The sequence below is a fragment of the Mobula hypostoma genome, chromosome 2, assembly GCF_963921235.1.
Source record: "Mobula hypostoma chromosome 2, sMobHyp1.1, whole genome shotgun sequence".
NCBI lineage: Eukaryota > Metazoa > Chordata > Chondrichthyes > Myliobatiformes > Myliobatidae > Mobula > Mobula hypostoma.
This window is the reverse complement of record NC_086098.1, coordinates 168,097,205-168,385,562: the sequence shown is the minus strand read 5'-3', so window position 1 is coordinate 168,385,562 and position 288,358 is coordinate 168,097,205. Positions and strand designations below refer to the sequence as shown.

Below are 288,358 nucleotides of genomic sequence, written 5' to 3'. Positions count from 1 at the left end.
CTGCAGGTGTACTGTGGAGAGCATTCTGACTGGTTGCATTACTGTCTGATATGGAGAGGCCACCGCACAGGACGGGAAAAAGCTGTAGAGGGTTGTAAACTCTTCCAGCTCTGTCATATAGTATATTGTACGCATTACTCTATACCTTGTGTTGGCATGTGGCCAAGTGGTTAAGGCGTTCGTCTAGTGATCTGAAGGTCGCTAGTTCGAGCCTTGGCTGAGGCAGCGTGTGTGTCCTTGAGCAAGGCACTTAACCACCCATTGCTCTGTGACGACACCGGTGCCAAGCTGTATGGGTCCTAATGCCCTTCCCTTGGACAACATCGGTGGTGTGGAGAGGGGAGACTTGCAGCATGGGCAACTGCCGGTCTTCCATACAACTTTGCCCAGGCCTGCGCCCTGGAAACCTTCCAAAGCGCAAATCCATGGTCTCTTGAGACTAATGGATGCCTATAACTCTATACCAGAACAACCAATATGATACAGCAGCACCACAGCAGTGTAGAAATTAGCACAACACTATTATAGCTCAGGCCATTCCGGAGTTCAGAGTTCATTTCTGATGCTTTCAGTAAGGAGTCTCTGTACATCTTCCTTATGGGTTTGCCTCGGGTGCTCCAGATGTAGCAGGTAGGTTAATTGGTCGTAGTAAATTGTTCCGTGATTAGGTTAGGGTAAGTCAGGGTTGTGGGGTTGCTGGGGCCAATGCAGCTCGAAGGGTCAACTCCACACTGTATCACGAAAATAAATTTCAGGACCTTTGTCAGTGATAGTAATTCTGAATTTGAGCTTGCTCTGGAAGTCTGGGGTTATCCGGGAAAGGACCTGGGGTTATCCGGGAAAGGATCTGGGGTTATCCGGGAAGGATCTGGGGTTATCCGGGAAAGGACCTGGGGTTATCCGGGAAGGATCTACTCTAGATGTCCAGGCTAGAGCAGGCTGCAGACAAAGCCGATGTCTCTCCTAGGTTACCGCTCTCAACACAAGGCCTTACCTTTCCTGGTGCCACCAGCCAGTATCCAACCTTCCTTGAATTACAGAAAAAATTCCTATTTCCATTCCCAAGTTCCCCAGTTTGTACCTCCATCCTCCATTTCTCTGGCTTTAGTACACAGAACACTACAGCACAGGAACAGGCCCTTCAGCCCATCATTGATGCTAGTCCAAACTAATCCAATCTGCCTTCATGTGGTCCATATCCTTTCATTCCTCACCTGTTCATTTGTCTGTCTAAGTGCCTCTTAAACACAACTATCGTATCTGCTTCCATCACCAGATCTGACAGCACACTCCAGGCACTGACCATTCTATGTGTAAAAATCTTACCCCGCACATATCCTTTAAACATTTCCCCCATGCCTTCTACGAATGTCTCATACCCACTGAGAAAATGATTGGGACTCTTTACCCTTTCTTTTTCTCTCATAATTTTATAAAGGCTGGTGGGATGGAGATACATCTCTAGCAAAGGAGGTGTAATGCACTCCTTCCCTCTGTTAGCCTGCAGGTCACCCTTGGGTGAGGTGTAGCTCCTGCTTAGACCCCCGATCAGGGTCACGTGAAGCCTTGGGAGCAGGTGGTGGATGGATGAGCAGCCAGTCAAAGACCCTGATCACCAACGTCACATCACACAGCATGTCATGACGATGATGATGAATTTTCAAAACATAGAAACACAGAAAACCTACAGCACAGTACAGGCCCTTTGGCCCACAATGCTGTGCTGAACATGTACTTCCTTGAGAAATTACCTAGGGTTACCCATAGCCCTCTATTTTTCTAAGCTCCATGTACCTATCCAAAAGTCTCTTAAAAGACCCTATCGCATCCACCTCCAACATCGTCACCAGCAGCCCATTCCACGCACTCACCACTCTCTGTGTAAAAAACTTACCCATGACATCTCCTCTGTACCTACTTCCAAGCACCTTAAAACTGTGCCCTCCTATGTTAGCCATTTCAGCCCTGGGAAAAAGTCTCTGACTATCCACACGATCAATGCTTCCAATCATCTCATACACCTCTATCAGGTCACCTCTTATCCTCAGCGGCTCCAAGGAAAAAAGACCAAGTTCACTCAACCTATTCTCATAAGGCATGCTCCCCAATCCAGGCAACATTCTTATAAATCTCCTCTGCACCCTTTCTATGGTTTCCACATCCTTCCTATAGTGAGGTGACCAAAACTGAGTACAGTACTCCAAGTGGAATCTGACCAGGCTCATAGCTGCAACATTACCTCTCGGCTCCTAAACTCATTCCCATGATTGATGAAGGCCAATGCACAATATGCTTTCTTAACCACAGAGTCAACCTGCGCAGCAGCTTTGAGTGTCCTATGGACTCGGACCCCAAGATCACTCTGATCCTCCACACGGCCAAAAGTCTTATCATTAATACTATATTCTGCGATGATATTTGACCTACCAAAGTGAACCACCTCATACTTATCTCGGTTGAACTCCATCTGCCACTTCTCAGCCCAGTTTTGTATCCTATCAATGTCCCGATGTAACTTCTGACAGCCCTCCACACTATCCACAACACCCCCAACCTTTGTGTCATCGGCAGATTTACTAACCCAACCCTCCACTTTCTCATCCAGGTCATTTATAAAAATCACAAAGAGAAGGGGTCCCAGAACAGATCCCTGAGGCACACCACCGGTCACCAGCCTCCATGCAGAATATGACCTGTCTACAACCACTCCGCCTTCTCTGGGCAAGCCAATTTTGGATCCACAAAGCAAGGTCCCCTTGGATCCCATGCCTCCTTATTTTCTCAATAAGCCTTACATGGGGTACATTGTCAAATGCCTTGCTGAAATCCATATACACTACATCTACTGTTCTACCGTTATCAATGTGTTTAGTCACATCCTCAAAAAATTGAATCAGGCTTGTAAGGCACAACCTGCCTTTCACAAAGCCATGCTGACTATTCCGAATCATATTATGCCTCTCCAAATGCTCATAAATCCTGTCTCTGAGGATATTCTCCATCAACTTACCAACCAATTTTATCAAGTTCTGTCAGGTTTCCTGAAAGCCTCCAGGGAAATAAGACCAGCTTTTAAGGCCAGTGTGTGTGAGGTGTGTGAAAATGGGAAAGGGGCTTGTTTATCTGTTTTTCATTTGTTGTTTGTTTGTTGTTTGTGTTGTTCTGTTGTGTTGTCGTTTTGTTGATCATTGTGGACGTGCTGTGTTGGTACCGGAAAGTGTGCTGACACTTGCAGGCCGCCCCTCACATTGTTAGGTTGTGCTGGTGGTTAACACAAACGACACAATTCACTGTATGTTGCAGGGTACAAGTGATAAGTAAATCTGAAAGTGAATGTGAGCCTGAACCACCTGTTATAGCTCATGCCCACCAATCCAGGCAGCATCAGAATGCTGGAGGAATGCAGCAGACAGCATCCGTGGAGGAGAATAAGAAGTCGGCGTTTGGGGCCAATGTCCTTCATTTGGGTGCTGGTTTGGATCTGCAGGATCACCCTGACGAGCCACTTCTACACCCTCCACAAGAGCCCCACCTTGGGGCAACTGAGTGCAGACACTGTGTATCCTATGCCTTGCCAGTTCTCTGTGCTACACATGTGACCTGTGCTCCTGTAACTTCTGGTACAGACACACAGATGCCCACACTCACACACACGCGTGCACACACCCGCACTCACACACAAACACATTCACATGCACACACACACCAACACTCACTAACACGTGCACACACACACACACACACACACACACACACACACACACACTCATTCACATTTCACATACACATACACATAACAGTGGTATGCAAAAGTCTGGGCACCCCTGGACAAAATTTCTGTTACTGTGAATAGCTAAGCGAGTAAAAGATGACCTGATTTCCAAAAGGCATAAAGTTAAAGATGACACATTTCTTTAATATTTTAGGCAAGATTACTTTTTTACTTCCATCTTTTACAGTTTCAAAATAACAAAAAAGGAAAAGGGCCCAAAGCAAAAGTTTGGACACCTTACATGGTCAGTACTTAGTAACACCCCCTTTGGCAAGTATCACAGCATATAAACGCTTTCTGTAGCCAGCTAAGAGTCTTTCAATTCTTGTTTGGGGGATTTTCACCCATTCTTCCTTGCAAAAGGCTTCTAGTTCTGTGAGATTCTTGGGCCGTCTTCCATGCACTGCTCTTTTGAGGTCTATCCACAGATTTTCAATGATGTTTAGGTCGGGGGTCTGTGAGGGCCATGGCAAAACCTTTAGCTTGCGCCTCTTGAGGTAGTCCATTGTGGATTTTGAGGTGTGTTTAGGATCATTATCCTGTTGTAGAAACCATCCTCTTTTCATCTTCAGCTTTTTTAAGGACGGTGTGATGTTTGCTTCCAGAATTGCTGGTATTTAATTGAATTCATTCTTCCCTCTACCAGTGAAATGTTCCCCGTGCCACTGGCTGCAACACAAGCCCAAAGCATGATCGATCCACCCCCGTGCTTAACAGTTGCAGAGGTGTTCTTTTCATGAAATTCTGCACCCTTTTTTCTCCAAACATACTTTTCCTCGTTGCAGCCAAAAAGTTCTATTTTAACTTTATCAGTCCACAGGACTTGTTTCCAAAATGCATCAGGCTTGTTTAGATGTTCCTTTGCAAACTTCTGACACTAAATTTTGTGGTGAGGATATAGGAAAGATTTTCTTCTGATGACTCTTCCATGAAGGTCATATTTGTGCAGGTGTCGCTGCACAGTAGAACAGTGCACCACCACTCCAGAGTCTGCTAAATCTTCCTGAAGGTCTTTTGCCCTCAAACGGGGATTTTGATTTGCCTTTCTAGCAATCCTATGAGTTCTCTTGGAAAGTTTTCTTGGTCTTCCAGACCTCAGCTTGACATCCACCGTTCCTGTTAACTGCCATTTCTTAATTACATTATGAACTGAGGAAATGGCTACCTGAAAACGCTTTGCTATCTTCTTATAGCCTTCTCCTGCTTTGTGGGAACATTTATTTTGATTTTCAGAGTGCTAGGTAGCTGCTTAGAGGAGCCCATGGCTGCTGATTGTTGGGACAAGGTTTGAGGAGTCAGAATATTTATAAAGCTTTGAAATATGCATCACCTGGCCTTTCCTAACGATGACTGTGAACAAGCCATAGCCCTAACAAGCTAATTAAGGTCTGAGACCTTGGTAAACGTTATCTGCGAGCTCAAATCTCTTGGGGTGTCCAAACTTTTGCATGGTCCTCCTTTCCTTTTTTTCACTCTAAGGTTGTACGAAAGCAAAAATAATACACAATCTTGCTTAAAATGTTGAAAAAGAATGTTTCATCTTTAACTGCATGACTTTTGGAGATCAGTTCATCTTCTACTCACTTAACTATTCACAGTAACAGAAATTTTGACCGGGGTGCCCAAACTTTTGCATGGCACTGTACATGCGCGCGCACACATACACACACACACTCATTTACATACACATACATGCACAGACATGCGCGCGCATGCGCGCGTACGCACACACACACACACACACACACACACATACACACCCACACTCATTTACATACACATACATGCACAGACGTGCGCACACACACACACAGTCACATACATCCACATACACACACACAGCCACAGAGACACAGACACACACACACACACACACACACACACTCTCACACTCATGCACACACATATTTTTTCTTACTTCCTTTTATAAATTTTTGGAGAAAGGAAAAAGCATTCTAACCTAATCTTTTTACCCTCAAAAAGAATTCTTGCGGTAGGAAAAGATTATTGTACATGGAATCATTCCAGGAAATTATAGTTCATTATAGGAATTCATAAAAGGAGTTATTGACATCAGATGAAGCTAATCTCCACCCTGTCAGTAACAGGGAGCAGTCAGCATGAAGACTTAGCTATTTTTTATCAGGTTTATTTCAATTCGTGTGGTTGTGGAATTTGTTTAATGGCACCATAGGGCCCACCGTTGGTCAGGGTTGACCATGGATGTTGTGTTCCAGCTGTCTACATGATATGCAAGCCAGGGCAGTGTCTAGATACGCAAGCCAGGGCAGTGTGTTATGGAGAGCAAGCTGTTGCCTGTGTGGTAGGCTCTCCCTCTCCATGCAGCCGATGAATAATGTCAGAGACCGATACAGTTCGGTATCAGCGGTGTCGCAGGTGTTGCCAGTCAGCATTAAACTCATTGTAGGGCTACCTTAGGGACTCCAGCTCCGGACTTTTCCTCGGGGTTTTTACTCCCGAAGCCTTCCCCATGAGTGGGTATAGCTGCAAGGCAGTGGAGATTCGAGATCCAAATTTTCCTTTTCCTAGATGAACAGAAGATGAATCCCATCTGCCCAAAATGAAAGGCTTTAGGGCACCAGTAGCCTGTGTTACATACCTCATGGAGATCTTGTGACTTTCTTGTGAGAATGATGTAATGGTCTTTTGGCGGTCACCTGATGTAATTTTCCCGCCGATGTGAGGTCACGTGATGACATGTTCACCACGGGTATAAAATGGAAGACCCCTGGTGATGCAGTTAGTTTTCCAGTTAGAACGTCAATGAGATACTCCGCTCCGCTGCGTGTTTGCATTATGACACAGTTTTGATTTTAAACTGAGTTTTATGTTTTATTGTTAGGTACAGAAGTCTAGGCCGGCAGTTTGACCAATCACTGTCATGTTTGTTAATGTATCTTTTCAGTAACATTGGAGAGTGAAGATGGGACCCTGAAGGAGACGTTTGACGGGTTCGGAAAGGATCGACCATTATTGAATTCGTTCAAGAAAGAGTGATTTGCATCAGATAGCCTCTGCTAAAAGTGGTAGAATTTTTGGCAGGAGTGGCAGGATCTATTCTATGGAGGAAGAGGTCAGTGCCTTTAAAACTGTTTTACTTCTGTCATCGTGAATCCTGCAGACAAGGCAGGATCTGGCTGGGAGTGGCAGTGATGTCATGTCTTCGAGGAATTCATTACTTCATGAAAGTCTCTCCTAATTGACTATATAAATCTCTTGGACTTTAAAATGTACCATTCGAGGAACTGTGTTTGAATTTATCGCTTTAAGAACTGGCTTCGCATTTATCGCTTTAAGTACCAGTACTGAGTAACGGTTTACTGAATGGCTACATAGCCATTTACTTCCGGTTAGGGTTTTCATTTTTTTAAATTGTTTATCAGGGTTTAATAAATGCTTGTTTGTTTATAAATCCTGACTGGATATAGTCATTGTTGCTGATCACGTGATACCTGTCTTGCCCCTTCTCCTGTCAGTAGAAAGAGGTGAAGGCCGGGAGCTGGTCTTGGTTGTCAGGGGCTGTTTGAGATGCACACCATGGCAGCAGTGCAGTGCAATGCATGAGAATTACTATGAGTTACAGAAAACAAACAAACTAACAAATAAATAGATAGATAAGTAGTGCAAAAGACAAATAGTGAGGTAACATTCACGGGCTCATTGTCATTGGCCATTCAAAAATCTGATGGCAAAGTAGGAAGAAACTGTTGCTCAAATGTTGAGTATGTGTCATCAGGCTTCTGTACCCCCTCCCTGAGGGTCTGTCAGGAAGGATGCCACCTTCTTGAAGATGCCCTCAGTCATTAGGAGCGATGTGCCTGCGATGAAGCCGGCTGAGTTTACAACCGTCCGCAGCTCTTTTTGATCCTGTGCATTGGGACCTCTTTACCAGACAGTGATGCAACCAGTCGGAGTGTTCTCCATGGTACACCTGCAGAAATTTTCCAGAGCCTGTGGTGAAATACCAAATCTCCTCAAACTCCTACTGAAAGAGAACCACTGGGTTCTTCCAGTAGTCTGTTTTGCTGTAGATTCCAGCATCCATGGTCACTTGGGTCTCCCGTGTACCGCAGGCTGGGACCAGGAACCATGGGAGGAAGCACATTTGCACCTATTATCTCCCAAGTCCCCTACCTCAGCATGACCTTTATGTCTGGAGAGTCTTCAGTAAGAACGGCCATCACACTAAGTAAGAAGAAGACTGGAGACTGGAGGCTGCAAGTCTGTCTTAGAGTTGGAGAACTGTCCATGTATTCAGGTGGGTGGGAGGGAGGTTAAGAGGGAGGGAAGGGGCTTGTTTTGCTAGGGTAGCACATATAAATTGCTGAAGGAACTCAGCAGGACAGGAAGCATCTATTGAAAGGAATAAATAGTACAAAAAGTAGTGCATATGACCCAGTGCGTCACAGGTAAAGCCCTCCCCACCATTGAGCACATCTACATGGTCTGCTGTCACAGGAAAGCAGCATCCATCATCAGTGACCCCCACCACCCAGGACATGCTTTCTTCTCACTGCTGCCACTAGGAGGAGGTACAGGAGACCCAGGACTGACACCACTAGCTTCAGAAACAGTTATTTCCCCTCAGCCAACAAGGCTCATGGACCAAAAGGGATAACTTCACACAATCTCACTTGTCCCATCATTGAAATGTTCCCACAACCTATGGACTCACTTTCAAGAATGCTTCATCTCATGTTCTTGATATTTACTATTTATTTATTTAATATTATTATTAATTCTTCTTTTTGTATTTGCATTGTTTGTTGTCTGCTGCAGTCTGGTTGAACACCCAAGTTGGTGCAGTATTTCATAGATTCTGTTATGGTTATTATTCTATAGATTTATTGAGTATGCCCACAAGAAATGAATCTCAGGGGTGTATATAGTGACATACTGTACCTTGATAATAAATTTATTTTGAACTTCGAAAGTTTCAGGCTGAAACTTTACATCAGGTGCCAAAACATCAACTATCTATTCATTTCCATAGTTGCTATCTGATCTGCTGAGACCCCCCAGTATTTTGTGTGCGTTACTCTGGATTTCCAGCGTCTGCAGAATCTCTTGTGTTTATGGCTTGTCTTGTTGTTGTTGTATTTTTGCCTGTTGTGTTCCGTGTTGTTTTGCTGAGTATTGTGGGCATGGTGTGTTGGCACCGGAATGTGTAGCAACACTTGCAGGCTCCCCACAGCACACCCTGACGTTGTTAATACAATTATGATCTTCACAGTATGTTTCAATGTACATGTGTGTTACATACGTGGGCTTTGACCAAAGGAAAGATGGCTGGAGTTGCTCAGCATTTTAGTGCAAGGGTGTATATTCGGTGTATCAAAAATCAAACTTACAAAAATTAGTGAAAATAATGAAAAGGAAACAGTCAATATTTACAAAAAGATATCTACCAGAAAACACAATTATAGTTACAAGCTAGATCTGCTGTGACTTCCTGGCAGCTCGATCTGTGAGAGCAATCCGCCGCAATTTTTAGGCACCAGGACATACCACTTTAATTACCCACGAAGTTGACTTAAGAAGTTGCAGGAATCGGATTCAGTGTAGCTTCAATCATATTATAAAATGAACAGAAGTAACTACCTTAAATATAGAATACAAACAGCATTTACGACACTTACACATCCCCTTTACTAAAGAAATGGGTTATTCCACCATGTATGGAGGGAAAGGCACCATAACGCCAACCTGACCATATCGGCTCAGTTTAGGACCTATTATGAGAATATACTTGTGAAGACATTGCAATGATATACTCAGCAACAACAGCAGAATGACAAGGCAATGTTTGTGTGTCTGCAAAATGCGCATGCGTACAGAGTGCATTAACGAGCGCTCTCCATCACAATGTGATAAATAAATCTAAAGCTGAATCAGACATTAGCACTACCTGAGTATTTCTTGGGCAGAGTGCCACCGTTGATGGGTCACGTTTATTCCCTGCTCAACACTAACTTGAAATAATTTAACTTGTGGTGCTATTCCATTCCTCAGATACGAGCTCTTGAGCCTTAATGAAAGCTAAATTCACTGAGAAGTTAGGGTGGTCCAGAAAATTCATAACGTTGGGCTCTTTCATTTTGTGTTAACATTCTGCAAAATCCATCCTTATGATTTTGGTGTTTGGCAGGGAAGCTTTCAACTAAGTGTCTGTCAATAGGTAGTTGGCAGGATTTCAGATGCTGATAAGGAGGCGTACAGGAGCAAGATAGATCAGCTGGTTGAGTGGTGCTGCAGCAAAAACCTTGCACTCAACGTCAGTAAGACCAAGGAATTGATTGTGGACTTCAGGAAGGGGAAGTCAAGGTAACACACACCAGTCCTTGTTAAGGGATCATCAGTGGAAAGGGTGAGCAGTTTCGAGTTCCTGGATGTCAGCATCTCTGAGGATCTATCCTGGGCCCAACATACTGATGCAATTACAAAAAAGGTGTGTCAGAGGCTATACTTCTTTTGGAGTTTGAGAGAATTTTTATGACTAAAGATACTCACAAATTTTTACAGATATACCATGGAGAGCATTCCAACTAGTTTCATCACCACCTGGTATGGAGGGGCCACTGCACAGAATCAGAAAAAGCTGCAGAAAGCTGTCAGCTCAGCCAGCTCCATCATGGGCACTAGCCTCCACAGCATCCCAGACACCTTCAAAAGGCGATGCATCAAAAAGGTGATATCTATCACTCAGTGCGTGGCCTCTTCTCATTGCTATCATCAAGGAGGAGGTGCAGGAGCCTACACACACACACACACACACACACACACACACACACAAAACGTTTCATGAACAATTGCTTCTCTTGTGCCATCAGATTTCTGAGTGGATAATGAATCAATGTACAATAGCTCACTATTTTTCCTCTCTTTTTTCACTACTAATTTATTTTTAATTTTTATATACATATAGTCCGGTGTAAAAGGTACTCTAGCACATATACATAGCTGGGATGCCCAAGACTTTTGCACAGTATTATAGTAAATTTATGTATTGCACTGTACTGCTGCTGCAAAAAAAACACATGACATATGTGAGTGATGATAAATCTGATTCTGATATGCGTGTCTTTTGTGGACTGAGAGTGGGAAGGGGGCAAGGAAAGGGGAATCATGGTTGGGGAAAAGGGGAAGGGAGAGGGGAGGGAGTGGGAAGCCCCAGAGAGACATTCTGTAATAATCAATAAACCAATGGTTTGGAATCAAATGATCTTGCCCGGTGTCTGAGGGCTGGGTGTGTCTGCACCCACATCACCCCGCCCCTGGCACTCCTCTGCCACCTATCCCACGCCCTTCTCATGGTGCTCCACCCTCACCATTCCCAACATCCTTTGATCCCACCAGATTTACAAACTCACTCTCCACTCCACATTGACAAACACAATACTGTGCAAAAGTCTTAGGCACCCGAGCTATATATATGTGTCTCAGACTTTCCCTATACTTTTTATTGTAATTTATAGTTTTTATTATTATATATTGCATTGTACTCCTGTTGCAAAGTTAACAAATTTCAAGACATATGTTGGTGACCTGATTCTGATTGGGATGTCTGTAAGTATGGTTTAATTTTTACTGAGTGCCCATTAATGGTCTAGTCTTTGGCTGGAATTAGCCGACTGCACACAGACTCACAAACACTGCACTGATTCTACTCTATCGACAAAATTATGGGGAAAGAAAGCATAAAAACCTGATGCTAAATCCATAACTCCTAACCCAGTACAAAACAACCCCATCAGCTGTATCAACAAGGAATAACAGTAAGTATACCTAAAAACTGTAAAATATAGGAGCAGAATTAGGCTATTCAGCCCCTCAAGTCTGCTCTGCTATTGAATCATGGCTGATTTTTTTTCATCCTCATGCCCCAGCCTTCTACCTTCCTTACTAATCAAGAACCTATTAACCTCTGCCTTAATAAACCCAATGACGTGCCTTGCACAGCCCTCTGTGGCAACAAATTTCACAAATTCACCACTCTCTGGCTAAAGAAATTCCTCCTCATCTCAGTTTTAAAGGGATATCCATTTTTCCTGAGGTTATGCTCGCAAATCCTAGTCTCTGCTACCAATGGAAACATCCTCTCCACGTCCACTCTATCCAGGCTGGTAGGTTTCAATGGGATTCCCCTCATCCTACTGAACTCCATTGAGTACAGGCCCAGAGACAACATACATTCAAGATTCAAGATTGTTTAATGTCATTTCCTGTACACAAGTGGAAAGGAGAATGAGGACACTCCTAATGCATTAACCCTTTCATTCCTGGGATCATTATGTGAACCTTGTCTGGACTCTCTGCAGCGTATGCTTCCTTAGATAAGGGGGTTAAAATTGCTCACAATGTCCAAATACGGTCCAACCAACACCAAGTACAACTTCAGTATCACACCCTTGATTTCATGTTCTAGTCCTCTGGAAATGAATATTAACATTGCATTTGCCTTCCATACTGCTGACTTGGGTGGCGGGGTGGAGATATGTTTCTATCAAAGGAGGTATAAGGCACCCCTTCTCTCTGCTAGCCTGCAGGTCACCCTTGGACAAGGTGTAGCCCCTGAATAGCCCTCCCCGATCAGGGTCAGGTGAGGCCATGGGAGCAGGTGGTGGATGTTCGTATGAGTAGCTGGTGCATATCGCAAATCCTGGTTATGTGACCACTGACAATCTCTGAAAAGTATTGATAGTGGCTGGGGTCACCCAGCTTGTAAAGACACTGCCCAGAAGGAGGCAATGGCAAACCACTTCTGTAGAAAAATTGCCCAGAATAATCATGGTTATAGAAAGACCGTGGTTGCCCATGTCATATGGCACATCACATTACAAATGAACTACTGCCTTCAACCGTGCATACACGAAACTTGGACTTACCATCAATTCCAAGAAGACTCAGATCAACCATCAACCATCACAAATTGAGACAAATCGGATAGAGCCATCAATTCAACTTGGCGGAACAACCCTGGAAAACGTGGACCACCTTCCATATCTTGGAAGGCACCTCTCCTCCAATATCGACCTTAACGATGAGATCCAACATCGTCTTAAATGCGCTGGAACAGCTTTTGGACATCTCCGAACAAGAGTCTTTAATGATTGTGACATCTGAACAGACACCAAAATGTTAGTGTACAAAGCAGTGGTAATCCCAACGCTCCTGGACAACATACTGACGACATCTGAAGGCACTTGAAACGTTCCATCAACACTGTCTTCAAAACATCTTAAATATCAGCTGGGAAGATAGAAGAACCAAAGTCAGCATGTTAAATGAAGCAAAAACAAGCATTGAAGCCTACGTCATCAAGAACCAACTAAGACGGAGCGGTCATGTTGTTCGGATGAAAGACAAACGTCTGCCGAAACAAATCTTCTACTCCCAGCTTAAAGAAGGCAAATGTAAAAGAAGCGGACAACAGAAGAGACTCAAAGACGTCTTAAAAGCCAACCGGAAGAAATGTAACATCGACATCAACAATTAGGAAACCAATGCCAAGGACAGGAAACTCTGGCAAGCCATCATCCGAGAAGGAACAGCAACTTTCGAAGCCAACAGGTGTGCAGAAGAAAAGAGAAGAAAATGGAAAGAGAGGCAGCAACAACCAAAGCCCGATCTGCCATCTGGAACTACCTGTCCTGAATGCAGAAGAACTTTCAAAGCCAAGATTGGACTCATAAGCCACTTCAGAGCCCATAAGTAGATCAACAGAATGAAGACCATCATCCTTGACCTTGAGGGATAGCCACGACGCTACACATGGTGCCACACATGAGGCTGCTTAACAAGATAAGAGCCCATGGAATTACAGGAAAGTTACATACGTGGATAGAGCGTTGGCTGATTGGCAGGAAACAGAGAGTGGGAATAAAGGGATCCTATTCTGGTTGGCTGCCGGTTACCAGTGGTGTTCCACAGGGATCAGTGTTGGGGCAGCTTCTTTTTACATTGTACATCAACGATTTAGATTATGGAATAGATGGCTTTGTGGCTAAGTTTGCTGATGATACGAAGATAGGTGGAGGGGCCGGTAGTGCTGAGGAAACGGAGAGTCTGCAGAGAGACTTGGATAGATTGGAAGAATGGGCAGAGAAGTGGTAAATGAAGTACAATGTTGGAAAGTGTATGGTTATGCACTTGGGCAGAAAAAATAAACGGGCAGACTATTATTTAAATGGGGAAAGAATTCAAAGTTCTGAGATGCAACGGGACTTGGGAGTCCTCGTACAGGATTCCCTTAACGTTTACCTCCAGGTTGAGTCAGTAGTGAAGAAGGTGAATGCAATCTAGAGGAATAGAGTATAGGAGCAGGGATGTGATGTTGAGGCTCTATAAGGCGCTGGTGAGACCTCACTTGGAGTACTGTGGGCAGTTTTGGTCTCCTTATTTAAGAAAGGATGTGCTGACGTTGGAGAGGGTACAGAGAAGATTCACTAGAATGATTCCAGGAATGAGAGGGTTAACATATGAGGAACGTTTGTCCGCTCTTGGACTGTATTCCTTGGAGTTTAGAAGAATGAGGGGAGACCTCATAGAAACATTTTGAATGTTAAAAAGCATGGACAGAGTGGATGTGGCAAAGTTGTTTCCCATGATGGGGGAGTCTAGTACGAGAGGGCATGATTTAAGGATTGAAGGGCGCCCTTTCAGAACATAAATGCGAAGAAATTTTTTTAGTCAGAGGGTGGTGAATCTATGAAATTTGTTGCCACGGGCAGCAGTGGAGGCCAAGTCATTGGATGTATTTAAGGCAGAGATTGATAGGTATCTGAGTAGCCAGGGCATCAAAGGTTATGGTGAGAAGGCAGGGGAGTGGGACTAAATAGGAGAAAATGGATCAGCTCATGATAAAATGGCGGAGCAGACTCGATGGGCCAAATGGCCTACTTCTGCTCCTTTGTCCTCTGGTCTTATGGTCTTATGGACGCCGACTGACTCAACATGTAAGTTAACCTTGATGATATCCTGCACGAGGATTCCCAGGACCCTTTGCACCTCTGATTTCTGAATTCTCACCCTATTTAGAAATGAGACAACACTTTTATCCTTCTTAACAAAGTGCAAAACCCCCACATTTCCCTCTGCCATTTAATTGCCCACTAACTGACTCTGTGACTGTGGACTCACCTTTGTCAACTCTGCAGTTCGTGTTCTATGTATTATTTGTTTACTCTTTCATTATTTGCATGATTTCTCCTCTTTTGCACTTTGGATGTTTTTTCAGTCTTTGTTTCATGTGGGTTTTTTATGGATTCTATTGTGATTCTTTGTTGTGTGGATTCCTGCAAGAAGCCGTATCTCAAGGTTGTATATGCTATACATTGATAATAAATTTACTTTGAACTTTGAACTTTGAACTTATGCAGGTTCTCTGCCTCTGAGACACTGCCTGCTCCTCCACAGATCTTGGTATCATCTACATTGCTGTCCAGATCATCCTCTAAGAGTGGTGGGGCCCTGGGAAATCCCGAGCAACAGAGATCTTGCTGCACATGACCACGGATTCCTGAAGGTGGCAGTACAGTTAGATAAAATGGTGTGGAGGGTATACTGGATCAACACACACAAAATGCTGGAGGAACTCAGCATGCCAGGCAGCATCTATGGAAAAGAATACAGTCACCGTTCCATGCTGAGACCCTTCTTGCCTTCAAAGCTCAAAGAAAATTTATTATCAAAGTACATGTATATGTCACCATATACAACCCTGCAGGCATTCATAATAAACACAAAGAAACACCACAGAATCAGTGTTGTGTGTTTGATGTTTTCCTGAACGGATTCCATGGTGCTTGTTTGTTTCATGGCTGCCTGCGGGAAATCGAATCTCAGTGTTGTATTCTGCATGCTGTATGTACTTTGAACTTTGAACAAGATGGACAAACAACCAATACACATCTGAATAAGCACTGGAGCGCGGTGTTCAACACTGGTTGCAGAGACTATGGGAAGGATGTGATTGCAGGGAATGCAGAGAAGATACAACTATGGAACCCATTTACATGAACCCCTGTAACAGGAAGGCAGCGTCCATCATCAAGGACCCCATCATCCAGATCTACTCTCTTCTTTCTACTACCATCAGGCAGGAGGTACAGGTGTAGGGCAATGTAATGGGTGACAGATGACACATGCTGCTCCTAATAGAAACTGTTCTACATAATTCACAAACACTATCATCGAGCTGCTTTTGGTGTTTTGGTAATGGAAATAAAGTGCTGCGGCTTTTGTTAAGTACATACATGACTTGCCTGTTTTTTTCCACAAAATCCTGCACAGGAGCCTCAGGTCCCACAACAGCAGGTTCAGGTACAGTTATAGCCAGCAGGATGCTGAACAGATTTGCATAACTTCACTCACCTCAACACTGAACTGATTCCACAACCTGTAAAAACAAGAGAAGACCAGCAGGTGCAGGAAATCAAAGTAATACACACAAAATGCCGGAGGAACGAGCAGACCAAGGTCTTGGCCTGACCTTCAACTGTTTACACTTTTCCATAGATGCTGCCTGGCCTGCTGAGTTCCTCCAGCATTCTGTGTGCGTTACCACAACCTACAGACTCACTTTCAAGGACCCTTTACAACTCATAATCACAGTGTTATTATTATTTGCTATTTGTTCATTTTTGCACATTGGTTGTTTATCAGCCATTGTCTGTACATATGTAGTTTTTCACAAGTTTCTTTTGTATTTCCTTTTTCCATAAGAATATGACATATGGGAACAGAACTAGGCCATTTGGCCCATCGAGTCTCCTCCGCCATTTCATCATGGCTGATCCAATTTTTCTCTCAGCGCTAATCTCCTGCCTTCTCCCTGTATCCCTTCATGCCCTGAACAATCAAGAATCTATCAACCTCTGCCTTAAATATACAGAAAGACTTGGTCTCCACAGCTGCCTGTGGCAAAGAATTCCACAGATTCACCACTCTGTAGCTAAAGAAATTCCTCCTCATCTCCATTCTAAAAGAACGCCCCTCCATTCACAGGCTGTGTCCTCTGGTCTTAGATTCTCCCACCATAGGAAACATCCTCTCCACATCCACTCTATCAAGGTCTTTCACCATTCATTAGGTTTTAATGAGATCACCCTCATTCTTCAGAATTCTAGTGAGTACAGGCCCAGACAATCAACACTCTTCATATGACAAGCCATTCAATCCTGGAATATATTTTATGAACCTCCTTTGAACCTTCTCCAATTTCAGCACATCCTTTCTAAGATAGGTGCCCAAACCTGCTCAAAAATCTCTAAGTCAAGCCTCAGCAGTGCTTTATAAAGTTTCAATATTACATCCTTGCTCTTATATTCTAGTCCTCTTGAAATGAAAGCTAACATTGCATTTGATTTCCTCACCACAGACCCAACCTGTAAATTAACCTTTAGGTTTACAAGGACTCCCAAGTCCCAAAACACCTCAGTTTTTTGTATTTTCTCTCCATTTAGAAAATAGTCAAACCTTTCATTTCTTTTACCAAATGCATGACCATACACTTCACAACAGTATATTCCATCTGCCATTTATTTACCCATTCTCCTAATCAATCTAAGTCCTTCTGTAGCCTTTTTACTTCCTCAAAACACCTGCCCCTCCACCTACTTTCATATCATCTGCAAACGTTGAAACAAAGCCAGGAGGTACATCATCTGCTGAAAGCTAGATCTGTGGCATTCAAGTCTGGCAACCCAGGCCTGTACCAGAAAACCAGGTATGATTTGTGGAGGGCTATTTCAAGGGCGAAAGGACAATTTCGAATGAGGTTGGAGGCAATATCGGATGCACGGCAACTCTGGCAGGGTCTGCAAGACATTACTTCCTACAAAGTGAAACCCAATAGCATGAATGGCAGCGATGTTTCACTACCAGATGAACTCAACGCCTTCTATGCACACTTTGAAAGGGAGAACACAACTACAGCTGTGAAGATCCCTGCTGCACCTGATGACCCTGTGATCTCCATCTCAGAGGCTGATGTTAGACTGTCATTAAAGACAGTGAACCCTCGCAAGGCGGAAGGTCATGATGGAGTATATGGTAAGGCTCTGAAAACCAACTAGCTGGAGTATTCAAGGACATTTTCAACCTCTCACTGCTACAGGCAGAAGTTTCCACTTGTTTCAAAAAGGCAACAATTATACCAGTGCCTAAGAAGAATAATGTGAACTGCCTTAATGACTATCGGCCGGTAGCACTCACATCGAGAGTGATGAAATACTTTGAGAGGTTGGTCATGACTAGACTGAACTCCTGCCTCAGCAAGGACCTGGACCCATTGCAATTTGCCTATCACTACAATAGGTCAACGGCAAATGCAATCTCAATGGCTCTTCACATGGCTTTAGACCACCTGGACAACGCAAACACCTATTTCAAGGTGCTGTTCATTGACTATAGCTCAGCATTTAATACCATCGTTTCCACAACCCTGATTGAGAAGTTGCAGAACCTGGGCCTCTGTACCTCGCTCTGTAATTGAATCCTTGACTTCCTAACCTGAAGACCACAGTCTGTACGGATTGGTGATAACATCTCCTCCTCGCTGATGATCAACACTGGTGCATCTCAGGGGTGTGTGCTTAGCCCACTGCTCTACTCTCTATATACACATGACTGTGTGGCTAGGCATAGCTCAAATACCATCTACAAATTTACTGACGATACAACCATTGTTGGTAGAATCTCAGGTGGTGACGAGAGGACGTACAGGAGTGAGATATGCCAACTAGTGGAGTGGTGTCGCAGCAACAACCTGGTACTCAACGTCGGTAAGATGAAAGAGCTGATTGTGGACTTCAGGAAGGGTAAGATGAAGGAACACATACTAATCCTCATAGAGGGATCAGAAGTGGAGAGAGTGAGCAGCTTCAAGATCCTGGGTGTCAAGATCTCTGAGGATCTAATCTGGTCCCAACATTGATGTAGTCATAAAGAAGGCAAGACAGCGACTATATTTTATTAGGAGTTTGAAGCGATTTGGCGTGTCAACAAATACACTCAAAAACTTCTATAGTTGTACTGTGGAGAGCATTCTGACAGGCTGCATCGCTGTCTGGTATGGAGGGGCTACTGCACAGGACCAGAAGAAGCTACAGAAGGTTGTAAATCAAGTCTTGGGAACTAGCCTATAAAGCCCCCACGGCATCTTTAGGGAGCGGTTACCATCAGGTTGGAGATACAGAAGCCTGAAGACACACACTCAGCGATTCAGAAACAGCTTCTTCCCCTCTGCCATCCGATCCCTAAATGGAATTTGAAGCTTTGGACACTAATATACAGTATTTCTGTTTTTGCACATTTTTTAATAATCTATTCAAAATACGTAATTGATTTACTTGTTTAGAACCATAGAACCATAGAAACTACAGCACAGAAACAGGCCCTTTGGCCCTTCTTGGCTGTGCCGAACCATTTTCTGCCTAGTCCTACTGACCTGCACACGGACCATATCCCTCCATACACCTCCCATCCATGTATCTGTCCAATTTATTCTTAAATGTTAAAAAAGAACCCGCATTTACCACCTTGCCTGGCAGCTCATTCCATACTCCCACCAATCTCTGTGTGAAGAAGCCCCCCTAATGTTCCCTTTAAACTTTTCCCCCCTCACCCTTAACCCATGTCATCTGGTTTTTTTCTCCCCTTGCCTCAGTGGAAAAAGCCTGCTTGCATTCACTCTATCTATACCCATCATAATTTTATATACCTCTATCAAATCTCCCCTCGTTCTTCTACACTCCAGGGAATAAAGTCCTAACCTATTCAACCCTTCTCTGTAACTGAGTTTCTCAAGTCCCGGCAACATCCTTGTAAACCTTCTCTGCACTCTTTCAACCTTATTTATATCCTTCCTGTAATTTGGTGACCAAAACTGAACACAATACTCCAGATTCGGCCTCACCAATGCCTTATACAACCTCATCATAACATTCCAGCTCTTATACTCAATACTTCGATTAATAAAGGCCAATGTACCAAAAGCTCTCTTTACGACCCTATCTACCTGTGACGACACTTTTAGGGAATTTTGTATCTGTATTCCCAGATCCCTCTGTTCCACTGCACTCCTCAGTGCCTTACCATTAACCCTGTATGTTCTACGTTGGTTTGTCCTTCCAACGTGCAATACCTCACACTTGTCTGTATTAAACTCCATCTGCCATTTTTCAGCCCATTTTTCCAGCTGGTCCAAGTCCCTCTGCAGGCTCTGAAAACCTTCCTCACTGTCTACTACACCTCCAATCTTTGTATCATCAGCAAACTTGCTGATCCAATTTACCACATTATCATCCAGATCATTGATATAGATGATAAATAACAATGGACCCAGCGCTGATCCCTGTGGCACACCACTAGTCACAGGCCTCCACTCAGAGAAGCAATTCTCTACCACCACTCTCTGGCTTCTTCCATCGAGCCAATATCTAATCCAATTTACCACCTCTCCATGTATACCTAGTGACTGAATTTTCCTAACTAACCTCCCATGCGGGACCTTGTCAAAGGCCTAACTGAAGTCCATGTAGACAATATCCACTGCCTTCCCTTCATCCACTTTCCTGGTAACCTCCTCGAAAAACTCCAACAGATTGGTCAAACATGACCTACCATGCACAAAACCATGTTGACTCTCCCTAATAAGCCCCTGTCTATCCAAATGCTTGTAGATTCTGTCTCTTAGTACTCCCCCCAATAACTTATCTACTACTGACGTTAAACTCACCGGCCTATAATTTCCCGGATTACTTTTCGATCCTTTTTTAAACAACGGAACAACATGAGCCACTCTCCAATCCTCCAGCACTTCACCCGTAGACCGCGACATTTTAAATATTTCTGCCAAGGCCCCCGCAATTTCAACACTAGTCTCCTTCAAGGTCCGAGGGAACACTCTGTTCCCTTTGTTTATTATTATGTTTCATTTTATTTATTTTTTCTCCCTCTACTAGATTATGTATTGCATTGAACTGCTGCTGCTAAATTAACAAATTTCATGTCACATGCTGGTGATAATAAACCTGATTCTGATTCTGATTCTGAATTCCATCATCCAAATCATTGACATATAATGTAAAAAGAATCAGTCCCAACACAGACCCCTGTGGAACACCACTAGTCACCGGCAGCCAACCAGAAAAGGCTCCTTTTATTCCCAGTCTTTGTCTCCTGCTAATCAGCCACTGCTTTATCCATAGTAGAGTCTTTCCTGTAATACCATGGGCTCATAGCTTGTTAAGCAGCCTCAGGTGTGGCAACTTGTCAAAGGCCTTCTAAAAATCCAAGTACACAACATCAACTGATTCTCCGTTGTCTATCCTGCATGTCATTTCTTCAAAGAATTCCAAGAGATTTGTCAGACAAGATTTTCTCTTGAGAAGACCATGCACTATGGCCTATTTTATCCAAGTACCCTGACACCTCATCCTTAATAATCGACTCCAACTTCTTCCCAACCACTGAGGTCAGACTAACTGGCCTATAGTTTCCTTTTTTCTGCCTCTGTCTCTTCTTGAAGGGTCGTGTGACATTTGCAACTTTCAGTCTTCCAAAACCATTCCAAGATCTAGTGATTCTTGAAAGATTATTATTAATGTCTCCATGATTTCTTCAGCCACCTCTTTCAGAACCCTGGCATGTACACCATCTGGTCCAGGTGACTTATCTACCTTCAGACCTTTCAGTTTCCCAAGAACTTTCTCTCTCATAATGGTAACTTCACACACTTCATACCCCTGACACCTGGAACTTCCACAATTCTGCTAGTGTCTTCCACAGTGAAGACTGATGCAAAATACTTATTCAGTTCATCTTCTATTTCATTGTCCCCCATTAATACCTCTCCAATATTGTTTTCCAGTGATCCGATATCCACTCTCACCTCTTTTACACTTTATGTATCTGAAGAAATTTCTAGTATTCTCTTTAATAATATTGGCTAGCTTACTTTTGTATTCCAACTTTGGCTTCTTAATTACTTTTTGATTGCCCTCTGTTGGTTTTTAAAAGCTTCGCAATCCACTAACTTCCCATTAATTTTTGCTCTATTATATGCCCTCTCTTTGTCTTTTATGTTGGCTTTGACTTCTTTTGTTAGCCACAGTTGTTCATCTTGCCTTTAGAATACTTCTTCTTTGGGATGTATATATCCTGTGCCTTCTGAATTGCTTCCAGAAATCCCGGCCATTGTTGCTCTGCTGTCATCCCTGTCAGTCTTCTTTTCCAATCAATTCTGGTCAACTCCTCTCCCATGCCACTATAATACTGATGTGGCTGACTTTAGCTTCTCCTTCTCAAATTGCAGGGTGAATTCGATTGTGTTATGATCATTTACCACTAAGGGTGTTTTCCTTAAGCTCTCTAATCAACTTTGGTTCATTGCACAGCACCCAGTCCAGAAAAGCCGGTCCTCTTAGTGGGCCCAACCACGAGCTGCTCCAAAAAGCCATCTCATAGGCGCTCCAGAAACACCACCCCCCCTTGGGATCCAACATCAATCTGATTTTTCCCAATCTACCTCCATATTGAAATCCCCCATGGCTATTTGCCCTTTTGGCATGCGTTTTCTATCATCCCTTGTAATTTGTAGGCCACATCCTTACTATTGTTTAGGAGATCGGTATACAACTTCCATCAGGGTCTTTTTACCCTTGCAGTTCCTTAGCTCTATCCACAATGATTTAACACCTTCCAACCCTATGTCACCTCTTTCTAATGATTTGGCTTCATACTTTATCAACAGAGCAACACCACCTCCCCCTTCTGCCTTTCCAACTGTCCTTTTGATACAGTGTGTATCCTTGGACATTAAGCTCCAAGCTATAGTCATTCTGCCATGATTCATGATGCCTACAACATCATACCTGCCAACCCGCAACTGTGCTACAAATTCATCTACCTTATTCTGTATACTGCGCACATTCCAATTTAACGCCTTCAGTCCCGTATTCACCCTTTTTGATTTTGACTGCCTTTTACATTGCAACTCATCCTGTTGACTGTAATTTTGCCCTGTCATCAGCCTCTCCTCATTACACATTGCCTCTGTTTGTAAACCAGATACCACATCTTCAGCACTATTAACCACCTTTCCTATGATACTTCTTGCATTGCAATCTAGGCAGCTCAGGACACTAGTCGCACCATGCTCAACCTTTAGGCTTACCAACATCTGCCTCCACTAACTGTTCTGACAATCTGGTACCCATCCCCCTGCAAGTCTAGTTTAAATCCCACCGTGCAGCATTAACAAACCTTCCCGCTAGGATATTAGTTCAGGTGCAAACCATCCTTTCTGTACAGGTCCCACCTTCCCTGGAAGAGAGCCCACAAAATCCAAAACTTTTATGCCCTCCTTCTTACACCAACTCTTTAACCACAAATTGACCTAAATAATCTCCCTAGTTCTGGCCTCACTAGCATGTGGCATGGGTAGCAATCCTGAGATCACAACCCTGGAGGTCCTGCCCTTTAACTCAGCCCCTAACTCCCTGAACTCCCTATGCAGAACCTCAGCACTCATCCTACCCATGTCATTGGTACCTATATAGACCATGACTTCTGGCTGTTCACCCACTTAAGAATGCTGAGGATCTGATCCATGATATCCCGGACCCTGACACCCAGGAGGCAACAAACCATCTGGGAATCTCGTTCCCACCCAAAGAACCACTTGTCTGCTCCCCTAACTAATGCACCTTCTTTCTCTACAGTATGTCTCTTCACCCCACCTCCCTTCTGAATCACAGAGACTCAGTGCCAGAGACCCCTCCACTCTGACCTTCCTCTGTCTGGTCACCCACCAACAGAATTCAAAGTGTTGTTGAGGGGGATGGCCACAGGGGTACTCTGCACTGGCTCCTTAACCCCTTTCCCCTTCCTGTCACCCAGTTTCCTGTGTCCTGTAAGCACAAAATACTCTGCAGATGCTGGGGTCAAAGCAACGCTCACAACACGCTGGAGGAACTCAGCAGGTCGGGCAGCATCCGTGGAAACGATCGGTTGACATTTCGGGCTGGAACCCTTCGTTAGGACTGAAGAGGGAGGGGGCAGAGACCCTATAAAGAAGGTGGGGGGAGGGTGGGAAGGAGAAGGCTGGTAGGTTCCAGGTGAAAAACCAGTAAGGGGAAAGACAACGGGGTGGAGGAGGGGAAGCAGGGAGGTGATAGGCAGGAAAGGTGAAGAAAGAATAGGGGAAAACACAATGGGTAGTAGAAAGAAACGGAACCATGAGGGAGGTGATAGGCAGCTGGGGGGAGGGGGCAGAGTGACATAGGGATAGGGGAAGGGGGGAGAGGGAATTACTGGAAGTTGGAGAATTCTATGTTCATACCAAGGGGCTGGAGACTTCCTGTGTCCTGTACCTTGGGCGTGACCACCTCTCTATATGTCCTCTCTGCTTCTTCCACTCCTCCCTTAATCTCCCCAGAACCCCCTCCTGCTTCCATCTTTCCTACCTGCACCTTCTCTGTGCTAGCTTCTACACGTTTGCACCCTCACATCTACACGAGTGTCGGGAATGTGGAGGTGAATGCTTACACAGCTTGATTTAAGTATGCTTATCTGACTCCGATTAACCATATAAGTCCCCAATCTTTTTCCTTTACAACTCTAACTAGGCCATAACAATCCATCACTGGATCTCCAGGGATACGACATCTTGCTCTACTCACCTCCTGCTAAGAACAGGAAGTAAGATCGTGCTCAGTTGTTGTGGTGACACGGCCTAACCTGGTCCCTTCCAAGACGCTCGATGAGAGCTAACAGTTGGGGGCACCGATTCCCCAATTATTTTGCATTTGACCTGATGTAAGTAGCTTGCAAAACCACAGTCAGTTTGACACAAAATCAGAGCACAGGTGTGGAGAATGGTGTTAAGTCAACAGGAAGAGGAAAGCTTCATCCATAGATCACTGGCATGTCGAGGTTCCACATCAGGTTTATTATGACCGGCATTTGGAGTGAGATGTGTTGTTTTGTGGCAGCAGTACAGTGCAATATGTAATAGTAAAGAACTATCAATTACAATAAGTAAATAAATAAATTATATATATATATATATATGTAGTAGTGCAAAAAAGAAAGCAGGAAAAGAAGAAAATAGTGAGGTGGTGTTCATGGTCTCATGATTCATTCAGAAATCTGATGGCAGAGGGGAAACAGTTGTTCATAAGACATCGAGTGTGCATCTTCAGGCTCCTGTACCTCCTCCCTGATGGTAGTAATGAGAAGAGGGCATGTCCTGGGTGATGGGGGTCTTTAATGATGGGCGTTGCCTTTTCGAGGTATCACCTTTTGAAGATGCCCTCAATGCTGGGGAGGGTACTGCCCATAATGGAGATGGCTGAGCATAGAACTTTCTGCAGCTTTTTCAAGTCCTGTGCAGTGGCCGCTCCAAACCAGACAGTGATGCAACCAGAAAGCTCTCCACAGTACACCTGTAGAAATTTGCTAAAGTCTTTGGTGACATACCAGATCTCTTCAGACTAATCCCCTCAGCAACCTGGCACCTCTCAAAGGATCATCACCTTGTGAGTTCCTGAGATCCCGACAGTGATGCCGTCTGGAGCTTAGTAAAGTCAATCCAACATTCCACACAAAGAGAGGTCCAACCTAGACCTCAACAGTGGAGCTGGCAGAAGATGATGACCCATCACCACGGCAGTGAGGGTGGAGGAAGACGGCAGCAGTCAAGGATCCCCAGTCGTCTTGCCACTGGATCCTGAACCTGACCTGTCAAGGACTGTGTGGTGGCTGCCCGTTAATCAGCCTTCCCACATTAAACAATGTCACACATAGGCACTCTCCATTGACACTCTGACTAATCAAGAACCTATCAACCTCAGCTTTAAAAATATCCAATTATTTGGCCTCCAGGGCCATCCATAGCAATGAATTCCATAGATTCACCACTCTCCAGATAAAGAAATTCCTCATCTCTGTTCTAAAAGGACATCCTTCTATTGTAAGGCTGTGCCTTCTGATCTTAGACTCTCCTATTACAGGAAACATCGTCTCCACGTCCACTCTGTCTAGGTCTTTCAACATTCAATAGGTTTCAATGAGATTTCCTCCGCATTCTTCTGAACACTGAGGACAGGCCCAGCGTCATCAAACGCTCCTCATATGTTAACCCCTTCATTCCCAGGTTCAATCTTGTGAAGATCCTCTGAACTGTCTCCAATGTCAACACATCCTTTCTTAGATAACCCAGATAGTGTGAGGTGGTTCATTTTGGTAGGTCAAATATGATGGCAGAATACAGTATTAATGGTAAGACTCTTGGCAGTGTGGAGGATCAGAGGGATCTTGGGGTCCGAGTCCATAGGACACTCAAAGTTGCTATGCAGGTTGACTCTGTGGTTAAGAAGGCATACGGTGCATTGGCCTTCATCAATCGTGGGATTGAGTTTAGGAGCTGAGTGGTAATGTTGCAGCTTGGAGTACTATGTTCAGTTCTGGTCACCTCACTACAGGAAGGATGTGGAAACCATAGAAAGGGTGCAGAGAAGATTTACAAGGATGTTGCCTGGATTGGGGAACATGCCTTATGAGAATAGGTTGAGTGTACTCGGCCTTTTCTCCTTGGAGTGATGGAGGATGAGAGGTGACTTAATAGAGATGTGTAAGATGGTGAGAGGCATTGATCATGTGGATAGTCAAAGGCTTTCTCCCAGGGTTGAAATGGCTAACATGAGAGGGCACAGTTTTAAGGTGCTTGGGAGCAGGTACAGAGAAGATGTCAGGGATAAGCTTTTTCCACTGAGAGTGGTGAGTGCGTGGAATGGGCTGCCGGCAACGGTGGTGGAGGCGGATACGATAAGGTCTTTTAAGAGACTCCTGGATAGGTACATAGAAATTGGAAAAGTAGAGGGCTATGGGTAACCTTAGGTAATTTCTATAGTAAGGACATGTTCAGCACAGTATTGTGGGCCAAAGGGCTTATATTGTGCTGTAGACTTTCTGTGTTTCTATGTTTCTATAAGGGACCAAAACTGCTCACAATACTCCAAGTGCAGTCTGACCATTTCTTTATAAAGCCTCAGCATTACATCCTTGCTTTTATACTCTATCCTCTCAAATGAATCTAACATTGCACTTGCCTTCCTTACCATCGATTCAACCTACAAGTTAATCTTTAGGGAATCCTCCACAAGGCCTCCCAAGTCCACTTGCATCGCTGGGTTGATTTCAGGATAATCAATATCTCCTCTGTTAATATCAAACCCCAGGCTACCAAACCCTGCTGCCTAATTGGGACACTGTCTTCTCCTGTTTCGAGGATTCCTGCCTCAAAGTGCCTTCCCCTAGGGCCTCTCCAGAAATGCCAAATCAGTAATGATTCATCCTGTCATCAAGGACATCTCCAGATGCTATCTGAGGTCCAGAAAGGGACACCAGTCTGAGAAGAGAGAATTAAAGGGCAAAGATAAGGTTTCTGGTCTGACCTTGAAGGTAGGGCAAGCACAGGGCTCAGTTCGAAGGGAAATGAATGAGCTCCTGAAAGCCGAGTCCACAATGGGCTCGGACATTACCATGTAAAGGCTCCCTCCCCAGACCTTATCCAAGTAGCCACGCAGATACTGAGAGAGTTTAGCTGTGGCCTTGTTAAGGAGTGGTGTGTTACGAGAATTCAGCTGTCATTGTTTCTTGAAATAGCCTCCGTGTTGTGTTGTAACTCAATAGCGTTTCCAAGTGACGTCTGGAGCAGAGAGTTCCAGTTCTCTTTATTTTAATTTGCAGCTGGCACAGGATCCTGTGCTAAAGCTGGTGTGTTTGCTGTGCTTTAAGAGAGAGGGGCTAGTATGGGTTAGGCAGGGAACTGGAGGGGGAGGCTGGTTGACATTCTCAGAGCTGCTGTTCAATCCTTTGTTAAAAGGAAATGTAAATGTAATCACCTTATATTCCGTCGGGGTAATGTCCTACCCGACGGCATGAACACAACGAGGCCACTCTCAGGTTGGAGGAACAACACCTCATATTCTGCCTGGATAGCCGTCCAGCCTGACAGTATGAACATCGATTTCTCCAACTTCTGGCAAATTCCCTCCTTCCCCTTCTCTCTTTATCCATTCCCCATTTATCTCCTCTCTCACCTCTACTCCTCCTCATCGGTCCATCATCTCCTTCTGGTGCCTCCTCCTCCTTCCCTTCCTCCCATTGTCCACTCTCTTCCATCAGATTCCTTCTTCGTCAGCCCTTTACCTTTTCCACCTCTCATCTCCCAGCTTCCCATTTTATCCCACCCACCTACCTTCCCCTTCACCTGGCTTCTAGTTTGTACTCCTTCCCTTCCACCGCCCCCCTCCCCGACCACCTTCTTATTCTGGCTTCCTTCCCCCTTCCTTTCCTGATACAGGGATTCTGGCCGAAATGTCGAATCTTTAGTCCTCTCCTGCTCAGTTCCTCCAGCATTTTGTGTGTGTTGCTCTGAACTTCCAGCATCTTGGGCAGACTCCAACCTGATGGCACGAACATTGATTTCTGTAATTTCTGGCAATTTCTTCCCTCTCTTTCCATTCCACGTTCTGGCTTCCCTCTTACCCCGTCCCTTCTCCTCAGCTGCCCATCAGCTCCCTCTCGCCCCCCTCCTCCTTCCTTTTCTCCCATTGTCCTCTTTCCTCACCTAACAGATTCCTCCTTCTTCAGCCCTTTACCTCTTCCACCTATCACCTTCCAGCTTCTTACTTCATCATCCCTCCAATCAGATTCCTTCTTCAGATTCATTTATCTATCACATGTACATTGAAACATACAGCGAAATACGTTGTTTGTGTTAACGACCAAGACAATCTGGGGATCTGCTGGGGAGGGCGGGGGCTGCCTGTAAATGCTGCCACACGTTCCTGTGTCATGCCCACAATGTTCAGCAGCACCACAGCAAAACAAGCTCATTTCCCCACTCCCATCTACCCACCCACCCACCCACCCACACAGAGAGTCCTCCAGCCCCAAGACAGGCCGTCTCCGGGCCTCCAGCTTCTACTGACTTGCCAACTCTCAGGTATCAAGGCTCCAGCTGGACTGGCAGACTCAGAAACTCGAGGCTTCGTCCGTTGGGCCTCAAGATGGTGGGTATGTGGAATGAACTGCCAGAGGAAGTGATAGAGGTGGATTCTCCAGCAACCCTTAGTACAATTTGGACAGGCTCATGGGTGGGAAAGCTGTAGAGGGATATGGGCCAAACAGAGGCCATTGAAACTAGCATAGATGGGAATCTTGTCTAGCATGGACGAGTTGGGCCAAAGGGCAGCTTCTGCACTGTATGAGTGTACAACTCTAGATGGAGCCTTAGCCTGACTTATCCTAAATGCATCTCCACTGATGGTACGGCTCTCCCTTGGTGCTGGTCACAAGCACCGACTCTGTTACAGGGTCTACGTGCCCCTGCAGACAAGCTGCAGAGCTGCTTCGACAATTGCGCTTGTTGGTATGCATGTTCCAGCTAATTGCTGTCTCATTATGGTGGCATAAAACTCCCTTTTTTGTTTAGTCTTGTTGAGACTTGACCAAAAGCACAGTAACATTTAATCTCCCTGCTTACCCTTGTCCATACCTGGGTAGGAGGACTACCGTTTTGCAGACCCTGGAAAGGAGCGATATTCATTTAGAAACATAGAAACATAGAAAACCTACAGCACAATACAGGCCCTTTGGCCCACAAAGCTGCGCCAAACATGTACTTACTTCAGAAATTACCTTGTGTTACCCATAGCCCTCTTTTTCTAAGCTCCATGTACCTATCCAGGAGTCTCTTAAAAGATCCTATCATATCGGCCTCCACCACTGTCGCTGGCAGCCCATACCACGCACTCACCACTCTCTGCGTAAAAAACTTACCCCTGATATCTCCTCTGTACCTACTTCCCAACACCTTAAATCTGTGCCCTCTTGTGTTAGCCATTTCAGCCCTGGGAAAAGGCCTCTGACTATCCACACAATCAATACCTCTCATCATCTTATACACTTCTATCAGGTCACCTCTCATCCTCCGTCAATCCAGGAAGAAAAGGTCGAGTTCACTCAACCTATTCTCATAAGGCATGCTCCCCAATCCAGGCAACATCCTTGTAAATCTCCTCTGCACCCTTTCTATCGTTTCCACATCCTTCCTGTAGTGAGGCAACCAGAACTGAGCACAGTACTCCAAGTGGGTTCTGACCAGGGTCCTATATAGCTGTAACATTATCTCTCAGCTTTTGAACTCAATCCCACAATTGATGAAGGCCAATACACCGTATGCCTTCTTAATCACAGAGTCAATTTGCGCAGCTGCTTTGAGTGTCCTATGGACTTGGACCCCAAGATCCCTCTCATCCTCCACACTGCCAAGAGCCTTACCATTAATACTATATTCTGCCATCATATTTGACCTACCAAAGTGAACCACCTCACACTTACCTGGGCTGAACTCCATCTGCCAGTTGTCAGCCCAGTTTTGCATCCTATCAATGTCCTGCTGTAACCTCTGACAGCCCTCCATACTATCCACAACACCCCCAACCTTAGTGTCATCAGCAAATTTACTAACCCATCCCTGTACATCCTCATCCAGGTCATTTATAAAAATCACAAAGAGTAGGGGTCCCAGAACAGATCCCTGAGGCACACCACTGGTCACTGACCTCCATGCAGACTATGACCCATCTACAACCACTCTTTGCCTTCTGTGGGCAAGCCAGTTCTGGATCCACAAAGTGATGTCATATAATCATATAACAACTACAGCATGGAAACAGGCCATCTCAGCCCTTCTAGTCCATGCCAAACTCTTACTCTCACCTAGTCCCACCGACCTGCACTCAGCCCATAACCCTCCATTCCTTTCCTGTCCATATAGCTATCCAATTTAACTTTAAATGACAACATCGAACCTGCCTCAACCACGTTCTGCTGGAAGCTCGTTCCACACAGCTACCACTCTCTGAGTAAAGAAGTTCCCCCTCATGTTACCTCTAACCTTTTGCCCTTTAACTCTCAACTCATGTCCTCTTGTTTGAATCTCCCCCACTCTCAATGGAAAAAGCCTATCCACGTCAACTCTATCTATCCCCCTCATAATTTTAAATACCTCTATCAAGTCCCCCCTCAACCTACTATGTTCCAAAGAATAAAGACCCAACTTGTTCAACCTTTCTCTGTAACTTAGGTGATGAATCCCAAGTAACATTCTAGTAAATCTTCTCTGTACTCTCTCTATTTTGTTAACATCTTTCCTATAATTCAGTGACCAAAACTGTACACAATACTGCAAATTTGGCCTCACCAATGCTTTATACAATTTCAACATTACATCCCAACTCCTATACTCAATATTCTGATTTACAAAGGCCAGCATACCAAAAGCTTTCTTCACCACCCTATCCATATGATATTCCATCTTCAGGGAACTATGCACCATTATTCCTAGATCCCTCTGTTCTACTGCATTCTTCAATGCCCTACCATTTACCATGTATATCCTATTTTGATTAGTCCTACCAAAATGTAGCACCTCACATTTATCAGCATTAAACTCCATCTGCCATCTTTCAGCCCACTCTTCTAACTGGCCTAAATCTCTCTGCAACCTTTGAAAACCTACTTCATTATCCACACCTCCACCTATCTTAGTATCATTTGCATACTTACTAATGCAATTTACCACCCTATCATCCAGATCATTAATGTATATGACAAACAACACTGGACCCAGTACAGATCCCTGAGGCACACCACTAGTCACTGGCCTCCAATCTGACAAACAGTTACCCACCACCACTCTCTGGCATCTCCCATCCAGCCACTGCTGAATCCATTTTACTACTTCAATATTAATACCTAATGATTGAACCTTCCTAACCAACCTTCCGTGTGGAACCTTATTAAAGGTCTTACTGAAGTCCATATAGACAGCATCCACCGCTTTACCCTTGTCAACTTTCCTAGTAACCTCTTCAAAAAATTCAATAAGATTTGTCAAACATGACCTTGCACGCACAAATCCATGTCCCCTTGGATCCCATGCTTCCTTACTTTCTCAATAAGCCTTGCATGGGGTACCCTGTCAAATGCCTTGCTAAAATCTACATCTACTGCTCTACCTTCATCAATGTGTTTAGTCACATCCTCAAAAAATTCAGTCAGGTTCGTAAGGCATGACCTGCCTTTGACAAAGCCGTGCTGACTATTCCTAATCATATTATGCCTCTCCAAATGTTCATAAATCCTGCCTCTCAGGATCTTCTCCATCAGCTTACCAACCACTGAAGTAAGACTCACTGGTCTATAATTTCCTGGGCTATCTCTACTCCCTTTCTTGAAAAAGGGAACAACATCTGCAACCCTCCAATCCTCCGGAACCTCTCCCGTCCCCATTGATGATGCAAAGACCATCGCCAGAGGCTCAGCAATCTCCTCCCTCACCTCACACATTGGCCTGGGGTACATCTCGGCCGGTTCCAGTGACTTGATGCTTTCCAAAAGCTCCAGCACATCCTCTTCCTTAATAGATCCATGCTCAAGCTTTTCAGTCCAACTTTCATGAAAAGCTGATTACATTTTACATCATACTTATGCAGAAATAGTGAAAATTCTACTGGGTACACAAACTTCCTAGCATCACTGTATGCATGCATCATATACATGACACATACATAACATACTGTAGTGGCCTCTACTGGTCAGGGCTGACCGTGGACGTTGTGCCCTAGTTGTGTAGATACACAAGCCAGGGCTGTACAATATGAAAGAGCAAGCTGTTGTCCATGTAGCAAGTTCACCCCCCGCCCCCCACTCAGCTGATGAACACAAAGAAATGGCACAGACTGGGCAAGTGTCATATAAATCAATGGTTTTTAACTGTATCTCTTTATATGTGACAATAAGCTGACAAAAAAAATTAATTATGAAATTCTGTTGTCTCTCTGTCAAAATTCTTACCCATTTGAAATGGGGAGGAGCGTTTCATGCCATTATCCTGAAATTTAAAGAAAAAGATAAAGGTTAGCCTCACGTGTACAGTGTATCAGAATGTTAAAACATACTGTGAAAAGCGTCGTTTCTGGCAATGACCAACACAGTCTGATGATATGCTGGGGGAAGCCCGTAAGTAGCTGATAGCAGCGTGAAGAAGCTGTTCTTGAGTCTAGTCATCTGGGCTTTCAAGCTTCTGCATCTTCTGCCAGAAGATACAAGAGAGAAAAGAGGGCTTGTCCCGGATGGTAAGGTTCTTCAGTGATGGATGCCGCTTTCTTCAGGCACCGCATCTTGAAGATGTTCTCAGTGGCGGGGAGAGATGTTCCTGAGGCTACAATCCTCTGCAGCCACTTGTGATCCTCAGCACTGGAGCCTTCATACCTGGCTGGGATGTAACCAGCAGGAACGCTCACCATTGCACATCCATCGAAATCTGTAAGTCTTTGATGACGTACCAATTCTCCTCAATTCATTTTACCCCATTAGTTGCTGCTCGACCTGCAGTGTTCAGCCTGTGGCTGCATGCTGCATGTCCATAAGCAAGATTTGTGCTTTTCACATCTTTACCTGGGAGCAGAGATCAGACCTGGATCCCAGAGTCCCACCTGTCAGAGTAGCTTTGAACAGATTCCTCTTGAGGTTGATACTGGAACACTTCCTTGTGTTCTCTAGTTCACTCATCAGCCTTTAACGTCCAGGAATCCCATTAGAGCTTAAGACACGGCAAGATCTAGCTGTATAACACAAAAGTGACAGCTAGGAATGGAACAATCGATATGTCTTTTCCAGAGAAGATCCCTTGACTTACATTAGTGTTCTTTATTCTTATTTTTGATTTCTATTTAGAGATACAGCATGGTAACTGGCCCTTCTAGCCCAAAAAGCCTGTGCTGCCCAATTACACCCATGTGACCAATTAACCTTGGACGTTATATTGAAGGTGTGAAAGACATTGGTGAGGCCTAATTTGGAGCATTGTGTGCAGTTTTGGTCATCTACCTACAGGAAAGATATAAATAAGATTTAAAAAGTGCAGAGAAAATTTACGAGGATGATGCCAGGACTGGAGGATCTAAGTTATAAAGAAAGATTGAGTAGATTGGAACTTTATTCTCTCAAATTTTAGAAGATTGAGGGGAGATTTGATAGAGGTATACAATCTTATGAGGAGTATTGATCGGGTAAGTGCAAGCAGGCTTTTTCCACTGAGGTTGGGTGAGACTACAACTACAGGTCATGGGTTAATAACCTAGGGTTACCCTTAGCCCTCTATTTTTCGAAGCTCCATGTACCTATTCAGGTGCCTTTTAAAAGACCCTATAATATCCGTTTCCACCACCATCACTAGCAGCCCATTCCACACACTCACCACTCTCTGCGTAAAAAAGCTTACCCCTGACATCCCCACTGTACTCCAAGCACCTTAAAACTGTGCCCTCTGGTGCTAGCCATTTCTACCTGGGAAAAGGCCTCTGACTATCCACACGATCAATGCCTCTCATCATCTTATACACCTCTATCAGGTCACCTCTCATCCTCCGTCGCTCCAAAGAGAAAAGGCCAAGTTTGCTCAACCTATTCTCATAAGGCATGCTCTCCAATCCAGGCAACATCCTTGTGAATCTCCTCTGCACCATTTCTATAGTTTCCACATCCTTCCTGTAGTGAGGTGACCAGAACTGAGCACAGTACTCCAAGTGGGGTCTGACCAGTGTCCTGTATAGTTGCAACATTACCTCTCGGCTCTTGAACTCAATCCCACGGCTGATGAAGGCCAATGCACTGTATGCCTTCTTAACCACAGAGTCAACTTGCGCAGCTGCTTTGAGCGTCCTATGGACTCAGACCCCAAGATCCCTCTGATCCTGCGCACTGCCAAGAGTCTTACCATTAATACTATATTCTGCCATCATATTTCACCAACCAAAATGAACCACCTCACACTTATCTGGGTTGAACTCCATCTGCCACTTCTCAGCCCACTTTTGCATCCTATCAATGTCCCGCTGTAACCTCTGACAGCCCTCCACACTATCCACAACACCCCCAACCTTTGTGTCATCAGCAAATTTACTAACCCATCCCTCCACTTCCTCATCCAGGTCATTTATAAAAATCACGAAGAGAAGGGGTCCCAGAACAGACCCCTGAGGCACAAATAACTAAATTTAGGATTTAGTTATTGTTTCCAGCCGCGATGCTCGCATTTAACTTTCAGTCTGAGTGTTTTAGATAACAGCCCTGTTGGCTGAGTGTTTGTTGTTTTCCTGTTCCTTTAAATTCTGCAACAGTTCTCGTTAAAGTCAGTGAACTGTCGACCTGCTTCAGTGCCTCTCTCTCCCCGCACTTGGGCCATATCCAAACATTCTGACAATCTTGCCTGACAACTTCAGATCGGATCTGTTTTCTGGTTTCAAGGATGTCCATGACAAGAAGCTTCTGACTCTGGAAGGAAAGGTTTTATTCATTTACAATTTACAAGGGTGACTGTCCAGGCTCCACTTACTCCCTGTGCCTGCATGGGTTTCCCCGGGTCTTCCATTTTCGTCCCACATCCCGAAGACATGGGCTAGCTGGCCTCTGAAAATGGACCAGCTTGTGGGTCAGTGGGAGAACCTTGATGGGGAATTGACACCAGGAAGGAGGTACAGGAGCCTCAGGATTCACACCACCAGGTTCAGGAATAGTTATTGCCCTGCAACCATCAGGGTCTTGAACCAGAGGGGATGACTTCCACAATCTATGGACTCACTTTCAAGGACTCTTCATCTCATGTTCACAATATTTATTTCTTAGTTACTTATTATTATTTTTATTTCTTGTATTTACACTGTTTGTTGTTCTTTGCACATGGGCTTTTTTGTCCATCAAGTCAAGTCAAGTCAAATCACTTTTTATCGTCATTTTGACCATAACTGCTGGTACAGTATACAGTAAAAACGAGACAATGTTTTTCAGGACCATGGTGCTACATGAACAATACAAAAACTACGCTGAATTGCGTAAAACAACACAAAACTACACTAGACTACAGACCTACCCAGGACTGCATAAAGTGCACAGAACAGTGCAGGCATTACAATAAATAATAAACAAGACAATAGGCACAGTAGAGGGCAGTAGGTTGGTGTCAGTCCAGACTGTGGGTATTGAGGAGTCTGATGACTAGGGAGAAGAAACTGTTACATCTTTGTTTGTGTGCAGTTTTTCATTGATTCTATGGTATTTCTTTGTATTTACTGTGAATGCCCACAAGAAAATGAATCTCAGGGCTGTATATAGTGACAAGTACGTACTTTGATAATAAACAAGAATGTGGGGAGACTGAAAAAGGAGATGAATATAGGATTGTTCCTCTGGACCATGGTGCACGACACACAACACAATATTATCACTGACCATGGATGCTTGATGGTCAGTGAGGAATCAGTACTCTGAAGCACCTGGTTCCTTACTGGTTCTCTTTATTACCAGGCCTCTACGCTTCCTTATTCCTTGAGAAGATGCTGGTCAGGTGCATTATTGAACCACTCCAATCAGAGGATCATACAGTAAGGAAAGAGGCCCTTCAGGAATTCTTGACCCTGATGAAGGTTCTCGTCCTGAACTGTCGACGGTTTATTCCCCTCAACAGATGCTACATGACATGTTGAGTTCCTCCCGCAATTAGTATGTATTCCCTAGAGAGTCTGAAGCCCAGGAGTTCGATGCTGCTCACCTTGTCCACTGCTGATCCCATGGTGGGAGCTGATGTGTGTTCTCCCGACTTCCACTGAGGTTGGGTGAGACTAGAACTGGAGGACACAGGTTATGGGTGAAAGGTGAAATATTTAATGGGAACATGAAGGGAAACTACTTCGCTCAGAGGGTGGTGAGAGTGTGGAAAAACTAGCCAGCGGAAGTGGTGGATGTGGGTTCGATTTCAACATTCAAGAGAAGTTTGGGTAGGTACATGGATGGGAGGGATATGGAGGGCTATGGTCCGGGTGTGGGTCGATGGGACCAGGGAGAAGTTTGGATAGGTACATGGATGGGAGGGATATGGAGGGCTATGGTCCGGGTGTGGGTCGATGGGACCAGGGAGAAGTTTGGATAGGTACATGGATGGGAAGGGTATGGAGGGCTATGGTCTGGGAGCAGGTCGATGGGATGAGGCAGAATAACAGTCCAGCATGGACTAGATGGGCCAAAGGGCCTGCTTCTGTGCTGTAGAGCACAATGACTGCATGACTCCATGTTTTCCAGGAGAGTGGTTGAACACGAAGACTGAAATATAAACCATAAAGGTTTACAGCCTCTCAGCACAGCTCCTGAAATATTGAATTCACTTTATCATCTATTTCTCTTCCTCACATAACCTTTAACATTTTTCTTTTCAAATATTTATTTGCTTCTATTTCATTTCAGGGAGAATATCTCATATCGTCTACATAATTAAAATCCTATCCTCTTACAGTTCCTAGGGCCTTGCCGGAGACTAACTTAGCTAACCATTGGAACTACATGTTCCCAACTTACTATTAATTTGTGGTGTACTGTAATCACAGGAAACTCTGTTACTCGGATTCAGATTTGTTTATTTATCATAAGTACGTTGAATCATACAGTGAAATGTGCCATTTACGTTTACAACCATCGCAACCCAAGGATGTGCTGGGGGCAGCCCACGAGTGTCACCACACATTCCGGTGCCAACTTAGCATACCCACAGTGTTCAGCAGAACAAGCCCCTTTCCTCCCTCCCACCCACACATCGACAGTTCACCAACCCCAGGACAGGCTGGACTGATGGACTCGTAGACTGGTGTGGTGGTTAAGATTCAACCACAATAATGATAGGAAGTCACATATAGAACTCACAGAGTGATACATGGAAAGAAACTCTTCAGCCCAACTGCTTCATGCTGACCCATCCAAGCTGGTCCCATTCATTTACTTATTGAGATACGTCACAAAACAGACCCTTCTGGCCCTTTGAGCCACGCCACCCCAGAAACCCTGGATTTAACCTGGCCTTATCACAGGACAATTTACAATGACCAATTAACCTACCAATCGGTACATTGTGGGAGGAAACCAGAGCACCTGGAGGAAACCCACATGGTCACGGGGAGAATGTACATGCCCCTTACAGACAGTGCAGGAATTGAACTTGGGTCGCTGGTACTGTAAACCATTGTGCTAACCATTACACTACTGTGCTGCCTCTTTGAGTTTGACTGTTTATTTGATACATTCACCTTATCACTAACCTGTTCTTTCCAGAAGAAGATAGGAACTATGAACAGTTGATCCTGCTCTGCCATTCAATAATATCATGGTTGATCTGGTCACGGACTTATCACTACCTACTTGCCTTAACTCCGTTATGCAAAATCTATCTGTTGTCAAATAAACTCTTCTTGGGCTGCCAGCCAGCTGCAGGTGTCGATTTTAACCAATGTTTTGATGACAAACTACTCCATCTTCATCAGAGATGATGCCTGGGCATGTCTAGTCTGCTGGTTTTTTTACCCCCATTGTCTGTCCCTCCTGGTTGGTTAGTCCTCATCCAATCAGGTTTTCGCTGTCCCACCTTGTTTACAATTGAATTCCAGTTCATACTTAGAGCAAGATCTTAATCTTTGTTAAAATTCTTTTCCTCTAGTTTTATCTCAAATGTTTCCTTCATCAGGTGGTCCCAAAAGCCATTGGTGTGGCACAGTAGTTTTGAGCCTTCGAAGTCAATCCCATGGCCGTTGCGAATGCTTTGAAAGTTTATCGGTTAAAATCGATATCTGTACCTGGCTGGAAGCCCGAGAAGAGTTTTTGTCATAGACACTGGGGAAGCACTAGATCTTTCATCTAATCGTCTCTTTACTGCTTCCCTGAGCAGAGAACTCCACAACCTCACGACTCTCTGGGTAAAGCAGTTTCTCTTCAACTCTATCCTAAATCAAATCCCCAAATCTAGAGGCTCCATTTCCTTGCTATAGTTTCACCAGCCAGGGTAAACAACTCTTCCTGCCTCCATCTTATCTATCCCGATAAGGTCTTCTGAATTCCAGCGAGTACTATCTCAGATAAATCAATCTCTTCTGGGATTATGCTTCAAAGATTCAAAGTACATTTATTATCGAAGTACGTATGCAGTATACAACCCTGAGATTCATCTTCCCACAGACAGCCACAAAGCAAAGAAAACCATGGAACCCATTCAAAGAAAAACTTCTTCTTCGTCTTCCCCCACGCTAAAAAAAAATGTGCAAATGACAACAAAAAAAGAGCGAAAAACACAGAATATAAAACACAAAATGGAAAGAGTCCAGGCATATTCAGTTCAGCTCAGTGCTCGTTATCTGCTGGCAGCCCCAACTCAAAGTTGCTGGAAATAGCAATAAAAAAAAGGAGTGATCAGAAACTAGAAACACATGATAATGTGAACTACAGAGACCAATCCACAAACCATGTCAGTTAACCCTTGCCCAAGACCCAGGACTCAGTACCATCCTCCGACAGCATTGATGGAGAGAGAAAGACTATTTGAATGCAGGGACCTTCCTCTGGGAGCAGTGAGCGAGAGGGAGATGGACAGCACTGAACATCTACTTGCCTTCTGCACTCGCCTCAATGATTTCAATCTTCCTCGGCTTTAATTGGTGAGAAAGAGAGTCGATCACGGGCTGGTGCCCCATCTCCAGACTTCTTGGCCTCGAGGCTGCACGCTTCGCTCAAAACACAGTCGGAGACAGCAAAGCACCAGATCACTCAATCGGACCAAAAAAAAACACATCACTGACATGTAGATCCCAGGCTCCAACAGTAGCAGAACCAACTTTGAAAGAGAAAGAAGATGTAAGAGAAGTGAAAGAAGTTGTTTTGTGAACCATCTGGAGGATGTCGTCCTTGGTCATGTTGTTCACTGGCACCATCTTCTTCCAGAAGCATAACTTGAAGTGTATCAAAGAAAAAGAATGATTTAGTATTTCTTAAACTCCTGTCACTACCTGCAGTATTCTCAAACCTTTAACAACCCATTCCCACCCTAACCAGCTCTTTGTTCATGATGTTGCTGCAAAGTATCGTATTTCACATTCCTCGATAGTCTAATTTCAATCTTTCCATTCCCAATTGACACTCACAAATTTCTACAGATGTATCACACAGAGCATTCTGACTGGCTGCAGGACCTTCTGGTATGGAGGGGGGCAATGCACAGGATTGAAATAAGCTGCAGAAAGTTGTAAACTCAGCCAGCTCCATCATGGGCACTAGAATTCCCAGCATCTAGGACATCTTCAAAGAGTGATGCCTCAAAAAGGTGACGTCCATTATTAAGGACCCCCATCACCCAGGACTTGCCCCCTTCTCATTGTTACCATCAGGGAGGAGGTACCAGAGCCTGAAGGTGCATGCTCAGTAATTCAGAAACAGTTTCTTCCCCTCTGCCATCAGATTTCTGAATGGATATTGAACCCGTGAACATTACCTCACTACTCCTTTTTCTCTTTTTGCACTATTTATTTAATTTAACTTTTTTTATATATATTTCCTGTAATTTAGTGTTTATTATTATGTATTGTATTCTACTGCTGCAGCATAACAACAAATTTCACAACAAATGCCAACGATATTAAACCTGATTCTGATTCTGACTTTGGCCTTCTCTCCTTACCCTCGAATGATTTTCCCTGAACACAAACCACTTCCCTATGTACTCAACAATTGCCTTTTCCCTCACCGTTGTTGTTACTGTATGTTTTTATACATCTATAGAGTCTCATGAATGTTTAATTACCTCCTTTTAGCTTAATACGTTTTTGCTGTGCCTCTTAACTATTGATTTAAATGTTCTCTCTTAGATCATAAGACCATAAGAAAAAAGGAGCAGAAGTCGGCCATTCGGCCCATCAAGACTGCTCTGCCATTTTATCATGAGCTGATCCATTCTCCCATTTAGTCCCACTCCCCTGCCTTCTCACCATAACCTTTGATGCCCTAGCTACTCAGATACCTATCAATCTCTGTCTTAAATACACCCAATGACTTGGCCTCTACTGCTGCCCGTGGCAACAAATTCCATAGATTCACCACCCTCTGGCTAAAAAAATTTCTTCGCATCTCTGTTCTGAATGGGGGCCCTTCAATCCTGAAGTCATGCCCTCTCATACAAGACTCCCCCATCATGGGAAACAACTTTGCCACGTCCACTCTGTCCATGCCTTTTAACATTCAAAATGTTTCTATGAGGTCTCCCCTCATTCTTCTAAACTCCAAGGAATACAGTCCAAGAGTGAATGAATGTTCCTCATATGTTAACCCTCTCAAACCCGGAATCATTCTAGTGAATTTTCTCTGTACCCTCTCCAACGTCAGCACATCCTTTCTTAAATAAGGAGCCCAAAACTGCCCACAGTACTCCAAGTGAGGTCTCACCAGCGCCTTATAGAGCCTCAACATCTCATCCCTGCTCCTATACTCTATTCCTCTAGAAATGAATGCCAACATTGCATTCACCTTCTTCACCACCGACTCAACCTGGAAGTTAACCTTAAGGGTATCCTGCACGAGGACTCCCAAGTCCCGTTGCATCTCTGAACTTTGAATTCTCTCCCCATTTAAATAATAATCTGCCCATTTATTTCTTCTGCCAAAGTGCATAACCATACGCTTTCCAACATTGTACTTCATTTGCCACTTCTTTGCCCACTCTTCCAATCTATCCAAGTCTCGCTTTCCTCAGCACTACCGGCCCCTCCACCTGTCTTCGTATCGTCAGCAAACTTAGCCACAAAGCCATCTATTCCATAATCCAAATCGTTGATGTACAACGTAAAAAGAAGCAGCCCCAACATGAACCCCTGTGGAACACCACTGGTAACCGGCAGCCAACCAGAATAGGATCCCTTTATTCCCACTCTCTGTTTCCTGCCAATCAGCCAACGCTCTATCCACGTATGTAACTTTCCCATAATTCCATGGGCTCTTATCTTGTTAAGCAGCCTCATGTGTGGCACCTTGTCAAAGGCCTTTTGAAAATCCAAATATACAATATCCACTGCATCTCCCTTGTCTAGCCTACTTGTAATTTCCTCAAAAAATTGTAATAGGTTTGTCAGGCAGGATTTTCCTTTAAGGAAACCATGCTGAATTCTGCGTATCTTGTCATATGCCTCTAAGTACTCTGTAACTTCATCCTTGACAATCGACTCCAACAACTTCCCAACCACCGATGTCAAGCTAACAGGTCTATAATTTCCTTTTTGCTTCCTTGCCCCCTTCTTAAATAGCGGAGTGACATTTGAGATCTTCCAGTCCGCCAGAACCATGCCAGAATCTGTCAACTTTTGAAAGATCATTGCTCATGCCTCTGCAATCTTCACAGCTACTTCCTTCAGAACACGAAGGTGCATTCCATCTGGTCCGGGAGATTTATCTACCCCTAGACTATTCAGCTTCCTGAGTACTTTCTCTGTCGTAATTGTGACTGTGCACACTTCTCTTCCCTGCCACCCTTGAGTGTCCGGTATACTGCTGATGTCTTCCTCAGTGAAGACTGATGCAAAATACTCGTTCAGTTCCTCCACCATCTCCTTATCTCCCATTACAATTTCTTCAGCATTATTTTCTATCGGTCCTATATCTACACTCACCTGTCCTTTACTCTTTATATACTTGAAAAAGCTTTTAGTATCCTCTTTGATATTATTTGCTAGTTTCCTTTCATAGTTAATCTTTTCTCTCTTAATGACCTTCTTGGTTTCCTTTTGTAAGGTTTTACAGACTTCCCAATCCTCTGTCTTCCCACTAATTTTTGCTTCCTTGTATGCCCTCTCCTTTACCTTAACTTTGGCTTTGACTTCTCTTGTCAGCCACGGTTGCATCCTTTTTCCATTCGAAAATTTCTTCTTTTTTGGAATATATCTTCCCAGGTTCTGTAAGAGAAGAATGCAGGAGAGGTTATGAGACATTCCAGAATAAATAAAAAGAATCAAAATTCAAAGTACACTTATTATCGAAGTATACATACAATCACTCCATCCTCCCGCCACCCCACTAGGAATAGGGTTCCCCTGGTCCTCACCTACCACCCCACCAGACTCCGGGTCCAACATATTATTCTCCGTAACTTCCGCCACCTCCAACGGGATCCCACCACTAAGCACATCTTTCCCTCCCCCCCCCTCTGCTTTCCGCAGGGATTGCTCCCTACGCGACTCCCTTGTCCATTTGTCCCCCCCATCCCTCCCCACTGATCTCCCTCCTGGCACTTATCCTTGTAAGCGGAACAAGTGCTACACATGCCCTTACACTTCCTCCCTTACCACCATTCAGGGCCCCAGACAGTCCTTCCAGGTGAGGCAACACTTCACCTGTGAGTCGACTGGGGTGATATACTGCGTCCGGTGCTCCCGATGTGGCCTTCTATATATTGGCGAGACTCGACGCAAACTGGGAGACTGCTTTGCTGAACACCTATGCTCTGTCCGCCAGAGAAAGCAGGATCTCCCAGTGGCCACACGTTTTAATTCCACATCCCATTCCCATTCTGACATGTCTATCCATGGCCTCCTCTACTGTAAAGATAAAGCCACACTCAGGTTGGAGGAACAACACCTTATATTCCATCTGGGTAGCCTCCAACCTGATGGCATGAACATTGACTTCTCTAACTTCCGCTAATGCCCCACCTCCCCCGTACCCCATCCGTTATTTATTTATATACACACATTCTTTCTCTCTCTGTCCTTTTTCTCCCTCTGTCCCTCTGACTATATCCCTTGCCCATCCTCTGGGATCCCCCCCCCCCGCTTGTCTTTCTCCCCAGACCTCCTGTCCCATGATCCTCTCATATCCCTTTTGCCAATCACCTGCCCAGCTCTTGGCTCCATCCCTCCCCCTCCTGTCTTCTCCTATCATTTTGGACCTCCCTCTCCCCCTCCCACTTTCAAATCTCTTACTCGCTCTTCCTTCAGTTAGTCCTGACGAAGGGTCTCGGCCTGAAACATCGACTGTACCTCTTCCTAGAGATGCTGCCTGGCCTGCTGCATTCACCAGCAACTTTGATGTGTGTTGATACAATGTTGAGACTCGTTTCCCTACTGGCAGTCACAAAACAAGAAACCCACACCCATAATAAAAAAAGACTGATAAACACCCAATGCGTAGAGAAGAAAAAAACAAATTATGCAAACAATAAAAGTAAGCAGACAGCGACAGAATGAAAGTTAATCCTCAGATGCAAAGCCCAGAATCAGAGTCAGGTTTAATATCCTGGGCATAGTTGTTATTTTGCCATAGCAGTACAGTGCAATACGTAAAAAATAAGAAATGTGCTGGATATACATGGTGGGGTCCAAGACGGCTGGGGGAAGTTCTGCTGCGGTGAATGGCCAGACCAAGCTTCGATGCAAGGGATACCCTTTCCGCTCTTCACGGCACGTGTTTGCTAGATGGCCGTTGACCCTACGAGAGGGTTCATCCGCCCTTTGACAGGTCTTGTTTCTCATCCTGCAGGGTGTCTGTCCACCCTCCTGACCAGGCAAGCCTGGTGGGGGAGCTGGTTTAGTCACCGACCACCCGACCATGCGACAGGTAGTACTGGGTTACATGGTACCAGTAGCACTCAGACGAGTGACCTGACCAGATATATATATAAAATTAAATTTAGAGTGCAAAAAGAGAGCAAATAAAAAGTAGTGAGGTCGTGTTCATGGGTTCATTGTCCATTCAGAGATCTGATGGCGGAGGGGAAGAAGCTGATCACAAAACATTGAGTGTGTGCCTTCAGGTTTAGGGGTAAGAATTTAGCTTCTGATACCATGGAGGCAAAATTGAAAAGGGTGATATATTTAGGACTGAAGGTTTTGAATGCACGCATGATACGGGATAAGGTAGATGATCTTGTAGCACAGCTGAGAGCTTAACATCCATGGATACGCATCCTATTGAGAGGACAGGCAGGCGGGCAGAGAGGGTGGAGAGAGGATGTATGAGAAGCATTTGCTGGCTCTGGTCCGCACTCACTGCAGCTTTGGAGAAAGAGGGAAGATTTCATTGAACCTATCAAATATTGAAAGGCCTGTATAGAGTGGACATGGAGAAGATGTTTCCAATAGTTGGGGAGTCTAGAACAAAGGAGAAGCCTCAGAATACAAGGAGATTCCTTTAGAAAGGAGATGAGTTGGAATTTCTCTTGCCATTGGGCAGTGAATATGTTGCTCAGATTTCCAGTATCTGCAGATTTTCTCTTGTTAGTGAATATGTGGAATTAATTGCCACTTGTGGCTGTGGAGGCCAAGTCATTGGGTATATGTTCAGTGTAGGGTGATAGATTCTCAATTAGTAAGGGTTTCATAGGGTGGAGGGAGAAGGCATGAACAAGGGGTTCAGTGGGAAAATAAATCAGCCATGACGGACTAGTGAGCAAACTCGATGGGCCAAATGGCCTAATTCTGCTCCTATATCTTATGATCTAATCCCAAGGGCAGTTTTTGTCCAGTTATCAATGTGTTTAAATACCATTAGTTCTGAAAGGAGAATTGGGCATAATACCAGGAACAACCACTGTGATCTTCCACACAGGAGTACCGTGGGATCAGCAGCAGCTCTTGTAGCTCACCCAAAAAGACAGCACCACAGCTTGCAGCCGCCCACAGATCAGCCTGGGTTATGTGCCCTCGTTCCTGGAGCAGGAACTGAACTCACCATCTTCTCTGTGAAGAATAACAGAGGTCCCTGTCCCTCAAGGCTGTCCTGTACAATAATGAGGTTGTCACCAGATAACTCCTTGGCATGTCCGGATTCAAGAGATCATCCAGAAATTGGAACTGAAATTAGAGTTCGAATTGGAAATGGTTTATTATTGGCATTTGTCTTGCATAGTGATCATATGCATAAGTTCATTACATAGTGTATTGAATGGAGTGGTCTGATATGCAAGCACCAATGCCCAGGAACTAAAAAGTCTACAGAAGGTAATGGATACAGCCCAGTCCATCACGGGCAAAGCCGGCCCCACCATTGAGCACATTTACGTGGAGAACTGTCACAAGAAAGCAGCATTCATTGTCAAGGACCGTCACCACGCAGATTGTGCTTCTTCTTGATACTACCAGTGGGCAGGAGGAACAGGAGCCACAGGTCCCACACCACCAGGTTCAGGAACAGTTATTACCCTTCAACCACCAGGCTCCTGAACTGGCGTGGATCACTTCACTCACCTCAGCACTGAACTGATTCCACAACAGACAGACTCACTTTCAAGACACTTTAAAACTCATGTCTCAGTATTATTTTTCAGAATCAGGTTTAATATCACCGCATATGTCATGAAATGTGTTGCTATGCAGCAGCAGTACAGTGTAATACATACCGATAAACACTGTAAATTACAGTATGTACATTTAAAAAAGTTAAATTAAATAAGTAGGGCAAAAGAAAAAAAAACGAGTGAAGTAGTGTTCAGAGGTTCAATGCCCACCTGATGGTGGAGGGGAAGGAGCTGTTCCTGAATTGCTGGGTGTGTGCCTTCAGGCTCCTGTACCTCCTTATTTGCCCATTGGCTGTTTGCCAGTCCTTGTTTATGTTTAGTTTTTTGTAAAATCCTTTTGTATTTCTTTCTTTTCCTGTGAATGCCTGCAAGAAGATGAATCTCAAGGTAGCATATGGTAACATATACGTCCTTTGGGAACAAATTTGCTTTGAACTTCGAATAAGGTAGAACAGTAGCAGAGTGCAGAATGAAGTGTAACAGCTACAGAGAAAGTGCGGTGCGGGCAGAAGGTCACAATGACGAAACAGTGAGCTCCAGAGTCCATTATCTTGCACTAAGAAGGGTAAAAACCAATATGGAGAAAAGAAAAACAATAATTGGGAAACTTAAGTAATCAGAATCAGGTTTATTATCACCGGCATGTGTCGTGAAATTTGTTAACTTAGCAGCAGCAGTTCAATGCAACACATAACATAGAAGAAAAAAATTAAGAAGAAGAAGAAATAATTAAGTAAATTAATTACAATATACATATATTGAACAGGTTAAAAGTTGTGCAAAAAAACAGAAATAATATATATTAAAAAAGTGAGGGAGTGTTCAAACACCATCTTCCCCTCTGCAATCAGGTTACTGAACCCATTAACCTCATTTTTCTACATTCCCTCCCAGGAGGACGTGGAGTGTGCTCTGAACATACTGTATGCCAACATCAGTGAACTTGAGACCAGGTATCAGGAGGCTTTGCTCATTACAGCCAGGGACTTTAACCAGGCCAACCTCAGAAAGGCGCTGCCAAAGTTATACCAACATGTCTCCTACCCCACTAGAGGCCCGAATATACTTGACCACTGCTACACAGCAGTCAAGGATGCCAACCGTTCCATCCCACTTTGGAAAATTGGACCATCAGGCCATGCTCCTCCTCCCTGCTTAAAAATAGAAACTGAAGCGGGAGGTCACAGTGTTAAAAGTAGTGCCGCGTTGGACGGAGGAAACAGATGAGTTCCCCCGTGATGGCTTTGAATCGGTGGACTGGTTAGTATTCAAGGGTCGGCTGCTAACCTTGATGAGTATGCCTCAGTTGTCACGGACTTTATCTGGAAATGCACGGAGGACTGTGTGTCTCGCAAGACGATCGGGTATTCCCTAACCGGAAACCTTGGATGAATTATGAGGTCAACTCCCTTTTGAAGGCAAGAGCTGCGGATTTTAGGTCCGGGGATACCAGTCGCTACATGGAATTCAGGCGTGAACTCTGGAAAGCCATTAAGGGTGCTAAGAGGCAATATTGAGCCAAGTTGGAAGCCCAGGCTAACCAGAGGGATGCCAGTAGACTATGGCAGGGTCTAAATGAGATCACTGGGCGCAAAGAAAAGGCTGGGAATATCAATAACTGTGGCACTTCTCTTCCTGAAGAACTTAACGTATTCTACGCAAGATTCGAACAGAAGAGGAGCGTCCCACTCCCTCCGGATGAACCGGACCTGGTGGCATCGAGATTCATTGTCACCGAGGAGGACGTTAGAAGGGCCTTCCTGAAGATAAATCCAAGAAAGGTGACGGGCCCAGATGGCGTCCCGGGATGGGTTCTCCGGGCCTGTGCAAGCGAGCTAGCTGGAGTGTTTGCTGACATCTTCAACTGCTCCTTGCTTCAGTCTAAGATCCCCTCGTGTTTTAAGAAGACAACGATAATCCCAGTGCCGAAGAAGAGCAAGGTGGCATGCCTGAATGACTATCGACCTGTGGCTCTGACATCAATTGCTATGAAGTGCTTCGAGCGATTGGTTATGGCACACATCAACCACAGCCTACCGGTCAACCTCGACGCTTTGCAATTCGCCTACCGGAGCAACAGGTCAACGGCAGATGCCATCTCTCCGGCCCTACATTCCTCCTTAGAACACCTGGAGAATAAAGACACATATGTGAGGCTCCTTTTCATTGACTACAGCTCTGCCTTTAATACCATCATTCCAAATAAACTGATTCCTAAGCTCCGGAACCTGGGCCTTAGCACTCAGATCTGCCGCTGGATCTTCAACTTCCTCACAGACAGGACCCAGGCTGTAAAAATAGGGGACAAGCTCTCCTCTACAATCACCCTGAGCACCGGTGCCCCACAAGGCTGTGTACTCAGCCCCCTGCTGTACTCACTGTACACCCATGATTGTGTAGCCAAGTTTCCATCAAACTCAATATATAAATTTGCTGATGACACAACAATTGCAGGCTGTATCTCAGGTAATGATGGGTTTGAGTACAGACAGGAAATTAAGAACCTGGTGGCATGGTGCAAAGACAATAACCTACCCCTCAATGTCAGCAAGACGAAGGAATTGGTTGTTGACTTCAGAAGGAGTAGCGGACCGCACGACCCAATTTACATCTGTGGTGCGCAAGTGGAACAGATCAAAAGCTTTAAGTTCCTCGGGGTCAATATCACAAATGACCTGACTTGGTCCAACCAAGCAGAGTCAACTGCCAAGAAGGCCCACCAGCTCCTTTACTTCCTGAGAAAGCTAAAGAAATTTGGCCTGTCCCCTAAAACCATCACTAATTTTTATAGATGCACCGTAGAAAGCATTCTACTAGGGTGCATCACAACCTGGTATGGAAGTTGTCCTGTCCAAGACCGCAAGAAGCTGGAGAAGGTCGTGAATATGGCGCAGCACATCACACAAACCAATCTTCCGTCCTTGGACTCACTTTACACCGCACGCTGTCGGAGCAGTGCTGCCAGGATAATCAAGGACATGACCCACTCAGCCAACACACTTTTCGTCCCTCTTCCGTCCGGGAGGAGGCTCAGGAGCTTAAAGACTCGTACGGCCAGATTTGGGAACAGCTTCTTTCCAACTGTGATAAGACTGCTGAACGGATCCTGATGCGGATCTGGGCCGTACCCTCCAAATCTCCGGACCTGCATCTCAGTTTTTTTGCACTACCTTACTTACTATTTTTATATTTTCTATTTATGATTTATAATTTAAATTTTTAATATTTACTATCGATTTGTAATCCAGGGAGCGGGAAGCACAGAATTAAATATTGCTATCATAATTGTACGTTCTAGTATCAATTGTTTGGCGACAATGAAGTATAAAGTATAAAGTTAGTCCTGACGAAGGGTCTTGGCCTGAAACGTCGACTGCACCTCTTTCTATAGATGCTGCTTGGCCTGCTGCGTTCACCAGCAACTTTGATGTATGTTGCTTAAAGTATAAAGTATTGCTTTTCACTCAGGGTATGTAATTATTTTGCAATTGATAATTGTAAGTCTTTGTACTGTACTGCTGTCATAAAGCACTACATTTCATAATATATAATTGATTCAGTGATAATAAACCTGATTCTGACTCTCGTTTCATTTTTGTCTTGCTGTCTTGGTCAGGCTGGGAGCAATGAGACCGATCTCTCCAGCCACAGCAACCCCAGGCAGGTGCAGAACTTGGGAGCAAACCCCGAGTCACGGTGAGCTGCAGAACATCACAGTAGCGTAGCAGTCAGTGTGACACCACTACAGCTCGAGGCATCAGAGTTGAGAGTTCAATTCCGGTTCCATTCCTTCCTGTGTGCATGGTGGGTTTTCTCTGGGTGCTCTAGTTTCATCCCACAATCCAAAGAGGTACCAGTTAGTGGGTTAATTGGTCATTGTAAATTGTCCCGTGTTTAGGCAAGAGCTAAATTGGGAGATTGCTGGTGGTGCGACTCAGAGGGCCGGAAGGATCTGATCTACACTGTATCGCTAAGTAAAATAAAAACTTCCTCGGGGTAGCTACAACAGCCATAAAATCCAGGCCCAGGCCTCAAACTGAACCCTCAATAGGCCTCACCACTCAAGAACTCCTGACACGAAACCAGTTCACCTTCAAAATGAAATATAAAACCACTTGGACACTCAGCTGGGACTGGCCTCCTGGTAACATTGACTGTTTGTGCTGCGCTTGGGGACTTTAAATTCATGAAAGCACTCAACAGTTTCAAGAGCTCCCTCAGTCCCTTGGATCACAAGACTTGGTGGATTATTAATCAAAGCCTCATATAAATATATTAAAGGTCTACATTCTTCTGGGACATTTTTCCAAGTGGAAAGTGGAGCTGGGCAAGACTACTATTAGCTGCTCATCCAGTGTATCTTGCAATAATTAAAATGAGGTCTGCTTACTCATTGCCAAGAAGCCATTGCCCGTCGTTCAACACTGACATAAATTGACCTTCACTCAGTGGCCACTTTATTAGGTACACCTGTACACCTGCTCATTAATGCAAATATCTAATTAGTCAATCACGTGGCAGCGACTCAATGCATAATAGCCATGCAGAGATAGTCAAGATGTTCAATTGTTGTCCAGACCAAACATCAGAATGGGGACGAAATGTGATCTATGTGACTTTGACTGCGGAATGATTGTTTGTGCCAGATGGGGTGGTTTGAATATCTCAGAAGCTACTGATCTCTTGGGATTTTCATGCATAGCAGTCTTTGGATTTTTATAGAGAATGGTGCAAAAAACAAAAAACACCCTGTGACCAGCGATCCTGTGGGTGAAACTGCCTTGTTAATGAGAGAGGTCAGAGGAGAATGGCCAGACCGGTTCAAGCTGACAGGAAGGTGACAGTAACTCAAATAACCACGCGTTACAACAGTGGTGTGCAGATGAACATCTCTGAATGCACAACACATTGAACCTTGAAGTGGATGGGCTACAGCAGCAGAAGACCAGAAATGTACACTCAGTGGCCACTTTATTAGGTACAGGATGTATCTCATAAACTGAACTCTGGGTGCAGATGCGTGGAGCGGCAAGGTAGTGTGGCAGTTAGCCTAACCCTTAACAGCACTAACAGCACTGAATTGGGAGTCAATTCTCGCTGCTGACTGTAAGGACTGTGTACGTTCTCCCAGTGACCACAAAGGTTTGCTCTGGATGTTCCTGTTACCTCTCACGTTCCAAACACGTATGGGTTAGGGTTGATAAATGACAGCCATGCTATGTTGGTGCCAGAAGCATGGCAATACTTCAGACTGCATTAGTTGTTGATGCAAACAATGCATCAACAAAGGTTTAGTGAGAGGATTGTTTTAAAGCATGACTGAAAGGAGAGACCTTCAAAAGGACCATAACCCACGGACTCTCACAGCTACCCGGACTATACCTTGTCTCACCCTGTTACTTGTAAATACGCCATCCCTTTTTCTCAGTTTCTTCATCTCCACCGCATTTACTCTCAGGATGAGGCTTTTCATCCTAGAATGAAGAAGATGTCCTCCTTTTTCAAAGAAAGGGGCTTCCCTTACTCCACCATCAACGCTGCCCTCAACCGCATCTCTTCCATTTCACACGTCTGCTCTTACCCCATCCTCCCTCCACCCTACCAGGGATAGGGTTCCTCTTGTCCTCATCCACCACACCATCAGCTCCCTAGGGATCACTCCGTAAGCTACTCCCTTGTCCATTCATCCCTCCCCACTGATCTCCCTCCTGGTACATCCTTGCAAGCAGTACAAGTGCCTGATCTGGTACACCCTTGCAAGCATAACAAGTGCCTATACCTGCCTCTACACCTCCTCCCTTACTACCATTCAGGCCCCAAACAATCCTTCCAGCTGAGGCGACACTTCACCTGTGAGTCTGTTGGAGTCATGTACTGTGTTTGGTGCTCCTGGTGTGGCCTCCTGTATATCACTGAGACCCGACGTAGATTTCACCGAGCACCTATTCTTTGTCTGCTGGAAAAAATGGCATCACCCAGTAGCCACCCATCTTAATTCCACTTTCCATTCCCATTCTGATATGTCCATCCATTATCTCCTCCACTAATGAGGTCACACTTAGGTTGGAGGAACAACACCTTATATTTTGTTTAGGTAGCCTTCAACCTGATGACAGAAACATCGATATTGCCCCCCACACCCCCCCTTCGCCATTTCCCATCCCCTTTTCCCTCTCACCTTATCTCCTTGCCCACCCATTGCCTTCTCTGGTGTCCTTTTCCCTTCTCTTCCTGCCATGGCCTTCTGACTCTTTCACCAATCAACTTCTCAGCTCCTTACTGAAAGAAAAGGAGGTGGGGTAGCATTGCTGCTTAGAAAGGAGATTAACGCAATAGAAAGGAAGGACATTAGCCAGGCGGATGTGGAATCAATATGGGTAGAGCTGCATAACACTAAGGAGCAGAAAACGCTGGTGGGAGTTGTGTACAGGCCACCTAACAGTAGTAGTGAGGTTGGGGATAGCATTAAACAGGAAATTAGAAATGCGTGCAATAAAGGAACTGCAGTTATAATAGGTGACTTCAATCTACATGTAGATTGGGTGAACCAAATTGGTAAGGGTGCTGAGGAAGAGGATTTCTTGGAATGTATGCAGGACAGTTTTCTGAACCAACATGTCGAGGAACCAACTAGAGAGCAGGCTATTCTGGACTGGGTTTTGAGCAATGAGGAAGGGTTAGTTAGCAATCTTGTCGTGAGAGGCCCCTTGGGTAAGAGTGACCATAATATGGTGGAATTCTTCATTAAGATGGAGAGTGGTATAGTTAATTCAGCTTAACAACTTAAAGAAGGGTAACTTTGAAGGTATGAGACGTGAATTAGCTAAGATAGACTGGCAAATGATACTTAAATGGTTGACGGTGGATATGCAATGGCAAGCATTTAAAGATCGCATGGATGAACTACAACAATTGTTCATCCCAGTTTGGCAAAACAATAAACCAGGGAAGGTAGTGCACCTGTGGCTGACAAGGGAAATTGGGGAGAGTATCAATTACAAAGAAGAAACACACAAATTAGCCAGAAAAAGTGGCTCACCTGAGGACTGGGAGAAATTCAGAGTCCAGCAGAGGACAAAGGGCTTAATTAGGAAAGGGAAAAAAGATTATGAGAGAAAGCTGGCAGGGAACATAAAAACTGACTGTAAAAGCTTTTATAGATATGTGAAAAGGAAAAAATTGGTTAAGACAAATGTAGGTCCCTTACAGTCAGAAACAGGTGAATTGATCATGGGGATCAAGGACATGGCAGACCAATTGAATAACTACTTTGGTTCTGCCTTTACTAAGGAGGACATAAATGATCTTCCGGAAATAGTAGGGGACAGAGGGTCTAGTGAGATGGAGGAACTGAGGGAAATACATGTTAGTAGGGAAGTGGTGTTAGGTAAATTGAAGGGATTAAAGGCAGATAAATCCCCAGGGCCAGATGGTCTGCATCCCTGATTGCTTAAGGAAGTAGCCCAAGAAATAGTGGATGCATTAGTGATAATTTTTCAAAACTCTTCAGATTCTGGACTAGTTCCCGAGGATTGGAGGGTGGCTAATGTAACCCCACTTTTTAAAATAGGAGGGAGAGAGAAACCGGGGAATTATAGACCGGTTAGCCTGATATCAGTGGTGGGGAAACTGCTAGAGTCAGTCATCAAAGATCTGTTAACAGCACATTTGGAAAGCGGTGAAATCATCGGACAAAGTCAGCATGGACTTGTGAAAGGAAAATCATGTCTGACGAATCTCATAGAATTTTTTGAGGATGTAACTAGTAGAGTGGATAGGGGAGAACCAGTGGATGTGATATATTTGGATTTTCAAAAGGCTTTTGATAAGGTCCCACACAGGAGATTAGTGTGCACACTCAAAGCACACAGTATTGGGGATATGGTATTGATGTGGATAGAGAATTGGTTGGCAGACAGGAAGCAAAGAGTGGGAATAAACGGGACCCTTTCAGAATGGCAGGCAGTGACGAGTGGGGTACCGCAAGGCTCAGTGCTGGGACCCCAGTTGTTTACAATATATATTAGTGACTTAGACGAGGGAATTAAATGCAGCATCTCCAAATTTGTGGATGACATGAAGCTGGGCGGCAGTGTTAGCTGTGAGGAGGATGTTAAGAAGATGCAGGGTGACTTGGTTAGGTGAGTGGGCAAATTCATGGCAGATGCAATTTAATGTGGATAAATGTGAGGTTATCCACTTTGGTGGCAAAAACAGGAAAACAGATTATTATCTGAATGGTGGCCGATTAGGAAAAGGGGAGGTGTAACGAGACCTGAGTGTCATTGTACACCAGTCATTGAAAGTGGGCATGCAGGTACAGCAGGCAGTGAAAAAGGCAAATGGTATGCTGGCATTCATAGCAAGAAGATTCGAGTACAGGAGCAGGGAGGTACTACTGCAGTTGTACAAGGCCTTGGTGAGACCACACCTGGAGTATTGTGTGCAGTTTTTGGTCCCCTAGTCTGAGGAAAGACATTCTTGCCATAGAGGGAGTACAAAGAAGGTTCACCAGATTGATTCCTGGGATGGCAGGACTTTCATATGATGAAAGACTGGATCGACTAGGCTTATACTCTCTGGAATTTAGAAGATTGAGGGGGGGATCTTATTGAAATGTATAAAATTCTAAAGGGATTGGACAGGCTAGATGCAGGAAGATTGTTCCTGATGTTGGGGAAGTCCAGAACGAGGGGTCACAGCTTGAGGATAAAGGGGAAGCCTTTTAGGACCGAGATGAGGAAAAACTTCTTCACGCAGGGAGTGGTGAATCTGTGGAATTCTCTGCCACAGGAAACAGTTGAGACCAGTTCATTGGCTATATTTAAGAGGGAGTTAGATATGGACCTTGTGGCTAAAGGGATCAGGGGGTATGGAGAGAAGGCAGGTACAGGGTTCTGAGTTGGATGATCAGCCATGATCATACTGAATGGCGGTGCAGGCTTGAAGGGCCGAATGGCCTACTCTGCACCTATTTTCTATGTTTCTATGTTTCTAATTCAAACTTCCCCCTCCAGGTTTCACCTATCACCTTGTGTTTCTCTCTCATCTCCCCCGACCTTTTAAATCTACTCCTCAGCTTTTTTCTCCAGTTCCTGCCAAAGGGTTTCGACCCAAAACGTCGCCTGTACTCTTTTCCATAGGTGCTGCCTGGCCTGCTGAGTTCCAAAAGCATTTTGTGTGTGTTGCACAGATTTCCAGTATCTGCAGATTTTCTCTTGTTTGTGATTGGACAACCTTGTCTTTTTTGGAGGTTTGTGTGCCTCAATGACCTGGAGAGTTATGCCGGTTGGAGTCAGGGCTTTATGCTTTGGCTCTTGGTAGGGTCACCCATGCCAAACAGGTCAAAGGATAGAGGCCAGACTGAGAGTGGATCACTGCAGTTTCATACCCTCTGTGCATTCATATTGCTGTACCTGTGCCGGACTATGATGCAATCGGTCAGGATACTTTCAATAGAACATCCGTAGAAACGTATATGACTGTTTTGTGGCAAGCCCTCTCAATCTAAGAGCTTTCTGAGTTCTCAGAGAGGTTGGAGACTAAAGGAGTTTGCAGAGGAAGCAAGGAGAGGGAACAAGGAGTGATTTGAAAACAAGGATGAAGACAGCATGGGTCAGGAAGTATTGAGCTGTGGATATGATAACCTCAGAGCTTACAGCTTGTCCATTTGCCAACAAACGTTAAACAAAGACTAAACATGAGAAAGTCTGCAGATGCTAGACATCCAAAGCAACACACACAAGATGCTGGAGGAACCCAGCAGGCCAGGCAGCATTCATGGCAATGAGTAAATAGCCGATATTTTAGGCCAAGATTCTTCATAGTGGATGCATTAGTGATAATTTTTCAAAACTTGTTAGATTCTGGACTAGTTCCTGAGGATTGGAGGGTGGCTAATGTAACCCCACTTTTTAAAAAAGGAGGGAGAGAGAAACCGGGGAATTATAGACCGGTTAGCCTAACATCGGCGGTGGGGAAACTGCTGGAGTCAGTTATCAAAGATGTGATAACAGCACATTTGGAAAGCGGTGAAATCATCGGACAAAGTCAGCATGGATTTATGAAAGGAAAATCATGTCTGACGAATCTCATAGAATTTTTTGAGGATGTAACTAGTAGAGTGGATAGGGGAGAACCAGTGGATGTGGTATATTTGGATTTTCAAAAGGCTTTTGACAAGGTCCCACACAGGAGATTAGTGTGCAAACTTAAAGCACACGGTATTGGGGGTAGGGTATTGATGTGGGTGGAGAATTGGTTAGCAGACAGGAAGCAAAGAGTGGGAATAAACGGGACCTTTTCAGAATGGCAGGCAGTGACTAGTGGGGTACCGCAAGGCTCAGTGCTGGGACCCCAGTTGTTTACAATATATATTAATGACTTGGATGAGGGAATTAAATGCAGCATCTCCAAGTTTGCGGATAACACGAAGCTGGGCGGCAGTGTTAGCTGTGAGGAGGATGCTAAGAGGATGCAGGGTGACTTGGATAGGTTGGGTGAGTGGGCAAATTCATGGCAGATGCAATTTAATGTGGATAAATGTGAAGTTATTCACTTTGGTGGCAAAAATAGGAAAACAGATTATTATCTGAATGGTGGCCGATTAGGAAAAGGGGAGGTGCAACGAGACCTGGGTGTCATTATACACCAGTCATTGAAAGTGGGCATGCAGGTACAGCAGGCAGTGAAAAAGACGAATGGTATGCTGGCATTTATAGCGAGAGGATTCGAGTACAGGAGCAGGGAGGTACTACTGCAGTTGTACAAGGCCTTGGTGAGACCACACCTGGAGTATTGTGTGCAGTTTTGGTCCCCTAATCTGAGGAAAGACATCTTTGCCATAGAGGGAGTACAAAGAAGGTTCACCAGATTGATTCCTGGGATGGCAGGTCTTTCATATGAAGAAAGACTGGATGAACTGGGCTTGTACTCATTGGAATTTAGAAGATTGAGGGGGGATCTGATTGAAACGTATAAAATCCTAAAGGGATTGGACAGGCTAGATGCAGGAAGATTGTTCCCGATGTTGGGGAAGTCAAGAACGAGGGGTCACAGTTTGAGGATAAAGGGGAAGCCTTTTAGGACCGAGATTAGGAAAAACTTCTTCACACAGAGAGTGGTGAATCTGTGGAATTCTCTGCCACAGGAAACAGTTGAGGCCAGTTCATTGGCTATATTTAAGAGGGAGTTAGATATGGCCCTTGTGGCTATGGGGATCAGGGGGTATGGAGGGAAGGCTGGTGCAGGGTTCTGAGTTGGATGATCAGCCATGATCATAATAAATGGCGGTGCAGGCTCGAAGGGCCGAATGGCCTACTCCTGCACCTATTTTCTATGTTTCTATGTTTCTATGTTTCATCAGGACTGAAAAGAAGAGGAAAAAGCCAAAATAAAAAGGTGGAGTGGGGGGAAGGAGGCTAGCTAGAAGGTGATAGGTGAAGCCAGGTGGGTGAGAAAGATACACGGCTGGAGAGGAAGGAATCTGATGGAAGAGGAGATTGGACCATAGGAGAAGGGGAAGGAGGAGGGGGTCCAGGAGGAGGTAATGGGCAGGTGAGAAGAGGTAAGAGGCTAGAATGGAGAAGAGAAGAAGGGAGGGGGGAGAGAAAACTTTTTTTTTAACTGAAAGGAGAAATTGATATTCATGCCATCAGGTTGGAGGCTACCCAGACAGAATATTAGGTATTGTTTTTCCACCCTGAGGGTGCCTCATCTTGGCACAAGAGGAGGCCATGCACTGACAAAGACATCCTAGCTGTTCTAAGATCATAGAGACTTAGAGGCTATTCAGCCCATTGTGTCCATGTCAACCCTTTACAAGAGTGATTCAATCTCTGTGCTTTACTCACACTGCTAAAAGTAATTCCTTATTGGCAGTTCCACTTGCTGCCAGCTTGTACTCCTTCCCCTTTGGCTTCTGCCCCCTTCCCTCCCAGTCCTGATGAAGGATCTTGGCCTGAGCATCAACTGTTTATTCATTTCCATAGATACTGCCTGACCTGCTGAGTTCCTCCGGCATTTTCTGTATGTTGCTTTGGATCTCCAGCATCTGCAGAATCCCTTGTGTTTAATTCTGATTTCACTGCAGAGTGAACTCAGTTCACAATTTACAGTTTACAAAATTTCTTATCAATAATTGGCATCCTTGACAATCATGTTCTCTGTCTCTGTCTATCTCTCCATCTCTCTCCCCCTCTTTCTCGCTCTCTTTCCTTCATATAGTTGCTCACTCTCTCTTTCTCTCTCTCTCTCTCTCTCCCTCCTTCTCTCTCTCCCTCATTCTAATTCACACCTTTGGTCAGCTCTATTAAATCGCTCCCTAACCACATGAAACACCCTGCCAGATACATTAGGGATATTTAATAGACTCTTAGATGATCACATTCATGATAGAAAAATGGAGGGCCATGAGGGGGAGAAGGTTTAGATTGATCTTGGATTAGGTTAAAAGGTCAGCACAACATTGTGGATTGAAGGACCTGCGATGTTCTCTTTTCTAAGGAAAGATGAAGTTGATTTTCCCTCTCTGTCTGGTACATCTCTCTCACCCTGGCCCATTCCTACACCATCTGCATTGACCTATTGAGAGTGGGCGTTAAACTAATTTCCGGAGTTGCTGGGATACCAGCCTCATGTGGGAGGAGTGGGAAGCCAATTAGAATCTGTCAGAAGATTCTAATGAATTTTGTAAAATGTTGTTTACTGATGATCTATTGTATACTTGGTTAATGATATCCTAAAACCAATTCCTCTCTGCTACCATCCCCTCCGAACTGGCAGTTCAGAGAAATCCAGCCGTGCCAATCACCTCAAATACTCTCTGTAGAGACAGTCAAAGTCAAAGTCAGATTTATTGACATCTGCACAAGTACTCATGTGCACAGGTGCAATGAAAAACTTACTTGCATCACAGGCACCTCAAATACACCACATTCACAAGGATAGTATAAATTAAACATAAATTATTCACAATTTTTACAAGGAAGAACACAATTAGAACAAAAAAGATGTCCAGTTTAGTGAAAGTGCTCAAAGTGGTCAGGGTTGCTGAACTGTAGTGATTATGGTTTTGTTGGGCTGGTTCAGGAATCGAATGGTTGAAGGGAAGCAGCTGCTCTTGAACTTGGTGATGTGGAACCTTGAGCTTCTGTACCTCCTGCCTGATGGTAGATGTGAGAAGGCGGCACGTACAGTCCATGAGTTCTCAATGAAATGTGCTACAGAGAGTATAAAATAAGTCATATGAGGCATGGGCAACTCAGAGAAAGAGGGCATGGTTTCTTTAAGGGCTCCTCACATGCTCTCTGAAACTTTCCACTAGAGTTATTGCAATCCAAAAAGCAGTTAGTCATATTGATCAGACCACATTTGGGATATTGTGAGCAATTTTCAGAATCAGAAAATCAGGTTTAATATCTCTGGCAAAGTGGTGAGATTTATTGTTATGCGGCAGCAGTACATTGAAATACACAATAACAAAACTGTAAATTGAAGTAAGACGTATAGTGTATATATATATTTTTTAAATTAAATTAATTAAGTAGTGCAAAAAGAGAAAATAAAAATTGGTGAGGTAGTGATCATCCATTCAATGTCCTTTCAGAGGGGAAGAAGCTATTCCTGAATTTGGGCACCTTGTTTAGGGAAAGATGTGCTGCCCTTGGAGAGGGTCCAGAGGAGGCTCACAAGAATGATCTCAGGAATTAAAGGGTTAAAAAAATGAGGCATCTTTGATGTCTTAATGGAGTTCAGAAGGGTGAGGGGGATCTCACTGAAACCCACTGTATATTGAAAGGCCTGGGTAAAATGGACATAATGAGGATGTTTCCGTTACTAGGAGAGTCTAGAATCCTGGGACCCAGCCTCAGAATAAAGCAATATTCCCAGGCACTGAGGAATTTCTTCAGCTGGAGGTGGGTGGATCATTGCCACGGACAGCTGTGAAGGCCAACTCCTTCGATGTATTTGAGGCAGAGGCTGATAGATTCTTCATTTGATAAAGGGGTTAAGGGTTTTGTCAAGAAGGTGAGAGAATGAGGTTGAAAAAATAAATTAGCCATGATTAAATGGTGGAGCAGACAAACAGGCTGAATGGCTTAATCCTCTCCTATATCTTGTGGTGTTCAAAATCATGTTCCTTATGGATTAATTACCTGAACAGTCAGTTCTCAGCACCAATATTCCACATATCATTTCTGAGAAAGAGTCTTTGACCTGAAATATTGACCCTGTTTCTTTCTCTGCAGATGCTGCCTAACCTGCTGAGAGCTTTCTGTTTTTGTTTCAGTTTTCCAGCTAACACATTAGATTTTCACTCTGTGCACAGCCACAGATTCTTATGTTCACTATTAGAGTCAGAAAGTCATAGAAAAGTACAGGCAGTGAATCAAGCTCTTTGGCCCCAAGGGACAGATGGTGGGTGACTGTCAGGAGAGGGAAGAGAGAGCATCAGGTAGTGGAGAGTACTGCTGTGGTCATCCCCCTTAACAACTCCATTTTGAGTACTGTTGTTGGGGGGACGACCTACCTGGGGGAAGCAGCAGTGGCTATGCCTCCGGCACTGAGTCTGCCCCTGTGGCTCAGAAGCGTAGGAAACAGAAGAGGATGACAGCAGTGATAGGGGACTCTATAGTCGGGGGGGGGGCAGACAGGTGATTCTATGGGCATGAAAAAGAAATGTTTGCTTCCCAGGTGTCAGGGTTTGTGATGCTACTGAGCACGTCCACAACATCTCGAAATGGGAGGGTGAGTAGCCAGAGGTCGTGGTACATATTGGTACCAACAACATGGGTAGAAAAAGGGAGGAGGTCCTGAAAGCAGAATACAGGGTTGAGAAGCCGGACCTCCAGGGTAGTCATCATCCTGTGCCACGCAATAGTGAGGATAGGATTAGAATGAGGTGGAGGATAAATACGTCGTTGAAGGATTGAAGCGGGAGGCAGGGATTCATGTTTTTGGATCATTGGGTCATTGGGACCTTTTCTGGGGCAGGAGTGATCTGTACAAAAAGGACAGGTTGCACTTGAATTTAAGGGGGTCCAATATCCTGGTGGGGAGGTTTGCTAAAAAGGCAATACGGGGAGAAAAAATGAGGTATGAACGCAAGCTAGCTAGGAATATAAAGGAGGATAGCAAAAGTTTTTTTAGGTATGTGAAGAGGAGGAAGATAGTTAAGAACAATGTTGGGCCCTTGAAGAATGAATTGGGAGAAATTGTTATGGGAAACAGAGAAATGGCAGACGAACTTAATAAGTACTTTGGATCTGTCTTCACTAGGGAAGACACAAGCTATCTCCCAGATGTATGGATGGGCCAAGGACATAGGGTAACAGAGGAACTGAAACAGATTGACATTAGGAAGGAAACGGTGATGAGTAGACTAATGGGACTGAAGGCTAACAAATCCCCAGGTCCAGATGGTCTGCATCCTAGGGTACTAAAGGAGGTGGCTCTGGAAATTGCGGATGCTTTGGTGATCATTTTCCAATGTTCCTTAGATTCAGGATCAGTTCCTGAGGATTGGCGAATGGCTAATGTTATCCCACTTTTTAAGAAAGGAGGGAGGGAGAAGACAGCGAACTATCACCCTGTTAGCCTAACATCAGTAGTGGGGAAGATGCTAGAGTCCATTATTAAAGATGAAATAGCGGCATATCTTGATAGCAGTGATAAGATTGGGCCGAGCCAGCATGGATTTACCAAGGGCAAATCATGCTTGACTAATCTATTGGGGTTTTTTGAGGATGTAACCAGGAAGATAGACGCGGGAGATCCAACGGACGTGGTGTACCTTGACTTTCAGAAGGCATTTGATAAGGTACCACATAGGAGATTGGTGGGTAAAATCAGAGCTCATGGCATTTGGGGGAGGATATTGACATGGATAGAAAACTGGTTGGCAGATAGAAAGCAAAGGGTAGCAGTGAATGGGTGTTTCTCGGAATGGCAGGTGGTGACTAGTGGGGTGCCACAGGGCTCGGTATTGGGACCACAGCTGTTTACGATTTACGTCAATGATTTAGAGGAAGGCATTGTGAATAACATCAGCAAGTTTGCCAGCAAGGTGGCAGTGTGACATGTGATGAGGAATTTAGGAGAATTCAAGGTGACTTGGATAGGCTGGGTGAGTGGGCAGAAACTTGGCAGATGGCGTTTAATGTGAATAAGTGTGAGGTTATTCACTTTGGGAGCAAGAACAGGAGGGCAGATTATTATCTGAACGGTGTGGAGTCAGGTAAGGGAGAAATACAAAGAGATCCAAGAGTACTTGTTCATCAGTCTCTGAAGGTGAATAAGCAAGTGCAGCAGGCAATGAAGAAGGCTAATGGAATGTTGGCCTTTATTACAAAGGGAATGGAGTACAAGAGCAAGGAAATCCTTTTGCATTTGTACAGGGCCCTGGTGAGACCACACCTGGAGTATTGTGTGCAGTTTTGGTCTCCAGGGTTAAGGAAGGACATCCTGGCTGTGGAGGAGGTGCAGCGTAGGTTCACTAGGTTAATTCCTGGGATGTCCGGACTGTCTTACGCAGAGAGGTTAGAGAGACTGGGCTTGTACACTCTGGAATTAAGGAGATTGAGGAGGGATCTGATTGAGACATGTAAGCTTATTAAGGGATTGGACAAGATAGAAGCAGGAAATATGTTCCAGATGCTGGGAGAGTCCAGTGCCAGATGGCATGGTTTAAGAATAAGGGGTAGGTCATTTAGGACAGAGTTGAGGAGGAACTTCTTCTCCCAGAGAGTTGTGGAGGTGTGGAATGTGCTGCCTCAGAAGGCAGTGGAGGCCAATTCTTTGGATGCTTTCAAGAAGGAGCTAGATAGGTATCTTATGGATAGGGGAATCAAGGGTTATAGGGACAAGGCAGGAACCGGGTATTGATAGTAGATGATCAGCCATGATCTCAGAATGGCGGTGCAGGCTCGAAGGGCCGAATGGTCTACTTCTGCACCTATTGTCTATTGTCTATTGTCTAATGCTTTTGGGGTGGATTTAAACTAGATTTGCAGGGCAGTGAGAACCAAAGTGAAGAGGCAGAGGATGGGGAGGTTGGAGCACAAGTAGAGACAGCTTGTAGGGAGTTTGTGAGGAAGGACAGGCAGATGTTAGAGCAAAGATACATTCAGCCAGATGATTTGAGATGTGTCTATTTTAATGCAAGGAGTATCATAAACAAGATGGGTGAACTTAGAGCATGGATCAATATGTGGAACTATGATGTTGTGGCCATTACAGAGATTTGGATGTCTCAGAGGTAGGAATGGCTACTGAGTGCGCCAGGCTTTAGCTGTTTCAAAAAGGACAGGGAGGGAGGCAAAAGAGGTGGGGGGCTGGCATTGCTAATCAGGAATAGTGTCATGGCTGTAGAAAAGGAGGAAGTCAGAAACAGGAAGGGGGCAATAACTCTACTGGGTGTTTTTATAGAACCTCCCCCCCCCAATAGTAACAGGGGACATTGAGGAGTAGATGGGGAGGCAAATTCTGAAATGGTACAATAATAATAGGGTTGTTGTGAGGAGTGATTTTAACTTTCGTAATATTGACTGGCATCTCCTTAGAGCAAGGGGTTTAGATGGAGTGGAGTTTGTCAGCTGTGTTCAGGAAGATTTTCTGATGCAATATGTAGATGAGCCAACCAGACCAGAGGCTGTACTTGATCTGGTATTGGGAAATGAACCTGGTCAGGCATCAGATCTCTCAGTGGGAGAGCATTTTGGAGGTAGTGATCACAACTCTATCTCTTTTACCATAGTGCTGGAGAGGGATAGGAGCAGACGATTTGGAAAAGCATTTACTTGGGGTAGAGGAAAATATGATGCTATCAGGTAAGAACTTGGGAGCAGATGTTCGCAGGGAAATGCATGGCAGAAATGTGACGAATGTTCAAGGAATATTTGCATGGAGTTCTGCATAGATATGTTCCACTGAGGTGGGGAAAGGATGGTAGGGTAAAAGAACCATGGTGTACAAAGGATATAGAATATCTAGTTAAGAAGAAAAGAAAAGCTTACAAAAGGTTCAAAAAACTAGATACTGTCAGAGCTCTAGAGAATTACAAAGTTGCTAGGAAGGAACTTAAGAATGAAATAAGGAGAGCTGGAACGGACCAAGAGAATGCCTTGCTGAGCAGGATTAAGGAAAACCCCAAGGCATTCTACAAGTATGTGAAGAGCAAGAGGATAAGCCGTGTGAGAATAGGACCGATCAGGTGTGATAGTGGAAACATGTGCATGGAGTCAGAGGAGGTAGCAGAGGTACTTAATGAATACTTTGCTTCAGTATTCACCAGGGAAAACGACCTTGGCAATTGTGGGGATGACTTACAGTGGACTGAAACACTTGAGCATATAGACATTATGAAAGAGGATGTGCTGGAACTTTTGAAAAGCATTAAGTTAGATAAATCACCGAGACCGGATGAGATATAACCCAGGCTATTGTGGGAAGTGAGGGCAGAGATGGCTGAGTCTCTTGCAGTGATCTTTGCATCATCAATAGGGGCGGGAGAAGTACCTGAGGATTAGAGGGTAGCAAATGTTGTTGCCTTGTTCAAGACAGGGAGTAGAGATAACCCAGGAAATTATAGACCTGTGGGTATTACTTCAATGGTGGGCAAGTTGTTGGAGAAGATCCTGAAAGGCAGGATTTATGAGCATAGGGATAGTTGGCATGTCTTTGTCAAAGGCAGGTCATGCCTTACGAGCCTGATTGAATTCTTTGAGGATGTAACTAAACACATTGATGAAGGTAGAGCCATGGATGTAGTGTATATGGATTTCATTAAAGAATTTGATAAGGTTCCCCATGCAAGGCCCATTCATAAAGTAAGGAGGTATGGGATATAAGGATAGCTTGTTCTGTGCATCCAGAATTGGCTTGCCCACAGAAGGCAAAGGGTGGTTGCAGATGGTTCGTATTCTACATGGAGGTCGGTGACCAGAGGTGTTCTGCAGGGATCTGTTCTGGGACCCCTCCTCTTTTTATAAATGACCTGGATGAAGAAGTAGAAGGTTGGGGGTGTTGTGGATAGTCTGGAGAGTTGTCAGAGATTACACCAGGACATCGATAGGATGCAGATCTGGGCTGAGAAGTGGCAGACAGAGTTCAACCCAGAAAAGTGTGAAGTGGTTCATTTTGTTAGGTCAAATTTGAAGACAGAATGTAGTATTAAGTACTCTTGGCAGTGTGGAGGATCAGAGAGATCTTGTGTTCCGTGTCCATAGGACACTCAAAGCTTCTGCGCCAGTTGACAGTGTTGTTAAGAAGGTGTACAGTGTGTTTGCATTCATCAACCATGGGACTGAGTTCAGGAGCTGTGAGGTAATGTTACAGCTATATAAGATCTTGGTCAGACCTCACTTGGATTACTGTGTTCAGTTCTGGTCACATCACTACAGGAAGGATGTGTATACTATGGAGAGAGTGCAGAGGAGATTTACAAGGATGTTGCCTGGATTGGAGAGTGTGCCTTATGAGAATAGGCTGAGTGAACTTGGCCTTTTCTCCTTAGAGTGCCAGAGGATAAGATGTGGCCTGATAGAGGTGTATAAGATGATGAGAGGCATTGATCATGTGGATAGTCAGAGGCTTTTCCCAGGGCTGAAATGGTTAACATGAGGGGAGATAGTTTTAAGGTGGTTGGAAGTAGGTGCAAGGGGGATGTCAGAGGTAAGTTTTTCACACAGAGAGTGGTGGGTGCATGGAATGCACTGCCAGTGATGGTGGTAGAGGTGGATACAATAGGGTCTTTTAAGAGCCTCTTAGGTGGGAGCTTAGAAAATTAGAGGGTAGAGTAATTCTAGGCAGTTTCCAGAGTAGGTCACATGGTCGGCACAACATTGTGGGCTGAAGGGCCTGTAATGTGCTATAGATTTCTATGTTCTATGTTCTATACATACTAAGAACATGAATTGGAAAGTCCTTGAAAGTGAGTCTGTAGCTTGTGGAATCAGTTCAGTGTTGAGGTGAGTGAAGTTATCCATGGTGGTTCAAGAGTCTGATGGTTGAGGAGTAGTAACTATTCCTGAACCTGTTGGTGTGGGATCTGAGGCTCCTGTACCTCCTTCCCAAAGGTGGTCGTGAGAAGAGACCATGGCCTGGATGGTGGGGGTCCTTGATGATGGATCTGAGTTCAGCACCCTTACATTCTCACCTCACCCAGCCATCCAGCAGGAAACAATTCTGATTCATTCATTCAGATTTACTTACTTATTCATTGACCACATGTACATTGAAACACACAGTGAAATGTGCTCACAACCAACCTAAGGATGTGCTGGTGGCAGCCCACAAGTATTGCCACACATTCTGGTGCCAACATGGAATGCCCACACTGTTCAGCAGAACAACACAATCAAGAACACCACAACAACAACAGCAAAACAAGCCCATTCCGTTTCTCTCACCCACCCACGCGCAGACAGACAGGCCTCCAACCTCAGGACAGGCCATCTCTGGGCCTCCGACTTCCAATTCTTCGTCCCAGACCCTCAGACTCAGAGACATTTACCCTATAACCTCCAGTCCCTGACCCTGACTCACAGACCTCTGACCTCCAAGACACCAGGCTAAGGGGGAATTCAACCTTGGGTGCTCGACCTCTGGATTTGCTGACTTCTGCCTTCGACCTTTAGGCTCCAGGGATCACCAGCTACTGGACTCTGACCTCCAGACTTATCGACCTCAGGAAGGGGACTTTGACCTGCAAGCCTTGATAGGAATGAATAAATCAAAGCCCTTGTATCAAAACTCAGGGTTTGGAAAATACCAAGATTCCATTAGCATCCTTTTAAAGATTCACTTTAATGTCAGTAACTGTGACATTAAGCAGTACTTAAATGCCTCCAAAGAGATGGAAAGACAGAATAGTAGCCAGCAATAACCTGATATATTACACTAACAGTTGCTTTCAAAAAGCCCAGATATATTAGAGATATCTAGTTGGGTTCATGTAAGCAAAACCAGTCTGAAAGTTCTGACTGGAAAGGTTAATATGTAGTGTGTGACATTGTCTCACCACGTTTCTGTTACTGACAACAGAAAGCAGTAATATTCTAAATCAGTCTCTTGCACTTTCTGCAGGCTCCTACAGGTGTGACACAGAGACACAGTTTGTGTTAAAGTCCCAACAATAGTCTGTCTCAGTGTTACGTAGAGTCTAATACAGCATAGAAACAGGTCCTTCTGGCCAGCTGGTGCATGCCAACCAAAATTCCCATTCAAATTAGTCACATTTGCCCAGGTTTGGCCGATTGTAAGAAGATGGTGTCAGCAAACAGCACGATCAAAGGTGACGTCCTTCAGACAGTTCAGGAAACTATTTCTTTTGCTTCTTCTTTCAAATGTGATTCAACTTCTATTGGAACCTGTGATTTACCTTTTGATAGTGTGTTTTCCGGCCAATTGAGCAATCCGGCGCTCTGCTGTCTCCGAGGGAATTCGGAGAGGTTTCGAGTGGAGAATGCAGCCTGGAGGGCAAGAAGCCTGGAGAGGGGGTGCAAGCCGTTTCTCACCGAGCAAGATTGAAATCAACGAGGGCAAGAGCGGAAGGCAAAAGCAGGTGTTCAGTCGCATCTACCCGTGTTTGACTGGTCTCTCTCTCGCTCACTGCTGCCAGAGGAAGGTGTCTGTCTGTGACCTTGTGACCTCTCTCTCTCTCTCTCCCACTCTCTCTCTCTCTCTCTCTCTATCTCTATCTCTGTCTTGCTCTTGCTCACTGCTCTTCGAGGAAGGTGTCTGCACTTGACTGCTCTCTCTCTCTGCTTAATGCTGCCAGAGGAATGTGTCTGTGTGTAACTGCTCTCTCTCTCTCTCTCTCTCACACTTGCTCACTACTCCCAAAGGAAGGTGCCTGCGTTTGACCTGTCTCTCTCTCTCTCCCTCTTGCTTGATGCTGCCGGACGATGGTTCCAGAGTTTTGGGTCTCAGGCAAGGTATAATCGACACGGTTTGTGGATTGGACTTGTAGTTCATGTGTTTCTGGTTTCTGGTTACTCTTTCTTTTATTGAAATTGTGTGACTTTGATCGGGCAGACTGGCTCTGTCGTCTGCAGTCAACGAACAACACAGCACAAAGTCAAACCGAACAGAACTGAACTGAGCCCTCCTAGCCTGTTTCAATGACTTTGTGGTTTGATGTTTTATATTCTGTGCTTCTCGTTCACTTTTTTGTGCATTTAGTGTTTGATGCTTTTCTTTGAATGGGTTCCATGGTTTTTCTTTGTTTCCTGTCTGTCTGTGGCAAGACAAAGCTCAGAGTTGCATGCTGCATACCTATTTTGATAATAACTGCATTTTGAATCTTTGAGTCTTTATTCCTCGAAATGTTTCACTTCAATCGCAGTGCCTCAGGAAGGCGGCATCCATCATTAAGGACACTCACCACCCAGGACATTGCTACCTTCAGGGATGAGGTACAGGAGCCTGAAGACCCACAGTCGACAGCTTCTTCTGCTCCACCATCAGATTCCTGACCGATCTGTGAAACCTTGTTAATCCACTTTTTGTAGCTCACAGTATATTTTATGTATTGCCCTGTGTGGCTGCAACCTCAAACTTGTGCCCTTTGGTTGTAGTTCCCCTTCCCTGCGGAAAACAAGAAGTAAATGAGGTGGGACTTCTTCAGCCAGACAGTAATGAATCGGTGGAATTCGTTGCCACAGACGGTGGTGGAGGTCAGGTCACTTGATTAGTCAGGGTGTGAAAGCTCATGCGGGGGATGCAGGAGATTGGGGTTGAGATGGGAAATGGATCAACCATGATGAAATGGCGGAGCTGACACAATGGGCCAAATGGCCTAATTCTTCTCCTATCCCTTATGGTGTTATTATCCTATATTCAAAGCGAGGGCTGATAGGTTCTTGATTAGTCAGGGCGTCAAAGGTTACGGAGAGAATGTAGGAGAATGAGGTTGAGGGGGAAAATGGATCAGCCATGATGAAATGGCAGAGCAGACTTGATAGACTGAATGGTCTAATTCTCCTATGCCTCATGGTCTTATACTGTATCTAAAGTGGAGATCGATAGGTTCTTGATTGGGAAGGGTGTCAAAGGTTACAGGGGAAAGTCAGGAGAACAGGGTTGATAGAGATGGTGGACCAGACTTGATGGGCTCAATGGTCTAATTCTGCTCTTATGGTTTGTGGTAAATAATAACGGATTGTGTGCCCAGATTATGTAACATACGGTACTGCGTTAATGCAGTGCCTGGGCTGCAACACTGGGGGTCTGAGGACAGGGAGCTGTCACCCTCTGGATCCTGTGACCTGGAGAAGAAGTGTACATCCACGGCCTCGATGACCATCGTGTGGCTCCCTCTTTGAGGAAGGAGGAGTACTCCTCTCGCTCAATATTTACCCTTCCATCAAGACCACCAAGGAGCAGATCAGCTGGCCCTTCTCACTTCACAGTTTGCAGGATGATGCTGCTTTCTCATTGGCTGCTGGTGTATGAATACCACCTTTTGTTTAAAATTACTCATCCACCATTTCCACGCTGCACTTTGTACCTTCCCAAATCTTTTTTACCAGCTACCAGAAAGACCATTTTCTGTAGGTGGAAACATCTTTCCCAATCTCCCTTTTTTATCTCCTTCCTTGGCAGGGACCAACGTCATCTCACACCTCCACATTAAACAGCTTCTATAGATATCTATATATAGAGCAGATAGTGTGAAAGGTTTTGTGCTCCGTGTATTTTTATACTCAACACACTCCCGTTAAGGGAATAACTGATAACTGAGCAATTCTGTTCAGTCACAAGAAATGTAAAGTATCGAAGCACATTATGTACCCACAGCCTGGCTCAAAATCTCCCCGGCTTGGGCGATATCAATCAGTAAGAGGTCGTTTCTCCTAACACGGCTTTGCCTTTTACATAATAGGTGCAATCCAGTCAAGTATTGATTCTAACCAAATCTCAGAGAGACTCTGCAGAAAATGACTAATGAGGAAGCAGGACCTTTGGCAGCCTCGGGACTCGGAGGCGCCTGTAGCATGTTAGCACAGTGGCGAGGAGACGATGCATCTTAGAGTTGAATAGTCAATGCCAGCAGTGAGGAGTAAGTCACTTAGGGAGTAGTCACTGGGGGGAGAGTCACTGAGGGAGTGATTCACTGAGGGAGTAAATCACTGAGTTAGTCACTGATGGAGTGAATTGCAGAGTGAGTCACTGAAGGAGTTAGTCACTGAGGGATTGAGCCTCTGAGAGAGTGAATCACTGAGGGAGTGAGTCACTGAGAAAGTGAATCACAGAGTGACTGAATCCTTGAGGGAGTGAATCACAGAGTGAGTTACTGAGGGAGTTAGTCACTGAGGGAGTGAATCACTGAGGGAGTTAGTCACAGGGAGTGAGACACTGAGGGAGTGAGCCCCTGAGGGTGTGAATCATTGAGTGAGTCACTGAGGGAGTTAGTCACTGGGTAAGTGATTAACTGAGGGATTGAGTCACTGAGGGAGTGAGTCTCTGAGGGAGTGAGCCTCTGAGGGTGTGAGTCACTGAGGAAACTGTAGAGGCTACATCATTAAATATATTGAAGGTACAGTTGGATATTTGTTGTGTAGGGGAATTAAGGCCTCTGGGGTAAAGGCAAGGAGGTGGAGCTGAGTCCACGTCCAGATCAGCCATGATCTATTGAATGGCAAAGAGGGCTTGGCTGGCCAGATGCCTGGTTCTGCCCAAGGTAGTGTAATGGGTCCAAGGTCATGCCAATCAAACCACAAAGTTGGCACCCCAATATCATCTCCTCCCATTACGCTTCCCCCCACCCTCACCCCCACCCCCTACGGCTCACAATTCTACCCCTTTGCCAAAATGATTTCTGGTCCCCAACCACCCCTCCCGAGTGCAGACCCCTGGCAACCACCCACTCATAACCGATCCCCGAATGCCTATTCTCAGTCTTTCCACAAGGGCCGAGGGATCTGGGTGTTTGGGACATTGATGGAGAGCAGGAGGAGTTGGGAGGGAGGGGCAAGAGGAAGGAAATTCTGGGAAGTAACGCCCAACACCAGGAAGCCAGAGTTTGTGTGGAGGACGGATGTGTGTGTGAAAGAGAGAGAGACAGAAGGCTGGAGCATCCAAGCGGCAATGGGCAATTCCGGGAATTATAGAAAGAGCAGCAGAGGAAAAGAGAAGATAGAGGATAGAGGAGGTTGGGTGATGAAACTGAAGGGTTAATCTCCGTCCTTTCATATTCTCTCCTCGGTGTTCCTCCCTGTCAGTCTCGATGTCAGAGAATTAATCTTGGTATTAAATCTGCGATTTAGTGCATAAGATTACAGGATTCGAAAGCTTTGTTGGGGATTAAGTATCCATTGGTAACCATTAGAACTAGGAATGACATATTTGCAAAGATAATCTGCCATTACCTACTGCACCTGCCCATCTTCCCAACCCAGGTTGAGGATCCCCCTCCCTGGTGAGTTGCATCAGTTGTGTCCAGCAGTTCAAACCACCATGACAGTCACAGCTGCTGAGGCACGACCTCAAAGTTCAAAGTTCAAAGTGCTCAACCTGTGCAGTCTGTAAAACTCCTGTCTCCAAATGATTCAGAATCAGATGTATTAGCACTGACATATGTTGTAAAATTTGTTGTTTTGTGGCAGCAGTACAATGCATGACGTTAAAAAAATTCTATAAGTTCCAAACAAATAAACAGTGCAAAAAATGGGTTCATGCTTATGGATGTCTGTGGGTTCATGGACCAATCAGAAATATGATGGCAGAAGGGAAGAAGCTGTTCCTAAAACATTGATGTTATGTTTTGAACTTCAAAACATAAAACTAATTGAAAGAAAAACACAGAGCCGGAGATGATGCATGTCTACTTTGTTTTACTTCAGTGAGGCACGCACTTATGACATAGTGGTGTAATGACATATGCCATACATGTACTTCTTACATATAACCCATAATTCTTACAATATTACTGAAATATTCAATTGAGTATGTGCATTCAGGCTCCAATACTTCCTCCCTGATGGCAGTAATGAGACTCCAGATGGTGAGTATCCTTAGGAATGAAGCACCGATTTTTGAGGATGTCCTCGATGGTGGGGAGGGATGTGTCCATGATGGAACTGGCTATGTCTACAACTCTCTGCAGCCTTTTGCAATCCTGTATATTGAAGCCTCCATACAACCAGTCAGAATGCTCTCCACGGTGCATATGTAGAAATTTGCAAGCCTTTGGTGACAAACCAAACCTCCTCAAATGAAGTATAGTTGCCATCATGCCTTCTTCGTAATTGCATCAACATGTTTGGCCCAGGACAGATTCTCAGAGAGTTTGATGCTCAGGAACTTGTACCTATATCCCTCTCCACTGCTGCTCCCAATGTGCAGAGAAGTGAGGACCTCCTTGTTGAACTATCTCTCCAGCAGTGTAAAGATCTGCACCGCCTTCCCCCTCCTGTGGGCACTGGCCTGTAACACTGCAAACAATTTAGAGGTTACTGCCTTGGAGTTCATATTTTTTAATCCTGTTTCTTATTTGCTAAAGATGGCACGAAGTCCTCATCGCTCAAGGATAGGAAGGATGTCATTTCACTGGAGAGGATGGAGAAGAGATTCACCATGATTAGAGAACTTCAGTAACGGGGAATAATTGGATAGGCTGTGTTTGTTTTGCCCGGAGTGAAGGAGACTGAGGGAGTGGGAGGGTGATTTTTTAGAGGTATATGCAATGATAAAAGGTATAGATAGGATTGGGATGTATATATAGGCTCCAATGTTAAAGACCCTCCCCAACTGGCACATTCCCTTTTCTCATTACTACCATGAGGGGGAGGTACAGGAGCCTAAATACACACTCAATGTTTTAGGAACAACTTCTTCTCCTCCACCATCAGATTTCTGAATGGTCCATAAAGTCATGAACACTTCCTTGTACTTTCTCTCTTGTAGTATCTGTCTATCCATCTATACATCTGTCCATCTGTCTATCTATCCATGTGTCTATCCATCTATCTATCCATCCATCTACCTAGCTATCTATCCATCTATACATCTGTCCATCTGTCTATCCAGCTATCTATCTATCCATCTATACATCTGTCCATCTGTCTATCTATCCATGTGTCTATCCATCTATCTATCCATCCATCTACCTAGCTATCTATCCATCTATACATCTGTCCATCTGTCTATCTATCCATGTGTCTATCCATCTATCTATCCATCCATCTACCTAGCTATCTATCCATCTATACATCTGTCCATCTGTCTATCCAGCTAGCTATCTATCCATCTATACATCTGTCCATCTGTCTATCCAGCTATCTATCTATCCATGTGTCTATCCATCTATCTATCCATCCATCTACCTAGCTATCTATCCATGTATCTATCTATTTGTCCGTCTACCTACCTGTCTATCTAACTTAGTATCCATCTGAAGCAACACACACAAGATGCTGGAGGAACTCAACAGGCCAGGCAGCATCTATGGAGAAGAGTAAACAGTCAACATTTCAGGCCAAGACCCTTCATCAGGACTGGGAAGGAAGGGGACAGAAGATGGAATCAGGGTCAGTCATATAATTTAAATCTGTGAGTACAGGACTTGAAAAGAAAAGCACGTGTACAGAATGTAAGCAAATGGGAATTAACAGAGATAGTTACAATGGTTGTCATAGAAATCATGGAAAATGAGGCAGCAGGGTAGCGTAGTGGTTAGAACGATGCTTTACAGTACCAGTGACTTGGGTTCAATTCCCGCCACTGCCTGCAAGGAGTTTGTATGTTCTCCTCGTGACTGTGTGGGTTTCCTCCGGGTGTTCCTTCCACAGTTCAAAGACCGACCTGTCGGTAGGTTAATTGGTCATTGTAAATTATCCTGTGATTAGGCTAGGGTTAAATCAGGGGATCGCGGGCCAGAAGGGGCTGTTCCATGCTGTATCTCAATTAATTAATTAAAGGCCCGTTCCTGTGACATACAACTTTGATTCGAAGCAACTTCTACAGGTAGCACCTGGCACGGAGCACTGGACTGGGATTGCGGAGGAATGTCTTTCTCCTGGATTGGGGACAAGCTGGCTGGAGGCGGCCAGGCAGTCTCCAAGGTTCTGTCCCAATTTCCCACTTCAATGCCCTCCTTGCTGAGTTCTCCAGAGACAAGCGCATTTGACAGGGTTACTCTGGCTTTGTTCTGAATTACACACACACACAGAGCAGTTATTACCACTCATCATGCAGATTGCTATTACCCAGTGTCACACAAATACAAAGATAACTGTAATTACCAATAATCGTACGCATGTAATAACCATTATTATCAGCAATCACATGAAGTTAAGGTCACATTTGCCAACACTCGGTCTGTAGCAGAGCTCAGCGCGATGAACCTTACTTACTTACTGAAGTCCATCATCACCCCTACTGGGGCACAGGCCACTGACAGCGGCTCGTCAGACTCCTCTGTCTTCAGCCATTCAGAATCAGAGTTAATATCACCGGTATATGTCGTGAAATTTGTTAAATTAGCAGCAGTACAATGCAACACATATTAATAGAAAAAAACTGTGCATTACGGTAGGTGCATATATGCTAGGACAATACCTCAGACAACAGGCAGGGGACATGGAAATAGAAGTGGGTGAAGCAGAACTAGAGGACCTGAGGCCATGGCACGACAAGCCACTGCACGGGATGTACCCATCGCCTGATTTCAGAGGTGGCTGACATAAGAAAGTGCCACCATTGGCTGGAAATGGCAGGGCTGAGGGACAGCACAGAGTCGCTGCTCATGGCTGCACAAGAGCAATAGAAACAGGGTTTATCACACCAGACAATACCCAAGATGCAGACTGTGTAAGGAGTCCGCTGAAACCATCCAGCACATAGTAGCAGGGTGCGGGATGCAGGCAGGGGCAGCATGCACTGAACGGCATAACCAAGTTGCAACCTCGCGCTGAGTATGGATTGGACACTCCCAAATCCAAAGAGGAAATACCCGAGATGGTAGTGGAGAATGACAGAGCTAACGTACTTCCAAATACAGACTGATAAGCAGGTAGTGGCCAACCAACCAGACACGGTAATACTGGACAAGGAACAGAAGAAAGCAATAGTGATAGATGTGGCAATCCCAAATGACAGTAACACCAGGAAGAAAGAATGTGAGAAGCTGGAGAAATACCAGGGCTTGAAAGAGCAGTTAGAAAGGACGTGGAAGGTTAAAGCCGGAGTAATCCCAGTGGCAAAAGGAGCACTTGGAGCTGTGACACCTGGATTGGGAGACTGGCTCCAATAAATCCTGGGAGGAACATCTGAGATCTGGGTCCAGAAGAGCACACTACGAGGAACAGCAAGGATACTGAGCCAAACCCTCAAGCTCTCAGGCCTCTGGTAAAGTACCAAGATTGAGGGAAAAATACACATATACGCCACCCATTAGAGGTGAGAAAAATACATATAATAGTATAAATAAGTAAAGTAAAAAGAGAACAAAGCAGTGAGGTAGTGTTCATGGGATCGATGTCTATTCAGACATCTGATGGCAGAGGGGAAAAAGCTGTTCCTGAATCATTGAATGGGTGCTTACAGGCTTCCGTTCCTCTTCCCTGAAGGTAGCATGACCTGGGTGATGAGGGTCCTTAATAATGGATGTTGTCTTTTTGAGGCATCGCTCCTTGAAGATGTCCTGGACACTACGGAGGCTAGTGCCTGTGATGGAGCTGAAAGTTTACAACTCTCTGCAACTTATTTTGATCCTGATCAGTAGCCCTGCTCCCCCTTCTCCATTCCAGACGGCGATGCAGCCAGTTAGAATGCTCTCCATGGTACGTCAGTAGAAATTTGGGAGTGTCATTGATGACATACCAAATCTCTTCAAACTCCGAATGAAATATAGCCACTGTCATGTCTTCTTTACAGCTACATCGATTTGTTGGGTCCAGGTTAGATCCTCAGAGATACTGACACCCAAGAATTTGAAATTGCTCTCTCTCTTCACTTCTGATATCTCTTTGAGGACTGGCATGTGTTCCCTCAAGTTGTCCCTGGGCATAACCCATCTTCTTGGTGAATCCTTCCTGTCCCAGGGATGAAGTCTTTGAAGCTTCTGTAGCTCTGGGCTTTTATGGAATGAGGTTGCAAGTCCAATACCCAACCCTATCATTTCACAGCTGGGCTTGGGACATCTATGGTGGAGTTAGTGCAATGAATCAGGGTAGATCTTTTCAAGACACTTTGTCACCTCTGTTTCCTTGTCTGCCTAAGCCTTATTACCAGGACAGCTAGCCGCGGTCAATTCCAGCTCTAAAGGAAAGGTCCTGTGGTTGGTGAAGCGTCAGTAAAACAGGCAGGGAGAATTATACGATCAGTGACAGCTATCATTACCAGCTGCAAAGTACACTGCAGGTCAGACAACATCCATGGAGGGAGAAACCAAGTTATTTTCCCACTTTAGGTCACAATGGAAAACTTACCTCTCTTTCTATCTCGACGATGTTGCCTTACCTGACAATTCATGCAGCACTCTCTGCTCATATCTGTCCTATTCATTCCGCTCGCTTGCCCACTGCTGCCGGAGAAGGCGTCTGCATATGGCAGTCTTTTCCCTCTCACACAGGCTGATGGAGAAGGTGTCTGATGTGGTAATCTCTCTCTCACGCAGTCACAGATGGAGGTGTGTGAGTGTGGTGATCTCTCTCTCTCTCAGTCACTGATGGAGGTGTGTGAGTGTGGTGATCTCTCTCTCTCAGTCACTGATGGAGGTGTGTGAGTGTGGTGATCTCTCTCTCACGCAGTCACAGATGGAGGTGTGTGAGTGTGGTGATCTCTCTCTCTCTCAGTCACTGATGGAGGTGTGTGAGTGTGGTGATCTCTCTCTCTCTCAGACACTGATGGAGGTGTGTGAGTGTGGTGATCTCTCTCTCTCTCAGTCGCTGATGGAGGTGTGTGAGTGTGGTGATCTCTCTCTCTCAGTCACTGATGGAGGTGTGTGAGTGTGGTGATCTCTCTCTCACTTGCTGATGGAGGTGTGTGAGTGTGGTGATCTCTCTCTCTCTCAGTCACTGATGGAGGTGTGTGAGTGTGGTGATCTCTCTCTCTCAGTCACTGATGGAGGTGTGTGAGTGTGGTGATCTCTCTCTCTCTCAGTCGCTGATGGAGGTGTGTGAGTGTGGTGATCTCTCTCTCTCTCACTCACTGATGGAGGTGTGTGAGTGTGGTGATCTCTCTCTCTCAGTCACTGATGGAGGTGTGTGAGTGTGGTGATCTCTCTCTCTCTCAGTCACTGATGGAGGTGTGTGAGTGTGGTGATCTCTCTCTCTCAGTCACTGATGGAGGTGTGTGAGTGTGGTGATCTCTCTCTCTCTCAGTCACTGATGGAGGTGTGTGAGTGTGGTGATCTCTCTCTCTCTCAGTCACTGATGGAGGTGTGTGAGTGTGGTGATCTCTCTCTCTCTCAGTCACTGATGGAGGTGTGTGAGTGTGGTGATCTCTCTCTCTCTCTCAGTCGCTGATGGAGGTGTGTGAGTGTGGTGATCTCTCTCTCTCAGTCGCTGATGGAGGTGTGTGAGTGTGGTGATCTCTCTCTCTCAGTCACTGATGGAGGTGTGTGAGTGTGGTGATCTCTCTCTCTCTCAGTCACTGATGGAGGTGTGTGAGTGTGGTGATCTCTCTCTCTCAGTCACTGATGGAGGTGTGTGAGTGTGGTGATCTCTCTCTCTCTCAGTCGCTGATGGAGGTGTGTGAGTGTGGTGATCTCTCTCTCTCTCAGTCACTGATGGAGGTGTGTGAGTGTGGTGATCTCTCTCTCTCTCAGTCACTGATGGAGGTGTGTGAGTGTGGTGATCTCTCTCTCTCAGTCACTCGCTGATGGAGGTGTGTGAGTGTGGTGATCTCTCTCTCTCTCAGTCACTGATGGAGGTGTGTGAGTGTGGTGATCTCTCTCTCTCTCAGTCACTGATGGAGGTGTGTGAGTGTGGTGATCTCTCTCTCTCAGTCACTGATGGAGGTGTGTGAGTGTGGTGATCTCTCTCTCTCTCAGTCGCTGATGGAGGTGTGTGAGTGTGGTGATCTCTCTCTCTCTCAGTCACTGATGGAGGTGTGTGAGTGTGGTGATCTCTCTCTCTCAGTCACTGATGGAGGTGTGTGAGTGTGGTGATCTCTCTCTCTCCAGTCACTGATGGAGGTGTGTGAGTGTGGTGATCTCTCTCTCTCAGTCACTGATGGAGGTGTGTGAGTGTGGTGATCTCTCTCTCTCAGTCACTGATGGAGGTGTGTGAGTGTGGTGATCTCTCTCTCTCAGTCACTGATGGAGGTGTGTGAGTGTGGTGATCTCTCTCTCTCTCAGTCACTGATGGAGGTGTGTGAGTGTGGTGATCTCTCTCTCTCAGTCACTGATGGAGGTGTGTGAGTGTGGTGATCTCTCTCTCTCAGTCACTGATGGAGGTGTGTGAGTGTGGTGATCTCTCTCTCTCTCAGTCACTGATGGAGGTGTGTGAGTGTGGTGATCTCTCTCTCTCTCAGTCACTGATGGAGGTGTGTGAGTGTGGTGATCTCTCTCTCTCTCAGTCACTGATGGAGGTGTGTGAGTGTGGTGATCTCTCTCTCTCGTCCTGATGGAGGTGTGTGAGTGTGGTGATCTCTCTCTCTCAGTCACTGATGGAGGTGTGTGAGTGTGGTGATCTCTCTCTCTCAGTCACTGATGGAGGTGTGTGAGTGTGGTGATCTCTCTCTCTCTAGTCACTGATGGAGGTGTGTGAGTGTGGTGATCTCTCTCTCTCAGTCACTGATGGAGGTGTGTGAGTGTGGTGATCTCTCTCTCAGTCACTGATGGAGGTGTGTGAGTGTGGTGATCTCTCTCTCTCTCAGTCACTGATGGAGGTGTGTGAGTGTGGTGATCTCTCTCTCTCAGTCACTGATGGAGGTGTGTGAGTGTGGTGATCTCTCTCTCTCAGTCACTGATGGAGGTGTGTGAGTGTGGTGATCTCTCTCTCTCTCAGTCACTGATGGAGGTGTGTGAGTGTGGTGATCTCTCTCTCTCACTCGCTGATGGAGGTGTGTGAGTGTGGTGATCTCTCTCTCTCAGTCACTGATGGAGGTGTGTGAGTGTGGTGATCTCTCTCTCTCTCAGTCACTGATGGAGGTGTGTGAGTGTGGTGATCTCTCTCTCTCTCAGTCACTGATGGAGGTGTGTGAGTGTGGTGATCTCTCTCTCTCAGTCACTGATGGAGGTGTGTGAGTGTGGTGATCTCTCTCTCTCACTCGCTGATGGAGGTGTGTGAGTGTGGTGATCTCTCTCTCTCAGTCACTGATGGAGGTGTGTGAGTGTGGTGATCTCTCTCTCTCAGTCACTGATGGAGGTGTGTGAGTGTGGTGATCTCTCTCTCTCAGTCACTGATGGAGGTGTGTGAGTGTGGTGATCTCTCTCTCTCAGTCACTGATGGAGGTGTGTGAGTGTGGTGATCTCTCTCTCTCAGTCGCTGATGGAGGTGTGTGAGTGTGGTGATCTCTCTCTCTCTCAGTCACTGATGGAGGTGTGTGAGTGTGGTGATCTCTCTCTCTCTCAGTCACTGATGGAGGTGTGTGAGTGTGGTGATCTCTCTCTCTCAGTCACTGATGGAGGTGTGTGAGTGTGGTGATCTCTCTCTCTCAGTCACTGATGGAGGTGTGTGAGTGTGGTGATCTCTCTCTCTCTCACTCGCTGATGGAGGTGTGTGAGTGTGGTGATCTCTCTCTCTCTCAGTCACTGATGGAGGTGTGTGAGTGTGGTGATCTCTCTCTCTCTCAGTCACTGATGGAGGTGTGTGAGTGTGGTGATCTCTCTCTCTCAGTCACTGATGGAGGTGTGTGAGTGTGGTGATCTCTCTCTCTCAGTCACTGATGGAGGTGTGTGAGTGTGGTGATCTCTCTCTCTCTCAGTCACTGATGGAGGTGTGTGAGTGTGGTGATCTCTCTCTCTCAGTCACTGATGGAGGTGTGTGAGTGTGGTGATCTCTCTCTCTCTCAGTCACTGATGGAGGTGTGTGAGTGTGGTGATCTCTCTCTCTCTCAGTCACTGATGGAGGTGTGTGAGTGTGGTGATCTCTCTCTCTCTCACTCGCTGATGGAGGTGTGTGAGTGTGGTGATCTCTCTCTCTCAGTCACTGATGGAGGTGTGTGAGTGTGGTGATCTCTCTCTCTCTCAGTCACTGATGGAGGTGTGTGAGTGTGGTGATCTCTCTCTCTCAGTCACTGATGGAGGTGTGTGAGTGTGGTGATCTCTCTCTCTCAGTCACTGATGGAGGTGTGTGAGTGTGGTGATCTCTCTCTCTCAGTCACTGATGGAGGTGTGTGAGTGTGGTGATCTCTCTCTCTCTCAGTCACTGATGGAGGTGTGTGAGTGTGGTGATCTCTCTCTCTCAGTCACTGATGGAGGTGTGTGAGTGTGGTGATCTTTCTCTCTCTCAGTCACTGATGGAGGTGTGTGAGTGTGGTGATCTCTCTCTCTCACTCGCTGATGGAGGTGTGTGAGTGTGGTGATCTCTCTCTCTCAGTCACTGATGGAGGTGTGTGAGTGTGGTGATCTCTCTCTCTCTCAGTCACTGATGGAGGTGTGTGAGTGTGGTGATCTCTCTCTCTCTCAGTCACTGATGGAGGTGTGTGAGTGTGGTGATCTCTCTCTCTCAGTCACTGATGGAGGTGTGTGAGTGTGGTGATCTCTCTCTCTCAGTCACTGATGGAGGTGTGTGAGTGTGGTGATCTCTCTCTCTCTCAGTCACTGATGGAGGTGTGTGAGTGTGGTGATCTCTCTCTCTCAGTCACTGATGGAGGTGTGTGAGTGTGGTGATCTCTCTCTCTCAGTCACTGATGGAGGTGTGTGAGTGTGGTGATCTCTCTCTCTCAGTCACTGATGGAGGTGTGTGAGTGTGGTGATCTCTCTCTCTCTCAGTCACTGATGGAGGTGTGTGAGTGTGGTGATCTCTCTCTCTCAGTCACTGATGGAGGTGTGTGAGTGTGGTGATCTCTCTCTCTCAGTCACTGATGGAGGTGTGTGAGTGTGGTGATCTCTCTCTCTCTAGTCACTGATGGAGGTGTGTGAGTGTGGTGATCTCTCTCTCTCTCAGTCACTGATGGAGGTGTGTGAGTGTGGTGATCTCTCTCTCTCTCAGTCACTGATGGAGGTGTGTGAGTGTGGTGATCTCTCTCTCTCTCAGTCACTGATGGAGGTGTGTGAGTGTGGTGATCTCTCTCTCTCAGTCACTGATGGAGGTGTGTGAGTGTGGTGATCTCTCTCTCTCAGTCACTGATGGAGGTGTGTGAGTGTGGTGATCTCTCTCTCTCAGTCACTGATGGAGGTGTGTGAGTGTGGTGATCTCTCTCTCTCTCAGTCACTGATGGAGGTGTGTGAGTGTGGTGATCTCTCTCTCTCAGTCACTGATGGAGGTGTGTGAGTGTGGTGATCTCTCTCTCTCAGTCACTGATGGAGGTGTGTGAGTGTGGTGATCTCTCTCTCTCAGTCACTGATGGAGGTGTGTGAGTGTGGTGATCTCTCTCTCTCACTCGCTGATGGAGGTGTGTGAGTGTGGTGATCTCTCTCTCTCTCTCAGTCACTGATGGAGGTGTGTGAGTGTGGTGATCTCTCTCTCTCTCAGTCACTGATGGAGGTGTGTGAGTGTGGTGATCTCTCTCTCTCTCAGTCACTGATGGAGGTGTGTGAGTGTGGTGATCTCTCTCTCTCTCAGTCACTAATGGAGGTGTGTGAGTGTGGTGATCTCTCTCTCTCTCAGTCACTGATGGAGGTGTGTGAGTGTGGTGATCTCTCTCTCTCAGTCACTGATGGAGGTGTGTGAGTGTGGTGATCTCTCTCTCTCTCAGTCACTGATGGAGGTGTGTGAGTGTGGTGATCTCTCTCTCTCAGTCACTGATGGAGGTGTGTGAGTGTGGTGATCTCTCTCTCTCACTCGCTGATGGAGGTGTGTGAGTGTGGTGATCTCTCTCTCTCTCAGTCACTGATGGAGGTGTGTGAGTGTGGTGATCTCTCTCTCTCTCAGTCACTGATGGAGGTGTGTGAGTGTGGTGATCTCTCTCTCTCAGTCACTGATGGAGGTGTGTGAGTGTGGTGATCTCTCTCTCAGTCACTCACTGATGGAGGTGTGTGAGTGTGGTGATCTCTCTCTCTCTCAGTCACTGATGGAGGTGTGTGAGTGTGGTGATCTCTCTCTCTCTCAGTCACTGATGGAGGTGTGTGAGTGTGGTGATCTCTCTCTCTCTCAGTCACTGATGGAGGTGTGTGAGTGTGGTGATCTCTCTCTCTCTCAGTCACTGATGGAGGTGTGTGAGTGTGGTGATCTCTCTCTCTCAGTCACTGATGGAGGTGTGTGAGTGTGGTGATCTCTCTCTCTCTCAGTCACTGATGGAGGTGTGTGAGTGTGGTGATCTCTCTCTCTCTCAGTCACTGATGGAGGTGTGTGAGTGTGGTGATCTCTCTCTCTCAGTCACTGATGGAGGTGTGTGAGTGTGGTGATCTCTCTCTCTCAGTCACTGATGGAGGTGTGTGAGTGTGGTGATCTCTCTCTCTCAGTCACTGATGGAGGTGTGTGAGTGTGGTGATCTCTCTCTCTCTCAGTCACTGATGGAGGTGTGTGAGTGTGGTGATCTCTCTCTCTCAGTCACTGATGGAGGTGTGTGAGTGTGGTGATCTCTCTCTCTCTCAGTCACTGATGGAGGTGTGTGAGTATGGTGATCTCTCTCACACTCAGTGACTGATGGAGGTGTGTGAGTGTGGTGATCTCTCTCTCTCACTCGCTGATGGAGGTGTGTGAGTGTGGTGATCTCTCTCTCTCAGTCGCTGATGGAGGTGTGTGAGTGTGGTGATCTCTCTCTCTCAGTCACTGATGGAGGTGTGTGAGTGTGGTGATCTCTCTCTCTCAGTCACTGATGGAGGTGTGTGAGTGTGGTGATCTCTCTCTCTCTCACTCGCTGATGGAGGTGTGTGAGTGTGGTGATCTCTCTCTCTCAGTCACTGATGGAGGTTGTGTGAGTGTGGTGATCTCTCTCTCTCAGTCACTGATGGAGGTGTGTGAGTGTGGTGATCTCTCTCTCTCTCAGTCCTGATGGAGGTGTGTGAGTGTGGTGATCTCTCTCTCTCAGTCACTGATGGAGGTGTGTGAGTGTGGTGATCTCTCTCTCTCTCAGTCACTGATGGAGGTGTGTGAGTGTGGTGATCTCTCTCTCTCAGTCACTGATGGAGGTGTGTGAGTGTGGTGATCTCTCTCTCTCAGTCACTGATGGAGGTGTGTGAGTGTGGTGATCTCTCTCTCTCTCAGTCACTGATGGAGGTGTGTGAGTGTGGTGATCTCTCTCTCTCAGTCACTGATGGAGGTGTGTGAGTGTGGTGATCTCTCTCTCTCAGTCACTGATGGAGGTGTGTGAGTGTGGTGATCTCTCTCTCTCAGTCACTGATGGAGGTGTGTGAGTGTGGTGATCTCTCTCTCTCTCAGTCACTGATGGAGGTGTGTGAGTGTGGTGATCTCTCTCTCTCAGTCACTGATGGAGGTGTGTGAGTGTTGTGATCTCTCTCTCTCAGTCGCTGATGGAGGTGTGTGAGTGTGGTGATGATCTCTCTCTCTCAGTCACTGATGGAGGTGTGTGAGTGTGGTGATCTCTCTCTCTCAGTCACTGATGGAGGTGTGTGAGTGTGGTGATCTCTCTCTCTCAGTCACTGATGGAGGTGTGTGAGTGTGGTGATCTCTCTCTCTCAGTCACTGATGGAGGTGTGTGAGTGTGGTGATCTCTCTCTCTCTCACTCGCTGATGGAGGTGTGTGAGTGTGGTGATCTCTCTCTCTCAGTCACTGATGGAGGTGTGTGAGTGTGGTGATCTCTCTCTCTCTCAGTCACTGATGGAGGTGTGTGAGTGTGGTGATCTCTCTCTCTCAGTCACTGATGGAGGTGTGTGAGTGTGGTGATCTCTCTCTCTCAGTCACTGATGGAGGTGTGTGAGTGTGGTGATCTCTCTCTCTCTCAGTCACTGATGGAGGTGTGTGAGTGTGGTGATCTCTCTCTCTCTCAGTCACTGATGGAGGTGTGTGAGTGTGGTGATCTCTCTCTCTCAGTCCTGATGGAGGTGTGTGAGTGTGGTGATCTCTCTCTCTCATCATGATGATGGAGGTGTGTGAGTGTGGTGATCTCTCTCTCTCTCAGTCACTGATGGAGGTGTGTGAGTGTGGTGATCTCTCTCTCTCAGTCACTGATGGAGGTGTGTGAGTGTGGTGATCTCTCTCTCTCAGTCACTGATGGAGGTGTGTGAGTGTGGTGATCTCTCTCTCAGTCACTGATGGAGGTGTGTGAGTGTGGTGATCTCTCTCTCTCAGTCACTGATGGAGGTGTGTGAGTGTGGTGATCTCTCTCTCTCATCGCTGATGGAGGTGTGTGAGTGTGGTGATCTCTCTCTCTCTCAGTCACTGATGGAGGTGTGTGAGTGTGGTGATCTCTCTCTCTCTCAGTCACTGATGGAGGTGTGTGAGTGTGGTGATCTCTCTCTCTCAGTCACTGATGGAGGTGTGTGAGTGTGGTGATCTCTCTCTCTCAGTCACTGATGGAGGTGTGTGAGTGTGGTGATCTCTCTCTCTCTCAGTCACTGATGGAGGTGTGTGAGTGTGGTGATCTCTCTCTCTCTCAGTCACTGATGGAGGTGTGTGAGTGTGGTGATCTCTCTCTCTCAGTCACTGATGGAGGTGTGTGAGTGTGGTGATCTCTCTCTCTCAGTCACTGATGGAGGTGTGTGAGTGTGGTGATCTCTCTCTCTCTCAGTCGCTGATGGAGGTGTGTGAGTGTGGTGATCTCTCTCTCTCTCAGTCGCTGATGGAGGTGTGTGAGTGTGGTGATCTCTCTCTCTCAGTCACTGATGGAGGTGTGTGAGTGTGGTGATCTCTCTCTCTCTCAGTCACTGATGGAGGTGTGTGAGTGTGGTGATCTCTCTCTCTCTCACTCGCTGATGGAGGTGTGTGAGTGTGGTGATCTCTCTCTCTCAGTCACTGATGGAGGTGTGTGAGTGTGGTGATCTCTCTCTCTCTCAGTCACTGATGGAGGTGTGTGAGTGTGGTGATCTCTCTCTCTCACTCGCTGATGGAGGTGTGTGAGTGTGGTGATCTCTCTCTCTCAGTCACTGATGGAGGTGTGTGAGTGTGGTGATCTCTCTCTCTCTCAGTCACTGATGGAGGTGTGTGAGTGTGGTGATCTCTCTCTCTCAGTCACTGATGGAGGTGTGTGAGTGTGGTGATCTCTCTCTCTCTCAGTCACTGATGGAGGTGTGTGAGTGTGGTGATCTCTCTCTCTCTCAGTCACTGATGGAGGTGTGTGAGTGTGGTGATCTCTCTCTCTCTCAGTCACTGATGGAGGTGTGTGAGTGTGGTGATCTCTCTCTCTCTCAGTCACTGATGGAGGTGTGTGAGTGTGGTGATCTCTCTCTCTCAGTCACTGATGGAGGTGTGTGAGTGTGGTGATCTCTCTCTCTCAGTCACTGATGGAGGTGTGTGAGTGTGGTGATCTCTCTCTCTCTCAGTCACTGATGGAGGTGTGTGAGTGTGGTGATCTCTCTCTCTCAGTCACTGATGGAGGTGTGTGAGTGTGGTGATCTCTCTCTCTCACTCGCTGATGGAGGTGTGTGAGTGTGGTGATCTCTCTCTCTCAGTCGCTGATGGAGGTGTGTGAGTGTGGTGATCTCTCTCTCTCAGTCGCTGATGGAGGTGTGTGAGTGTGGTGATCTCTCTCTCTCTCAGTCACTGATGGAGGTGTGTGAGTGTGGTGATCTCTCTCTCTCAGTCACTGATGGAGGTGTGTGAGTGTGGTGATCTCTCTCTCTCTCAGTCACTGATGGAGGTGTGTGAGTGTGGTGATCTCTCTCTCTCACTCGCTGATGGAGGTGTGTGAGTGTGGTGATCTCTCTCTCTCAGTCACTGATGGAGGTGTGTGAGTGTGGTGATCTCTCTCTCTCTCAGTCACTGATGGAGGTGTGTGAGTGTGGTGATCTCTCTCTCTCACTCGCTGATGGAGGTGTGTGAGTGTGGTGATCTCTCTCTCTCTCAGTCACTGATGGAGGTGTGTGAGTGTGGTGATCTCTCTCTCTCTCAGTCACTGATGGAGGTGTGTGAGTGTGGTGATCTCTCTCTCTCAGTCACTGATGGAGGTGTGTGAGTGTGGTGATCTCTCTCTCTCAGTCACTGATGGAGGTGTGTGAGTGTGGTGATCTCTCTCTCTCTCACTCGCTGATGGAGGTGTGTGAGTGTGGTGATCTCTCTCTCTCTCACTCGCTGATGGAGGTGTGTGAGTGTGGTGATCTCTCTCTCTCTCAGTCACTGATGGAGGTGTGTGAGTGTGGTGATCTCTCTCTCTCACTCGCTGATGGAGGTGTGTGAGTGTGGTGATCTCTCTCTCTCTCAGTCACTGATGGAGGTGTGTGAGTGTGGTGATCTCTCTCTCTCTCAGTCACTGATGGAGGTGTGTGAGTGTGGTGATCTCTCTCTCTCAGTCACTGATGGAGGTGTGTGAGTGTGGTGATCTCTCTCTCTCAGTCACTGATGGAGGTGTGTGAGTGTGGTGATCTCTCTCTCTCTCAGTCACTGATGGAGGTGTGTGAGTGTGGTGATCTCTCTCTCTCAGTCACTGATGGAGGTGTGTGAGTGTGGTGATCTCTCTCTCTCAGTCGCTGATGGAGGTGTGTGAGTGTGGTGATCTCTCTCTCTCTCAGTCACTGATGGAGGTGTGTGAGTGTGGTGATCTCTCTCTCTCAGTCGCTGATGGAGGTGTGTGAGTGTGGTGATCTCTCTCTCTCTCAGTCACTGATGGAGGTGTGTGAGTGTGGTGATCTCTCTCTCTCTCAGTCACTGATGGAGGTGTGTGAGTGTGGTGATCTCTCTCTCTCAGTCACTGATGGAGGTGTGTGAGTGTGGTGATCTCTCTCTCTCAGTCGCTGATGGAGGTGTGTGAGTGTGGTGATCTCTCTCTCTCTCAGTCACTGATGGAGGTGTGTGAGTGTGGTGATCTCTCTCTCTCACTCGCTGATGGAGGTGTGTGAGTGTGGTGATCTCTCTCTCTCTCAGTCACTGATGGAGGTGTGTGAGTGTGGTGATCTCTCTCTCTCTCAGTCACTGATGGAGGTGTGTGAGTGTGGTGATCTCTCTCTCTCAGTCACTGATGGAGGTGTGTGAGTGTGGTGATCTCTCTCTCTCAGTCACTGATGGAGGTGTGTGAGTGTGGTGATCTCTCTCTCTCTCAGTCACTGATGGAGGTGTGTGAGTGTGGTGATCTCTCTCTCTCACTCGCTGATGGAGGTGTGTGAGTGTGGTGATCTCTCTCTCTCTCAGTCACTGATGGAGGTGTGTGAGTGTGGTGATCTCTCTCTCTCAGTCACTGATGGAGGTGTGTGAGTGTGGTGATCTCTCTCTCTCTCACTCGCTGATGGAGGTGTGTGAGTGTGGTGATCTCTCTCTCTCTCAGTCACTGATGGAGGTGTGTGAGTGTGGTGATCTCTCTCTCTCAGTCACTGATGGAGGTGTGTGAGTGTGGTGATCTCTCTCTCTCTCAGTCACTGATGGAGGTGTGTGAGTGTGGTGATCTCTCTCTCTCTCAGTCACTGATGGAGGTGTGTGAGTGTGGTGATCTCTCTCTCTCAGTCACTGATGGAGGTGTGTGAGTGTGGTGATCTCTCTCTCAGTCACTGATGGAGGTGTGTGAGTGTGGTGATCTCTCTCTCTCTCAGTCACTGATGGAGGTGTGTGAGTGTGGTGATCTCTCTCTCTCAGTCACTGATGGAGGTGTGTGAGTGTGGTGATCTCTCTCTCTCAGTCGCTGATGGAGGTGTGTGAGTGTGCTGATCTCTCTCTCCCTCAGTCACTGATGGAGGTGTGTGAGTGTGGTGATCTCTCTCTCTCAGTCACTGATGGAGGTGTGTGAGTGTGGTGATCTCTCTCTCTCAGTCACTGATGGAGGTGTGTGAGTGTGGTGATCTCTCTCTCTCTCAGTCACTGATGGAGGTGTGTGAGTGTGGTGATCTCTCTCTCTCTCAGTCACTGATGGAGGTGTGTGAGTGTGGTGATCTCTCTCTCTCAGTCACTGATGGAGGTGTGTGAGTGTGGTGATCTCTCTCTCTCTCAGTCACTGATGGAGGTGTGTGAGTGTGGTGATCTCTCTCTCTCTCACTCGCTGATGGAGGTGTGTGAGTGTGGTGATCTCTCTCTCTCTCAGTCACTGATGGAGGTGTGTGAGTGTGGTGATCTCTCTCTCTCTCAGTCGCTGATGGAGGTGTGTGAGTGTGGTGATCTCTCTCTCTCTCAGTCACTGATGGAGGTGTGTGAGTGTGGTGATCTCTCTCTCTCTCAGTCACTGATGGAGGTGTGTGAGTGTGGTGATCTCTCTCTCTCTCACTCGCTGATGGAGGTGTGTGAGTGTGGTGATCTCTCTCTCTCTCACTCGCTGATGGAGGTGTGTGAGTGTGGTGATCTCTCTCTCTCAGTCACTGATGGAGGTGTGTGAGTGTGGTGATCTCTCTCTCTCAGTCACTGATGGAGGTGTGTGAGTGTGGTGATCTCTCTCTCTCACTCGCTGATGGAGGTGTGTGAGTGTGGTGATCTCTCTCTCTCTCACTCGCTGATGGAGGTGTGTGAGTGTGGTGATCTCTCTCTCTCACTCGCTGATGGAGGTGTGTGAGTGTGGTGATCTCTCTCTCTCAGTCACTGATGGAGGTGTGTGAGTGTGGTGATCTCTCTCTCTCTCTCACTGATGGAGGTGTGTGAGTGTGGTGATCTCTCTCTCTCACTCGCTGATGGAGGTGTGTGAGTGTGGTGATCTCTCTCAGTCACTGATGGAGGTTGGTTAGTGTGGTGATCTCTCTCTCACTCACTGATGGAGGTGTGTGAGTGTGGTGATCTCTCTCTCTCAGTCACTGATGAATGTGTGTGAGTGTGGTGATCTCTCTCTCTCTCACTCACTGATGGAGGTGTGTGAGTGTGGTGATCTCTCTCTCTCTCAGTCACTGATGGAGGTGTGTGAGTGTGGTGATCTCTCTCTCTCACTCGCTGATGGAGGTGTGTGAGTGTGGTGATCTCTCTCTCTCTCAGTCACTGATGGAGGTGTGTGAGTGTGGTGATCTCTCTCTCTCTCAGTCACTGATGGAGGTGTGTGAGTGTGGTGATCTCTCTCTCTCTCAGTCACTGATGGAGGTGTGTGAGTGTGGTGATCTCTCTCTCTCAGTCGCTGATGGAGGTGTGTGAGTGTGGTGATCTCTCTCTCTCAGTCACTGATGGAGGTGTGTGAGTGTGGTGATCTCTCTCTCTCACTCGCTGATGGAGGTGTGTGAGTGTGGTGATCTCTCTCTCTCTCAGTCACTGATGGAGGTGTGTGAGTGTGGTGATCTCTCTCTCTCAGTCACTGATGGAGGTGTGTGAGTGTGGTGATCTCTCTCTCTCTCAGTCACTGATGGAGGTGTGTGAGTGTGGTGATCTCTCTCTCTCTCAGTCACTGATGGAGGTGTGTGAGTGTGGTGATCTCTCTCTCTCTCAGTCACTGATGGAGGTGTGTGAGTGTGGTGATCTCTCTCTCTCTCAGTCACTGATGGAGGTGTGTGAGTGTGGTGATCTCTCTCAGTCACTGATGGAGGTGTGTGAGTGTGGTGATCTCTCTCTCTCAGTCACTGATGGAGGTGTGTGAGTGTGGTGATCTCTCTCTCTCAGTCACTGATGGAGGTGTGTGAGTGTGGTGATCTCTCTCTCTCAGTCACTGATGGAGGTGTGTGAGTGTGGTGATCTCTCTCTCTCTCAGTCACTGATGGAGGTGTGTGAGTGTGGTGATCTCTCTCTCTCAGTCGCTGATGGAGGTGTGTGAGTGTGGTGATCTCTCTCTCACACTCAGTCACTGATGGAGGTGTGTGAGTGTGGTGATCTCTCTCTCTCTCAGTCACTGATGGAGGTGTGTGAGTGTGGTGATCTCTCTCTCTCACTCGCTGATGGAGGTGTGTGAGTGTGGTGATCTCTCTCTCTCTCAGTCACTGATGGAGGTGTGTGAGTGTGGTGATCTCTCTCTCTCAGTCACTGATGGAGGTGTGTGAGTGTGGTGATCTCTCTCTCTCTCACTCGCTGATGGAGGTGTGTGAGTGTGGTGATCTCTCTCTCTCTCACTCGCTGATGGAGGTGTGTGAGTGTGGTGATCTCTCTCTCTCAGTCACTGATGGAGGTGTGTGAGTGTGGTGATCTCTCTCTCTCAGTCACTGATGGAGGTGTGTGAGTGTGGTGATCTCTCTCTCTCTCAGTCACTGATGGAGGTGTGTGAGTGTGGTGATCTCTCTCTCTCAGTCACTGATGGAGGTGTGTGAGTGTGGTGATCTCTCTCTCTCTCAGTCACTGATGGAGGTGTGTGAGTGTGGTGATCTCTCTCTCTCTCAGTCACTGATGGAGGTGTGTGAGTGTGGTGATCTCTCTCTCTCAGTCACTGATGGAGGTGTGTGAGTGTGGTGATCTCTCTCTCTCAGTCGCTGATGGAGGTGTGTGAGTGTGCTGATCTCTCTCTCCCTCAGTCACTGATGGAGGTGTGTGAGTGTGGTGATCTCTCTCTCTCAGTCACTGATGGAGGTGTGTGAGTGTGGTGATCTCTCTCTCTCAGTCACTGATGGAGGTGTGTGAGTGTGGTGATCTCTCTCTCTCTCAGTCACTGATGGAGGTGTGTGAGTGTGGTGATCTCTCTCTCTCAGTCACTGATGGAGGTGTGTGAGTGTGGTGATCTCTCTCTCTCAGTCACTGATGGAGGTGTGTGAGTGTGGTGATCTCTCTCTCTCTCAGTCACTGATGGAGGTGTGTGAGTGTGGTGATCTCTCTCTCTCTCACTCGCTGATGGAGGTGTGTGAGTGTGGTGATCTCTCTCTCTCTCAGTCACTGATGGAGGTGTGTGAGTGTGGTGATCTCTCTCTCTCAGTCACTGATGGAGGTGTGTGAGTGTGGTGATCTCTCTCTCTCAGTCACTGATGGAGGTGTGTGAGTGTGGTGATCTCTCTCTCTCTCAGTCACTGATGGAGGTGTGTGAGTGTGGTGATCTCTCTCTCTCTCACTCGCTGATGGAGGTGTGTGAGTGTGGTGATCTCTCTCTCTCAGTCACTGATGGAGGTGTGTGAGTGTGGTGATCTCTCTCTCTCTCAGTCACTGATGGAGGTGTGTGAGTGTGGTGATCTCTCTCTCTCAGTCACTGATGGAGGTGTGTGAGTGTGGTGATCTCTCTCTCTCAGTCACTGATGGAGGTGTGTGAGTGTGGTGATCTCTCTCTCTCTCAGTCACTGATGGAGGTGTGTGAGTGTGGTGATCTCTCTCTCTCAGTCACTGATGGAGGTGTGTGAGTGTGGTGATCTCTCTCTCTCTCACTCGCTGATGGAGGTGTGTGAGTGTGGTGATCTCTCTCTCTCAGTCACTGATGGAGGTGTGTGAGTGTGGTGATCTCTCTCTCTCAGTCACTGATGGAGGTGTGTGAGTGTGGTGATCTCTCTCTCTCTCAGTCACTGATGGAGGTGTGTGAGTGTGGTGATCTCTCTCTCTCTCACTCGCTGATGGAGGTGTGTGAGTGTGGTGATCTCTCTCTCTCAGTCACTGATGGAGGTGTGTGAGTGTGGTGATCTCTCTCTCTCACTCGCTGATGGAGGTGTGTGAGTGTGGTGATCTCTCTCTCTCTCAGTCGCTGATGGAGGTGTGTGAGTGTGGTGATCTCTCTCTCTCAGTCACTGATGGAGGTGTGTGAGTGTGGTGATCTCTCTCTCTCAGTCACTGATGGAGGTGTGTGAGTGTGGTGATCTCTCTCTCTCTCAGTCACTGATGGAGGTGTGTGAGTGTGGTGATCTCTCTCTCTCTCAGTCGCTGATGGAGGTGTGTGAGTGTGGTGATCTCTCTCTCTCTCAGTCACTGATGGAGGTGTGTGAGTGTGGTGATCTCTCTCTCTCACTCGCTGATGGAGGTGTGTGAGTGTGGTGATCTCTCTCTCTCAGTCACTGATGGAGGTGTGTGAGTGTGGTGATCTCTCTCTCTCAGTCACTGATGGAGGTGTGTGAGTGTGGTGATCTCTCTCTCTCAGTCACTGATGGAGGTGTGTGAGTGTGGTGATCTCTCTCTCTCTCAGTCACTGATGGAGGTGTGTGAGTGTGGTGATCTCTCTCTCTCTCAGTCACTGATGGAGGTGTGTGAGTGTGGTGATCTCTCTCTCTCAGTCGCTGATGGAGGTGTGTGAGTGTGGTGATCTCTCTCTCTCTCAGTCACTGATGGAGGTGTGTGAGTGTGGTGATCTCTCTCTCTCTCAGTCACTGATGGAGGTGTGTGAGTGTGGTGATCTCTCTCTCTCAGTCACTGATGGAGGTGTGTGAGTGTGGTGATCTCTCTCTCTCTCAGTCACTGATGGAGGTGTGTGAGTGTGGTGATCTCTCTCTCTCAGTCACTGATGGAGGTGTGTGAGTGTGGTGATCTCTCTCTCTCTCACTCGCTGATGGAGGTGTGTGAGTGTGGTGATCTCTCTCTCTCTCACTCGCTGATGGAGGTGTGTGAGTGTGGTGATCTCTCTCTCTCAGTCACTGATGGAGGTGTGTGAGTGTGGTGATCTCTCTCTCTCAGTCACTGATGGAGGTGTGTGAGTGTGGTGATCTCTCTCTCTCACTCGCTGATGGAGGTGTGTGAGTGTGGTGATCTCTCTCTCTCTCACTCGCTGATGGAGGTGTGTGAGTGTGGTGATCTCTCTCTCTCAGTCACTGATGGAGGTGTGTGAGTGTGGTGATCTCTCTCTCTCACTCGCTGATGGAGGTGTGTGAGTGTGGTGATCTCTCTCTCTCAGTCACTGATGGAGGTGTGTGAGTGTGGTGATCTCTCTCTCTCACTCGCTGATGGAGGTGTGTGAGTGTGGTGATCTCTCTCTCTCAGTCACTGATGGAGGTGTGTGAGTGTGGTGATCTCTCTCTCTCACTCGCTGATGGAGGTGTGTGAGTGTGGTGATCTCTCTCTCTCAGTCGCTGATGGAGGTGTGTGAGTGTGGTGATCTCTCTCTCTCTCAGTCACTGATGGAGGTGTGTGAGTGTGGTGATCTCTCTCTCTCTCAGTCACTGATGGAGGTGTGTGAGTGTGGTGATCTCTCTCTCTCACTCGCTGATGGAGGTGTGTGAGTGTGGTGATCTCTCTCTCTCTCAGTCACTGATGGAGGTGTGTGAGTGTGGTGATCTCTCTCTCTCTCAGTCACTGATGGAGGTGTGTGAGTGTGGTGATCTCTCTCTCTCTCAGTCACTGATGGAGGTGTGTGAGTGTGGTGATCTCTCTCTCTCAGTCACTGATGGAGGTGTGTGAGTGTGGTGATCTCTCTCTCTCAGTCACTGATGGAGGTGTGTGAGTGTGGTGATCTCTCTCTCTCACTCGCTGATGGAGGTGTGTGAGTGTGGTGATCTCTCTCTCTCTCAGTCACTGATGGAGGTGTGTGAGTGTGGTGATCTCTCTCTCTCAGTCACTGATGGAGGTGTGTGAGTGTGGTGATCTCTCTCTCTCAGTCACTGATGGAGGTGTGTGAGTGTGGTGATCTCTCTCTCTCTCAGTCACTGATGGATTTGTGTGAGTGTGGTGATCTCTCTCTCTCTCAGTCACTGATGGAGGTGTGTGAGTGTGGTGATCTCTCTCTCTCTCAGTCACTGATGGAGGTGTGTGAGTGTGGTGATCTCTCTCTCTTTCAGTCACTGATGGAGGTGTGTGAGTGTGGTGATCTCTCTCTCTCAGTCACTGATGGAGGTGTGTGAGTGTGGTGATCTCTCTCTCTCTCACTCGCTGATGGAGGTGTGTGAGTGTGGTGATCTCTCTCTCTCAGTCACTGATGGAGGTGTGTGAGTGTGGTGATCTCTCTCTCTCACTCACTGATGGAGGTGTGTGAGTGTGGTGATCTCTCTCTCTCTCAGTCACTGATGGAGGTGTGTGAGTGTGGTGATCTCTCTCTCTCAGTCACTGATGGAGGTGTGTGAGTGTGGTGATCTCTCTCTCTCTCAGTCACTGATGGAGGTGTGTGAGTGTGGTGATCTCTCTCTCTCAGTCACTGATGGAGGTGTGTGAGTGTGGTGATCTCTCTCTCTCAGTCACTGATGGAGGTGTGTGAGTGTGGTGATCTCTCTCTCTCAGTCACTGATGGAGGTGTGTGAGTGTGGTGATCTCTCTCTCTCAGTCACTGATGGAGGTGTGTGAGTGTGGTGATCTCTCTCTCTCTCAGTCACTGATGGAGGTGTGTGAGTGTGGTGATCTCTCTCTCTCTCTCTCGCTGATGGAGGTGTGTGAGTGTGGTGATCTCTCTCTCTCACTCGCTGATGGATGTGTGTGAGTGTGGTGATCTCTCTCTCTCAGTCACTGATGGAGGTGTGTGAGTGTGGTGATCTCTCTCTCTCAGTCACTGATGGAGGTGTGTGAGTGTGGTGATCTCTCTCTCTCACTCGCTGATGGAGGTGTGTGAGTGTGGTGATCTCTCTCTCTCTCACTCGCTGATGGAGGTGTGTGAGTGTGGTGATCTCTCTCTCTCACTCGCTGATGGAGGTGTGTGAGTGTGGTGATCTCTCTCTCTCACTCGCTGATGGAGGTGTGTGAGTGTGGTGATCTCTCTCTCTCTCTCACTGATGGAGGTGTGTGAGTGTGGTGATCTCTCTCTCTCTCACTCGCTGATGGAGGTGTGTGAGTGTGGTGATCTCTCTCTCTCTCAGTCACTGATGGAGGTGTGTGAGTGTGGTGATCTCTCTCTCTCACTCACTGATGGAGGTGTGTGAGTGTGGTGATCTCTCTCTCTCTCAGTCACTGATGGAGGTGTGTGAGTGTGGTGATCTCTCTCTCTCAGTCACTGATGGAGGTGTGTGAGTGTGGTGATCTCTCTCTCTCTCACTCGCTGATGGAGGTGTGTGAGTGTGGTGATCTCTCTCTCTCTCAGTCACTGATGGAGGTGTGTGAGTGTGGTGATCTCTCTCTCTCTCAGTCACTGATGGAGGTGTGTGAGTGTGGTGATCTCTCTCTCTCAGTCACTGATGGAGGTGTGTGAGTGTGGTGATCTCTCTCTCTCACTCGCTGATGGAGGTGTGTGAGTGTGGTGATCTCTCTCTCTCTCAGTCACTGATGGAGGTGTGTGAGTGTGGTGATCTCTCTCTCTCTCTCAGTCACTGATGGAGGTGTGTGAGTGTGGTGATCTCTCTCTCTCAGTCACTGATGGAGGTGTGTGAGTGTGGTGATCTCTCCCTCTCACTTGCTGATGGAGGTGTGTGAGTGTGGTGATCTCTCCCTCTCTCACTCGCTGATGGAGGTGTGTGAGTGTGGTGATCTCTCTCTCTCAGTCACTGATGGAGGTGTGTGAGTGTGGTGATCTCTCTCTCACTTGCTGATGGAGGTGTGTGAGTGTGGTGATCTCTCTCTCTCTCAGTCACTGATGGAGGTGTGTGAGTGTGGTGATCTCTCTCTCTCTCAGTCACTGATGGAGGTGTGTGAGTGTGGTGATCTCTCTCTCTCAGTCACTGATGGAGGTGTGTGAGTGTGGTGATCTCTCTCTCTCTCAGTCACTGATGGAGGTGTGTGAGTGTGGTGATCTCTCTCTCTCTCAGTCACTGATGGAGGTGTGTGAGTGTGGTGATCTCTCTCTCTCTCACTCGCTGATGGAGGTGTGTGAGTGTGGTGATCTCTCTCTCTCAGTCACTGATGGAGGTGTGTGAGTGTGGTGATCTCTCTCTCTCAGTCACTGATGGAGGTGTGTGAGTGTGGTGATCTCTCTCTCTCTCAGTCACTGATGGAGGTGTGTGAGTGTGGTGATCTCTCTCTCTCAGTCACTGATGGAGGTGTGTGAGTGTGGTGATCTCTCTCTCTCTCACTCACTGATGGAGGTGTGTGAGTGTGGTGATCTCTCTCTCTCTCAGTCACTGATGGAGGTGTGTGAGTGTGGTGATCTCTCTCTCTCAGTCACTGATGGAGGTGTGTGAGTGTGGTGATCTCTCTCTCTCAGTCACTGATGGAGGTGTGTGAGTGTGGTGATCTCTCTCTCTCTCAGTCACTGATGGAGGTGTGTGAGTGTGGTGATCTCTCTCTCTCTCAGTCACTGATGGAGGTGTGTGAGTGTGGTGATCTCTCTCTCTCAGTCACTGATGGAGGTGTGTGAGTGTGGTGATCTCTCTCTCTCAGTCACTGATGGAGGTGTGTGAGTGTGGTGATCTCTCTCTCTCAGTCACTGATGGAGGTGTGTGAGTGTGGTGATCTCTCTCTCTCACTCGCTGATGGAGGTGTGTGAGTGTGGTGATCTCTCTCTCTCTCACTCGCTGATGGAGGTGTGTGAGTGTGGTGATCTCTCTCTCTCTCAGTCACTGATGGAGGTGTGTGAGTGTGGTGATCTCTCTCTCTCAGTCGCTGATGGAGGTGTGTGAGTGTGGTGATCTCTCTCTCTCTCAGTCGCTGATGGAGGTGTGTGAGTGTGGTGATCTCTCTCTCTCTCAGTCACTGATGGAGGTGTGTGAGTGTGGTGATCTCTCTCTCTCTCAGTCACTGATGGAGGTGTGTGAGTGTGGTGATCTCTCTCTCTCACTCGCTGATGGAGGTGTGTGAGTGTGGTGATCTCTCTCTCTCTCAGTCACTGATGGAGGTGTGTGAGTGTGGTGATCTCTCTCTCTCTCAGTCACTGATGGAGGTGTGTGAGTGTGGTGATCTCTCTCTCTCAGTCACTGATGGAGGTGTGTGAGTGTTGTGATCTCTCTCTCTCAGTCGCTGATGGAGGTGTGTGAGTGTGGTGATCTCTCTCTCTCAGTCACTGATGGAGGTGTGTGAGTGTGGTGATCACTCTCTCTCACTCGCTGATGGAGGTGTGTGAGTGTGGTGATATCTCTCTCTCTCTCAGTCACTGATGGAGGTGTGTGAGTGTGGTGATCTCTCTCTCTCAGTCACTGATGGAGGTGTGTGAGTGTGGTGATCTCTCTCTCTCTCAGTCACTGATGGAGGTGTGTGAGTGTGGTGATCTCTCTCTCTCTCAGTCACTGATGGAGGTGTGTGAGTGTGGTGATCTCTCTCTCTCTCAGTCACTGATGGAGGTGTGTGAGTGTGGTGATCTCTCTCTCTCTCAGTCACTGATGGAGGTGTGTGAGTGTGGTGATCTCTCTCTCTCTCAGTCACTGATGGAGGTGTGTGAGTGTGGTGATCTCTCTCTCTCAGTCACTGATGGAGGTGTGTGAGTGTGGTGATCTCTCTCTCTCTCACTCGCTGATGGAGGTGTGTGAGTGTGGTGATCTCTCTCTCTCAGTCACTGATGGAGGTGTGTGAGTGTGGTGATCTCTCTCTCTCAGTCACTGATGGAGGTGTGTGAGTGTGGTGATCTCTCTCTCTCTCAGTCACTGATGGAGGTGTGTGAGTGTGGTGATCTCTCTCTCTCAGTCACTGATGGAGGTGTGTGAGTGTGGTGATCTCTCTCTCTCTCAGTCACTGATGGAGGTGTGTGAGTGTGGTGATCTCTCTCTCTCTCAGTCACTGATGGAGGTGTGTGAGTGTGGTGATCTCTCTCTCTCAGTCACTGATGGAGGTGTGTGAGTGTGGTGATCTCTCTCTCTCAGTCACTGATGGAGGTGTGTGAGTGTGGTGATCTCTCTCTCTCAGTCACTGATGGAGGTGTGTGAGTGTGGTGATCTCTCTCTCTCTCAGTCACTGATGGAGGTGTGTGAGTGTGGTGATCTCTCCCTCTCTCACTCGCTGATGGAGGTGTGTGAGTGTGGTGATCTCTCTCTCTCACTCGCTGATGGAGGTGTGTGAGTGTGGTGATCTCTCTCTCTCAGTCACTGATGGAGGTGTGTGAGTGTGGTGATCTCTCTCTCTCTCAGTCACTGATGGAGGTGTGTGAGTGTGGTGATCTCTCTCTCTCACTCGCTGATGGAGGTGTGTGAGTGTGGTGATCTCTCTCTCTCTCACTCGCTGATGGAGGTGTGTGAGTGTGGTGATCTCTCTCTCTCACTCGCTGATGAAGGTGTGTGAGTGTGGTGATCTCTCTCTCTCACTCGCTGATGGAGGTGTGTGAGTGTGGTGATCTCTCTCTCTCTCTTCACTGATGGAGGTGTGTGAGTGAGGTGATCGCTCTCTCTCTCACTCGCTGATGGAGGTGTGTGAGTGTGGTGATCTCTCTCTCTCTCAGTCACTGATGGAGGTGTGTGAGTGTGGTGATCTCTCTCTCTCACTCGCTGATGGAGGTGTGTGAGTGTGGTGATCTCTCTCTCTCTCAGTCACTGATGGAGGTGTGTGAGTGTGGTGATCTCTCTCTCTCAGTCACTGATGGAGGTGTGTGAGTGTGGTGATCTCTCTCTCTCTCACTCGCTGATGGAGGTGTGTGAGTGTGGTGATCTCTCTCTCTCAGTCGCTGATGGAGGTGTGTGAGTGTGGTGATCTCTCTCTCTCAGTCACTGATGGAGGTGTGTGAGTGTGGTGATCTCTCTCTCTCTCAGTCACTGATGGAGGTGTGTGAGTGTGGTGATCTCTCTCTCTCACTCGCTGATGGAGGTGTGTGAGTGTGGTGATCTCTCTCTCTCTCAGTCACTGATGGAGGTGTGTGAGTGTGGTGATCTCTCTCTCTCTCAGTCACTGATGGAGGTGTGTGAGTGTGGTGATCTCTCTCTCTCAGTCACTGATGGAGGTGTGTGAGTGTGGTGATCTCTCTCTCTCACTCGCTGATGGAGGTGTGTGAGTGTGGTGATCTCTCTCTCTCTCACTCGCTGATGGAGGTGTGTGAGTGTGGTGATCTCTCTCTCTCTCAGTCACTGATGGAGGTGTGTGAGTGTGGTGATCTCTCTCTCTCACTCGCTGATGGAGGTGTGTGAGTGTGGTGATCTCTCTCTCTCTCAGTCACTGATGGAGGTGTGTGAGTGTGGTGATCTCTCTCTCTCAGTCACTGATGGAGGTGTGTGAGTGTGGTGATCTCTCTCTCTCAGTCACTGATGGAGGTGTGTGAGTGTGGTGATCTCTCTCTCTCTCAGTCACTGATGGAGGTGTGTGAGTGTGGTGATCTCTCTCTCTCTCAGTCACTGATGGAGGTGTGTGAGTGTGGTGATCTCTCTCTCTCACTCGCTGATGGAGGTGTGTGAGTGTGGTGATCTCTCTCTCTCAGTCACTGATGGAGGTGTGTGAGTGTGGTGATCTCTCTCTCTCTCAGTCACTGATGGAGGTGTGTGAGTGTGGTGATCTCTCTCTCTCTCAGTCACTGATGGAGGTGTGTGAGTGTGGTGATCTCTCTCTCTCAGTCACTGATGGAGGTGTGTGAGTGTGGTGATCTCTCTCTCTCACTGATGGAGGTGTGTGAGTGTGGTGATCTCTCTCTCTCTCAGTCACTGATGGAGGTGTGTGAGTGTGGTGATCTCTCTCTCTCAGTCACTGATGGAGGTGTGTGAGTGTGGTGATCTCTCTCTCTCAGTCACTGATGGAGGTGTGTGAGTGTGGTGATCTCTCTCTCTCTCACTCACTGATGGAGGTGTGTGAGTGTGGTGATCTCTCTCTCTCTCAGTCACTGATGGAGGTGTGTGAGTGTGGTGATCTCTCTCTCTCAGTCACTGATGGAGGTGTGTGAGTGTGGTGATCTCTCTCTCTCAGTCACTGATGGAGGTGTGTGAGTGTGGTGATCTCTCTCTCTCTCAGTCACTGATGGAGGTGTGTGAGTGTGGTGATCTCTCCCTCTCTCACTCGCTGATGGAGGTGTGTGAGTGTGGAGATCTCTCTCTCTCTCAGTCGCTGATGGAGGTGTGTGACTGTGGTGATGTCTCTCTCTCTCAGTCACTGATGGAGGTGTGTGAGTGTGGTGATCTCTCTCTCTCAGTCGCTGATGGAGGTGTGTGAGTGTGGTGATCTCTCTCTCTCTCAGTCGCTGATGGAGGTGTGTGAGTGTGGTGATCTCTCTCTCTCAGTCACTGATGGAGGTGTGTGAGTGTGGTGATCTCTCTCTCTCAGTCACTGATGGAGGTGTGTGCGTGTGGTGATCTCTCTCTCTCAGTCACTAATGCAGGTGTGTGAGTGTAGTGATCTCGCTCTCTCTCAGTCACTGATGGAGGTGTGTGAGTGTGGTGATCTCTCTCTCTCAGTCACTGATGGAGGTGTGTGAGTGTGGTGATCTCTCTCTCTCTCAGTCACTGATGGAGGTGTGTGAGTGTGGTGATCTCTCTCTCTCTCACTCACTGATGGAGGTGTGTGAGTGTGGTGATCTCTCTCTCTCACTCGCTGATGGAGGTGTGTGAGTGTGGTGATCTCTCTCTCTCTCACTCGCTGATGGAGGTGTGTGAGTGTGGTGATCTCTCTCTCTCTCAGTCGCTGATGGAGGTGTGTGAGTGTGGTGATCTCTCTCTCTCTCAGTCGCTGATGGAGGTGTGTGAGTGTGGTGATCTCTCTCTCTCTCAGTCACTGATGGAGGTGTGTGAGTGTGGTGATCTCTCTCTCTCTCAGTCACTGATGGAGGTGTGTGAGTGTGGTGATCTCTCTCTCTCACTCGCTGATGGAGGTGTGTGAGTGTGGTGATCTCTCTCTCTCAGTCACTGATGGAGGTGTGTGAGTGTGGTGATCTCTCTCTCTCTCAGTCACTGATGGAGGTGTGTGAGTGTGGTGATCTCTCTCTCTCTCAGTCACTGATGGAGGTGTGTGAGTGTGGTGATCTCTCTCTCTCAGTCACTGATGGAGGTGTGTGAGTGTGGTGATCTCTCTCTCTCAGTCGCTGATGGAGGTGTGTGAGTGTGGTGATCTCTCTCTCTCTCTCACTCGCTGATGGAGGTGTGTGAGTGTGGTGATCTCTCTCTCTCTCTCACTCGCTGATGGAGGTGTGTGAGTGTGGTGATCTCTCTCTCTCTCAGTCACTGATGGAGGTGTGTGAGTGTGGTGATCTCTCTCTCTCTCACTCGCTGATGGAGGTGTGTGAGTGTGGTGATCTCTCTCTCTCTCAGTCACTGATGGAGGTGTGTGAGTGTGGTGATCTCTCTCTCTCAGTCACTGATGGAGGTGTGTGAGTGTGGTGATCTCTCCCCTCTCTCTCAGTCACTGATGGAGGTGTGTGAGTGTGGTGATCTCTCTCTCTCTCAGTCACTGATGGAGGTGTGTGAGTGTGGTGATCTCTCTCTCTCTCAGTCACTGATGGAGGTGTGTGAGTGTGGTGATCTCTCTCTCTCTCAGTCACTGATGGAGGTGTGTGAGTGTGGTGATCTCTCCCTCTCTCACTCGCTGATGGAGGTGTGTGAGTGTGGTGATCTCTCTCTCTCAGTCGCTGATGGAGGTGTGTGAGTGTGGTGATCTCTCTCTCTCTCAGTCACTGATGGAGGTGTGTGAGTGTGGTGATCTCTCTCTCTCAGTCACTGATGGAGGTGTGTGAGTGTGGTGATCTCTCTCTCTCTCAGTCACTGATGGAGGTGTGTGAGTGTGGTGATCTCTCTCTCTCTCAGTCACTGATGGAGGTGTGTGAGTGTGGTGATCTCTCTCTCTCAGTCACTGATGGAGGTGTGTGAGTGTGGTGATCTCTCTCTCTCAGTCACTGATGGAGGTGTGTGAGTGTGGTGATCTCTCTCTCTCTCAGTCACTGATGGAGGTGTGTGAGTGTGGTGATCTCTCTCTCTCAGTCACTGATGGAGGTGTGTGAGTGTGGTGATCTCTCTCTCTCACTCGCTGATGGAGGTGTGTGAGTGTGGTGATCTCTCTCTCTCTCAGTCGCTGATGGAGGTGTGTGAGTGTGGTGATGTCTCTCTCTCTCAGTCACTGATGGAGGTGTGTGAGTGTGGTGATCTCTCTCTCTCACTCGCTGATGGAGGTGTGTCAGTGTGGTGATCTCTCTCTCTCTCACTCGCTGATGGAGGTGTGTGAGTGTGGTGATCTCTCTCTCTCAGTCACTGATGGAGGTGTGTGAGTGTGGTGATCTCTCTCTCTCAGTCACTGATGGAGGTGTGTGAGTGTGGTGATCTCTCTCTCTCTCAGTCACTGATGGAGGTGTGTGAGTGTGGTGATCTCTCTCTCTCAGTCACTGATGGAGGTGTGTGAGTGTGGTGATCTCTCTCTCTCAGTCACTGATGGAGGTGTGTGAGTGTGGTGATCTCTCTCTCTCACTCGCTGATGGAGGTGTGTGAGTGTGGTGATCTCTCTCTCACTCGCTGATGGAGGTGTGTGAGTGTGGTGATCTCTCTCTCTCTCACTCGCTGATGGAGGTGTGTGAGTGTGGTGATCTCTCTCTCTCTCAGTCACTGATGGAGGTGTGTGAGTGTGGTGATCTCTCTCTCTCTCAGTCACTGATGGAGGTGTGTGAGTGTGGTGATCTCTCTCTCTCTCACTCGCTGATGGAGGTGTGTGAGTGTGGTGATCTCTCTCTCTCTCAGTCACTGATGGAGGTGTGTGAGTGTGGTGATCTCTCTCTCTCTCAGTCACTGATGGAGGTGTGTGAGTGTGGTGATCTCTCTCTCTCACTCGCTGATGGAGGTGTGTGAGTGTGGTGATCTCTCTCTCTCTCAGTCACTGATGGAGGTGTGTGAGTGTGGTGATCTCTCTCTCTCTCAGTCACTGATGGAGGTGTGTGAGTGTGGTGATCTCTCTCTCTCAGTCACAGATGGAGGTGTGTGAGTGTGGTGATCTCTCTCTCTCTCAGTCACTGATGGATGTGTGTGAGTGTGGTGATCTCTCTCTCCCAGTCACTGATGGAGCTGTGTGAGTGTGGTGATCTCTCTCTCTCTCAGTCACTGATGGAGGTGTGTGAGTGTGGTGATCTCTCTCTCAGTCACTGATGGAGGTGTGTGAGTGTGGTGATCTCTCTCTCTCTCAGTCACTGATGGAGGTGTGTGAGTGTGGTGATCTCTCTCTCTCTCAGTCACTGATGGAGGTGTGTGAGTGTGGTGATCTCTCTCTCTCTCAGTCACTGATGGAGGTGTGTGAGTGTGGTGATCTCTCTCTCTCAGTCACTGATGGAGGTGTGTGAGTGTGGTGATCTCTCTCTCTCACTCGCTGATGGAGGTGTGTGAGTGTGGTGATCTCTCTCTCTCACTCGCTGATGGAGGTGTGTGAGTGTGGTGATCTCTCTCTCTCACTCGCTGATGGAGGTGTGTGAGTGTGGTGATCTCTCTCTCTCAGTCGCTGATGGAGGTGTGTGAGTGTGGTGATCTCTCTCTCTCTCAGTCACTGATGGAGGTGTGTGAGTGTGGTGATCTCTCTCTCTCTCAGTCACTGATGGAGGTGTGTGAGTGTGGTGATCTCTCTCTCTCACTCGCTGATGGAGGTGTGTGAGTGTGGTGATCTCTCTCTCTCAGTCACTGATGGAGGTGTGTGAGTGTGGTGATCTCTCTCTCTCTCAGTCACTGATGGAGGTGTGTGAGTGTGGTGATCTCTCTCTCTCACTCGCTGATGGAGGTGTGTGAGTGTGGTGATCTCTCTCTCTCAGTCACTGATGGAGGTGTGTGAGTGTGGTGATCTCTCTCTCTCTCAGTCACTGATGGAGGTGTGTGAGTGTGGTGATCTCTCTCTCTCAGTCACTGATGGAGGTGTGTGAGTGTGGTGATCTCTCTCTCTCTCAGTCACTGATGGAGGTGTGTGAGTGTGGTGATCTCTCTCTCTCTCACTCGCTGATGGAGGTGTGTGAGTGTGGTGATCTCTCTCTCTCTCACTCGCTGATGGAGGTGTGTGAGTGTGGTGATCTCTCTCTCTCTCACTCGCTGATGGAGGTGTGTGAGTGTGGTGATCTCTCTCTCTCACTCGCTGATGGAGGTGTGTGAGTGTGGTGATCTCTCTCTCTCTCAGTCACTGATGGAGGTGTGTGAGTGTGGTGATCTCTCTCTCTCAGTCACTGATGGAGGTGTGTGAGTGTGGTGATCTCTCTCTCTCAGTCACTGATGGAGGTGTGTGAGTGTGGTGATCTCTCTCTCTCAGTCACTGATGGAGGTGTGTGAGTGTGGTGATCTCTCTCTCAGTCACTGATGGAGGTGTGTGAGTGTGGTGATCTCTCTCTCTCTCAGTCACTGATGGAGGTGTGTGAGTGTGGTGATCTCTCTCTCTCAGTCACTGATGGAGGTGTGTGAGTGTGGTGATCTCTCTCTCTCTCAGTCACTGATGGAGGTGTGTGAGTGTGGTGATCTCTCTCTCTCTCAGTCACTGATGGAGGTGTGTGAGTGTGGTGATCTCTCTCTCTCACTCGCTGATGGAGGTGTGTGAGTGTGGTGATCTCTCTCTCTCAGTCACTGATGGAGGTGTGTGAGTGTGGTGATCTCTCTCTCTCTCAGTCACTGATGGAGGTGTGTGAGTGTGGTGATCTCTCTCTCTCAGTCACTGATGGAGGTGTGTGAGTGTGGTGATCTCTCTCTCTCTCAGTCACTGATGGAGGTGTGTGAGTGTGGTGATCTCTCTCTCTCAGTCACTGATGGAGGTGTGTGAGTGTGGTGATCTCTCTCTCTCTCAGTCACTGATGGAGGTGTGTGAGTGTGGTGATCTCTCTCTCTCTCAGTCACTGATGGAGGTGTGTGAGTGTGGTGATCTCTCTCTCTCAGTCACTGATGGAGGTGTGTGAGTGTGGTGATCTCTCTCTCTCAGTCACTGATGGAGGTGTGTGAGTGTGGTGATCTCTCTCTCTCACTCGCTGATGGAGGTGTGTGAGTGTGGTGATCTCTCTCTCTCTCAGTCACTGATGGAGGTGTGTGAGTGTGGTGATCTCTCTCTCTCTCACTCGCTGATGGAGGTGTGTGAGTGTGGTGATCTCTCTCTCTCTCACTCGCTGATGGAGGTGTGTGAGTGTGGTGATCTCTCTCTCTCAGTCACTGATGGAGGTGTGTGAGTGTGGTGATCTCTCTCTCTCAGTCACTGATGGAGGTGTGTGAGTGTGGTGATCTCTCTCTCTCTCAGTCACTGATGGAGGTGTGTGAGTGTGGTGATCTCTCTCTCTCACTCACTGATGGAGGTGTGTGAGTGTGGTGATCTCTCTCTCTCTCAGTCGCTGATGGAGGTGTGTGAGTGTGGTGATCTCTCTCTCTCAGTCACTGATGGAGGTGTGTGAGTGTGGTGATCTCTCTCTCTCTCACTCACTGATGGAGGTGTGTGAGTGTGGTGATCTCTCTCTCTCACTCGCTGATGGAGGTGTGTGAGTGTGGTGATCTCTCTCTCTCACTCGCTGATGGAGGTGTGTGAGTGTGGTGATCTCTCTCTCTCTCAGTCGCTGATGGAGGTGTGTGAGTGTGGTGATCTCTCTCTCTCTCAGTCACTGATGGAGGTGTGTGAGTGTGGTGATCTCTCTCTCTCTCAGTCACTGATGGAGGTGTGTGAGTGTGGTGATCTCTCTCTCTCAGTCACTGATGGAGGTGTGTGAGTGTGGTGATCTCTCTCTCTCTCAGTCACTGATGGAGGTGTGTGAGTGTGGTGATCTCTCTCTCTCACTCGCTGATGGAGGTGTGTGAGTGTGGTGATCTCTCTCTCTCAGTCACTGATGGAGGTGTGTGAGTGTGGTGATCTCTCTCTCTCACTCGCTGATGGAGGTGTGTGAGTGTGGTGATCTCTCTCTCTCACTCGCTGATGGAGGTGTGTGAGTGTGGTGATCTCTCTCTCTCTCAGTCACTGATGGAGGTGTGTGAGTGTGGTGATCTCTCTCTCTCAGTCGCTGATGGAGGTGTGTGAGTGTGGTGATCTCTCTCTCTCTCAGTCGCTGATGGAGGTGTGTGAGTGTGGTGATCTCTCTCTCTCAGTCACTGATGGAGGTGTGTGAGTGTGGTGATCTCTCTCTCTCTCAGTCACTGATGGAGGTGTGTGAGTGTGGTGATCTCTCTCTCTCACTCGCTGATGGAGGTGTGTGAGTGTGGTGATCTCTCTCTCTCAGTCACTGATGGAGGTGTGTGAGTGTGGTGATCTCTCTCTCTCTCAGTCACTGATGGAGGTGTGTGAGTGTGGTGATCTCTCTCTCTCACTCGCTGATGGAGGTGTGTGAGTGTGGTGATCTCTCTCTCTCAGTCACTGATGGAGGTGTGTGAGTGTGGTGATCTCTCTCTCTCTCACTCGCTGATGGAGGTGTGTGAGTGTGGTGATCTCTCTCTCTCAGTCACTGATGGAGGTGTGTGAGTGTGGTGATCTCTCTCTCTCAGTCACTGATGGAGGTGTGTGAGTGTGGTGATCTCTCTCTCTCTCACTCGCTGATGGAGGTGTGTGAGTGTGGTGATCTCTCTCTCTCTCAGTCACTGATGGAGGTGTGTGAGTGTGGTGATCTCTCTCTCTCTCAGTCACTGATGGAGGTGTGTGAGTGTGGTGATCTCTCTCTCTCAGTCACTGATGGAGGTGTGTGAGTGTGGTGATCTCTCTCTCTCAGTCACTGATGGAGGTGTGTGAGTGTGGTGATCTCTCTCTCTCAGTCACTGATGGAGGTGTGTGAGTGTGGTGATCTCTCTCTCTCTCAGTCACTGATGGAGGTGTGTGAGTGTGGTGATCTCTCTCACTCGCTGATGGAGGTGTGTGAGTGTGGTGATCTCTCTCTCTCAGTCACTGATGGAGGTGTGTGAGTGTGGTGATCTCTCTCTCTCTCAGTCACTGATGGAGGTGTGTGAGTGTGGTGATCTCTCTCTCAGTCACTGATGGAGGTGTGTGAGTGTGGTGATCTCTCTCTCTCTCAGTCACTGATGGAGGTGTGTGAGTGTGGTGATCTCTCTCTCTCTCAGTCACTGATGGAGGTGTGTGAGTGTGGTGATCTCTCTCTCTCTCAGTCACTGATGGAGGTGTGTGAGTGTGGTGATCTCTCTCTCTCAGTCACTGATGGAGGTGTGTGAGTGTGGTGATCTCTCCCTCTCTCACTCGCTGATGGAGGTGTGTGAGTGTGGTGATCTCTCTCTCTCAGTCGCTGATGGAGGTGTGTGAGTGTGGTGATCTCTCTCTCTCAGTCACTGATGGAGGTGTGTGAGTGTGGTGATCTCTCTCTCTCAGTCACTGATGGAGGTGTGTGAGTGTGGTGATCTCTCTCTCTCTCAGTCACTGATGGAGGTGTGTGAGTGTGGTGATCTCTCTCTCTCTCAGTCACTGATGGAGGTGTGTGAGTGTGGTGATCTCTCCCTCTCTCAGTCACTGATGGAGGTGTGTGAGTGTGGTGATCTCTCTCTCTCTCAGTCACTGATGGAGGTGTGTGAGTGTGGTGATCTCTCTCTCTCTCACTCGCTGATGGAGGTGTGTGAGTGTGGTGATGTCTCTCTCTCTCAGTCACTGATGGAGGTGTGTGAGTGTGGTGATCTCTCTCTCTCACTCGCTGATGGAGGTGTGTGAGTGTGGTGATCTCTCTCTCTCTCACTCGCTGATGGAGGTGTGTGAGTGTGGTGATCTCTCTCTCTCAGTCGCTGATGGAGGTGTGTGAGTGTGGTGATCTCTCTCTCTCAGTCACTGATGGAGGTGTGTGAGTGTGGTGATCTCTCTCTCTCTCAGTCACTGATGGAGGTGTGTGAGTGTGGTGATCTCTCTCTCACTCACTGATGGAGGTGTGTGAGTGTGGTGATCTCTCTCTCTCACTCGCTGATGGAGGTGTGTGAGTGTGGTGATCTCTCTCTCTCTCAGTCACTGATGGAGGTGTGTGAGTGTGGTGATCTCTCTCTCTCTCACTCGCTGATGGAGGTGTGTGAGTGTGGTGATCTCTCTCTCTCACTCGCTGATGGAGGTGTGTGAGTGTGGTGATCTCTCTCTCTCAGTCGCTGATGGAGGTGTGTGAGTGTGGTGATCTCTCTCTCAGTCGCTGATGGAGGTGTGTGAGTGTGGTGATCTCTCTCTCTCACTCGCTGATGGAGGTGTGTGAGTGTGGTGATCTCTCTCTCTCAGTCACTGATGGAGGTGTGTGAGTGTGGTGATCTCTCTCTCACTTGCTGATGGAGGTGTGTGCGTGTGGTGATCTCTCTCTCTCAGTCACTGATGGAGGTGTGTGAGTGTGGTGATCTCTCTCTCTCTCAGTCACTGATGGAGGTGTGTGAGTGTGGTGATCTCTCTCTCTCTCACTCGCTGATGGAGGTGTGTGAGTGTGGTGATCTCTCTCTCTCTCAGTCACTGATGGAGGTGTGTGAGTGTGGTGATCTCTCTCTCTCTCAGTCACTGATGGAGGTGTGTGAGTGTGGTGATCTCTCTCTCTCAGTCACTGATGGAGGTGTGTGAGTGTGGTGATCTCTCTCTCTCTCAGTCACTGATGGAGGTGTGTGAGTGTGGTGATCTCTCTCTCTCAGTCACTGATGGAGGTGTGTGAGTGTGGTGATCTCTCTCTCTCTCAGTCACTGATGGAGGTGTGTGAGTGTGGTGATCTCTCTCTCTCAGTCACTGATGGAGGTGTGTGAGTGTGGTGATCTCTCTCTCTCAGTCACTGATGGAGGTGTGTGAGTGTGGTGATCTCTCTCTCTCTCAGTCACTGATGGAGGTGTGTGAGTGTGGTGATCTCTCTCTCTCAGTCACTGATGGAGGTGTGTGAGTGTGGTGATCTCTCTCTCTCTCAGTCACTGATGGAGGTGTGTGAGTGTGGTGGTCTCTCTCTCTCAGTCACTGATGGAGGTGTGTGAGTGTGGTGATCTCTCTCTCTCTCAGTCACTGATGGAGGTGTGTGAGTGTGGTGATCTCTCTCTCTCAGTCACTGATGGAGGTGTGTGAGTGTGGTGATCTCTCCCTCTCTCACTCGCTGATGGAGGTGTGTGAGTGTGGTGATCTCTCTCTCTCAGTCGCTGATGGAGGTGTGTGAGTGTGGTGATCTCTCTCTCTCTCTCAGTCACTGATGGAGGTGTGTGAGTGTGGTGATCTCTCTCTCTCAGTCACTGATGGAGGTGTGTGAGTGTGGTGATCTCTCTCTCTCTCAGTCACTGATGGAGGTGTGTGAGTGTGGTGATCTCTCTCTCTCTCAGTCACTGATGGAGGTGTGTGAGTGTGGTGATCTCTCTCTCTCTCAGTCACTGATGGAGGTGTGTGAGTGTGGTGATCTCTCTCTCTCAGTCACTGATGGAGGTGTGTGAGTGTGGTGATCTCTCTCTCTCACTCGCTGATGGAGGTGTGTGAGTGTGGTGATCTCTCTCTCTCTCAGTCACTGATGGAGGTGTGTGAGTGTGGTGATCTCTCTCTCTCTCACTCGCTGATGGAGGTGTGTGAGTGTGGTGATCTCTCTCTCTCTCACTCGCTGATGGAGGTGTGTGAGTGTGGTGATCTCTCTCTCAGTCGCTGATGGAGGTGTGTGAGTGTGGTGATCTCTCTCTCTCAGTCACTGATGGAGGTGTGTGAGTGTGGTGATCTCTCTCTCTCTCAGTCACTGATGGAGGTGTGTGAGTGTGGTGATCTCTCTCTCACTCACTGATGGAGGTGTGTGAGTGTGGTGATCTCTCTCTCTCACTCACTGATGGAGGTGTGTGAGTGTGGTGATCTCTCTCTCACTCGCTGATGGAGGTGTGTGAGTGTGGTGATCTCTCTCTCTCTCACTCGCTGATGGAGGTGTGTGAGTGTGGTGATCTCTCTCTCTCACTCGCTGATGGAGGTGTGTGAGTGTGGTGATCTCTCTCTCTCACTCGCTGATGGAGGTGTGTGAGTGTGGTGATCTCTCTCTCAGTCGCTGATGGAGGTGTGTGAGTGTGGTGATCTCTCTCTCTCACTCGCTGATGGAGGTGTGTGAGTGTGGTGATCTCTCTCTCTCTCAGTCACTGATGGAGGTGTGTGAGTGTGGTGATCTCTCTCTCTCTCAGTCACTGATGGAGGTGTGTGAGTGTGGTGATCTCTCTCTCTCAGTCACTGATGGAGGTGTGTGAGTGTGGTGATCTCTCTCTCTCTCAGTCACTGATGGAGGTGTGTGAGTGTGGTGATCTCTCTCTCTCTCACTCGCTGATGGAGGTGTGTGAGTGTGGTGATCTCTCTCTCTCTCAGTCACTGATGGAGGTGTGTGAGTGTGGTGATCTCTCTCTCTCTCAGTCACTGATGGAGGTGTGTGAGTGTGGTGATCTCTCTCTCTCAGTCTCTGATGGAGGTGTGTGAGTGTGGTGATCTCTCTCTCTCAGTCACTGATGGAGGTGTGTGAGTGTGGTGATCTCTCTCTCTCTCAGTCACTGATGGAGGTGTGTGAGTGTGGTGATCTCTCTCTCTCACTCGCTGATGGAGGTGTGTGAGTGTGGTGATCTCTCTCTCTCTCAGTCACTGATGGAGGTGTGTGAGTGTGGTGATCTCTCTCTCTCAGTCACTGATGGAGGTGTGTGAGTGTGGTGATCTCTCTCTCTCAGTCACTGATGGAGGTGTGTGAGTGTGGTGATCTCTCTCTCTCAGTCACTGATGGAGGTGTGTGAGTGTGGTGATCTCTCTCTCTCTCAGTCACTGATGGAGGTGTGTGAGTGTGGTGATCTCTCTCTCTCTCAGTCACTGATGGAGGTGTGTGAGTGTGGTGATCTCTCTCTCTCAGTCACTGATGGAGGTGTGTGAGTGTGGTGATCTCTCTCTCTCTCTCTCAGTCACTGATGGAGGTGTGTGAGTGTGGTGATCTCTCTCTCTCTCAGTCACTGATGGAGGTGTGTGAGTGTGGTGATCTCTCTCTGTCTCAGTCACTGATGGAGGTGTGTGAGTGTGGTGATCTCTCTCTCTCTCAGTCACTGATGGAGGTGTGTGAGTGTGGTGATCTCTCTCTCTCTCAGTCACTGATGGAGGTGTGTGAGTGTGGTGATCTCTCTCTCTCTCAGTCACTGATGGAGGTGTGTGAGTGTGGTAATCTCTCTCTCTCAGTCACTGATGGAGGTGTGTGAGTGTGGTGATCTCTCTCTCTCTCAGTCACTGATGGAGGTGTGTGAGTGTGGTGATCTCTCTCTCTCTCAGTCACTGATGGAGGTGTGTGAGTGTGGTGATCTCTCTCTCTCTCACTCGCTGATGGAGGTGTGTGAGTGTGGTGATCTCTCTCTCTCTCAGTCGCTGATGGAGGTGTGTGAGTGTGGTGATCTCTCTCTCTCAGTCACTGATGGAGGTGTGTGAGTGTGGTGATCTCTCTCTCTCTCAGTCACTGATGGAGGTGTGTGAGTGTGGTGATCTCTCTCTCTCAGTCACTGATGGAGGTGTGTGAGTGTGGTGATCTCTCTCTCTCAGTCACTGATGGAGGTGTGTGAGTGTGGTGATCTCTCTCTCTCTCAGTCACTGATGGAGGTGTGTGAGTGTGGTGATCTCTCTTTCTCTCAGTCACTGATGGAGGTGTGTGAGTGTGGTGATCTCTCTCTCTCAGTCACTGATGGAGGTGTGTGAGTGTGGTGATCTCTCTCTCAGTCACTGATGGAGGTGTGTGAGTGTGGTGATCTCTCTCTCTCTCAGTCACTGATGGAGGTGTGTGAGTGTGGTGATCTCTCTCTCTCAGTCACTGATGGAGGTGTGTGAGTGTGGTGATCTCTCTCTCTCTCAGTCACTGATGGAGGTGTGTGAGTGTGGTGATCTCTCTCTCTCTCAGTCACTGATGGAGGTGTGTGAGTGTGGTGATCTCTCTCTCTCTCAGTCACTGATGGAGGTGTGTGAGTGTGGTGATCTCTCTCTCTCTCAGTCACTGATGGAGGTGTGTGAGTGTGGTGATCTCTCTCTCTCACTCGCTGATGGAGGTGTGTGAGTGTGGTGATCTCTCTCTCTCAGTCACTGATGGAGGTGTGTGAGTGTGGTGATCTCTCTCTCTCTCTCAGTCACTGATGGAGGTGTGTGAGTGTGGTGATCTCTCTCTCTCAGTCACTGATGGAGGTGTGTGAGTGTGGTGATCTCTCTCTCTCTCAGTCACTGATGGAGGTGTGTGAGTGTGGTGATCTCTCTCTCTCTCAGTCACTGATGGAGGTGTGTGAGTGTGGTGATCTCTCTCTCTCTCACTCGCTGATGGAGGTGTGTGAGTGTGGTGATCTCTCTCTCTCAGTCACTGATGGAGGTGTGTGAGTGTGGTGATCTCTCTCTCTCAGTCACTGATGGAGGTGTGTGAGTGTGGTGATCTCTCTCTCTCTCAGTCACTGATGGAGGTGTGTGAGTGTGGTGATCTCTCCCTCTCTCAGTCACTGATGGAGGTGTGTGAGTGTGGTGATCTCTCCCTGTCTCACTCGATGATGAAGGTGTGTGAGTGTGGTGATCTCTCTCTCTCACTCGCTGATGGAGGTGTGTGAGTGTGGTGATCTCTCTCTCTCTCTTCACTGATGGAGGTGTGTGAGTGAGGTGATCGCTCTCTCTCTCACTCGCTGATGGAGGTGTGTGAGTGTGGTGATCTCTCTCTCTCACTCGCTGATGGAGGTGTGTGAGTGTGGTGATCTCTCTCTCTCAGTCGCTGATGGAGGTGTGTGAGTGTGGTGATCTCTCTCTCTCAGTCACTGATGGAGGTGTGTGAGTGTGGTGATCTCTCTCTCACTCAGTCACTGATGGAGGTGTGTGAGTGTGGTGATCTCTCTCTCTCTCAGTCACTGATGGAGGTGTGTGAGTGTGGTGATCTCTCTTTCTCTCTCAGTCACTGATGGAGGTGTGTGAGTGTGGTGATCTCTCTCTCTCTCAGTCACTGATGGAGGTGTGTGAGTGTGGTGATCTCTCTCTCTCTCAGTCACTGATGGAGGTGTGTGAGTGTGGTGATCTCTCTCTCTCTCAGTCACTGATGGAGGTGTGTGAGTGTGGTGATCTCTCTCTCTCTCAGTCACTGATGGAGGTGTGTGAGTGTGGTGATCTCTCTCTCTCAGTCACTGATGGAGGTGTGTGAGTGTGGTGATCTCTCTCTCTCTCAGTCACTGATGGAGGTGTGTGAGTGTGGTGATCTCTCTCTCTCTCAGTCACTGATGGAGGTGTGTGAGTGTGGTGATCTCTCTCTCTCTCAGTCACTGATGGAGGTGTGTGAGTGTGGTGATCTCTCTCTCTCTCAGTCACTGATGGAGGTGTGTGAGTGTGGTGAACTCTCTCTCTCTCAGTCACTGATGGAGGTGTGTGAGTGTGGTGATCTCTCTCTCTCTCAGTCACTGATGGAGGTGTGTGAGTGTGGTGATCTCTCTCTCTCTCTCAGTCACTGATAGAGGTGTGTGAGTGTGGTGATCTCTCTCTCTCACTCGCTGATGGAGGTGTGTGAGTGTGGTGATCTCTCTCTCTCTCAGTCACTGATGGAGGTGTGTGAGTGTGGTGATCTCTCTTTCTCTCAGTCACTGATGGAGGTGTGTGAGTGTGGTAATCTCTCTCTCTCAGTCACTGATGGAGGTCTGTGAGTGTGGTGATCTCTCTCTCTCTCAGTCACTGACGGAGGTGTGTGAGTGTGGTGATCTCTCTCTTCTCAGTCACTGATGGAGGTGTGTGAGTGTGGTGATCTCTCTCTCTCTCACTCGCTGATGGAGGTGTGTGAGTGTGGTGATCTCTCTCTCTCAGTCACTGATGGAGGTGTGTGAGTGTGGTGATCTCTCTCTCTCTCAGTCACTGATGGAGGTGTGTGAGTGTGGTGATCTCTCTCTCTCTCAGTCACTGATGGAGGTGTGTGAGTGTGGTGATCTCTCTCTCTCAGTCACTGATGGAGGTGTGTGAGTGTGGTGATCTCTCTCTCTCTCAGTCACTGATGGAGGTGTGTGAGTGTGGTGATCTCTCCCTCTCTCAGTCACTGATGGAGGTGTGTGAGTGTGGTGATCTCTCCCTCTCTCACTCGCTGATGGAGGTGTGTGAGTGTGGTGATCTCTCTCTCTCACTCGCTGATGGAGGTGTGTGAGTGTGGTGATCTCTCTCTCTCTCTTCACTGATGGAGGTGTGTGAGTGAGGTGATCGCTCTCTCTCTCTCACTCGCTGATGGAGGTGTGTGAGTGTGGTGATCTCTCTCTCTCTCACTCGCTGATGGAGGTGTGTGAGTGTGGTGATCTCTCTCTCTCTCAGTCGCTGATGGAGGTGTGTGAGTGTGGTGATCTCTCTCTCTCTCAGTCACTGATGGAGGTGTGTGAGTGTGGTGATCTCTCTCTCACACAGTCACTGATGGAGGTGTGTGAGTGTGGTGATCTCTCTCTCTCTCAGTCACTGATGGAGGTGTGTGAGTGTGGTGATCTCTCTCTCTCAGTCACTGATGGAGGTGTGTGAGTGTGGTGATCTCTCTCTCTCTCAGTCACTGATGGAGGTGTGTGAGTGTGGTGATCTCTCTCTCTCTCAGTCACTGATGGAGGTGTGTGAGTGTGGTGATCTCTCTCTCTCAGTCACTGATGGAGGTGTGTGAGTGTGGTGATCTCTCTCTCTCTCAGTCACTGATGGAGGTGTGTGAGTGTGGTGATCTCTCTCTCTCTCAGTCACTGATGGAGGTGTATGAGTGTGGTGATCTCTCTCTCTCTCAGTCACTAATGGAGGTGTGTGAGTGTGGTGATCTCTCTCTCTCTCAGTCACTGATGGAGGTGTGTGAGTGTGGTGATCTCTCTCTCTCTCAGTCACTGATGGAGGTGTGTGAGTGTGGTGATCTCTCTCTCTCTCAGTCACTGATGGAGGTGTGTGAGTGTGGTGATCTCTCTCTCTCTCTCAGTCACTGATGGAGGTGTGTGAGTGTGGTGATCTCTCTCTCTCACTCGCTGATGGAGGTGTGTGAGTGTGGTGATCTCTCTCTCTCTCAGTCACTGATGGAGGTGTGTGAGTGTGGTGATCTCTCTCTCTCTCAGTCACTGATGGAGGTGTGTGAGTGTGGTGATCTCTCTCTCTCTCAGTCACTGATGGAGGTGTGTGAGTGTGGTGATCTCTCTCTCTCTCAGTCACTGATGGAGGTGTGTGAGTGTGGTGATCTCTCTCTCTCTCAGTCACTGATGGAGGTGTGTGAGTGTGGTGATCTCTCTCTCTCTCACTCGCTGATGGAGGTGTGTGAGTGTGGTGATCTCTCTCTCTCAGTCACTGATGGAGGTGTGTGAGTGTGGTGATCTCTCTCTCTCAGTCACTGATGGAGGTGTGTGAGTGTAGTGATCTCTCTCTCTCTCAGTCACTGATGGAGGTGTGTGAGTGTAGTGACCTCTCCCTCTCTCAGTCACTGATGGAGGTGTGTGAGTGTGGTGATCTCTCTCTCTCACTCGCTGATGGAGGTGTGTGAGTGTGGTGATCTCTCTCCCTCACTCGCTGATGGAGGTGTGTGAGTGTGGTGATCTCTCTCTCTCTCTTCACTGATGGAGGTGTGTGAGTGAGGTGATCGCTCTCTCTCTCTCACTCGCTGATGGAGGTGTGTGAGTGTTGTGATCTCTCTCCCTCTCACTCGCTGATGGAGGTGTGTGAGTGTGGTGATCACTCTCTCAGTCGCTGATGAAGGTGTGTGAGTGTCGTGATCTCTCTCAGTCACTAATGGAGGTGTGTGAGCGTGGTGATCTCTCTCTCACTCAGTCACTGATGGAGGTGTGTGAGTGTGGTGATCTCTCTCTCACTCACTGATGGAGGTGTGTGAGTGTGGTGATCTCTCTCTCTCACTCGCTGATGGAGGTGTGTGATTGTGGTGATCTCTCTCTCACTCGCTGATGGAGGTGTGTGAGTGTGGTGATCTCTCTCTCTCTCACTCGCTGATGGAGGTGTGTGAGTGTGGTGATCTCTCTCCCTCACTCGCTGATGGAGGTGTGTGAGTGTGGTGATCTCTCTCCCTCACTCGCTGATGGAGGTGTGTGAGTGTGGTGATCTCTCTCTCAGTCGCTGATGAAGGTGTGTGAGTGTGGTGATCTCTCTCTCTCTCAGTCACTGATGGAGGTGTGTGAGTGTGGTGATCTCTCTCTCTCTCAGTCACTGATGGAGGTGTGTGAGTGTGGTGATCTCTCTCTCACTTGCTGATGGAGGTGTGTGCGTGTGGTGATCTCTCTCTCTCAGTCACTGATGGAGGTGTGTGAGTGTGGTGATCTCTCTCTCTCTCAGTCACTGATGGAGGTGTGTGAGTGTGGTGATCTCTCTCTCTCACTCGCTGATGGAGGTGTGTGAGTGTGGTGATCTCTCTCTCTCAGTCACTGATGGAGGTGTGTGAGTGTGGTGATCTCTCCCACTCGCTGATGGAGGTGTGTGAGTGTGGTGATCTCTCTCTCTCAGTCACTGATGGAGGTGTGTGAGTGTGGTGATCTCTCTCTCTCTCAGTCACTGATGGAGGTGTGTGAGTGTGGTGATCTCTCTCTCTCAGTCGCTGATGGAGGTGTGTGAGTGTGTTGATCTCTCTCTCTGTCTCACTCGCTGATGGAGGTGTGTGAGTGTGGTGATCTCTCTCTCTCAGTCACTGATGGAGGTGTGTGAGTGTGGTGATCTCTCTCTCTCTCAGTCACTGATGGAGGTGTGTGAGTGTGGTGATCTCTCTCTCTCACTCGCTGATGGAGGTGTGTGAGTGTGGTGATCTCTCTCTCTCAGTCACTGATGGAGGTGTGTGAGTGTGGTGATCTCTCTCTCTCTCAGTCACTGATGGAGGTGTGTGAGTGTGGTGATCTCTCTCTCTCACTCGCTGATGGAGGTGTGTGAGTGTGGTGATCTCTCTCTCTCAGTCACTGATGGAGGTGTGTGAGTGTGGTGATCTCTCTCTCTCTCAGTCACTGATGGAGGTGTGTGAGTGTGGTGATCTCTCTCTCTCAGTCACTGATGGAGGTGTGTGAGTGTGGTGATCTCTCTCTCTCTCAGTCACTGATGGAGGTGTGTGAGTGTGTTGATCTCTCTCTCTGTCTCACTCGCTGATGGAGGTGTGTGAGTGTGGTGATCTCTCTCACACTCAGTCACTGATGGAGGTCTGTGAGTGTGGTGATCTCTCTCTCTCTCAGTCGCTGATGGAGGTGTGTGAGTGTGGTGATCTCTCTCTCTCTCAGTCACTGATGGAGGTGTGTGAGTGTGGTGATCTCTCTCTCTCTCAGTCACTGATGGAGGTGTGTGAGTGTGGTGATCTCTCTCTCTCAGTCACTGATGGAGGTGTGTGAGTGTGGTGATCTCTCTCTCTCTCACTCGCTGATGGAGGTGTGTGAGTGTGGTGATCTCTCTCTCTCAGTCACTGATGGAGGTGTGTGAGTGTGGTGATCTCTCTCTCTCTCAGTCACTGATGGAGGTGTGTGAGTGTGGTGATCTCTCTCTCTCTCACTCGCTGATGGAGGTGTGTGAGTGTGGTGATCTCTCTCTCTCTCAGTCGCTGATGGAGGTGTGTGAGTGTGGTGATCTCTCTCTCTCTCAGTCACTGATGGAGGTGTGTGAGTGTGGTGATCTCTCTCTCTCTCAGTCACTGATGGAGGTGTGTGAGTGTGGTGATCTCTCTCTCTCTCAGTCACTGATGGAGGTGTGTGAGTGTGGTGATCTCTCTCTCTCTCAGTCACTGATGGAGGTGTGTGAGTGTGGTGATCTCTCTCTCTCAGTCACTGATGGAGGTGTGTGAGTGTGGTGATCTCTCTCTCTCTCAGTCACTGATGGAGGTGTGTGAGTGTGGTGATCTCTCGCTCTCTCAGTCACTGATGGAGGTGTGTGAGTGTGGTGATCTCTCTCTCTCTCTTCACTGATGGAGGTGTGTGAGTGAGGTGATCGCTCTCTCTCTCACTCGCTGATGGAGGTGTGTGAGTGTGGTGATCTCTCTCTCTCTCACTCGCTGATGGAGGTGTGTGAGTGTGGTGATCTCTCTCTCTCTCAGTCACTGATGGAGGTGTGTGAGTGTGGTGATCTCTCTCTCTCTCACTCGCTGATGGAGGTGTGTGAGTGTGGTGATCTCTCTCTCTCAGTCACTGATGGAGGTGTGTGAGTGTGGTGATCTCTCTCTCAGTCACTGATGGAGGTGTGTGAGTGTGGTGATCTCTCTCTCTCACTCGCTGATGGAGGTGTGTGAGTGTGGTGATCTCTCTCTCTCTCAGTCACTGATGGAGGTGTGTGAGTGTGGTGATCTCTCTCTCTCTCACTCGCTGATGGAGGTGTGTGAGTGTGGTGATCTCTCTCTCTCACTCGCTGATGGAGGTGTGTGAGTGTGGTGATCTCTCTCTCTCACTCGCTGATGGAGGTGTGTGAGTGTGGTGATCTCTCTCTCTCTCACTCGCTGATGGAGGTGTGTGAGTGTGGTGATCTCTCTCTCTCACTCGCTGATGGAGGTGTGTGAGTGTGGTGATCTCTCTCTCTCAGTCACTGATGGAGGTGTGTGAGTGTGGTGATCTCTCTCTCACTCGCTGATGGAGGTGTGTGAGTGTGGTGATCTCTCTCTCTCAGTCACTGATGGAGGTGTGTGAGTGTGGTGATCTCTCTCTCTCAGTCACTGATGGAGGTGTGTGAGTGTGGTGATCTCTCTCTCTCTCACTCGCTGATGGAGGTGTGTGAGTGTGGTGATCTCTCTCTCTCTCACTCGCTGATGGAGGTGTGTGAGTGTGGTGATCTCTCTCTCTCTCAGTCACTGATGGAGGTGTGTGAGTGTGGTGATCTCTCTCTCTCTCACTCGCTGATGGAGGTGTGTGAGTGTGGTGATCTCTCTCTCTCTCACTCGCTGATGGAGGTGTGTGAGTGTGGTGATCTCTCTCTCTCAGTCACTGATGGAGGTGTGTGAGTGTGGTGATCTCTCTCTCTCAGTCACTGATGGAGGTGTGTGAGTGTGGTGATCTCTCTCTCTCTCAGTCACTGATGGAGGTGTGTGAGTGTGGTGATCTCTCTCTCTCAGTCACTGATGGAGGTGTGTGAGTGTGGTGATCTCTCTCTCTCTCAGTCACTGATGGAGGTGTGTGAGTGTGGTGATCTCTCTCTCTCTCAGTCACTGATGGAGGTGTGTGAGTGTGGTGATCTCTCTCTCTCTCAGTCACTGATGGAGGTGTGTGAGTGTGGTGATCTCTCTCTCTCTCAGTCACTGATGGAGGTGTGTGAGTGTGGTGATCTCTCTCTCTCAGTCACTGATGGAGGTGTGTGAGTGTGGTGATCTCTCTCTCTCTCACTCGCTGATGGAGGTGTGTGAGTGTGGTGATCTCTCTCTCTCTCAGTCACTGATGGAGGTGTGTGAGTGTGGTGATCTCTCTCTCTCAGTCACTGATGGAGGTGTGTGAGTGTGGTGATCTCTCTCTCTCAGTCACTGATGGAGGTGTGTGAGTGTGGTGATCTCTCTCTCTCTCAGTCACTGATGGAGGTGTGTGAGTGTGGTGATCTCTCTCTCTCTCAGTCACTGATGGAGGTGTGTGAGTGTGGTGATCTCTCTCTCTCTCAGTCACTGATGGAGGTGTGTGAGTGTGGTGATCTCTCTCTCTCTCTCACTCGCTGATGGAGGTGTGTGAGTGTGGTGATCTCTCTCTCTCTCAGTCACTGATGGAGGTGTGTGAGTGTGGTGATCTCTCTCTCTCTCAGTCACTGATGGAGGTGTGTGAGTGTGGTGATCTCTCTCTCTCTCACTCGCTGATGGAGGTGTGTGAGTGTGGTGATCTCTCTCTCTCAGTCACTGATGGAGGTGTGTGAGTGTGGTGATCTCTCTCTCTCTCAGTCACTGATGGAGGTGTGTGAGTGTGGTGATCTCTCTCTCTCAGTCACTGATGGAGGTGTGTGAGTGTGGTGATCTCTCTCTCTCTCAGTCACTGATGGAGGTGTGTGAGTGTAGTGATCTCTCTCTCTCTCAGTCACTGATGGAGGTGTGTGAGTGTAGTGACCTCTCCCTCTCTCAGTCACTGATGGAGGTGTGTGAGTGTGGTGATCTCTCTCTCTCACTCGCTGATGGAGGTGTGTGAGTGTGGTGATCTCTCTCTCTCACTCGCTGATGGAGGTGTGTGAGTGTGGTGATCTCTCTCTCTCTCTTCACTGATGGAGGTGTGTGAGTGAGGTGATCGCTCTCTCTCTCTCACTCGCTGATGGAGGTGTGTGAGTGTTGTGATCTCTCTCCCTCTCACTCGCTGATGGAGGTGTGTGAGTGTGGTGATCTCTCTCAGTCACTGATGGAGGTGTGTGAGTGTGGTGATCTCTCTCAGTCACTGATGGAGGTGTGTGAGTGTGGTGATCTCTCTCTCACTCAGTCACTGATGGAGGTGTGTGAGTGTGGTGATCTCTCTCTCACTCACTGATGGAGGTGTGTGAGTGTGGTGATCTCTCTCTCTCACTCGCTGATGGAGGTGTGTGAGTGTGGTGATCTCTCTCTCTCACTCGCTGATGGAGGTGTGTGAGTGTGGTGATCTCTCTCTCTCTCACTCGCTGATGGAGGTGTGTGAGTGTGGTGATCTCTCTCCCTCACTCGCTGATGGAGGTGTGTGAGTGTGGTGATCTCTCTCCCTCACTCGCTGATGGAGGTGTGTGAGTGTGGTGATCTCTCTCTCTCAGTCGCTGATGGAGGTGTGTGAGTGTGGTGATCTCTCTCTCTCTCAGTCACTGATGGAGGTGTGTGAGTGTGGTGATCTCTCTCTCTCTCAGTCACTGATGGAGGTGTGTGAGTGTGGTGATCTCTCTCTCTCACTTGCTGATGGAGGTGTGTGAGTGTGGTGATCTCTCTCTCTCAGTCACTGATGGAGGTGTGTGAGTGTGGTGATCTCTCTCTCTCTCAGTCACTGATGGAGGTGTGTGAGTGTGGTGATCTCTCTCTCTCACTCGCTGATGGAGGTGTGTGAGTGTGGTGATCTCTCTCTCTCAGTCACTGATGGAGGTGTGTGAGTGTGGTGATCTCTCTCTCTCAGTCACTGATGGAGGTGTGTGAGTGTGGTGATCTCTCCCTCTCACTCACTGATGGAGGTGTGTGAGTGTGGTGATCTCTCTCTCTCAGTCACTGATGGAGGTGTGTGAGTGTGGTGATCTCTCTCTCTCAGTCACTGATGGAGGTGTGTGAGTGTGGTGATCTCTCTCTCTGTCTCACTCGCTGATGGAGGTGTGTGAGTGTGGTGATCTCTCTCTCTCAGTCACTGATGGAGGTGTGTGAGTGTGGTGATCTCTCTCTCTCAGTCACTGATGGAGGTGTGTGAGTGTGGTGATCTCTCTCTCTCAGTCACTGATGGAGGTGTGTGAGTGTGGTGATCTCTCTCTCTCAGTCACTGATGGAGGTGTGTGAGTGTGGTGATCTCTCTCTCTCAGTCACTGATGGAGGTGTGTGAGTGTGGTGATCTCTCCCTCTCTCACTCGCTGATGGAGGTGTGTGAGTGTGGTGATCTCTCTCTCTCAGTCACTGATGGAGGTGTGTGAGTGTGGTGATCTCTCTCTCTCAGTCACTGATGGAGGTGTGTGAGTGTGGTGATCTCTCTCTCTCTCAGTCACTGATGGAGGTGTGTGAGTGTGGTGATCTCTCTCTCTCAGTCACTGATGAATGTGTGTGAGTGTGGTGATCTCTCTCTCTCTCACTCACTGATGGAGGTGTGTGAGTGTGGTGATCTCTCTCTCTCTCAGTCACTGATGGAGGTGTGTGAGTGTGGTGATCTCTCTCTCTCAGTCACTGATGGAGGTGTGTGAGTGTGGTGATCTCTCTCTCTCACTCGCTGATGGAGGTGTGTGAGTGTGGTGATCTCTCTCACTCACTCGCTGATGGAGGTGTGTGAGTGTGGTGATCTCTCTCTCTCTCTTCACTGATGGAGGTGTGTGAGTGTGGTGATCTCTCTCTCTCAGTCACTGATGGAGGTGTGTGAGTGTAGTGATCTCTCTCTCTCTCAGTCGCTGATGGAGGTGTGTGAGTGTGGTGATCTCTCTCTCTCTCAGTCACTGATGGAGGTGTGTGAGTGTGGTGATCTCTCTCTGTCTCACTCGCTGATGGAGGTGTGTGAGTGTGGTGATCTCTCTCTCTCACTCGCTGATGGAGGTGTGTGAGTGTGGTGATCTCTCTCTCTCTCTTCACTGATGGAGGTGTGTGAGTGAGGTGATCGCTCTCTCTCTCTCACTCGCTGATGGAGGTGTGTGAGTGTTGTGATCTCTCTCCCTCTCACTCGCTCATGGAGGTGTGTGAGTGTGGTGATCTCTCTCTCAGTCGCTGATGGAGGTGTGTGAGTGTGGTGATCTCTCTCTCTCAGTCACTGATGGAGGTTGGTTAGTGTGGTGATCTCTCTCTCACTCACTGATGGAGGTGTGTGAGTGTGGTGATCTCTCTCTCTCAGTCACTGATGAATGTGTGTGAGTGTGGTGATCTCTCTCTCACTCAGTCACTGATGGAGGTGTGTGAGTGTGGTGATCTCTCTCTCAGTCACTGATGGAGGTGTGTGAGTGTGGTGATCTCTCTCTCTCACTCGCTGATGGAGGTGTGTGAGTGTGGTGATCTCTCTCTTACTCGCTGATGGAGGTGTGTGAGTGTGGTGATCTCTCTCTCTCTTTCAGTCACTGATGGAGGTGTGTGAGTGTGGTGATCTCTCTCTCTCTCAGTCACTGATGGAGGTGTGTGAGTGTGGTGATCTCTCTCTCTCTCAGTCACTGATGGAGGTGTGTGAGTGTGGTGATCTCTCTCTCTCTCAGTCACTGATGGAGGTGTGTGAGTGTGGTGATCTCTCTCTCTCTCAGTCACTGATGGAGGTGTGTGAGTGTGGTGATCTCTCTCTCTCAGTCACTGATGGAGGTGTGTGAGTGTGGTGATCTCTCTCTCTCAGTCACTGATGGAGGTGTGTGAGTGTGGTGATCTCTCTCTCTCTCAGTCACTGATGGAGGTGTGTGAGTGTGGTGATCTCTCTCTCTCAGTCACTGATGGAGGTGTGTGAGTGTGGTGATCTCTCTCTCTCTCAGTCACTGATGGAGGTGTGTGAGTCTGGTGATCTCTCTCTCTCTCAGTCACTGATGGAGGTGTGTGAGTGTGGTGATCTCTCTCTCTCTCAGTCACTGATGGAGGTGTGTGAGTGTGGTGATCTCTCTCTCTCAGTCACTGATGGAGGTGTGTGAGTGTGGTGATCTCTCTCTCTCAGTCACTGATGGAGGTGTGTGAGTGTGGTGATCTCTCTCTCTCTCAGTCACTGATGGAGGTGTGTGAGTGTGGTGATCTCTCTCTCTCTCAGTCACTGATGGAGGTGTGTGAGTGTGGTGATCTCTCTCTCTCTCACTCGCTGATGGAGGTGTGTGAGTGTGGTGATCTCTCTCTCTCAGTCACTGATGGAGGTGTGTGAGTGTGGTGATCTCTCTCTCTCAGTCACTGATGGAGGTGTGTGAGTGTGGTGATCTCTCTCTCTCTCAGTCACTGATGGAGGTGTGTGAGTGTGGTGATCGCTCTCTCTCACTGGCTGATGGAGGTGTGTGAGTGTGGTGATCTCTCTCTCAGTCACTGACGGAGGTGTGTGAGTGTGGTGATCTCTCTCTCTCTCAGTCACTGATGGAGGTGTGTGAGTGTGGTGATCTCTCTCTCTCAGTCACTGATGGAGGTGTGTGAGTGTGGTGATCTCTCTCTCTCTCACTCGCTGATGGAGGTGTGTGAGTGTGGTGATCTCTCTCTCTCAGTCACTGATGGAGGTGTGTGAGTGTGGTGATCTCTCTCACTCTCACTCGCTGATGGAGGTGTGTGAGTGTGGTGATCTCTCTCAGTCACTGATGGAGGTGTGTGAGTGTGGTGATCTCTCTATCTCTCAGTCACTGATGGAGGTGTGTGAGTGTGGTAATCTCTCTCTCTCAGTCACTGATGGAGGTCTGTGAGTGTGGTGATCTCTCTCTCTCTCAGTCACTGATGGAGGTGTGTGAGTGTGGTGATCTCTCTCTCTCAGTCACTGATGGAGGTGTGTGAGTGTGGTGATCTCTCTCTCTCTCAGTCACTGATGGAGGTGTGTGAGTGTGGTGATCTCTCTCTCTCTCAGTCACTGATGGAGGTGTGTGAGTGTGGTGATCTCTCCCTCTCTCACTCGCTGATGGAGGTGTGTGAGTGTGGTGATCACTCTCTCTCTCTCAGTCACTGATGGAGGTGTGTGAGTGTGGTGATCTCTCTCTCCCAGTCACTGATGGAGGTGTGTGAGTGTGGTGATCTCTCTCTCTCTCAGTCACTGATGGAGGTGTGTGAGTGTAGTGATCTCTCTCCCTCTCAGTCACTGATGGAGGTGTGTGAGTGTGGTGATCTCTCTCTCTCAGTCACTGATGGAGGTGTGTGAGTGTGGTGATCTCTCTCTCTCAGTCACTGATGGAGGTGTGTGAGTGTGGTGATCTCTCTCTCTCAGTCTCTGATGGAGGTGTGTGAGTGTGGTGATCTCTCTCTCTCTCAGTCGCTGATGGAGGTGTGTGAGTGTAGTGACCTCTCCCTCTCTCAGTCACTGATGGAGGTGTGTGAGTGTGGTGATCTCTCTCTCTCACTCGCTGATGGAGGTGTGTGAGTGTGGTGATCTCTCTCCCTCACTCGCTGATGGAGGTGTGTGAGTGTGGTGATCTCTCTCTCTCTCTTCACTGATGGAGGTGTGTGAGTGAGGTGATCGCTCTCTCTCTCTCACTCGCTGATGGAGGTGTGTGAGTGTTGTGATCTCTCTCTCTCTCACTCGCTGTTGGAGGTGTGTGAGTGTGGGGATCTCTCTCTCAGTCGCTGTATGAAGGTGTGTGAGTGTCGTCATCTCTCTCAGTCACTGATGGAGGTGTGTGAGTGTGGTGATCTCTCTCTCTCTCAGTCACTGATGGAGGTGTGTGAGTGTGGTGATCTCTCTCTCTCTCAGTCACTGATGGAGGTGTGTGAGTGTGGTGATCTCTCTCTCTCACTCACTGATGGAGGTGTGTGAGTGTGGTGATCTCTCTCTCTCACTCGCTGATGGAGGTGTGTGAGTGTGGTGATCTCTCACTCTCTCACTCGCTGATGGAGGTGTGTGAGTGTGGTGATCTCTCTCTCTCTCTCAGTCACTGATGGAGGTGTGTGAGTGTGGTGATCTCTCTCTCTCTCAGTCACTGATGGAGGTGTGTGAGTGTGGTGATCTCTCTCTCTCTCAGTCACTGATGGAGCTGTGTGAGTGTGGTGATCTCTCTCTCTCTCAGTCACTGATGGAGGTGTGTGAGTGTGGTGATCTCTCTCTCTCTCAGTCACTGATGGAGGTGTGTGAGTGTGGTGATCTCTCTCTCTCAGTCACTGATGGAGGTGTGTGAGTGTGGTGATCTCTCTCTCTCTCAGTCACTGATGGAGGTGTGTGAGTGTGGTGATCTCTCTCTCAGTCACTGATGGAGGTGTGTGAGTGTGGTGATCTCTCTCTCTCTCAGTCACTGATGGAGGTGTGTGAGTGTGGTGATCTCTCTCTCTCTCAGTCACTGATGGAGGTGTGTGAGTGTGGTGATCTCTCTCTCTCACTCGCTGATGGAGGTGTGTGAGTGTGGTGATCTCTCTCTCTCTCTCAGTCACTGATGGAGGTGTGTGAGTGTGGTGATCTCTCTCTCTCAGTCACTGATGGAGGTGTGTGAGTGTGGTGATCTCTCTCTCTCTCAGTCACTGATGGAGGTGTGTGAGTGTGGTGATCTCTCTCTCTCTCAGTCGCTGATGGAGGTGTGTGAGTGTGGTGATCTCTCACTCTCTCAGTCACTGATGGAGGTGTGTGAGTGTGGTGATCTCCCTCTCTCACTCGCTGATGGAGGTGTGTGAGTGTGGTGATCTCTCTCCCTCACTCGCTGATGGAGGTGTGTGAGTGTGGTGATCTCTCTCTCTCTCTTCACTGATGGAGGTGTGTGAGTGTGGTGATCTCTCTCTCTCTCTTCACTGATGGAGGTGTGTGAGTGTGGTGATCTCTCTCTCTCTCTTCACTGATGGAGGTGTGTGAGTGAGGTGATCGCTCTCTCTCTCTCACTCGCTGATGGAGGTGTGTGAGTGTTGTGATCTCTCTCCCTCTCACTCGCTGATGGAGGTGTGTGAGTGTGGTGATCTCTCTCTCAGTCGCTGATGAAGGTGTGTGAGTGTCGTGATCTCTCTCAGTCACTGATGGAGGTGTGTGAGTGTGGTGATCTCTCTCTCACTCAGTCACTGATGGAGGTGTGTGAGTGTGGTGATCTCTCTCTCACTCACTGATGGAGGTGTGTGAGTGTGGTGATCTCTCTCTCTCACTCGCTGATGGAGGTGTGTGAGTGTGGTGATCTCTCTCTCTCTCACTCGCTGATGGAGGTGTGTGAGTGTGGTGATCTCTCTCTCTCTCTCAGTCACTGATGGAGGTGTGTGAGTGTGGTGATCTCTCTCTCTCTCAGTCACTGATGGAGGTGTGTGAGTGTGGTGATCTCTCTCTCTCTCAGTCACTGATGGAGGTGTGTGAGTGTGGTGATCTCTCTCTCTCTCAGTCACTGATGGAGGTGTGTGAGTGTGGTGATCTCTCTCTCTCTCAGTCACTGATGGAGGTGTGTGAGTGTGGTGATCTCTCTCTCTCAGTCACTGATGGAGGTGTGTGAGTGTGGTGATCTCTCTCTCTCTCAGTCACTGATGGAGGTGTGTGAGTGTGGTGATCTCTCTCTCTCTCTCAGTCACTGATGGAGGTGTGTGAGTGTGGTGATCTCTCTCTCTCAGTCACTGATGGAGGTGTGTGAGTGTGGTGATCTCTCTCTCAGTCACTGATGGAGGTGTGTGAGTGTGGTGATCTCTCCCTCTCTCACTCGCTGATGGAGGTGTGTGAGTGTGGTGATCACTCTCTCTCTCTCAGTCACTGATGGAGGTGTGTGAGTGTGGTGAACTCTCTCTCCCAGTCACTGATGGAGGTGTGTGAGTGTGGTGATCTCTCTCTCTCTCAGTCGGTGATGGAGGTGTCTGAGTGTAGTGATCTCTCTCCCTCTCAGTCACTGATGGAGGTGTGTGAGTGTGGTGATCTCTCTCTCTCAGTCACTGATGGAGGTGTGTGAGTGTGGTGATCTCTCTCTCTCAGTCACTGATGGAGGTGTGTGAGTGTGGTGATCTCTCTCTCTCAGTCGCTGATGGAGGTGTGTGAGTGTGGTGATCTCTCTCTCTCTCAGTCGCTGATGGAGGTGTGTGAGTGTAGTGACCTCTCCCTCTCTCAGTCACTGATGGAGGTGTGTGAGTGTGGTGATCTCTCTCTCTCACTCGCTGATGGAGGTGTGTGAGTGTGGTGATCTCTCTCCCTCACTCGCTGATGGAGGTGTGTGAGTGTGGTGATCTCTCTCTCTCTCTTCACTGATGGAGGTGTGTGAGTGAGGTGATCGCTCTCTCTCTCTCACTCGCTGATGGAGGTGTGTGAGTGTTGTGATCTCTCTCCCTCTCACTCGCTGATGGAGGTGTGTGAGTGTGGTGATCTCTCTCTCAGTCGCTGATGAAGGTGTGTGAGTGTCGTCATCTCTCTCAGTCACTGATGGAGGTGTGTGAGTGTGGTGATCTCTCTCTCTCTCAGTCACTGATGGAGGTGTGTGAGTGTGGTGATCTCTCTCTCTCTCAGTCACTGATGGAGGTGTGTGAGTGTGGTGATCTCTCTCTCTCTCACTCACCTGATGGAGGTGTGTGAGTGTGGTGATCTCTCTCTCTCACTCGCTGATGGAGGTGTGTGAGTGTGGTGATCTCTCTCTCTCTCACTCGCTGATGGAGGTGTGTGAGTGTGGTGATCTCTCTCTCTCTCTCAGTCACTGATGGAGGTGTGTGAGTGTGGTGATCTCTCTCTCTCTCAGTCACTGATGGAGGTGTGTGTGTGTGGTGATCTCTCTCTCTCTCAGTCACTGATGGAGGTGTGTGAGTGTGGTGATCTCTCTCTCTCTCAGTCACTGATGGAGGTGTGTGAGTGTGGTGATCTCTCTCTCTCTCAGTCACTGATGGAGGTGTGTGAGTGTGGTGATCTCTCTCTCTCAGTCACTGATGGAGGTGTGTGAGTGTGGTGATCTCTCTCTCTCTCAGTCACTGATGGAGGTGTGTGAGTGTGGTGATCTCTCTCTCAGTCACTGATGGAGGTGTGTGAGTGTGGTGATCTCTCTCTCTCTCAGTCACTGATGGAGGTGTGTGAGTGTGGTGATCTCTCTCTCTCTCAGTCACTGATGGAGGTGTGTGAGTGTGGTGATCTCCCTCTCTCACTCGCTCATGGAGGTGTGTGAGTGTGGTGATCTCTCTCTCTCTCTCAGTCACTGATGGAGGTGTGTGAGTGTGGTGATCTCTCTCTCTCTCTCAGTCACTGATGGAGGTGTGTGAGTGTGGTGATCTCTCTCTCTCTCAGTCACTGATGGAGGTGTGTGAGTGTGGTGATCTCTCTCTCTCTCTCAGTCGCTGATGGAGGTGTGTGAGTGTGGTGATCTCTCACTCTCTCAGTCACTGATGGAGGTGTGTGAGTGTGGTGATCTCCCTCTCTCACTCGCTGATGGAGGTGTGTGAGTGTGGTGATCTCTCTCCCTCACTCGCTGATGGAGGTGTGTGAGTGTGGTGATCTCTCTCTCTCTCTTCACTGATGGAGGTGTGTGAGTGTGGTGATCTCTCTCTCTCTCTTCACTGATGGAGGTGTGTGAGTGTGGTGATCTCTCTCTCTCTCTTCACTGATGGAGGTGTGTGAGTGAGGTGATCGCTCTCTCTCTCTCACTCGCTGATGGAGGTGTGTGAGTGTTGTGATCTCTCTCCCTCTCACTCGCTGATGGAGGTGTGTGAGTGTGGTGATTTCTCTCTCAGTCGCTGATGAAGGTGTGTGAGTGTCGTGATCTCTCTCAGTCACTGATGGAGGTGTGTGAGTGTGGTGATCTCTCTCTCACTCAGTCACTGATGGAGGTGTGTGAGTGTGGTGATCTCTCTCTCACTCACTGATGGAGGTGTGTGAGTGTGGTGATCTCTCTCTCTCACTCGCTGATGGAGGTGTGTGAGTGTGGTGATCTCTCTCTCTCTCACTCGCTGATGGAGGTGTGTGAGTGTGGTGATCTCTCTCTCTCAGTCACTGATGGAGGTGTGTGAGTGTGGTGATCTCTCTCTCTCTCAGTCACTGATGGAGGTGTGTGAGTGTGGTGATCTCTCTCTCTCTCAGTCACTGATGGAGGTGTGTGAGTGTGGTGATCTCTCTCTCTCTCAGTCACTGATGGAGGTGTGTGAGTGTGGTGATCTCTCTCTCTCTCAGTCACTGATGGAGGTGTGTGAGTGTGGTGATCTCTCTCTCTCAGTCACTGATGGAGGTGTGTGAGTGTGGTGATCTCTCTCTCTCTCAGTCACTGATGGAGGTGTGTGAGTGTGGTGATCTCTCTCTCTCTCAGTCACTGATGGAGGTGTGAGAGTGTGGTGATCTCTCTCTCTCAGTCACAGATGGAGGTGTGTGAGTGTGGTGATCTCTCTCTCTCTCAGTCGCTGATGGAGGTGTGTGAGTGTGGTGATCTCTCACTCTCTCAGTCACTGATGGAGGTGTGTGAGTGTGGTGATCTCCCTCTCTCACTCGCTGATGGAGGTGTGTGAGTGTGGTGATCTCTCTCTCTCACTCGCTGATGGAGGTGTGTGAGTGTGGTGATCTCTCTCTCTCTCTCAGTCACTGATGGAGGTGTGTGAGTGTGGTGATCTGTCTCTCTCTCAGTCACTGATGGAGGTGTGTGAGTGTGGTGATCTCTCTCTCTCAGTCACTGATGGAGGTGTGTGAGTGTGGTGATCTCTCTCTCTCACTCGCTGATGGCGGTGTGTGAGTGTTGTGATCTCTCTCTCTCTCACTCGCTGATGGAGGTGTGTGAGTGTGGTGATCTCTCTCTCAGTCACTGATGGAGGTGTGTGAGTGTGGTGATCTCTCCCTCTCTCACTCGCTGATGGAGGTGTGTGAGTGTGGTGATCTCTCTCTCTCACTCGCTGATGGAGGTGTGTGAGTGTGGTGATCTCTCTCTCTCACTCGCTGATGGAGGTGTGTCAGTGTGGTGATCTCTCTCTCTCTCTCACTCCCTGATGGAGGTGTGTGAGTGTGGTGATCTCTCACTCACTGATGGAGGTGTGTGAGTGTGGTGATCTCTCTCTCTCAGTCACTGATGGAGGTGTGTGAGTGTGGTGATCTCTCTCTCTCAGTCACTGATGGAGGTGTGTGAGTGTGGTGATCTCTCACTCTCAGTCACTGATGGAGGTGTGTGAGTGTGGTGATCTCTCAGTCACTGATGGAGGTTGGTTAGTGTGGTGATCTCTCTCTCTCTCAGTCACTGATGGAGGTGTGTGAGTGTGGTGATCTCTCTCTCAGTCGCTGATGGAGGTGTGTGAGTGTGGTGATCTCTCTCTCTCAGTCACTGATGGAGGTGTGTGAGTGTGGTGATCTCTCTCTCTCTCAGTCACTGATGGAGGTGTGTGAGTGTGGTGATCTCTCTCTCTCTCAGTCACTGATGGATGTGTGTGAGTGTGGTGATCTCTCTCACTCTCAGTCACTGATGGAGGTGTGTGAGTGTGGTGATCTCTCTCTCTCTCAGTCACTGATGGAGGTGTGTGAGTGTGGTGATCTCTCTCTCTCTCTCACTCGCTGATGGAGGTGTGTGAGTGTGGTGATCTCTCTCTCTCAGTCACTGATGGAGGTGTGTGAGTGTGGTGATCTCTCTCTCTCTCTCACTCGCTGATGGAGGTGTGTGAGTGTGGTGATCTCTCTCTCTCAGTCACTGATGGAGGTGTGTGAGTGTGGTGATCTCTCTCTCTCTCAGTCACTGATGGAGGTGTGTGAGTGTGGTGATCTCTCTCTCTCTCACTCGCTGATGGAGGTGTGTGAGTGTGGTGATCTCTCTCTCAGTCACTGATGGAGGTGTGTGAGTGTGGTGATCTCTCTCTCTCTCTCAGTCACTGATGGAGGTGTGTGAGTGTGGTGATCTCTCTCTCTCTCACTCGCTGATGGAGGTGTGTGAGTGTGGTGATCTCTCTCTCAGTCACTGATGGAGGTGTGTGAGTGTGGTGATCTCTCTCTCTCTCACTCGCTGATGGAGGTGTGTGAGTGTGGTGATCTCTCTCTCTCAGTCGCTGATGGAGGTGTGTGAGTGTGGTGATCTCTCTCTCTCACTCGCTGATGGAGGTGTGTGAGTGTGGTGATCTCTCTCTCTCTCACTCCCTGATGGAGGTGTGTGAGTGTGGTGATCTCTCACTCACTGATGGAGGTGTGTGAGTGTGGTGATCTCTCTCTCTCAGTCACTGATGGAGGTGTGTGAGTGTGGTGATCTCTCTCTCTCAGTCACTGATGGAGGTGTGTGAGTGTGGTGATCTCTCACTCTCAGTCACTGATGGAGGTGTGTGAGTGTGGTGATCTCTCTCTCTCTCAGTCACTGATGGAGGTTGGTTAGTGTGGTGATCTCTCTCTCTCTCAGTCACTGATGGAGGTGTGTGAGTGTGGTGATCTCTCTCTCTCTCACTCGCTGATGGAGGTGTGTGAGTGTGGTGATCTCTCTCTCTCTCACTCACTGATGGAGGTGTGTGAGTGTGGTGATCTCTCTCTCTCTCAGTCACTGATGGAGGTGTGTGAGTGTGGTGATCTCTCTCTCTCACTCACTGATGGAGGTGTGTGAGTGTGGTGATCTCTCTCTCTCTCTCAGTCACTGATGGAGGTGTGTGAGTGTGGTGATCTCTCTCTCTCACTCACTGATGGAGGTGTGTGAGTGTGGTGATCTCTCTCTCTCAGTCACTGATGGAGGTGTGTGAGTGTGGTGATCTCTCTCTCTCTCAGTCACTGATGGAGGTGTGTGAGTGTGGTGATCTCTCTCTCTCAGTCTCTGATGGAGGTGTGTGAGTGTGGTGATCTCTCTCTCTCTCAGTCACTGATGGAGGTGTGTGAGTGTGGTGATCTCTCTCTCTCTCAGTCACTGATGGAGGTGTGTGAGTGTGGTGATCTCTCTCTCTCTCAGTCACTGATGGAGGTGTGTGAGTGTGGTGATCTCTCTCTCACTCACTGATGGAGGTGTGTGAGTGTGGTGATCTCTCTCTCTCTCAGTCACTGATGGAGGTGTGTGAGTGTGGTGATCTCTCTCTCTCACTCGCTGATGGAGGTGTGTGAGTGTGGTGATCTCTCTCTCTCAGTCACTGATGGAGGTGTGTGAGTGTGGTGATCTCTCTCTCTCTCAGTCACTGATGGAGGTGTGTGAGTGTGGTGATCTCTCACTCTCAGTCACTGATGGAGGTGTGTGAGTGTGGTGATCTCTCTCAGTCACTGATGGAGGTTGGTTAGTGTGGTGATCTCTCTCAGTCACTGATGGAGGTGTGTGAGTGTGGTGATCTCTCTCTCTCTCACTCGCTGATGGAGGTGTGTGAGTGTGGTGATCTCTCTCTCTCTCACTCACTGATGGAGGTGTGTGAGTGTGGTGATCTCTCTCTCTCTCAGTCACTGATGGAGGTGTGTGAGTGTGGTGATCTCTCTCTCTCACTCACTGATGGAGGTGTGTGAGTGTGGTGATCTCTCTCTCTCTCTCAGTCACTGATGGAGGTGTGTGAGTGTGGTGATCTCTCTCTCTCACTCACTGATGGAGGTGTGTGAGTGTGGTGATCTCTCTCTCTCAGTCACTGATGGAGGTGTGTGAGTGTGGTGATCTCTCTCTCTCTCAGTCACTGATGGAGGTGTGTGAGTGTGGTGATCTCTCTCTCTCAGTCTCTGATGGAGGTGTGTGAGTGTGGTGATCTCTCTCTCTCTCAGTCACTGATGGAGGTGTGTGAGTGTGGTGATCTCTCTCTCTCTCAGTCACTGATGGAGGTGTGTGAGTGTGGTGATCTCTCTCTCTCTCAGTCACTGATGGAGGTGTGTGAGTGTGGTGATCTCTCTCTCACTCACTGATGGAGGTGTGTGAGTGTGGTGATCTCTCTCTCTCTCAGTCACTGATGGAGGTGTGTGAGTGTGGTGATCTCTCTCTCTCACTCGCTGATGGAGGTGTGTGAGTGTGGTGATCTCTCTCTCTCAGTCACTGATGGAGGTGTGTGAGTGTGGTGATCTCTCTCTCTCTCAGTCACTGATGGAGGTGTGTGAGTGTGGTGATCTCTCTCTCTCTCACTCGCTGATGGAGGTGTGTGAGTGTGGTGATCTCTCTCTCTCAGTCACTGATGGAGGTGTGTGAGTGTGGTGATCTCTCCCACTCTCAGTCACTGATGGAGGTGTGTGAGTGTGGTGATCTCTCTCTCTCTCAGTCACTGATGGAGGTGTGTGAGTGTGGTGATCTCTCTCTCACTCACTGATGGAGGTGTGTGAGTGTGGTGATCTCTCTCTCTCTCAGTCACTGATGGAGGTGTGTGAGTGTGGTGATCTCTCTCTCTCACTCGCTGATGGAGGTGTGTGAGTGTGGTGATCTCTCTCTCTCAGTCACTGATGGAGGTGTGTGAGTGTGGTGATCTCTCTCTCTCTCAGTCACTGATGGAGGTGTGTGAGTGTGGTGATCTCTCTCTCTCTCACTCGCTGATGGAGGTGTGTGAGTGTGGTGATCTCTCTCTCTCAGTCACTGATGGAGGTGTGTGAGTGTGGTGATCTCTCTCTCTCAGTCACTGATGGAGGTGTGTGAGTGTGGTGATCTCTCTCTCTCTCAGTCACTGATGGAGGTGTGTGAGTGTGGTGATCTCTCTCTCTCAGTCACTGATGGAGGTGTGTGAGTGTGGTGATCTCTCTCTCTCTCTCAGTCACTGATGGAGGTGTGTGAGTGTGGTGATCTCTCTCTCTCTCTCAGTCACTGATGGAGGTGTGTGAGTGTGGTGATCTCTCTCTCTCTCACTCACTGATGGAGGTGTGTGAGTGTGGTGATCTCTCTCTCTCTCTCAGTCACTGATGGAGGTGTGTGAGTGTGGTGATCTCTCTCTCTCTCAGTCACTGATGGAGGTGTGTGAGTGTGGTGATCTCTCTCTCTCTCACTCACTGATGGAGGTGTGTGAGTGTGGTGATCTCTCTCTCTCTCTCAGTCACTGATGGAGGTGTGTGAGTGTGGTGATCTCTCTCTCTCTCAGTCACTGATGGAGGTGTGTGAGTGTGGTGATCTCTCTCTCTCTCTCAGTCACTGATGGAGGTGTGTGAGTGTGGTGATCTCTCTCTCACTCGCTGATGGAGGTGTGTGAGTGTGGTGATCTCTCTCTCTCAGTCACTGATGGAGGTGTGTGAGTGTGGTGATCTCTCTCTGTCTCAGTCACTGATGGAGGTGTGTGAGTGTGGTGATCTCTCTCTCTCTGAGTCACTGATGGAGGTGTGTGAGTGTTGTGATCTCTCTCTCTGAGTCACTGATGGAGGTGTGTGAGTGTGGTGATCTCTCTCTCAGTCACTGATGGAGGTGTGTGAGTGTGGTGATCTCTCTCTGTCTCAGTCACTGATGGAGGTGTGTGAGTGTGGTGATCTCTCTCTCAGTCACTGATGGAGGTGTGTGAGTGTGGTGATCTCTCCCACAGTCACTGATGGAGGTGTGTGAGTGTGGTGATCTCTCTCTCTCAGTCACTGATAGAGGTGTGTGAGTGTGGTGATCTCTCTCTCTCAGTCACTGATGGAGGTGTGTGAGTGTGGTGATCTCTCTCTGTCTCAGTCACTGATGGAGGTGTGTGAGTGTGGTGATCTCTCTCTCTCTCAGTCACTGATGGAGGTGTGTGAGTGTGGTGATCTCTCTCTCTCTCAGTCACTGATGGAGGTGTGTGAGTGTGGTGATCTCTCTCTCAGTCACTGATGGAGGTGTGTGAGTGTGGTGATCTCCCTCTCTGTCACTGGCTTTCGGAGAAGGTGGTCTGACTGTGACAGCTCCCGAGGGAAGGACCTTGTGTTTGGGTGGTCTCTCTCTCTCCCTCGACTGTCAGCGGATGGTACCAGAGCAAGGTTTAATTGAAGCAGATTGTTGGTTTGGCTCTAATTCAGGTTTATGATGTGTTCTGGTTTCTAATTCTCGTTCTAGTCGCTCTTTTTTGTTCCTACTTTCGATTGATTTTTGAATCGGGGAAAGCCAGAATGAGCATAGTGATGAACTGAACTGTAATATGCCTTTTGATCTTGTGTTTTATATTCTTTGTTTTCACTTGTATTTTTGTTGCCATTTCCATGAATTTTTTTGCACGTGGAGGGAGAAGTGTTTGATCTTTGATGTTTTTCTTTGAATGGGTTGGTTCCATGGTTTCTTGTTTAGTGACTGGCTTCTTTGACAAACTTCTGTAGATGCGTAGTTCAGAGTGTGATGACTGGCAACAACGTGGCCTGGTATGGGAACACCAATGCATTTTAATGAAAAATCTTGCAAAAGTTCGTAGATTTGGCCCAGTGCATTACAGTTAAAGATCTCCCAGCCACTGAGCACATCTACAGGCAGCGCTGTCGTAGGAAAGCAGCATCCACCATCAAAGATCCTCAGCACCCAGGCCACGCTCTTTTCTCACTGCTACCATCAGGTAGAAGGTACAGGAGCCTCAGGACTCACACCACCAGGTTCAAGAACAGATTCTACTTCTCAACCATCAGGCTCTTCAACAAAAGGGGATAACTACACTCACTTGCCCATCTATTGAGATGTTCCCACAACCAATGATCTCACTTTCAGGACTCTTAATCTTGTTATTTCATGTTCTTGTTATTTATTGTATTTATTTGTATTTGCATTTGCACAGTTTGTTGTCTTCTGTACTGTGGTTGATCTTTCATTGACGCTGTTATGGTCACTCTTCTGTAGAGTTGCTGAGTATGCCTGCAGGAAAATGAATCATAGGGTTGTATGTGGTGATATATATGTACTCTGATATTCAAATTTACTTCTGAACTATGAACTTTGAACTTTTTGTCTGTAAGGAAGATGAATTTCAGGGTTGTATACTGCATGCATACTTTGATAATGAATGTAATTTGAATCATTGAATTCTCAGCCTTGAGTGTCTCTTTTAAGAAGCAGCTCGTCATTAACTGCTCCGCCCAAGGGCACTAGAAATTACAGAGAAGTTTCCTGACAGACTGGGAGGCGTCGCAGCCTAGTCTGTCACAGAAATCAGTCTCTCCTCCATGGACTTTGTCTACACATCCTGCTGCCTCAGTTAAGCAACCAGCATAATCAAAGTGTCCAACCCCTAGTCATAGTTTCTTCTCCCCTCTCCCACTGGGCGGAAAATACTGGAAAGCACATACTACCAGGCTCAAGGACAGCTTCTTTCCCAGTGTTTTTAGACTTTTGAACCTCGTTGTGGCCCTGCACCTTATGTGCCTACCTACGCTGCACTTTCTCTGTAACAGTAACTCTATACTCTGCAGCAACCCGCAGGAACTCAGCAGGTCAGGCTGCATCTATGGAGAGGAATAAACAGTTGATGTTTCTGACTGAGAACCGTCATCAGGGCTGAGAAAGAAGGGGGGATTGCCAGAATGAAAAGGTGGAGAGAGGGGATAAGCTAGAGGACTCTGCATTCTGCTTTTTCTTTCTTTTATAAAGTATAGAGTGTATAACAGAACAGTTCAGTGCAGGGTCTGCAGCCCACAGTGCTGTGTCAACCGTTTAACCTTTTCCAACATCAATCTAACCCTTCCCTCCCACATAGCCCTCCATTTTTCCTTCAACCATGAGCCTGTCTAAGAGTCTCTTAAATCTCCCTAATGTACCTGCCTCTATTGCCACCTCGGCAGAGCATTTCTCCACACACCTACCACTCTGTATATATTAAAAAAAACTTACCTCTGACGTCCCCTCTCAGCTCTGGGGAAAATACTGGGCCTTCAATTATGGAAACGCTGAACTATTGTCCCATTTACTCAGGACAATCCATCAAGGCTTCAGTAAAGAGAGGCTTCACTCAGAGAAAGCAAAGGAAGGAAAAGGATTGTTCTTCTCTTCTTTATATCTGCTCCGCTAGGACAGTAGGGATGACAGGCAGGATAGTGCAATGCTCCTCTTGCAGGTTGTGGGAAGGGAGGGAGACCTCCAGTGTCCCTGACGACCACAACTGCGAGAAGTGCACCCAGCTGCAACTTTAACAAACTGTGTCAAGGAGTTGGAACTGGACCTGGATGAATTCTGGATCACTTGGGAAGCTGAGGGGGTGATAGATAGGACATATAGAGAGGTCGTTACACCCAAGGTGCAGAACACAGGAAACTGTGTGACGGTCAGGAAGAGGAAAGGGGTTAAGGAGCCAGTGCAGAGTACTCCTGTGGCCATTCCCCTCAACACCAGGTGTATCAGTTTGGATACTGTCGGGGCAGATGACTGAACAGAGGACAGTCACAGTGATCGGGTCTCTGGCACTGAGTCTGCCTCTGTGACTCAGAAGGGAAGTGGGGAGAAGAGGCACGCTGTGGTGATAGGGGATTCGTTAGTTCGGAGAATGGTCAGGAGGTTCTGTGGGCGAGAACGAGATTCCCAGTTTCCCCTGGGTGCCATGTCTGGAATATCTTGGATCGACTCCTCAGCATTCTTAAGTGAGAGAGTGAACAACTAGAAATTGCGATCAATGTAGGTACCAATGACATGGTTAGGATCAGTGACATAGGGAGTTCGGGGAGTTATACTTATACTTTATACTTTATTGTCGCCAAACAATTGATACTAGAATGTACAATCATCATAGCGATATTCAATTCTGCGCTTCCCGCTCCTTGGATTACAAATTGATAGTAAATATTAAAAACTTAAGTTATAAATCATAAATAGAAAATATAAAAATGGAAAGTAAGGTAGTGCAAAAAAACCGAGATGCAGGTCCGGATATTTGGAGGGCACGGCCCAGATTTGGGTCAGGATCCGTTCAGCAGTCTTATCACAGTTAGAAAGAAGCTGTTCCCAAATCTGGCCATACGAGTCTTCAAGCTCCTGAGCCTTCTCCCGGAGGGAAGAGGGACGAAAAGTGAGTTGGCTGGGTGGATTGTGTCCTTGATTATCCTGGCAGCACTGCTCCGACAGTGTGCGGTGTAAACTGAGTCCAAGGTCGGAAGATTGGTTTGTGTGATGTGCTGCGCCGTGTTCATGATCTTCTGCAGCTTCTTCTTAGAGTTAGGTGCTGAGTTAAAGGGCAGGACCTCCAGGGTGGTGATCTCAGGATTGCTACCCGTGCCACACACTAGTAAAGCCAGAACTAGGAAGATTATACACTTTAATACATGCCTAAGGAGTTGGTGTAGGAGGGAGGGCATAAGATTTTTGGATCATTGGGCTCTCTTCCAGGGAAGGTGGGACCTGTGCAGAAGGGACAGTTTGCACCTGAACTGGGGGGGGGGGGTCTCATATTCTAGCGGGCAGGTTTGTTAACGCTGCACAGTGGGGTTTAAACGAGAGTTGCAGGGGGATGGGAACCAGAGTGCCAGAACCGTTAGTGGAGAGGTTGTGGAGGCAGATGCTGGTAAGACCTCAGACAACATTAGGAATCAAAAAGTTGAGCATGGTGCGACTAGTGTCCTGAGCTGCCTAGATTTCAATGCAAGAGGTATCATAGGAAAGGTGGTTAATAGTGCTGAAGATGTGGTATCTGGTTTACAAACAGAGGCAATGTGTAATGAGGAGAGGCTGTTGATAGGGCAAAATTACAGTCAACAGGATGAGTTGCAATGTAAAAGGCAGTCAAAATCAAAAAGGGTGAAGATGGGACTGAAGGTGTTACATTGGAATGTGCGCAGTATACAGAATAAGGTAGATGAACTTGTAGCACAGTTGCTGGTTGGCAGGTATGATGTTGTAGACATCACTGAATCATGGCAGAATGATTATAGCTGGGAGCAATGTCCAAGGATACAAATTGTATCGAAGGGACAGGCAGGAAGGCAGAGGGGGCAGTGTTGTTCCATTGGTAAAAAAATTGAAAAAGGTGACATAGGGTCGAAAGGTGTTGAATCATTGTGGATGAACCTAAGGAACTGCAAGGGTAAAAAGACCTTGGTTGGAGTTGTATACAGACCCCCAAATGATAGTAAGGATGTGGCGTACAAATTACAATGGGAGAGAGAAAATGCATGCCAAAAGGACAAAGTTACAATAGTCATGGGGAATTTCAATATGCAGGTAGATCAGAAAATCAGATTGATGCTGGATTACAGGAGGGGAAATTTCTAGAGTGCCTACAAAATGGCTTTTTAGAGTAGCTCATGGTTGAGCTAGGGGGTCAGGTATTCTGGATTGGTGTTGTGCAGTGAACCAGAATTCATTAGCGAGCTTCAGGTAAAAGAACCCTTAGGGCCAAGTTAACACATTATGATCAAATTCACCCAGAAATTTGAGAAGGAGAGGCTAAAGTCAGATGTATCAGTATTACAGTGAAGTACAGGGTATTAGAGAGGCATGAGAGGGGAGCTGGCCAGAATTGATTGGAAAAGAACATTGGCAGGGATGATGACAGAGCAGCAATGGCTAGAATTTCTGGAAGCAATTTGGAAGGCACGGGATATATACATCCCAAAGAGGAAGAAGTATTCTAAAGGAAAGATGACATAACAAGCGAAGTCAAAGCCAACATAAAAGCCAGGGAGAGGATGTATAATAGAGCAAAAATGAGTGGGAAGTTAGAGGATTGGAAAGCTATCAAAGCCAATAGACAGCAAGTAAAAAAGTTATTCAGAAGGTAAAGATGAAATACTAAAGTAGGCTAGCCAATATTATTAAAGAGAATACCAAAAGTTTTTTCAGATAAAAAAAGAGTAAAAGAGATTGAGAATAGATATGAGAACACTGGAAAGCGATGCTGGAGAGGTAGTAATGGGGGAAAATGACATTGCGGACGAATTGAACAAGTATTTTGCATCAGTCTTTACTATGGAAGACACCAGTAGGTGTCAGGGGCATGAATTGTGTAAAGTTACCATAACTAGAGAGAAGGTTCTTGGGAACTTGGGAGGTCTGAAGGTAATAGGGTCACCTGGACCAGGTGGTGTACACCCCAGTGTTCTGAAAGAGGTGGCTGAAGAGATCGTGGAGGCATCAGTAATGATCTCTCGCTAGAAGTATTCTGGAATCGTTCCAGAAGACTAGAAATAACAAATGTCACTCCAAGAAGGGAGAAAGGCAGAAGAAAGGAAACTATAGGCCAGTTAGTCTGATGATGGTTGGGAAGATGTGTAAGGATGGTATGTAGAGCAGTGGCTGTTGCTTCGTCTGTCGATTGGTTGTGTCGGTAGGCAAATTGTAGGGGATCCAGTTTGGGTGGTAGCAAGCTGCAGATGTAATGCTTGACCAGCCTCTCTAAGTATTTGCTTATTATTGAGGTGAGTGCGACAGAACGCCGGTCACTCAGGCATGTTACCTTGGTCTTTTTTGGTACAGGGACAATGGTGGATAATTTGAAACCAGAAGGCAAGCTACACTGGGAGAGAGAGAGGTTAAAAATGTCTGTAAACACACCTACCAGTTGTGGTGCGCACAGTCTGAGTATTCACCCTGGGATGCCGTCCGGTCCCGCAGCCTTGCGACTGCCCACTCGTGGAAACATCTGCGTACCTCAGCCTCAGGGATGACCAGGTTGCAGGTTGTAGAGGTGACTTTCCTCGGAGGCTCAGAGTTAGCAACATCGAACCTAGAATAAAAGCGATTGAGCTCATTTGGGAGAGAGGCTGTGATGTTGGCGGCACCACAATGTTTGGCTTTGAAGTCTGTGATGATATGCAACTCTTGCCACGAGTCACGTTTGCTATTTGTTGTGAATCTTGACTCAATCTTGTCCCGGTATTGTTGTTTCACAGCCTTGATAGCTCCTCTGCGCAGATCATAGCTGCTTTTCTTGAGCTCTAGTTGATCGCCAACGATGTAAGCTCGATGTCGCGATGTAAGCTCGATGTCGCGCTGTAAGTGCTGCTCACACAGAACTATTGATCCAGGGTTTCTAGTTCGGGAAGACCCTGACCGACTTCTGGGGGACAACACCGTCAATGCACTTCCGGATGAAGCACGTGACTGCCTCAGTGAACTTGGAGACATCCTCATCATGGAAGACATTCCAGCTGATGTCATCGAAGCAGTCCTGCAGCATGGAGGCTGATCGGTCGGACCAACAGTGGACGGTTTTAACTGTGGCCGCCTCTTGTTTCAGCTTCTGCCTGTACGTCGACAAAAGTAGGATCGAAGAGTGATCTGATTTTCCAAAAGCTGGGCAAAGGAGAGCTTTGTAAGCGTTGCAGAAGGGAGTGTAACAGTGGTCAAGTGTAAACTGCAAATACGAAGGAGAAAAAAGAAATAACAATATTAAACAAATAAACAATAATTATCAAGAACATGAGATGCAGAGTCCTTGAAAGTGAGCCCATAGGATATGGGAACAGTTCAGTGTTGGGGCAAGTGAAGTTGAGTGAAGTTATAACTGTTCCTGAACCTGCATACGTTGTGTTGCTATCCACAAGGTTCAGCAACGCTCTGACCACTTGGCACTACAATGGATGTTTCTTTTTGGTCTAATTGCGAATATTTTATGTTCTTGTTGTGAATGCTGTGTTTATGATACCATATACCTATGAAGCTGCTGCAAGTAGGGTTCTCATTGCACCTGTGCACACATGTATTTATGTATGCAGCAATAAACTCGACTTTGGTTTCCATTCATCAGCCCACAGATGAAGGTTGTTTTCCTCCAGGATCATGGAACAAGGATTATAGAACAGGAACAGACCCTTCAGCCCACAATGCTGGGCTGAAATAATTATTGTATATCAACACTGGTAAGGATCCTGCCATTAACCCAAAACGCAACACCTCACACTTGGCTGGATTAAACTGCATTTGTCATTTGTCCATTAGACCATAAGGAGCAGAATCGGGCCATTTGGCCCATCAAGACAGCTCTACTATTCCATCATGACTGATTTATTATCCCTCTCCACCCCATTCTCCTGCCTTCTCCCCGTAACCTTTGAAGCCCTGACTATCAACCTCTGCTTTAAAAACACCCAGTGACTTGGCAAGGAATTCCACAAATTCACCACCCTCTAGCTAAAGAAATTCCTCTTCATTTCTGTTCTAAACGGACATCCTTCTATTCTGAGGCTGTGCCCTCTGGCCCTAGAGTCTGTCACTACAGGAAACATCCTCTCTGCAACCACTCTATCTATGCCTTTGGCTGTTAGGAGACACCTGAGCAACTCTTCTGAGTGCTGGGGTAGATGATCTAATTGTACAGAGACAGCATGGCTAAAAATGTAGCTTTGAAATCTAAGACATCAGAGAATTTTGTTACATTTCAGGGCCTTAGAACTGTGTGTCTGAAACTCAGAAACCAGCAAGCAGATTGCTTCAGGCTTAACCACATGAAATCTGAGTGGATGTCTCAAATGAAACCCTGTTTACAGCAATTGTGTCTTGCATTGCCCAAATGAAAGGTAGCTTTTAAACAAAATGAGGTGAGAGGGCATGGAGTATTTTGTATCATGGATCTGCAAGTGTAATTCAATCCACCTTTTGATGTCAGAAGTGCTGGCCTTGGCATTATATTCCTAGCACCACGTCTGTAATGGAGACCATAATGATTTTTTGTTCTAATTTGTTCTTGAGACACATTTATTTCTGTCCATCTTTGTCCTTGAGAAAGGGGAGGTGAGTTGCCTTCTTTGGCCCTCACTGGAGAGGTGGCGTGATGTGCAGTCACTGAGGAGGCAGTTCTGGGTTTTAATGGAGCTGAGTGAAAGAGGGGCCGATGTGTGTCAGAAGCAGGGTGGCATTCAGCTAGATAAGGAACTGGGCGGCGATGGTATCCCCGTGCTAACTTTGTACCCCTCTGGGGCCTCGGGAGTTAGCATTACTGGCAGAGAAGGCCAGTGTCTGTGCTGTTTGATTACGGACCTCTCACACCAGCACCAGCTCCGGAATCCTCCAGATCACTGCAAGATTCAAGCACTCTTTAATGTGACATGGCTTTCTGTCTCCCCCACCTCTTCATGCAGTGACTTCCTGGCCCTACCACCCTCTGGATGAAAATTGATATCCTCTCCAATCTTAAACATAAGAGATCCTGCAGATATTGGAAACGCAGAGCAACACATGCCTATCTAAAAAACTTTGCCCCAGTTTATGACTCCCCGTACAGAGTAACCTGTCTTTTCTCTTTGCCTAGTGTCAGGTGTTCCCAAGCTGGGGTCCCTGAAGCCCTTGCTTAATGGTATTGATGCAAGAAGGGTTGGGAACCCCTGGCCTTCAAAAACAATTCATACAAGTGTTTACTGCACTGTAAACACTTTAAACCACTTTTATAATGGTGTTTACATTGTAAATACATGCTGATATTTATGTATTTATGCATATTTATTTCATATCTGTACTTTAATATCTAACTTTATTTTTATATAATTCTTTATTCTTTAGAATTTTTGAATGTTGGTTTTTGTTGTATTTTGTGCCAAACCACAGCAAATTCCCAATTTATACTTAGTGGCCACTTTATGAGAAACCTCCTGTACCTAATAAAGAGGCCACTGAGTGTATGTTTGTGGTCTTCTGCTGCTGTAGCCCATCCACTTCAAGGCTCAATGTGTTGTGTGTTCAGAGAAGCTCTTCTGCACGCCACTGTTGTAACACATGGTAATTTGAGTTGCTGTCACCTTCCTGTCAGCTTGAACTAGTCTGGCCGTTCTCCCCTGACCTCTCTCATTAACAAGGTGTTTTCACCCACAGAACTGCTGCTCACTGGATTTTTTTTTTGTTTTATGCATCATTCTCTGTAAACTCTGGAGATGGTTGCCTGTGAAGATCCCAGGGAATCAGTAGTTTCTGAGATACCGAAACCACCCCTGGCACCAACAATCATTCATAGAATCTAGAAATCTACAGCACATTACAGGCCCTTCAGCCCACAATGTTGTGCCAACCTTGTAACCACTCGAGAAACTACCTAGAATTTCCCTACTGCATAGCCCTTTATTTTTCTAAGCTCCATGTGCCTATCTAAGAGTCTCTTAAAGGACCTGTTGTATCCATCACTACCACTGTTGCTGGCAGTACATTCCACTCACCCACCAATCTCTGTATGAAAAACTTACCCCTGACATCCCCTCTGTACCTTCTTCCAAGCACCTTAAAACTGTACCCCCTTGTGTTAGCCTTTTCAGCCCTGGGAAAAAGCCTCTGGCTATCCACACGATCAATGCCTCTCATCATCTTATACACCTCTATAAGGTCAACTTTCATCCTCCATCACTCCAAGGAGAAAAGGCCAAGTTCACTCAACCTATTCTCATAAGGTACTCCCTCCAATCCAGGCAACATCCTTGTAAATCTCCTCTGCACTCTCTCTATAGTATCCACATCCTTCCTGTAGTGAGGTGACCGGAACTGAACACAGTACTCCAAGTGGGGTCTGACCAGGGTCCTATATAGCTGTAACATTACCTCACGGCTCTTGAACTCAATCCCACAGTTTATGAAAGCCATCACGGCAGATCAGAATCAGAATCAGAATAAGGTTTATTATCATTGGTATGTGATGTGAAATTTGTTAATTTAGCAGCAGCAGTTCAATACAATACATAATCTAGCAGAGAGAAAAAAAATAATAAATAAAATAAAACAAAATAATAAATAAACAAGCAAATCAATTACCTATATTGAGTAGATTTTTTTAAATGTGCAGAAACAGAAATACTGTATATTAAAAAAAAAGTGAGGTAGTGTCCAAAGCTTCAATGTCCATTCAGGAATCGGATGGCAGAGGGAAAGAAGCTGTTCCTGAATTGCTGAGTGTGTGCCTTTAGGCTTCTGTACCTCCTACCTGATGGTAACAGTGAGAAAAGGGCATTTCCTGCGTGCTGGAGGTCCTTAATATTGGACACTGCCTTTCTGAGACACTGCTTCCTAAAGATGTCCTGGGTACTTTGTAGGCTAGTACCCAAGATGGAGCTGACTAGATTTACAACCTTCTGCAGCTTCTTTCAGTCCTGCGTAGTATCCCCCCGATACCAGACAGTGATGCAGCCTGTCAGAATGCTCTCCACGGTACAGCTACAGAAGTTTTTGAGTGTATTTGTTGACATGCCAAATCTCTTCAAACTCCTAATAAAATATAGCCCCTGTCTTGCCTTCTTTATGACTACATCAATATGTTGGGACCAGATTAGATCCTCAGAGATCTTGACACCCAGGAACTTGAAGCTGCTTACTCTCTCCACCTGAGCCCTCTATGAGGATTAGTATGTGTTCCTTCCTCTTACCCTTCCTGAAGTCCACAATCAGCTCTTTCGTCTTACCGACGTTGAGTGCCAGGTTGTTGCTGTGACACCACTCCACTAGTTGGCATATCTCACTCCTGTACACCTTCTCGTCACCACCTGAGATTCTACCAACAATGGTTGTATCGTCAGCAAATTTGTAGATGATATTTGAGCTATGCCTAGTCACACAGTCATGTGTATATAGAGAGTAGAGCAGTGGGCTAAGCACACACCCCAGTGGTGCGCCAGAGTTGATTGTCAGTGAAGAGGATATGTAATCACTAATCCGCACAGACTGTGGTCTTCCAGTTAGGAAGTCGAGGATTCAATTACAGAGGGAGATACAGAGGCCCAGGTTCTGCAACTTCTCAATCAGGATTGTGGGAATGATGGTATTTAATGCTGAGCTATAGTCGATGAACAGCATCTTGAAATAGGTGTTTGCATTGTCCAGGTGGTCTGAAGCCATGTGAAGAGCCATTGAGATTACATCTGCCGTTGACCTATTGTAGTGATAGGCAAATTACAATGGGTCCAGGTCCTTGCTGAGGCAGGAGTTCAGTCTAGTTATGACCAACCTCTCAAAGCATTAATCACTGTTGATGTGAGAGCTACCGGGTGATAGTCATTAAGGCAGTTCACATTATTCTTCTTAGGCACTGGTATAATTGTTGCCTTTTTGAAGCAAGTGGAAACTTCTGCCTGTAGCAGTGAGAGGTTGAAAACGTCCTTGAATAGTCCCGCTAGTTGGTTTTCAGAGCCTTACCATGTACTTCATCATGACCTTCCGCCTTGCGAGGGTTCACTCTCTTTAAAGACAGCCTAACATCAGCCTCTGAGATGGAGATCACAGGGTCATCAGGTGCAGCAGGGATCTTTACAGCTGTAGTTGTGTAATCCCTTTCAAAGTGGGCATAGAAGGTGTTGAGTTCATCTGGTAGTGAACCATCGCTGCCATTCATACTATTGGGTTTAATTTTGTAGGAAGTAATGTCTTGCAGAACCTGCCAGAGTTGCCGTGCATCTGATATTGCCTCCAACTTCATTTGAAATTGTCTCTTCGCCCTTGAAATAGCCCTCCACAAATCATACCCGGTTTTCTGGTACAGGCCTGGGTTGCCAGACTTGAATGCCACAGATCTAGCCTTCAGCAGACAACGTACCTCCTACTTCATCCACGGCTTTTGGTTTGAGAATGTACAGATGCCTTCTTAACAACCCTGACAACCTGCGCAGCAGCTTTGAGTGCCCTATGGACACAGATACCAAGATCTCTCAGATCCTCCACACTGCCAAGAGTCTTACCATTAATATTATATTCTGTCTTCAAATTTGACCTACCGAAATGAACCACTTCACACTTATCTGGGTTGAACTCCATCTGCCACCTCTCAGCCCAGTTCTGCATCCTATTGCTATCCCGCTGTAACCTCTAACAACCCTCCAGTCTATCCACAACACCCCGAACTTTTGTGTCATCAGCAAATTTACTAACCCACCCTTCTACTTCTTCATCCAGGTCATTTATAAAAATCACAAAGAGGAGGGGTCCCAGAACAGATCCCTGTGGAACACCACTGGTCACCGACCTCCATGCAGAATGTGAACCATCCACAACCATTCTTTGCCTTCTGTGGGCAAGCCAATTCTGGATCCACAAAGCAAGGTCTCCTTGGATCCCATGCCTCAATACTTTCTGAATGAGTCTCGCGTGGGGAACCTTATCAAGTGCCTTACTGAAATCAATATACACTACATCCACTGCTCTATCTTCATCAAGGTCCTTCCATGGTCAATGTCACTTAGATCTCACTTCTTCAAGTTCAAGTTCAGGTTATTGTTATTCATCTGTACATATGTATACTGCCAAACGAAAGATAGTCCCTCCATACAACACATAACAAGACGCTGGAGGATCTGAGCAGGCCAGGCAGCATCTATGGAAAAGAGTAAACAGTTGACGTTTCGGGCTGAGACCCTTCATCAATTGGTATTTACATCCTTCTATTCTGAGGCTGTGCCCTCTGGTCCTAGTTTCCCATACTACAGGAAACATACTCTCCTCATCCATTCTATCTAGGCCTTTCAAAATTCAATGGGTTTCAATGAGATCCCTCTTCGTTCTTTTAAATTCTCCTAAATACAGACTAGAGACATCAAACATTTCTCATAAGTTAACCCTTATATTTCTGGGATCATTTTCCACGTGTCTGAATTTGGCCCATATCCCTCTAAACCAGGAGTTCCCAACATTTTTTTCTGCCATGGACCAATACCATTAAGCAAGGAGTCCAGGTTTGGAATCCCTGCTCTGAACCTTTCTTATCCATATACTTCTCTAAAGGCCATTTAAACATCCTTATTGTACTTACCTCAATTACTTTCTCTGGCACTTAGGGCTTTAGTAGAGAATTTTGCACCACGGGAGAGGTACCAGGAGATTGAAGATTAGTTAATATTGTTAGCTTAGGACAGTAGGTTCCTTAAGGTTGTTCTATCTGTGGGTGATAATGGAGACAACCTCCCACTACCTATTAAATGCTCCCAATGGCGTGTGCCTCAAATAGTCTCTGATAATCAAGTCCAGTTCCTGGCCTTCACATGCAGCTTAGCTACTAAGCCCAGAAGAACTGTTTCTACTGACAGGAGAAGGGGCAAAGGCGAGTTACTGGAGCCTTAAAACCAGTTGCTTCGGGCAGATGGGGCTCATCAGCCGTGGTTGACAGCTCAGCTAGGAGATGGAAAACCCTGATCTCAAACCTCCACTGGCTATACCCACTCATGGAGAAGGCTTCGGGAGTAAACCTGAAGGGAAAAATCCGGAGCTGGGGTCCCTAAGGCAGTCCTATGTTGAGTTGAATGCTGATTGGAAACTCCTGTGATGCTGCTGGTACGAAACTGTATTGGTCTCTGCCGTTCCTTTGGGTTCATCAGATGTGTGGAGAGGGGGGAGCTTGTTACATGGGCAGCAGCTTGTTCTCCATATCACACTGCCCAGGCACTAGACAGCTAGGACTCAATGTCCATGGTCAACCCTGACCGACAGACTTCTCAGACAGTCAGAACAATAGGATTAAGCAAGGTAACTGCAGCGCAGGTTTGGTCACTGACTTACAGGAAGGTTATCAATAAGATTGAAAGAGTACAGAGAATATTTACAAGGGCATTGCCGTGACTTGAGAAACTATAGACTGGCATGGTAGCATAATGGTTAGCACAACTCTTTACAGTACCAGTGACCTGGGGTCTGTTTCCACCGCAGCCTGTAAGGAGTTTGCATGTTCTCCCCGTGACTGTGTGGGTTTCTTCCGGGTGCTCTGGTTTCCTCCCACAGCCCAAAGACATACCAGTTGGTAGGATAATTGGTCGTTGTAAATTATTCCGTGATTAGGTTAGGATTAAATCAGAGATTACCGGGCAGCATGGCTCAGAAGGCCAGATCGCAATAAAAATAAATAAATAAATAACCTGAGTTATAGGGAAAGGTGGAATACATGGAGCGTAGGAGAATGACAGGGGATTTGATAGAGGTATTCAAAGTTATGAGATGTATAGATAGGGTAAATGCAAGCAGGCTTTTTCCACCGAGGCTGGGTGAGACTAGAACTAGAGGTCAAAGGTTATTGGTGAAAGGTGAAATATCTCAGGGGAACCTGAGGGGGAACTTCTTCACTCAGAGAGTGATGCAAATATGGAACAATCTGCCAGCAAAGTAATGGACACGGGCTCGATTTCAACATTTAAGAGAAGTTTGGATAAGTACATGGATGGGAGAGGTATGGAGAGCTATGGTCCAGGCGTGGGACGATGGGACCAGGGAGAGTAACAACTTGGCATGGACTAGATGGTTGAAGGGAGTGTTTCTGTAGTCTAGTTCTATAGTGCCAGTGATGATGGGCCAGGGCTCAGTTCCTGCCACTCTCAGTAAGGAGTTTGCACACTCTGTCCGTGACCTGTGGGTTTCTTCCGGGTGCTCTGGTTTCCTTCCACATTCAAAGATGTACAGGTTAGGGGCAGTGAGTTGTGAGCATGCTATGTTGGTTTTGGAAGCATGGGGACGCTTGATCTTTAATGAAGCTAATCCTTGGTATTCAACGTTGCAGCACTTTCTCTTCCCTGATCCAGTCACTGTATCCTCTATCCCAGAATACCAGAAGAAGATGGCACCAGCAAACAACACAACCAAGGGCAACTCCCTCCAGACTGTTCATGAAACTACTTTCTTCTATCACTTCTTTTACATTTTCACTTCAAATATGGTTCTGCTGCCGTTGTACCTGTGATCGACATTTTGGTGGTGTGTTTTCGGGACAAGTGAGTGATCTGATCCTCTGCCGTCTCCAAGGGTGTTCCATGATTCTTTGAGTGAAGGGTGCGGCCCCGAGGCCGAGAGGCCATGATTGACTCCATTATTTCTCACCAATAAAGTGCTGAGGAAGATTGAAATTGCCAAGGCGAGTGTGGAGGGTGAGTGGGTGTTCAGCGCCGTCTATCAGCCTCTCGCCCGCTGCTGCAGCAGGAAGGCGTCTACGTGTGACAGTCTCTCTCCCCCTCTCACTCACTGCTCCCAGAGGAAGGTCCATGCATTGGAATGGTCTCTTCCTCTCTCTCCCTCCCTCGATTTTGTTGGAGGATGATGCTGAAGTTCTGGATCGATGATCGATGGTGTAGTTTGTGGATTGGACTTAGTAGTTCACATTATGGTGTGTTTCCGGTTTCTGGTCGTTCCTTTTTTTGTCACTATTTTGGGTGATTTTGAATTGTAGTTCCAATGCCATAGGTAGGAAGACTGGGGAGGTTCTGCATAGGGAGTTCAGGGAGTTAGGTGCTATGTTAAAGGGCAGGACCTCCAGGAGTGTGATCTCAAGATTGCTACCCACGCCACGTGCTAGTGTGGCCAGAACTAGGAATACTATACAGTGTAACATGTGGCTAAGAAGTTGGTGTAGGAGGGAGGGCATAAGATTTTTGGATCATTGGTCTCTCTACCAGGAAAGGTGGGACCTGTACAGAAGAGATAGTTTGTACTTGAACTAGAAGGGGACTAATATCCTAGTGGGAAGGTTTGCTATTGCTGCATGGTGGGGCTTAAACTAGAGCTGCAGGGGATGAGAACCAGAGTGCCAGAATAGTTAGTGGAGAGCTTGTGGAGGCAGATGTTGGTAAGACCTCAGACAAAGTCAGGAATCAAAAGGTTGAGCATGGTGCGACTAGTGTCCTGAGCTGTGCATATTTCAATGCTAGTGTAATGCCTTAGGAAAGGGTTCACTGCTAATTAAATGGTTGTTCTGTAGCAGCAGTGTTTGGGTTATGACTAGAGATAACGGGAGCTTTGGAATGTTCCACCGACCCATGAAGGGAGTGCTTTTGTTCTTGTTGTGGGACCGAGAGCCGGTTGTTCAAGGTCTTTTGTTCGGCAGAAGATGGAGAGACGCAATGCCAGAACGGAGAGGTCATAGACTGCAGGACAGAGTGGACTTGGAATGGGGTCGGGAGTCGACGATGCCCGGGGAGAAATCGATAGCGAACGAAAGGACGGGAAAACCGTGAGCTCCAACGTGCACATTAGCCTGTTTCATTAGAATGGGCCCTTTTTCTGTCTGTTTTCTTTACTAACCCTATAGTTACATTAAGAATTATAAAGCTCAATCATTTAATTGCATATGGTGTACTGTTTGTTCTTTCATGGTACTGATTTGTAACAGGGGAAAACAGCATGCAGCATCCACACAAACGAGGTTTCACAAGTTTGGCGGGGCCGGAGACTGTCTTCCCCTAGACTAACTCTGCCAGCTGAACCTGAGGTTTACACTAGTATTGTAGGAAAGGCGGATGAGCTCAGGGCATGGATCAACACATGGAATTATAATATTGTAGCCATTAGTGAGACTTGATTGCAGGAGAGGCAAGACTGACAGCTCAACATTCCAGGGTTCCGTTGTTTTAGATGCTACAGAGCGAGAGAATTAAAGGGGGAGGAGAGGCATTACTAGTCAGGGAAAGTGTCCCGGCAGTTCTCAGTCAGGGCAGACTGGAGAACTCATCTGGTGAGGCTTAAAAGGTGGAACTGAGAAATAAGAAAGATATGACCATGTTAATGGGGCTATATTATAGACCTCCCAGCAGAATGCAGAATTTAGAGGAACAAACTTGTAGAGAGAGATCGCAAACTGTTGCAAGAAACATAAGGTTGTTACAGTGGATGATTTTAACTTTCCACATATTGCCTGGGAATCCCGTACCGTGAAAGGACTATTTAGCATAGACTTTGTCAAATGTCTTCAGGAAAGTTTCCTTAGTCGATGTCCCAACAAGAGAGCGTGCGATACTTGACCTGCTATTACGGAATGAGACAGGCCAGATGACAGAAGGTTGTGTAGGACAACACTTTCCACCTACGGATCATGATGCATTTAGTTTCAAAATAAATATGCAAAAAGATAGGTCTGGTCCATTGGTTGAGATTCTAAATTGGAGAAAGGCAAATTTTGATGGTATCAGAAATGATCTGGCAAGTGTGGATTGGGACAGGCTGTTTTCACTAGTAAGTGGGAGGCCTTCAAAAGTGAAATTCTGAGAAAACAAAGCTTGTATGTGTTTGTCAGAATAAAAGGTGAAGATAACAGGTGTGAGGAAACTTGGTTTTCAAAAGATATTGAGGCCCCGGTTTAAAAAAAAGGAGGTGCATAGCAGGGATAGGCAGGTAGAAATGAATGAGGTACTTCAGGACAATAAGAAATGCAAGAGGACACTTAAAAAATAAATCATGACAGCTAAAAGAAGGCATGATACTGCCCTGGCAGACAAGGAGAAGGAGAATCCTAAGGGATCCTACAGGTATGTTAAGAGCAAAAGGGTTGCAAGGGACAAAATTGGTCCTCTGGAAGATCAGAACGGTAATTGTGCGCAGGCCCAAAACAGAAGGGGAGATCTTAAATGGAATTATTTGCATCTGTATTTACTCAGGAGATGGACACAGAGTCTATAGAAGTGAGGTAGGTTAGCAGTGAGGTCACGGACCCTATACAGATTACAGAGGAGGAGGTGTTTGCTGTCTTGAGGCATATTAAGGTGAATAAATCCCCAGGACTGGACGGGGTGTTCTCTCAGACCCTGTGATAGGCAATGGAAAATTGTAAGGGGCCTAGCTGCAGGTAGCTGGGGGTAGGCAGGTTAAATGGTTTGGCACGGACTCGATGGGCTGAATGGCCTGCTCTACTGCTGCATTTTTCTATAACTCTATGACTAGGATGAGTCCTGATGAAGGGTCTAGGCCAAAACAGTTGAGTACTTGTTCCACTCCATGGCTGCTGCCTTACCAGCTGATTTACTCCAGCATCTACAGAATCTCTTCTGTTCATAAGCGAAAAGTTATTTTCAGAAAGAAAGAAATTCACACCTTCCTCCACAGTGCATTTTCCATACATTTCCTCCCCATCCACCCACAGTAGCCACAGTAAAAAGAAGCAACAGATTTATCTGAGGATCTCGCGACTTCATGTGCAGCTGACAAGAACAGAAGTGGCAACCAGGAAGAGTGTGAATTCAAATGATCCTGCTGTCCACAGCAGACGCTTTGCCCTTTAAATGAGATCAGTGAAATTGTGCTTCATGTCAGAACGAGTTTCCCATTCACCGGTACTGTATGCAGGTGTTAAATAGAGACAGACCCATTCCCATCGGTACTGTACCCCAGTGTCATACAGAGACAGACCCGTCCCCACCGGTATCCTGCCCCTGTGTTATACAGAGACAGACCCGTCCCTACCGGTACTGTACCACGGTGTTATATAGACAGACCTGTCCCTACTAGTACTCTACCCCAGTGTTATATAGAGACAGACCCATCCCCACCAGTACTGTACCCTGGTGTTATATAGAGACAGTCCCGTCCCCGCCAGTACTGTACCCCAGAGCTATACAGTGACAGACCCATCCCCACCGGTACTGTACCTCAGTGTTACACAGTGACAGATCTGTCCCCACTGGTACTGTATTCCTGTGTCATTCAGAGACAGACCCGTCCCCACTGGTACTGTACCCCAGTGTTACACAGTGACAGACCCATCCCCACTGGTACTGTACCCCAGTGTTATACAGTGACAGACCCGTCCCCCCCCGGTACTGTACCCCAGTGTTATACAGTGACAGACCCGTCCCCCCCAGTACTGTACCCCAGTGTTATACAGTGACAGACCCGTCCCCACGGTACTGTACCCCAGTGTTATACAGTGACAGACCCGTCCCCACCGGTACTGTACCCCGGTGTTATACAGTGACAGACCTGTCCCCACCGGTACTGTACCCCGGTGTTATACAGTGACAGACCCGTCCCCACCGGTACTGTACCCCAGTGTTATACAGTGACAGACCCGTCCCCACCGGTACTGTACCCCAGTGTTATACAGTGACAGACCCGTCCCCACCGGTACTGTACCCCAGTGTTATACAGTGACAGACCCGTCCCCACCGGTACTGTACCCGTGTTATACAGTGACAAACACGTACCCACTGAAACTGTACCCCAGTATTACACAGTGACAGACCCGTCACCACCAGTAATGCACCCCAGTGTTATACAGAGACTGACCCAACCCCGCTGGTACTCTACCCCAGTGTTATACAGCAACAGACCCATCCCCACTGGTATAACCCCAGAGTTATACAGTGACAGACCTGTCCCCACTAGTACTGTAGCCCAGTGTTATACAGTGATATACCCATCCCCACTGGCACTATCCCCCTGTGTTATACAGGGACAGACACAACCCCATCAGTACTGTACCTCAGTGTTATACAGTGACAGACCCATCCCCACCAATACTATAGCCTAGTGTTATACAGCGACAGACCCTTACACACTGAAACTGTACCCCAGTATCACACAGTGACAGACCCATCCCCACCTGTACTGTACCCCTGTGTTATACAGACAAACTTGTCCCCACCAGTACTGTACCCCAGAGTTATGCAGAGAGAGACCCATCCCCATTGGTATTGTACCCCAGTGTTATACAGTGACAGACCCATCCCTACCTGTATTGCACCCCAGTGTTACACAGTGACAAACCCATCTACCCCAGTACCCTACCCCAGTGTTATACAGTGACAGACCCGTCCCCACCGGTACTGTACCCCAGTGTTATACAGTGACAGACCCGTCCTCACCGTTACCGTACCCCGGTGTTATACAGTGACAGACCCGTCCCCACCGGAACCATTCCCCGGTGTTATACAGTGACAGACACATCCCACCGGTACGGTACCCCGGTGGTATACAGACGCTGACCCGTCCCCACCAGTACGGTAGCCCGGTGTTATACAGTGACAGACCCGTCCCCACCAGTACGGTAGCCCGGTGTTATACAGTGACAGACCCGTCCTCACCAGTACTGTACCCCAGTGTTATACAGTGACAGACCCGTCCCCACCGGTACCATACCCCAGTGTTATACAGTGACAGACCCGTCCCCACCGGTACTGTACCCGTGTTATACAGTGACAGACCTGTCCCCACCGGTACTGTACCCCAGTGTTATACAGTGACAGACCCGTCCCCACCGGTACCATACCCCACTGTTATACAGTGACAGACCCGTCCCCACCAGCATCATATCCCATTATTATACAGTAACGGTACTGGCAAGAAAAATATTAGATTAGCTAATCTCTCCCTTTGCTTATTGTGAGGAAATGTCTGGTTCTGAACCATTGTCAGTGTTTCTCTCTCAACAGTGGCTGCTTGGCCCAGAGTGTTTCGAGCGTTTTCTGTTTCAGTTTCAGATTTTTTCGCAATCTGCAGTTTATGGTACTTTGAGATTCCAGTTATGCACGTGCAAGCATGAATTCATGGTGAACATTATCTTAATGCAGCAACCGTTGTCATTAAATATTAAACGTTTATCTGCACAGGGAGCGCTGGGGAATCCGGTCTAAGGGTCCCACATGGGTCCACCAGGGAAAGAGTTCTTTAAAAAATACATTTCAATGGTTGATGCGAACTACAGTTATTTAAAAGCCGTCTCCAGTCCCTTCCTCCAACCACTGCCCTGGGATTGGGAATAATCTGGGATACAGGAAGCCACCAACAGCGCAGAGGGAAGTGTGTCTCGACCGAACGAGTTGTCTGGTCTAACCGTAGCTCTAAACCCGCAACACCGCGGTTGTCTGGCCGGAGCGATTGGGACTAAGGCGGGCCCCGGTCTCCGTGGGCTCGGCGCTGCCTTGGTCAGCGCAGCGCGAATTGGCTGAACCCCACATCAACCCCCGTTCGTGCGTGGAGAGCGCCGGCACTCGGTGGATTTCACAGCGTTGTCTGTGCATTTACAACCAGTCTCTCTCTCCTCTCTCGTTCTGTCACTGTCTCACCTCCCTCTCCCTCTATCTGCCGTTTTTTTTAACTCCTGAATTTTCTTGCCTCTCTGGTGAGTATTTTTTACTGTCTATGACGTTTTGATTTTTTTAATGCAAAGAAATCCTGTTTTTTTAAAAAAAATCTTTTTATTGCACTTAACGTCTATTTAGATGGCGAGATGTTTGTAAGTTCTTGCATTTCACTAGACTCTGCTGTGAATGATCGTATGTGTGTAAAGAGAGAGCATAAATGAATCTTAGATCATTAATGCTGCACTGAAAAATGAAATTATTTTTGTACACTCTCCAGGCTGTGTACACGCAAACGAGCGTCAAGTTTTTTTAATTTTTTATGCATTTTGTTTTGCTTTTCTCTTGTTAATGTATTTTCTAAATCAATTCAGCATTTTTTTTTGGTTATGGTCTCTGTTTCACCCCCTCCCCAACTCCCTCCTCCTCCTTTTCCAAATTAACCCACCACTTGGACGCAGTTGTTTGAATGACTTTTAACAAAAGGCAATTTTATCGTTTTGAATCTTGTAAAACAAAATTATCTGGAAGAAAGTTTGTCAGCTTCTCCGGTTGGCAGTGTTTTGGCAAACGGCTTCTCTCTGTGTTTTAAATGGAGGAGTATCTCTGAGATAATGCGTGATACTTCGATGGATGGAGAGAGAGAGAGAGAGAAAGAGAGATAGGGTTTATTATCGCAGGCTCACTTGCTTTATCTCTATATGATTTATAAATAAAAAATTGCTATCAATATAAACTCCTGACCGGTACTTAGTAAACAATGGCTTTAAAAGAAATTAAAACGAGATGGCGAGTTATAGGCTCAGCATAAAATGTGTTTTAAAACATATTAAATGATTGTGCAATGAGTTCTGTACTTCAATGCAGGTAACTTTAAATGCTATCCCTTCATCCAGACAATTTGAAAGCAAATATTTCCAATTCTTCCCAGATAAGGAAAATAGTTTAAAATATTGAAGCGACTTTTAAGCAACACTGCAAGGACGTGCCAATATTTAAAAAAAATATTTACTGCTGTTATACACAATGTACCAAAGTATGTTGTTTGCTGCAGAGATCAACGTGGCAATAATTGTCAGGGAAATCGGGGTTGGGAGTGTGGAGGCTCTTGATTCAGTATGTAATGCCACGGCATCGGTATCGTGGTCTTGGGTTCCTCGGAGATCCTTCCCCATTTCTGGTCTCCGAAGGTGCCGAACCTCCACACAATTAACTCGATGAGTGATAGGGTTGGTTGCTGTGGCAGTTGCTATGGGTGGGTCTGCTGGTTTGGCGTTGCTATGGGCAACAGCATTTAAATCTCCATTCACACGGCGTGGCATTCCGGCGTGAGGTGTTTGTGACGGCGCTGTAGGCCCAGTGTGAGTTCGTGCCTGTGCCCCCGGCGGGGGAGGCAGTCTGACGGGGGAACTCCAGGGCCCTCTTCTTCCCCCTCCCCTCCTTTTCACCCCCTCCTCCTCTCACCCTCCTCTCCCCCCTCTCCCCTCTCCCCCCCTCTCTCCCCCCCTCCCCCCCCTCTCTCCCCCCTCTCCCTCCTCCCCCTCTCTCCCCCTCTCTCCCCCCCTCTCTTCCCCCCTCTCTCCTCCTCCCCCCCTCTCTCCCCCCCTCTCCCCCTCTCTCCCCCTCTCCCCCCTCTCCCCCCCCCTCCCCCCCCCTCTCCCCCCCCCTCCCCCCCTCTCCCCCCCTCTCTCCCCCTCTCTCTCCCCCCTCTCTCCCCCTCTCTCCTCCCCCCCTCTCTCCCCCCCCTCTCCCCCCCTCCTCTCTCCCCCTCCTCTCTCCCCCTCCTCTCTCCCCCTCCTCTCTCCCCCTCCTCTCTCCCCCTCCTCTCTCCCCCTCCTCTCTCCCCCTCTCCCTCCCCCCCTCCCTCCCCCCTCTCCCTCCCTCTCCCTCCCTCCTCCCCCCCTCTCTCCCCCCTCTCTCCCCCTCTCTCCCCCTCTCTCTCTCCCCTCTCTCCCCCCTCTCTCCCCCCTCTCCCCCTCTCTCCCCCTCTCTCCTCCCCCTCCTCCTCTCTCCCCTCTCCTCTCTCTCTCACCCCCTCCTCTTCACCCCCTCCTCTTCACCCCCTCTTCCTCTCCCCCTCCTCTCCCCCTCTCTCCCCCTCCTCCCCCCTCTCTCCCCCCTCTCTCCCCCCTCTCCCCTCCCCCCCCTCTCTCCCCCCCCTCCTCTCCCCTCCCCCTCTCTCCCCCCTCTCTCCCCCCTCTCTCCCCCCTCTCCCTCCCCCCTCCTCTCTCCCCCTCTCCTCTCTCTCTCACCCCCTCCTCTTCACCCCCTCCTCTTCACCCCCTCTTCCTCTCCCCCTCCTCTCCCCCTCCTCTCTCCCCCCCCCTCCCCCCTCTCTCCCCCCTCTCCCCCCCCTCTCTCCCCCCCCTCTCCCTCCTCCCCTCTCTCCCCTCTCTCCCCCCTCTCCCCCTCTCTCCCCCCTCTCCCCCTCTCTCCCCCCTCTCTCCCCCTCTCCCTCCCCCTCCTCTCTCCCCCTCTCCTCTCTCTCTCCCCCTCTCCTCTCTCTCTCACCCCCTCCTCTTCACCCCCTCCTCTCCCCCTCTCTCCCCCCCTCTCCCCCCTCTCTCCCCCTCCTCCCCCCCTCCCTCCTCCCCTCTCCCTCTCTCCCTCCTCCCTCTCCCCCCTCCCTCCTCCTCTCCCCCTCCTCCCTCCTCTCCCCCCTCTCTCCCCCTCTCTCCTCCCCCCCCCTCTCCCCCTCCCCCCCTCTCCCTCTCTCTCCCCCCTCCTCTCCCCCCCTTCTCCCTCTCTCCCCCCCCTCTCTCCCTCTCTCCCCTCTCTCCCCCCTCTCTCCCCTCCTCTCCTCCCTCTCTCCCTCCCCCCTCTCCCCCCTCTCCTCCTCCCTCCTCCCCCCCCTCCCTCCCTCTCCCCTCTCTCCCTCCTCCTCTCCTCCTCTCCCTCTCTCCCCCCTCTCCCCCCCTCTCCCCTCCCCCCCCCTCCCCTCCCTCCCCCCCTCCCTCCCTCTCCCCCCTCCTCCCCCTCCTCTCCCCCCTCTCCCCCTCCTCTCTCTCCCCCCCCCTCTCCTCCCCTCCTCTCTCTCCCCTCCCTCTCCCCTCCCTCCTCTCTCTCCCTCCTCTCTCTCCCCTCCCCTCCTCTCTCTCCCCCCTCTCCTCTCCCTCTCCTCTCTCTCTCCCCCCCCTCCTCTCTCTCCCCCTCCTCTCTCCTCTCTCTCCTCCTCTCTCTCCCCCCTCCCTCTCTCCCCCCTCTCTCTCTCCCCTCTCCTCCCCCCTCCCTCCCTCCCCCCCTCCTCTCCTCTCTCCCTCTCTCCCCCTCCTCTCTCTCTCTCTCCCCCTCCTCTCTCTCCCCTCCTCTCTCCCCCCTCCTCCTCTCTCTCCCCTCCTCTCTCCCCCCTCCTCTCTCTCCCCCTCCTCTCTCTCCCCCCTCCTCTCTCTCCCCCCTCCTCTCTCCCCCCCTCCTCTCTCCCCCTCCTCCTCTCTCCCCCTCCTCTCTCCTCTCCCCCTCCTCTCTCTCCCCCTCCTCTCTCCCCCCTCTCTCTCCCCCCCTCTCTCCTCCCCCTCCTCTCTCTCCCCCCTCCTCTCTCTCCCCCCTCCTCTCTCTCCCCCCTCCTCTCTCTCCCCCCTCCTCTCTCTCCCCCCTCCTCTCTCTCCCCCCTCCTCTCTCTCCCCCTCCTCTCTCTCCCCCTCCTCTCTCTCCCCCTCCTCTCTCTCCCCCCCTCCTCTCTCCCCCCTCCTCTCTCCCCCCTCCTCTCTCTCCCCCCTCCTCTCTCTCCCCCCTCCTCTCTCTCCCCCTCCTCTCTCTCCCCCCCTCTCTCTCTCCCCCTCCTCTCTCTCCCCCCTCCTCTCTCTCCCTCCTCTCCTCCCCCCTCTCTCTCCCCCTCTCTCTCCCCCCCTCTCTCCTCTCCCCCCTCCTCTCTCTCCCCTCCTCTCTCTCCCCCTCCCTCTCTCCCCCCTCCTCTCTCCTCTCCCCCCTCCTCTCTCCCCCTCCTCTCTCCCCCCTCCTTCTCCCCCCCTCCTCTCTCTCCCCCTCCTCCTCCCCCTCCTCTCTCCCCCTCCTCTCTCTCCTCCTCTCTCTCCCTCCCTCCCTCTCTCCTCTCCCCCTCTCTCTCCTCTCTCCTCTCTCTCCCCCCTCCTCTCTCCCCCCCCCTCTCTCCCCCTCCTCTCTCTCCCCCTCCTCTCTCCCCTCCTCTCTCTCCTCCCTCTCCTCTCTCCTCCCTCCTCTCTCTCTCCCCCCTCCTCTCTCTCCCCCCCTCCTCTCTCTCCCCCTCCTCTCTCTCCTCCCTCTCCCCTCCTCTCTCTCTCCTCCTCTCCTCTCCTCCCCCCCTCTCTCCCTCCCCCCCTCCCTCCTCTCTCTCCCCCCTCTCTCTCCTCTCCCTCCTCTCTCCCTCCCTCCTCCCTCCCTCTCTCTCCCCCTCCCTCCTCTCCCCCCTCTCCCTCTCTCTCCCCCCCTCCTCTCTCTCCCCCCTCCTCTCTCCCTCCTCTCCCCCCTCCTCTCTCTCCCCCCTCCTCTCTCTCCCCCTCCTCTCTCCCCCCCCTCCTCTCCTCTCTCTCCCCCCCTCTCTCTCCCCCCTCCTCTCCCTCCCTCCCTCCCTCTCTTCCCCCTCCTCTCTCTCCCCCTCCTCTCTCCCCCCTCCTCTCTCTCCCCCTCCTCTCCCCCCTCCTCTCTCTCCCCCCTCCTCTCCCTCTCCCCCCTCCTCTCCTCCCCCCTCCCTCTCTCCCCCCTCTCTCTCTCTCTCCCCTCCTCCTCCTCTCCCTCCTCTCCCCCCCTCTCTCCCCCCCCTCTCTCTCCCCCCTCTCTCTCCCCCTCCTCTCTCTCCCCCCCCTCCTCCCTCCCTCTCTCCCCCCTCCTCTCTCCCCCCCCCTCTCCCCCTCCTCTCTCTCTCCCCCTCCTCTCTCTCCCCCCTCTCTCTCTCTCTCTCCCCCCTCCTCTCTCTCCCCCTCCTCTCTCTCCCCCCCTCTCTCTCCCCCCCTCTCTCTCTCCCCCCTCCTCTCTCTCCCCCCTCCTCCTCTCTCCCCCCCCTCTCCCCCCCCCCCCCTTGTCCCTGGCCACCCACTCCCTGTGTTTTTCATTCTTTCATTTCCCCGTCTTCCCCCGTCTCTGTTCCCGCCTCTGTCTGCCCTTCTGTGTCTGTACCTCCCTGTGGAATCACTGTGAGCCTCAGGACTTAACTCGGGGCTCTTGTGTCGTCCAATACCTGATCCATGTAATGTGCCAGAGTGTGTAGTGAAAGCATTGCTAATTCTCACAGGGACAGTTTTGTGCATTGGTGATGCTGGTTAGCTTGAATAATGGAAGCCACCCACTTGGGTAACAATGAATCTCAGGATGGGGAATGACGGGCATTTTGACAAATGAGTAATGGAGGAGTTGATTAGGTTGTGAGCAATTACAATTGAGTTGATTAAACCTCGAGCACGTTGCAGATCCAGTGTCCTGACGGGTCGCATCGTGGCCTGTTATGGCAGTCCAAGCACTCAGGAACAGGAGGAGCTGCAGAATGGTGGACTCACCCCAACACATCACCGGCCGATGCCAACTGACCATCGGTAGTATCTAATGCTCGACATATCTACTGCTGCTGCTTGAGGGAACGTGGCAGGTTTTCGGTTGGGCCTGGGTACATCTAGCACCCAGAAACTTTCTCCCTTTCAAAACCCGTTCAGAGTTGCAGTTGTAAAGTTGTATAGAGTTAGATAATCTCTACTGAAACTGGACTTGAATGCTGTTGGTAGAAATTGAAGTACTCTATGGTGACCTCGCTCTCTTTCACCCTCTGATGTACCCAGCTAAAATCCTCCTCTTTTAGCCAAGATTTTGGCATGTTTAGTTAGGTTTTATTTATTTTTTAATTGGTGATCCAGTGCAGAATTGGCCCTTCCTGTTCTTCGGCCACTCAGCAGCCCCTGACAACCCCCGATTTAACCCTAACCTAAACATGGGACAACTTATACCAATTAACCTACTGACCGATGTGTCTTTGGACTGTGGGGGAAGCTGAGCACCCATGCATTCCACAGGGAGGACCTACAGAGGATGCCAGGATTGAACTCTGAACGCTGATGCCCTGAGCTGTAATAGTGTTGTGCCCTCTGCTACACTACAGTGGCATCATTGTACAGTTCAGTACAACATTGCGGGCCGAAGGGCTGTGCTGTACTGTCCTATATTCTTGTGTGTCTTGGCGCCTGGTTTAGTTACTGTCCCCTGTACTAGTGCTGTGGGACATTTCACCATCTATACACATTGGATGCCAATGCTGAGCCTTCTTGCCCTGCGTGTCACTTGGTATGGTCTATTAACCAGTAGATCAGTAAAACTCCATTAACCTCCAGTAAAAGTGGTTATGGAAAAATTTCATGTTCTTCATGAGGCTCAACTTGCTGTTCATCACCTAACAAAGAATCAATACGGTGGGGGGGGGGGGTGGAATAGCAACACGGTAGCATAGTGGTTAGTGTAATGGTATTACTACACCAGCAACCAGGGTTCATTTCCCGCTGCTGTCCGTAAGCAGTTCCATGTTCTTCCTGTGACTGCATGGTTTCCCTCCAAATCCCCTGGTTTCCTCCCACATGATTGTTCTTGGCAAATTTTTCTACAGAAGTGGTTTGATATTGCCACCTTCTGGGCAGTGTCTTTCATTTTAGATGGAATACGAAAGTAAGCTAGCCAACAATATTACAGAGGATACCAAGATGGGAGTGGAGTGGAGATGTGTCTCTACCAAAGTAGGTGCTAGGCACTCTTTCCTTCTGCTAGCCTGCAGGTCACCCTTGGGCGAGGTGTAGCACCTGCTTAGACCACGATCAGGGTCACGTGAAGCCATGGGAAGAGGTGGTGCATATCACAAGTCCTCGTTATGTAACCACTGACGCCAGGCAGACAATCTCTGAAGAGTATTGATAATGGCTGGGATCACCCGTCTCGTAAAGACACTGCCCAGAAGAAAGCAATGGCAAACCACTTCTGTGAAAAAATTTGCCAAGAACAGTCATGGTCACGGAAAGACCATGATCGTCCATGTCATACAACGCAACATACAGTGAACAAACAATTCCAGAAGATTGACATTTAGCATTTTTGACAAGTTAAAATGTAAGCAGTACTGGTGCTTCATAAGTGATGAGCCCTGGGTGGTGACAGGGAGTTCAGTAGTCTCTCAGCCTGGGAGAGGAAGCTGTTTCCCAGCCTAACAGTCCTTGTCCCAATGCTACGGTACCTCCTGCCCTGATAGTAGAGGGTCAAAGAGATCGTTGGATGGGTGGGGGGGGGGGCGGGGGATCATTGACAATGCTAAGGGCCCTGAGGGGATTTGGTCACATGGGTGTGAATGGGTGACATGGGCTCATTGGACTGGAAGGGTTTGTTACCGTGCTGTATCTCTAACTAAAAAAAACTCTCTTATGTGGGACAAGGTAATCCAGTGGTACAGGTTAGATTCAAGAGGAGCTCAGATTTGAAAATAATTTAGAGAGCAGGGCTCTGCATTGCTTTTGCTCCCAACTTGTAATGTTTCTCCTTATTGCATATCATCCCTGTAACAAGCAGTCTGTAACACTACCTGGCCCACTCGTCATTTCAAAACCCAACTCACTGTAACACTCTTTCCAGTCTGTGACACTACCTGGCCCACTCATCATTCGAAAACCCAACTCACTGTGACACTCTTTCCAGTCTGTGACACTACCTGACCCACTCATCATTTCAAAACCCAACTCACTGTGACACTACCTGGCCCACTCATCATTTCAAAACCCAACTCACTGTGACACTACCTGGCCCACTCATCATTTCAAAACCCAACTCACTGTAACACTCTTTCCAGTCTGTGACACTACCTGACCCACTCATCATTTCAAAACCCAACTCACTGTGACACTACCTGACCCACTCATCATTTCAAAACCCAACTCACTGTAACACCCTTTCCAGTCTGTGACACTCTTTCCAGTCTGTGACACTACCTGACCCACTCATCATTTCAAAACCCAACTCACTGTGACACTCTTTCCAGTCTGTGACACTACCTGACCCACTCATCATTTCAAAACCCAACTCACTGTGACACTCTTTCCAGTCTGTGACACTACCTGACCCACTCATCATTTCAAAACCCAACTCACTGTAACACCCTTTCCAGTCTGTGACACTCTTTCCAGTCTGTGACACTACCTGACCCACTCATCATTTCAAAACCCAAATCACTGTGACACTCTTTCCAGTCTGTGACACTACCTGACCCACTCATCATTTCAAAACCCAACTCACTGTGACACTCTTTCCAGTCTGTGACACTACCTGACCCACTCATCATTTCAAAACCCAACTCACTGTGACACTCTTTCCAGTCTGTGACACTACCTGACCAACTCATTATTCAAAAACCCAACTCACTGTAACACTCTTTCCGGCCTGTGACACTACCTGATCCACTCATCATTCGAAAACCCAACTCACTGTGACACTACCTGGCCCACTCATCATTTGAAATGGACCCAACTTTCCAAAAAACCCTCTTCCACATTCTTGCCATCCCTCTGTTTCTCCCTATACACATATGTCTGTGCATGAGCACATGCATAAGTGTGTGTGTGTGTGTGTGTGTGTGTGTGGGGGGGGGTGGGGGGGAGGTGGGGGGGGAGGTATACACGTGAACATTTGTATGTGCATTGTGTCTGTGAGCTTATACCTGTGCCTGTGTGAACATTGTGTGTGTGTTTGTGGTTCTCAGTGAAGGAATTCTTCACCCTCCGTGTAGTGTTACACCCCTGTGTGTCAATACATTGTTGTGAAGTTGAAATAATTTTGCTCATTGCTAACACCATGACTCAAGTATAGCTCTGAGATAAAGCTGAGCTTATTTCTACTCCGATAGGTGATCTTTCTCTGACCCCTGGCTTTCTAATGTCTCCCTGTCTCTTTCGCCCTGTTCTGTCTGCCCACCTCTCCCACCCTGTTCCATCCCTCCAACACTAATCTTATTTTCTTTTTTCCACTATATTGATTTTATTGTAGCTATTATTCCTCCAGACATTCTGAGCTGATAATGTTTGTTGTGTATGTCAGCTACAGTGCATTGTCTGAGTCGAGCCTCATTCACCCACAGATGTGCAGTTTCTTGGTGCAGGCTTGTCTGTTATGTAGTTAGAACCATAGAACACTACAGTACAGGAAACAAGCCATTCAGCCCTTCTAGTCTGTGCCAAAACATTATTCTGCTAGTCCCATTGACTTCCATCCAGTCCATAACCCTCCAGACCTCTCCCATCCATGTACCTCTCCAATTTATTCTTAAAACTTAAAGAGTGAGCCCGCATTTACCACGTCAGATGGCAGCTCGTTCCACATTCCCACCACTCTGTGAAGATGTTCCCCCTAAACCTTTCCCCTTTCATCCTAAAGCCATGTCCTCTCATATTTATCTCTCCTCATCTAAGTGGAAAGAACCTATTCACATTTACTCTGTCTATACCCCTCATAATTTTGTAAACCTCTATCAAATCTCCCCTCGTTCTTCTACACTCCAAGGAATAAAATTCTAACCAGTTCAATCTTTCCCTGTAACTCAACTCCTGTAGACCCGGCAACATCCTAGTAAATCTTCTCTGCACTCTTTCAATCTTACTGATATCCTTCCTATAGTTAGGTGACCAGAAATGTACACAACACTCCAAATTTGGCCTCACCAATGTCTTATACAACCTCCCCATAACATCCAAACTCCTATACTCAATACTTTGATTTATGAATCCCAGGATGCCAAAAGCCTTCTTTACAACCATGTCCACCTGTGACGCCACTTTCAGGGAATTATGTATCTGAACTCCCAGATCTCTTTGTTCCTCCGCACTCCTCAGTGCCCTACTTTGGTTTGTCCTTCCAAAATGCAACACCTCACACTTTTCTGCATCAAATTCCATCTGCCACTTTCTGGCCCACCCCTCAAGTTGGTCCAGATCCCTCTGCAAGCTTTGAAAGCCTTCTTTGCTGTCCACAATGCCTCCAACCTTAGTGTCATCAGCAAACTTGCTGATCCAATTTACCACATTATCATCTAGATCATTGATATAGACAACAAACAACAATAGCCCCAGCACAGATCCTTGAGGCACACAACTAGTCACAGGCCTCCAGTCTGAGAAGCAATCATCCACTACCACTCTCTGTCTTCTCCCACACAGCCAATTCCGAATCCAGTTTACAATCTCTCCATGGATACCTAGTGTCTGAACCTTCTGAACTAACCTCCCATGTGGGACCTTGTCAAAGGCCTTACTAAAGTCCATGTAGACAACATCCACAGCATTTCCTTCATCTACTTTCTTGGTAACCTCCTTGAAAAACTCTACAAGATTCGTTAAACACGATCTACCACCTTATCTGTCTCTGTGTCTGTCTATCGTGTGTTTCTCTGTGTCTCTTTCTCGTGTGTCTCTCTGTGTCTGTCTCTCTCTTGTGTGTCTCTCTGTGACTTTGTCTCTCCCCCTGCCCTTTCCCTCTCTCTATCTCTCTCTCTGAAGCACTGCCTTACAAATATGCCTTATATGCTATCCCCTTCTGGTCTCGAGATGCCATTTGAACTGTCTAATGCAAAAAGTTCAAGTTCTAGTTTATAGTCATTCAACCATTTAAATCTTTATCACCAAACAAAACAATGTTCCTTTGGACCAAAGTACACAACACAGTACATATACAGTAACTCACATACGTAACACCAAAGGTAATATTACCACAAATAAATTAACAAATAATGTTTGTTTATGATACAAGTCAAAAAGTAAATAATATATCACGCTTCATTCATGATGAGACCTGGGTGTTGACAGGTAGTTCAGTAGTCTCACAGCATAGGGGAAGAAGCTGTTTCCCAGCCTAACAGTTCTTGTCCTCATACAGTGCTACCTCCTGCTTGATGGTAGGGGGTCAAAGAGATTGTTGGATGGATGGGAGGGATCATTAGCAATGCCGAGGTCCGTGTGTATGCAGCGCCCCTGATAAATATCTTGATGGGAGGAAAGGAGACACCGATGCAATCCTCGCAATCCTTTGTAGGGCCTTGCAGTCACCAGTTCACCACCCCCTTGATGAATTCCTTCACATTTTTGTTCTAGAGCAATGCCTCTCTATGGATGTGCCTCAGTTCAAAGTACATTTATTATCAAAGCATATGCACACTGTACAACCTTGAGATTTGTCTCCTTACAGGCAGCCACAAAACAAAGAAACCTCAAAAGAACCCACCGGGAAAAAAGACCGTCAAACATCCAATGCGTGGAGAGAGAGAAAAAAAAACAATCAGAGAGACAGAGAAAAAAACCAAACGATACATTGATTAATCCTCCGTAAAGGGAGGCAGATCATCAAGAAAACTTTGGGCTTCCATCGGATTTTTAAACAGGCTACACGAGTTATCTGGCATAACCAATCTCAGACGGGCTGGAAACAGTAGCGCCATTTTATAGCCCCGACGATAGAGTTCTGCCATCTGAGGTTTAAAAGCCATCCGTTTTTTCAGTACGTCTTGGCTGTAGTCTTCAACAATCTGAACTTGAAATCTTGAAATTCAATCATACCTTTCTTCCGAGCAGCTTGGATAACTCGTTCCTTCTCGTGGACATAATGAAACCGAATAATGATCGGTCTCGGTTTGGCCAATTTCTCTGGATTAAAATGGAATGAGCAATGAGCGAGATCTAATATCAGTGGTTCTTCCAATATATCAGAGCCAAACACATCCATTAGCAATTTAGAAAAATATTTGGTAGGATCTCCCTTCTCAAAATCCTCAGGAAAACCAATTAATCGCAAATTCTGTCGTCGGGAACGATTTTTAAGATCGATAGTCTTAGCTTGACAGCGTTCCAATTGCTGAGTTACCGAAGTTAAACATTTTTCAAGCGCTTCAATTCTTTTTTCTCTTTTACTGCCATCTTCGTCTAACTCTGAAATTCTGACTTGATATTGATCAATTTCATGTCTGAATGTTCTTGATTCTTCTTTCCTCAAATTCAACGCTTCTTCAATTGCGGTGAGTCTTCGATTAACTGTATCTTCTAAAAGTCTCTTCATTAGTTCCATAGTTACTGGAGTTTCCTTCGAAGTTCCAGGATCACCATTTTTTTTTCCATTCCCGGCGGAACCTTTCCCTTCTTTAACTTCTCGTGCCCTGGTGTTCATTTTCGATAAGTAAAAGTCGTAGTTCAATAATATAGGTCGTTTAGTGTAGGTATAGGTAAGGTAAGTAAGAGTGGTTACATGTAAGAAAGTAAAGGGTGCGGAGCAACGCCCAAATGCAGCTCACTCCAGGAGTCCCCTTCTCTGATTGTTTAGTTCGAGGTTTTGTTTTCTCGATCTGGCAGTGTAGGTTCATTTTATATAGTTAAACCATATTAGGCTTTTCTGTTAGTGATCCTGTATATCTTACTCTTAATACCTTTGGGTAGTTATTTAATTATAAGTTTAATGCTTGTTTTCTTTTTGAAATGTTACTAAAGTATTATATTTTAAAATGGGGGATTGCTTTTTTCTTCTCCCCAGAATCCTTGCTGTTTCTTACGTCATTTCCAATCATTTATATTTGCAAAATTAATATAGTAATATGATTTAACGTTTGATGTTCTTTGAAATATGAGTAGCAATGAACTATTCGATGCTTTTAATCGCTTTAAGATTTTTTTTCTTGCTATAGTTAGTTTTTACTTTTTTCCATAAGGGTGGTGTCTTTTTTTTTGATAAACATATTTCTGTTGGGTCACCCTCCGGAAAGATGGGGGTAGGTTTAGTCTTAGATTTAGCATTGGCCACTGTCTGGCTTTTTTCTGGGGTTTTGTGGGAGGTGGGTGGTATTTTTCCTTTTATTCCTTTTTCATTTTTTCTTTTTAAACGGACCGACCAGAAACTACCAAAGTGTCTGAAATGTCGTAACTTCTGGTTCCTCTTTGGACCTTTTTTCCTCTTCCGGGGTCATGAGTCTCTACTCTGGTTAACCCTTTACATATTTTATACTCGAGCTCATTATGATGGATAAGACTATCAATTTAGTTTCTTGGAATACAAATGGTTTAAACCACCCGATTAAACGGAAGAAAATTTTTAAAAGTATTCCATAGGATGAATGCTCATATTATTTTTGTACAAGAAACTCATGTCCGGAAAGAGGATAATCAACATTTCTTTAGATTCTGGAAGGACTATCAGTATCATGTGAATTCACAAGCTAAAGTAAAAGGTGTTTCTATATTTATAGATCCGTCAATTTCATTTATGCACTATGAGACAATTTCAGATTCTAATGGCAGATTTTTGTTGATTACTGGCTTGCTATTTAACAAAAAAGTTGCTATGCTCAATGTTTATGCCCCAAATGTTGACTGTCCTGATTTTTTTAAGAATCTCCTCACATCTCTTCCCAACTTAAATGACTATATGCTGATTATAGGTGGTGATTTTAATTGTTTAAATCCTTTGATAGATAGATCCAAGTTTAATCAAACACTTCCGAATAAATCGGCTACCCTTATTAACTCTTTTATGACCGACTCTGGAATCTCAGAAATTTGGAGATTCTTACATCCGAATGACAAAGAGTTCTCTTTTTTTCACATGTACATCAGCACTATTCAAGAATTGACTACTTTCTTATTGACTCTCGATTAATTCCTTTTGTTACGGGTTGCGAATATGATTCTATTGCTGTTTCTGACCATGCACCCTTGAAATTATTTATTAACTTAAGGGATATATCTACTAATTCTAGACAATGGAAGTTTAATATCTCTTTGCTTCAAGATTCAGATTTTGCTAGGTTTACTGATGAACAGATTATTTTTTTCTTTACAACGAATTCTACAGATGATATTTCCAGTGGGATCCTCTGGGATACTTTTAAAGCATATATTCGTGGACAAATTATTTCATATACTGCTGGATTAAAAAAGTGAACTAATAAGGAAATACTTAAACTGGTTAACAAGATTAAAGAAGTTGATAAGAAATATTCTATAGCTCCTAATCAAGAACAGAGAGTTGAACTTCAAATGGAACATAACCTCATTATCATCTTCAATTGAAAGTCAATTAATCAAAACTAAGAGTCAATTTTATATACATGGTGATAAAACATGGAAACTTTTAGCTAATCAATTGAAATCGGCCTCCGTTAAATGACAGATTCTTAAAATTTGTAAACAAGATGGCATTTTGACAGTTGACCATGACGAGATTAATAAATCCTTTCAAGAATTTTATACCTCCCTTTATCAATCAGAATCTCCCGATGACTTCACTATAATGCATGGATTTTTTAAGAAATTGAATATTCCAAAATTATCATCTAATGAATGTTCAAAACTAGATGTACCTACTACAGTAGAGGAAATAAAGAATGCTACTTTTTTCAATGAACTCAGGTAAAGCACCTGGTCTAGATGGATTTACAGTAGAATTTTTAAAATTTTTCTCAACTACACTAACTCCTTGGTTATGTAGTGTTTTTAGGGATGCAGTTTCAATAGGTAAATTACCACAATCGTTCTATCGAGCTTCTATTTCCCTAATTCTTAAAAAAGATAAGGATCCTACTGAATGTGCATCTTATAGACCTATATCTCTGCTGAATGTCGATTCTAAGATTTTTTTCTAAAATATTGGCAACGAGATTGGAGAATGTATTACCCCAAATTATTTCTGCTGATCAAACTGGATTTATTAAAAACCATTACTCTTTTTTTAATATTAGGAGATTAATGAATATTGTTTATACGCCTTCACCCAAAATTCCAGAATGTGTCATTTCATTGGATGCTGAAAAAGCTTTTGATAAAGTTGAATGGATATATTTATTTAATACCCTTGAGAAATTTAATTTTAGTCCGATATTCATTTCCTGGATTAAACTGATATATTTTACCCCTTTGGCCTCGGTATTTACTAACAACCAAAGATCCCCTTTCTTTCATTTATTCCGTGGTACTAGGCAGGGTTGCCCTCTTAGTCCATTACTATTTGATATTGCCTTGGAACCGCTAGCTATTGTCATTTGTGACTCCCCTAATATATTTGGTATTACCTGTGGAAATGAGACTCATAAATTATCACTATATGCAGATGATCTACTATTATATATTTTTAACCCAGGAAAATCTATTCCGGCAGTATTAACTTTGCTTGCTCAGTTTAGTAGCTTTTCTGGTTATAAACTGAACCTAAGTAAGAGTGAACTCTTTCCATTAAATATGCAGGTTCCTATTTATAGGAATTCTCCATTTAGACTGATTACTGATTATTTTACTTATTTGGGAGTTAAAATTACTAAGACATAAGGATCTATTCAATTTCAACCTTTTACCATTAATTAATCAGGTTAAACAACTGATTACTAAATGGTCCCCTTTGTCTCTATCATGCTTTTAAAATGATTATTTTACCCAAATTTTTATATTTATTTCAAGCGATACCGATTTTTATTCCTAAATCTTTTTTTGATACTATTGATTCTAAAAATTTCCTCTTATATATGGCAAAATAGAAATCCCAGATTAAGTAAAAAAATACTTACAGAAATTTAAGAAAGAGGGTGGTTTGGCATTGCCTGTCCTAAGATTTTACTACTGGGCAATTAATATCCAATATTTAATATTTTGGATACAAGATTGGAATATAATTCCAAACCCACATTGGGTAAACCTTGAAGGCCATTCTGTACAAGGGTTTTCTTTAGCCTCCATTTTAGGAACTTCACTGCCTTTTGCACTATCTAAATTGAATAAACAAATTTTCAACCCTATAGTTAAACATACATTGCGAATATGGTTTCAATTTCGTAAATTTTTTGGCCTGAATGTATTTATGTTATCAAGTCCTATTATCTCTAATTTCTTTTTCCAGCCCTCGGTAATGGACCAAGCCTTTTTGATATGGAAAACGAAAGGCATAATATGTTTTCGTGATTTATTTTTGGATAGCTGCTTTATGTCTTTTGAGCAGTTATCTGAGAAACTTGATTTGCCTAGATCCCATTTTTTTTAGATAATTATAAATAAGAAATTTTTAAAATACTACGTTGCCTACCTTTCCGACTTTGAATCCTTCTGGCATTCTTGATAAAATTTTAGGTTTTAATCCTTTGCAGAAGGGATTAATAGCAATAATTTATGATATAATTATGAAATTACAGCCAGATATATCTGATAAAATTAAAAATGAATGGGAAAGGGAACTTCAACTTTACCTACCTACAGAGAAATGAGATAAAATTTTTCAATTAGTTAGTACTTCTTCTATATGTGCTAAATATACTTTAATACAATTTAAAGTAGTACACAGAGCTCATATGTCCAAAGATAAACTAGCTCGTTTTTATTCTCATATAAACCCTACTTGTGATAGATGTCACTCTGAAGTGGCTTCTTTAACTCATATGTTTTGGTCCTGTCCTCTTTTGGAAAAATATTGGAAAGACATTTTTGATATTATTTCAACAGTTCTATGCTTTGATTTAAAACTCCATCATATTACGGCAATCTTTGGATTGCCAATGGTAGAACATAGATCTTTGTCTTCTTCAGCCTCTCGAATGATAGCTTTTGTTACTTTAATGGTGAGAAGATCTATTTTGTTGAACTGGAAGGAAATTAATCCTCCAACTACATTCCAATGGTTTTCTCAAACCATATTAAGTTTAAATTTAGAAAAAAATTAGAAGTGATATTTTTGACCCTTCGGTTAAATTTGAAGATACCTGGAAACCTTTTATGCAACATTTTCATATGATGTAATCTGACCTTTCTGAATCTTTTTTCTAAAATTATATGATGAGAGGAGCGGAGTTAGCTACATAATGGATCTTGTCTGATACAAGCTGTTGGTCTAGCCCTGTTTTGCCTTTTTTTGGGGTTTTTTTTCTTTTTTTCTTTTGGGTTTTTTTGTTTATATATATTTTTTCTTTTTATTAATGTTTAATCTCATTTTGAGTTTGGAAGTCTTTCATTTCTATGTTACTTAAAATTCATTTTATATATGCTGATGAATATTTTTCCAATCTCTTTGTACCAACTTTGTTATTGAGTTTATAATTTTGAAAAATTAATAAAAAGATTTAAAAAGAAAGAAGAAAAAAAACAAATTGCGCAAACAGCAGAAGTAAGCAAATAGCTTCAAAAGTGGAGTTTTACAAAAGGCACGAAGCCAGGCATCCCGGCAGCCTCAGTTCATCACAAAGCTGAGTTAATGTTGTGAGACCACAACCTGGTCCTACGGAAATGTCCTCTCTACATCCTATCTATCCAGGCCTTTCGGTGTCACATATGTTTCCATGAGGACCCCCCCCCCCACCCCCCGCATCTTTCCTAACTCCACTGAGTAGAGCTCTCTTGAACAGCTGTAGTCTTTGGCGTCAGGTTGCTAAGTGGGCGAGTGTGGGATTTTAGCCCAGCGACTGACATAATGATATCCATATGACATGTGGGGGGGGGGAGGGGGATAGCTTTGGCCCAAACACCCAGTGCATGCCCCTCTTGATAATAGGAATAATACACAAAGGTTGAAGAGGCATTTCAGTATCTGAGCCCAAAACTTCAGTGAGAGAGCAAAGGATGACATGACATTTAAAAACAAGAGAACACTCCTCTCCCCCACCTTCTTACTAGGGCTTCTGCCCCCCCACCCTCCACCTTTACATTCCTGATTAAGGGTCTAAAACCAAAGTGTCCAGTGTTTATTTCCCTCTTTAAATGCTGCCTGACCTACTGAGTTCCTCCGGCACTGTGTGTGTGTTGCTCTAGATTTCCAGCATCTGCAGAATCTCTTGTGTCAGAGATTTTCTCTGCTCACTGGCTCTGACAGGCTGGTTAGCTCTGGGATAACTGACGTGGCAAGTTCACTGTATGCATTTTACCAAAGTAATGCCAGGTACTTAGCAATGGCCTGTCCCCTCTGAATATTTATCTGTTGCATGGATTAAGCTTTCACTGAGGTTTGGGGTTTTTCAGCTCCGCCTGTGAGAATGGATAGAAATTCTCCAGTCTTGTACTAGATCCTTTTTCTCCAGTCTCGTTCAAAATAATAAACTGATATATAGGTAGAAAATGAGAAGCACATGCGCATATATATTTATAAACACACTTGCACGCACACACACGCACACACGTACACACGTACACTCACGCATGCATGCACACATATGGCACAGTAGCGTAGTGGTTAGCAACACACATAAAAGTTGCTGGTGAACGCATCAGGCCAGGCAGCATCTCTAGGAAGAGGTACAGTCGACGTTTCAGGCCGAGACCCTTCGTCAGGACTAACTGAAGGAAGCGCTAGTAAGCGATTTGAAAGGGGGAGAGGGAAATCCAAAATGATAGGAGAAGACAGGAGGGGGAGGGATGGAGCCAAGAGCTGGACAGTCGATTGGCAAATGAGAGGATCATGGGGTGGGAGACCTAGGGAGAAAGAAAACGCGGGGAGGGGGGGAGCCCAGAGGATGGGCAAGGGGTATAGTGAGAGGGACAGAGGGAGAAAAAGGAGAGTGAGAGAGAGAAAAAAATTATATATATATATATATAAATTATGGATGGTGTACAAAGGGGAGGTGGGGCATTAACGGAAGTTAGAGAAATCAATGTTCATGCCATCAGGTTGGAGGCTACCCAGACGGAATATAAGGTGTTGTTCCTTCAACCAGAGTGTGGCTTCATCTTGACAGTAGAGGAGGCCGTGGATAGACATATCAGAATGGGAATGGGACGTGGAATTAAAATGCATGCCCACTGGAAGATCTTGCTTTCTCTGGCAGACAGAGCGTAGGTGTTCAGCGAAACGGTCTCCCAGTCTGCGTCGGGTCTCGCCAATATATAGAAGACTGCATTGGGAGCACCGGACGCAGTATATCACCCCAGCCGACTCACAGGTGAAGTGTCGCCTCACCTGGAAGGACTGTTTGGGGCCCTGAATGGTGTTAAGGGAGGAAGTGTAAGGGCATGTGTAGCACTTGTTCCACTTACAAGGATAAGTGCCAGGAGGGAGATCAGTGGAGAGGGTTGGGGGTACGAATGGACAAGGGAGTCGCATAGGGAGCGATCCCTGTGGAAAGTGGGTGGGGGGGGTGGAGGGAAAGATGTGCTTAGTGGTGGGATCCCGTTAGAGGTGGCAGAAGTTACGGAGAATTATATGTTGGACCTGGAGGCTGGTGGGGTGGTAGGTGAGGACAAGGGAAACCCTATTCCTAGTGGGGTGGGGTGGGGTGAGAGCAGATGTGCGTGAAATGGGAGAGATGTGTTTGAAAGCAGAGTTGATGGTGGAGGAAGGGAAGCCCTTTTCTTTAAAAAAGGAGGACATCTCCTTCGTCCTAGAATGAAAAGCCTCATCCTGAGAGCAGATGCAGTGGAGACAGAGGAATTGCGAGAAGGAGATGGCATTTTAGCAAGAGACAGGGTGAGAAGAGGAATAGTTCAGATAGCTGTGAGAGTCTGTAGGCTTATACTAGACATCAGTAGATAAGCTGTCTCCAGAGTTAGAGACAGAAAGATCCAGAAAGGGGAGGGAGGTGTTGGAAATGGACCAGGTAAACTTGAGGGCAGGGTGAAAGTTGGAGGCAAAGTTATTGAAGTCAACGAGCTCAGCATGCATGCAGGAAGCTGCGCCAATGCAGTCATCGATGTAGCAAAGGAAAAGTGGGGGACAGATACCAGTATAGGCTTGGAACATGGATTGTTCCACAAAGCCAACAGAAAGGCAGGCAAAACTGCCCATGGCTTCACCTTTAGTTTGGAAGAAGTGGGAGGAGCCAAAGGAGAAATTATTAAGAGTAAGAAGGCTTTGCAGTACTAATGACACAGATTTAATTCCCTCTGCTACCAGTAAAGAGTTTGTACGTTCTACCCATGACCACATGAGTTTCCTCCCATAGTCCAAATACGTACCGGTTGGTAGGCTAATTGGTTATTGTAAATTGTCCTGTGACTAGGCTGGAGTTAAATCGGGGGTTGCTGAGTGGTGTGGCTCGTTGGGCAGGAAGGACCTGTATCTCAATAAATAAATACATAAAATATACTCACGTTCCATCCAGCATCCTCTTTCTCTTTTGACCATTAAGCAGGAGACTCTGATACATAAAGACAAGGATGGTTGGGATGGGAAATAGGTTCTTCCCCCAGGCCATTAGGCTTCTAAACACCCTGCCACATCACATTCGAAGGATAATTTGTACTGTCCCCTAAAATATTTAATTTATGTGCTTTACTTTGTTTATCTGTGCGTAATTCATTTGTAGATTTAAATCTTACTTTCCTAAATTATTGTGTTATGAATATATTTATTTATTTATATGGATTATATATAACTATAGATATCTGTCTCTACACACACACACACACACACACTCCTTGAATGCTTCAATATACCTGGCTTTTTCACAACCCTAAAAAAAGTTAAGCGTTACGCCATCAACTATGCTATGGGCTGCTTTACTGAGGCAGAGAGAAATATAGACAAAGCCTTTGAAGAGGAGGTACGTTGAAGGGTAAGACATTTGTTCTTGCTGGGATAGGGGAGGGAATGGAAGGTGTTGGGAGGGGGGAGGTGAGGGATTTGCTGTTGATTCATGCCGCGGACCTGCCCTGATTAGTTATCTGTCTTTAAGGAGCATTGCATTGAACTGTTGCTGTTGGGGCATTGAGTTCCTGTCTGTCTTGGGGATGGATTGCCTCACTGAGCTGAGTATGCTGATCTGCCCATTGTGGTGGCCTGGGCTCCTGTCAAAGTCTTAGCTCCAATGGGCCTATGGGTGGCAGCACTGAGCAGCTTGCTCACCCCAAACCCCACCCCGCCCCCCCCCCCCACCGGTTCCATAATCAAAATCTACACTGGGCAAATTATTTTATATATTTTCATTGTGAGATACTGCGTGAAACAGGCCTTTCTCGCCCAGTGGGCAGCACCACCCAGCAACCCACCTATTGAACCCTAGAGGTAGGGAGTTCCCACCCTGGGTTCCACAGACCTTGCTTAATGGTATTAGTCCATGGCATAAAAAAGGTTGGGAACCTCTGCCCTAGCCTAATCACAGGACAATTTACACTGACCTACTAACTGGAATGTGGAAGGAAACCAGAGCACCAGGAGGAAATGCATGTGCTCACAGGGAGGATGTACAAGCTCCTTACAGAGGTCGCAGGGATTGAAATCCAAACCCTGACGTCTGAGCTGTAATACTGACGTGCTAACTGCTACACTACTGTGACCGTAAGCAGTTTGCCTGGGGACCAGCATCAGGACAAGACAAAGCTGATCAAGCCACGATTAAATGTCTGTCTCCTTCACTACTCTTCATTCTGATCTCTCTTCTCGGTCTGACCATGTGTTGGTATTAGTCCCAATGAAGTGTTGCAGCCCGAAACATCAACAGGTTATTCCTCCATAGATACTGCCTGACCAGCTGAGTTCTTCCAGCATTTTGTGTGTGCTGCTCTGGATTTTCAGCACCTGCAGAATCTCGTGTTATTGACATTGGTTTATTATTGCCATACGAAACCAAGAAAAAGTGAAAAACTTGTCTTGCATACTGCTGATACTGTTCAAATTATTACACAGTGCACTGAGTTAGAACAGGGTAAGACAAGAACAATGCAGAGGAAAGTGTAAAAGCTGCTGAAAAGAGTAGTGCAGGTCAAGATAAAGTGCGAGATCATAACAAGGTAGATTGTGAGGCCAAGAGTCCGTTTTAATGAACAATAGTCTGTTCTTGGCTGTTGCCTGAAGAATTGATGATTCGATGCATTTATTTGGTCTGCCCTCTGAGGAACCCAGTATTCACTCCAGAGTACGCAGGGCCTTGGAAATTTGCATAAATTGTCAGAATCTCGGAGCCAAATTCAGGAAGTTTGCTGCCCCATCTGCCAGAAATGAATGTTTAAGAGCGATTTGCATTCCCATGGCATCTGTCACATCCTTGGTATGGCATCTGCTCTGCCCGTGACCACAGAAAACTGCAGAGCTGTGAACAGTTCAGCACATCACAGAAACCAGCTACCTCCCACCCCACCGTAGACCCTGTCTGCACTTCTCACTGCTTCAGTAAAGCAGCTAGCATAATCAAAGATGCCCACCCACCCGGACGTTCCCTCTTCTCCCACTCCCATCGGGCACAAGGTACAAAAGCCTGAAAGCACGTACTACCAGGCTCACAGCATCTATACAACTGTACCAACTACATGCAAACAGACTAACGTCGCTGAGAGTCTAACCGAGGGGATATTGCACTGTATGACATGCTTCCAACTAACTGAACAAAAAAGAACTTATAATCCTTCATAACAAACCAACAATAAGGTCATTCGACTCTTCAGTAATTCATGTAAAAGTAATTGGATCAAATTTAGACAAAGACGAGCGGTCAATGAAAAATATGCGCTCCCTACTCATCCCCTCTCTCAGCCACCAAAACAGGTGACTATATTCATTTTAATGCTATTAAGCAAGGGCTCTGTGGACTCCGAGTTGGGAATCCCTGCCCTAAGCCCTGTTCATTCAAGTATCTGTCCAGATACCTTTTAAATATTGCTATTGTTCCTGCCACCTTACTCGTTGGGAAGTGAGGATTATCTGCTGCTTCCTAAACCCAGCAGATGTGGATTAGTGGCAGAATTTCCAACAGTGGAATGAATTTCAGTCTATCACATGGTTCCTGGACTGAAATCTGGTCTGTGGAGATATTGTGCCTTCATAGTCATGGAAGAAAGGGCTTGCTGTCCGGAGCCCGGAGCAGATCACTCGGAATTTGGAAGCAGAATTCACAAAAGGAATGCTCATACACTCAGTGGCCACTTTATTAGGTACATCTGTATTAATTCAAATGTCTAATTACCAATCACGAGGCAGCAACTCAATGCATAAAAGCACGTAGACGTGGTCAAGAGGTTCAGTTGTTGTTCAGACCAAACATCAGAATGGGGAAGAAATGTGATCTAATTTGGAGTATTGTGTGCAGTTTTGGTTGCCTACCTACAGGAAAAATATAAACAATGTTGAAAGAGTACAGAGAAAATTTACATTGAATCTGGAGGACCTGGGTTATAAGGAAAGATTGAATAGGGTAGGACTTTATTCTTTGGAGCGTGGAAGATTGAGAGGAGATTTGATAGAGGTATACAAAATTATGAGGGGTATGGATTGGGTAAATGCAATCTGAGCTTTTTCCACTGAGGTTGGGTGGGACTAGAACCAGAGGTCATGGGTTAAGGGTGAAAGGTTAAAAGTTTAAGTGGAACATGAGGGGAAGCTTCTTTCAGAGAGTCATGACAGTGTGGAACGAGCTTCCAGCACAAGTGGTGTATGCATGCCTAATTTCAACATTTAAGAGAAGTTTGTATAAGTACATGGATGGTAGGGGTATGGAGGGCTATGGTCCCGGTGCAGGTCAATGGGAGTAGGCAGTTTCAATGGTTAAGCACAGACTAGATGGGCCAAAGGGTTGTTTCTGTGCTGTAATTTTCCTTGACCCTATGAGTTCTATGACTTTGACTGTGGAATGAATTTTGGTGCCTGATGTGGTGATTTGAGTATCTCGGAACCTGCTGATCTCCTAGGTTTTTCTTGCATAACAGTCTCTGGAGTTTATAGAGAATGGTGAGAGAAACAAAAAACATCCAGTGAACGGCAGTTCTGTGATAATGAGAGAGGTCAGAGGCAAATGGCCAGACTGGTTCAAGTTGAATGAAGGTGACAGTTACTCAAATAACTGTGCATTACATAAGTGGTGTACAGAAGAACATCTTTGAATGCACAACACGTCAAACCTTGAGGTGGATGGGTGACAGCAGCAGAAGATCACAAACATACTCTCAGTAGCCTCTTTATTAGGTACAGGAGGTATCTAATAGTGTGGCCACTGGGTGTAACTTGTATCATTTTGTCGTACCAGGGAGACTGCTCTATAGTTTAATAACAGTGAGCTAGAAGCTGTCCTTGAGCCTGTTGATACGTGCTTTCGGGCTTTTGTATCTTCTGCCCAATGGGAAAGGGAGAAGAGAAAATGAATCTTGACCTCACAATCTATCTCATTGTGGCCTTGTACCTTATTGTCTGCCTGCATTGCACTTTCTCTGTAACTGTTACCCTTTATTCTACTTTCTGTTATAGTTTTACCTTGTACTATCTCAAAGCTCTGTGTCATACTTTGATCTGTATGAACAGAATGCAAGACAAATTTTTCACTGTACTTCAGTACATACAACATTAATAAACTAATTTCAATTCCAATTCATCTCCCTGTCTTCTAGCACGAGGGAGCAGTGACTCCTTTGTGATCCTTCTGTCAGGATCCTGGGTACGTCTCAGGTTTCCTGGAGCTCAGTTGAACGGGCTCCCCGGCAATCCCCTGGGAATGATGCCACCAGCACACACAGACCTGCAAAGAGCCCAGGCTTGCTTCAGAGCTTAGGGTGGAACAGTGATACAGTGGTTCGTGGAGATGCCTCACTGCTACCTGGGTTCGATCCTGACTTGGGGTGTTGTCTGTGTGGAGTTTGCAAGTTCTCCCCTGTCACCACATGGACTGTCCCCCAACCCCCACATCGCAAAGCTGTGCAGTTTGTTAATTGGCCCCTGAGGTTGAAGAGAAGTTTGGATAGGTACATGGTCCAGATATGGGTCTGTGGGATGAAACAGAACAACAGTTTAGCATGGACTAGATGGGCCGTAGTGATTTATGACCGCAAAGTATCTCTAGTGGAGGTGTCTGGTGGGAGAATCAGGGTGATGTGATGGTCATGTGAGAGAGAACAGATTTCTGGGAAGTAATTGGTTTATTATTGATACATGTACCTAGGTATAGTGACAAACTTTATTTTGCAAACCATCCATACAGATCACTTCAAAACTTCAGTTTACCAAGGTAGTACAAAGGGGTGTCAGGGTGGAGATAAGCCTCTACCAAAGGAGATGTAAGGTGCTGTTTCCCTCCACAGGCCTGCAGGTCACCCTTGGGAATGGTGTAGCACTGTTTAGGGTCACGTGAAGCCGTACGAGCAGCTGGTGCATATCACAAGTCCTGGTTATCCAACCATTGATGCCAGGCAGACAGTCTCTGAAGAGTATTGATAATGGCTGGGGTCACCCGTCTTGTAAAGACACTGCCCAGGAGAAGGCAAAGGCAAACCACTTCTGCAAAAAAATTGTCAAGAACAATCATGGTCTTGGATAGTTCAAACTCATAGGACTGGAAGTTTCAATCCCTTTGATAAGCAGATTCTAACTCGGGTCAGAGAAAAGAATAAGAACAGTGTGAAGGGGTCTTCCCCACAGGCAACGATTAGATTAAAGACAGATGAAAGACCACGACCACCCATGTCATGTGACACACCGTATGATGATGGTGACAATTGAAACGCAATAACAGAATGCAGAATAAAGTGTTACATGGACACTTGACATCACAATCAACATCATTAAGGTCTTGTGCCTTATTGTTTATCTGAACTACCCTTTCTCTGCAGTTGTTACTCTTTATTCTGCGTTCTATTGTTTTACCCAGTGCTTTATCAATGCACTCCGTATGAATGGTATGCAAGGCCATTCACTGTATGTGTATCAGTAATAAACCGACTTACCAGTTACAGAGAAGGTGCAGCGCAGGCAATCAATAAAGCGTAAGAGGTACTGTAGATTGTGAGGTGAAGAGTTCATCTTTAATGTACAAGAGGTCAATCCAAGATCCTTACAGCAATGCAATAGAAGCTTTCCTTGAGCCAGGGAGCATGTGTTTTCAAGTTTTTGTATCTTCTGTCCAATGGAAGTGGGGAGAAGGAAGAATGTCTATGGTGAGAGGGGACTTTGTTGGCTGCTTCCTGAGGCAGTAGGAATGATGGGGTCGCTCTGATAGCTAGCCTCCTTTGTTGTGAGGGAATGCGAGAAACTATCTCAAATGCCATTAGTTACATAGGTCATCTGGGCCAAAACCAACTGGATGGTAGACTGAGATACAAGATTATCTTCTTTCACTGAAACCAGGTGGATCTTTGATTACCCTTGGGTACAGTCATCAAGGGCCTGCTTTAGTACTCTGTGACTCTATAAAGAGTGAAAACAGGTCCTCCAGCCTAATGCATTCAGGCCGACCATCATGGAGTCACAAAGTACTAAAGCAGGCCATTCAGCCCAAGTCATGCATACCAACCCAATTGCCTAACTGAGCCGGTCCTATTTGCCTGTCTTTAGCCTATATCCCTCCCAGGGATTCCTAACCTGGGGACAACAGACCTTCTGCTTACTAGTCGTGGTCCATGGCACAAAAAGTTGGGAACCCCCGCCCTACACCTTTCTTATCCATCTGCTTGTCCTAATGTCTCTTGGGTCGTCATAATTGTACCCCATTCCACCACTGCCTCTAGCAGCTCACCACCCTCTGTGAGGAAATTGATGGCCCTCAGGTCCCCTTTTTATTCCCCCTATCATTTTCAGAATCAGGATTAGCTTTATTATCATTTGTTCTGAAGAAGGTTCTTGGCCCAAAACGTCGACTGTTCATTCCCCTCCATAGATGCAGCCTGGCCTGCTGAGTTCTTCCAGTAGTTTGTGTGTGTTGTACTGGATTTCCAGCATCTGCAGAATCTCGTGTGTTTATGCTGTGAAATTTGCCAGGCAGCATCTCTAGGAAGAGGTGCTGTCGACGTTTTAGGCCGAGACCCTTCATCCTAGAGATGCTGCCTGGCCTGCTGCGTTCACCAGCAACTTTTATGTGTGTTGCTTGAATTTCCAGCATCTGCAGAATTCCTGTTGTATGCTGTGAAATTTGTTGTTTTGTGGCAGCAGCGCAAGACATAAAATTTGCTATAGGTTGTAAGATAAAATGTACTGCAAAAGAGGAATAATGAAGTGATGTTCATGAGTTTATGGGCTGTTTGGAAATCTGATGGCATACATCTGTAGAAATTTGCTCGAGTCTTTGGTGACATACCAGATGTCAAACTCCTAATGAAGTGGAGCTATGGTCGTGCATTCTTTGACATTGCATCAATGCTTTGGGGCCTGGGTAGGCCTTCTGATATGACGATCCCCAGGAGTTTGAAGTCCTCGAGTTTTAGACACCCTTATCCTGGGGAAAAGACTGCAGCTATCTGCCTTGTCTATGTCCCTCTTGGTTTCATAAATCAGTAAAATTGCCCGTCGGCCTCCTGCCTTCCAGATAAGAAGTCCCAGCGTATCTAATCTCTCCTTACAGCTCAAACCCTCCTCTCTCAGACAAATTAATATTTGTTGTACCATAAGACCATTTGGCCCCGTGAGTCTGCTCTGACATTCCATCATGGCTGATCCATTTTGCTCTCAGCCCCAATCTCCCCTTCTCCCCGTACCCCTTCATGCCCTGACTAATCAAGAATCAATTAATCTCTGCCTTAAATATGCCCAATGACTTGGCCACCTGAGGCAACAAATTTCACAGATTCACCACTCTCTGGCTAAAGAAATGCCCCAACATCTCCATTCTAAGTGGGCGGCCCTCTATTCTAAGGCTGTGCCCTCTGGCCGTTGACTCCCCACCATAGGAAACATACCCTCCACATCCACTGTATCTAGGCCTTTCAACATTCAACTTGTTTCAATGCGATCCCCACCCCTCCCCCATTCTTCTGAATTCTAATGAGTGCAAGCCAGAGTCATCAAACGCTCCTCAATCCTGGAATCATTTTCTTGAACATCCTTTGAACCCTCTCCAATGTCAGCACATCCTTTCTTATATGAGGGATCCAAAACTGCTCATGATATCCCAAGAGAAGTCTCAGCATTACATCCTTGCTTTCATATCTTCTCTAGTTTAACAAACCAACCACCCATTTACACCAAATCTTTCATTAAAGCATACCATATACACTCAGGGACTACTTTATTTGGTACCTCCTGTACCTGAGTGTGTCTTCATGGTCTTCTGCTGCTGTAGCCCATCCACTTCAAACTTTGACTTGTGCATTCAGAGATGCTCTTCTGCACACACCACTGTTGTAATATGTGGTTACTTGAGTTACTGTCACCTTTTTATCAGCTTGAACCAGTCTGACCATTTTCCTCTGACCCCTCTCATTAACAAGACACTCTTACCTACAGAACTGCCACTCAATGGATTTTTCTTTTGTTTTTCACACCGTTCTCCGTAAACTTTAGAGATGGTGATGTGTGAAAACCCCAGGGGATCAGCAGGTTCTGAGATACTCAAACCACCCCATTTGGCACTGACAATCAATCCATAATCAAAGTCACTTAGATCACATTTCTTCCCCGTTCTGATGATTGGTCTGAACAACAACTGAACATCTTGACCATGTCTGCATGTTTTTATGCATTGGGTTGCTGCCATATAATTGGCTGATTAGATATCTGCATGATGAGCAGATGAACAGGTCTGCCTAATAAGATGGCCACTGACTGTTGAACATTACAGCAGAGTACAGGCCCTTCGGCCCACATTGTTGTGTTGACCTTTTATCATACTCTATAATCCATCCAACTCGTCCCTTCCACATACCCCTCCATGTTTCTTTCATCTATGTGCCTATCTAGGTGTTTCTGAGATGTCCCTAATGTATCTGCCTCTACCACTGCCACTGGCATTGCATTCCACACACCCACCATTCTGTGTTGAAAAAAAAATTACCTCTGATATCACCCCCCCCCACCCCTGTACTTTCCTTCAATCACCATAAAATTGTGTCCCCTTGTATTGGCCATTTCTGCCCTAGAAAAGTCTCTGACTGCCCACTCAGTCTAAGCCTCTATCAAGCTGCAAAGAGAAAAGCTCCAGCTCACTCAACCTTTTCTGATAAGACATGCTCTCCAATCCAGACAGCATCCTGGTAGATGTCCTCTACACCCTCTCTAAAGCTTCCACATCCTTCCTATAATGAGGTGACCAGAAATGAACACGATATTCCAAGTGTGGTCTAACTAGAGCTCTACTGAGCTGTAATATTACCTCACAGCTCGTGTACTCAGTTCTCTGACAAATAAAGGCTAACACATCAAAAGCCTCCTTAACAACCCTCGCAATTTGCGCGGCAACTTTGAGGGATTAATCCCGTTTCTTTTTTAATTCTCCTCACATTGTTCAGATTCCTCCATCAACCAATTTAAGTCTAGGCACATTAGGTCCAATTTACAGCAATCAATTTTGAACTACCATTTCTACTAACCGCATCACTGTCCTGGACTAACGTCAGTACAGAGTACCACCTCTGCATGTGTAGTGCAGGTGACAGACATTTATTTCTCTGTCCTCTTGAAAGCTGCTCATTCCGAAAGGACTGGATTATCATTTCATTCTATCACATGGCGTACGTACTGTTAACAAATCTGCATTCTATTGTCAACACCTAATTGCTCAAGTCAAGACCATAAGACCATAGGACATAGGCCAATCGGACCATCAAGTCTGCTGCACCATTCCATCAAGACTGATTTATTACCCCTCTCAACCCAATTCTTCTGCCTTCTCCCTGTAACCTTTGGTGCACCTACTCATAAAGAACTTATCAACCTCCACTTTAAATATACACAAAGACTTGACCTCCACAGCTGTCCATGGCAATGAGTTCCACAAATTCATCATCCTCTGACTAAAAGAATTCGTCATCTCTGTACTAAATGGACTTTCCTCTATTAAGAGTCTATGCTCTCTGCTCGTACTCTCCCCCCGTTGGGGTTTCTTTGGCAAAATAGTTAGTCAGCAGTCACACATCAAAGTTGCTGGTGAACACAGCAGGCCAGGCAGCATCTCTAGGAAGAGGTACAGTCGACGTTTCAGGCCGAGATCCTTCGTCAGGCAGTCACGCTGCCTAAGGGAATGACAACATGGGGGATGACTGAGTTCTCAATATCCACACACCCACAGTCACTATACCTATTTAAATCTAGACTTTTGTTGCCCGAGTTCTAATGAACTTCCATCTGCTGTGGTGGAAAAGCTTTACTGTAGGTTATGGAATCAGTTCAGCTCTAAGCCAATACTCAGCAGGAACTCAGCAGGTCAGGTAGCATCTATGGAGAAGAATAAATAGTCAATGTTTCGGGCCAAGACCCTTCATCAGGGCTGGAGGGAAAGGGGATAGAAGCCAGAATAAAAAGGTGAGAGGATGGGAAAGAGTACAAGATGGCAGTTGATAGGTGAAGCCTGGTGGGTAGGGGAGGGGGATGAAGTAAGAAGCTGGAAGGTGATAGGTGGAAAAGGCAAAGGGCTGGAGGAGAAGGAATCTGATAGGAGAGGTCACCCAGACAGAATATGAAGTGTTGCTCCTCTAGCCTGAGAGTGGCCTCATCATTGTCCATTCATAAATCTGATTGCAGAGAGGGGGAAAGGTGTTCCTAAAACATTGAGCATGTGCCACAGAATGGGTAGCACCTAAATTGGTGATTTCTCAGAAAAACAATTGCAGTGTTTGCCTGAAAAATGCAGTACCCCAGTGGCGAGATTAGAAGACATGCATGGCTTACAGTCTAATGGTAGCTGCTAGTGATTCCTGATCAGTTTTCAATAATGAAGTTATCAATTATTCATCCTTTCCTTTCCAACATCCCCAAGGAGACACAACCGAGGGTCTGCAATAGGCCCTGATAACTGATGCACAGGGAGTCAATCAGACCAAGGTTAGAAAGTGGACCATAATAAGGAGATAACTCTTCACTTAAAATGACAAATCTTTGTAATTCCTAACCCTGGAGGGCTCTGGAGGCTTAGTCAATTCTATGTCAGATCCTTTCAGACACACCTTTTCCAAGGAGAAGGTGACAAGTTTCCGACTACAATTTGTGGTGTTCTCCTTGGAAATGGGCACTGACACTGAAAATTACACGCGTATAGTGACTTTCACAGACAGTCTGACCTCCACAATTGTATGACATAGAGAATCACACAGATTTTCTACCCCTCTGTAAAAGGAAATTCCTAACCACCTTGGTTTTAAATGAACAGTACAGGCCCTTGTGCCAACTTTTTAACCTACTCTAAGATCAAGCTAACCCTTCCCCCCTACATAGTCCTCCTTTCTTATACAAACAACAGGAATTCTGCAGATGCTGGAAATTCAAGCAACACACACCAAAGTTGCTGGTGAATGCAGCAGGCCAGGCAGCATCTCTAGGAAGAGGTACAGTCGACGTTTCAGGCCGAGACCCTTCGTCCTGACTGTAAACGTCGACTGTACCTCTTCCTAGAGATACTGCCTGGCCTGCTGTGTTCACCAGCAACTTTGATGTGTGTTCCTCCTCCTTTTTTATGTAATCTTTCTTCCATTTCAAAGTTCAAAGTTAACTTATTATCAAAGTATATATATGTCACCATATACCACCCTGAGATTCATTTTCTTGTGGGCATACACAATTTCCATTCCCTTTCACATAGCCTTTCATTTTTTTTCATCCATGTGCCTATCTGAGAGACTCTGAAATGTCCCTGATTATTCTGCCTGTATCACCATCCCTGACAACACTTTCCACAAACCCAAAACTTAGACTGCTGAGATCGCTGGCCACATGATTGGTCGCAAAGGCATCCCAAACAAGCCCCCAAATGTTGTGATGTGAACAATGTCACCAGAGAGATGCAGCTGGTAGATATGAAGCAGTCTTTTGTTTGACAAAATGAGACACAGCAGGCATCATATTGAGCCCTTTTAGAAGGTAGAAGCCTTGCTCAACCCAACATTACATGACATTTTATATGCTAAAGATCAAATGACAATTCGATATTTACAATGTATCTACAATGCTTCCTTTGAATTACGTATAACTTTCACACCTTCTTCTTCGCAACCACACTCCAGACAATGTTAATCAACATTGTCTGGTTTTTCAATTTACTGCTGTTTACAGCTCTAGGAACCTATTGTCCGGAACTACATTTTAAATTTAATCTGTAGTCCATGTTCAGGTCTAAAGATTAGTGCTGAAGTTAATATTTTGCTATACGCCTTAAATCCAGAATATGCCCTAACAACCTTGAATAGAAAATCCTACAAAAAGTAGTGAATATGGCCCAGTACATTTGTACCCTGGCTGCCCACCGGAAATGGCCAGCTCCTTACCTTGTATCTGCATCTGCTCATTGGAGATTCTCACACTAGTGGGTGTACCTTAGCATCTACTAGGTTGTGATCTACAGGGGTCTTGTACACCTCAGTAAGGTCAGCACTCGTTCCATTGAATCCAAACCCAGCTTGAAAGGACAACCTTCTCAACCCAGGAATTAAATGATGAATCTCCTTCGGATTGTCTGCTCTGTTGTTTCTTCTTGCTGTGCCCGGGTCATGATTAGATTAGATGAGCTTTATTTGTCACATATACATCAAAACGTATGTGTTGTTTGTGTCAATGACCGACACAGTCCGAGCACATGCTGGATGGAGCCCACAGGTGTCAGCATGCTTCTGGCACCAACATATCATGCCTACAACTTACCTACACTAACGGAACATCTTTGGAATGTGGGAGGAAACCAGAGCACCCGGAGGAAGCCCACGCGGTCACAGGGAAAACATTCAAACTCCTTGCAGACAGCGGCAGGAATCGAACCCAGATCACTGGTGCTGTAAAGACGTCTCCCTAGCTGCCCACTAGAGTGCTTCTCCGAGGATCATCACATTCTCGTGGTGGAGAGGCTTGTGAGTTCATGGGACCCCAAGAGTGATGCATCTGGAGCTTAGCTCCTGGTAGGGTCACCCATGGTGGTAAGATCAAGGGGCAGGTTCCAGGCAAAGACTGATCCAACTAAGACCTCACGGCAGGGCTGGTGGAAGATGATGGTACATTGCAAAGGCAGTGAAGCTGGATGAAGGCTGTAGCAGTGAAGTGTCCCCAGTCATCTTGCACACCATGTCACTGGACCCTGACCAGCTTCCCCATGCTAAACAAAGTCAAACGCAGATGTTCTTTATTAAGGGAATCCACTCTACCCGGAACAGCCTCTACCGCCATCCAAGGATACTCCAATAAACAACCCCTTATGAGAGAATCATACTCAAATCGAGTGATCACACGCTACTATTCTACACAAGAATGATCCCAGAAATGAAAAGCTTATTGTATGAGGGCCTCTACTTGATTGAGTTCAGGAAGTGGCAGAGTGGTGAGGAGGGGGAGGACATGGGGCAGTGGCAATCTCATTGAAACCTGACTCTGGGTTAATTTCCAAAGCTGGTGCTCAATCCGTAAGATCAGCAGACACAGGAGCAGAATTAACCACTCAGCCCATCAAACTGCTCTGCCATTCCATCATGGCTGATTTATTGGCTCTCTCCACCCCATTACCATGTCTTCTCCCCAATTGATACGATACCCTGACTAATCAAGAACTTATCAACCTCCACTTTAACTTGACCTCCATAGCCGTCTGTGGCAATGAATTCTACAGATTCTGACACCAACCTACTGCCCTCTACTGTGCATATTGTCTTGTTTATTATTTATTGTAATGCCTGCACTGTTTTGTGCACTTTATGCAGTCCTGGGTAGGTCTGTAGTCTAGTGTAGTTTTGTGGTTTTTTTTACGTAGTTCAGTGTAGTTTTTGTATTGTTCATGTAGCACCATGGTCCTGAAAAATGTTGTCTCATTTTTACTGTGTACTGTACCAGCAGTTATTGTCGAAATGACAATAAAAAGTGACTTGACTTGACTTGAGATTCACCACCCTCTGGCTAAAAAAGTTCTTTCTCATCTCTGTTCGAAAGGAATGTACTTCTATTCTGAGGCTGTGCCCTCTGGTCCTAGACTCCCCTAATGCAGGAAACATCCTCTCCACTCTGTCTAGGCCTTTCAGAATGGTCTTGGCCCAAAACGTCAGCTATTTATTCTTTTCTATAGATACTGTCTGACCTGCTAAGTTCCACTGGCATTTTGTATGTGTTTCTTTCAATAGTTGATAGATTTCAATAACCTTTCTCCCCCTCATTCTTCTAAACTCCAATCAGTACAGGCCTGCTGATTGTCTCCAGAAGACTGTGTGCTGCTCGGCTAAGGAGCAGTTAGAGATGGGCAATATATGCTGACGTTACCCTTAATACAACTTATACTTGTGTGGGTAATGAACATCGCGGCCCCTTACTTTGTACCAAGCCGTCGGTCTGGATGGCTTGTGGAAGATGCAGATCTCCTTGTCTGGAGGTGACATTGCTACTGAGTATGTCAAAATGATACATACCGATTTAGAGTTCTCTGGCTCAAAAAAAAATCTAAATTTGATCCCAATTTGGACGCACTGAAGCTTAAAGGTGTCCTCGTAATACTGGGACAGAGCGGGATTATTTTAGTCCGTTGGTTCTATGAGCTGAGTTATTTGTGTTTCTCTGTAGCTTGTGGACATGAAGAACTGTCCCACAGGGTCCTATTTCTAAAGGAATGGAAATCAAAGGCAGTTGCGCAATCTTATCACAAACCTTCACACGCACTCAGAGGGAGAGCGTGTAAACTCTTCACAGACAGCCGAAAGAACTGAACCCCAGTCGCTGGTGCTGTAAAGCGTTATGCTAGCCACCAGACAAGAATGAAAATTGTATTGTAAGAGGGGCATTTGATGTCTCTGGGGCTGTACTAAGACGTACGAGTTAGTATGGGTTAGTAAATTGAGGGCATGCTACCTTGTCACTGGAAGTGTGACATTTGCAGGTTAATAATGTTAATCTTTTAATCTGGATGAGATTAGATAAAGGTAATTCATACAGAATTCTGATGTAGATTTAATAGCAAGGATGTACTGCTGAAGTTCTATAACGCGCAGGTCAGACCACATTTGAAGTATAGTCATACAGCACAGAAACAGGCCCTTTGGCCCATCTAGTCCATGCCATCCTGTTATCTTTCCTAGTCCCATTGACATGCACCTGGACCATAGCCCTGCATCCACCTCCCATCCACCTATTTGTCCAAACTTCTCTGAAATGTTGCAGTTGGACCTGCAACCACCACTTCCGCTGGCAGATCATTCCACACTCTCACCACTCTCTGAGTGAAGAAGTTTCCCTTCAGGTTCCCCTTAAATAATTCACCATTCATCCTTAATCTATGACCTCTAATACTAGTCTCATCCAACCTCAGTGGCAAAAGCCTGCTTGCATTTACCCTATCTACGAGGGGTGATTTTGATATGTTTGTGGCCTAAGGTAGAAGGAGTCAATTTTAGAAAACCTAGCACATTTATTTTTCCTACATTTACACACTTAATCCAGCGGGCGTGGAGCATACGGATCCCTTCTTTGTAGAAGTCGGTGTCTTGGACCTCCAGAAGTGGTCCACAGCAGGGGTGATTGATAAGTTCGTGGCCTAAGGTAGAAGGAGATGAGTTATTAACTTCAAACTTTCTGCATTTTCACTCAAAGGGTTGAACTGCACGTGCGTGTAATTAGAGCTGTATAACGCATCTCCTTCTACCTTAGGCCATGAATTTATCACCCCTGCTGTGGACCACTTCTACAAAGAAGGGATCCGTATGCTCCATGACCGCTGGACTAAGTGTGTACATGTAGGAGGGGACTATGTTGAAAAATAAATTTACTAGGTTTTCTAAAATTGACTCCTTCTACCTTAGGCCATGAACTTATCAATTACCCCTCGTATATCCCTCAAAATTTTGCGTACCTCAAAGAAATCTCCTCTTATTCTCCAACACTTCAGGGAATACATATCCAATCTTTCCCTGTATCTCAGATCCACAAATCCCAACAACATCCTTGTAAGTTGTCTCTGTACTCGTTCGATCTTATTGATATCGCTCCTGTAGGGAGGTGGTTAGAACTGCACACATTACTCCGAATTTGGCCTTACCAGCATCTTATGCAACTTCATCATAACATCCCAAAGCTCCTGTACTCAAAATTTTGACTTCTGAAGGACAATCTGGCAAAAGCTCTCTTTAAGACCCTGAGCAAAGCATTCTCAGATGTAACTTTGCTCTTGGTAGAAGTGGAACGAATTAGAGCTAAATTTCTTCCCTCAGCGCCCAATGAACAGTAACCAAAACTGGGAAGAAGGCAAAGTTTTGAATGAATTTGGCAACCACGAAAACACTCAGTGAAGTGTTCCTGTAATTGTCAGGCTTTTCTGAAGGAAAAAAACAACCTGTAGACTAATACGGGCCCTAAATTCATGCTCTCAACATTTTAGGAACAGCTTCTTCCCCTCCACCATTGGATTTATGAGCGGTGCATGAAACGAGACCCCCCATTGGTCAAGACTGACCATGGATATTGCATCCTAACTGTCTCCATGATACGCAAGCCTGGGCAGTACGATATGGCGAGCAAGCTGTTGCCTGCGCAGCCGTCTCCTCCTCTCCACGCAGCTGATGAATCCAAAGGAATGGCAGAAACCAATACAGTTTGGCACCAGCTGCATCACAGGAGTTGCCTGTCAGTGTTGGACTGCCTTAGGGACTCCAGCTCTGGATTCTTCCTGCTGGTTGATTCCCGAAGCCCTCCCCATGTGTGGGTATAGCGCAAAGCAGAGGGCGTTTGAGATCCCAGTCTTCCTTCTCCTAAATGAGTCACCAGCCACAACTGACAAGCCCCATCTGCCTGAAGCAATGGTTTTAAGGCACCAATAACTCGCCTTGCCCTGGCAGAAGCAGTTCTGCCAGGCTTTGTCACTAAGCCAGGAGCTGGACTTGCTTGTCAGAGGCTAGTTGAGACAAACGCCATTGGGAGCATTTAATAGGGAATGAGAGTTTATCCTCACTACCTCCTCTAGCTATGACAACCTTAAGGAACCAAATGTAAATGCATAGATTTTATATATACTTGTATTTATAAAATAATTTATAGTAATTTTCATGTCTTGCATGGTACTACTGCCACAAAACAACAAATTTCATGGCACAAGTAAATGGTATTACATCTGATTTGCATTCTGAATGTTAACTGGTGAGGACAAGTCATGTTAAATACAGTCTGCCTTCCATCGTGTTAAGCGATTAAGGACTGACCTAATTGAGGTGCTTAAGGTGATTAAAATGGATTGATATTGGAGGCAGACAGAAAGAATATTGACTGATCAGGGAGTTCAGGACAAGGGCTTAAAGTGTGGGGAGAGGGTCAGGAAAAGGAGTAGGAGTGGGAACTCTCGTCCCCTAAGAGAAACTGTCAAGACCGGATGACAATTCTATGAAAATTTTGAACATTGAAACTGACATTTTTGTTCAATAAGATTCTAGAATTTATAGAGCCGATCTACTGTACTATGGAAATGTCTTAGGCATGTACATATAGCCAGGACTTTTGCACAGTATGTAAAAAAAAGTACTCTGCAAAAAAACCAAATTTCATGACATATGTGAGCGATGATAAGCCTGATTCTGATTTGGGTCTCTGTTGTGGACTGGGAGTGGGAAGGGGGCAAGGAGAGGGGAATCATGGTTGGGAAAAGGGGAAGGGAGAGGGGAGGGAGTGGAAAGCACCAGAGAGACAATCAATAAACCTATTGTTTGGAATTAAACACCCAACCCTGTTGTCTCAGGGCTGGGTGTGTCTGCACCCAAACCACCTCCCCACCCCAGCACTTCTTCTCTGCCACCTGTCCCACACCCCTCCCGTGGCACTCCACCCTCACCATTCCCAACATTTTTTGCTCCCACCCGGTTTACAAACTCATTCTCCAATCCATGTTGTGCAAATGTGTTAGGCACCCTAACTATGTATATGTGCCTAGGACTTTTGCACAGTACTGTAGATAAAGGCTCAAACACGAGGAAATCTGCAGATGCTGGAAATTCAAGCAACACACACAAAATGCTGGTGGAACGCAGCAGGCCAGGCAGCATCTATAGGAAGAAGTATAGTCGATGTTTCGGGCCGAGACCCTTCGTCGGGACTAACTGAAAGAAGAGTTAGTAAGAGATTTGAAAGTGGGAGGGGGAGGGGGAGATCTGAAATGATAGGAGAAGACAGGAGGGGGAGGGATGGAGCCAAGAGCTGGACAGGTGATTGGCGAAAGGGATATGAGAGGATCATGGGACGGGAGGCCTAGGGAGAAAGAAAGGGGAAGGGGAGCACCAGAGGAAGATGGAGAGCAGGTAAGGGGTGATTGTGAGAGGGATAGAGAGAGAAAAATAAAAATGCGGGGGTAGATAATAAATGAATGAATAAATAAGGGATGGGGTAAGAAGGGGAGGAGAGGCATTAATGGAAGTTAGAGAAATCAATGTTCATGCCATCAACGGAAGTTAGAGAAATCAATGTAACGGAAGTTAGCATGAACATTGATTTCTTTAACTTTCATTAATGCCCCTCCTTACCCCATCCCTTATTTATTTCTTTATTATTCCCTCCCCTTTTCTCTCTCTTTTTTCTCTCTCTGTCTATCTCACAATCACTCCTTACCTGCTCTTCATCTTCCTCTGGGCTCCCCTCCCCCTTTCTTTCTCCTTAGGCCTTCCATCCCATGATCCTCTCCCTTCTCCAGCCTTGTATCCCTTTTGCCAATCACCTGTCCAGCTCTTGGCTCTATCCCTCCCCCTCCTGTCTTCTCCTATCATTTTGGATCTCCCCCTCTCCCTCCAACTTTCAAATCTCTTACTAGCTCTTCTTTCAGTTAGTCCTGACGAAGGGTCTCGGCCCGAAATATTGACTGTACCTCTTTCTATAGATGCTGTCTAGCCTGCTGCATTCCTCCAGCATTTTGTGTGTGTTGCGTAGATAAAGGCTACCTATTTTTGGAACAGTCTCGAGGGGCTGAATGGTCTCACCTGGAAACAAACCTTGAACCCAATGTTGACTGTTTTATATACTTTGAGGTACAGATCAGAACAAGCCCTCCGGCCCAATGACCACAGCGCCCAGCAACACACCTATTTAACCCCAGCCTAATCACAGGACAATTTACAATGACCAATTAAACTACTAACCAGCACGTCGTTGGAATGGGGGAGGAAACCGGAGCACCCAGAGGAAACTCGTGTGGTCACGGGGAGAACATACAATCTCCTCGTAGAGGGCATCGGAATTGAACTCCGAACTCCGACGCCCCGGGTTGTAACAGCGTTGTGCTAACCGATACATCACCATGGTACCTTTGCCTCCTCGAATTTGACAGTGTTTCATGTGGTTACCAATCTGCGCTTCTTTTGGAGTTAAATATTTCTTTTCATAGGCAAATACACAGTGGCTTTACAAACAGAAGCATGTTGTCATCTTCTGTTTATTATTTATAAAAACATCAGGAAGGGAATCAGAGGAGTTTGTTGAATGTTTCCTCACCATCAAAACCTGGTTCTTTGTGTAGAACAACACACAAAATGCTGGAGGAACTCAGAAGGTCAGGCAGCATCTATGGAGACGAAAAAACAGTCAGTGTTTTGGGCCAAGACATTCATCAGAAACACATTCAAGTCAGTGAAAAATCAATGAAAGATGCTGCCGTGGAATTTCCCAGACACATTCCTTCTTGCCCCATCTGCAATCATCACCTCTCAAACTGGGTGGCTCTCTTTGTTTCCCTGGGACATAGAAGGAGCCATTCTGCCCATCCAGTCTAAGACAGCTCTCAGAACAAGCCCATCAGTCACGTACTCCATGACTTTCCATGTTAACTCTTCTCTTTTACATCTCCTCTCAACCCCTTCGTCCTCCACTTCCCTCCCTCCTCTACTCACCCCCTCCTCCACTCGCCCCCCCCTCCACTGGCCCCCTCTTCCAGTCACCCCCTCCTCCACTCCCCTCCCTCTCCCACTCACCCCCTCCCTCCCCACTCACATCTCCTCCCCCTCCACTCACCCCTCTACTCACCATGACCTTCCTTCACTCACCCTCCTCCTCCACTCAGCCCCCTCCTCTACTCAACCCCCTCCTCCACTCAACTTCCCCTCTACTCAAACCCCTCCTCCACTCAGCCACCTCCTCCATTCACCCCCCCACTCACCCCCCTCCTCCACTCACCACCCCGTCCTACTCCCACACAATTTCCCTGCCCCTCAGCTACCCTCACAGGGGTGGGGGAGCAACTTAGAGCAGCCAGCTCAACCCACATGCATGAGCGGGTAAACCAAGCGCAGTAGCAAACTGGCGTTGGTGTGGTAACATATCAGTTCACATATGGTATTACAGTGCCGGCGATCCAGGTTCAACTCCCGCCACTGTCTGTAAGGAGTTTGTACCTTTTCCCTGTGACCATGTGGGTTTGCTCTGGGTGCTCTGGTTTCCTCCCGTAAGCCCATAAGACGTACGAGCAGAATTAGCCACTCGGTACAGATTAGAAGATAATTGATCTCAACTGGACAGCACAGGCTCATTGGGCTGAAGTGCCTGTATCTCTAAAATAAAAAGAACAAAATATTAAAAAGCACCCGGGGGAGACCATAGGAAAAACATGTAAACTCCACCCAAACAACAGAGGGCAGGTTCGAGTCCGGGTCCCGGGTGCTGAAAGGCAAGGCCAAATGCTGCATCACTTGTGGGATCATCCTGTGCATACATGGGCTGCCATTTTGTGACAGTGACTCTCTTCCTATATACCTCATTGCTGAGGTCAGGAAAGTTGCTTTGTGATTGTCTGCCATTCACTTAACAGGCAGATATTAAAAGTGACACAAATCTTGCCTTCAATCCAAGTGAATTTTGAAGTAATACTACTTAATTAAATTTGTAATTAAGATTTCATTTATAATCACTTTAAACTGTAAATTACATGGTGTGCAAAGAGAGAGCATGTGTGTTCTTAATGAGATGTTCTGTGATAAAATTGCTTGATCAAGATGGCTTCCTGGGGAATCAGATTTGCTGCTTCGTGCTTTGCTCAGCATTCCCTCTCGCTGTGAACTATTGTTGGCATTAAGTCCTAAACCAACACACGATTAAAGGCTCTCCGGTTAGTCCAAATAAAGCAGCCTCTGGTTAAACTTATTATTAATTTCTTGGCTATTATGTCAAGCCTACACAGACAGGCACCTCCCAGTCTCCACTCAGCTGCCAGGAGTCACCTGCCACTCGTTTCCAACTTATCACCTGCAGCCTATTTAAACCTAGCTCTCATTCACAGTCCTGGTTCACTCATCAAATGAGCCAGCTTCAACCAGTTGCTCCTAGCCCTCAGTTACCTTGTTGTGTTAAATATCTCTTTTTGTGGCTTGTTATTTTGCAGTTTATTATTAAACTGAACGCTCGCCGCTAAATTATCTGTGCTGCCCTGTGTTTGGGTCAAGCTCCTCTACATTCCCTGATAACATCGCAGATGGCAAATAATACGAATCCTCCAGTTGAGTGTGCTGTTCTCCTGAGTGGTTATTCCCTTAACAAAAAACACCTGTGCATCACTTTGTTTAATGTAGAGAGGCTGATGCACAGCGTCCTTGATAGATCAGGGTCAGGGTCCAGAGGGTTGGAGTGCAAGACAACTGGGGACACTTCATCTTCTACGGCTGCACTGGTTATGCGATGACTGACAGCAGGCAGACAGTCTCTGAAGAGTATTGATCATGGCCGAAGAGTATTTATCATGGCTGAAGAGTATTGATAATGATATTGATCTGTGCCATCATCTTCTGCCAGCTCCACCGTTGGGATCTTGGTTGGATCACATTTCATATGGATCCACCCCATTGGCATTACCACCTAGGGAGCAAAGCACCAGGCGACATCTGTCTCGGGATCTCAGAAACTACCACGACAATGTGACAATCCTTGCAGAAGGGAATGGCTGTAGAACTCTGGGGAGAGGCTGCATTCTTGGCTGTTCTCCAATGAAATTTAAGCCATTCAAATGTTCAGTGAAGTTGGCAGTGGGCCAGGAATCAGAATTGGAATCAGGTTTAATAGCACTGGCATATATCGTGAAATATGTTGTTTTTGCACTGCAGTACAAAATAAAAAAAACTATAAATTGCAGGAAGAAATACAGTATATATAAAAATTAAATTAAAAAGTAGTGCAAAAGAGAGCAAAAGAAGAATAAAAATAGTGATGTAGTGTTCAATAACCATTCATAATAGTCATAGTCATACTTTATGGATCCCGGGGGAAATTGGTTAATTTGAGTGGAGGACGGGGTGAGTAGAGGAGGGAGGGGAGTGGAGGACAGAGGGGTTGAGAGGAGATGTAAAAGAGAAGAGTTAACATGGAAAATAAATCGAATGGTAGAGGGGAAGAAGCTGTTCCTGCTTCATTGAGTGTGTGTCTTCAGGCTCCTGTACCTCCTTCCTAATGGAAGCAATGAGGAGAAGGCATATCCTGGGTGATGGGGTCCTTAACGATGGGTGCCACCTTCCTGAGGCATCGTTTTTTGATGATGTACTCTATGGTGGGGAGGTTAGTGCCCTTGATGGAGCTGGCTGAAGACTGACTTATACTTGTGCGTCAAATGTACGCCGTAGGTATCGCGTACCCTACGCCGTAGGGTGACGTGCACCTCCCCAAAAATGTAACTCACGCGTCGTGGCTACACAGACCACAGCAACTGCGATTGGTGCATTCGGCAGCATCACATTTCCTCATACGCATTTCCAGTTGCTTTTCTCTGCCATATCTGCACACTGAGGCGAAATAAATGGTTGAAGACGATGAACCAAATCGTCAAATCTGCCTGCCGACATCTGAAAATATTTGAAATGTATTTCCTCGTCCAGTCTCTCAACACAGTGGCATAGAAACCCCACCGCCAGCTAGCGTTTTGGCAGTGAATTGCAGTGACGCAGACACAACTACGCATGCTTGCTATGCTGGAGGGCTACGCAAAAGTATAAATCAGGCCTAAGGCGTAGGCTACGGCGTAGCCCGTATGCACAAGTATAAATCAACCTTGAGTTTGCGACTTTCTGCAGCCTTTTCCAATCCTGTGTGGTGGCCCCTCCGTACCAGGTGCTGATGTAACCAGTTAGAATACTCTCCGCGATACATCTCTTAGTGACACACCAAGTCCCTTCAAACTCTTAATGAAGTATAGCCACTGTCGTAGCTTCTTCGTAATTGCATCAATATGTTCGGCAGGATGATGGAACAGCGTCAATTAATGAAGTAGAGCTGTTTCACCTGGCAGTGAGCCTCTGTTTTATCAGCTGATCTATCTGCAGCAACCTTCTTTACAGTTCAAACTCTCTTCCTCAGTCTCTGATAATAACGTATTCCTTAAGTATTTCAGGAAGTAATGATGCCGCCTTGATGTCATCTGGGCATTGAATATTTTCCAGCTTTGCAGGATTACACACTAACCTCTGGCTGTGCAGATTACAGACAAAAGAACTCACTAGTTATCATTCTACCTTGCCAAACCTGTGCTGCCCGTCAAGGAGATGTCTGCGCTCTCAGCATCAGCTTTATTATCACTCTCTTATAGTGAAAATCCTCATTTTTCAGCAGCAGTACAGCGCAAAGGCAGAAAGTGACTACACGCAACTGAACCTTGTGGCCATGTCTGCATGCTTTTACGCATTGAGTTGCTGCCAAAATGGATGAAAGGAAAATAGAGGCCTACATGAGAGGATTGATCTTGGAGTAGGTTAAAAGGTCGGCAGAACATCTTGAGCCGAATGGTTTGTACTGTGCGGTACTGTTCTACATTCAATAAGTAACTAGTTACTGCCCATAACATCTCTAATGTTTACGGCAGCATTAAAGATGCTCCATCTCTGCTTGTCCTTGGTCATATACTGTTGCGCACAGATATAGACAGATCCTTCATTGCTTTGTCTGTAACAATTTTTTTGACCAGTCAGGGTTGTTAGACGAGCTGAACGATTGAACCTGAATGACTGGTCTCTTCTTCTGCCCGTTACGCAGCTGGCATGTAGAGTAGCAATGAAAGCCCTCTGTCTCGGGCAGCGTTCAGGGCTTCCGTCGTCAGGTCAGTCGCTTCCTCTTGGTTCTTACTACAGTCAGTCACGCAAGTCCCGGGTGGAGAGTCAGGAATACCGTCGCACTCAGATGTAGACGGATACTTCATTGCTGTTTCCGTGACTGTCTTATTTGACCAGTCAGGGTTGCTGGCCCTGAGCTGAATCCCCGAATCTGGAGGACCAGTTTGGCCTGTTTGGCATGGGTGACCCTACCAAGAGCCAAAGCAAGAAGCCCTGACTCCAGCCGGCTTTGGGGCACACAAGCCTCCAAACCCTACGACAAGGTTGTGGTCCTCTTAGAGGGTTTAATAGGTATTGTTTGGTAAAATGCAGTTTTGTGGAGAGATTACTGTGGGATTTTGTTTGCTGGTGTCTAATTGTACTAAATGGATGATTGGTCTGCAGTACAGCCACTTGTAATTACCTCCTTTATCTTCTGGCTTGAGAATGTCTGTCTGAGCTAAAATTCTGACTCAACCGTAAATACTCCCATTTGTCAGCAGCTTTATTCTTAATCAAAATGTGCTGAGCTATGCCCACAGCATCAGGGAAACCAGCCTCCCCTCCATGGCCTGTGTCTACACCTCTCACTGCCTCAGTAAAGCAGCCAGCGTAATCACAGACTGTCATGGACAGTCTCTCTTCTCCCCTCTCTCCTTGGGTAGAAGATACAAAAGCCTGAAAGCCTGTACCACCAGCTCAGGCACTTCATAATTACAGGACTATTGAATGGTCCACTATTCAATGTGATGGACTGTTGACCTCACAAGGTACCTTGTAATGCTCTCACATCTTACTGGCTGCCTGCAGTGCACTTTCTCTGTATAGGTAACACTTTGTTCTACACTGCCTTACTGCCTTTCCCTTTTACTAACTCAATGTGTGGGTGTGACTATTTGCGTGGACGGTATGCAGAACAAGGATTTTCCCCGTACCTCAGTACATGGGACAGCTCACTCAGTGGCCACTTTATTAGGTGCCTCCCATATGTTCGTGGTTTTCTGCTTCTGTAGCCCATCTGCTTCAAGGTTCAATATGTTGTGCGTTCAGAGATGCTCTTCCGCACACCACTGTTATAGCACGTGGTTATCTGAGTTACTGTGGCCTTCCCATCAGCTTGAACTAGTCTGGCAATTCTCCTCTGAACTCTCTCACTAACAAGGCATTTTTGCCCACAGAATTGCTGCTCACGGGATTTTTTTTTTCATTTTCACATCATCCTGTGTAAACTGTAGAGACTGTTGCACGTGAAATCCCAGGAGATCAGCAGTTTTTAAGATACTCAAACCACCCCATCTGGCACCAACATTTATTCCACAGTCAAAGTCACTTAGATCACATTTCTTACCCCATTTTGATGTTTTGTCTGAACAACAGCTGAACCTCTTGACCTTGTCTGCATGCTTTTATGTATTGAGTTGCTGCCATATGATTGGCTGATTAGATATTTGCATTAACGAGCTGGTGTACAGGTGTCCCTAATAAAGTGGCTCATCATTATTATGTGCCATGTTGTATGACTTGGGTGATCATGGTCCCATAACCATGAATATTCTTGGCAATTTTTTGTAAATTAGCTCGTTCTATAGCTTCCCGTAATCCGGGAAACTATAGGCCAGTAAATTTGATGTCGGTAGTAGGTAAATTATTGGAAGGAGTACTAAGAGATGGGATCTACATGTATTTGGATAGACAGGGACTTATTAGGGAGAGTCAACATGCCTTTGTGTGTGGCAGGTCATGTTTAACCAACCTACTAGAGTTTTTTGAGGAGGTTACCAGGAAAGTGGATGAAGGGAAGGCAGTGGATGTTGTCTACATGGACTTCAGTAAGGCCTTTGACAAGGTCCCACATGGGAGGTTAGTTAGGAAGATTCAGTCGCTAGGTATACATGGAGAGGTGGTAAATTGGATTAGACATTGGCTGAATGGAAGAAGCCAGAGAGTGGTGGTAGAGAATTGCTTGTCTGAGTGGAGGCCTGTGACTAGTGGTGTGCCACAAGGATCAGTGCCGGGTCCATTGCTATTTGTCATCTATATCAATGATCTGGATGATAATATGGTAAATTGGATCAGCAAATTTGCTGATGATACAAAGATTGGAGGTGTATTGGACAGTGAGGAAGGTTTTCCAATCTTGCAGAGGGATTTGGACCAGCTGGAAAAATGGGCTGAAAAATGGCAGATGGTGTTTAATACAGACAAGTGTGAGGTATTACACTTTGGAAGGACAAACCAAGGTAGAACATACAAGGTAAATGGTAGGGCACTGAGGAGTGCAGTAGAACAGAGGAATCTGGGAATACAGATACAAAATTCCCTAAAAGTGGCGTCACAGGTAGATAGGGTCATAAAGAAAGCTTTTGGTACATTGGCCTTTATAAATCAAAGTATTGAGTATAAGAGTTGGAATGTTATGGTGTGGTTGTGTAAGGCATTGGTGAGGCTGAATTTGGAGTATTGTGTTCAGTTTTGGTCACCAAACTACAGGAAGGATATTAATAAGGTTGAAAGAGTGCAGAGAAGGTTTACAAGGATGTTGCCGGGACTTGAGAAACTTGGTTACAGAGAAATGTTGAATAGGTTAGGACTTTATTCCCTGGAGTGTAGAAGAACGAGGGGAGATTTGATAGAGGTATATAAAATTATGATGGGTATAGACAGAGTGAATGCAAGCAGGCTTTTTCCACTGAGGCAAGGGGAGAAAAAAACCAGAGGACATGGGTTAAGGGTGAAGGGGGAAAAGTTTAAAGGGAACATTGTGGAGGGGGGCTTCTTCACACAGGAAGTGGTGGGAGTGTGGAATGAGCTGCCAGATGAAGTGGTAAATGTGGGCTCACTTTTAACATTTAAGAAAAACTTGGACAGGTACGCGGATGGGAGGTGTATGGAGGGATATGGTCCAGGTGTAGGTTGGTGGGACTAGGCAGAAAAATGGTTCAGCACAGCCAGGAAAGGCCAAAAAGCCTTTTTCTGTGCTGTAATGTTCTATGGTTCTCTGGTTCTAAATACACACCAGCATATGCGCGAAGAAACCTCTTTTAAACCTCTTGCAGGGGCTTTTTCTAGCACCCTGCACTGGGGAATAGACTGTGCTTTGATCCTGTCCGTGCATCACATGATCTTACATACGTCTCTTGGGTCATCTCTCAATTGCCTACATTCCAGAAGGGAAAGTCCTAGGAAAAAAGCTTTCACCCTGTCTGTGCCCCTCGTCATCTTATCAGGTCACTTCTCAGTTACTACGTTCAGGGGAATAGCGTCCTAGTCAGTGCAACCTCTCTTTCTAACTTGACCATCAAACCCCCTCCCCGCGACATTCCAGACAACATCCTGGTAAATCTCTTTTCCTGATCTTCCTAGCTTAATATTGTCTTTCCTATAACCATTCATTCATTATGTGCAGTGTCGTATGATGCGGACAATCATGGGCTTTCCATGAACATTACTGTTCTGGGCAAATTTTTCTACAGAAGTGGTTTGCCATTGCCTTCTTCTGGGCAGTGTCTTTACAAGACGGGTGACCCAGCCATTATCAATACTCTTCAGAGACGATTTGCCTGGTATCAGTGGTCACATAACTTGTGATATGCACCAGCTGCTCATACGACCATCCACCACCGGATCCCATGGCTTCATGTGACCCTGATCGGGGGGGGGGGGCTAAGCAGGTGCTACACCTTGCCCAAGGGCGACCTGCAGACTAGCGGGAAGGAGCACCTTAGACCCCCTTTGGTAGAGACGTACCTTCACCCCGCCACCCGGAGGTACTTAATTAGAAGAGCGTAAAAGGTTACGGGGAGAAGGCAGGAGAACAGGTTAACAGGAAATGATTAATAGCAGAGCAGACACGATGGAGCAAATGGGCTAATCATCTCTTACGTCTTGTGGTTTTAAGTCTCTGAAAGGGATTAGAATCAGCAGAGAATTCACTACACTCTGCTCCACACAGATTACAGAACAAATTTAAAGACACCAATCTATTCCCTCGCAGAGAAACCCTGTGACGTAAAGTAGGGAGCAGTCACAGACTGTAAAATATACATATGGCTGTGCCAATAGCTTCGAAATCACAGTTAGCCTCGGAATCCTGGATACTGTACGTCTCACGATCAAAGCTGATTAGTTTTGGAAAGCAAGCTTTCTCATTTAGTTCTATGCTAAGAGGCGGCGTTGTCCTGACTGTTGGATGTCTCGAGGTTTCCATGAACAGCAGTCTCGCAAAACAGTCAACAAGTTCAAATCCTGCCGCTGTCAGTCAGCAGACGGGATGTTCTCCCCGTGGCAGTGCGCTTCTCCAGTTTCGTCCTGGTTCTAACCTTCCAAAGCAGCACAGGTTAGGGGTTAGTAAACCCTAAGCCCACCCTTGGACTGCGTGACTCGGAGACGCTACCCACACCGTTCAGAATCAGAATCAGAATCAGGTTTAACGTCACCAGCATATGTCGTGAAATTTGTTGTCTTTGTAGCGGCAGTGCATTGCACTACATAATAATAGAAAAAGAAACTGTGAATTGCAGGATAGCTGAATTAAACAAGTAGTGCAAAAAACAGAAACAACAAAGTAATGGGGTAGTGATCATGGATTCAGTGTCCATTCAGAAATCAGATGGCAGAGGTCATCCCTGTATATCTTGATGTACGTGTGGCAAACAAAGTTAATCTTTAAAAAATCTCTTTAAGCAGAGGGCCACAGGTCCTCCACAATCGTTTGGGGGGGGGAGATTATGACCCATAGGCCTGGGTAAAGCTTGAGGATTTGTGAGGGGATTCCCATAATCTCAGGGGTAGGGGGGATTGTGGAAAGGGCAGAGTCCATGGCTGGCAGATGAGGGTCAAAAGGGAGGAGGTCATTAACGCCTGCCCCCCCCCACACCACCACCACCAGCGAGGAGATCACGGTCTGTAGATAGCCATTTCAGTGAGGCTGTGCAAAGGTGAACAATGGAGAGACTGGGAGGATGAAGCAGAGGTAAAGGGTGAGGCCAGAAGACAAGAAGAGGGTGTTGTATTGATACAGCTGTTCCCGTTATCAGCCTGTCACCACGATGCCTAATATTCCTGGTACTCCTCTAGTCAAAATCACTGACCCCTCTTTCACCACAACCTCTATAGTCAGAGGAGCATTTGGCGGCTCTGGGCTTGTACTCACTGGAGTTTAGAAGAGTGGGGGGGGGATCTCATTGAAACCTATCAAATGTTGAAAGTCTAGATAGAGTGGGTGTGGACAGGATGTTTCCTATAGTGGGAGAGTCTAGGACCAGAGGGCACAGATAGGGTGGGTGTGGAGAGGATGTTTCCTATAGTGGGGGAGTCTAGGACCAGAGGACACAGATAGGGTGGCTGTGGAGAGGATGTTTCCTATAGTGGGAGAGTCTAGGACCAGAGGGCACAGATAGAGTGGGTGTGGAGAGGATGTTTCCTATAGTGGGAGAGTCTAGGACCAGAGGACACAGATAGAGTGGGTGTGGACAGGATGTTTCCTATAGTGGGAGAGTCTAGGACCAGAGGACACAGATAGGGTGGGTGTGGAGAGGATGTTTCCTATAGTGGGAGAGTCTAGGACCAGAGGACACAGATAGAGTGGATGTGGAGAGGATGTTTCCTATAGTGGGGGAGTCTAGGACCAGAGGACACAGATAGGGTGGGTGTGGAGAGGATGTTTCCTATAGTGGGGGAGTCTAGGACCAGAGGACACAGATAGGGTGGGTGTGGAGAGGACGTTTCCTATAGTGGGAGAGTCTAGGACCAGAGGACACAGATAGGGTGGATGTGGAGAGGACGTTTCCTATAGTGGGGGAGTCTAGGACCAGAGGACACAGATAGGGTGGGTGTGGAGAGGATGTTTCCTATAGTGGGAGAGTCTAGGACCAGAGGACACAGATAGGGTGGATGTGGAGAGGATGTTTCCTATAGTGGGAGAGTCTAGGACCAGAGGACACAGATAGGGTGGGTGTGGAGAGGATGTTTCCTATAGTGGGAGAGTCTAGGACCAGAGGACACAGATAGGGTGGGTGTGGAGAGGACGTTTCCTATAGTGGGGGAGTCTAGGACCAGAGGACACAGATAGGGTGGGTGTGGAGAGGATGTTTCCTATACTGGGAGAGTCTAGGACCAGAGGACACAGATAGAGTGGGTGTGGAGAGGACGTTTCCTCTGGTGAGGGAGTCTAGGACCAGAGGACACAGATAGGGTGGGTGTGGAGAGGACGTTTCCTATAGTGGGGGAGTCTAGGACCAGAGGACACAGATAGGGTGGGTGTGGAGAGGATGTTTCCTATAGTGGGAGAGTCTAGGACCAGAGGACACAGATAGGGTGGGTGTGGAGAGGACGTTTCCTATAGTGGGGGAGTCTAGGACCAGAGGACACAGATAGGGTGGGTGTGGAGAGGATGTTTCCTATACTGGGAGAGTCTAGGACCAGAGGACACAGATAGAGTGGGTGTGGAGAGGACGTTTCCTCTGGTGAGGGAGTCTAGGACCAGAGGACACAGATAGGGTGGGTGTGGACAGGACGTTTCCTATAGTGGGGGAGTCTAGGACCAGAGGGCACAGATAGAGTGGGTGTGGAGAGGATGTTTCCTATAGTGGGAGAGTCTAGGACCAGAGGACACAGATAGGGTGGGTGTGGAGAGGATGTTTCCTATAGTGGGAGAGTCTAGGACCGGAGGACACAGATAGAGTGGGTGTGGAGAGGACGTTTCCTATAGTGGGAGAGTCTACGACCAGAGGACACAGATAGGGTGGGTGTGGAGAGGACGTTTCCTATAGTGGGGGAGTCTAGGACCAGAGGACACAGATAGGGTGGGTGTGGAGAGGATGTTTCCTATACTGGGAGAGTCTAGGACCAGAGGACACAGATAGAGTGGGTGTGGAGAGGACGTTTCCTCTGGTGAGGGAGTCTAGGACCAGAGGACACAGATAGGGTGGGTGTGGAGAGGACGTTTCCTATAGTGGGGGAGTCTAGGACCAGAGGACACAGATAGGGTGGGTGTGGAGAGGACGTTTCCTCTGGTGAGGGAGTCTAGGACCAGAGGACACAGATAGGGTGGGTGTGGAGAGGACGTTTCCTATAGTGGGAGAGTCTAGGACCAGAGGACACAGATAGAGTGGGTGTGGAGAGGATGTTTCCTATAGTGGGAGAGTCTAGGACCAGAGGACACAGATAGGGTGGGTGTGGAGAGGATGTTTCCTATAGTGGGGGAGTCTAGGACCAGAGGACACAGATAGAGTGGGTGTGGAGAGGACGTTTCCTATAGTGGGGGAGTCTAGGACCAGAGGACACAGATAGGGTGGGTGTGGAGAGGACGTTTCCTATAGTGGGGGAGTCTAGGACCAGAGGACACAGATAGAGTGGGTGTGGAGAGGACGTTTCCTATAGTGGGAGAGTCTAGGACCAGAGGACACAGATAGAGTGGGTGTGGAGAGGACGTTTCCTATAGTGGGAGAGTCTACGACCGGAGGACACAGATAGAATGGGTGTGGAGAGGATGTTTCCTATAGTGGGGGAGTCTAGGACCAGAGGACACAGATAGGGTGGATGTGCAGAGGATGTTTCCTATAGTGGGGGAGTCTAGGACCAGAGGACACAGATAGGGTGGGTGTGGAGAGGATGTTTCCTATAGTGGGAGAGTCTAGGACCAGAGGACACAGATAGAGTGGGTGTGGAGAGGACGTTTCCTATAGTGGGAGAGTCTAGGACCAGAGGACACAGATAGGGTGGGTGTGGAGAGGACGTTTCCTATAGTGGGAGAGTCTAGGACCAGAGGACACAGATAGGGTGGATGTGGAGAGGACGTTTCCTATAGTGGGAGAGTCTAGGACCAGAGGACACAGATAGGGTGGATGTGGAGAGGACGTTTCCTCTGGTGAGGGAGTCTAGGACCGGAGGACACAGATAGGGTGGATGTGGAGAGGACGTTTCCTATAGTGGGAGAGTCTAGGACCAGAGGACACAGATAGGGTGGATGTGGAGAGGACGTTTCCTATAGTGGGAGAGTCTAGGACCAGAGGACACAGATAGAGTGGGTGTGGAGAGGACGTTTCCTATAGTGGGAGAGTCTAGGACCAGAGGACACAGATAGGGTGGGTGTGGAGAGGATGTTTCCTATAGTGGGGGAGTCTAGGACCAGAGGACACAGATAGAGTGGGTGTGGAGAGGACGTTTCCTATAGTGGGGGAGTCTAGGACCAGAGGACACAGATAGGGTGGGTGTGGAGAGGACGTTTCCTATAGTGGGGGAGTCTAGGACCAGAGGACACAGATAGAGTGGGTGTGGAGAGGACGTTTCCTATAGTGGGAGAGTCTAGGACCAGAGGACACAGATAGAGTGGGTGTGGAGAGGACGTTTCCTATAGTGGGAGAGTCTAGGACCGGAGGACACAGATAGAATGGGTGTGGAGAGGATGTTTCCTATAGTGGGGGAGTCTAGGACCAGAGGACACAGATAGGGTGGATGTGCAGAGGATGTTTCCTATAGTGGGGGAGTCTAGGACCAGAGGACACAGATAGGGTGGATGTGGAGAGGACGTTTCCTATAGTGGGAGAGTCTAGGACCAGAGGACACAGATAGGGTGGGTGTGGAGAGGACGTTTCCTATAGTGGGAGAGTCTAGGACCAGAGGACACAGATAGAGTGGATGTGGAGAGGATGTTTCCTATAGTGGGGGAGTCTAGGACCAGAGGACACAGATAGAGTGGATGTGGAGAGGATGTTTCCTATAGTGGGGGAGTCTAGGACCAGAGGACACAGATAGAGTGGATGTGGAGAGGATGTTTCCTATAGTGGGGGAGTCTAGGACCAGAGGACACAGATAGAGTGGATGTGGAGAGGATGTTTCCTATAGTGGGGGAGTCTAGGACCAGAGGACACAGATAGAGAGGATTTCCTATAGTGGGGGAGTCTAGGACCAGAGGACACAGATAGAGTGGGTGTGGAGAGGATGTTTCCTATAGTGGGGGAGTCTAGGACCAGAGGACACAGATAGAGTGGATGTGGAGAGGATGTTTCCTATAGTGGGGGAGTCTAGGACCAGAGGACACAGATAGAGTGGATGTGGAGAGGATGTTTCCTATAGTGGGGGAGTCTAGGACCAGAGGACACAGATAGAGTGGATGTGGAGAGGACGTTTCCTATAGTGGGGGAGTCTAGGACCAGAGGACACAGATAGAGTGGATGTGGAGAGGATGTTTCCTATAGTGGGGGAGTCTAGGACCAGAGGACACAGATAGAGTGGATGTGGAGAGGATGTTTCCTATAGTGGGGGAGTCTAGGACCAGAGGACACAGATAGAGTGGATGTGGAGAGGATGTTTCCTATAGTGGGGGAGTCTAGGACCAGAGGACACAGATAGAGTGGATGTGGAGAGGACGTTTCCTATAGTGGGGGAGTCTAGGACCAGAGGACACAGATAGAGTGGATGTGGAGAGGACGTTTCCTATAGTGGGGGAGTCTAGGACCAGAGGACACAGATAGAGTGGATGTGGAGAGGACGTTTCCTATAGTGGGGGAGTCTAGGACCAGAGGACACAGATAGAGTGGATGTGGAGAGGACGTTTCCTATAGTGGGGGAGTCTAGGACCAGAGGACACAGATAGAGTGGATGTGGAGAGGATGTTTCCTATAGTGGGGGAGTCTAGGACCAGAGGACACAGATAGAGTGGATGTGGAGAGGATGTTTCCTATAGTGGGGGAGTCTAGGACCAGAGGACACAGATAGAGTGGATGTGGAGAGGATGTTTCCTATAGTGGGGGAGTCTAGGACCAGAGGACACAGATAGAGTGGATGTGGAGAGGATGTTTCCTATAGTGGGGGAGTCTAGGACCAGAGGACACAGATAGAGTGGATGTGGAGAGGATGTTTCCTATAGTGGGGGAGTCTAGGACCAGAGGACACAGATAGAGTGGATGTGGAGAGGATGTTTCCTATAGTGGGGGAGTCTAGGACCAGAGGACACAGATAGAGTGGATGTGGAGAGGATGTTTCCTATAGTGGGGGAGTCTAGGACCAGAGGACACAGATAGAGTGGATGTGGAGAGGATGTTTCCTATAGTGGGGGAGTCTAGGACCAGAGGACACAGATAGAGTGGGTGTGGAGAGGATGTTTCCTATAGTGGGGGAGTCTAGGACCAGAGGACACAGATAGGGTGGGTGTGGAGAGGATGTTTCCTATAGTGGGGGAGTCTAGGACCGGAGGACACAGATAGGGTGGGTGTGGAGAGGATGTTTCCTATAGTGGGGGAGTCTAGGACCAGAGGACACAGATAGAGTGGGTGTGGAGAGGATGTTTCCTATAGTGGGGGAGTCTAGGACCGGAGGACACAGATAGAGTGGGTGTGGAGAGGATGTTTCCTATAGTGGGGGAGTCTAGGACCAGAGGACACAGATAGAGTGGGTGTGGAGAGGATGTTTCCTATAGTGGGGGAGTCTAGGACCAGAGGACACAGATAGAGTGGGTGTGGAGAGGACGTTTCCTATAGTGGGAGAGTCTAGGACCGGAGGACACAGATAGAATGGGTGTGGAGAGGATGTTTCCTATAGTGGGGGAGTCTAGGACCAGAGGACACAGATAGGGTGGATGTGCAGAGGATGTTTCCTATAGTGGGGGAGTCTAGGACCAGAGGACACAGATAGGGTGGATGTGGAGAGGACGTTTCCTATAGTGGGAGAGTCTAGGACCAGAGGACACAGATAGGGTGGGTGTGGAGAGGACGTTTCCTATAGTGGGAGAGTCTAGGACCAGAGGACACAGATAGGGTGGATGTGGAGAGGACGTTTCCTATAGTGGGAGAGTCTAGGACCAGAGGACACAGATAGGGTGGATGTGGAGAGGACGTTTCCTCTGGTGAGGGAGTCTAGGACCGGAGGACACAGATAGGGTGGATGTGGAGAGGATGTTTCCTATAGTGGGGGAGTCTAGGACCAGAGGACACAGATAGAGTGGATGTGGAGAGGATGTTTCCTATAGTGGGGGAGTCTAGGACCAGAGGACACAGATAGAGTGGATGTGGAGAGGATGTTTCCTATAGTGGGGGAGTCTAGGACCAGAGGACACAGATAGAGTGGATGTGGAGAGGATGTTTCCTATAGTGGGGGAGTCTAGGACCAGAGGACACAGATAGAGTGGATGTGGAGAGGATGTTTCCTATAGTGGGGGAGTCTAGGACCAGAGGACACAGATAGAGTGGATGTGGAGAGGATGTTTCCTATAGTGGGGGAGTCTAGGACCAGAGGACACAGATAGAGTGGATGTGGAGAGGATGTTTCCTATAGTGGGGGAGTCTAGGACCAGAGGACACAGATAGAGTGGATGTGGAGAGGATGTTTCCTATAGTGGGGGAGTCTAGGACCAGAGGACACAGATAGAGTGGATGTGGAGAGGATGTTTCCTATAGTGGGGGAGTCTAGGACCAGAGGACACAGATAGAGTGGATGTGGAGAGGATGTTTCCTATAGTGGGGGAGTCTAGGACCAGAGGACACAGATAGAGTGGATGTGGAGAGGATGTTTCCTATAGTGGGGGAGTCTAGGACCAGAGGACACAGATAGAGTGGATGTGGAGAGGATGTTTCCTATAGTGGGGGAGTCTAGGACCAGAGGACACAGATAGAGTGGATGTGGAGAGGATGTTTCCTATAGTGGGGGAGTCTAGGACCAGAGGACACAGATAGAGTGGATGTGGAGAGGACGTTTCCTATAGTGGGGGAGTCTAGGACCAGAGGACACAGATAGAGTGGATGTGGAGAGGATGTTTCCTATAGTGGGGGAGTCTAGGACCAGAGGACACAGATAGAGTGGATGTGGAGAGGATGTTTCCTATAGTGGGGGAGTCTAGGACCAGAGGACACAGATAGAGTGGATGTGGAGAGGATGTTTCCTATAGTGGGGGAGTCTAGGACCAGAGGACACAGATAGAGTGGATGTGGAGAGGAGTTTCCTATAGTGTTTCCTATGTGGGGGAGTCTGGACCAGAGGACACAGAGTAGAGTGGATGTGGAGAGGATGTTTCCTATAGTGGGGGAGTCTAGGACCAGAGGACACAGATAGAGTGGATGTGGAGAGGATGTTTCCTATAGTGGGGGAGTCTAGGACCAGAGGACACAGATAGAGTGGATGTGGAGAGGATGTTTCCTATAGTGGGGGAGTCTAGGACCAGAGGACACAGATAGAGTGGATGTGGAGAGGATGTTTCCTATAGTGGGGGAGTCTAGGACCAGAGGACACAGATAGAGTGGATGTGGAGAGGATGTTTCCTATAGTGGGGGAGTCTAGGACCAGAGGACACAGATAGAGTGGATGTGGAGAGGATGTTTCCTATAGTGGGGGAGTCTAGGACCAGAGGACACAGATAGAGTGGATGTGGAGAGGATGTTTCCTATAGTGGGGGAGTCTGGGACCAGAGGACACAGATAGAGTGGATGTGGAGAGGATGTTTCCTATAGTGGGGGAGTCTAGGACCAGAGGACACAGATAGAGTGGATGTGGAGAGGATGTTTCCTATAGTGGGGGAGTCTAGGACCAGAGGACACAGATAGAGTGGATGTGGAGAGGATGTTTCCTATAGTGGGGGAGTCTGGACCAGAGGACACAGATAGAGTGGATGTGGAGAGGATGTTTCCTATAGTGGGGGAGTCTGGACCAGAGGACACAGATAGAGTGGATGTGGAGAGGATGTTTCCTATAGTGGGGGAGTCTGGACCAGAGGACACAGATAGAGTGGATGTGGAGAGGATGTTTCCTATAGTGGGGGAGTCCTAGGACCAGAGGACACAGATAGAGTGGATGTGGAGAGGATGTTTCCTATAGTGGGGGAGTCTGGACCAGAGGACACAGATAGAGTGGATGTGGAGAGGATGTTTCCTATAGTGGGGGAGTCTGGACCAGAGGACACAGATAGAGTGGATGTGGAGTCTATAGGGGGACCAGAGGACACAGATAGAGTGGATGTGGAGAGGATGTTTCCTATAGTGGGGGAGTCTAGGACCAGAGGACACAGATAGGGTGGATGTGGAGAGGATGTTTCCTATAGTGGGAGAGTCTAGGACCAGAGGACACAGATAGAGTGGGTGGGGAGAGGATGTTTCCTATACTGAGAGAGTCTCGGACCAGAGGACACAGATAGAGTGGATGGGGAGAGGATGTTTCCTATACTGGGAGAGTCTCGGACCAGAGGACACAGATAGGGTGGATGTGGAGAGGATGTTTCCTATAGTGGGGGAGTCTAGGACCAGAGGACACAGATAGAGTGGATGTGGAGAGGATGTTTCCTATAGTGGGGGAGTCTAGGACCAGAGGACACAGATAGAGTGGATGTGGAGAGGATGTTTCCTATAGTGGGGGAGTCTAGGACCAGAGGACACAGATAGAGTGGATGTGGAGAGGATGTTTCCTATAGTGGGGGAGTCTAGGACCAGAGGACACAGATAGAGTGGATGTGGAGAGGATGTTTCCTATAGTGGGGGAGTCTAGGACCAGAGGACACAGATAGGGTGGGTGTGGAGAGGATGTTTCCTATAGTGGGGGAGTCTAGGACCAGAGGACACAGATAGGGTGGATGTGGAGAGGATGTTTCCTATACTGGGAGAGTCTAGGACCAGAGGACACAGATAGAGTGGATGTGGAGAGGATGTTTCCTATAGTGGGGGAGTCTGGGACCAGAGGACACAGATAGAGTGGATGTGGAGAGGATGTTTCCTATAGTGGGGGAGTCTAGGACCAGAGGACACAGATAGAGTGGATGTGGAGAGGATGTTTCCTATAGTGGGGGAGTCTGGGACCAGAGGACACAGATAGAGTGGATGTGGAGAGGATGTTTCCTATAGTGGGGGAGTCTAGGACCAGAGGACACAGATAGAGTGGATGTGGAGAGGAGTTTCCTATAGTGGGGGAGTCTAGGACCAGAGGACACAGATAGAGTGGATGTGGAGAGGATGTTTCCTATAGTGGGGGAGTCTGGGACCAGAGGACACAGATAGAGTGGATGTGGAGAGGATGTTTCCTATAGTGGGGGAGTCTGGGACCAGAGGACACAGATAGGGTGGATGTGGAGAGGACGTTTCCTATAGTGGGAGAGTCTAGGACCAGAGGACACAGATAGGGTGGATGTGGAGAGGACGTTTCCTATAGTGGGGGAGTCTGGGACCAGAGGCACAGATAGAGTGGATGTGGAGAGGATGTTTCCTATAGTGGGGGAGTCTGGGACCAGAGGCACAGATAGAGTGGATGTGGAGAGGATGTTTCCTATAGTGGGGGAGTCTAGGACCAGAGGACACAGATAGAGTGGATGTGGAGAGGATGTTTCCTATAGTGGGGGAGTCTAGGACCAGAGGACACAGATAGAGTGGATGTGGAGAGGATGTTTCCTATAGTGGGGGAGTCTGGGACCAGAGGACACAGATAGAGTGGATGTGGAGAGGATGTTTCCTATAGTGGGGGAGTCTAGGACCAGAGGACACAGATAGGGTGGGTGTGGAGAGGATGTTTCCTATAGTGGGGGAGTCTAGGACCGGAGGACACAGATAGAGTGGATGTGGAGAGGATGTTTCCTATAGTGGGGGAGTCTAGGACCAGAGGACACAGATAGAGTGGATGTGGAGAGGATGTTTCCTATAGTGGGGGAGTCTAGGACCAGAGGACACAGATAGAGTGGATGTGGAGAGGATGTTTCCTATAGTGGGGGAGTCTAGGACCGGAGGACACAGATAGGGTGGGTGTGGAGAGGATGTTTCCTATAGTGGGGGAGTCTAGGACCAGAGGACACAGATAGAGTGGGTGTGGAGAGGATGTTTCCTATAGTGGGGGAGTCTAGGACCGGAGGACACAGATAGAGTGGGTGTGGAGAGGATGTTTCCTATAGTGGGGGAGTCTAGGACCAGAGGACACAGATAGAGTGGGTGTGGAGAGGATGTTTCCTATAGTGGGGGAGTCTAGGACCAGAGGACACAGATAGAGTGGGTGTGGAGAGGATGTTTCCTATAGTGGGAGAGTCTAGGACCAGAGGACACAGATAGAGTGGGTGTGGAGAGGATGTTTCCTGCAGTGGGAGAGTCTAGGACCAGAGGACACAGATAGAGTGGGTGTGGAGAGGATGTTTCCTATAGTGGGAGAGTCTAGGACCGGAGGACACAGATAGAGTGGGTGTGGAGAGGATGTTTCCTATAGTGGGAGAGTCTAGGACCGGAGGACACAGATAGGGTGGATGTGGAGAGGATGTTTCCTATAGTGGGAGAGTCTAGGACCAGAGGACACAGATAGGGTGGGTGTGGAGAGGATGTTTCCTATAGTGGGGGAGTCTAGGACCGGAGGTCACAGATAGAGTGGGTGTGGAGAGGATGTTTCCTATAGTGGGAGAGTCTAGGACCAGAGGACACAGATAGAGTGGGTGTGGAGAGGATGTTTCCTATAGTGGGAGAGTCTAGGACCAGAGGACACAGATAGGGTGGGTGTGGAGAGGATGTTTCCTATAGTGGGAGAGTCTAGGACCGGAGGACACAGATAGAGTGGATGTGGAGAGGATGTTTCCTATAGTGGGGGAGTCTAGGACCAGAGGACACAGATAGGGTGGGTGTGGAGAGGATGTTTCCTATAGTGGGAGAGTCTAGGACCAGAGGACACAGATAGGGTGGGTGTGGAGAGGATGTTTCCTATAGTGGGAGAGTCTAGGACCAGAGGACACAGATAGGGTGGGTGTGGAGAGGATGTTTCCTATAGTGGGGGAGTCTAGGACCGGAGGACACAGATAGAGTGGGTGTGGAGAGGATGTTTCCTATAGTGGGAGAGTCTAGGACCAGAGGACACAGATAGGGTGGGTGTGGAGAGGATGTTTCCTATAGTGGGGGAGTCTAGGACCAGAGGACACAGATAGAGTGGGTGTGGAGAGGATGTTTCCTATAGTGGGAGAGTCTAGGACCAGAGGACACAGATAGGGTGGGTGTGGAGAGGATGTTTCCTATACTGGGGGAGTCTAGGACCAGAGGACACAGATAGGGTGGCTGTGGAGAGGATGTTTCCTATAGTGGGAGAGTCTAGGACCAGAGGACACAGATAGAGTGGATGTGGAGAGGACGTTTCCTCTGGTGAGGGAGTCTAGGACCGGAGGACACAGATAGAGTGGGTGTGGAGAGGATGTTTCCTATAGTGGGAGAGTGTAGGACCGGAGGACACAGATAGGGTGGGTGTGGAGAGGATGTTTCCTATAGTGGGAGAGTCTAGGACCGGAGGACACAGATAGAGTGGGTGTGGAGAGGATGTTTCCTATAGTGGGAGAGTGTAGGACCGGAGGACACAGATAGGGTGGATGTGGAGAGGACGTTTCCTCTGGTGGGAGAGTCTAGGACCAGAGGACACAGATAGGGTGGATGTGGAGAGGACGTTTCCTATAGTGGGAGAGTCTAGGACCAGAGGACACAGATAGGGTGGGTGTGGAGAGGACGTTTCCTATAGTGGGAGAGTCTAGGACCGGAGGTCACAGATAGGGTGGGTGTGGAGAGGATGTTTCCTATAGTGGGGGAGTCTAGGACCAGAGGACACAGATAGGGTGGATGTGGAGAGGACGTTTCCTCTGGTGAGGGAGTCTAGGACCGGAGGACACAGATAGAGTGGGTGTGGAGAGGATGTTTCCTATAGTGGGAGAGTGTAGAACCGGAGGACACAGATAGGGTGGATGTGGAGAGGACGTTTCCTCTGGTGGGAGAGTCTAGGACCAGAGGACACAGATAGGGTGGATGTGGAGAGGACGTTTCCTATAGTGGGAGAGTCTAGGACCGGAGGTCACAGATAGGGTGGGTGTGGAGAGGACGTTTCCTATAGTGGGAGAGTCTAGGACCGGAGGTCACAGATAGGGTGGGTGTGGAGAGGATGTTTCCTATAGTGGGGGAGTCTAGGACCAGAGGACACAGATAGGGTGGATGTGGAGAGGACGTTTCCTCTGGTGAGGGAGTCTAGGACCGGAGGACACAGATAGAGTGGGTGTGGAGAGGATGTTTCCTATAGTGGGAGAGTCTAGGACCAGAGGACACAGATAGGGTGGATGTGGAGAGGACGTTTCCTATAGTGGGGGAGTCTAGGACCAGAGGACACAGATAGAGTGGGTGTGGAGAGGATGTTTCCTATAGTGGGAGAGTCTAGGACCGGAGGACACAGATAGAGTGGGTGTGGAGAGGATGTTTCCTATAGTGGGAGAGTGTAGGACCGGAGGACACAGATAGAGTGGATGTGGAGAGGATGTTTCCTATAGTGGGAGAGTCTAGGACCAGAGGACACAGATAGGGTGGATGTGGAGAGGACGTTTCCTATAGTGGGGGAGTCTAGGACCAGAGGACACAGATACAGTGGGTGTGGAGAGGATGTTTCCTATAGTGGGAGAGTCTAGGACCAGAGGACACAGATAGGGTGGGTGTGGAGAGGATGTTTCCTATAGTGGGAGAGTGTAGGACCGGAGGACACAGATAGAGTGGATGTGGAGAGGATGTTTCCTATAGTGGGAGAGTCTAGGACCAGAGGACACAGATAGAGTGGGTGTGGAGAGGATGTTTCCTATAGTGGGAGAGTCTAGGACCAGAGGACACAGATAGGGTGGGTGTGGAGAGGATGTTTCCTATAGTGGGAGAGTCTAGGACCGGAGGTCACAGATAGAGTGGGTGTGGAGAGGACGTTTCCTCTGGTGAGGGAGTCTAGGACCGGAGGTCACAGATAGAGTGGGTGTGGAGAGGACGTTTCCTCTGGTGAGGGAGTCTAGGACCGGAGGACACAGATAGAGTGGGTGTGGAGAGGATGTTTCCTTTAGTGGGAGAGTGTAGGACCGGAGGACACAGATAGAGTGGGTGTGGAGAGGATGTTTCCTATAGTGGGAGAGTCTAGGACCAGAGGACACAGATAGGGTGGGTGTGGAGAGGATGTTTCCTATAGTGGGGGAGTCTAGGACCGGAGGACACAGATAGAGTGGGTGTGGAGAGGATGTTTCCTATAGTGGGAGAGTCTAGGACCAGAGGACACAGATAGGGTGGGTGTGGAGAGGATGTTTCCTATAGTGGGGGAGTCTAGGACCAGAGGACACAGATAGAGTGGGTGTGGAGAGGATGTTTCCTATAGTGGGAGAGTCTAGGACCAGAGGACACAGATAGGGTGGGTGTGGAGAGGATGTTTCCTATACTGGGGGAGTCTAGGACCAGAGGACACAGATAGGGTGGCTGTGGAGAGGATGTTTCCTATAGTGGGAGAGTCTAGGACCAGAGGACACAGATAGAGTGGATGTGGAGAGGACGTTTCCTCTGGTGAGGGAGTCTAGGACCGGAGGACACAGATAGAGTGGGTGTGGAGAGGATGTTTCCCATAGTGGGAGAGTCTAGCACCAGAGGGCACACATAGGGTGGATGTGGAGAGGACGTTTCCTCTGGTGAGGGAGTCTAGGACCGGAGGACACAGATAGAGTGGGTGTGGAGAGGATGTTTCCTATAGTGGGAGAGTCTAGGACCAGAGGGCACAGATAGAGTGGATGTGGAGAGGATGTTTCCTGCAGTGGGAGAGTCTAGGACCAGAGGACACAGATAGGGTGGGTGTGGAGAGGACGTTTCCTCTGGTGAGGGAGTCTAGGACCGGAGGACACCGATAGAGTGGGTGTGGAGAGGATGTTTCCTATAGTGGGAGAGTGTAGGACCGGAGGACACAGATAGAGTGGGTGTGGAGAGGATGTTTCCTATAGTGGGAGAGTCTAGGACCAGAGGACACAGATAGGGTGGGTGTGGAGAGGATGTTTCCTATAGTGGGGGAGTCTAGGACCGGAGGACACAGATAGAGAGGGTGTGGAGAGGATGTTTCCTATAGTGGGAGAGTCTAGGACCAGAGGACACAGATAGGGTGGGTGTGGAGAGGATGTTTCCTATAGTGGGGGAGTCTAGGACCAGAGGACACAGATAGAGTGGGTGTGGAGAGGATGTTTCCTATAGTGGGAGAGTCTAGGACCAGAGGACACAGATAGGGTGGGTGTGGAGAGGATGTTTCCTATAGTGGGGGAGTCTAGGACCAGAGGACACAGATAGGGTGGCTGTGGAGAGGATGTTTCCTATAGTGGGAGAGTCTAGGACCAGAGGACACAGATAGAGTGGATGTGGAGAGGACGTTTCCTCTGGTGAGGGAGTCTAGGACCGGAGGACACAGATAGAGTGGGTGTGGAGAGGATGTTTCCCATAGTGGGAGAGTCTAGCACCAGAGGGCACACATAGGGTGGATGTGGAGAGGACGTTTCCTCTGGTGAGGGAGTCTAGGACCGGAGGACACAGATAGAGTGGGTGTGGAGAGGATGTTTCCTATAGTGGGAGAGTCTAGGACCAGAGGGCACAGATAGAGTGGATGTGGAGAGGATGTTTCCTGCAGTGGGTGAGTCTAGGACCGGAGGTCACAGATAGGGTGGATGTGGAGAGGACGTTTCCTCTGGTGAGGGAGTCTAGGACCGGAGGACACAGATAGAATGGGTGTGGAGAGGATGTTTCCTATAGTGGGAGAGTCTAGGACCAGAGGACACAGATAGGGTGGATGTGGAGAGGATGTTTCCTGCAGTGGGTGAGTCTAGGACCGGAGGTCACAGATAGGGTGGATGTGGAGAGGACGTTTCCTCTGGTGAGGGAGTCTAGGACCGGAGGACACAGATAGAGTGGGTGTGGAGAGGATGTTTCCTATAGTGGGAGAGTCTAGGACCAGAGGACACAGATAGGGTGGATGTGGAGAGGACGTTTCCTCTGGTGAGGGAGTCTAGGACCGGAGGACACAGATAGAGTGGGTGTGGAGAGGATGTTTCCTATAGTGGGAGAGTCTAGGACCAGAGGACACAGATAGGGTGGGTGTGGAGAGGATGTTTCCTATAGTGGGGGAGTCTAGGACCGGAGGACACAGATAGAGTGGGTGTGGAGAGGATGTTTCCTATAGTGGGAGAGTCTAGGACCAGAGGACACAGATAGGGTGGGTGTGGAGAGGATGTTTCCTATAGTGGGGGAGTCTAGGACCAGAGGACACAGATAGAGTGGGTGTGGAGAGGATGTTTCCTATAGTGGGAGAGTCTAGGACCAGAGGACACAGATAGGGTGGGTGTGGAGAGGATGTTTCCTATAGTGGGGGAGTCTAGGACCAGAGGACACAGATAGGGTGGCTGTGGAGAGGATGTTTCCTATAGTGGGAGAGTCTAGGACCAGAGGACACAGATAGAGTGGATGTGGAGAGGACGTTTCCTCTGGTGAGGGAGTCTAGGACCGGAGGACACAGATAGAGTGGGTGTGGAGAGGATGTTTCCCATAGTGGGAGAGTCTAGGACCAGAGGGCACACATAGGGTGGATGTGGAGAGGACGTTTCCTCTGGTGAGGGAGTCTAGGACCGGAGGACACAGATAGAGTGGGTGTGGAGAGGATGTTTCCTATAGTGGGAGAGTCTAGGACCAGAGGGCACAGATAGAGTGGATGTGGAGAGGATGTTTCCTGCAGTGGGTGAGTCTAGGACCGGAGGTCACAGATAGGGTGGATGTGGAGAGGACGTTTCCTCTGGTGAGGGAGTCTAGGACCGGAGGACACAGATAGAATGGGTGTGGAGAGGATGTTTCCTATAGTGGGAGAGTCTAGGACCAGAGGACACAGATAGGGTGGATGTGGAGAGGATGTTTCCTGCAGTGGGTGAGTCTAGGACCGGAGGTCACAGATAGGGTGGATGTGGAGAGGACGTTTCCTCTGGTGAGGGAGTCTAGGACCGGAGGACACAGATAGAGTGGGTGTGGAGAGGATGTTTCCTATAGTGGGAGAGTCTAGGACCAGAGGACACAGATAGGGTGGATGTGGAGAGGACGTTTCCTCTGGTGAGGGAGTCTAGGACCGGAGGACACAGATAGAGTGGGTGTGGAGAGGATGTTTCCTATAGTGGGAGAGTGTAGGACCAGAGGGCACAGATAGAGTGGGTGTGGAGAGGATGTTTCCTATAGTGGGGGAGTCTAGGACCAGAGGGCACAGCCTCAGAATAGAAGGACATCCGTTTAGAACAGAGATGAAGAGGAATTTCTTTCACCAGAGTGTGCTGAGTCTGTGCAATTCGTTGCTACAGGCGGCTGTGGAGGCCAAGTCATCGGGTATATTTAAAGCTGAGCTTGACAGGTTCTTGATTAGTCAGGGTGTCAAAGGTTACAGGGAGAAGGCAGGAAGATGGGGTTGAGAGGGATAATAAATCAGCCATGATTAAATGGTGGAGCAGACACGATAGGCCGAATGGCTTAATTCTGCTCTTATGTCCTATGATCAAAAACCAAAGACCACTCCATCTCAAAAATTTCTTTCCTCAGGCAATTAATCTTATCAACCATTCTAGTTACCCCCCCCCCCCACCCCAGCCCCTCATCTATTACCCCGTCACTGCTCTGTAAACATTTAAACCACTTATTATACAGCTGTTTACATCGTAAATACATCCTGGTTTTCCGTGTTTATGCACATTTGTTCCAGATCTGTACCTCTGTTTATTTTTATATAATTCTTTATTCTGTATAATTGTTGAATCTTGTTTTTGTCGCATGTCATGCCACCACAAGAAATTGCTAATACGTGTAAATGTAAATGGTGAATATAATTGATCTTTCAAAGACAAATACCTGCATACCTACCACTAATTTTGATGCTGTTCATGTCATGCCCTGTTCATGTTGTGCCCTGTTCATGTGCCGTTTATGTTTTGCCATGTTCATGTTGTGCCCTGTTCATGTGGTGCCATTTATGTTTTGCCATGTTTATGTTGTGCCCTGTTCATGTTTTGCCATGTTCATGTTGTGCCCTGTTTATGTGGTGTGGGATAGTCACTGACAAAACCAACAGGAGAAGCTTTCTTCCCTGCTGATGACCGTTGGCACAGCGAGTAAAACCGTTGCCTCATAACACCAGAGATGGAGGTTCAATCCCAACCTCGAGCACTCTCTGTGTGGAGTTAGCTCGTTCTTCCCGCAACAATGTCTGTTTCCCGCAGATTCTCCAAATTCCTCGCACGTCCCAAAGGTGGGTGGTTTGGTCAGTTGTTCACTGTAAATTATGCCTAGAATGTGACGGGGGATAGAATCTGGATGATGGGAATGTGGTGGGAATTAAACGGGATTAATGTACATTTGGTGTGAGGGGATAGCCTATCCTCAGTATGGGTTCAATGGGTCGAATGGCCTAAGTATGTATAACACCAGAATGTTCATGTTCATGCCATCAGATTGGAGGAGCAACATCTGATGTTCTGCCTGGGCATCCTCAAACCTGATGGCGTGAAGATCAATTTCTCTAAGATCCAGTAACCATTCTGAACTGGCCATTTTGAACTACTTTCACCTCCCTCTGGTTCCCCTCCTCCTTCCCATTCTCCCATGGTCCACTCTCCTGTCCTATCAGATACCTCCTTCTTCAGTCCTTTTCCTTTCCTACCTATCACCTCCCCTCTACTTATTTCATCCCCCCTGCCCACCCACGTACTCTCACCTATCACCTGCCAGCTTGTGGGAACCGAACTGAAGAGACTGGGGAAGAGGAGGTTGGCTCACAAATAGAGAAAGCTTGGGGACAGTGTGTGAGGGAGGATAGGCAGGTGATAGAGAAGGGACGCGCTCAGATGGACAATTTGAGATGTGTCTGTTTTAACACAAGGAGTATTGTGAACAAAGTGGATGAGCTTAGAGCGTGGATCAGTACTTGGAGCTATGATGTGGTGGCCATTACAGAGAGTTGGATGGCTCAGGGACAGGAATGGTTACTTCAAGTGCCGGGTTTTAGATATTTCAGAAAGGACAGGGAGGGAAGCAAAAGAGGTGGGGGCATGGCACTGTTGATCAGAGATAGTGTCATGGCTGCAGAAAAGGTGGACGTCATGGAGGGATTGTGTACGGAGTCTCTGTGGGTGGAAGTTAGGAACAGGAAGGGATCAATAACTAGGTGTTTTTTATGGGCCGCCCAATAGTAACAGGGATATCAAGGAGCAGGTAGGGAAACAGATCCTGGAAAAAGATCCTGATCCTTTATTCAAGAAAGGGAGTAGAAATAGCCCAGGAAATTATAGACCAGTGAGTCTTACTTCAGTTGTTGGTAAGTTGATGGAGAAGATCCTGAGAGGCAGGATTTATGAACATTTGGAGAGGTATAATATGATTAGGAATAGTCAGCATGGCTTTGTCAAGGGCAGGTCATGCCTTACGAACCTGATTGAATTTTTTGAGGAAGAAGGAAGAGCAGTAGATGTAGTGTATATGGGTTTCAGCAAGGCATTTGACAAGGTACCCCATGCAAGGCTTATTGAGAAAGTAAGGAGGCATGGGATCCAAGGGGACATTGCCTTGTGGATCCAGAACTGGCTTGCCCACCGAAGGCAAAGGGTGGTTGTAAATGGGTCATATTCTGCATGGAGGTTAGTGACCAGTAGTGTGCCTCAGGGATCTGTTCTGGGACCCTTAATCTTCGTGATTTTTTTAAACGACCTGGATGAGGATGTGGAGGGATGGGTTAGTAAGTTTGCTGATGACACAAAGGTTGGAGGTGTTGTGGATAGTGTGGAGGGCTGTCAGAGGTTACAGCGGGACATTGATAGGATGCAAAACTGGGCTGAGAAGTGGCAGATGGAGTTCAACCCAGTTTAGTGTGAGGTGGTTCATTTTGGTTGGTCAAATGTGATGGCAGAATATAGTATTAATGGTAAGACTCTTGGCAGTGTGAAGGATCAGAAGGGTCCTGGGTCTGAGTCCATAGGACACTCAAAGCAGCTGCACAGGTTGACTCTGTGATTAATAAGGCATACGGCGCATTGGCCTTTATCAATCGTGGGATTGAGTTTAAGAGCCGAGAGGTAATGTTGCAGCTGTATAGGACCCTGGTCAGACCCCACTTAGAGTACTCAGCTTAGTTCTGGTCGCCTCACTACAGGAAGGATGTGGAAACCATAGAAAGAGTGTAGAGGAGATTTACAAGCATGTTGCCTGGATTGGGGAGCATGCCTTATGAGAATGACCTTTTCTCCTTGGAGTGACGGAGGATGAGAGGTGACCCGATAGAGGTGTATAAGATGATGAGAGGCATTGATCATGTGGATAGTCAGAGGCTTTTTCCCAGGGCTGAAATGGTTGCCACAAGAGGACACAGGTTTAAAGTGCTGGGGAGTAGGTACAGAGGAGGTGTCAGGGGTAAGTTTTTTTTACACAGCGAGTAGTGACTGCGTGGAATGGGCTGCCAGCAACGGTGGTGGAGGTGGATACGATGGGGTATTTTAAGAGACTTTTGGATAGGTACATGGAGCTTAGAAAAATAGAGGGCTATTGGTAAGCCTAGTAATTTTTAAGCAACATACATCAAAGTTGCTGGTGAACGCAGCAGGCCAAGCAGCATCTGTAGGAAGAGGTGCAGTCAACGTTTCAGGCTGAGACCCTTTGTCAGGACTAACTGAAGGAAGAGTGAATAAGGGATTTGAAAGTTGGAGGGGGAGGGGGAGATCCAAAATGATAGGAGAAGACAGGAGGGGGAGGGATGGAGCCAAGAGCTGGACAGGTGATAGGCAAAAGGGGATACGAGAGGATCATGGGACAGGAGGTTCGGGAAGAAAGACAAGGGGGGGGTGACCCAGAGGATGGGCAAGAGGTATATTCAGAGGGACAGAGGGAGAAAAAGGAGAGTGAGAGAAAGAATGTGTGCATAAAAATGAGTAACAGATGGGGTACGAGGGGGAGGTGGGGCCTTAGCGGAAGTTAGAGAAGTCGATGTTCATGCCATCAGGTTGGAGGCTACCCAGACGGAATATAAGGTGTTGTTCCTCCAACCCGAGTGTGGCTTCATCTTTACAGTAGAGGAGGCCGTGGATAGACATGTCAGAATGGGAATGGGATGTGGAATTAAAATGTGTGGCCACTGGGAGATCCTGCTTTCTCTGGCGGACAGAGAGTAGATGTTCAGCAAAGCGGTCTCCCAGTCTGCATCGGGTCTCGCCAATATATAAAAGGCCACATCGGGAGCACCGGACGCAGTATATCACCCCAGTCGACTCACAGGTGAAGTGATGCCTCACCTGGAAGGACTGTTTGGGGCCCTGAATGGTGGTAAGGGAGGAAGTGTAAGGGCATGTGTAGCACTTGTTCCGCTTACACGGATAAGTGCCAGGAGGGAGATCAGTGGGGAGGGATGGGGGGGACGAATGGACAAGGGAGTTGTGTAGGGAGCGATCACTGCGGAATGCAGAGAGAGGGGGGGAGGGAAAGATGTGCTTAGTGGTGGGATCCTGTTGGAGGTGGCAGAAGTTACGGAGAATAATATGTTGGACCCGGAGGCTGGTGGGGTGGTAGGTGAGGACTAGGGGAACCCTATTCCTAGTGGGGTGGTGGGAGGATGGAGTGAGAGCAGATGTACGTGAAATGGAGGAGATGCGTTTAAGAGCAGAGTTGATAGTGGAGGAAGGGAAGCCCCTTTCTTTAAAAAAGGAAGACATCTCCCTCGTCCTAGTATGAAAAGCCTCATCCTGAGAGCAGATGCGGCAGAGACGGAGGAATTGCGAGAAGGGGATGGCGTTTTTGCAAGAGACAGGGTGAGAAGAGGAATAGTCCAGATAGCTGTGAGAGTCAGTAGGCTTATAGTAGACATCAGTGGATAAGCTGTCTCCAGAGGCAGAGACAGAAAGATCTAGAAAGGGGAGGGAGGTGTCGGAAATGGACCAGGTAAACTTGAGGGCAGGGTGAAAGTTGGAGGCAAAGTTAATAAAGTCAACGAGTTCTGCATGCGTGCAGGAAGCAGCGCCAATGCAGTCGTCGATGTAGCGAAGGAAAAGTGGGGGACAGATACCAGAATAGGCATGGAACATAGATTGTTCCACAAACCCGACAAAAAGGCAGGCATAGCTAGGACCCATACGGGTGCCCATAGCTACACCTTTAGTTTGGAGGAAGTGGGAGGAGCCAAAGGAGAAATTATTAAGAGTAAGGACTAATTCCGCTAGATGGAGCAGAGTGGTGGTAGAGGGGAACCGATTAGGTCTGGAATCCAAAAAGAAGCGTAGAGCTTTGAGACCTTCCTGATGGGGGATGGAAGTATATAAGTACTGGACATCCATGGTGAAAATAAAGCGGTGGGGGCCAGGGAACTTAAAATCATCGAAAAGTTTAAGAGCGTGAGAAGTGATTTTTAAGGTAGGGACATGATCGTCACAACTGCGTGGGCTGAAGGGCCTGTATTGTGCTGTAGGTTTTCAATGTTTCTATTCCCACCTAATTTTTGTTTCTCTGCTGGAGGCCCTCTCACCCCTTCTCTTCTCCTCCCATACCTTCACCTCCCTCTGGTTCCCCTCCTCCTTCCCTTTCTCCCGTGGTCCACTCTCCTGTCCTATTCGATACCTCCTTCTTCAGCCCTTTTCCTTTCCTACCTATCACCTCCCATCTACTTATTTCATCCTCCCCGCCCACCCACTTCCTCTCACCTCTCACCTGCCAGCTTGTACCCTTCCCCTCCCCCACCTTCTTATTCTGGTTTCTTCCCCCTTCCTTTCCAGTCCTGATGAAGTGTCTCAGCCTGAAACGTGAAATGTTCATTCCCCTCCATAGGTGCTGCCTGACCTGCTGAGTTCCTGCAGCAGTTTCTTTGTGTTGCTTGAGTAATACGTTTTGCTTGTTTGCTTTCTGTTTGCCTGTTGAAGACCTTGAGAAAGGATGGGGATGATATGTAGCCAAAGGCAGGAGATTTGGGACAGGCCACTTGGAGGCAGATGGACACATCATGATATCTCCAGGAAAGCAGGGTATTGGAGATAGATGATCCCATGGAATCAGGGACCTTATGTAGTGTACTGGAGATCAGGGCAGTTTAGAACATTACAGCATAGTAAAGGCCATTTGGCCCACGATCTATAACCTATTCTAAGGTCAGTTTAACCCCTCCTACATAGCCCTTCATCATCTCCATTTTCTCTCATCCATGTGCCTATTTAAATGTCTTTTAAACACCCTTAATGATCTGTCTCTATCACCGCACCCGAAAGTATGTTCCACGCGCTCACCACTCTCTGTGTAAAAAAAAATTGTCTCTGACACCTCCCCTATACTTTCCTCCAATCACCTTAAAATTATGCTCCCTTGTATTAGCCATTTCCACTCTGGGGAAGTCTCTGACTGGCCACTCAATCTATGCACCTTATCTTCTTTTTCACATCTATCACGTCACCTCATCCTCCTTCACTCCAAAGTGTGGAATGAGCTGCCAGCACAAGGGGTGCAAAGGAGCTCGATTTCAATGTTTAAGAGAAGATGGGATAGGTACATGGATGGTAGGGGTATGGAAGACTATGGGCCCAGTGCAGGGCGACAGGAGTAGGTGGTTTAAATGGTTCAGCATGGACTAGATGGGCTGAAGGGCCTGCTTCTGTAGTGTTATTCTCTATGGCTCTGAAGAGAAAAACTGTAGCTCACTCAAACCATCCTCATAAGACATGCTCTCCATTCAGGCAGCATCTGGTGAATGAACTAATTAGCTAATTTAGTTAACCATTCAGACAGAGTGCGTCATGCCTGAATGATCACCAAAACATGATTGAAACTGCTGTGAAACAAAACTCAGAGTGGATGACTTCAGGAGGTGAGACCCCTGCAGACACATCCTGAACAGAATGAAGACAATCTGAAGTGAGCAGAGATCACCACCTGCTGGTGATACCTGCAATTGCAGAAAATTTTAATAACTTCTCTCCTTGCATCAGAATCAGGTTTAATATCACTGGAAAATGTCGTAAAATTTGTTGTTATGCGGCAGCAGTGCATTGCAATACACAATAATAAAACTGTAAATTACAATAAGAAGTATATATATTTATAGTTAAATTACATAAGTAGTGAAAAAGAGAAAAAAAACAAGTAGTGAGGTAGTGTTCATGGGTTTGAACGTCCTTTCTGAAATCTGACAACAGAAGGGAAGTAGTTATTCCCGAATCATTGTGTTTGTGCTTTCAGGCTTCTGTACTTCCTTCCTGGTGTTAACAATGAGAAGAGGGCATATTCTGGGCGATGTTCCCTCTAATTTGTAATGACCAGGGTGTGCAATTTTTTGCCCAGTGACAACAACATGTGCACTGAATAATTTCTTCAATAAAAACAGTATAAGTAAGCCAGTTCTAAAATCTGCAGACAAATCATCGCAAACTCCACATTGTCAACACCGCCCACATCAGAAACCGGAAAAGGAAATGTGATTGTGTATGATCATGAAATATACTTAATGTGCCAACGAGGTAGAGGGTGACAACCTTTTGTGCGCTAGTAGCAAAAGATGTGTGCGTGCACAGCTTAGATGGAAGGAGAACCTTACACCTCCCTTGGTAGAGACGTATCTCCACCCCACCACCCCATTACAATACAAATCTGTGGGGAACTAGTGAGCTTATGGAATTCTGAACCCTGGAGGGTTGTGGAAGCTGTATCATTGGGGGTGTTTAGATATGAATTGGAAAGACTGGGGAACTGAGGGTTATGGGAAGCTGGATAGATCAGACATGATCATATTGAATGGTGGGCGTTCAGGCATAACTTGCAGGTTGAGTCTGTGGTGAGAAAGGTAGATGTAAAGTTCACATTCATTTCCAGAGGGCTAAAATACAAAAGCAGGGATGTAATGCTGAGGTTTTATAAGCATTGGTCAGACCACACTTGGAGTATTTCTGGGCTCTTTATCTAAGAAAGGATGTGCTGGTAATAGAGAGACTCCAGAGGAGGTTAACAAGAATGAGCTCAGGAATGAAAGGGTTAACATATGAGGAGCCTTTAATGGCTCTGGGCCTGTAATTGCTGGTTTGGAAGAATGAGGGATTTCATTGAAACCTATAGAAAGGTGAAAGGTGACAGAGTGGACGTGGAGAGGATGTTTCCTATGGTGGAGGAGTATAGGAACAGAGAACACAGCTCAGAATAGAGGGACATTCCTTTAGAACAGAGATAAGGAGAAATTTCTTTAGTCAGAGGGTGGTGAATCTGGAATTCATTGCCACATTTGGCTGTGGAGGCCAAGTCATTGGGTATACTTAAAGTGGAGTTTGATAGGTTCCTGGTTAATCAGAGTGTCATAGGTTACACGGAAAGGAAGCAGGAGATTGGAGATAGCGGGATAATAAACTAGCCATGATGAAATGGCGGAGCAGACTCGATGGGCCAAATGAACTAATATCTAATCTTCTAGCCAGGATCGAAGGGTAAGTGGCCCACTCCTGCTCCTACTTTCCAGTGTTGTTGGGAATGGGACTTGGGACTTAGGATTAGTTTTATTAGGAGCATGGCCTCAAATGGGCTGATTCAGGGCTGTAATAATTCTGGCATTTGGTGATTCAGAATGAAACCGAAGAATCAAAATCACTGACTTGAATGATGTGAAATTTGCTGTTTCTCAGCTGCAGAAGCAACAATTTTAAGTAAAGACTTAAAATTACTATAAATAAATAATGTAAAGGAGAAATAGTGAGATGAGGTTTTCCCCGTCCCCCTCTTACCTTCTCACCTGCCTATCACCTCCTCCTCCCTTTTCAACTATGATCCACTCTCCTTTCCTATCAGATTCTTTCATCTCCAGCCCTTGACCTTTCCCACCCAGCTGGCTTCACCTGTCACATTCCAACTCGTCTCTCCCTGCCCCCCCCCGCCCCCCCCACCTCGGTCTTTTATTCTGGTCTCTTCCTCCTTCCTTTCCTGTCCTGATGAAGCGTATAGGCCCAAAACGTCAACTGTTCAATCGTTTCCACAGATGCTGCCTGACCTGCGGGGTTCCTCCAGCATTTTGTGCGTGTGTGCTGCCCTGGATTTCCAGCATCTACAGAATCTCCTGTGTATAGTGAGGTAGTGTTCATGGGCTCATTGTCCATTCAGAAATTTACGGCAGAAGGGAAGGAGTTGTTCTTAAAATGTTGAGTGTATGTCTTCAGACTCCTGTGTAGGTTTTCACAAATAAAATTGCAGAGGCGTTTTATGTTTAAGATGTTTTATGTATAAATAATCTTTTTATTGAATACCAAAGACTGAACAAAAAGCTCGTTAAAAGTCCTTTACATAATTACCTCATCATGTCAGACCAGCCTCTTAAAGTGAACCCCACCCAATGTCGGTGGTTGTGTATTATGTATGTTTTCGTCAATGACATTACCCCACACAGGCCCCCTCAGAATTCACTGGAACTGGTATTGTGAGCCTGTCTGGAGCTCGGTGGAAGACCAGCAGAGGCCTCTGGCTCATCCAGAGGTGTGTTGACATGGTCACGGCCATGTTGTGATGCCAGAGGCACGGCAGCGGAATACTCCACATCTAGTTGGGCCGTTTTAAGGCGATCTACCAAAATACATTCAGGTTTACCCCTCTTATCTGTGATAAAAGCCTTTTCCCCCCATTCCAAAATGTGGAATGGGCCATCATAAGGGGATGTTGGTGTGCGTCGTGACGGATGAAAACAAGCAAGGTGGAATGTAGGAACACAAGAACACAGGAGTGCTGTACACCATGATGGGGGGTCGGAATAGATGAAAAGAAATTGGATTTACTGAGGAGAGTGGAACACTGTCAAGAGGATGACCAGGCAGTTGTGGTGTCGGGAATGAAATCTCCTGGCACCCATAACAGCTGACCACATACCAATTCAGGCGACTGCAAGTCCACTTTAGAACTGTTCTGAGCCCCAGAATGACCCACGGGAGATGATCACCCATCCATCAGGGAAGCCCTCAGAGCAGCCTTTAAAGAGCGGTGAAACTGCTCGCATTGGCCATTGGACTGTGGGTGATACGCCGTGATGGGATGTAGCCCAACACTGAGGTTCTGGGCCATGGCAGCCCAGACGTCTGATATGAATTGAGGAAATATCAGATGGGCGCCAAACTGATAACCCAAGTGCTGGTGAATGCCCGAGCCATGTCTGTGACAGTTGTTAATGCCAGATGGACAACCTCTGGTCACTTGGCGTGTGAAACGGCGGAAGTGGGGAGAGGGCAACAAGGTCCACATTGACATGGTCAAACCGTCACTCAGGGACCTCAAAAGGTGCCAGTGACACCTGGACATGACGGTTAAATTTCGTCTGCTGGCACTCCACACAGACTGTCGTCCAATCACACGTCCTTTCTAAGGCTGTGCCTCAAACTTTCATGCAGCTAGTTTCCGTGAGGCCTTCTGGCTCAGATATGAGAGGCCACATATGGAGTCAAAAACAGTCCATTTCCAGTTTGCGGGCACGATGGGGTGAGGGTGACCGGTTGAGAAATCGCACAGGAGAGAAGCCACAGCTTCCCTGAACTTAATGTCAGCCAACCGTAGGCCCATTACTGCTGTTCAGTAAGCCTGGACCTCTGGGTCAGTAGCTTGGTGGGCTGCCATGCCAACATAGTCAACCCCGATATCTACAACCACAATGGCTGGCCATGACAGGCAATCAGTCAAGGCATTATTTTCCCCCTTGATGTGTTGTATATCAGTTGTGAACTCTGATATGTAGGTCAAGTGGCTTTGCTGCTGATATTTTGGCCGTCGCGTGCACAAGGGGTTTGTCGTCAACGAACGCTGTGAAATGGCAGCCCTCTAGAAGCAAACTAAAATGGCAGACAGCCAGAGAGAGACCGAGAAGCTCACAATCAAATGTGTTGCTCTTCCTTTCGGAGGGGCCGAGCTGCCGGCTGAAGAAGGCGAATGGATGCCACACGCCTCTGACCAAGTGTTCGTGCACAGCATCCACAGCGTGGTCTGAAGCCTCAGTGGTAATGGCTTTACGTAGCTGGGGAACAGCTGCACCAGTAGGGTTGCACTGGAAAGAGCTCGTTTGGTGTCATCAGATGCCCTGGTCATATCCTCTGACCAGTCAAGCACGTTTTTGGGGGTATTACCTTTAAGTGCACAAAGCAGGGGGAGCTTAAGTTCAAACAACAGGAATTCTGCAGATGCTGGAAATTCAAGCAACACACATCAAAGTTGCTGGTGAATGCAGCAGGCCAAGCAGCATCTATAGGAAGAGGTGCAGTCGACGTTTCAGGCCGAGACCCTTCGTCAGCTTGTGGAATGAAGCAGTGATAGAAATTCACCATGTTAGGTAAATTGAAGGGATTGAAGGCAGATAAATCCCCAGGGCCAGATGGTCTGCATCCTAGAGTGCTTAAGGAAGTAGCCCAAGAAATAGTGGATGCATTAGTGATAATTTTTCAAAACTCGTTAGATTCTGGACTGGTTCCTGAGGATTGGAGGGTGGCTAATGTAACTCCACTTTTTAAAAAAGGAGGGAGAGAGAAACCGGGGAATTATAGACCGGTTAGCCTAACGTCGGTGGTGGGGAAACTGCTGGAGTCAGTTATCAAGGATGTGATAACAGCACATTTGGAAAGCGGTGAAATGATCGAACAAAGTCAGCATGGATTTGTGAAAGGAAAATCATGTCTGACGAATCTCATAGAATTTTTTGAGGATGTAACTAGTAGAGTGGATAGGGGAGAACCAGTGGATGTGGTATATTTGGATTTTCAAAAGGCTTTTGACAAGGTCCCACACAGGAGATCAGTGTGCAAACTTAAAGCACACGGTATTGGGGGTAAGGTATTGGTGTGGGTGGAGAATTGGTTAGCAGACAGGAAGCAAAGAGTGGGAATAAACGGGACCTTTTCAGAATGGCAGGCGGTGACTAGTGGGGTACCACAAGGCTCAGTGCTGGGACCCCAGTTGTTTACAATATATATTAATGACTTGGATGAGGGAATTAAATGCAGCATCTCCAAGTTTGCGGATGACACGAAGCTGGGTGGCAGTGTTAGCAGTGAGGAGGATGCTAAGAGGATGCAGGGTGACTTGGATAGGTTGGGTGAGTGGGCAAACTCATGGCAGATGCAATTTAATGTGGATAAATGTGAAGTTATCCACTTTGGTGGCAAGAATAGGAAAACAGATTATTATCTGAATGGTGGCCGATTAGGAAAAGGGGAGGTGCAACGAGACCTGGGTGTCATTATACACCAGTCATTGAAAGTGGGCATGCAGGTACAGCAGGCGGTGAAAAAGGCGAATGGTATGCTGGCATTTATAGCGAGAGGATTCGAGTACAGGAGCAGGGAGGTACTACTGCAGTTGTACAAGGCCTTGGTGAGACCACACCTGGAGTATTGTGTGCAGTTTTGGTCCCCTAATCTGAGGAAAGACATCTTTGCCATAGAGGGAGTACAAAGAAGGTTCACCAGATTGATTCCTGGGATGGCAGGACTTTCATATGAAGAAAGACTGGATGAACTGGGCTTGTACTCGTTGGAATTTAGAAGATTGAGGGGGGATCTGATTGAAACGTATAAGATCCTAAAGGGATTGGACAGGCTAGATGCAGGAAGATTGTTCCCGATGTTGGGGAAGTCCAGAACGAGGGGTCACAGTTTGAGGATAGAGGGGAAGCCTTTTAGGACCGAGATTAGGAAAAACTTCTTCACACAGAGAGTGGTGAATCTGTGGAATTCTCTGCCACAGGAAACTGTTGAGGCCAGTTCATTGGCTATGTTTAAGAGGGAGTTAGATATGGCCCTTGTGTCTACGGGGGTCAGGGGATATGGAGGGAAGGCTGGGGCGGGGTTCTGAGTTGGATGATCAGCCATGATCATAATAAATGGCGGTGCAGGCTCGAAGGGCCGAATGGCCTACTCCTGCACCTATTTTCTATGTTTCTATGTTTCTAAAAGCTCCTGTAATTTTTCAGTAATGCTAGGGCGGTGGGGAATCCATAATAGCGGCTACTTTTGATGGGAGGGGTTTTGCACCTTCTGCGGAGATACAATGGCTGAGAAAGTCAATGGTTGACAACCCAAACTGGCATTTAGCGGGGTTAATAAGCAACCCATGTTGGCTTAAGAGTTTGAAAAATGTGCGGAGATGAAATACGCGTTCAGATTTGGATGCACTGGTGACAAGTATGTCATCCAGGTAAACAAAAGGAAAATCTAAGTCTTTTATTATAGAGTCCATCAGGCACTGGAAAGTTTGTGTTTCATTTTTCAGCCCATACAGAATACACAGAAACTGAAAAAGGCCAAACAGGAATGTCCCCCGATCACACAGTCACCTGATGGTAGCCCCTAACTAAATAAACTTTGGAAAAACTTAACTTTCCTGTTAAATGTGCCTAAATGTGTTGAATATGTGGGAACAGGTAATGATCAGGGGTGGTGGCCTTGTTAAGGCATTGGTAATCATCGCATGGGCGACAACCTTCATCAGACTTCGGGACCATATGGAGGGGCAAAGCCCAGGGGCTATTTGACTGGCGTAAAATGCCAAGTCTTTCATGTTGGCAAACAGCCTTCATGATGCCAGCCTTTCTGGGTCCAGTCTATGCACGTGGACATGGAAATGTGGTAATTGACCCCATCTTTTGTGACTGTAGTGGAGAATGTGGGCTCAGTAAGGTTTGGGAATTTGCCCAGCAGTCGAGTGAACTCACATGTGGTGGTGCGTGCGCTTGGCAGAGTCGTTGTGGGGAAATTACTCGGGGAGCAGGGTAACAACCCAAAGTCCTTGATATTCACAAGTTCTTAAGATCGCATAATAATCCTTGGGCACACAGGAAACCTGCACCGAGCAGAGGTCTGGCCACTTTAGCCAGGATGGGGTCCCATATGTAACGTCGCCTACTGAAGCAAAGTGGCACCCATTGTGTCTGATAAATCTGGATCCTGCTGCCGTTGGCAGCCTCCAGTGAGGTTTCATCACTCTTTGCCTTCCATCAGTAGGTGATGCTGGCAGCACACTCACTCGAGCACCCGTGTCACACAGGAAGCATTGCCCTGAAAGGGTGTCCGTAGATTGTCCTGGCAGTTGCCCACGGTGCTCACAGACCTCTGATGTCCCGATGCTCTGGCATTGTCGAAGCTGCCAGGCAGTTGGCACTTCCTAGCATTCGTACCAAAGCGAGCATGGTACAAACACAGGCCCAGCATTGCCTGTTTCACAGTCACGGGCATCCTTATATTGGTGTCCTTGCTGACCAGGCTTATTGAGGTGAGAAAGGAGGAAGAATGCTGTACCGCTGCCTAGCTGAGTGTAGAATATCAGCCATTCTAGCAGGCTCCCTTTAGTCCTTCACGGGTGCACTAGTGAGGGCTATGCGAACTTGATCAGACAATTGCTGTTAAAGAGTTCTTTAAAAATAAAAGAAGGATGGTGATTTCCCAGGAGAGACAGCATGTGGTCCATTAGCTCTGACAGCTTAGCATTGTCATGGCTGGACAAGGGCAGCAACTGTTTGGTGCATGATAGTCCGAAAGTCTGAAAAGGGTGAGTTTTCAGCAATTGGTATTTATCATGTTCAGGCGGCTGTTCTAGTAGACTGACCACTCACGCAGCCGGAGAGTTACCGAGCGATGCTACCACATGGAAATAGTTGGTGTGGTTCGCAGCGATTTCTTGCTGTGTGAATTGGACCTCGGCCCGTACGAACCAAGCGACGGCACTTTGCTCCCAAGGCTCAGGCAGTTTCAAAGCGACTGTGTTGGTCAACATGTTTAATAACTCCAGAATTGTCCTAGAGCATCGGGGTCCCCAGTGTAGGTTTTCACAAATAAAAAGGTGGAGACATTTTATGTTTCAGGAAAGCCATAGCAACTCCTTCACTGAACACCAGAAACTGAACACAAAGCGCACTAAAAACCCTTTATGTCATCACATCATCGCGTTAAACCAGCCTCTTAGAGTGAACCGCAACCCAACGTCGGTGGCTGTGAATTGTGTACGTTTGCACCAACTACATTACCCTACACCTGTAGTTCCTCCCTCATGGTAATAATGAGAAGAGGGCATGTCCCAGATGCTGAGGGCTCCTAGTGATGGATGGCACCTCCTTGATCGTTGCCTTTTGAAGATGTTCTCGATGGTGGGGAGGATGGTGCCCATGATGGAGATGCAAACTTCTGCAGCCTCTTGTAATCACGTGCATGAGATCCTCCATACCAGGCGGTGATGGGACTGGTCAGAATGTTCTCCTCGGTACCTTGGTGGAAATTAGTAAGAGCCTCTGGTAAATAGATTCGATTCATTTATTTATCACATGTACATCGAGGCAACAGTGAAATGAGTCACTTGTGCTAACAACTAGCACAACTGAGGGTGTGCTGGGGGCAGCCTGCAAGTGTCACAACACATTCCAGCGGCGACAGAGCACGTCCACGATGCTCGGCAGAACAACGCAGAACATGACAAGCAACAAAACAACAGCAAAATTAACCCTGTTCCTGCCTCTGTCCCAACCATACAAACAGTCCTTTAACTCCAGGACAGGCCACCTGATGTTCAGATCAGCAGCTCAGGTGATGAACCATATCCAGGGTAAAGTGTAGTTATCAGGAAAAGCGAGGTGAAATTCCTGCATTCTGTTGGCCTGTACTACATGGGACTCCAGAAAACTAATGGACAACTCTGCCAACATGTCAGCTTGGAGTCAGACTGGATCTGCAACTGAATCTTGGACTTCTTGACAGAGAGACCTGTCAGTCCGAGATGGTAGCAACATCTCAAGATCCATCATGCTGACCACTGTTGCCCCCCCCACCCCCCGCTCCCCCCAGGGCTGTGTGTCCGCCTGCTTCTGTTAGTGGTACTTGTGACATTTGCCGGAAGCATTGTACGCTAAGGACCCAAAGTATTTTTGAGGATCCCTACCACCCATCCCACAATCTGACCCACTACCGTCAGGAAGGAGGTACAGGAGCATCAGGACTAGGACTGCCAGACTGGGTAACAGCTTCTTCCCTCAGGCTGTGAGACTAATGAATACCCTGCCGTGACCGAGATCTCATCACTAGGACACCACGCTGTTTACTGTAATGTTTACCTGTGCTACGCACTTTACGTGCATTTTGAATTCTTTTTATTAATGTACAGTATTTGTGGTGAGTGATATATTGTGTTGTATGCTGCGTGTGATATATGTTAGAGTAAGTTTTTTGCGTAGATGATTTGTTTACACTTAAATGACTTTGGCACCAGACTTCTATTTGACAAAGTACTGTCAAAGTATTGAGTCCACAACATGCGCTTCCTCAAAAGGTGTGAATACCAGATGCTCCTGGCGCCGTAGTTTGACCAGATGCTGTAGTTTCGAAGACAGTATTATCTATACTTGGGTTGGTGCATGGCCAAGTGGTTAAAGGGTCGGTCTAGTGATCTGAAAGTTGCTAGTTCGAGCCTCAGCTGAGCAAGGCTCTTAACCACCCATTGCTCTGCGACGACACCGGTGCCAAGCTGTATGGGTCCTAATGCCCTTCTCTTGGACAACATCGGTGGCGTGGAGGGGGGAGACTTGCAGCATGGGCAACTGCCGGTCTTCCATACAACCTTGCCCAGGCCTGCACACTGGAAACCTTCCAAGGCACAAATCCATGGTCTCTCGAGACTAACGGATACCTACGAAAAATTATCTATACTTTATAAATATTAATTGTCTTTTATGTTAGCACGTAAAATGCCGGATAAATGTATTGTGGATTTAAGTTGCATTCCAGACAGGTTGGCGTTGGAAGGAAAAGGATGAATTCAGAAGGTGTGATGTTCGTATGTAGCTTCAAAAGGAAGAATTGTCTATAACTTTTTAAGTAGCGATTGCCTCTGTGTTTAGCATATAAATATCGAGCCCACATTGAGCTAGCAGACCTTTCTCCCGAAAGCGTCTCCGTCCGTAAGATGCCTGCTGTACCTTGTCGTGTCGAATAAAGAAGCTGCTTTGTATCTACCAGTGATTCTGTCTCTCCAGTGATTTCATCCACGCTACAACATTTGGTGTCAGGAGTGGGATACCTCGTGACCCGTCGTGTGGCCAGTGTTCCTCGCAGTCTAAGTTGGTGAGTATTTTTCTAAGCTAACACTCACACTTGGATCTGCTCGGTGGGTGGTACACAGGAACACAAAGTATCATGAACGCGGAGAGCTGAACTGGTAGATATAAAAGTAGTGTGTGCGTGTGCATGTGTGTTTACGTAAGTGAGGAAACTTTGCGTGTTAACTTGGTCAACTTGGTGAGACTTAGACCACCAGTTGCGAAAGGTGGTAACCAACGGTACGGTTCAAGACGCCAGCGTGGGGGCGTGTATACTCGTTCGGGAAGCTGCATTTTAGTGTATGCATGTGCAAGTGTGATGCAAAGGAATATAGCGGGCATCAATGTGTCAATGCAAGGAGCATTCGTAATAAGGTGGATGAATTGAAAGTGCAGATTGTTATTAATGATTATGATATAGTTGGGATCACAGAGACATGGCTCCAGGGTGACCAGGGATGGGAGCTCAACGTTCAGGGATATTCAATATTCAGGAGGGATAGACATGAAGGAAGGGGAGGTGGGATGGCGTTGCTGGTTAAAAAAGAGATTAACACAATAGAAAGGAAGGACATAAGCCGGGAAGATGTGGAATCGATATGGGTAGAGCTGCGTAACACTAAGGGGCAGAAGACGCTGGTGGGAGTTGTGTACAGGCCACCTAACAGTAGTAGTGAGGTCGGAGATGGTATTAAACAGGAAATTAGAAATGTGTGCAATAAAGGAACAGCAGTTATAATGGGTGACTTCAATCTACATGTAGACTGGGTGAACCAAATTGGTAAAGGTGCTGAGGAAGAGGATTTCTTGGAATGTATGCGGGATGGTTTTTTGAACCAACATGTCGAGGAACCAACTAGAGAGCAGGCTATTCTGGACTGGGTTTTGAGCAATGAGGAAGGGTTAATTAGCGATCTTGTCGTGAGAGGCCCCTTGGGTAAGAGTGACCATAATATGGTGGAATTCTTCATTAATATGGAGAGTGAGATAGTTAATTCAGAAACAAAGGTTCTGAACTTAAAGAGGGGTAACTTTGAAGGTATGAGACATGAATTAGCTAAGATAGACTGGCAAATGACACTTAAAGGATTGACGGTGGATATGCAATGGCAAGCATTTAAAGGTTGCATGGATGAACTACAACAATTGTTCATCCCAGTTTGGCAAAAGAATAAATCAAGGAAGGTAGTGCACCCGTGGCTGACAAGAGAAATTAGGGATAGTATCAATTCCAAAGAAGAAGCATACAAATTAGCCAGAGAAAGTGGCTCACCTGAGGACTGGGAGAAATTCAGAGTTCAGCAGAGGAGGACAAAGGGCTTAATTAGGAAGGGGAAAAAGATTATGAGAGAAAACTGGCAGAGAACATAAAAACGGACTGTAAAAGCTTTTATAGATATGTAAAAAGGAAAAGACTGGTAAAGACAAATGTAGGTCCCCTGCAGACAGAAACAGGTGAATTGATTATGGGGAGCAAGGACATGGCAGACCAATTGAATAATTACTTTGGTTCTGTCTTCACTAAGGAGGACATAAATAATCTTCCAGAAATAGTAAGGGACAGAGGGTCCAGTGAGATGGAGGAACTGAGTGAAATACATGTTAGTAGGGAAGTGGTGTTAGGTAAATTGAAGGGATTGAAGGCAGATAAATCCCCAGGGCCAGATGGTCTGCATCCTAGAGTGCTTAAGGAAGTAGCCCAAGAAATAGTGGATGCATTAGTGATAATTTTTCAAAACTCGTTAGATTCTGGACTAGTTCCTGAGGATTGGAGGGTGGCAAATGTAACCCCACTTTTTAAAAAAGGAGGGAGAGAGAAACCGGGGAATTATAGGCCGGTTAGCCTAACGTCGGTGGTGGGGAAACTGCTGGAGTCAGTTATCAAGGATGTGATAACAGCACATTTGGAAAGCGGTGAAATGATCGAACAAAGTCAGCATGGATTTGTGAAAGGAAAATCATGTCTGACGAATCTCATAGAATTTTTTGAGGATGTAACTAGTAGAGTGGATAGGGGAGAACCAGTGGATGTGGTATATTTCGATTTTCAAAAGGCTTTTGACAAGGTCCCACACAGGAGATTAGTGTGCAAACTAAAAGCACACGGTATTGGGGGTAAGGTATTGGTGTGGGTGGAGAATTGGTTAGCAGACAGGAAGCAAAGAGTGGGAATAAACGGGACCTTTTCAGAATGGCAGGCGGTAACTAGTGGGGTACCGCAAGGCTCAGTGCTGGGACCCCAGTTGTTTACAATATATATTAATGACTTGGGTGAGGGAGTTAAATGCAGCATCTCCAAGTTTGCGGATGACACGAAGCTGGGTGGCAGTGTTAGCAGTGAGGAGGATGCTAAGAGGATGCAGGGTGACTTGGATAGGTTGGGTGAGTGGGCAAACTCATGGCAGATGCAATTTAATGTGGATAAATGTGAAGTTATCCACTTTGGTGGCAAAAATAGGAAAACAGATTATTATCTGAATGGTGGCCGATTAGGAAAAGGGGAGGTGCAACGAGACCTGGGTGTCATTATACACCAGTCATTGAAAGTGGGCATGCAGGTACAGCAGGCGGTGAAAAAGGCGAATGGTATGCTGGCATTTATAGCGAGAGGATTCGAGTACAGGAGCAGGGAGGTACTACTGCAGTTGTACAAGGCCTTGGTGAGACCACACCTGGAGTATTGTGTGCAGTTTTGGTCCCCTAATCTGAGGAAAGACATCTTTGCCATAGAGGGAGTACAAAGAAGGTTCACCAGATTGATTCCTGGGATGGCAGGTCTTTCATATGAAGAAAGACTGGATGAACTGGGCTTGTACTCGTTGGAATTTAGAAGATTGAGGGGGGATCTGATTGAAACGTATAAGATCCTAAGGGGATTGGACAGGCTAGATGCGGGAAGATTGTTCCCGATGTTGGGGAGGTCCAGAATGAGGGGTCACAGTTTGAGGATAGAGGGGAAGCCTTTTAGGACCGAGATTAGGAAAAACTTCTTCACACAGAGAGTGGTGAATCTGTGGAATTCTCTGCCACAGGAAACTGTTGAGGCCAGTTCATTGGCTATGTTTAAGAGGGAGTTAGATATGGCCCTTGTGGCTACAGGGGTCAGGGGGTATGGAGGGAAGGCTGGGGCGGGGTTCTGAGTTGGATGATCAGCCATGATCATAATAAATGGCGGTGCAGGCTCGAAGGGCTGAATGGCCTACTCCTGCACCTATTTTCTATGTTTCTATGTTTCTATCATGAGTTCAGGTACTCAAAAGTGGCAGATTGTGGAATACATACTCTGCGGTTTTAACTATGTGTTGTTTAACTGGTACCCATCTTTTATATTTTGCATTGTGTGGGGATATCTCAGGGAGAGGTTTTACCCAGATGAATCTACCAGAATGGCACCTATTGAAGTCAGGCAACGTCAGGTTGAGAACCCTGATGATCTGAGCCAGCCCTTGACCTTGATTACCACTATTCATAAGCCCTTCATCCCTGGGGAGAAACAGAGCATTTTGCCCGAGTTGCCCTCACTTAAAGTCATCTGTGGGAATTCAGAATTCTGGTGCAAGCTCGAGGAAATGGTTGAAATTCACCAGATGCACCCTAAAGATATACATGTGTTAGTGAAAGCCAAGTGCCCGAGGAATACGTGGAACAGGATGGCCCGGGGGTGCGGGATGGTACACGGGCAATTACCAGGAGTGCCAGTAATGATTAGATTAGATTATGAGGACACACAGTCCTCTTTTATTGTCATTTAGTAATGCATGCATTAAGAAATGATACAATATTCCTCCGGTGTGATATCACAGAAACACAGGACAGACCAAGACTGAAAAACTGACAAAAACCACATAATTATAACATACAGTTACAACAGTGCAAGCAATACCATAACTTGATGAAGACAGGCCATTTAGCACGTTAAAAAGTTCAAAGTCTCTCGAAAGTCCCTCATCTCATGCAGACGGGAGAAGGAAGAAAACTCTCCCTGCCATACCCGACCACAGACCGACTCTGAGTCGTCCGAAAACTTCGAGCTCCAACCAGCCCTCCGACACCAAGCACTGAGCACCATCTCTGCCGAATGCTTCGATCCCAGCCCCGGCTGCCAGCAGCAGGCAAAGCCGAGGATTTTGGGGCCTTCCCTCTGGAGATTCTCGATCGCACAGTAGCAGCAGCAGCAAACCGGGCATTTCAGAAGTTAATCCAGATGTTCCTCCGTGCTCTCATGGCTGCCTCCATCAAATCAGAATTGTGCACGGCCCCTTTTTAACAATACGATATCATTTCACTGGAGAGGCTATGCACGCTGCGTCACATCGCCATCTTCTCCTCCCGCCATCTTTTATCGCTCCTTTAAAGGGGAAGTGAGGCAGCGGCTGGCGGGAGGCGAGAGTAGCTGGGGAATGATAATGGCAGTGAATCAAAAAGCTGATAAGACAACCATGGATTATGCAGAACATAAATATCGAGCATATGAGGAGTATTCAGGGTTGGATAATCCAGGGAGGGACGACCCAGTCTTCCTAAAAATGCTGAAGGAAGGCTTGAGCTCAGCCCACCAGGAAATTTTAGATTTAGGCATAATGGTGGGGTCCAACTACTCTGCGATAGTTTTGTGGGCCAGTGAGATAGACCAAAGAAAAGGCAAGAGAAATCATAAAGTGGGTATAGTGGATGCAGCTGCTGTGATGTCCCGGAGAGCTTGTTTTGCTTGTTGGCAGCCAGGGCACCTAGCAAAGGACTGCTGGACCAGGTATAAGACAGTGAAGGAGTTGATATGCTAAAGCTGTGGCCTATCGGGACATGGCTGGAGACAGTGTCCAAAAGGGAGGGAGAAAACCCAGGCGAAGGTCACAGCAGACACCCAGTCACTCACCCCATGAGCAACCAGTCTGACTGTGGATCAGATCAAAGAGTTAGTAACTGCACCTCTTAGGGCAGAAAAAGATATGGCAGTGGGCTCCACTGCCAGCGCTGGTGACCCGCGGATGTACACAACGGCATTGTTAGGGGGACGGCAATGAAATATGTTAGTGGACACAGGGGCATCGGTATCGATAACAGACTTACCCTTACCAACAACCGGACAGGCCAGTTATATCAGAGGTGTAGGAGGGAAAACAGTAAAAGCAGGAAGAAGCGAGAAGTAAATACTAGAAATCGGGGGAGTGCAGCTTCCAGTGTATTTCTGGGTATGTCCAAATAATGAGGGCACGATCCTTGGAATGGACATCCTAAGGGAAACAGGAGCTGTTATAGGTTTGGGAAAGGGAGAAATAATATGGATGAGTCAGAGGCAGTGAATGCGCACAACCAACAGAATACACGAACTGCCTAGCATAGTCGCAGCTGCCCCGATCACCGGAGACTGCAGCCCGGATGGGGTCTATGAGTTAGCTTGTCAGCAGTTCCCAGCAGTGTGGGCTACACACAAGCAAGATTGTGGTCGAGTAAAGATAAATCCAGTTAAAATAGGGGAGGGTCTGTATAAACCCCCTTAGCAGGACCCTATACAAACTGACACACTGACCACTGTTTAGGGTATAGCGAAGGAACAAAAACACCAGGGGATACTCGGAGGGACTGCGGCCACTCCAGAACATAAAGTTTTCCCAGTTCCTCCAAGGGCAGACATTACTGTGAATAAGGCAGCAGGGGGAAAAGAGGCAACTGAAATTGCAAGTGTGCAGGAGGAAACGACAGAAGCCAGCTTAGTAAAATGATATGAAGAGATAGAGGCAGAAGAGAAGGAAAAATGAAGGAGAAAAGGAGCAAAGGAGGGACCAGATGGGTGCTGGACACATGGGGAGGAGGGAAGTCGCAGTGGCCCCACACTGTATTAGACAGATACTACTAAAGTTTTATCATGGGGTGATGCATCAGGGAGGGCAGAGCATGATCACAACCCTCCGGCAGGACTGGTGGTGGCCAGGGATGGGCGGGGATGTTGAGAAATTCTGCCGCTGTTGTATCATTTGTGCCCAGCATAACCCTGGTGAGGGCAGAAAGCTACAGCTGGCAAATCAGCCTCGGCCGAGGGGACCCTAGGAAAACATCCAGATAGACTTCACAGGGCCCCTGCCGAAAACCAGGGGGAAAAGTTACTGTCTAGTAATTATGGATCATTTCACCTGGTGGGTGGAGGCTTTCCCAACAAGGGACTGCACCGCCCGCACTGCTGCATGGATCCTAGTTCAGGAAATTCTCCCAATGTGGGGAACCCCAGTTCAGGTGGATTCAGATCAGGGAGCACATTTCACGGGGAAAGTGATGAAGGAAATGTGCTGACTGCTAGGGATTCAACAACGGTTCCACGTACCCTACCACCCCCAGAGTTCAGGGATGGTTGAAAGGATGAACCAAACAATCAAGAATGTGTTAACCAAAGCTATAGCTGAGACAGGAAAGACATGGTTTGATGTATTACCAGGAATCCTGATGAGATTGCGCGCAACCCCGAACCGCACGTTGGGTCTCAGCCCCTACGAATTATTGATGGGGCGAGCAATGCGGCTCCCTTATGGGGTAATTATGGGTTGCGGGGAGCCTGGGGTTTACACATAGAATGACACAATATGTAAAAGACCTTTGTAACCAACTTAAAGTATTAAAGGACCGAGCGAAACAACAACAGCGAATCGCTGATCAGAGAGAGCCAGAGGGAAAGGGGATAGTTCTTCCACAGCCCGGCGACCAAGTTATGGTGAGGGTGCTGCCAGAAAGGCCGGGGTTTGCCCCCAGGTGGATAGGACCACAGACAGTACTCTTAACCAATGATACATGTGTCTGTGTACAGACTCGGCAAGGCAGCCAGTGGAAACACTGGACTCAGGTTAAAGCATACAACTCACCCTCTTGTTGCTCCCACAGACAGAGCGGGGCAACCAAATGTACCCAGTAACCATGTAGTTACAGGGAACCTAAGAGAGGAACACCAGCTGGCCATGCCAGACCTGACCACACTGATGAAAACATACCCAGAGAAAACTCAAGGGCAGAAAATGCCAAGAGTGTGGCAGAAGACACTGAGAACGTGAAGGAAAACCACGAATAGCCTGCTAAAGTGTGATGATGATGGTACTCTGTAAAGAAGGCTGGTTGCTGAAGGTAGATGATTAATTTTATAGCATAGTATAGAAATTCATTGGGAAATAGACGAGGAGGGATTTTTGAGTTAAAGCAGAGAAGGCAAGTTCCACCACTTTGACGGCATTTCAGACTGCACACGGTATCTGAAAGCAGTCACCCCCAGTCTGAGGAGCTGGGCCCTTTCAGCAGTTGGGCCAGTGATCGACCGGACAGTTCGGAAGGGGCTGCCACCAGGGAGAGGTCCTTGCAGACATTTAAGTAGAGGCCACCCCAACCCCTTCCTGTACATCGATGAGAGAGCCTGTGGGTGCTCCTGGAAGGAGAGTTTCAGCGACCAGAGGATAAAGGACTGAAGACAAAAGAATGTGATTAAGCTGCAGTCAGCCTGCGGGGAAAGAGCAGGCACACCAAAGGAGCCGCATCCCTAAAGACTTGGAACAGCCTCTATGCTTAACATTTGGTAGGTAGCGATTAGGTAATGCTAGGATAGATATAAAGGTACATAAAATTGGGTGGGTGGGTGGGTGGGGGGGGGGAATTTCGAGACAGGGCATTCCTGCTGCCCTGTTTGAGCAGATCCTCCTAGGGTGGCCTTTCCTGATACAAATTTAATTTTGTCTAGGAGGGCCAAGAGGAGGGACTGTTAGAGTGAGTTTTTTGGGTAGATGATTTGTGACTTTGGTTAAATGACTTTGGCCACCAGACTTCTATTTGACAAAGTACTGTGGATTGAGTCCACAAACAATGTGCTTCCTAAAAAGGTGTGAATACCAGATGCTCCTAGTGCCATAGTTTGACCAGATGCTGTAGTTTCAAAGACAGTATTATCTATACTTTATAAATATTAATTGTCTTTTATGTTAGCACGTAAAATGCCAAATAAATGTATTGTGAATTTAAGTTGCATTCCAGACAGGTTGGCATTGGAAGGAAAAGGATGAATTCAGAAGGTGTGATGTTTGTATGTAGCTTCAAAAGGAAGCATTGTCTATAACTTTTTAAGTAGCGATTGCCTTTGCGTTTAGCATATAAATATCGAGCCCACTTTGGGCTAGCAGAACTTTCTACCGAAAGCGTCTCCGTCCGTATGATGCCTGCTGTACCTTGTCGTGTCGAATAAAGAAGCTGCTTTGTATCTACCAGTGACTCTGTCTCTCCGGTGATTTGGACCACACTACAACAATATATATATATCGTGGGTGCTCCATGGTCCAGAGGAACGTTGTTTCGTTCGGTTGTCTGTATCTACAGTCAGGTGACAATAAACTTGAACTTGAAATGCCAAGTGAATCATTTCCAGAATGAGACACTCGTACACTGACCCTACAATGATCAGGCTTCAGAACAAGTGTGGATGTCTGTGCTCACCTCAACACTGTACTGATCCTACAACCTACAGACTCACTTGTCAATGGCTCTACAACTTGTGTTCTCAGCAATATTTTATTTATTTACATAGTTTGTATTCTTTTGCACTTTGGTTGTTTATTAGTCTTTGTTTCGTCATCATTATGTGCTGTGTCGTATGATGTGGGTGATCACGGCCTTTCCATGACCATAGTTGTTCCTGGCAAATGTTTCTACAGAAATGGTTTGCCATTGCCTTCTTCTGGGCAGCGTCTTTACAAGACCAGTAACCCCAGCCATTATCAATACTCTTCAGAGATTGTCTGCCTGGCGTCAGTGGTCACATAACCAGGACTTGTGATCTGGACCAGCTGCTCATCCGACCGTCCACCACCTGCTCCCATGGCTTCACGGGGCTAAGCAGGTGCTACACCTTGCCCGAGGGTGACCTGCAGGCTAGTGGAGCACCTTATATCTCCTTTGGTAGAGCCTTATCCCTGGCACCAAGCCTTTGTTTATGTATAGTTTTCATAAATTCTGTTGTATTTATTTATTTTCTTGTAAATGCTGGCAAGAAAATGAATTTCAAGGTAGTATATGTACTTTGATAAAATATTTGACTTTGACTTTGCACTCTGCCTTTATTCTTATTTGAGGTCACGGCCATGTCACTGAAGCTACAAACCAGTAACATCACCAACAAGAATGATCCCCGGTCCATCAACTCGAGGGTCTTCATCGGGAATCTCAACACAGCGGTGGTGAAGAAATCTGACGTGGAGACCATCTTTGGACAGTACGGCAAGGTGGTGGGCTGCTCCGTTCACAAGGGTTACGCCTTCGTGCAGTACACAAACGAGAGGACGGCGCGCGTGGCAGTGGCTGGGGAGAATCGGCGGGTCCTCGCGGGACAGACGCTCGGTAAGACTGACATGGGACAGGAGTGGGAGATTATGGAGCTGTCAGCTTCCAGCCCCGGGGCAGTATCCCTATCCAAAACATGAGGGATCCTGGGAATGTATTCATCGACTGACATGAGACAGTAAACTCACTGCCCCTCTTCACTAGAGTGCATCACAGCCAAAACACTCAACCTCTGGATTAAGTATACTCAATTTAGAGCTGGGGAGAAGAAGGGGAGAGGGATTGAAGAGAACCTGGGAAGAGTGAGAGAGGCAGGGAGAAGAGAGAGAGCTGGGAAGAGGGAGAGTGTCAGAGAGAGGGGGAGAGGGGAGTCGGGTGAGGTGTGGAGAACAGGAAGGGAGATGTGGGGAGAAGAAAAGTCGTGGGGAGAAGATAGAGAGAGATGGGGAGAACAGAGTGTGAGGGGAAGAGGGAGAGAGGTGGGGAAGGGAGAGGTGTGGCGAACAGGGAGGGAGATGGGGAATGAAGGGGAGGAGAGAGAGTTGGGGAGAACAGAGAGGGAGGGTAGAGGGAAGGGAAGTCAAAGGTGGGGAGGAGAAGAGAAATCGGGAGAGGGTGGAAGGAAAAAAGAGACTTGGAGAAGTGAGATAGAGAGTTGGGCACTGGGAGAAGGAGAGAGCAAGTTGAGGAGGAGATGGAGAGAGTTGTGTGGAGAACAGGGTGAGGCATGGAGCAGTCCAGAGAGGGAGAGAAGGGAAAGGGAGAGGTGAGGATAGAAAGAAAGTTGAAGGGAGGAATGGAGGGAGAGAGAGACAAGGAGAAGTGAATTAGAAGTGTAGAATGGGAGAAGGTGGGGAAGAGTTGGAGAGAAATGAAGAAAAGAGAGATCGGGGAGGCAGGGAGAAGGGAAAGGTAGGAGAGAGATGTGGAGAAGAGGGGGAGAGGAGTTGAAGAGAAGGAAGCAAGGAGAAGGAGGGAGATGGAGATTGAGGGAGAGAGATGTGGATTAGAGAGAGAGAGAGAGAGAGATGGAGAATGGGGAGGGAGGTGGAGAGAAGGAGACAGAGATATAAGGAAGGTAAGACAAGGGGTAGGTAGGGGAGAGGGGGAGGGTGGAGATGTCGAGGGTGGGAGAGAAGAAGAAAGATGGAGATGGGGAGGGAGGAATGGAATTAGCGGAATTGTTAGATGACAAGACGGAGAGTTGGGGAGAAGAGAAAGGGTAGGTGGGGAATGGTTGAAGGAAGGAGAGAGGTGAGTAGAGGGAGAGATGGAGAGTAATGAGTGAAAAGAAAGAGAGGTGGGGGAGAGGAGAATGGGGAGAAGTTGTTCTGTTGCATTCACCACTGATAATCTAATCACCTATTTTCAAGTTGTGAGATCTTCCTCTCGCGTCTGCTCCTCCTGCCCCTGGCACTCGCCCACGGGTTAGACTCATCCCCTTCATGTGAGTGACTACACTACTGAAGTGCCTGGTGGACTCTGGGACATCCTGGGGTTAGGAAAGGTGGCTATAAAAATGCAAGTAAAACCCTGACTGAGCGATTGGGACGTGCCAAATCCACTGGGAGATGGAATAACCTGCAATTCCTGGTTTGGGGATGGAATACTGGACTCGAATGAAAACCACTGCAACAATTCTCCAAGGTCAAGTGATGGGAATTCCCTCTTTCCTCCTCACATTCCCTGGACACGGCCAGGAAGAGCGGACTTTTCCCTGATCTTGAATTTTATTTTCCATTTTATTTATTTGGAGATAAGGAAAGGAACAGGCCCCTCCAGCCCAAAGAGTCGCACCACCCAGCAACCCATCGATTTAACCCTGGCCTAATGACTGGATAACTTCCAATGACCCTACTAACCAGGACATCTTTGGACTGCGGGAGGAAACCGGAGCACCCAAAGAAAACCCACACATCATGGGGAGAGCGTACAAACTCCTTACAGGCAGTGGCAGGAATTGAACTCTGAACTCTGACATTCTGATCTGTACCATCGCCGTGCTAACCACCATGGACCAAGTGAGGAGATCCTTGTCTGGAGAAGTCCAATGGGTGCCCCCATCTTTAATTACCACACATCCCGGGACCAGTGGGGGGTTGTTAGAGCTGGGGTGTTAGCCTTGGATTCCCCAAGCCTGTGCAGCCTCTCCCCCTACCCTTTCTCCCAGCCACGCCTACACCTTATTAGTTATGACAAGGGCCACGTCTGTTAATGAGAGTTGCTCTGTCAGCACAGCTGAATGTTTAACCATATTAATGAGTTTGTTGAAATTCAGGAGAACTTAATGCTCTTATTTTAAGTTCTCAATCCATAGTATTACTTTTTCCACCATCTGAATATTTGAAAACCAGTTCTCAGGGTCCTTTTCCTGATCTGATAAGATACCAGCAATGATTCTGCCAGTGAAATCATCTATTACTTTTTCTGCAAGTTCCAAATGCTTGTCATTATCTCTCCAATGTTCATATTCAGATTCAGAACACAGAACATAAAACATTAGAGCATAGCCCAGGCCCTTCAGCCTACTATGTTGTGCTAACCCTTTAACCTACCCCAACATCAATCTAACTCTTCCCTCCTGCATTGCCCTCCATTTTTCTTTCATCCACATGCCTCATAAATGCCCCAAATGTACCTGCCTCTACCTACCACCAGCGCTGGCAGGCTATTACACGCACCCATTACTGTGTGTAAACAATTACTGCTCAGGTCCCTCCTGGGATGGCAGGTCTTTCATATGAAGAAAGACTGGATGAACTGGGCTTGTACTCGTTGGAATTTAGAAGATTGAGGGGGGATCTGATTGAAACGTATAAGATCCTAAAGGGATTGGACAGGCTAGATGCAGGAAGATTGTTCCCGATGTTGGGGAGGTCTAGAACGAGGGGTCACAGTTTGAGGATAGAGGGGAAGCCTTTTAAGACCGAGGTTAGGAAAAACTTCTTCACACAGAGAGTGGTGAATCTGTGGAATTCTCTGCCACAGCAAACTGTTGAGGCCAGTTCATTAGCTATGTTTAAAGGAAGTTAGATATGGCCCTTGTGGCTACAGGGGTCAGGGGTTATGGAGGGAAGGCTGGGTTCTGAGTTGGATGATCAGCCATGATCATAATAAATGGCGGTGCAGGCTCGAAGGGCCGAATGGCCTACTCCTGCACCTATTTTCTATGTTTCTATGTTTCTATATACTTGTCCCCAATCCCCTTAAAAGTTATGCCCCCAATCCAGATTGATTTGTTCAGATTCTTTTGACTTTGACCTTGAATGTGGAAAGGAAGGGGGGAATTTCAAACTTGTATGGGGTCATACATTTCACCCGGGATATGGTGAGCCTTTTTCCCCCAGTGGGCGGTTCATCAATGGGACTCTCTTGCTCCAGGGTGGTAGAAGCAGAGTACTGAATACTTTAATATCTTCAATTCAGAGATGAGAGATTCTTGCTAGCCAAAGGGTTGAGATATTCCTGTGGGCAGAGTGAACACGAGACTGCGTCTGCAGTCAAATCAGTCATGATCTTATTTAGTGGCAAAGTGGGCTTAGACCATCTGGTCTGATTTCTCCCCTTCCTTTCCAGTCCTGAAGAAGGGTCTCGCTCCAAAACACCAACTGTTTACTCTTTTCCATAGACTCCGCCTGGCCTGCTGAGTTCTTCCAGCATTTTGTGTGTGTTGCTTTAGACCATATGGAGCAGAATTTGGCATTCGGCCAATCAAGTCTGCTCCACCATTCAATTATGGCTGATTTATTATCCCCCTCAACCCCACTCTCCTGCCTTCTCCCCTTAGGGACCCTGACTAATCAAGGACCTATCAACCTCAGTTTCAAATATACCCAATGACTTGGCCTCCACAGATGCCTGTGGCAATGAATTCCACAGATTCATCACTCTCTGGCTGAATAAATTCCTCCTCATCTCTGTTCTAAATGGTCATCCTTATATTCTGAGTTTGTGCCCTCTGGTCCAAGACTCCCCCACGTCCACTCCATCTGGGTCTTTAGGTTTCAATTAGATCCTCCCTCATTTTTCTAAACTCCAGTGAATATAGGCCTAGAGTCATCAAACACTCATCATACATGAACCCTTTCATTCTGGGGCTCACTCTCGTGAACCTGCCCCAGTGGCAGCACGTCTTGATGGATCCGGTGACCTTCTCTTGCTCCTCATTGATACGTTTGTGTGATCTGCTTGGGTGTGATGGCTCAGCACTGGAATAGAGCATATGCATATTAAAAGCCTTGTCAACATCCGTTGCTGTAACCCTATAGGGAATGAACTAGGTGAGCTGACAGCCAGCCACAAACGGAAACTCTTGTGTGCAACAGGCAATTTACGACTCATCTGGCTTTGTTTCTCTCCCACAGATATTAACATGGCCGGTGAACCCAAACCCAATAGACCCAAGGGACTGAAGCGTCTCAGTTCTACTCTGTACAGGTACCAACGATCCGCTGACTGTTTCCGCTTCTGGTGACCTGTGGGGAGGGCACTATTGTTTCCTGAACTGGCCTGAGTTGGCAACGCAGCCATTTGCCCCTACCTATCCATGCTGGGGTTTGTAATGACACTGATCTCTCTCCATAAGACCATAAGACACAGGAACAGAATTAGGCCACTTGGCCCATCAAGTCTGCTCCGCCGGTCCAGCATGGCCTATGTACACCGAGAATGGTTGGTATCCAGAAAGCACTGCCTGAAGAGGAGGTGGAATCTGACACAACCACAATGTTAAAGGGACACTTAACCAAACACTTAAATAGGCAAGGCAGAGAAGGATATGGTTCTGCCGTGGGCAAGTGGGATTAGTGCAGACAGACAGGGAGGTCAGCATTGCTGTGATGGGCAGAAGGGCCTGTTTCTGTGCTGTGCAACTTTATGAATCTGTTTACACTTTTGGTTCCAGCGATTAACATTGTCTCCTTTCTCCTCTAAGCACCAGCTACGACTTTGCTTACGATTACTTCAGGGATGATTTCTACGAAAGGTACGGTTTGAGGTCAGGTTTAATTCTGCCGCTATTCAGACCTCCTGATCTGATTGCAACAAGAATCCTGTGTGTCCATTACAAACGCTGCACACAGCTCTGGCTTGGGTCCTCCCTCAGCTCTGGGTCTTACCAGAAGACGTAAGAGCAGAATTGGGCCATTCAGCCCATCAAGTCTGCTCCACCATTCCATCATGGCAGATTTATTATCCCTCTCAACCCTATTCTCCAGCTTTCTCCTCGTAACCTTTGAAGCCCTTACTAATCAAGAACCTATCAACCTCCGCTTTAAATATACCCAATGACTTGGCCTCCACAGCTATCCGTGGCAATGAATTCCATGGATTCACTACCCTCTGGCTAAAAAAATTCCTCCTCAGCCCTGTTCTAAAGGGACATCTTCTATTCTGAAGCTGTGCCCATTGGACCTAGACTCCCCCACGATAGGAAACATCCTCTCCACATCCAGTCTATCCGTGTCCTCTGGTCCTCTGTGGGCACGTGGCCAAGTGGTTAAGGCGTTCGACTAGCAATCTGAAGGTCGTGAGTTCGAGCCCCAGCTGAGGCAGCGTGTTGTGTCCTTGAGCAAGGCACTTAATCACACAGTGCTCTGTGAAAACACTGGTGCCAAGCTGTATGAGTCCTAATGCCCTTCTCTTGGACAACATCGGTGTGGTGGAGAGGGGAGACTTGCAGCATGGGCAACTGCTGGTCTTCCATACAACCTTGCCCAGGCCTATGCCCTGGAGAGTGAAGACTTTCCAGGCACAGATCCATGGTCTCACAAGACTAACAGATGGTCCTAGACTCCCCTTCTATAGGAAACATCCTCTCCACATCCACTCTAATGAAGCTTTTCAATACTCAATAGGTTTCAGTGAGATTTCTGCCCCATTGTTCCAAACTCCAGCATGTACAGGCACAGAGCCATTAAACACGCCTCATACATTAACCCTTTCATTCATGTGAACCTCCTCTGGATCCTCTCCAATGCCAGCACACCCTTTTTAGATAAAGGGTCCATAATGGGTCCTTTCCTATAGGTACTGAGTTCAGATTCCACCCTCATAAATGTGGGCTGAAGGTTCCATTATAGGAATGCATGAGTAGCACGTGGCCAAGAACATCTTTATTTAAATAGGAAATTCAAAGCTCTAAGTAAATTTATTATGTAAGTACTTATATATATATATAGGCATCTGTTAGTCTTGTGAGACCATGGATTTGCGCCTTGGAAGGTTTCCAGGGTGCAGGCCTGGGCAAGGTTGTATGGAAGACCGGAAGTTGCCCATGCTGCAAGTCTCCCCTCTGCATGCCACCGATGTTGTCTAAGGGAAGGGCATTAGGGCCGATACAGCTTGGTACCAGTGTTATTGCAGAGCAATGTGTGGTTAAGTGCCTTGCTCAAGGACACAACACGCTGCCTCAGCTGAGGCTCGAACTAGCGACCTTCAGATCACTAGACCAACGCCTTAACCACTTGGCCACGCGAAGTACTTACACGTTACCATATCCTACCTTGAGATTCATTTTCTTGCAAACATTTGCAGGAAAAGCAAAGAAATGAAGTTGAATCTATAAAACAAAACTATACATAAACAAAGATAGACAACCAAATAATGTCCAAAAGACGACAAATTGTGCAAATAAAATAATACTGAGAACATGAGTGGTAGTGTCCTTGGAAGTGAGTCTGCAGTTCATAAAATCGGTGAATGAAGTTTTTCACTCTGGTTCAGGAGTCTGATGGTTCTAGAGTAATAACTGTACCTGAAGCTCAGGAACCTGGAACCTGAGGCTCCTGTAGCTCCTGCCCGATGGTAGATCATGGCCTGGATGGTCGGGGTCCTTGATGATGGATGCTGCTTTCGTGTGGTAGCACTCCATGTAGATGTGCTCAGTGGTGGGGAGCGCTTTTCCTGTGATGGACTGGGCTGTGCCCACCACTTTCCATAGACATTTCCATTCCAAGCAATTAGGGTTTTGACACCAGGCTGTGATGCAACCAGTCAGAATACTCTCCACCGTTCATCTGGAGAAACTTGTTTTGGTGACATGCTGAATCTACACTATCTTCCAAGAAAGTAGAGATGCTGTCGGTTTGTAGTTCGTGGGATCTTGTTGTGTATGTATCAGCTGCACATGTTATAGCACTGGCCACACTTCAAAACTAATACTTTGAAGGCTGTAAAATGCACTGTTGTGCCTTTTGAAGATGTCCTCAATGGTGGGAAGGGTGGTGCCCATGTCTGAGCCGGCTGAATTAAAACCCTCTATAGCTGTTTCTGTATTTACAACTCCTTGTTCAGCACTCTTTCTGCCTCTCCCCTATTCCCCACCCACGAGGGTAACTTCCATAAGACACAGGAGCAGAATTAGGCCATTCAGACCACTGAGTGTGCTCCACAATGTTCTGTTTTCCACGTAAAGCTGTGGATTCCGGTGGATACTAATGTAATTAAATGGGGTTGTGGATCGATGGGTCAGACTGCAGAGACAAAGTCCTCCTCCTTCTCCCGGGTGCCTATCTAACAGTTTCTTAAATGCCCCTAATGTATCTCCATCACCACCCCGGCAGGGCATCCCACACACCCACTACTCTGTGTGTAAAAATAAAACTTACCTCTGACATCCCCCCCCAATCACCGTAAAATTATGTCCCCTCATAATAGCCATTTCCACCCTGGGAAGAAATCTCAGGCTGTCCTCTTGATCGATGTCTCTTATTAGCTTGTACACCTCTATCAAGTCACCACTCATCTTCCTTTGGTCCGAAGAGAAAAGCCCTAGCTCACTCACCTGTCTTCATAAGACATGGTCTCCTCTGCATCCTCTCTAAAGCCTCCATGTCCTCCCTAGAATGAGGTGGCCAGAACTGAGCACAATACTCCAAGTGTGATCTAACTGGAGTGTTGTACAGCTGCAACATTACTTCATGGCTCTTGAGGTGGCTTAGATATGATAGGAGTGCTTCAGGGGCTCTCAGGCGCTCAATATATGGAGAGTGAAGACACGTGCAGGCCAAAGGGATAGTCTTCATCTGACTGTCCAGGTGTTCCTGCAGTTTCTCTGTCGCTTCAGGTCCCACCCATCCCACCTGCCTGGCCACATCCCCACCATCCATTCCCCAACCACCACCTCTCCTTCCCTTGTGGCATTGTCTCGGGCCTGCCACCATATGCACACCAGGGCTGATCCTCCATTGCTCTCTCTCTCTCTCTCTCTTTCTCTGTCTCTCCCCCCACCACAGGATGCATGAGTTCTCAAGTCGGCCCTCGCTGGTCCCCAGGGCCGTTCCAGTGAAGCGGCCCCGTGTGATCGTCCCCGTGTTGCGCCGGGGGAAGTCTGGGATCCCCCTGAAGCTAATGTCACGTTCCACGAGCGGGGCGAAAAACACCACAAAATTAAAACGTGAGTTCTGTCTAAATTACAGCACAGGACATATCAATGCAGGAAAGGTTCAGGTTTATTGTTGGGGCCCTCCAAGAGGACTGCAACCTCGTCGTGGTTTGGAGGCTCGCGTGCCTCAATAACCAGCTGAGCTGTGTTGGCTGGAGTCAAGGCTTTGTGCTTTGGCACTTGGTAGGGTCATCCATGCCAAACAGGTCAAAGGGTAGAGGCCAGACTAAGAGTGGTCCTTCAGTCCTCCGAGTTCGGGGGCTCAGTTTAGGGCCAACAACCCTGACTGGTCAAACAAAACTGTGACAGAAACAGCAATGAAGTATCCTTCTACATCTGTGTGCAATGGTATTAAGAGCATAAGATATAGGACTAGAATTAGGCCATTTGGCCCATCAAGTCTGCTCCACTATTTCATCGTGGCTGATCCATTTCCCTCTCAGCCCCAATCTCCTGCCTTCTCCCCGCATCCCTTCACGCCCTGTCTAATCAAGAACCCATCAACCTCTACTTTAAATATAAAGAAACTCTTCCTCATCTGTTCTAAATGGACATCCCTCTATTCTGAGGCTGTGCCCTCTGGTCCAAGACTCCCACACCATAAGAAACATCCTCTCCACATCCACTTTATCGGGGCCTTTCAACTTTCGATAGGTTTCAATGAGATCCCTCCTCATTCTTCTGAGTTCCAGTGAGTACAGGCCCACAGCCATCAAGTGCTTCTCAAACAATAACACTTTCAATTCTGGAATTTCTGAGTCTCTACTTGGGGCTTGCATGGCTGACAGTAGTGAAAATCAAACGGAAGTTACTGCAGAATGGAAGAAGCCCTGAGCACCAGCAAGGAGATGGAAGAACTTCATTGCTTCCATAAACACTAGCAGACATAATGGGAAGTAGTCACGTTATTGTTTTAAGACATAAGACCATAAGACAATAAGACAAAGGAGCAGAAGTTGGCCATTTGGCCCATTGAGTTTGCTCCACCATCTTATCATGAACTAATCCATTCTCTCATTTAGTCCCACTCTCCCACCTTCTCACCATAACCTTTGATGCCCTGGCTACTCAGATACCTATCAATCTCCGCCTTAAGTACACACAATGACTTGGCCTCCACTGCCACCCGTGGCAACAAATTCCATAGATTCACCAACCTCTGGCTAAAAAAATTTCTTCGCATCTTTGTTCTGAATGGGTGCCCTTCAATCCTGAAGTCATGCCCTCTCGTACTAGACTCCCCCATCATGGGAAACAACTTTGCCACATCCACTCTGTCCATGCCTTTCAACATTCAAAATGTTTCTATGAGGTCCCCCCTCATTCTTCTAAACTCCAAGGAATACAGTTCAAGAGTGGACAAACGTTCCTCATATGTTAACTCTTTCATTCCTGGAATCATTCTAGTGAATCTTCTCTGTACCCTCTCCAACGTCAGCACATCCTTTCTTAAATAAGGAGCCCAAAACTGCCCACAGTACTCCAAGTGAGGTCTTACCAGTGCCTTATAGAGCCTCAACATCACATCCCTGCTCCTATACTCTATTCCTCTAGAAATGAATGCCAACATTGCATTTGCCTTCTTAACCACCGACTCAACCTGGGGGTTAGCCTTAAGGGTATCCTGCATGAGGACTCCCAAGTCCTGTTGCATCTCAGAACTTTGAATTCTCTCCTCATTTAAATAATAATCTGCCCGTTTATTTCATAGGCAGTCACACCCAGGGTATAAAAGCCATGAAAATATCTTTTAGCAGTCATAGTGCAACACAAACATGAATTACATTAACTTAAATTAACGTAAATGATACACTTTCAATCTTTTTATTGATTTAAAAGAATAAGGGAATTACAAACTGGAGGAGAGGTTATCTCAAATACATAATTCAATAATAATACAAACAGAGAAAGGAGTATACACTGTCAAAACCATGTATAGTATTAAGCTAATATAAAGAGAAGAGAGAACCACCTCTCCTCTTAACAGTTCATGGAAAAAAGAGAAAAAATGAAACCCACTAAGCTAACCTAAAACAAAAAACGGGGACTGGGCAGTCAGTTTTGAGGATACAGTTAAAAAAAAAGGGAAAATCCTTCTGATCAAATCTAAAAATTCACAGAGAAAAAAGAATAATTAACTATAAAAGTAATAAGAGTTAGATCATATGAAAATATTGAATAAAAGGTCACCAAGTTTGCTCAAATTTGAAAGATGTATCAAACATCCGACTTCTTAATTTCTCCAAACTTAAAGACATAATGGAGGAGAGCCAAAAAAATACAGTAGGTGGATTGGGATCCTTCCTGTACAATAGAATAGCTCTCCTAGCCAACAAAGTTGAGAAAGCTATCGTGCATTGAGCGGAAGCAGGAACATTTCCTGCTTCTGTTGGAATAACCCCAAAGATTGCCGTAAGTGAATTAGGTTGTAGGTCCAGACCTATGACTTTTGATAACATTCTAAAAACATCTCTCCAAAAGTTATTTAACTTTATGCAGAACCAAAACATATGAGTTAAAGTGGCCACCTCAGTGTTACATCTATCACAGGTAGGATTTATATTAGAAAAAATATGCACTAGTTTATCTTTTGACATATGCGTCTTGTGCACTACCTTGAACTGAATCAAGGAGTGACGGGCACAAATAGATGAATTGTTAACTAAATGACAAATTTTATTCCATTGATTATCTGAAAGTGGTTCTTGAAGTTCCAATTCTCAAGCACGTTTAACCTTATCATTAGACATCATTTGTAAATTCAATAGCCGTTTATATATGATGGCTATCAATCCTTTTTGGAATGGTTTAAGCTGAAAGATAACATCTATCATATTTGGTAAATGAGCAAATGGGTAATTTGATAACAAATCATGTAAAAAATGAAATACATTGTTTTGTGTCAAATCAAATTAGTGAGGATTAGTGAGGCAGCCTGCACGTGTCACCACGCTTCCAGTACCAACATAGCATGCCCACAACTCACTATCCCCGACCTCTATGTCTTTGGACTGTGGGAGGAAACCAGAACACCCAGAGGAAACCCTCACAGTCACGAGGAGAACGTACAAAGTCCCTACAGACAGTGGCAGGAATTGAACCCGGGTCTCTGGTGCTGTAATAGCATTAGGCTAACCGCTAAGCTACCATTCTGTCCCCAAATATCTGTTAGAATGGTAATCCCGATACACAAACTTTGTCTTAACGTGATCTACTGTTAATCAGCCGTCACCTTAAATACAGGGTCAATGTTTTTTTTTTAAAGAGTACAGCGATAGATAACATTTCGAGGGGTTTTTTATAACAAGAAGATCTTGCAGAGCTAGAAGATTTTGACAATTTACGCCAGAGAAGTCTGGAATTCCAGTAAGAATAGCAGAGATTAATGAATTTCTCTATTTAACTCTTTGTGTGCCATTTGAAAAAGTAAAGATTAACTTTAGTTGTCAAATAGAAACATACAGTGAAATCCGCTGTTTGTGTCAACAACCAACACATTCCATGGATGTGCTGGGGTAGACCGTTAAGTGTCACAAGGCTTCGGTCTCCAACATAGCTCACTGACCCTGACCAGCGCGTCTTCGGACTTTGGAAGGAAGTTGGAGCACCTGGAGGAAACCCATGTGGCCATGGGGAGAACGTACAAACTCTTACAGACAGTGGCAGGAATTGAACCCGGACTCAGTTGGTTCCTGTCGGTCATCACCTCCTGGTGAGACGTTAGTCACATCTGTCCCAATCTCTCTCTCTCTCTCTCTCAGCAGTAAAATCCAATGAGCTGCAACGGATTAAACTTGAGCTGACGCAGATTAAATCCAACATTGACTCTCTTCTTGGGCGGCTGGAGGAGATTGCAAAGGAGAAAGTGGGTCATACAGGTGGGTGAATGATTCTGCACTCCTGCCCTTTGCCCCGTGACTTCTAAGTTCAAAGTAAATTTGTTATCAAAGTACATATATATGTCACCACATACTACCCAGAGAGTTATTGTCTTGTGGGCATTCACAGAAGGACGAGGAAGTACGATAGAATCACTGAAGAATGACAAAGACTGACAAACAGCCAATGTGCAAAGACAAACTGCAAAAACAAAATAAATAAGTAATCCTGAGCACATGAGTTGTAGGGTCCTTGAAAGTGAGTTAGTTCATAGGTTGTGGAATCAGTTCAGTGTTGAGGTGAGTGAAGTTATCCACACTGGTTCAGGAGCTTGATGGTTCTAGGGTACTAACTGTTCCTCAGCCTAGTGGTGTGGAACCTATGGATCCTGTACCTCCTGTCTGATGGTAGTAATGAGAAAAGAGCATGGCCTCGATGGTGTGGTCCTTGATGATGGATGCTGTTCTCTTGTTTTTCCTGCTGCTGAGTTCCTGGATGCCTGTAGCCGGCTTCTTGTGGCAACACTCCTGGTCTCCTGGTCCTTAGTCCTGGAGCAGAACAGATTCAAGTCTGCCACTTCCAGAGCTGAAGCAGTGCTGTCCAAGCAGAGTACAAATAGTTATTCATCTGGTTAACTTGTAGTATTGTGTTCAGTTCTGGCCGTCTCATTATAGGAAGGGTGTGGAAGCTGTGTGGAGGAGATTTTCCAGGATGCCGCCTGGATTGGAGAGCATGTCTCCTGAAGATAGGCTGAGTGAGCTAGGGATTTTCTCTCTGGAGTAAAGGAGAATTAGAGGTGTACAAGATGATAAGAGGCAAAGATAGAGTGGACAGCTAGAGACTTTTTCCCAGGGCGGAAATGGTTAATACAAGGGCACATGATTGAAAGTATAGGGGAGATGTCAGAGGGAGGTTTTTTACACGGAAAATGGTGGGATATGGAACACTCTCCCAGGGGTGGTGGTAGGGGCAGACGGATTAGGGGCATTTAAGATAGGCAGATGGAAAATAGAGACTATGTAGGCGGGGGGGAGGATTAGCTTGATCTTGGGTTATAAGGTTGGCACAGCATTGTCAACTGAAGAGCCTGGACTGTACTCGAGAGTTTGATCAACACACACAAGACTCTGGTGGAACGCAGCAGGCCAGGCAGCATCGTCAGATGAAGGGTCTTGGCCCGAAATGTTGACTGTACCTCTTCCTATAGATGCTGCCTGGCCTGCTGCATTCTACCAGCATTGTGTGTGTTGCTTGAATTTCCAGCATCTGCGGATTTCCTCGTGTTCTAGTGTTTGATGCTGGTTTGGGTTATGGTCTTACCCATGCAGTGCAGGAGGCCGAGGACAGAAGGGTCAGTGTGGGAGTAATGACGGGAGCTACAATCAGAGGCCTAAGATAGTTAGTGACATTCTAGGTCATTGCAATATGCTGTGCGCAGTACAGATCATATCATTGCCTTTACAAGTGTATTCCACTGGTGGTTTCTGATCATCAATTTTCTTCCACCCTCACTGCTCCATGCTGACCTTCTGTTACCTGCTAAACCCTTCAATGGCCTCCAACCTCCGACATGGAATCCACTTCCACCCAGCATGCAGACCATCCCCTCAGTTCTTCCTGGCCCCTCCTACCTTATTTGCATTACTAAACATTTTATTTTCATTGCCAGTTTTCCAAGTTCTGATGAATGATTGTTGACTAAAAAGATTAGCCCTGTTTCTCCCTCTATAGATGCCCGACCTTTAAGTTCCTCCAGCATTTTGTGTGTTTTACTCTGTTTTACAGCATTTGCAAAATCCCTTACGTTTACATAGAAACATAGAAACATAGAAAATAGGTGCAGGAGTAGGCCATTCGGCCCTTCGAGCCTGCACCGCCATTTATTATGATCATGGCTGATCATCCAACTCAGAACCCAGCCTTCCCTCCATACCCCCTGACCCCTGTAGCCACAAGGGCCATATCTAACTTCCTTTTAAACATAGCTAATGAACTGGCCTCAACAGTTTGCTGTGGCAGAGAATTCCACAGATTCACCACTCTCTGTGTGAAGAAGTTTTTCCTAACCTCGGTCCTAAAAGGCTTCCCCTCTATCCTCAAACTGTGACCCCTCGTTCTAGACCTCCCCAACATCGGGAACAATCTTCCCGCATCTAGCCTGTCCAATCCCTTTAGGATCTTATACGTTTCAATCAGATCCCCCCTCAATCTTCTAAATTCCAACGAGTACAAGCCCAGTTCATCCAGTCTTTCTTCATATGAAAGGCCTTCCATCCCAGGAATCAATCTGGTGAACCTTCTTTGTACTCCCTCTATGGCAAAGATGTCTTTCCTCAGATTAGGGGACCAAAACTGCACACAATACTCCAGGTGTGGTCTCACCAAGGCCTTGTACAACTGCAGTAGTACCTCCCTGCTCCTGTACTCGAATCCTCTCGCTATAAATGCCAGCATACCGTTCGCCTTTTTCACCGCCTGCTGTACCTGCATGCCCACTTTCAATGACTGGTGTATAATGACACCCAGGTCTCGTTGCACCTCCCCTTTTCCTAATCGGCCACCATTCAGATAATAATCTGTTTTCCTATTTTTGCCACCAAAGTGGATAACTTCACATTTATCCACATTAAATTGCATCTGCCATGAGTTTGCCCACTCACCCAACCTATCCAAGTCACCCTGCATCCTCTTAGCATCCTCCTCACTGCTAACACTGCCACCCAGCTTCGTGTCATCCACAAACTTGGAGATGCTGCATTTAATTCCCTCATCCAAGTCATTAATATATATTGTAAACAATTGGGGTCCCAGCACTGAGCCTTGCGGTACCCCACTAGTCACCGCCTGCCATTCTGAAAAGGTCCCGTTTATTCCCACTCTTTGCTTCCTGTCTGCTAACCAATTCTCCACCCACACCAATACCTTACCCCCAATACCGTGTGCTTTAAGTTTGCACACTAATCTCCTGTGTGGGACCTTGTCAAAAGCCTTTTGAAAATCCAAATATACCACATCCACTGGTTCTCCCCTATCCACTCTACTAGTTACATCCTCAAAAAATTCTATGAGATTCGTCAGACATGATTTTCCTTTCACAAATCCATGCTGACTTTGTCCGATCATTTCACCGCTTTCCAAATGTGCTGTTATCACACCCTTGATAACTGATTCCAGCAGTTTCCCCACCACCGACGTTAGGCTAACCGGCCTATAATTCCCCGGTTTCTCTCTCCCTCCTTTTTTAAAAAGTGGGGTTACATTAGCCACCCTCCAATCCTCAGGAACTAGTCCAGAATCTAACGAGTTTTGAAAAATTATCACTAATGCATCCACTATTTCTTGGGCCACTTCCTTAAGCACTCTGGGATGCAGACCATCTGGCCCTGGGGATTTATCTGCCTTCAATCCCTTCAATTTACCTAACACCACTTCCCTACTAACATGTATTTCGCTCAGTTCCTCCATCTCACTGGACCCTCTGTCCCTTACTATTTCTGGAAGATTATTTATGTCCTCCTTAGTGAAGACAGAACCAAAGTAATTATTCAATTGGTCTGCCATGTCCTTGCTCCCCATAATCAATTCACCTGTTTCTGTTTGCAGGGGACCTACATTTGTCTTTATCAGTCTTTTCCTTTTTACATATCTATAAAAGCTTTTACAGTCCGTTTTTATGTTCTCTGCCAGTTTTCTCTCATAATCTTTTTTCCCCTTCCTAACTAAGCCCTTTGTCCTCCTCTGCTGAACTCCGAATTTCTCCCAGTCCTCAGGTGAGCCACTTTCTCTGGCTAATTTGTATGCTACTTCTTTGGAATTGATACTATCCCTAATTTCTCTTGTCAGCCACGGGTGCACTACCTTCCTTGATTTATTCTTTTGCCAAACTGGGATGAACAATTGTTGTAGTTCATCCATGCAACCTTTAAATGCCTGCCATTGCATATCCACCGTCAATCCTTGAAGTGTCATTTGCCAGTCTATCTTAGCTAATTCACGTCTCATACCTTCAAAGTTACCCCTCTTTAAGTTCAGAACCTTTGTTTCTGAATTAACTACGTCACTCTCCATGTTAATGAAGAATTCCACCATATTATGGTCACTCTTACCCAAGGGGCCTCTCACGACAAGATCGCTAATTAACCCTTCCTCATTGCTCAAAACCCAGGAAAATAAACATAGAAACATAGAAAACCTACAGCACAATACAGGCCCTTCGGCCCACAAAGCTGTGTCGAACGTGTCCTTACCTTAGAAACTACCTAGGGTTACCCATAGTCCTCTATTTTTCTGAGCTCCATGCACCTGTCCAGGAGTCTTTTAAAAGACCCTATTGTATCTGCCTCCACCACCGTCACCAGCAGCCCATTCCACGCACTCACCACTCTCTGCGTAAAAAATTTACCCCTGACATCTCCTTTGTACCTACTTCCAAGCACCTTAAAACTGTGCCCTCTCGTGCTAGCCATTTCAGCCCTGGAAAAAAGCCTCTGACTATCCACACGATCAATGCCTCTCATTATCTTATACACAGGTCACCTCTCATCCTCCGCCACTCCAAGGAGGAAAGGCCAAGTTCACTCAATCTATTCTCATAAAGCATACTCTCCAATCCAGGCAACATCCTTGTAAATCTCCTCTGCACCCTTTCTATGGTTTCCACATGCTTCCTGTAGTGAGGTGACCGGAACTGAGCACAGTACTTCAAGTGGGGTCTGACCAGGGTCCTCTATAGCTCTAACATTACCTCTCGGCTCTTAAACTCTATCCCACAGTTGATGAAGGTCAATGCACAGTATGCCTTAACCACAGAGTCAACCTGTGCGGCAGCTTTGAGTGTCCTATCGACACAGACCCCAAGATCCCTCTGATCCTCCACACTGCGGAGTGTTACCATTAATACTATATTCTGCCATCATATTTGACCTACCAAAATGAACCACCTCACACCTATCTGGGTTGAACTCCATCTGCCACTTCTCAGCCCAGTTTTGCACCCTATCGATGTCCTGCTGTAACCTCTGACAGCCCTCCACACTATCCACAACACCCCCAACCTTTGTGTCATCAGCAACTTTACTAACCCATCCCTCTACTTCTTCATTCAGGTCATTTATAAAAATTGCGAAGAGTAGGGGTCCAAGAACAGATCCCTGAGACATACCACTGATCACCGGCCTCCGTGCAGAATATGACCCGTCTACAACCACTCTTTGCCTTCTGTGGGCAATTCAAATCTGGATCCGCAAAGCAAGGTCCACTTAGATCCCATGCCTCCTTACTTTCTCAATAAGCCTTGCATGGGGTACCCTATCAAATGCCTTGCTGAAATCCATATACACTACATCTACTGCTCTACCTTCATCAATGTGTTTAGTCATATCCTCAAAAAATTCAATCAGACTTGTAATGCACGACCTGCCTTTGACAAAGCCATGCTAACTATTCCTAATCATATTATGCCTCTCCAAATGTTCATAAATTCTGCCTCTCAGGATCTTCTCCATCAACTTACAAACCACTGAAGTAAGACTCACCGGTCTGTAATTTCCTGGACTATCTCTACTCCCTTTCTTGAATAAAGGAACAGCATCGCAACCCTCTAATCCTCCAGAACCTCTCCCGTCCCCATTGATGATGCAAAGATCATCACCAGAGGCTCAGCAATCTCCTCCCTCGCTCCCACAGTAGCCTGGGATACATCTCATCCGGTCCCGGTGACTTATCCAACTTGATGCTTTCCAAAAGCTCCAGCACATCCTCTTTCTGAATGTCTATATGCTCAAGCTTTTCAGTGCACTGTAAGTCATCCCTACAATGGCCAAGATCTTTTTCTGTAGTGAATACTGAAGCAAACTATTCATTAAGTGCCTCTGCTATCACCTCCGGTTCCATACACACTTTTCCATTGTCACACTTGATTGGTCCTATTCTCTCACATCTTATCCTCTTGCTCTTCATATACTTGCAGGATGCCTTGGGGTTTTCCTTAATCCTGCTCACCAAGCCTTCTCATGGCCCCTTTCTGGCTCTCCTAATTTAATTCTTAAGCTCCTTCCTGCTAGCCTTATAACTTTCTAGATCTCTATCATTACCTAGTTTTTTGAACCTTTCATAAGCTTTTCTTTTTTTTTGACTAGATTTTCAACAGCCTTTGTTACTATAGTTCCTGTACCCTACCATCCTTTCCCTGTCTCATTGAAACGTACCTATGCAGAACGCCACTCAAATATACCCTGAATATTTGCCACATTTCTGCCGTACATTTCTCTGAGAACATCTGTTCCCAATTTATGCTTCCAAATTCCCGACTGATAGCTTTGTATTTCCCCCTACTCATATTAAACACTTTCCTAACTTATCTGTTCCTATCCCTCTCCAATGCTATGGTAAAGGAGATAGAATTGTGATCACTATCTCCAAAATGTTCTCCCACTGAGAGACCTGACACCTGACCAGGTTCATTTCCCAATACCAGATCAAGTACAGCCTCTCCTCTAGTAGGCTTATCTACATATTGTGTCAGGAAACCTTCCTGAACACATCTTACAAACTCCATCCTATCTAAATCCCTCGCTCTAGGGGGATGCCAATCAATATTGGGACAGAGACTTGGGAGTCCATGTGCAAGATACCATAAAGGTTAATCTGCAGGTTGAGTCATTGGTGAAGAAGGCCAACGCAATGTTGGCATTCATTTCTAGGGGTATAGAATATAAGAGCCAGGATGTGATGTTGAGGTTCTATACAGCACTCGTGAGACCACACTTGGAGTATTGTGTGCAGTTTTGGGCTCCTTATTTTAGAAAGGATATACCGACATTGGAGAGGGTTCAGAGAAGATTCACGAGAATGATTCCAGGAATGAGAGGGTTACCATATGAGGAACATCTAGCAGCTGTTGGGCTGTATTCCCTGGAGTTCAGGAGAATGAGGGGGGATCTCATAGAAACATTCCAAATGTTAAAAGGCCTGAACAGATTAGATATGGCAAAGTTATTTCCCATGGTAGGGGATTCTAGGACAAGAGGGCATGACTTCAGGATTGAAGGACGTCCTTTTAGAACTGAGATGCGAGAAATTTCTTAAATTAGAGGATGGTAAATCTGTGGAATTTGTTGCCACAAGCGGCTGTGGAGGCAAGTCATTGGGTGTATTTAAGGCAGAGATAGACAGGTTCTTGATTAGCCAGGGCATCAAAGGGTATGGGGTGAAGGCAGGGGAGTGGGGATGACTGGATGAAGTCGATCAGCCCATGATTGAATGGTCAAGCAGACTCGAGGGGTCAAATGGCCTACTTCTGCTCCTAAATCTTTTGGTCTTATGGTCTTATGGTCTTATAATATTGGGGAAATTAAAATCTCCCACCACAACAACACTGTTATTACTTCATCTTGCCAGAATCTGTCTTCCTATCTGCTCCTCAATGTCCCTGCTACTATTGGCTGGTCTATAAAAAACACCCAGTAGAGTTATTGATCCCTTCCTGTTCCTAACTTCCACCCACAGAGACTCAGTAGAACAATCCCTCCATGACTTCCTCCTTCTCTGCAGCCGTGACACTATCTCTGATCAACAGTGCCACCTCCCACCTCTTTTGCCTCCCTTCCTGTCCTTTCTGAAACATCTAAAGCCTGGCCTTCGAAGTAACCATTCCTGCCCCTGAGTCACCCAAGACTCTGTAATGGCCACAACATCATAGCTCCAAGTACTGATCCATGCTCTAATCTCATCTGCTTTGTTCATAATACTTCTTACATTAAAATAGACACATCTCAAACCATCAGTCTGAGCGTATCCATTCTCTGTCACCTGCCTATCCTCCCTCTCACACTGTCCACAAGCTTTCTCTATTTGTGAGCCAACTGCCTCTTCAGTTCAGTTCTCACCCCCAGCGATTCTAGTTTAAACTCTCCCCAAAAGGCTTAACAAACCTCCCTGACGGGATATTGGTCCCCCTGGGATTCAAGTGCAACCCGTCCTTTTTGTACAGGTCACTCCTGCCCAGAAAGAGGTCCCAATGATCCAGAAATCTGAATCCCTGCCCCCTGCTCCAATCCCTCAGCCACGCATTTATCCTCCACCTCATTCTATTCCTATACTCACTGTCACGTGACACAAGCAGTAATCCCGAGATTACTACCTTTGTGGTCCTGCTTCTCAACTTCCTTCCTAACTCCCTGTAGTCTGCTTTCAGGACCTCCTCCCTTTTCCTACCTACATCGTCAGTACCAATATGTACCACGACCTCTGGTTGTTCACCTTCCCACTTCAGGATATTGTGGATGCAATCTGAAACATCCTGGATCCTGACATCTGGGAGGCAAAATACCATCCGTGTTTCTTTCCTGCATCCACAGAATCACCTGTCTGACCCCCTAACTATAGAGTCCCCTATCACTGCTGCATCCTCTTCCTTTCCCTACGGCCACTGTTGCTTCCCCCAGGTAGGCCATCCCCCCCAACAGTACTCAAACAGGAGTACTTATTGTTAAGGGGGACAGTCACAGGGGTGCTCTCTAGCATCGGACTTTTGCCCTTCCCTCTCCTGACGGTTACCCACTTACCTGTCTCCGGAGGCCCCGATGTGACTCCTTGCCTATAGATCCTCTCTATCACCTGCTCACTTACCCTGACCAGACGAAGGTCATCGAGCTGCAGCTGCAGTTCCTTAGCCCGGTCCCTAAGGAACTGCAGCTCGATGAACCTAGCCGTCCGGCAGGGCGGGAGTCTCCCGCACATCCCATCTCCAACACCCAGTACAGAACTATTCTTCACAAGTATCTTACCTCACCTCGACCCGTTATTGCTGAAGCCCTGTTGAGCTAAAGCCCTCCTACTCTGACTCCCTCTGCTCCACCACCCGCTCCTCCGATGCCTGCTCTGTAAAGCTGTCCTCCTTTTAAACTCTTCCCGCCAGTCTAACTCACTGATGTCCACGTGCCTGCGCAGTCGTACCTCGATCAAAACGCCGAAGAAAAAAATGATCTCTTTTTTTAGTGGAGCTAGTTTGTTAATGTTTTGGACCCAGGCCTTCAGCAGAACTAGATGAAAGGTCTCGGCATGAAATACCGACAATTATTCCTCTCCATAGATGCTGAGTTCCTCCAGCCTTTTCAATTTCTGAGGCTGGGTTTCCAGCATCTGCAGAATCTCTTGTGTTCAACATTTCAGGCTGAGACCCTTCATTGGGAGTTGATGAAGGGTCATGGGCCAAAACGTCAACTGTTCATTCCCCTCCATTGATGCTGCTTGACCTGCTGAGTTCCTCCAGCATTTTGTGCTGAGCAGTTCAGCTTTTTCACAGTTTGTATTGACTGCAGTTTAAAGCAGGGATGGTCACAGCTCACACTGACTGTATATTCAGATGGGTAGACTGTATATTCAGACAGGGATGGTCACAGCTCACACTGACTGTATATTCAGACGGGTAGACTGTATATTCAGACAGGGATGGTCACAGCTCACACTGACCATCGATTATGGGAGGAAAGTTCACTCCATGGAAACGCTCTTTGTCTGAATTCACACCATTCTCCAGAGACAAGGAAGAAGGCTGACGAGGGCAGGACTGAGTTGTCTCATGGAGATTCTGCTTCAGAAACTGCCGAAACTCTCACAGAGGAGCCATTTGAGGTGGACGAGACCGAAGCTACTGATCTGGAACAGGGTGACGCGGCTGGAGACAACGACTGCGACGATGAATTGGTGAGTCCAACAAGATGGGAGGCATTGAAGGAGAAATGGGTCACTGGATGGTGATCAGGTTCACTCTGATTCTTCACACTGTTAACCTGATTAGGTCAGAAGATACAAGAGCAGAATTAGGCCATTTGGCCCATCGAGTCTGCTCTGCCATTTCATCATGGCTGATCTAATTTTCCTCTCAGCCCCAATCTCCTGCCTTCTCCCCATATCCGTCCAAGTCCTGACCAATCAAGAATTGGTCAAACTCTACCTTAAATGTACAAAAAGATGTCTCCGCAGCTGCTTGTGGTAACAAATTCCACAAATTTGCCACCCTCGGGCTAAAGAAAATCCTCTTCATCTCCGTTCTAAAAGGACACCCTACTATTCTGAGGCTGTGTCCTCTGGTCTTAGACTCTCCCACCATAGGAAACATCCTCTCCACATCCACTCTATCAAGGCCTTTCACCATTCGATTGGTTTCAACAAGGTCACTACTCACTCTTCTGAATTCCAGAGGATACAGACCCAGAGCCATAGAAACACTCTTCATATGACAAGCCATTCAATCCTGGAATCATTTTTGTGAATCCCCTTTGAACCCTTTCCAGTTTCAGCACATCCTTTCTAAGATAAGGGGCCCAAAACTGTTCACAATACTCCAAGTGAGGCCTCACCAGGGCTTTATAAAGTTCAACATTACATCCTTGCATTTATATTCTAGTCCTCTCAAAATGAATGCTAACATTGCATTTGCCTTCCTCAGCACAGGTTCAACCTGAAAATTAACCTTCAGGCAATCCTACACAAGATCTCCCAAGTCCCTTTATACCTCAGTTTTTTCCCTCCATTCAGAAAAGTCATCTCTTTCATTCCTTCTACCAAAGTGCATGACCATACACTTCCTGACACTTTATCTGCCATTTCTTTGCCCATTCTCCTAAGCTAAGTCCTTCTGTAGCTTCTCTACTTCCTCAAAGCTAACTGCCTCTCCAGCTATCTTCATATTGTCTGCAAGCTTTGCAACAAAGCCATCAATTCCATCACCCAAATCACTGATGTGTAATGTAAAAAGAATCAGTCCCAACACAGAGCCCTATGGAACATCGCTAGTCACTGGCAGCCAGTCAGAAAAGGCTCTCTTTATTCCCACTCTTTGTCTCCTGCCGATCAGCCACTGCTTTATCCATGCTAGAACCTTTCCTGGAATACCATGGGCTCACAGCTTGTTAAGCAGCCTCATGTGTGGCATCTTGTCAAAGACCTTGCTAAAATCCAAGTACACAACATCAACCGATTCTCCTTTGTCTATCCTGATTGTAATTTCTTCAAGAATTCTAACAGATTTGTCAGGCAAAATTCTTCCTGGAGGAAACTGTGCTGACGATGGCCTATTTTATCATGTGCCTCCAAGTACCAAGTGAGGGAGTTAGATATGGCCCTTGTGGCTACGGGGGTCAGGGGGTATGGAGGGAAGGCTGGGGTGGGGTTCTGAGTTGGATGATCAGCCATGATCATAATAAATGGCGGTGCAGGCTCGAAGGGCCGAATGGCCTACTCCTGCACCTATTTTCTATGTTTCTATGTACCCTGAGACCTCATCATTAATAATCAACTCCAACATCTGAATCGACAGTTTCCTTTCTTCTGCCTCTCATCTTTCTTGAAGATTGTCATTTGCAATTGTCCAATCTTCTGAACCATTCCAGACTCGAGTGATTCTTGAAAGATCATTACTAATGCCTTCACACTCTCTTCAACTGCCTCTCTCCGATTTCTGGGGTGTACACCATCTGGTCCAGGTGACTTATCTACCTTCAGACCTCTCAGTAATTCGGGGCCACTCAGTAATCGCATTCACACTGGTTGCCATTGGCTGCTTTCCAGAAAGGAGCTTTTTTTCTAAAATCATTGCAGACACTACCCACACTGCAAACTGCCTCTTCCAAAAGCTTTCTTCTGGAAAGTGCTGGAGAGTTATTAAAATAAAAACTTCACACCATCTTAAAAGTTTCTCTCCCCACACAGTTAATCTGATCTAGTTAGCCCCCACTCCACCTACTCTATCTATTACCCCCATCACTGCAATGTACTGTAAATACTTCAAACCATAATTATAAATACATGCTGGTATTTATGTATTTATACACATTTTATTCCATATCTGTACTTTAATCTCTAAGTTTATTTTTATCTAATACTTTATTCTTTATAATTGTTGAATGTTGTTTTCTTTTGCATGACTTGCCGTGACCAAAATACCACAGCAAATTCCTTATACGTGTGAGTGTAAATGTGAATGTAAAGCTGTGCCTGGATGCATGATATTCTAGCCATTACTCATTGGGTGATCCAGCACCAAAAACAGGCCCTTTGGTCCATCTCATCCATGCCAACCACATTACCCATCTAAAGTAATCCCACCTGTCAGCGTTTGACCCATATTCCTCTAAACCTTTCCTATCCATGTATCTGTCCAAGTGTCCCTTAAAATTGTTAATGTACCTGCCTCACCCACATGCCCTCTTCGCATTGCGGAGGTCACTCTGCTTGGCAGGTGAGACTTGTGGCTGTGAGACGATCTCAGGTTCCGGGGCCTCCTCCACGATGGTTGACTCTGAGACTGCAGCGAATGGTTCTGACACCTCTGGACACCTTTCCCCTCCTTCCTTTTTCTTCTTCTAGTTTGTGCTCTCATAGTGATCTTGGGAAGGTGCATTTAGTTTTCACTGGAATATTCTCTTATTAATCCTTTACGATCTGATTTCTCCTCTTGGTTTCCTCATCCACAACATCATCTGATGAATCCTCTGTTTTCGTATCTCCATTGACTCCTTTCATTTTGGCTTTCCATTCATCCAGATGGGCTTTGGTCTTTGCAAACAAGAGAAAATCTGCAGATGTTGGAAATCTAAGCAACACACACAAAATGCTGGAGGAACTCAGCAGGCCAGGCAGCATCTATGGAAAAAAGTACAGTCGACATTTCAGGCCAAGACCCTTTGACGGGTCTTTACATCTACTTTTATAAGCAGCTTTTTGTCTCCATCTTGAAGTTCGAGCAATAACCTGAATGCACACAGAGTAGGTTCTGGTTCTTTATACTCTCAAAAGCCAAATGGTTGCAACTTTTGTGAAGCTTCTTGAACTCTCTTCTAGCTTAAAACTAAGTCACATTTCACAAGTAACTGCCTGATTAACATATCGGAAGCTTTCTCAGATATGTTGCCTACAAAATCTGTTGTAGTCAGACCACCGCTTTCGTCACTTTCATGATTCCTCTGGGCAGCATGGTCCTTCCTTGGTCCAATATGCCTTACAACCAGAGGCACAGAGCTTGGCACCAACACCAGTTTGCCCTCCAATGGGCAACAGTTCATGATGTACAGCAGGGAGACAGATGTGGCATCACCCAGTACCTTGCTAAATTCACTTTCAGTTGACTCTATTGCAGGGGGATGTGGGGGGCAAATGGTGAATGGATCTTCAATCAAGTTGTAGTTGTCTCAGCCAATCACAGCCCCACAATGCCAGCTCTCCTGTTTTTACCACATACAAGCTCAATGTGGCTTGTTGGTTGTTGTATTTCACTGTTACTAACGTCATTCCCACAGGAGTCATCTTTTCTCCAGTTTAAGTTCTTCATTGGATATCTGCAGGTTTCATTTCAGTATCTTTGAAATGCCATTTAAACTCATTTTCTGGAATGACTGAAACAGCCAAGCAAGTGTCCAATTCCATTTTAATTAATTTGTCTTTCTCTTCTGCCATATTGCTTGTCTATTGTTAGTTTTCACATTGTAAATTTCAAGGCTACACAGTTCAGTCACTCTCACCATTATCAGGTTTTTCATTAGCAGCATGCAGATCATGCTCTCTTTGAAACTACAACTTGACTTCTTACCTTTTTCTCTTCTCTGTGTGGACCATTTGTTTTTGTCTGCCCGACACGCTCTTTGTATGTGTCCTACTTTGTTGCATTTTCTATAAGTTTGGCCTTTAAATCTGCATTGATCTGGTGCATGTGAGCCCCTGCCACAACAGTAACTCAATTTCTGCCAATCTGGTTTCTGTTTAGGTGTCACCATTTTGTTCACACTCACTATCATTGCTGACCCCAACTCAATTGCATCTCTGCCTGTGGTTTCCATGGATACAGCTATTTCAACTGCTCTTTTAAATGTAAATTGTGCTTCAGTTAGGAGCTGTTTTTGAATGCTTTATTGTTAGATTCCACAAATTAAACAATCTCTTAGTACATCAAGACCATAAGATATAGGAGCAAAATTAGGCCATTTGGTCCATTGAGTCTGCTCTGCCATTTCATCATGGCTGATCCATTTTCCCTCTCAGTCCTAATCTCTTGCTTTCTCCCTGTATCCCTTCATGACCTGACTAATCAAGAATCTATCAACCCCTGCCTTATATATACCGAAAGAGCTGCTTGTGGCAATGAATTCCACATGAAATAAAATAAAGTTCCAGCTACATGGGAGCACTTCAGTTACTGGGTGGCCGCACATCCGCGCAGCTTAGAGGGAACAATGGTTAGCAACATTATGGCCACTTCACTAAATTGGACTTCGTTTATTTTTGTTCTATTTGCATTCATTCCTGTAAAATTAATGTTTATACTTATGGATGCAGCTTATATGATGCAAGGTGCCAGTGATGCTGCTAAAGTAAGTGGATCATTACACCTGTGCATATGTGTGTGTATGACAATAAACTCCACTTTGACACTGTACCTCGGTACAGTACATGACAATAATCAACTAACAGCAATCAATACCCAATATAACCACCAGAGGACGCTAAAGATCCACCACACACTGAGCAGAACAAATTCGATTCTCTACTACATAATTCTCAGCCAAGTAATGCTTAAGTAAAATATTATTAGTCAGAAACTGTATTTGTTATTGAAAAATAATTTGGCTTTTTTAGAAGTGAGCTAGCGACATTATACAAGTTTTGAATCCTTATTCTGAGTCATATTTTAAAAACTGACTTTTAAATCTCGACAGAATTGTTAGTTCTCGATCCAGTTTAAAAATTTTAAATAGACTTTACACTGTTAGTGAATTCCACAGCCCCGGGTTATCCAAAGACTTCCAAACTCAATTTCAGCCGTACATTCCGGTAACGTACTTGTGCTGCTTCCTCCCCACACCTTCTTGCTCGGACTTCTCATCTTGTTTTTTCAGACTTAATAAAGAGTCTCGGCCCAAAGTGTCAAATGTTCATTCACTTCCGTAGATTCTTCCTGACCTTCTGAGATCCTCCAACACTTTGTATGTTTGCGTTGGTAACATAGGGCCATGCTGTTAACAGCAGTGGGACTTAGCTCTGTAAACTGACAACACCTGCCTTTGCTACGCTGTGCATTTTGAAGTCAGGAACGAATGGATGTTCTGTGCCTTTGTGGCCTCCTTCAGTCGGTATGGGCTGCTTCTCTGAGCCAGCGACCCACCAACCACCGAGGGCTATGGAGGGGTGTAGACAGAGTGATTGAAAAGTACAGCACAGGAAGATGCCCTTTGTCTCATCCAGTCCATACCAAACCACTTAACAGCATGTCTGCTTTTTCCGTTGGTGTTGGGTGAGACTAGAACCAGAGGCCATGGGTTAGTAGATACCAGTTGTTTTCCTTTCTGCTCTTTGATTGATCCCAACGTAAACAGTAATTTATGGTTGACTGGCATAGGTCAACATCTTCCATAAGCCCCAGAACCTTGTTGAATCTTTCCTGATGACATACTGTATATGATCCCTCTTATTATACAGGAGGAGGATTGTGCCAAGAAAGGGTTCAACTAAAATTGAGCTCATGTTAAGAATGAAAAAAACTGAGAGGAGGAGGGGATAAAGAGAGCGTTTAGCACATTGGCCTTCAAAAATCAGAGTACTGAGTACAGGAGCTGGGATATTATGTTGAAGTTGTATAAGATATTGGTGAGGCCAAATTTCAATGTAAATTTATTATCGTTTGTTTGTTATATGCCATGTTGTGTGACATCATCATTATATGTCGAGTCATATGACGTAGGTGATCATGATCTTTCCGTGACCGTGATTGTTCTTGGCAATTTTTCTACAGCAGGGGTTTGCCATTGCCTCCTTCTGTGCAGTGTCTTTACAAGATGGGTGACCCCAGCCATTATCAATACTCTTCAGAGATTGTCTGCCTGGTGCCAGTGGTCACATAACCAGGACTTGTGATATCCACCACTTGCTCCCATGGCTTCAAGTGACCCTGATCAGAAGGGGGGGAGGCTAGCAGGTGCGACACCTCGCCCAAGAGTGACCTTCAGACTAGTGGAGGGAAGGAACACCTTACAGCTCCTTTGGTAGAGACACATCTCCACCTCGCCACCCCAAATTTATCATCGAAGTACTTACGTGTGCTGAAACTGGAGAGGGTTCAAAGGAGGTTCACGAAAATAATTCCATGATTGAATGGCTTGTCATATGAAGAGCATTTGATGGCTCTGGACCTGTATTCACTGGAATTCAGAAGAATGGGGGGTGACCTCATTGAAACATTGAATAGGCCTTGATAGAGTGAATGTGGGAGGATGTCTCAGGTGCTGGGAGAGGCTAGGACCAGAGGGCATGGCCTCAGAATAGAGGGACGTCCATTTAGAACAGAGATGAGGAATTTTTTTAACCTGAGGGTGGTGAATCTGTGGAATTCATTGTCACAGGCAGCTGTGGAGGCCAAGTCATTGGGTATACGTAAAGCAGAGGTTGATAGGTTCTTGATTAGTCAGGGTGTCAATGGTTACGGGAGCAGGTAGGAGAATGGGGTTGAGGAAGATAATAAATCAGCCAAGATGGAATGGCAGAGCAGACTCAATGGGCCAAATTTCCCAATTATACTTCCATATCTGATGGTTTTATCATCACACTTGTGGGCTCAATTAAATCTTAAGAACCCATTATTCTGCTCAGACCTGACCTCTGCGGTCGTTGTTTGATCTTGTACTCTCACATACTTTTCAGTCAGTCATTAGTCATACTTTGCCCCAAGAAATCATTCTGCCTGATGCTGAATTCTTTTAACGAGACTCTTTGCATTGAAATTATATTGATCAAGAATGGGTGAAAGACACAGGGCTTCCTGTACGTTTAGTAAGAAACAGATGTCTAGGACAAGACTGTAGGGGAGGAGGAGGGAGTGGCTGGTTGTTGTAAATTTATCTCAGATACAGTCACTTGTTCCAAGAGCAAACAGGCATCCAAACTATAGATTAAAAGCAACTTGTTTATTAGGTTCAGCATGTTATGCTGAGAGCTGTTGCTGCTGGACAACTGTCAAAGGTAAGGCAGACATGGAACTGTTGCCTAGAAGGTGCAGACAGAAGTAGGTCGAGAGTTATTAGCAGCCCTTGCTTGGGGGCTCCCTACTCTCTCTGAGGGGCGGAATAAACTGCAGGAAGCAGACCACCATGGTTTAGAGTCAACTTTATGGAGGTGATTTACTGGGCAATGTCCTGCGTCAGTACACCAACATTACCCAGTAATTGTGGAGACAAACTCCACATTTGAAACATTGCATTAAATTTTTGATCACCCTGAATTGGGAAAGATGCCACTAAACAGGAGAATGCCCGCAAGAAAATGAACCTCAGGGTTGTATACGGTGACATGTATGTACTTTGATAACAACAAGACCTGGGTGTCATTATACACCAGTCATTGAAAGTGGGCATGCAGGTACAGCAGGCGGTGAAAAAGGCGAATGGTATGCTGGCATTTATAGCGAGAGGATTCGAGTACAGGAGCAGGGAGGTATTACTGCAGTTGTACAAGGCCTTGGTGAGACCACACCTGGAGTATTGTGTGCAGTTTTGGTCCCCTAATCTGAGGAAAGACATCCTTGCCATAGAGGGAGTACAAAGAAGGTTCACCAGATTGATTCCTGGGATGGCAGGACTTTCATATGAAGAAAGACTGGATGAACTGGGCTTGTACTCGTTGGAATTTAGAAGATTGAGGGTGGATCTGATTGAAACGTATAAAATCCTAAAGGGATTGGACAGGCTAGATGCAGGAAGATTGTTCCCGATGTTGGGGAAGTCCAGAACAAGGGGTCACAGTTTGAGGATAAAGGGGAAGCCTTTTAGGACCGAGATTAGGAAAAACTTCTTCACACAGAGAGTGGTGAATCTGTGGAATTCTCTGCCACAGGAAACAGTTGAGGCCAGTTCATTGGCTATATTTAAGAGGGAGTTAGATATGGCCCTTGTGGCTACGGGGATCAGGGGGTATGGAGGGAAGGCTGGTACAGGGTTCTGAGTTGGATGATCAGCCATGATCATAATAAATGGCGGTGCAGGCTCGAAGGGCCGAATGGCCTACTCCTGCACCTATTTTCTATGTTTCTATGTTTCTATGTTGTTGGGTCTGAAGTTATGAAGGGATGTTGAGCTGATCGGAACATATTTCACTGAAGGGTTGGAGAATGAGTGATGATTTTTTAGAGGCATATAAAATTGTGGCAGGCAGGCAGGCACAGGGTGAGTGTGCAGTATTTTTCCCAGGGTTGGGGAATCAACAAATATACAGTACTGTGCAAAAGTCTTTGGCACATAAATATGGCTAGGGTGGCTGGCTTCTGCACAGTTTTCTAGTAATTTTATGTATTGCGCTGTGCTCCTGCCACAAAAAAAAATCATGACAAGTGAGTGAAGAAAGTGAAGATAAGTCCAATTCTGGTGTGGATCACAGGTCCATTGTGGTCAGAGGGAGGGCAGGGAGTGGGAACTCCAGAGAGACATTCAGTTGTGATCAATAAACCAATTCTTTGGAATCAAATTACCTTGCCTGGCATCTCAGAGCTGGGTGAATCTATACTCGTGCCAACACCCCCACCCCTGGCACTCTTTCTCTACCACCTAACCCACACCTTTCCTGTGGCACTCCACCTTCACCATTCCCAACATTGCTTTGCTCCCGCCAGATTTACAAACTCGGTCTCCACTCCACGTTGACGAGTACAGTACCGTGTAAAAGTCTTAGGCACCCTAAGTATATACGTACTGAGGGTTTATAAGGCATTCCTCAAACCACGTTTGGAATATTGAGAGCAGTTTTGGGCCTCATTTCTAAGGAAGAGGGTCCTGACATTGGAGAGGGTCTGGAGAGGGTTCACAAGAATTATCCTGGAAATGAAAGGGTTAAAGTACAAGGAGTGCTTGCTCTCTCTGGGTTTATACTCACAGGAGGTTAGAAGAATGAGGGGAGATCTCATTGAAGCACGGATGAATGAAAAATGAAGGACTATATAGGAGGTAAGATTGATCTGTTTTATGTGATATGTTCTGCGAAACCTACTGAATATTGAAAAGCTTGGATAAAGTGGATGTTTCCTGTAGTGGGGGAGTCTAGGACCAGAGGGAACAACATCAAAGATAAGTACATCCTTTTAGAAGAGAGTTCAGAAGGAATTTTTTCAGCCTGAGAGTGGTGAACCTGCGCAATTCATTCCCACAGACAGCTGTGGAGGCCAAATCTTTGAATACATTTCATTTTCATGTCTTGCTCTGTAAGTTTGCCCCAAAGTAAAACAATAAATGCCAGTAATGGTAAATTTAGACCATAAGACAAAGGAGCAGAAGTAGGCCATTCAGCCCATCGAGTCTGCTCCACCATTTTATCATGAGCTGATCCATTTTAACCTATTTAGTCCCACTGCCCCGCCTTCTCACCATAACCTTTGATGCCCTGGCTACTCAGATACCTATCAATCTCTGCCTTAAATACACTCAGTGACTTGGCCTCCCCTGCTGCCTGTGGCAACAAATTCCATAGATTCACCACCCTCTGACTAAAGAAATTTTTTCGCATTTCTGTTCTGAAAGGGCACCCTTCAATCCTTAAGTCATGCCCTCTCGTACTAGACTCCCCCATCATGGGAAACAACTTTGCCACAACCACTCTGTCCATGCCTTTTAACATTCGAAATGTTTCTATGAGGTCTCCCCTCATTCTTCTAAACTCCAAGGAATACAGTCCAAGAGCAGACAAACGTTCCTCATATGTTAACCCTCTCATTCCCAGAATCATTCTAGTGAATCTTCTCTGTACCCTCTCCAACGTCAGCACATCCTTTCTTAAATAAGGAGACCAAAACTGCCCACAGTACTCCAAGTGAGGTCTCACCAGCGCCTTATAGAGCCTCAACATCACATCCCTGCTCCTATACTCTATTCCTCTAGAAATGAATGCTAACATTGCATTCGCCTTCTTCACTACCAACTCAACCTGGAGGTTAACTTTAAGGGAATCCTGTACAAGGATTTAATTCAAGATGCCAAGGTTTAGAATCCAGGAAGGTGAAGTCCAGTAGTTTTAAACTCATAACTTTTCTGGAAGTCAATTCAAGATGCAAAGAGTTTCCTGATCTCTGCCCTCATGGCTCACACTGTTTGTGCTCCCTTGTCATGCCCAGAATGAAACACTGAACTCTTTCCCTTCTCTCTCTCCACAGGACACCAATCACAGAGAAGATGCAGAAGCAACGTTAGAATAAAAGGTATCTGATTTTTCTTTAATTTCATGCAATTGGATCCTTGACTTCCTAATCCTGACAATCAACACTGGTGCACCTCAGGGGTGTATGCTTAGCCCACTGCTCTACTCTCTCTCTATACACATGACTGTCTGGCTAGGCATAGCTCAAATACCATATATAAATTTGCTGATGATACAACCATTGTTGGCAGAATCTCAGATGGTGATGAAAGGGTGTACAGGAGCGAGCTATACCAGCTAACTGTGTGGTGTCACAGCAACAACCTGGCACTCAATGTCAGTTAGACCAAACAGCTGATTGTGGATTTCAGAAAGTGTAGGACGAAGGAACACATACCATTCCTCATAGAGGGATCAAAAGTGGAGAGAGTGAGCAGCTTCAAGTTCCTATCTAACCTGGTCCCAACATATTGATGCAGCTATATTTCATTAGGAATTTGGTATGTCACCTAAAACACACAAACACTTCTATAGATGTTCAAAGGTCCAATTTAATGTCAGAGAAATGTATACAATATACATCCTGAAATGCTTTTTCTTCACAAACATCCATGAAAACAGAGGAGTGCCCCAAAGCATGAACAACAGTTAAATGTTAGAACCCCAAAGAACCCCCCACAACTTCCCCCTCCTGCATGTAAGCAGCAGTAAGCAACAATCCCCCCTCCCCCCACCTGCAAAAAAAAAGCATCCGCACTGTCACCGAGCACGCAAGCATGAGCAAAGCAACAGCAAAGACACAGACTTGCAGTACCCCAAAGAATTAGCATTTCACCCAGTATTCGGCAAACCACAGACTCTCTCTCTCCCTAATAAGTAAGAAAGAGGCGTTTCCATTTTCCCAGCGATCGGGGAGACATAACAAACAACTCGCTGGTTTACGATGTTAAAAGTCAGCCATGTCACTTTGTTTCGAGCTCTGTGCCTGCAGATCGCAAAGATCCCGGGTCTCCAGGCACATGGCAGATATCCCGACTCCCCCGACAACACACGGGTCTCCTGTCATGACATCGACCCTCGACCTACCTGTCTCCAGAGCCCCAAGATCCCACACTTCCGAATTCGAGCCAGACTCTCAGACCGAACTCTTGCCACAAAGAACCGTAATCAGTGTGCAACTCCAGGTCAGAGTTGTCAAAAGAACCCTGAAAGGGAAAAATAGAGATATTAAAGATGAAAATAGAGTTGTTACTATGGAGAGCATTCTGGCAGGTTGCATCACTGTCTGGTATCACTGGAGAGGAACTACTTCACAGGACCAAAAGAAACTACAGAAAGTTGTACAATTAGTCAGCTCCATCTTGGGTACAAACCTTTGTAGTACCCAAGACATCTTCAAGGAGTAGTGCCTCTGAAAGATGACGTCCATTATTAAGGATCCTTTCACCCAGGGCATGCCCTCTTCTCATTGATACCATCAGGTAAGAGGAACAGAAGCATCAAGGCACACAATCAGCAATTCAGAAACCGTTTCTTCCCCTCTGCCATCTGATTTCTAAATGGACATTGAACCCATGAAGATACCTCACTTTTTTTTGATATATATTATTTCTGTTTTTGCACAATTTTTAACCTATTCATATACATATATATACTTACTGTAATTTATTTATTTGTTTTTCTTTTATATTGCCATGTATTGTATTGAACTGCTGCTGCTAAGTTAACAAATTTCACAACACATGCCGGTGATAATAAACCTGATTCTGATTGGTGGGGAAGGTAAAGATCTGAAGAAGGAGAAATTTGATGAGAGAGGTTATATACATACATACACACACAGTTGAAGTCAGAAGTTTACATACACCTTAGCCAAATACTGTACATTTAAACTCAGTTTTTCACAATTCCTGACATTTAATCCGAGAAAACATTCCCTGTCTTAGGTCAGTTAGGATTACTATTTTAAGAATGTGAAATGTCGGAATAGTAGAGAGAATGATTTATTTCAGCTTTTATTTCTTTCATCACTTTCCCAATGGGTCAGAAGTTTACATACACTTTGTTAGTATTTGGTAGCATTGCCTTTAAATTGTTTAACTTGGATCAAACATTTTGGGTAGCCTTCCACAAGCTTCTTAGAGTAAGTTGCTAGAATTTTGTTCCATTCTTCCAGACAGAACTGGCGTAACTGAGTCAGGTTTGTAGGCCTCCTTACTCGCACACGATTTTTCAGTTCTGGCCACAAATTTTCTGTCGAATTGAGGTCAGAAAATGATGTCAAGTCTGGTTCATCTTTGGGAGCAAGTTCCAAACGTCTGAAGGTACCATGTTCATCTATACAAACAATAGTACGCAAGTGTAAACACCATGGGGCCACACAGCCGTCATACCGCTCAGGAAGGAAACACATTCTGTCTCCTAGAGATGAACGTACTTTGGCGCGAAAAGTACAAATCAATCCCAGAAAAACAGCAAAGGACCTTGTGAAGATGCTGGAGTAAAACAGGTAGACAAGTATCTATATCCACAGTAAAACGAGTCCTATATCGACATAACCTGAAAGACTGCTCAGCAAGGAAGAAGCCACTGCTCCAAAACCGCCATAAAAAAGCCAGACAACAGTTTGCAAGTGCACATGGGGACAAAGATCTTACCTTTTGGAGAAATGTCCTCTGGTCTGATTAAACAAAACTTGAACTGTTCGGCCATAATGACCATTGTTATGTTTGGAGGAAAAAGGGTGAGGCTTGCAAGCCGAAGAACACCATCCCAACCGTGAAGCATTGGATGGCAGCATCATGTTGTGGGGGTGCTTTGCTGCTGGAGGGACTGGTGCACTTCACAAAATAGATGGCATCATGAGGAAGGAAAATTACGTGGATATATTGAAGCAACACCCCAAGACATCAGCCAGGAAGTCAAAGCTCAGTCACAAATGGGTCTTCCAGATGGACAATGACCCCAAGCATACCTCCAAAGTTGTGGCAAAATTGCTTAAGGACAACAAAGTCAAGGTATTGGAGTAGCCATCACAAAGCCGTGACCTCAATCCGATAGAAAATTTGTGGGCAGAACTGAAAAATCGTGTGCAAGCAAGGAGGCCTACAAACCTGACTCAGTTACACCAGTTCTGTCTGGAGAAATGGAACAAAATTCCAGTAACTTACTGTGAGAAGCTTGTGGAAGGCTACATTCGATGCAAGTTAAACAATTTAAAGGCAATGCTACCAAATACTAACAAAGTGTATGTAAACTTCTGACCCACTGGGAAAGTGATGAAAGAAATAAAAGCTGAAAGAAATCATTCTCTCTACTATTATTATGACATTTCACATTCTTAAAATAAAATAGTGATCCTAACTGACCCAAGACAGGAAATGTTTTCTCAGATTAAATGTCAGGAATTGAGAAAAACTGAGTTTAAATGTATAGTATTTGGCTAAGGTATATGTAAATTTCTGACTTCAACTGTGTGTCTATATATATACTGTACAAATTATGGAAATAGGACCGGTCATGTTCAACTATTGCATTACTGTCCTAGGGGAAGTTTGAGGATGCAATTACCAATTTAGTATGCAAAGTTCTGAATAAAGGCTAATCATATAACATAATTGACAAGATATCTCATGCAAGGCTTATTGAGAAAGTAAGGAGGCATGTGATGCAAGGGGACATTGCTTTGTGGATCCAGAACTGGCTTGCCCACAGAAGGCAAAGAGTGGTTGTAGATGGGTCATATTCTGCATAGAGGTCAGTTACCAGTGGTGTGCCTCAGGGATCTGTTCTGGGACCCCTGCTCTTCGTGATTTTTATAAATGACCTGGATGAAGAAGTGGAGGTATGTGTTAGTAAATTTGCTGATGACACAAAGGTTGGGGGTGTTGTGGATAGTGTGGAGGACTGTCAGAGGTTACAGCGGGACATTGATAGGATGCAAAACTGGGCTGAGAAGTGGCAGATGGAGTTCAACCCAGATAAGTGAGAGGTGGTTCATTTTGGTGAGTCAAATATGATGGCAGAATATAGTATTAATGGTAAGACTCTTGGCAGTGTAGAGGATCAGAGGGATCTTGGGGTCTGAGTCCATAGGACACTCAAAGCTGCTGCGCAGGTTGACTCTGTGGTTAAGAAAGCATATAGTGCATTGGCCTTCATCAATCGTGAGATTGAGTTTAGGAACCGAGAGGTAATGTTGCAGCTATATAGGACCCCGGTCAGACCCCACTTGGAGTATTGTGCTCTGTTCTGGTCACTTCACTACAGGAAGGATGTGGAAACTATAGAAAGGGTGCAGAGGAGATTTACAAGGATGTTACCTGGATTGGGGAGCATCCCTTATGAGAATAGGTTGAGTGAACTTGGCCTTTTCCCCTTGGAGAGACGGAGGATGAGAGGTGACCTGATAGAGGTGTATAAAATGATGAGAGGCATTGATCGTGTAGATAGTCAGAGGCTTTTTCCCAGAGCTGAAATGGCTAACATGAGAGGGCACAGTTTTAAGGTGCTTGGAAATAGGTACAGAGATGTCAGGAGAAATAGGAGCAGTGAATGTAAAACATTATTTATGTTGTACTTTTCCTGGATAATTACATAAAGACCTTCCCATTGAGTCCACCTCTCACAGTGTTCAGTGAATAGTTAGCAGATTTAGACAGATTCCTTCCGACATCAATTGGCTTTATTTGTTTTACAGAATCCAAACCAGTGGTTCCCAGCAGGCACCATGTGATGGTGAGAGCGCTTGAAACTGACTGAGGACCGCAAGGTTAATTAACTGGATGGCCGCCATGGGCCACTGCTCGTTCAGCTGAGCCAGCCCAGGAGGACATCTATAAAGCACTGGGCATTCCTGTGTCACTGCAGAGATGATTTTAAAGACTGTGCGCGCCTCAGGAGCAACTGCAGAGAACACCACACACACACGGAGCAAACTGTTGGCCAGTTGCCATGACAAATCTCTGGTATCCATGACTGATGTCATTCATTAATTTAATTCCTTTGACGTGTACAAGTGCAGTTGTCAATCTCCATCAGTCTTGATAATATTACAAACCCAAATGATATGTTCAGAGTGAAATAAAACAGCCTTTCAACTACTTCTCTTTTTGTCAGAGTCAGGCTAGGATGGCCATAGAAAATTCCTGTCCATGGGTATTTGGGCAACTGGGAGTGTGAAACCAGTTGCAGGCAGAAGTTTGATTTCAACATTGAAGAGAAGTTTGGATAAGTACATGGAGAGCTATGGTCCAGGTGCAGGTTGATAGATCGAGGTGCAATAATATTTCAGCATGGACGAGATGAGCCAAGGGGCTTGCTCTGATATTGTAGTGCTCAATGACTTTAAGAACTGTAAGCTTGTGAGTTGGAACAGCAAAAGGTCTAAGAACAAGAGGTTTACCATGTTGCTGACTGGATTAAGCAGCATGTCTTTATGAGGATAGGTTGCGTGAGCTGGGGCTTTTCTCTCTGGAGTGAAGGAGGATGAGAGGTGACTAGATAGAGGTGTACCAAGGTGATGAGGTATAGATTGAGGGGACAGCCAGGGAGACCTTTCACAGGGCAGAAATAGATAAAACAAGGGGGCATAATGTTAACAACACACATCAAAGTTGCTGGTGAACGCAGCAGGCCAGGCAGCATCTCTAGGAAGAGGTACAGTCGACGTTTCGGGCCGAGACCCTTCATCAGGACTAACTGAAAGAAGAGCTAGTAAGAGATTTGAAAGTGGGAGGGGAGGGGGAGATCCAAAATGATAGGAGAAGACAGGAGGGGGAGGGATGGAGCCAAGAGCTGGACTGTTGATTGGCAAAAGGGATATGAGAGGATCATGGGACAGGAGGCCCAGGGAGAAGGAAAAGGGGGAGGGGGGAAAACCCAGAGGATGGGCAAGGGGTATAGTAAGAGGGACAGAGGGAGAAAAAGGAGAGAGAGAAAAAGAATGTGTGTATAAAAATAAATAACGGATGGGGTACAAGGGGGAGGTAGGGCATTAACAGAAGTTTGAGAAGTCAACGTCCATGCCATCAGGTTGCCAATCAACTGTCCCGCTCTTGGCTCCATCCTTCCCCCTCCTGTCTTCTCCTATCATTTCAGACCTCCCCCTCCCCCTCCCACTTTCAAATCTCTTACTAGTTCTTCTTTCAGTTAGTCCTGACGAAGGGTCCCGGCCCAAAACGTCGACTGTACCTCTTCCTAGAGATGCTGCCTGGCCTGCTGCGTTCACCAGCAACATTTATGTGTGTTGCTTGAAATTCCAGCATCTGCAAATTTCCTCGTGTTTGCGGGAATATCAGGGATATTTATTTATTTATTTACAGAGTGGTGGGTCTATGGAATACGCTGCCGGGGGTGGTGGTAGAGGCGGATACATTGGGGACTTTTAAGAGACATTCAGATAGGCACATGGGTGAAAAAAAAATGAAACACTGTGTGTGGGGGGGGGGGTTAGATTGATCTTAGGGTATGTTAAAGGGTTAGCACAACACTGTGGGCTGAAGGGCCTGTACTGTGCTGTACTGTTCTGTGTTCTGTGTGTTCAGATCTGACCCCAGGCTCATTGCCTACAACCTCTTAGGTTCCCAATCTCAGCAGGTCGTGGTTACCAGGTTAGAGTTTAGAAGTCTGGACCCTTAAACTGAGAACCTATATTCAAACTGTGCATTGTATGGGACTATAAAATAAACCTGGATGTAGAACTTAAAATATAGTACGTGGCCTGGGGGGTGGATGGGTGAGGGGATTGTGGAGAGAATGTAATGAGATTGCTGTACATAGAGCACAATGCAGGCTATTTGGCCCACAGTGTTGTCTCACCCTTTAGCCCATTCTAGGATCAATGTAAACCTATGTGGCCCCTAATTTTTCTTTCATGCATGTGCTTATCTGCATAAAGTATCTGCACCTAGCAGTACATCCATCCATTTTTTTTCTGTAAAACAATTTACCCCTAACGTCCCCTGATATTGTCTTTCCAATTACTTTAAAATTATTCCCTTCGTATTATGTATTAATAAAATGCTACTAACAGTGACCAGGAAAGGAGCAGCCTGACATACAAGATCATGAAGGGTACAGATAGGGTATATGCAAACAGGCTTTTCCACTGAGGTCCAGTGAGACTGGAACTAGTGGTCATAGGTTAAGCGCGAAGGGTGAAATATTTTAGGGGAAGCTGAGTTGAAAACCTTCACATTCCCCTGGGCTACCATTATCTCCACCAGTTGGCTACAGAGCATCCCCTGAAACAATCCCACCCCTCCCCTCATGTCACAAAACATTGAACTGTACAGCAGAACAGGGTCCACGATGTTGTGCCTAGCTAAGTACCTAACTAATCTCTTCTGCCTACACAATGTCCATAATCCCTTCACACTCTGCACCTTCATATATCTGTCTAAGAGCCTCTTAAATGCCCTCATGCTCTGCTTTCACCATCACCTCTGGCTACCACTTAGTCAATTGGATTGTCAACCAAAGTTTCACTATCTGATCAGTTAATTCCCATAGATTCATACAGTACCACAGCACAGAAAAATGCATTTCAGCCCATCTACTCTATGCTGACCCATGCCTGGACCATAGCCCTCGATACTCCTCCCATCCACGTACCCATCCAAATTTCTCTTAAATGTTGCAATTGAACCTGCATCCCCCATTTCCACTGGCAGCTCATTCCACATTCTCACCACCCTGAGGGAAGAAGTTCCTTTCAGGTTAACCTTAAATCAAAGGTCAAAGTAAATTTATTATCGAAGTATATACATGTCACCACATACAACCCCGAGATTTGTCTGCTTGTGGGCATATTCAGTAAATCTTAGAACCATAATAGAATTAATGAAAGAAAGACAGTACCCAACAGGATGGACAAACAATCAATGTGCAAATATAAAAAGAAAAAATAAACAACAATAACATTAAATAAATAGAGAACATGAGATGAAGAGGCCTTGAAAGTGAGTCTGTAGGTTGAGGGAATATTTCAATGATAGGGTAAGTGAATTTGAGTGAAATTATCACCACTGGTTCAAGAGCCTAATGGTTGAGAGGTGATGAATGTTCCTGAACCTCGTAATTCAGGAATAGTTATTTCACCTTTCATCTGTATCCCATGACCTCTAGTTTTAGTCTCATCCAACCTCAGAGGAAAAGTTTGCTTGCATTTACCTTATCTATACCCCTCATAATTTTGCATAACCATCAAATCTCCCCCCCCCCCCCCCAGTCTTCTACATTCCAGGGAATAAAGTCCCAACCTATTTGATCTTTCTCTCTAACTCAGGTCCTCAAGTCCTGACAACATCCTTGTAACTTTTCTCTGTACTCTTTCTCACTAAGTTAAACAATTATCCTGTTTTTGCCTCCTCAGTTCAAGTAGTTTGACAATTGATAAACAGAACTATTCAAAGAGATGCTCACCTGGAGGCACAAAGCCAGCTGGGACAAATTGGGAGTCAGCTCGAAGCAGCGAGCAACGTCGCAGCAAACAGACTGAGCTTGAAGTTTATTTATGTATTTATTTAGATACAGACCCATCCAGCCCAAACAGCTGCGTTGCCCAGAAACCCAATTTAACCCTAGCCTAATTACAGGACAATTTGCAATGACCAACTAACCTACTGACTGGTATGTCTTTGGACTGTGGGAGGAAACCAGAGCACTTGGAAGAGATCCACGTGGTCATGGGAAGAATGTACAAACTCTTCACAGACAGCACCAGAATTGAATTCTGATCTCCAGAACACCTTGAACATGAGAGGTACCTTCTTCACTCAGAGTGGTGAGAATGTGGAAAGAGTTACCCACAAAAAGTGGCAATTTGGTGAATGTGGGTTCAATTTCAACATTTAAGAGAACTTTGGAAAAATACATGGATGGGAGGGGTATGTGGGTCTATGGTCCAGGTGCCAGTCAATGGGAGTAGGCAGCCTAGATAGGCCAAAGAGCTTGTTTCTGTGCAGTAGTGCTCTATGACTCTTAAGAACTATAAACCTATTAGTTGGAGCAGCAAAAGGTCCAAGAAAGAAATTCAAAGCAACACTCACAACACGCTGGAGGAACTCAGCAGGTCGGGCAGCATCCGTGAAAAAGATCGGTCAACATTTCGGGCTGGAACCCTTCGTCAGGACAGGGTCACTCTGCTGAGTTCCTCCAGCGTGTTGTGACTGTTGCTTTGACCCCAGCATCTGCAGATTATTTTGTGTTTAAGAAAGAAATTCAACTTGAACTGTTTTAGAGAGCATGTTTTATGAGGACAGGTTGAGCAAGCTGGGGCTTTTCTCTTTAGAGCAAAGGAGAATGAGAGAGGTGACTTGATACAGATGTACAAGATGATAAGAAGCATAGATAGAGTGGACAAAGACTATCCCACAGTGGAAATCGCTAACGCAAGTGGGCATCATTTTAAGGTGATTGGAGGCAAGTATAGAGATGTTAGAGATAAGTTCTTCACACAAAGAGTGGTGGGTGTGTGGAATGTACTGCCAGGGGCAGTGGTAGAGGCAGATACATTAGGGACATTTAAGGTACTCTTAGATGAAAAAGTGGAGGGCTATGTGAGAGGGAAGGGTTATATTGATCTAGGAGTGGTTTAAAGGGTCTGCACATCATTGTGGGCCAAAAGGCCTGTTCTGTTCTATTCTATGTATAATATAAACCTTCCACTGTGCCAACATCCATGGGAAGATCTTTCAAATTACCAAGCAGTGTGACAGAATAAATGTACAGTACAAAAGCAAAGAGAACCAGAAAAACATCACTCATGAATCCAATAACCATGAGAACCCTCTCTAGTCGAGGAGCAGTGAGAATGTGGATGGGCTGCTGCAGGGAGATGGGAAGCTGAGTGTGAGAGAGGTGTTTAAGCTGGATAATCAATCACAAGAAGACAGAGGAACAGAGGACGAGTGCTCTCTGGTTAATTGGCCACTGAAAATTGACCAAATTTCCCTTCAAAAATGAACTATACAAAATCCAGTAATTCTGATATCGCCAATATCCCAGTAATTGATTTCAGCTGCTAAATGGTTTCTGTACTGATTTAGTTGCTGCTTTTCTTGGAAACTTCGCTGTTCCAGCTCTTAAGGGTTAGAGTTCTTCCAGCTCTGAATGAGTTGCTCCCCTCCCTCTCCTGGAACT

General features: G+C 46.9%; 1 protein-coding gene across 9 annotated transcripts; it reads left to right on the top strand.

Moving 5' to 3' along the window:
- Positions 1–67,874: 67,874 nt before the first annotated feature.
- On the top strand, positions 67,875–283,840 carry raly (RALY heterogeneous nuclear ribonucleoprotein). 9 transcript variants are annotated; one of them, XM_063073897.1, is made up of 10 exons: positions 67,875–67,948; positions 236,431–236,518; positions 245,583–245,847; positions 250,155–250,227; positions 250,724–250,786; positions 254,025–254,185; positions 257,935–258,051; positions 267,591–267,757; positions 278,232–278,276; positions 282,915–283,840. In XM_063073897.1, the coding sequence occupies exons 3-9, from the start codon at positions 245,592–245,594 to the stop codon at positions 278,271–278,273; spliced, it is 879 nt and encodes a 292-aa protein (XP_062929967.1). In that variant the 5' UTR covers positions 67,875–67,948; positions 236,431–236,518; positions 245,583–245,591; the 3' UTR covers positions 278,274–278,276; positions 282,915–283,840. The 9 variants fall into 9 exon arrangements, with proteins under 9 accessions (XP_062929967.1, XP_062930033.1, XP_062930023.1 ...); XM_063073963.1 differs by lacking the exons at positions 67,875–67,948; positions 236,431–236,518 and adding an exon at positions 68,515–68,625; XM_063073926.1 differs by lacking the exons at positions 67,875–67,948; positions 236,431–236,518 and adding an exon at positions 154,863–154,998 and having other exon boundaries at positions 250,724–250,774.
- The last annotated feature ends 4,518 nt before the right edge of the window (positions 283,841–288,358 follow it).

Bases quoted from the DNA above. Each gene is read 5' to 3' on its own strand.
- raly (XM_063073897.1), top strand. From the start codon at position 245,592: ATGTCACTGAAGCTACAAACCAGTAACATCACCAACAAGAATGATCCC. The intron at 250,228-250,723 runs GTACCAACGATC...TTCTCCTCTAAG, and splicing joins CTCAGTTCTACTCTGTACAG to CACCAGCTACGACTTTGCTT. The intron at 267,758-278,231 runs GTGAGTCCAACA...CTCTCTCCACAG, and splicing joins ACGACTGCGACGATGAATTG to GACACCAATCACAGAGAAGA.